Source organism: Phoxinus phoxinus (genome assembly GCF_949152265.1).
Source record: "Phoxinus phoxinus genome assembly, chromosome: 3".
NCBI classification, from domain to species: Eukaryota; Metazoa; Chordata; class Actinopteri; order Cypriniformes; family Leuciscidae; genus Phoxinus; species Phoxinus phoxinus.
This window is the reverse complement of record NC_136878.1, coordinates 38,784,026-39,067,991: the sequence shown is the minus strand read 5'-3', so window position 1 is coordinate 39,067,991 and position 283,966 is coordinate 38,784,026. Positions and strand designations below refer to the sequence as shown.

Genomic DNA, 283,966 nt, shown 5'->3' with positions numbered 1-283,966 from the left:
ACTTGAGATAACAATCAGGAGTACATGGGAAAGTTGAGATATGTGTGGTCTCCATCAATGTGAGTTCCCATGCAGGGAAAAACACATAGATACATGCACACACTAAACAGAGGATTAACAGAACCGGTGACGTCCGATTGCCCTCATTTTGCCAGCAGAAGAACAGTGTGAACTAGAACTACTTCTGCATGTGAAATTAGAGATTTACAAATATGCTGCAGCAAACAAAACTGCAACTCTGAGGAAAATATTCTAGCCCATGGTTCTGTCAAGTCCTACTTTTATATCATTGCATAACAATATAGCTTCAACATTAATGGCAAAGCAAAAGAAAATGATTCTATATAGTTACAATTCACAGGTACAAACTGCTAGTTTGACTACTGCAAGAAGGTTTGCTCTAGGCTGCCATCTGTTGGTGCACATTGTATGATGCAGCACATGAGAATATTAGGCAGCAAGTGAACCGTCAGTCCTTGAATTTAACATGTTGAAAGCAGGAAAAATGGCCAGGCGAAAATATCTGAGGGACTTTTCAAATAGTGATGGCTAGACGACTATGTCAGAGCATCTCCAAAACGGCAGGCGATGTGGGGTGTTTCTGGTATGCAGTGGTTAGTAGCTAGCTCCCAAAAGTGGTGCTAGGGAGGACAACCGGCATCTGGGTCATGGGCGTGCAAGACCCATTAATGTCCATGGGGAACAAAGGCTTGTCCGTCTGGCTCAATCACACAGAAGAGCTACTGTAGCTGAGGTTGCGTAGCCACAGACTGCTCAAAGTTCCCATGTTGACCCTTATCCACTGCAGAAAGTGCCTACAATTGACGCGTGAGTGTCAGAACTGGACTATGAATCAATAGAAGATTTATGCCTAGTCTGATAAATCACGTTGTTTTTTGTTGATGAATCACGCTTCTCTGTTTGACAGTCTGATGGGCGAGTCTTAGTTTGGAGGATGCCAGGAGAACGTTACCTGCCTGACTGCATTGTGCCAACTGCCAACTGTACATTTTGGTGGAGGAGGGATAATGGTATTCGGCTGTTTCTCAGGGCTTGGGCTATATATGCTCCTTTCTTCTAGGGAAGGGAAATTTTAATGCTTCTGCAAACCAAGACATTTTGGACAATGCTTCCAACTTTGTGGGAACCATTTGGAGGAAAGAGGAAGGCCCTTTTCTGTTGCAGCATGATCAATAAAAAGTCAGGTCAATAAATACATGGTTGAATGAGTTTGGAGTGGAATAACTTGACTGGCCTGCGCAGAGCCTTAACCCCATCCAACACTGCCGTTTGCGATTCTTTGTTGCTGCATGTGTTGCTTGGCAACCTCTTTTTGCAACTACATTGCTTGGCGGAGGAATCACTGATCTATATAGAATGTCATTATATAGATCAGTGGGAGGAATAAATGTGTAATAACTTTATTTATTTTTTGCTGGTGTTAATTTTATGAATAAAATAAATATGAAAATTAATATTTTTATGGAGTAACCGTTTTATAAAAGCAATAAGCCCCTTGAAGCCGTGTTTTACAGTGAATTTAGAACAGCTAAGGGGTTTTTAGCAACGCCCCTTAGCTGTTTTAAATTCACTGCAAATCACGGCTTCGCAGGGATTATTGCTTTATTAGTGTCTATGTATTTAGAATGCGATGACATTACAGTCCCTGTTAGTGTAATGGTCAGGTGTCCCACTATAGACAAACATTAATGTATTTTGACAGTGCAACGAGACCAACTCTACGTCATTCACGCTGCTTCATAGGAGAGGGTGTTCTCTGGACAGCTCTTTTGCCGTGATTTGTTCACTGTGGCTCTCTGATTGGTGAAAATTTCTTCAGGTCGTCTACAAGTCATTTAGCACCAGGTTCTCCACAAACTTGAGGAGCAGTAAGGGGGAGAGGGGTGGCGCTCTTTCGGTCACACCTCGTCTGTCCAAGGTGCTGGAGAAAGGAAAGAAAGGAGATGGAAGGAGGAAGAGGGAAGAGAAGGGTGAGAGAAGAAAAAAAAAACAATTCTGTGTCCGCCGGTTCCCAGAACATACTCCCGCTTGGTCCTCAACCAGCTGCGAGGCCCTCACTCGCGGTGCCATGCGATGGTACTGGAGGCTTTTCTGTGGACTGAAATAAAAATAAAGATCAAAACGAAAGTAAAGTGGCAGCCCCTCACAGATGACTACAGCATTTAAACATATTTGAATTATCTTTTTTTTTTTTTTTGAAAGAGAAAATAGGCTACCCCGGTGCATCCCTAGTCATCACTCCTTCTTTTATCCTACCGGAGCTCCTCTGTGGGACTCGAGACTAGTGTGACGCTCTTTAACCCTTGTTCCACCGGCCTCTCTCCATTCCCACAGCTCTCTGCCCTGCCCTGCCCTGCCTTGCCGCCGCTATTTTATTATTTTCCTGGGGCACCAGATTATTTCATAAGTCCTAAGGGAACTCAGGTCATTAGATCTCAGTTACTCTCATTAAATCTAATGTGTCGCTTGACTCCACCCCCTATAGCTCCACCCCCTTCACTTCATTTTCTCATGGTCAATAATAATAGTTATCTGCCAATAGGGAAAATAGCGTAACTGCGGTGTGGGGGCGATGAAGGTCTCAGAACTAATTTGGCAGGCACACATTGTTGACAGACTGTCTGTGTGTGACTAGGCTTGAATTTCAGGCCTGTTTTGTGACTGGAAAGCAATACTCCCTCCTCCCATTCTACTTTCTTGCACCCTAAACATGTCTGATGTATTTCATTTCATCTTTTTCCACAGAACTAAACTCAAATCTTTTCATAGGCTACTGTGTCTACGGCATATTCCTTTGCTCTTTAGATCATTGATTAACTTGTTCTTAAGCATATTCAAGACAGAATGGAAACATTACGTGCGCAATAGGAAAATAAGTACGAGGAAATAACAATATAATACCAAGAAGAGAAGAAATATGGAAGTGCAACTCTGGGCTAATTAATAAAATACCTGCTCAACAACATGCAACCCTCCTCCCACAATCACCGGTGGTTTTTCTTTTTTCAGAAGGGTGAACGTGCAACTGTGTGTGTGTGTGTGTGTGTGTGTGTGTGTGTGTGTGTGTGTGTGTGTGTGTGTGTGTGTGTGTGTGTGTGTGTGTGTGTGTGTGTGTGTGTGAAGGCATAGGTTCACAGCGTCAGGCGGTACTTAAATATTAAAGGCTCTAGGGAAGCACTCCATTGTTTGCCCTCCATTTCAGAGAGGCAGTTGTTGTTGGTTGGTAGAGAGAGAGAGAGAGAGAGAGAGAGCAACGACAACAAAGACAGTGCCAGTGCTGCTGGGAACTTCAGGGAAACCAAGAGAAGGTGCACTCAAGTGTTAAACTACCTGACAAAGGATGTGAAGCATGAAGAAACCAAGACAGTCGGCTGTAAAATGTTAACACAAGTTGGACTTTTCGTACATTAAACATGGATGGAACTGCGAACGGTACGGAAGAACCTCAAGAGACCAACGACGTACAGAATAGACCTGAGAAAGAAGAGGACAGGTAGAACTTCCGCATGGAAATTTATGCTTAAAATAAAAATGTTATTTCTTTTTCAGACTATGCATGTGTTTCTTAAATTAAACTTGAATACAATTTAATTCTAATTAAATAAACAAATGGTTCATGCTCTGAGTCTAAACAATGAAATCACTTTGCCAAGTCATGCAAAGAAAGCGTTTTTCCATTAAATATTTCTCATAAGGTAATTGAGCATACTGTATGATCGTGGTTATGTTTTGTATTTGTTGGGGCAGCTGGTTGGGAATAAAATAGCATTTGTAAGAGGATAAAACCATACAACTTACAGATATTTTACCATAACCTGATGTGTATACAAATTTCATTGCTGCCAGCCACTAATAGTAAACAGATACATGCAGCTCAGCTTACACACTCTTTACCAGCTGACCTTGTGTATCTGACAGAGTCAAATATTGTGAGGGGGAAAATGGAATGGCCTCAAAAGACATTTATGTGGCATTTTTGCAATTATTTTTAATCATCTGGTGTCATTTTAGTAGATATATATGTGAAGTTGTTTTTATATTTTGGGGAACGTTATTTAAGTTAAAATTAAGTTAAGTACATAGTCGGCACTAAATATCTCAGGCAAACACAAAGTGATGTTTGTATCATATTGAGCTCATTGTGTAGGATCTCGGATAAGGATGGGCCCGTGTCCGAGGCTCCTGTCGAGAGTGATGTGGAGACTGTGGCACAGAACTCCAGAGACAGCCGTAAGCTGGACTGCATCGTCTGCTACAGTGCGTATAACCTGGGCGAGAGACTCCCTCGCAAACTCTACTGCGGTCACACGTTCTGCCAGGCCTGTCTGAAGCGGCTGGACACCCTCATCAATGAGCAGGTAGGACTCCAGCTACCTGAATATGCTTCATTACGATTTTCAGGAATATTTGCTTGACCTATTTCAAAGTGCAAATGTGATTCGTGTTGTCAGATACATATAACATGAGTGATGTAAAGTGTTATCTGGGTCAAATGTCAAATGTGTGTTTTTTTCTTTCACACATTTTCAGCAATGTATTCATACAAGTATATGCTTATAAATAACATGATTAAATTAAAGGTGAACGCTAAATGCAATATTAAATACTTTATCCTATCCCAATTGAATGTATTGTAGACACCTAAGCAGTGTTGGGGGAACTCATTACAAGTAACATGAGTTATTTAATCAGAATACTTTTTTCAAGTAACTAGTAAAGTAACGCATTAGGCTACTTTTAAATGTACAACAAAATATCTGAGTTACTTTTTCAAAAAGCAAGGCAAGTTACTTTGTTTTCCCATTTATGTGGAGAGAAATCGGGAGTGAATGCAAACGCGTTGTTTGCGCTGTGTAGACGTGAAGGTTATTGTGGTTCTAGACTAAATGTTAGAATGCATTTACTCATCCCACAAAAATAAAGTATTCCTCAAAATGAATAAAAACAGTAATATGCAAACTCTGAATATTATGTAAACTTGCAATAATGAATTGGTAAATATCAAAAATATACTTTATGTATTTAATCTCACTTTATTAACTAAATGTCTTTGCTTGCAATTACCGTAGTCTCGAGATGACAACACGTGACGTTCTATTCAGAGCTGTTCACATCTTCAGACTGGGAATCATGCGTTTCTGTGGCAACACTATCAAAACCTAAATAAATCCGTAGCAGGATGTACAGGCGGTCACGTGGTAAAAGTAGGAGCTCTCAGAAAATTCTCATATTACCAGCTCTACGAGGACGTGAACGCTTTTTACAAATTTAAATCTTGTCATTACGGTAATTACAACATGGCACCTCTTGTTTCAATGTTGTGTAGACAAACAGCACTGTGATTGACACGACCAATGAAATCTTTAGGATTGGATGCGGGACTGGGTTTGTGCTTCACAGACTTTAGGTGTGTTCGACTTGAAGCGGCGCTGTGCGAACTGATCAGTGTATGACATCAAAGTACCGCAAGAGCAATTAGAGAGCAGACAGCTCCATATGCTTTCGAATGGATCTCGCCGTACTTCGATGTAATACACCGATCGGTCTGAGCAGAACTTTTTGTGCCGCCACATGTTGCTCACTGCAAAACCAAATGACTTTAAGTTTCTCTCTAGACGTCATGGGTGGAGCTTGACCTAGTCCAGGTCCACCTCTGTGAATCTAATGGGTGGAGGGATATGGTTATGGACAGGGTGTGATCGGACCCTCTAGCTCCACCCGTTATGCCCAGATTACATCCAGAAATTCCACTTGAGCTTGTGCGCTCAAAAAAACAAAATGATTAGTGGTGAAATATCTTTTACACTATAATTAAAGATTTGTAATTAATTAATTGTATTAAGTCAAGACAATACAGGCATCAGGAAGGGGGTCTATTTTAATATACGTTTAAGTGTTTATCACACTATCTATTTGTATCTATAAAACCAATTACAATATGTGAAGACTTCAGATGCAAAAGCCTCTAGGTGCCATCTGAAATAGTCTTCTAAAATTAGCATTTTTATCAAGCTTGTATATTTAAGTTCAGTAATTTCACTTAAATGACAATTAATAGGTAATTTTCATTGCAATTAAAGTGAAATAACTGCACATAAACATACAAGCTTGATAAAAATGATAATTCTAGAAAAAAAATTCAGATGGCACTTATAGAGGCTTTTGCATCTTAAGTCTTCATTTATCTTTAAGGCCATTATTTCAAAAATGAGTTTTTCCCTCATGCACAGAAATCTCCACTTCAGTAGCAAATACATCACGCAGTTTTATTCCTATCTATATTCTGAAGGTTTTTACATAGGCGCTTATTAATATTGCATTGACATGCTACATTAAGATTTTCGTTCGCAGCTAATTTAATTAACGTGAACATTTTTAATATTGACAAAACTACTTATGAAGTTCATACATTCACAAAGTAATTTTGAGTCTCTTCCTCGTAGATGTGGATCCCCTGTCCACAGTGCAGACAGAGCACTCCTCTACCTCGCGGAGGCACCACTGGACTAGACCTAGACCTGGCAGCATTTCTGGGTGTTAAAGCTGAAGTGGAAAACCAGCGAACCTACAGCCAGAAAGCTCCGCTGGAGACCAAAACCTCCTTTGTAAAGCAGCCAATCATAGACCAACCCCCTTCAGCCTGGGCCAACACGGCCCTGACAGAGCCCCGTTTCCGCAGAAGCCATTGCTGTAGGCACTGCCTGCTCTGCTGCTGGTGGTGCTAGATTCATCTTCACACTCCTATCAATCTCTTTCTGCTTATGGATGGTGCATAGACTGAACTCCATGACCCGTGAGATTACAAAATGTCTTGAGCAGAATTATTATTATGTTTTTTACAATGGATATCCCACTGTCCAGAAATTACAGATTCCCTTACAAAATTGCCTGGGACAATAAAATGCAATTTATTCAGGTACCAAATGGATCAGTAATATAGCAAATTCTGCAAAACTCAGTGTGGACTTGTGTTCAAAATGGAACAGGATGTATGGACATACTTTTAATATGATAAAGATGGAAGAATGGACAGACTGGATTTCAGATCTTAGACAATCCAAGAGAACAACAGATGATTGTTACAACACAACTCAAACTATGGGAAACATTTGTTTGTATTCATGATTTGATTGAATCAACCTGTCAATCAGCTTCTAGATTAAATATCTCCTGTGTTGTTTTCCAGCTCTTTAAAAACTAAACTTAAAAAATAAAAGCCAGTATAACAAAAATTTAAAATGAAAATATATCAAGAGGAAGAGAATCTCATTCTGCCATCCAGAGTTTGAAGGTTCGATCATAAGAGCAGGTTGCAATGAGCTGTCCGTCAGGTGAAAGGTCCAATCCCATGACCTTCCCCTCATGCCCCGCCAGAGTCTTCAGAGGTGACCAGCCAGGATGGGTCCACACTTTTGCTGTGTTGTCATATGCACCAGTCAGCAAATAATGGCCATCGTTAGCTAAAAACGAAGAGACTCTGTTAATATTAACACTCCAAAAATGTTACAAATTCAATCGAGGTGAATAAAGACTCATTCACTACACAGAAGGTAGACCTATAAGGAAAGATAAAAGATTTGTTCACCCAAAACCTGTAAAGCTAAAAAAAATATTCACAGTGCTTTTTCATTTTGGTGACTGAGGATGCCGACAAGAGGGGTGAGTAAATTAAAATGTTTTATTTGCGAGTGAATCATCCCTAAATTACTAAAAATCTCCTTTTGACGAATACTTACGTTGGAACTTGACTGAGGACACCAGGTTCTGATGGGCAGGGATTGTGTACATACACCTCCTCTGACGAAGGTCCCACACTTTACAGGTGTTATCGCCACTTCCTGTTGCCGCATGAAAGCTACACAAGGAAGATTTCAGGGTTAATTATCAAATTAAGATCTAATAACAGTAAACCGTTTTAGCAAATCTTCAAAGTATGTTTTCTGTTTTTCTCACCCATTTGGTGAGAAATTGAGGCTGTAGATCTCTTTGAGGTGGCCCTCCAGGAACATGATGCAGCGACCAGTCCGCAGGTCCCAGACACGGGCAAATGAATCCAAACCACTGTAACATTGACAAATGAAAAGAATACAACAATGAGCTCCATAGCCAAATGTAATGCATTCTATTCAATCAATAAAACGCAGGTTTGATAATCACAACATGAAGTGTAAGCCTAATTGGTCCGGGCTCTGGTAAAGCAAATATTGCAAGTGTGAGGAACACACTTCTTTTTTTTTTTTTTGGGGGCCTTAAACCATATATGCTTTGAGTCATGAGCATTAAAGTAGCCTGTTCCTTTACATAAACAGTGGAGTGCCTCAGGGTTCAGTGCGAGGCCCTTACCCAGTTCCGGCCAGAGAGCCGTCTGGGTGGAAGTGCAGGTCATGGACACCTTTACTGTGACCCTCCTGATGCAGAATTTCTTCTTGGACCTCAAGATCCCAAAGTCGCCATGAGTTATCATAGCTTTAAGAAAAACAAAATATGCCAATTCTGTTAAATATATGACAAAAGATATAGCCCAACAGCAATATTCACACCTCTAGTTTGCTTTTACGTAATAAAAAAACACATTCAAAATGAAAAAAAGAAAAATCATACCAAGTTGTGCCCAAAAACCGTCCAGAGGGATGCCAGGCCACCTGAGCCACCCTCATAGAGTGCCCCTCAATGTCTGCTATTGGCTCATCACTACAGATATATGTACAGGTGAATGTTACAAAGATTTACTCCAGAAACTGAGACAGAAAATGCAGGTAATACTAATAATACACACCTGTCTAAACTCCACAGCTTAACAGATCCATCGGCAGCACAGGAGGCCATATTGACATCCGACTCCTCAAGTGTGAGTGTGGCTTGAGGGTGAAAGCTAATCGCTCCCACGTTGGTAATGTGACCTGAGAAAGAAGAGTTCACCATCAATTAATCCAATGCATTGTAAGAGGGAAATGAAAAGGTACGACAACGACAGACTTCAAGAAAAAAAAACACTACAGAGCATATTTGTTATATTTACCTCTTAATGTGCGAATTAGCGTACAATCTGGGACTTTCCACAACTTACACAAGCCACTCCTACAACAAAGACAAAGACATCCTTGGTACAAAAATATTCCTTTCGTAAATAATTTATTAATCCTGAGAATTTTTTTCACATTTCTCTCGAACTAATCCTTCAAAAGATGGTATGGCCCACAACCTGCCTGTCTGCCGATTTAGTTAATAGAAGTTAGCTGTTAGAAGTTAGTAAGCAAAAACTCGTTTATTTTATAAAACATCAAAACTATAACTATAGGAAGGTAGGTTGTTCTAAGCATTTTGGAGAAGTTGCCACAGTTCTTCTATGGCTTTCTCAGTCTCTTAATGTAATTTAAGGAGTTGTGTATGTGCTACATCTTCCTGTTGTAGGACTCCATACAAAAATCTCATTGGATTATACTGGAGTATACAATATTTGTGAAAATCTAGAAGTATAAATTGATGCTTCCTAAAAACTGTTAAAATATATTTTATATAAAACATCTAAATAACCTTCTAAAAAATATTTTTTTGTGAAGAACACATTAAAAAATAAAATATATAACAGACAGTTAATAAAGAAAAAACGCATACCATGACGCAGTCACCAGCAGCTTAGAGTTGGGGCTAAACTGGCAGTGAGATATTGGACGGTCATCACCAATTTGACTGCAGAAGTTATTCACATTCTAAATAAAACAAAACAATTTTAATCATTCTATACAGCATTAAAATAGACAGGCTTTAGTATGTGTTGTAGTTTTCTGTGTCTTTTTCCACTTGGTATGCTGTCGTACCCGGAGGTTCTTGTGAAGCTCTTGTTGTTTAACTGTTCTTGTAGACTCTGGAATCTCTTTTTGGGCCCTTGCGGCATCTAACCTTTGCACTGCTCTGGAGAAACAAACAAAATCAATTTAAAATGTTTAAAATACACAATGACATTTGGTTGCATTTTATTTATATTGTTAGATGTTACTGTAAAATATCATCGATCCCGTGTTTACCTGGGCAGTGAATACTTGGCTAGCCAAAGACGTGCCTCCTTCAGAGATGAAGGTCCTTCATGGTACCATGTCTGCTGATACTGCGCAAAACACATGCATAGATAAATCACCTTCCATTTGACATTCAAATCTTTTATAGTCTTGAAACTGTAATGTTCCTACCTCATCTTGAGCACGTTTTGATTTTTCATCATCTTTCTTTGATTTCTTCAAGGCATCAGGACCAACTACTGAGAGAACGTTCCTCAATCTGAGGAAAATAATAGAAACGCCTAAAAAAACATGAACTCCAAATAAAACTGGATTTTCAGGCATGACTGTAAGTACGGATGTTAAAAGTGATTTCAAGTTGTTTCTTCTGTCATTTTAAACATGGTGTATGTATATGAAAAAAAAAAAAACGTGCAGTAGTAGCGCACTAAAGTCCGAAAGTTTGAGGTCAGTATGATTGTCAAAAAAAATTATTAATACTTTTATTCAGCAAGGATGAATGAAATTGATCCAAAGTGACAGTAAAGACATTTATAATGTTACAAAAATGTATCATGGTTTCCACAAAAATATTAAGCAGCACAACTGTGAAAAAAGTGTGATGATTAAAAAAAATCATGCTCACTGAAGACTAGAGTAATGTTGCTGAAAATTTTTCACAGGAATAAATGGCATCCTAAAATATCATTTATATTCAATTGTAATCATATTTAAAAATATTATTGTTTTTACTGTATTTTGATCAAGACATGAAGTATTTGTAAACATAAGTGACATATTAATGACAATTAATTTCTCCAAATAGCGAACATTCCCCATTAAGACGCGGTCACACTAGACTTTGAGCATGCAAAATTTCTTCAGACACTGTAACGATCGTGATATGACGTGACGCTATTTTGTTTTTTTATAAACGTGAATTCAACATTTAACAAATAGTAATAAATTCAAAATGTAAAAATATACAATTTACTCGACTTAAATGCAAAAATGATTATTTTTTAATTCAGCCAAGAGGTCACGCAATGATATACCGATTTTCTACTTCAAGTGATGCGAATTTGCAGGTCAGAGTTTACCAAACTTTAACTTAGGAATGCAGCAAAAAGCAGAACTTTACACATGAGCATGCGCTTGCGGTCTGACACATTCACATACGTATGAATGGAAGTCAATGGAACGAAAAGTGTAGTGTGACTGACCACCCCTTATGTTGTTTTATGCAAACGACATGCAAAATGGCTAATCACCACTTTTTTTGATTGTATGTCAGATAATGTCTGGTCTTCCTGTCTAAGAGGGAAGTTCTTAGCAAGAAAAAGAAGCAGAGCTTTATACTAAAGTCACCCACCTCTCTCGTCTGTCAGCAGGCCCCTCCCCGAACAGCGTGATTGGCTCGCCAAGAGCTCGGAGGCAGGCCTTGACCTCCACATCATCAGTGGAGACTGTGATTTGTCTGGCTCTTTTTCTGCGCTCAAACTCTGCCAGCACTTCAGCCTGACGCTCACTCACGCGCTCCTCCATCTCCATGGACTCACCTGAGGAGAGAAAAATAAAATCACACTACTAAAGAGCAAACAAACGTCACTTCCCGTCAAATAATAACCTTGTAAAGCTAAAAATAAAATAAGTCAGATTTGTTTTTTTAAACGGAACCTACAGACAAAACATAAAAGAGAACCTAACATTTTTTTTTGCATATGTGTTTTATGTTCTGTATTATGTTTGATAGATCAGGCTTTTATTGCTCATATCTTATGATATAATGAAACCAGAGCTCACACTTGAGGAAAAAAACAAAAAAACATTCATTTATAGGCCCAAACTGAGGAAAAATATGCAATTTGGTGCAGTTGATGATATTTATATAATGGACAAAAAGTAAAATTAAATTCTGATAGCTTGTATTGTAAATCAAAGAGATCTTTATAAAAGTACAGCAGACTACTTGCAAAAAGTCCATATAAATATCAGTCGTCAGACTATATCTCCCAATAATATGTCTTAGTAAGATGAAATTTAAGTCTTAAGTTTTATTTGTGGGGGACAAAACATATAAAGCAGCCCAAGACCATGTTGATGGAGAGATGAGCAAATAATTATACCTCAGATTTGATACTCGCATTTAAAAATTATTTTTCTAAAACATGAAGTATACATAATCAAGTAAACTTAAGGTGCTTTAGTCCAGTAAATGTTCCTTTTGAAATTATAATATAAAGACATGACTTGAAAGTGGACATTTTAGAATTACACTAAAAGACCTTTAGCCTACATGATAAAAAAAAAGAAGTATTAACTATCAATCACAGGGAAATGCATGTAGTCGAAGGTGTACAAATGTTTTGATCATGTTGATTAATTAGAGGCCTTGGAAATGTATGCATCATATATTATTCAGTTGGCTTTACAGGGTTAAAACACTTGGACAAAATTTAATTTCAAGATTTTAGTGGTTTGAGGGTTGGGTTCGACTTCTATTGTCCAAACACTAACATTCGTAATCCAGAACAGAGCTGCTTTGAAACATCAATCTTACCACTGGAAATATTAATATGTCCAGAATCAATCCCAGCTTTAACAGCATCTTTGGTAGACGTTCCATCACGACTAAGACGACTAAGACGCTCCTTCTCCTTTTCTTCAAGGCTTCCATAGAAGATTCTGGCCCTTTTCACAACTGGTAATGTTATTTCGTCTTCATCCGACATTGTTCCAAATATTTGTCTGGCAATCACAGAAAATCTGAAACACAGGCATAATTATTGAGACACCATAATGTATTACACATAGGATATGGACAATACTACGTCATACCAACTAACCTAACCTTTACCTTGGTTGCTGACAACTTCAATATCATCAAATATTATAATTAAATAGGTGATTGTCGGAATACACATACTCAACAAAAGATAGGACATATTATGTATTATTTTAAGGCTGAATAACTTATACTCCTAAACTAGCAAAAACCTTCTGTGGTATTACTGTGATATTCTTTGAAGTACCGTGTAAAAACCATTGTATTTAAATACAGCATTAATCATTAAGTAACATAACCCTATGATATACGATCACTGTACCACAGAACTTTTTTGCAGGGTGTTCAGAGAACTAAACTATTTTCACCTAAAACTTGAGAAGTTATTGAAAAATAAACACATCCAGCTTAACCAGCTTTTCACTCACCCTTTATGCTATCACAAACGCACAAATAGTGTCCTTTAAAAACTGTTTGTTTTTATGAAATCTAATGTGTACTGTCTTCAAACACGACCACACGACGCTGGCTATCCGGCGCACAGTGTTTCCGTCATATCCGCCTGTTTGACTCGTTACCATAAACCAACAGTGACATCTAGCGACCGATATGTGTCAGACCGCAGTGTGTGGTGTTTTCTGTAGTACTAGTCTTCATGCGTTTTTACTCCAGTGAATATTTAGCATGGTGTGCTTATTTAAAGACAGTTTTTGTAATTGACACGTAATTTGTTTTAAAGTCTTGACGGTCAAAAGGCTTTTAAAAATGTTCACCCTTATATTACCCATGAGAAAATGCAGTTCAGTGAACACATTAGATTAAATCAATAAGCATAACCTGCCATCTGATACCTTATTGTGGGCTTATCAACTATATGTAAACAGTAAAAAAATAAAACACTAAATAGATATACCAAAAAAAAAGTCCACATCCCCATCATCGTTCCACGGATTTTTTTTCTGTCATGCGCTTTAACTACATTTCCCATGATACCCTTCTGAACATCCTATGAAATCAAGCGAGTGTGATTGCGGTAAGTGGTGTGATGTGGAAAAAGTCCTATATTTCAGTTTGAATTGTTTCTCGTTGATCTGTCACGTTCACTAAAGTTAACAACAATCTTCATGGTTCGTTATCCTGCTGTCTGTGGCTGTATTAAGACAAAGCTCTGGTCTAATTAGCATGTAGCTGCTAAACAAGAACGTTATGTGTCTGCTGCAGGAGTCGATTCACTGAATTAACATTATATGCAATTTTCAACGATGTTAAACGTCAAATCATAATATTTATTCAAGTATGTATTATGTATACAAATGTCAATCTCGGAAACATCGGCTTAGTGATAGTAATTTCCACAAAACATGTCAACAAAGAGTTGAGAATAATATATGTATTGTGTGTGTGTGTTTCCAGGACTCAAACACATAAAATATTATCCACAATAACTCAATATCAGTGTATGTTTCCAGGCAACGACAAACCGGTGATGTGAAGATGCTGCGCAGGAAACCCACGCGCCTTGAGCTCAAGCTGGATGACACGGAGGAGTTTGAAAGTGTGAAGAAAGAACTGGAGGTAAAAATCTTAATGATCATCCAGTAACTTAAATTAGGGCTTGTCTGTATCCGTGTGCTTTCTATACAAATGACTGTACTGTACATAAAAGTACATTGAAACAACCAAGAGATAAATTCGTTTCACATCAAAGTCAAGCAACAATTATTTAAATAGCCCTTTGTACAACACCAATTGTTTCAGAGCAGGTTCACATTAATAAACAGGAAAATAACAGTATTTGTGTAAATCATGAATTGAAACGAATTTGATTTCAGCTCCACAGAACACAAGAGTGTTCTTATTCAGCTCAAAAACTGTCAAAGTTCATCATTTTCATGTCAGTTGAAGTCAGTTCGATATTGATTCAATTCAGTTCAGAAATGGTGTAGATTTTGCAAAGTTATCGTCATTATCCGGCTCAATTCAGTAGAATGTTCTTCTCATCCGATGTCAGTAGTTAAATCAGAGGTATTGCTGAATATTGACCTGGTTTCACAAACAGGGCTCAGATTAAGCTTTAGTTCAATTAGGGCATTTACGTAGCTTTTTATAACCGTGCCTTAGGAGAAAAAACATTAATGGTGTTCATTTTGAGACAAAACAGTGCAAGTTGCTTTCATTTAAAACAACTCAAGCATGCATTTTAGTCTGGGACTAGTCTTAAGCCTTGTCTGTAAAACCGGGGGATTGTCTTTTAAACCTCAACTGACCAAGCCAAAGGTGACAGTGGTGAAAAAAAAAAAAGCATTAGGAGAAACCACAGGGAGCCAGTCCCCCTCTGGCCTAAATGAACTGAATATACTTTTGACAAGTGTTTAAAATCATGTACTATAAAAATCTAGTTTATTCTACATAGGACATAGCATTCAAATGGTGTTTATTACCTTCATAACCCTTTTATTTAAAAAAGCCTTCAGCTGCAGAATAAATTAACCATGGGTAACAAAAAAACGCCTGTCAGTTTCTACAATGGCATCCAGTATCCAAAAAAAAAAAAATCTCCAACGTAAAACATTTTTATTTAAAGGTAGGGTAGGCAATTTTCGGAAAGGCTAGCAATAGAGTTATCTTTGAAAACATAATATCCAACCCTCCTTTCAGAGCGTCTCCAAAACACATGAACGTGTAACAGCAGGGAGCAAACGAAAGCGTAAAAAAAAAGCTTGTTTTGGTTCAGGAGGAACTGTAAAAGGCGGCTGCTGTTTCGGTTGTGGTGCTCGGTGACTGACGCACGTCTAACTCTGCATAGCATGAAACGTGCTGTGATGTCTGTGAGTGGATGTATGGAAATACATACGTTGACAGGCCGGAAGGACATTGTATCATTGCATTCGGACAGAATACAATAATTGGTCGGACATTTTATGGTCCTACGCCTTTCACAGACCATATATATATATATACACATTTAGACCACTTAACTGAGTGATTACTGTCAGGATGTGAAGAGACTTTCAACCAGCATAACAAAAAATGTTTCTGGAACAAATCGCCTACCATAATTTAACTCACCAGATCGATAATCGTATCCCAACCATCCTTGCTGGAACAAACAGGTTATACAGGCATGGTCAAGTGTAGAGAAAGATTAATCTTGCTTTTCTGATCTCTCCACGTCTTTCCAGAGCCGGAAGAAACAGAGGGATGAGGTGGATGTAGTTGGTGTAGCCACATCCAGTGAGATGAGCGGTGCATCAGGTGGCGGCGCGGACGGGAAAACCAGGGAGCAGATGATCCACGAGCGAATCGGATACAAACCCCACCCAAAGCCTAACACATTACCATCACTTTTTGGAAACCTTCAGTTTTGACAATTTGCAAACCTGAAAAATGGACTATAAGGTCTTGAGAATCTGCAAACACACTCACACACATTGTTTTAATCTTGCCAGACCTGAAATGGACTGAAAGCACATGCATTTTGGGTTTGGTTAACTGTGTTTGTGACAAACAGGACTATTTTTCTGAGTAAATAAAGTCTGCTAGTTGAATGGAGAAACTGGTATCTTTTCACGTCTTTTATTAGACATTTCACAAGTGAGCGGGAAATAAAAACAGGTCGGTTTATAAATGAGGTGGTCACACAACAATTATCTTTGAAATCATTTAATATTTATTCATCATTTACTTCATGATTACAGTACTGTGTATATTTCAAACTCTACAGACATGACTGAAGTGTAAACAGCCTAAGAAATGTTAACACTGCCACAGCACTGGAAACAACGTTTAATCCTTCTACCCTTAAGCTTGTAGTTTTTCCCCATCTAAGACAATGCAAACTTATTTTGTTATTAAAATACATTTGCAATAGGACTAAGCCCAGATAGTCAAATCTACAGAGTGGCACCTGCTGCAAAAATATGATGTGAATATTTTATTTTTTTCTGCTTTAACTAAAAAACAAACAAACAAAAACAGGAAAAAAAAAAATCTACAAAGGAACAAAAAAAAAATTTAAACAGGCTTTCTTCTAAAACCCACATGCTTACTGGTTTAAAATCTGTGGTTTTGTCAGTAAGAAAGCCTTCGGTTCCAGCCTTTTGTTTTCACAAGCAATTCAGACACTTTAAAGTCTGGGCACTTTAATTGGGTCCCGCATGTAAAGGCACACCCCTTTCAGTTAAGGAGCATAACTATCATCAACTTTGACATAAAATTCACATTCTGGGACCCAGTAACTATCAGAGCGATGACCTTATTATGTTTAACAGCTCATGATTAGCTCAACATCACAAATGTGCCACATTTTTTTATTTAAAAGATGTCAACGTAAAAGGTTCTACATACAGATTGCTAGAAAACATTGATATCAAGTACACAGTCATAGTTGAGTGTTATAAATATAAATTATAAAATGAAATCGGTGACACTGGCATCAGATATAATTTATTTTTCACCAATCTCCCCATATTTACTTAAAAGCACTCCAAAGGGAGCAAAGTTCGACTTCAAACTCTGCAAACTCAGAGTCCCAAAACCTCTCTCTCTTGTGCAAACATCATTCAGTCCAGTGTTTATGTCTAAACAATGGTCACTGATTATTAACGATAGTTTCATTGATGTGAAACACTTGGCCATAGCAACCTCCAAAAAAAAAAAAACTTAAAAAAACACCCGCCATCCACTAGTGCTTGTATATTGGGTCCAGATCCAGTTTGGATTTTAGAGTCTACGGTCACCCTCTTGGGTGTGTGTGTTCCCTCGTTTAAGGCAAAGGGTTTAATAAGGCTCTATCGCACCCAGAAGCACCTTCACGAACATGACATAAATCAGGAGATGTGGATAACAGATGTAGTTATAATGCACAAGGTAACCTGTGAATCTCAGTACTATGTGGAGGTAGACTGTTGAGGCCTGGTCACATTTAAGGCACAGTCACATTAGTAAAATTTCACTGGCAAAAGTCTATGGTCAATAGAATTGTGATGCATGAAGCACCACTCGCAAAGAAGTCTTTCAAACCAATTGGCTTTCTGTTGGCCAATCTGGTGAATTCGGCTGAAAATCTTGGAATCCATTGTGAAATCTTTTGCCCTCGTGCAAAATTCCCGATCAAGTGGATTCCAATTCTGCACAAATTCACAGAACAATGGTCAATTTTACAACACGTTTTCCATTGTTCAGGGAATTTTGGCATTTGAAATCAATCCATTTCAATGATTGGAAGATTGTTCATAAGGGCAAAAGATTGGTTTCACAGTGGTCACAGGAATTTGCAGCATTGCCCAATAAAAAGCTGCTCGGTTTGAAAGTGACTTCTGTGTGAGCTGAGCTTCATACGTGGCTACGCTATTGACAACGGACCTTTTTGCCCTTTATGAATGTGACTGCGACCTTTAGGCTGTGCACACATATCTCAACATTGCAGAGGAAATGACCGGGATTGGTGGCGATGAGCATTTGGGATATGAAATATGGGGCTAAATTGTATCAAAATCAAATCAAAATAGAGCTTTAAAATAAAAAGAGCTACTTGGCCAATATTTACCAAGAACTATTAAATCATACAGTTCTCCAAACACATAGAGTTGCTGTGATGCATGCTGGGATTGTACAGTGGGTGTTTTTTGAGGTTCAATACAAGATGTTAATGACAGTGTTCTGTAATATCCACCACTACTGCCTTCTTCCAGCTGAACAGGAAGTAGCCGAGGCCGGCGCCCAACGCCACTGCTATGCACAGGTAACCGTTGTACGTCATGAACACCAGCATGAGGAAGTAACTGACCACCACTTGGATGATGTGAAGAAGCGTCTGGATGAAGTGTGGGAGACTCATCATTTTCTGGCTAGAGAAGAGAACAGAACCAGGTGTTGACCTTATTATGGGATTACAAATGTCAGGTCATCAGTGTGAAGAAACCCGAGAAAATGCATGTTTACCTCTTAGAGGTCATTCGTGTGGTAATGAATACATACAAGGGATGATTAAATCAGTGTAAACAGGCTAAAGGCTGATTTTTACTGACCTCGTCATTCAAGCAACGATGATAAAAGAAAAATACTTTTAAAAACAGTGTTTTCACTCAGAGATAGAGGCCTGCAAACCAGGGGTTTTCAAACAGTAGCGCAATGAGGTCCTCAGAAAACTCAATAGCACTGGCTAATAAACATGAAATTGCATTTGCGACACATTTATATTAACATTAATGTCAACTAGTGAAAAAGTGTGGTACTGCGCCCAAACAAAATCTTACTGAAAGCTTATTTTTTTAGATATCAACCGAAAATTTGAAACAACTTTTTCAGAATTTTGGCTTTGATTTTTTTTGCATTTTTAGAGTCCTCCAGGCTTTGAAAATATATATTTTATATAAAATATGAATAATTCCATTTTTAACATTGTACATTTTCATAAACTCAAAGTTCTATAACTTTTTTTCTGTTTAACTTTCTTAATTTATTTCACTTCTACAAAAATCTGCCAAATGTCTTCTTTAAAACAAGACAAATCTAATATCTATATTCCAAAGCATTCTTGAATTACAACCATTTAAGTTCGGAATGTGCATTATGCATATGTCTATAAAAAAAAAGGGGGGGCCGCTTAAAAGGTTAATGTCATCTGTTTACTTCCGCATGACAGCTATTGCGGGACTTCTTTTCATAATTTTATTGCGCATGCGGGTCAGTCCAGGACCATGATCTGATATTGGCCACATTTAAAACAACAATGTGAACAGCTATACCAAAAAATCAGAGCTAAGGAATAAATCATAATTGAGCACTGAGGCTCGCAGTGTGAAAGCAGGCTCTGATTAGATTACGCATTGAAAACATGAGCACTCATTTCACTGACCCGACTGTTTTATGCGTCTCCATGAGAACGGTGCCATCAGCTCCTGGGACAGGCATGGAGTTGTAGCGCACGTTCACCTGATTCCTTCTCAACAGGACCTCACGGCCGATCTTCAGACCCTCGTAGAGCATAGCCAGCAAGAACACACCGATGCAAGCCCCTACCATCTCTAAAGACGAGGATGAAGAAAGGTTAAAGTGGTCAGGAATTGAGAAATCTAATTGTCCTTGATCTTGACATACAAAGATCTTGACATTATACTATAACGTATAATATACTATAACTAGAGCCGTAAGTTACACAACTCCGAACTTCCGCATTAGTCCAAAAACAACTTTTATTGAAACCGAGCTCAGAAAATGACTCATATCGTAATTTGTCACCTTATTACGTCATAGTGCGATGAAAAACCGCCTCTGCGGAAGATGATCAACACCCCTTTAGCCCCGCCCCCCACCAATTCGCGCATGTCATGTCGTAGAACATATGAGACACAAACACAAGATCCAGCAACAAAATGATAGAGATGCCTCTGATTACAAGACGTTTTGAAGTGCCAAGTTGTGAAAAAAACGGGATTTATCAGATTTTTTATGAATTATCAGATAACAATTATATGTTAATTAAACATTACTTGCCACAACCAAGACTTATAAAGCATATGTAATACGCATAAATGTTTCACATTGTTGGGCAAATGTATTAACTTTGTAACAAGATATTTTTCCAAATCGTAAGTTTCCACACGTGTAATGGGATGTTGAAAATGATTTTAATATGCAAAACTGTTACCCAATCATATAAGTGGGCGTTTACGTCCAAGTCTTGAAGGCGAAACGCCCATCAAAATGGAGTGTTTGAAAGAGAGGGTTCAATACATGATAGAAAATAGCTTTTACTTCTAAATTAGGATGTTTTTGGTGTAAAATTCTTGATAACATTATAAGTTGTTTTATTATAAGGGGTTCATGACCCCTTTAACATATAAGAAACCTTACATTGTTTGTGTAACTTCCTGGTTACAAAATATTGTTTTGTTCTCATAATTAAAGCAGGGCTATGCAGGTTCGGGAATTTATTCGCTGTATTCTCGCTTTTTGCTCGCAGGTTTCTCTATAGAGCTCCCCCTACAGCTTCGGAATAGATATTTGACAACACTGTCGAAAAACTTGTTGTCGACTCTCAGATACCAGAGGCTAATAGATCAACGACATCAAAGCAGACGGGACATTCTTTAAAACGTCGTCTTCATTCGGATTCGAACAGCGTGTGGGAGCGCAATAATGACAGAATTTTAGCAAATTTTTTTTGCTGTAAAGCAATTCTTTACATTGTGAGACCTGATATCACGCGATACTTCCTGACGCCGCGTTCGGCGGCCCGCCGGCCCAAAGTTGCAAGTGTGTTTTTTTCTGCTCACATGCGATAGGGGGGTGCGAAACGACCACCATTCAACCCGAAAAAAGTACCGGTAATATGACCATTCCAATGACTCCGAAGCTGTTCGGTTAAGGTAAAAAACCTGCATAGTTCACCTTTAAGATGAATCAGCTTAATAAAACAAGTACAATCTAGTAAAACCTGTACAGCCAGTACACAGTACAGGGGATCTAATGACATTATTCACACTGGATTAAACATCCAGTGACAGGTTTTGTTTTTGTTTCAGTATCTAGTTTCAGGTCACCTCTACAGTGAAAGTATTGGAGGTCAGCAAGACACGGTACTGTTGATTTAAATTTTCAATTGGTGCATTAAGTCAATGCTCATTTGCATAAAAAGTTGCCACGAAAATGCTAATTTAACTGGATAACACTGTTATTGTTTTGTCACTGCAGATTGCTGCTAAAACAGCCCTGAAAAAGATAGTCCACACAAAAATAAAAATCTGTCATCATTTACTCACCCTTATGTTGATTTTGAGAAACAAAAATAGATATATTGAGGAATGTTGTGAACCAAACAACATTGAAGTCCACTGACTTCCATTGAATGGAAAAAAAAACAAAAAAAACAATGACACATTTCTTAAAATATATGTTATGTTCCACAGAAGTCACACAGGTTTGGAACAACATGAGGGTGAGTAAATTATGACAGAATTTGTTTATTTTATTTTTTTTTAAGTTTTTTTTCAAAAAGTTCATTTTTGTGAACTATTTCTTAAAAAGCTGCTCCTGTTAGTAGGGCCGTGTGATTTCTGTAATGCGAAACACAGAATCCAGTCCAAGAGACTAGTCTTAGATCGTGTCTGTGAATATTATTAATGCGCAGAAAGACTGCTATTTAAATATGAAGTCTTCTTGTTCTGCGTCTTTGAGTATGTGTAGTAGACAAAACTGCACACAAACATTATTTTTGAAGGAATACAACAATTTTTCATCCTCTTTACTTAACTTAACCAGTTAACTTTGTTTGCCAAAAAATTAAAGGAATCCTTCAAATTTCATTTGATTGCATTTTAAAAGGTTCAATAAATTGTTAAAGTTTTATGCATTTATTTGATTACCACTGTTTAATGATAATACATTTGTATTTTTAGTTAATCTTTACAACAGAAACACTGAATTTGGGGAAAATAAAATGGAATTTGGGGTGAAAAACGATAGGGCCAATTCATATGTATATTCATTCCGATTTATATTCACAAGTAGTTACCAATTCATATGTTAGTTTAATAACGGCCATTTCAAAATTTCACCAATTAAAAAAACAAACCAAAAAAAGAGCATCTTACCTCCTGGGGTGTTGATGACCAGCCCAGCGAATAGCAGCTCCACATTTTTGTAGCCAAAGTAGAAGGTCATTTGCTGAAAGTATAATGAATCAAAGAATCAGTTTTCAACCTATCTTTACACAGTGAATAAAGCAATTCTAATAACATGCAGAAGCAGTCTTACTTCCATTGAACAGCAGCTTCAAATGAGGACAACATGATCACATCTTTGTTTAAAGCTAAGGTGGATTTTTATCAAGTGAACTGATACTGACACTCAGGCTTAATGAATTGCAGGTAGTCTCACCATCATCATCATGTGCTGCCCGTTACCCGCGTCGGGCGTCATGTGGTCCCCATGCGAGTGTGTTTCAGGAGCCATGCTGTGGTCCTCATGAACGTGTTGATGTGACATACTTCTCTTACTGTACAGAGGTGCTGGGGAGAGATCAGAGTACAAACCATTCTTACAGATTCAAGTTATGTGTCTGACAGCTCTCAAGTATAATAAAATAAAACAGTTATGACATGAAATGACTATTCTGCTAAATGAAAACGCAAGGAGCAGAACATATATAGCTGAGTTAAGTGTTCCTGGATCATGAAAGTAGCTTTCCACTTTCCAGCTGGTACGTTTAGGGATATATGAAAGCTTGATACTATGAAATGAGTCGTAAGGATAATCTATAAGGATCCTGATCAACAGGTTCAAATAAACAGCCAAAAAATAAATAGCAGCTGAGGTAGTAAAAAGTATTTAGACATTTGTAAACATCATGTATATAATGTCACTGCATTATATCCAAAATATCAAACCAAACTGAATCTTCAATTTTCTGAGCCACTTTTGTAAAGACTTTTAATGAACTAGTGCATCAGTGAAATTTAGTGGATATATTAAAGGGATAGTTCACACAAAAATGAAAATTCGGTCACCATTTACTGTGTCGTTCAAACCCGCAAAACTTTCATTCATCTTTGAAACACAAAAGATTTGTTTAAAGAAACCTGAGATTTCGGTCCCTCCACTGAAAGTCCATTCCACTAAAACTTTTACGCTTCAAAAAGTTCAGAAAAACGTCATAAAAGTAATCCATACGAGTCGAGTGGTTTTCTGAGGAGGCGCAATCATTTAATACGAGGGACATAAATATGTCTTTATATTTAGGGTCAGAAATCTTCTTTTGTGTTTTCAAAAGATAAACAAAAGTTATATTTATTTATATATACAGCAAGATACTTTTCAGGGTCACTTATTGTATTAAGTGAAGCCCCTGGTTATTTTCAATTCCTGAAAAGTGATTAAATGCTGAGAAAGGAATAACAGATCCAAAAGACCTTCACTAATCGAATGTCCCAGCAACCCCAGGCTATTCACTTAGACAACGTCGTCCAGATAATCTAATACATGCCTCTATAAAACAATTACTTTTCCCATTTGAGCAGCAAACATGCTTTCCTAAAGGTTTGCGACAGCCTCAGGGATAAAACACACATCAGAGATGGCTGTACAAGACACACATCCGACTGATGAAGATGATTATCTACACTATCTGCACTAACCATTAGTCAGCGTGTCCGTGTTTGCCTAAACAGACACTTGGCTAGTCTTTTACAAGTCTGGAATGTCATTTTCCCTCAGATTCAGCTCAGATTCGGCGACCAAACCAGGTCAACTGAGGAGCATTGAAAGAGGGGGGAAAAAACAAGTCACAAAGTACACTCAAAAAAGAAACGTCTGCTTTAATCCGGTCTTCATAATCACAGAGCTGAGAGGCCAGACAATGTGCACTGTTGTCAAGAAGTAAAACACGTCATGTGACTGAACTTTTAGCTTGATACCGGCTTATACAGATGGTATTCAGATTTGTTTTAAAAAATTGATTTTTTGGTAGTACACGGTACTACTACAACCATAGTTTTTTGGACATGTGTATTGGTAGTACTATGTTTAATATTCTTTAAATTACTATGTGAATTAATAACATGGTATATTATATAGAACATAATTTAGCACCATGGTATTACCGTTTGAGATACCATGGATAGCTTGTAAACGCGACAAAATATTAACTAAATATTGCATTCATTTGTTTCTGCCATTACATTTTTTAGACTAATTTTGTTTTAATGATACAATGGTGAATTTTCAAAGATATAACTCACCCAAGCAAAATCTGTCACCTCTCTCAGTTGGCTTCCTTTGTTCCTTATGAAAGTATCTTTTTGTGTGGCAACCACAAAAATGTGCAAGTAATTCCAGTCAGTCCTTTCTTCTAACTTTCCTCTGACATACAGGTGCAGTGAGCGTGTAAAGTGCAGCCCGATAGTGATAGTGTTCAGGAACAGCAGTAGGAGTATAGTGTGTGCATGGTCACACTTGTCATGTGACCACTCATCTGCCTTTCATTTCCCTCTTCTGCCATTAATCCAATCACAAGGTTTTATCCACACCCACAAAGCCTGGTGCCTGAAAAAAACGTTTGTCTTAATCCACTCTTGCTCACTATATAGTGCCAGTAAAAAGTTTGCACAACCTACTCATTCTGTATTATGACTATCTTCCACATTTTTGAACAGCAATCATCAAAAACTATTTCAACACAAACAGAAAACTAAAAAAATATCGACAAAAAAAATAAAAAAAACAAAAAACTTTGCATCAATCTTTTTGAGTTATAACCACTTAGAATAAAATGACATTCGACCAACAAACTACATTGAGTTAGATTAACTTAATCATTTGTAAAATTTGATTAATCAAAAAAGTTACAGCCCTGGAACCAATTAATCTTATCACATCTTATCTTTTAGTTAAATGCCACAGATAAAATAGCGCATGTAACACATTTAGTATGTAACTTAAAAGTTACATAAATGCAACTTGTTTAGCAAGTAAATATGTAGAGTCAATATAGTGTGTTTACCTCCATTTTAGCACAATGAACTTCAACATAAAATAAACTCTTTTAAATGTCAAATTTCAACATTTATTTTGCTTATCCAGTCCTATGCAAAGCATGCTGGGACCTTAAATCCGCTGACACATTTCCAAAGCTATCAAGACAATTTAATTAAGTTACGACGACTTAAAAATAAATAAAAATAACGTAGAAATTTATGTTGAAATTACACACAATATTAGGTTAATGTAATGATCAACAGAACTCAAAAGATTTAATTAAATCAATAATTATTTTTTTTTACTTGCAACAATGCATTTATTTAAGTTGTGGTATGAGGATCCCTGAGTTACTTTTTAGAATGAAGTATGGGAATTATGTAGTGACCAAAAATGTCAAATCAAAACTATTGGATTTAATATTGAAGGTTAAACGGATCAAAATTACACTGAGCTGATGGAAACGCTGCTGATACAGTTTTGCACGCATAGACACATACCGGTAGATCTTTTATGTTAAACATAAATTCTAATGTTGATACTTTAAATTAGTAAAAACTAGTTTTGAAAAAAGAATTGTCAAGAAAAAGAGCTTAAACAATTAAAGGTGGTGTCACATGACATGTGTTCACATATATGTTACTGCTATCAGTTTCTTGGTATTGTTTACGCTTGCGTTTTATACGAAACTGCCTAACGAAATCTACATTCCAAAGATTGTATATCCTTTTGTATATCAATGTATTAAAAAAATGTGTGTGTGTGTGTGTTTGGGGTTGAGATACACCAGTTCAACATTTTCTTTTTTTTTTTTTTTAAGGATGACAATGACAAATGCATGCAAACTGAAGACAGACAGCAAATTTGGCTAAAGACAGCAAACTTATTGTGCACATTTTCTCTTGATAACTTAACAGCTGAATTTTTTTTAAAGAAAATTTGTCTAAAGTCACAATGCCAAAAAAAATGTTACTGGTCCTAATAGGTTTTGATTTCTTTGCGCAAAATATGGCCAGGATAAGTCCTCAACAGTCACAATGACAATTCAATGCAAACCTCTGCTTGAGTTATGGAAAGTACGTGACTGATTTAACTTTATTGATGTTCAAAGAACAGCTTTTTACAATGTTGAACTGTAAGGACTTCAATTAAAAGCTATGTGCTTGTCTTCAATAATATAAATAACAGACAAATTATGGGGGTTGGGGTTGTGAGAAAGAGTGTTAAAAATTAGTGTTAAATATTTTAATTTCAATGGTAATTAATTATACTAACTTGTTTATGCCTTACTCATGTAAAAAGTGATTATATCAATGCCCTTTTCAGCACTAAGTGCATGAATAAAGGAGGAGGATTTGGTCAATCATTACTGATCGTTGTGATGTTTAGACCCCATTACCATCTCATCAGGTCATAAAACAGGAAAGTACGCAAATGAATGAAGGGGGCAACATGAACTAGTGTTCAACGGCGTTAGTAGTATAATATACCAACTTCAGTGCAGAGGTAAAGATGAGGTACAAAGAGCAACTCAACAGCAGTTGGCACATATATTGCGTTTCAAAATTTCACAACAGCAAACAGGTCTAATGTTGAATGTTGGTTTTGTTTGGTTTACCAGAAGTTGTGACTTATACAGTTGATCAAACAAATCACATCAACTGCAAAAGAGACAACCCTGTAATGATAAACAGACTCGAAGTAGATTGAAAAGAACGACTATCGGGTCTATGCACCAGTTGTTGATTGGATTTAGGCAACGATTTCAGTCGCATTTCACAAAATACATCGTTCAACAGATCAAGCGTGAAAACGTTGTGTGGTGGACTACACTTCAGAGATTGTTTACAAGGTGAAACATTTGTATTATCATAAGCAGGGTCAAAAATAAATGAATGAAAATAAATAGGGCTGTGAATCAAAAGGACCGCTGCAATTCGCAGAAACAACTGGTATCTAGGGCTATATATATATATGCACGTGTGTGTATTTATATATACAAAATAATTATACACACACATTTATTATGTAAACACAAACTTTTATTTTGGATGCGATTAATCGTTTCACATCCCTACTGGTATCCAGGCAGAGAAATGTGGATTTGCAGTTACCGTTCTGTGTCAGATAAACTGGATTTTGGGGTAAACTTACACCCTAGGTTATATACAACTCGTCAATTAAATATTTACCATCTTATATTCTGAATAGCCTAACTGTAAAGTTTTTGTCAGCGTTTATTAAAAACATCCAGCTTAGCTTAGTGTACAACAAAGAGGGATGTTTGGATAATGTTAGACAAGCACAGTTTTTATTATCAGAGTGAGTTATTATCGTCTGCCTGGCGGTTACAGCTGACAGTTGTCCAGATAACTTTAAAAGTTTCTACAAAATATGTAACTGTTGCCAAAATTAAACCTAGGCTCTTTTTGTTGATCTACTCGAGTTAAACTTTCGTGTAAAAGCGTAATTAGAATGGAAACTCCACTTTTAAGATTGACCGTATTTTCGTTTTAGGTCAAAATGCCTTTTGAAAATAGAGCCTATTTTAGGACTATTATGATTTTTTGACATTTTCATTACAACTACTGTAATTGCTAAACTTATAGTAATGTTTAAAAAGGATATTACAGTATTTCATTTTAGCATTTTTTGTGTGAATTTGATTTAAGATTTAGATTTTTTTAAATGCATCAAGATATCAATAATGTTATTATATTTTTCAGATTACAGTAATGAGAAAGAAAGGGAAATACAATTTAAATGCAAAAAAAATCTTCTTTTAATTTTTTTGGGAAACATGACGTGGACATTTCCTTGTGAGATTTACCGAGGATTCAGACCTGACTAAATAGTAACAAAATGCATCACATCAGAGTGAAAACTGGTTTGAGCATTGACGCCAGAGATTAAAATAAAAATGAAACAAAACTTTGATGGCAAACATTCATTTGAGAATAACCAGCCTGTGAGTGAAACTAACACATTTCAGTTTTTATAAAAGCCCTAGTTTAAGAAACCAACATGGACACCACAATGATGAAATACTCAAACCATATTGCAATATGCCTACAGCCTATTCATTTGTAAACCAAACCATCATTTGAGCTTGAATTTTTAATAGGCCTAATAAGTATCATAATCACACAAGAGTTGAATCATTTATATATTTGTTTAAATGTCAAGCTCTAGGTGGTTTTGAAGCTTATAGCTTATATACTGTATCCAAATTATTACCAACTTTAGCCAGCTGACTATAAAGTGGCACAATAGGACTGTCTTTATCAGTGAAATGAGTCACTTTACACTGGGGGAATCAGCCTAGTGAGTTTGTGACACACAGACAGTCTAAAGAGAGACATTTTAGATGCTTTTATCTGAAAGAGTCACAGTCACACAGACAACCAGGTATAGTGTTGTGTTACCCTGACCTGCAAGTGCACTTACAGATCCAAATCAAAGTACTTTACACCCGTTTACACAAGAGTAATTCCGAAGAGAGGTAAAACCTAAGATATATTCTGCCCGATAGATAGATGGATGGATGGATGGATGGATGGATGGATGGATGGATGGATGGATGGATAGAAAGATAGATAATGCCATGTCAGCATCTAAGGCTATTTTCATGGCAAAATTTGTATTACAAAAATACAAATATCATAAATACAATAAAACCAAGAAGACAAACACAAGTCATATTATAATTTTCTTTTTAAATGAACACATGATCAAAAATAAAATAAAAATCGCCCAATAGATGTGTGGTATTACTAAAGCTTAAAAAGACATACTACTTCGTCTACACGCTAGAAAATGAAGAGGAAATATGGCATAGGACCTCATCCAACCAGGGTGCCGGGTTTCCACACCTGGTTTTCTGGTTCAGCAAAACAATCAACCTATAAATAAACACGTTGAATGATCCAGTGGCCTTCTTTCCCTTACTTTTGATACTAACTTCCTTCTCAAATGTTTCCAGGAACAAAAGCAAGTCATGCGAAAGTAAGTTGATTTTTCCCCCCCATTGTAGTCTAACATAGTTGTGCAGCTCAAGCCATTACTCAAGCCATTAATGTCATTCGAAGAGGACAGAATCAATATCTAACAATGATGTGAAAGGACCATTTTTCCTTTCAGTGAAAAGAAGAGAAGTTTAGAAGAATGTGCAAGCTGCTATTTGGATGTCAAGATTACATTTCGCTCTGTTCCTCACACAAAGCTATCAAAAAGCTACAAGAGATGTGCAATACTGCATGCATGTTATTAACTAGTACTTTTACGGTGCTTATATGGAATAAAGCCACGGAATATTGTTTTTTTAAAGATAATTGCAACTTTTTCATCTCACAATTCTGACTTCTCTCACTATTGCAAGATATAGCCTAAACTCGCACTTGCGAGTTAAAATGTCAAAATTCCCAGTTATACTGTCATAATTGTGTGATATAGACTATATCTTTCAATTCTGACTTTATAACTCGCAATTCTGACTTTTATAGTAACAGATCTATAAAATTATACATCTATAGATCTGATTATAGAACAGATTATAGTTTGCGGAGTAAATCACCATTTTAAAGTAACCTGACACTTCAAATAAAGACTGTATCAATTACATTGTTACTCCAGTAGGTGGCGACAAGTGACTGTTAAAATATGTATCTGTCATTGAATCATTCGGTCAAGCGATTTGTTAAAAAATGCTGATTCATTGAGTAATTAAACAAGTGAATTTGAATTATATATAAAAAAAAAATCATAGTAATTAAATTATTATTTTTTAAATAGACTGAAGCAAATAAAATTGTCACCTCTAATAAATTATATTATTTTGTTTAGTAGGCTAGTCTGTTCAGAATCGTGGGAGAATCATGATCTCTATTTTAAACAAAATAACATTGTGATTCTCAATTTATCCAGAATCGTGAAGCTCTAATTGTGTGTAAAAATTATTTCAGAAGTCTAATCCTCATCCAGTAAATCACAAACAACTGGAAAAAGTCATGGGGCTTTTGAATATTGTTGTGGACAACAGGGGGGCCTTGAAGTAAAAAAAGATTGAGAACCACTGGTTTACATGAACACCAGGAAACAGTTATTGCACGAAAGCTGCTTAAAGCACAAACAGCATTCATGTTTACATTGCATTGTGTTCGCAGTGGGCTCTTAACCCCTCTAACATTCAGCTCAGTAAACAGCTTTCCCCCCACCTTTTTATTACAGTATTTATCCGGCCTTTTTCACACACACTCTTGAAAAATTGTAAGAATGTTGTGTATGCATTTACATGACCATAAGCTGCATTTGGATGTACTGCTTTTTGCAAAAACCCTGAAACGGTGTTATTGTCATTATTATTAACTAAAAAAAAAAAAAAAATCAGTTTTCATAAACTAAACTAAGGCTAAAATAAAGTAAAATATAAATAAATGAAATAAGTTCTAAAATTAAATAAAGAACTGAACTAAATAATAACAATATTTTTTTAAAATAAAAAACATCCATCCAACTAAATTCAGAATGAAAACGAAATAATTACCAAAAAAAAAAGAAAAAAAATATATAATAAATGAAATAAACCCAATTCAAAATATTGATAAATATATTAGTCATTGTAATGAACAGGACATGCACATGCTGAGAAAGAAAGTCGTACGGATTAGAAAGAACATTATGGACAGCACATTGTGACTATTACATTTTTTGGGTGAGATATTCCTTTAATGTTTAGGTTTAAATAGTGTTCAAGGGCACTCTAAAAACTAGTGATCACAGATGATTATGCTTCAGGATAACGTTGGCAGTTTCATATCAGTTTATGACTCAAGTTTAAGAAAAGTGAAATTAGTGAGCATGATAAACCACGAATGACCTGCATGACCCGCAAACACAACTCTTTTGACAGTATAGTATAACCCAGTTGCCTTGATGCTTTATTGCCTGATGTAGATACTAGAAGAGCTGAATTATGTCTTCTCAGAGGTCACAGCAACAGAGATTACAGGCAAAACTACCGCACAGAGCTGAGAGTCACGTAAACCTCACCTTTACTATGCGACGAATCCGTCCACGGGTTCCTTTAGTCACTTTGATATTCACTGCAGATCATCAGTTCTGGGACAAGAGTAAATTAACTAATCTTTGCTTTCACGGTTTCTTCTGACGAGTGGAGGAGAGATTCCAGTGAAGTCAGCTACAAAAATGAATCATATACACAATAAAAGTCCCGTTTTCTCCGAGAGAACATTTTGTTTAGCATGTTCTTTACTAGTCGGTAAAAAAAATAAAAATAACAACACTGACACACAATTAATTTTGTTATTCTTCTTGGTATTTTTTAACGTTTTAAACAATTAGTATTATTTTAAAACACACAAAAAATATTCCGAGCTTGTTCTCAGTTGCTAGCTTGGATAAGAAACTTGAAAATAATAATTCAGAAAAAACTTTTCCATCCATATATTCCACAAGTGTGTATTGACAATTCTGTTGAAGAATGAAAAATAAAGACAATTTAAAAACCAAGTATTTTGAAAAGATTTCAACCGCATTCAATAGAAATGCATTCCGGGGACTTTTGTGGCATATTCACTACAGTACTGTGGCTTCCCGTACTTCCGTTGCCACATGGCAAATTTATGCAAGAGGTTTCATGATGTTGATGAAGATTTATGAGGATCTTTAAATATAAGTTTTCTAGGGTTTTTTGCTTTTTTTCGGGTGATTATGTACATATAGCATGTGCGTTTACTAATACTGAATAAGACATTTCATAACTTTAATGTGTCATGGAGTCAAAATAAATAAAACATCTGCTACAACAAATAAATTTGTGTAGATTATAACATATAGATTTGGAAACAGAATTTAGCTTTTTATTAAAGCTCTTTGAGCAAAGTGTGCCTGATCTTTCTCCATAAAGTAAATATTGTGTTGTGAAACCATCTAAAGTAGCTTATGAACACGTTTTTGTTTTATAAATTAAGACTTCACATGCAAAGTCCGTCTGACATTTTACTTTTGAGCATTTTTATGTTTTTATCAGTGACATGTTTTTTTTCTCAAGTAATTTCAATAAATAGTAACATTTTCATTGCCATCAAAGTGAAATGACAGAACCTAAGCATAGGAGCCTGATAGAAATTCTCATTTAAAAGAAAAATGTCAGACGAACCTGGGTGTTTTTGCAGCTGAAGTCTACAAATAGTAAATTGGTTCTTGAGAATTAAAGTGGCAAGTGACATTTGACAGTCAAAAGCATTTAACCATCACTCTAAGCCATATGGATTTATTAAAAACTTAAGTTAGATCCAGAGTAGATCGTAGTTAAGCAATATTCACTAACTGTGATCCATCCGCATCGTTCTAGAAAAACAAGTGGAACAAATTCACATGGAAAACATAGTGTGGATCCATTTGTACACAGATACATTTATTATTACATTTTCACAGCAGGTTCAAATAGAGGAATGCCACCGACATATACAGAACAAGAGCGCAGGGAGGAACTGTGGGGCTAATTTAACTACTATTACTACATTAAGATAATGGTATGAGACAATGAGCTTTGTCACAAAAGAGCCATTGAAAAAAAATTAAACTGTATACATCAATTAGATAAAACAATAACATCTGATTACTTATAAATTAAGAACATAGCATCAAGATACAGCACTCATACAAACATTTAAAGGTATCATTCACGAAGAAAGAAGCTCACTCTGATAAACCAGACAATACTACAGTTAACCAAGAGAGCAGAGACAAAGACTTGCATTGGATTATATCAAAGATATATATGCAAGCAAATGAAAAACAATGCAGGAATGTGTATGTAAAGTACAAGAACCTTGGTATATGCATCAATGAATATCTTTTTAAATCGCAGGAAATGTGTTGCAAAACAGATAAGAAGTGTTTCATTAAGCAGTGTAGTCCAGCGATGTTAATATTATGATTGTAACATGTGATATGTCCAGTAGCAGTCTTTGTCTCAGTGCTGTGTGGGCCTTTAGAGATTGTAACGGATGTGGTGGTTGGTTTATCCAGCGACGCGGTAATTGGCGTGGATCTCTGGCTTAATGTCGCACACCATCTTCAGCAGGTTGCCAACCACGGCCTCCTTGTTCTGCTGAAAACTGCCCTGGATGTGTTTCATCTTATCAATGGTCTCCTTATCCACCTCTACAGCAGAGTTTCCATGGGACCCTAGTGCCTGCAGGACCATGCGATGGGACATTAACTTGATGCAACAGTTGTATTCAGAACTGATACTAATGCACAAGTGTGTTTCTTCCAATTACGGTATGGTGGTATTTGGATCTGTTAGGGTTTGTCAAGAAGACGTGTGACCCCTAGGGGTCCGTGATGGAACTGCAGAGGATTTGTTAGATTTTCGTAACCGCTTAATGTACTTATTTATTGAACAGTTGTAAAAGCAATAACTTAAGGTGTGCATCACACTTTACCCGGTGTAAGGTGACCAAGTAAAACACATATTAGCTTGTTGCTTTATTTTACTTATCTTACTTATATAGAAAAGTGAGTATTGTATTTATTTAAAGGTTATAATATTAATTAAAATTTCAGGGGGCATTTCAGTTAATTACATTTAGAAGATAGGCTGGTAACTTCTGGGATCCATGATGCAATTTAAAAATTAACATTTTAAAATAGAAGCTCTTTAAAATGAATAAAACTTTCACATTTTCTCCTATAAACCTAATAAAGCGCAAAAGTATCTGCCCACAACGTTTTTTTTCCTGTTCAGTTTTCCCATAGGGATTTTTTATTTTGTGAAAGAGTTATAAACCATGAACCAGCTACAAGATGAATCACAACATTACAAACTTGTATTTAAAGCAAAAAAATAATTATATACATGTATAAATAATATATATATATGAAAATCTAACAAAAAGAGAAAGGTACAGGACTGTGTAGTAAACGGTTTTAATGAGGGAAATAACTACAATCCCATGAAGCATTGCAAATGACATAATAGAATAAAACATGTCATTAATTTAAACATGTTGATTGAGTATGTAGAAACAAAATATTTTTATGATTATTGCAAAAAATGCAATTTATATATATATATATATATATATATATAGTGTGTGTGTGTGTGTGTGTGTGTGTGTGTGTGTGTGTTCTCATAGCTACTAGGTCTGTCTTTAAAGGTTTAAAAGTTATCATAAAAAAAAAAAATCCCTTGTGGAAAAAACGAGAGGGATTTTACTCCCGGAACCCAACTATTGGACTATATGGACGTTAGTAAAACGGTGCAAGATTTGATATTATAACAGCAAGACATTATAACTGCCAATAACCAGACATTCGAAGCATTCCTCAAAGCACAGTACTGAAATATATATTGACAAGATTTCACCCAGGTAAATAGAGAAATACTGATATGAATACAGATGGATCCTTGAATCAAAAAATGTATAATACTCACCGCAGCCTCCTTTGTCTTAAACTCTTTCTCCCTTTGCAGACGGTACTGCTCAATCTCGGCCTGCGCCTCCTCTTTGGCCTGCTTCAGACGCCGATTCTTCCCTATTGAAAAAACACATAATAATACATTAATATCAGTCCCATAACTGTATAGACTAAACAGAGAGGAAAAAATATATAATGCAGTCAAATATTGCTCTAACAGGGAAATTCCTCTCTTGGGAAATGAGAGCCACCAGCAGAAAATCTATATAAAAACAGGAACTGAGTGGACGTCCAGTGAGTCAATGTCACTCTCCAGTAAAAATATTTAGTACACTTACAGTCATGATTTCCTTCACTATAATAAAGAATAATCCTGAAACCTGATATATCCAACAAGATTAACAACACACATGTGGAAAATTCCTCAACAGAGTGACGAGCTCAAATCTGATTTCAAAGGATAAAATGTGGTGATGCCGTATTTACTTTGTGTTTAAAACCTTTACAAACATCCTCAGTGTAGCTGAAATGAGCCATAATGAATAATTAAGTTAAATGTCAACAATTGGTGTAAAATCCATAGAGGCTTTTCTACCGAGCAGTCTGTGTCACACGACAGAGAATTAACGTTAGCAGTTGAAAAAAACGGTGAACATTTCCATGTCGACAATGGAAATAATATGATATAATAAGAGATATGCCATTTTATTTTCAATCCAGCCAATTCGTTCATTTACCCCGTTGTTTTTTCTATACATAGACTAATGATTTGCTGGGCAGTTAAGTTAGCATGTTAGCTAAGCGCCAGTCTGTAGCGTTGACAAGCAAAACGACCACTTACTTTTACGGGCTTCGGCGACCTTTTCTGCGGCTCGTTTCTCAGCCTGCAGCAGCTGCTGGATACCCTGAGACTGGCTCGCCATACTTCAGTAAGGGGAATATTTGAAACACTGCGGATGGAGATGTTATGATGTCCGTATCTCCTGCAGTGGAAGGTCGACTGAACGTCAGCTGACAAGCGTCACACTGGACCGCTGATGACAATCACGTGACTGCACGAGACTAGTAGAGTGTCATAATTTCACGCTACCGTTAGGGGGCACAGGATGTCCACAGGATTTTTGATAAAACATTGCACTCACTGTTTTTAAATAGCCTAAATTAAAACATTTTTTATTTTTTTATTTTCGCAACAAGGATGTGAGTTTACATGCTTGGCTAATTAAACAACGGTTGTAGGTCTTAAATAGTAACTTGTTATTAACTTAAAGACCCCCTGTGGTGAAAATCAAGTTTTTAATGTTGTTTATATGTCTATATGTGGTGTTTTTTAATATACCTTCAAGATATTGCGGAGTATTTTCTCTTTAAAACAGCAGTGAACTAAAGACAGTATAATAAATGCGGTTTGAAATCGTTGGTGTTTCTTACATCACAAACCTTGTTACCAACCTGCCTGCCAGCGGGCTTTAGCAAATCATTAATTATTCTCTGAATCAGTGGAGTCTCAAAAGAAGCCAGGTTATCCAGGTAGGTATATTTTTCTGGTGATATTACATTTAGCAATATAGCAGGTGAATTATGTAGCTATATGAATGTATATTACGATATTATGATAAAGTTGTTCAAAGCGTTTGTAAAGGTGCTGATTTTTAGAAGGCAGCTGTCTGACTATGAGATGGCAAACAGGAACATGGTTTGTACATTATTAGCTGTATGATACTGTCAAGCAAAAGGCTATTCATATTATTTACAGATTGTTTGACGTTGTAATGAGCGATACCATTGTGCAGCAAGTAATCTCTGACTTTTATAGTATTTTTTCTTTCTTTCTACAAAGTCAATGGGGTCCATCAACTGGTTACTGACATTATTCAAAATATCTTCCTTTGTGTTCAGCAGAAGGAAGAAATGTATAGGCTACTGGTTTGAAACAACTTGAGGGTGAGTAAATGATGACAGAATTTAAATTTAAGTGAACTATTCCTTTAAATTTAAGTACTTAAAAAAACTCAAGCTAAATAAATTAAAACATAATAAATAAATAAAACTATATAGAGATATTTAAGAAAAAATTACAAAACACACAACACATTTACTAAAACTTTAACACAAATTTAAATTAAAAATGCCATGTGTTACTTCTTTCTTGTCTGGATTTGCATGCTTGATTTAGTTTCCTGTTTCTGATTTGTAGTCCTTGGAAGTTCTTTTAGTTAGTTCCCCTTCAGTGCTCCCAAAGACACTCACCTGTGTCTTGTTAGCTCTGTAAGCCCCACTATTTGCTATGTTAGTTTGTTTTCTGTATTATTGTATTCTTGACCTTCATGTTCCCTGGGGCTCGTTCCATGATTGTTGTTGAACAAACTCAGGGTTATGTGAGTGATTAGTTTTGAATTTGACAAAACCAAACCAATCCAATCAAGTTTTGTTGGTACACTGGGTGCTTCTCAATTCTTATTTGTGCATCCTCGTTTCCTTTCCTTGCTTCCTTTCCTTGCGTCTCAGCTCCACCCCCTGTAGGATGTGAGGGAAGGCTGCAAGGAAAGAAAATGAGTATACGGAGGAATCGAAGGAAAGCTTATTTGTATATTGGAATATTCTTTATCACTCGAGCGTCACTTCACTGCGTCATCAGCTGCACTCAAAAGATCTGCCCTTATGTTGTTAAAGCTTTGTCATTTAAAAAAAGAATAAAAAATAAAGATAAAACAAGATGCCCTATTGAAATATGTGTGAACTATGATTTATATAAACTGCAAAGGTAAAGATTAAATTAAAATTATTGTGACAGATGTGAAGGAGGAGGAGAATTTATACGTGCGTCAGGTTTCTCGACAAGAAAGACTTCCGCATGGGATACACCTGTGCATCCTCGCTCATAACTCCTCAGGAAGCCTCCTCACTCCTCGATCCTCGCCTCCTCGCGGTGCAATTAGGGAATTGAGATGTCCTTCAAGATGGCTGAGCTCGATTGGTTTCCGGGTCATCGGATGGAGGATGGATCAGCGAGGAAACGAGGAGGGATATTGAGAAGCACCCACTAGCCATGTTTCCATTACAGATTTGGATTTAAAAAAAAAACCTAACAGATTTTAATAATAAAAAATTGCAGAAGAATACAGGAAAGCACAACCAAACACTAATATAAACGAGGACGAACAGAGGAAAATGGAGAACTCAGGGTTTTTATGCACAGAGAAAACAAAAGGAACAAAATGAGATGATTAATAGGTGACAGGTGAACTGAATGACTAATTAGCCAGACTGAGGAAAACTAGGTCAAAGTGCAGAACCAAAAACGCAATGAAACACAGGAGACGGACCATACAGTAACAGTTCGCCCCCCCTCCCGGGAAGGTGCGTCCTCGCACAGTAAGCAGTCCAACTGAGGAGGGCGGGGAGCAGGAGGAACCAGATGTTGCTCCAGAGACCAGTAAGGACGAGGCCCCAGGGTGGAGTTGAAGGCGGGAAGACCATTGTGATGACTTGATGGAAGGCACCCTGGGGACGACCAACAGAGATGGAGCAGCCGAAGAGAGAGACACTGGTGAAGAGGACAGGCCGATGAGCCCACGCGAAACTGATGGTACTGGAGACCAAGGTAGAGCTGCGACAACGAGTGTCCGAGGAGTAACCTCCACTATCACTCCCTCTGCGACGCATAATGTATCAGGCTTGTCGATCAGACTCATCGATCGCGGTCAGACTACCTGGTCGATCAGAATACCTGGTTTGCGGCTGGCTCTAAAACCATCTCTGTCGGGTTGTTTCCTGGTGGTGAATGGCTGGTCTCTGGCGGTGCTGGAGTCGGAGCGGGCCTGGTGAGTTCTTGGCTGGGCAGACGGTGAACAGGGAATCGTTGCACACCAGCACCCACTCAATGAACTCAGCGAAAGATTCCAGAGGACCCACGCCGGGCAGGCGAGCCTTTGTTGCACACAAGTAGTGGTCTGGATAATGTGTGAAGCTCGCTATATAAAGGAATCCACTTATGTCGGCCTCAAGGCTTTTCTGCTCCTGCTCCAGGCATAGCAGTTCAGGTGAAGTTTTAGGCCATGTTTTTGGCCAGCGTTGGGCTTCACAATAAAAGGCTTCAGTGTGGGGCGACCTGTTAGAGAAAAGAACAGCGGACAGTGAGCGTTCTCTGTTGACACAAACAGATCCACTTTTGCTGGCCCAAAAATGTTTTCAGTGTCAGAGGATTCCAGTATTTTCCAGTAGTTTCCATTCTCCTAGGACTACTCCTCTCGACAGCATGTCCAAGCACGCAGTTCAAACAGCCAGGGAGGTGGACAGCGCGAATAGACAGATGTTGATCTGCCCACAACAGAAGGCTTGTTGCGAGATTCAGCAGGGGATGCGAGTTAATACCTCCTTGATGATCATGCCACCATAGTCTGACGAATCTGAGCATAAAAACACTCAAGAGCTTCTCTCATTTCTAGACAGTTTATGTGCCATGCCCTCTCTGTATGCATCATGACAGTTTTTGTGTCTGCACACCTTTCCCATTGTTACGCCTCGTTCTTACAGTTACTTTTTCAAGGGGGCCATTGCATCTATTTGCAGCTTACCAGGATGCGCAGCAGACCAGTGTGCCAAGCATGAAACAGGATACAGTCTTTCTCAGCCGGTCTTTTAACTGTCGCAGCTGCCAGCCAGAGTATTTCTTGAAGCATTTCAAAGGGAAGGTTTTCCCTAATTCAAACATTGCGAGTGAAGGTTTTTTTTTTGTGCATGTTTACCGTAAGACCCAAGCAATGAAGGTGCTTGATGATCACACGCTTGTGACTGTTCAACGTATTCAGGGAATGAACCAACCAATCGTCGAGGTAGTTCAGAACACGCAATCAATCAAAGAGAGGGGAGGACTGCGTTCATGCATCTTGTGAATGTGCGTGAGATGCCTTTGAACGCAAATCCCATGTCGAGGGTCTATCCGAATATGTAAATATGCATCTTTCAAAACAGTCCCCACCGCCAAAATGCCAGATGATCTGTTTCAGTGTGATTTTGAATGAACGTTTTCGGTCTAGAATGGGATGGAGTCCGCCATTCTTCTTAGGAAACTGAAAATAACGACTGTAAAACCCTGTTTTGCGCTCTGTGGAGGTTGTGCTGTATCTACACACTTTGTGAATGTGTGTGACACGGCGAAGGACAGAACTGCAAATTAATATACTTTGTCAGTTCAAAGGCAAAACTCAGGAAGTGCCTGTGATGGGAGGCTTTCTGATTATGCAGTGTATAGTAAGACAACGGATTCACCAGCTTCTCTCACTCACACACACACACACACACACACACACACACACACACACACACACACACACACACACACACACACACACACACACACACACACACACACACACACACACACACACACACACACACACACACATTACAAGTGGACCTTGTTGAGTCACTCTCGCCATGGTATTGCTAGGTACTGGACCTGGTTGAACACTTAGAAGCATGGATAGAGAGGCATTTCGTGAGGCAGTCTGAACAGATGCATGGATTTTACAGCTGGCTTATGGAAGCAGCGATACAGCTGTGGTTTGTCATGCTATGAACGGCGGCAATGCTGGTATAGCAAAAAGCGCAAATAGCACTACACTCCCTCAGGAGAACAGCATCAACAGCCGTTACTGTATCATAAAAAGGCTATGAACGGCAGCAGCACCGATGTATGTAGAGGTGTAAGCAACACAACACGTCCTAATGAAAACAGCAGCACCGCTGGTGCATTAATCATTCGAATTCAGTGAGTGGCGGGAGCGCCAGAGTTTGTGGTGGTTAGTATTAGCAGAGCCCGTCTACGGAGAGCCTGTTCACTCCCTATTAAGTCCTATTGTACCGAATTTTGGTTGTAGTTCCACCAGAGTTCCACTGGGGGCGATCACCCCCGAGTGCAAAATGAATGGGAGTCTATGGGGCTAGACGGCTAAATTTGTCCCTTTCAGCCGATTGCCGTTGAGAAATCTCAGATTTGATTGTAGGTTTGGCAAGTTCAACATGGGTTATAGGTCTAAAATTGAATGAACGAGTACTTATGTCCTTTCGATTTCTTACAGGTTGAGTTGTTGTTGCCCATAACACGCTAGCATTCTGCTAACGAACGCTGATTGGTCAGTGAATGACTGGTTACGACCAGAGATACCGCTTGATGGCATCATGGCATCCGAAGCGGGAACAGAATGTATTCTAGCAGAAACTCTTCTAGCACGTGTGTTTACCTGTGTCAGCTGTGCTGGCGATGCCTCGAGAGAAAATAAAGTGCAGAGCGCGAAAGCACCACAGTGACTGAAGGATTGCCGTAAAGCAGTATCTCTGGTCGTACGATGTGTATGACGTCATTGACATTTTGAAAGACTTTTTAAAGCAAATAAGTGACTCTAAAAAATCTAACACCCAGCAATGTGCAATTTCTTTACATCTCCTTTCGAATACAACATTCAAATTACTAGACAAAAAATTATATCTTGAGAAACGTGGATTTTGAGGGGTATAGCTCCATAGACCTCCATTCATTCTGCACTCGTCCTGTGAGCGCCCTCATATGGAATCAGAGTGGAACTGCAACCAGTCAGAAGCCGGAAGTGTAGTGAGAGTGAACCTTCTCCCCTTATTAGACATTCTCTGGTATTAGGGATGTCCCGATCCGGTTTTTTTGCCTCCGAGTCACTTGATTTTGAGTATCTACCGATACCGAGTCCCGATCCGATACTTCTATAATACGTACATAAAAAAAGAATAAAGAAGAGCGAAGAGCACTTCTGTGAGGTAGCTTAAACAATCAAGTAATAAATAACATAAATTCTTCACTTTTGTTGATGTCATGCCGCACGCATTGCTGTTTCTGTGTGGAGTCAAAAGGGTCTAACTCAGAACTATAGATGTGTTCAAAAATAATGAGAATATATATACATTACATATATATCCGAGTCCTGATCGGGAGGTAACGTCCGATTCCGATCGAGTCTTAAACCACGTGGTCGGGCCCGATTTCCGATCACATGATCGGATCTGGACACCCCGTTCTCGAAGAACTCACCGAAATGCTGAAGAGGATAGGTGCAGAAGGGTCATCTAATGTAGGGGCTAACTAAACATCGAAAGAGGCTTCTTGAATGCATTCTCTTGAAAGAGTAAGATTGAGGCAATGTCGCTCAGTGCTGCCTTATATAGGGAGCAAGCCTGTCCCTATTTTGCGCGCTTGAGCACCAATTGGCCGTTGTAGAACAACAGCGTTATTCAATGAGTTTTCAGTATTTCTCTTTAAAAGATGTTTCCCCAAAGCATCAGATTCCGGCGCAATGTCGAAGTGACCAAAATCAAAAGGGAACCATGTTATGTTGACGGATTGGTCATTTGTATAACCACAGTTCTACAAATACCATTGTTAATTTGTGGCTTGTAGTTTAACTACAATAACCATGTTAATTTTCGTAAGGGTAAAAAAAAATCAAGTCCACGAATGTGTTCATCGATGCGAAATAGCACCATCTAACGGACATTTTTATAATTACTCTGAGTCTGAAAACAGACTACGGATATTTGGTGTTCAAGACAGACAGACATCTGCTGAGCTGAGCATCCATTTAATCTCAACACACAGAGTATGAGTGAGTGACTGGTTCTTTCTTAAAGTTAAGTGTTTCGAAAGTGTTTAAAACTGAGATATTCAATCACTTCAGCAGTTGTGTATCGAAAAGAGCCGTTCTGGAGCCTCCTACTCCACACCCCTCGTGTCAATGACCATAAATGAACACCTGTCTGTCTTCTACTTTGAAATATATACAGTAAATGCAGTAATACTCATTCTTGACCACACACACGCACAGACACACATTGTTGCAGGGCTCGGAGGGTCGTGCGGTAAACGTCATAAGCCTGTGGTAGCACTGGAGTGAGCGGAAACCCCTCCCGAATCCCAACTCAACTCTTCCAACCCCAGTCAAAGAAAAGAGGAATACCGAGGAATCAGGAAACAAGGACAAATACCACAATACACCATTACAGTAAGCCAAGGAACTATTCTATCACATACGCAATTTTTTTCTCACGTAAACGGTGTTTAGTGTGCCGCGAGTCTCGGTTATGCGCGTTTGTATTCAATTCCTTTGCTGTTTTTCCAAAGGAAAAGGCCAGGCAGCATTAGCAGGGCAGCGCTAGCAGCGGCTAACGTCCCACCAGCACAGGAAAGCCAATGAACATGTTCAGTAAGCCTATAAAATGTGTTCTGCAGTGTGTCAACTGTCAGTAAATGTTATTTGTGGTGGTTGTGGATGTGTGCGTTTGTGTTATATCTGATATCAAAGAAAGAGTCGTCCGTCACTCTTTTTAAACTTTTGACAACAGCGGTACGATCAGGGACTGTGCAGATAAACTGCGGGTTATTCATATTATTGACCAGCTCAAACAATCGCATATTATTAGTATGTAATTCTGTCAGATTGTGTCACATGTGCATTGTGGAGGAATGCTGAGAACGGCTTTGTGCATAAGGAAATTGGTCATTCCCCATTGGGGGAAAATCCTTTGAATTTCCTCTTTTATTTAATGATCATGAACTATTTGAATTACCCTTACTACACATTACTGTAGTGGCAACATGGTACAGTTATGGCATCAGATCTGATGTATAGTAGTGCTGAATGATGGGCATGAACGTTACAACTAGATGTTGAGTCATTTTGTATTTAGTGTTTTGCATAATATAAATACAAATATTATTCAACCATCTTCTGGTTGCAAAACGTCAATGTTCATCATTCATAATTTAAAGTCCAACAAAAAAAAAGTGTGCTTGTGCTGGCTTTATTTTAAATAAATTCCACTTGGTTTGATATTTGTTATAATACTATACATTATACGCAGTATAATGCAATTCATCCAGTTATGTATGACACAAACCAAGTGTGCAAATATGTTTTGTGGTCACTATATGCCTAGAATCGCAGTCCTTTTGCTTATTCTCAGTATGTTTTAGTTCATTTCTGTCATTGACAACTGGGAGTCTATGCTAATGTTTTGTGGATTTGAACAGTGTTTTGGATTTTGAGCAACATGCTACTCATTTCCTGTGGGAGAACTGTCACAACCACTGGGATGAGATAGCAGCAATTATTAAAACATGTGGTAAGAAACATCCAGAGTGCATTTAAAACCTGGATTGCAATTGAAGAACACACACTTGTTGTATGTGTCTTTGATCGCCATTATGTTATTGTTAACATAAAAGCAATGGTGGCCACAAGATGAAGCTGTCTTTGTTTACATGTTATGTTTGGTGTCCCGTTCTTCAGACGCTCAAATAAAGGACTCGCATCACATTCCTCTGCTAGTTTGCTCAGAAGTGCTATTCAAGCAGTTGTGCCCCCACAGAGCTGTTCTGTTGCACACAGCAAATCCTTGTTGAGCTAAACTCCCACTGATGTGCATTAACCAGCCTAATTGTGTTATGGGTGAGAGAGGATTATACAGCACAGTGGTTATTTTACAGCTCTATGATGTGTTTTCACAGATGGGCCTGGCTTTTGCTTTTGAGCTGTCATTGAAAATTGGAATTGCTGTGTTTTTAGTATTGATTTTTGATACTTGTTTTATTGAGGTGGTTTCAGACTTGGTTCGATTGCTTGGTCAGACCTCCTCCTTCTACCTCTGCAGGTCTCGTTTCACATTGCGTGTAGGTGCAAGTTTGCACATTTTTAATGGTCAACCAAACCAATAGACTTTACATTTTTTGTTTGCCAATGATGACTGTTATATATAATATTACACAATTATTTTTATTTTTTTAAAGATAGTAAATTGCACATGCTGCAGATGCATTTATATTTATTTTAAATACTATTTACTAAATTAGAAATACATAATTTGTGAATGAATCAATATGAAGAAAACGTGAAACCTGTGAAATACAAGATGTATACTTTAAGGAGCATCTTCTTGATTCTGTAGTACTATAGTATTTTATATAATAAAGAAATTGTAAAAAGCATGGACCAAAAATAAGTAAATCCTGTAGGTCTGTCCACTGGAAATCATATTTTCTCAAATAAAGAACAGATAGCCTACACAGAGAATATGACATGAATATGAGTCATGACAGTGGCCAAAGTTTGGATAGAGAAGAGCAGCATAGTCTAAAATCAAGAATTTCAGGTTTGTTGCTCATGTTTGTCCAGTGACAGTAGGAATCTCCTGTCCGAATTCAATTCACATGGATAAATATGAAAAAGTATTATATCGGTGGCCTTTCTATTATTAAAGCGTTAGTTCACCCAGTTCTGTTAGTAATTACTCACCCTCATGTTGTTCCAACCCCGTAATACTTTCGTTCATCTTCGGAACACAAATTAAGATATTTTTGATGAAATCTGAGAGCTGTCTCACTCCTCCATAGGCTTCTATTGTAATTGAAACTTGCCGGCCCAGAAAGTTATTAAAGACATTGTTAAAATAGTCCAAGTGACTACAGTGGCACAACCTTAAGTTTATCAAGCGACGAGAATACTTTTTGTGCACAAAAAAAAAAAAATATTCAATTAATTTTCTTCTGAGTGAGTTCACGTAGTGTAACAGGGCAGAGCTTCTGGGTGGTACGTCAGAACGTAGGCTCACTATTGGCCGTCGCTCGCTGGTCATGCGTGTGATGCTGGCCAATAGTGAGCCTACGTTCTGACGTACAACCCAGAAGCGCTGCCCTGTTACACTACGTGAACTCACTTAGAGGCCCACACAGAAGAAAATGAATAGTTGAATAAATGCATTATTTTTGTTTGTTCTTTGCGCACAAAAACTTTGAGTCACTGTAGTCACTTGAACTATTTTAACAATGTCTTTAATAACTTTCTGGGCTGGCAAGTTTAAATTACAATAGAAGCCTATGGAGGAGTGAGACAGGTCTCAGATTTCATCAATAATATCTTAATTTGTGTTACGAAGAAGATGAATGAAAATCTTACGGGGTTGGGACAACATGAGGGTGAGTATATACTGACAGAATTTAAATTTTTGGGGTGAACTAACTAGCCTGACTACGTCAGAATTCCTACTTCCGCTAATTTTATTTCGCTCCTGTAGTCAGTCTGAGATAGCGGCCTATCTTTCAGTTTTCCACCGGCCTTCGGACGGCCGGGTCAATCAACGAACAGAGGGCGGGCTGAGAGCCGTGACGTAGACGCTAAGCGCAGAGTTTTACATTGTAGGTCAGAGAAATTGAAAACCGAAACGAGACATGGGATGCAATTCGCTCTGTTATGGTGAACCAGTGCCACCGCTCCCACCACGCGCTGTGCGTAGGGCACCAAGAGCTGAAGGGGGACCAAAAAAATAGCGTTCCGGGAGTCTCCCGCATATTGATAGCGGCTCTCTGATGCCTGCGAATTAGTTAAAATCTCCGGAATCTAGAGCGAGCGCGCCCGCGAGACAGAGACTGTGCTCTATACCGCGTAGTGCGTGCACGGCAGAGAGGGAGAGAGAGCAAGAGACCGCGCGCGCCTCATGAAGCTTCTCGGGGTAGAGGGCATCATAAAGGAATTATGCTTAGGGCACCAAAATGGCAAGCAGCGGCACTGGCTGTGTTTAAAAGATATAATCCTAAATTTGAGAGTTGGCTACAAATATTTTCTTGTTTCACTCTGTCAAAAATAAGTTTAGAGGCTGTGATTGTACCGTGGATGCGTAGATTAACTTCGCATAATCTACAAAAGTCGTTTACAGCCATGTTCACTCCGGTATTTCGCTCGCATCATCATGTGTTTATAGCAGGTTTACAGTGTAAGTTCGATGCATGATGTCTGTGGTTCGATGCGGCTGTACAGGCGCATAACATACGTCCTAACTAAACTTATCGGATTGGCTTACGGGTAACCAATGATTTTAAACTTCAGACAAGCGCCCCCTAGCGAGAGAGAAAACACTTCTCTATTATGCCATTCCAGACTCTGTCTACGAAGCAAAGTGAAGTAGCAGAGTCTGGTATTACCAGGCTATGAACTAACCCTTTAATAATTGAATGCAAGTGCTGTAATACTTTTCATTTACCATTTGCTTTCTTCATTTAACCTTTTTCTGAACTGTTAGCCTAAACAAATAAAGTAAACTAATAGTAACGCAGATAATAAAAAAATGCCAAATACTGGGCGATATATATTGGTCAACCACTAGTTCTGACTAAAATGTCTTATAGAGTTATTGTAAAGATAGGTTTATCACTGAAAACTGTATCGTACGTTCACTCTTTATAGCATTATGTTAAAAATGGAACACTAGGGCAACAGCTTTCACATCTGCACGCTATGGCGTTTTGCTTTGGTGGAGGCGACGGAACGGCAGTTTTTTCAGTTTCCCCCTTCATTTAACCTAGAACACTGTGTTCGTAATCATCCAATTGGAAATCTTGACTACAAACACAAAGTTAAAATTTACGCACAATTTACGTTAAAATTTAAAATTCTTGCACCCACGAACAATATAAGTCTACAATATTTGCATAGCGTTTGCTAAGAAGTATTTCCTACTAAAGCAAGGCAGTATGACTCTGTTCAAGAGTATCCATAGCAGACAGCCAAGTGGAAGTGGCCTATATGGCAACATTCCCAAGGCATTATAAGGTTTCCTACCTATTTGGTAGACATTAGCATAGCTACTTCAGGAAGGGTAAAAAAATGGATGCTGCATTAATTGCGTTAAATATTTGTAACGTGTTAAACAGAAAATATTAATTACAGAAACTAACACATTATTTTTGACAGCCCTAATTTGAACATGAACTTGCTAAGTACATAATATCCTATATCCGTCACAAGTTGTCAGTTTGATTTTGTTCATCAGAATAGCCTAATAATTTTCACAGGAAACCACATTTCACAGGAAATCTCATTCAATTAACATTGTCTGCTTTGGTCTCTTCTTGTGGCTTACTGACACAACCTCCACCTCATGTAGTTTAATGGTTGACTATTTAAACAAACTGTACGTTTACTGTGACATTTGGTAGTTAAGCAGAATAAAAATATCCCAAACAAGTTTAACCTGCTCACTTTTTATGATGGCAATTTTAAAAGTATATTGTCAGAACTCTACCTTTAACCCTCACAAACGAAGAAATCTCATGATAAAGAGTATAAGAGTATATAGAGTATAATAAAAACTGATTTCCGTAAGTTTTTCAATTCAACTCAAATGTCTTCATCACTTTTAGTGGCAAACATCCTAAAAAAAAAAACGGCCTTCCTGTAAGCTTCTTAGTGAATCGGTGGTTCTATAAGCTAAATGTGACCCAGTGTTATTCCCTTTGTTGGAAGAAGGGGAGCAGAAGGTTTGTACTCTTAGATAAGGAGGTTATTAAGGGCTTTGTAAAGAATTAAACTACATTACTAATCTGAGTAATTAAATAACCACCTGCTTTAGTCCCCGACTGTAAACCAGTTCAGTACAGTCACCATTTTTGATATTAGAAGCATCTTGATTTAATTGTAGCACACAGTACTGTTAGACCTATGTCTCAGTGTCATTAATTGTGGCATGTTGTCACACTAGCCTCAAGGCATAAATAGCCTAGCTGAAGTTGTTCTCATACTTCTTTTAGTTGCTAAGAAAGGAACCGGAGGTGTAAAATGTGGTGTTGTGTTACTGTCTATACTTTCGTTTCAACAGTCATTACCTTTTATTAGATCTGACTGTTTTCTTGACAGGCCACTCATGTGGCTTTTAGACGGTCGTCATACAGGAAGTCTGTTCTCGCTTGATTTGCACTTGATAAACTACATTCTCTTTCAATTAACCTGTATGGCACCCGGAATGAATGTTCACTGGTTTAAGCCATATTCCTCGGTTCCTCTTGCACACACTGGTTGGGTGAGGTTATTCAGCGTAATTGAGATGTGCTGAAAACAAGGTAAGAATGCTTTGTGATGCTTTTTGTTACATGGTTATTTAAGACTGGTCATGGCTTTGAGGTGTAAACGGATCATGTTTTTGGTGTGATTCTCGGAGGAACACATCTTGAGTTTGACATGTCAGTCGTCTAGGTCTTCTGCATATATTTTTTTTCCAGACAAATCCGTTTTTCTCACTGGATAACTACTTATTGTTTGGTAAAAAGCTGTCTGTGGGTTTTCTACTGGGAGGCAATGAAGTGGACTATTAGGTCAAATAGAAATTTCTTAAAAATCACTTGTGGTTTATATGTTTAACAGAAACATCCTCTTACATCATCTTGTGTTTATTTGGTTGCTTCTATAGAGAGTAAAACTACCCATTAAGCAAAGTGTAAGTTCGCCACATTTTAACCTGCTTTGTATTATTGGTAGTCATACTGTCGGTAGTATGTAAATTAACAACGTATACTCTTTCTATGTGTTAGCTAGACTGATAAACTTCCGACGCAGTTTCAAAAATGCGGAAGGCCCAATCTGTAGTTTTTACGAAAGCCAAACGTGTTTAGTTAGCTCTAGGGCTTTTGTGTAATCTACAGATTGTATTTCCACATTTTATGTATTCCTGCCCAGAGACATTCTGATCGACAGGGGGTTATTAAAAAAAACTGTTATTTTATGAGTATGTTTATCACTGAAAATTGTATTGCACTTTCTTTGTCTACTATTTAAACAGCATTTTTGGTAAAAATACTATGGCAACACCTTTCTTACTGGCACGCGATGGCATTTTGCTTTAGGGAGTTGGGCAGAAGGTGCTCCCCATTCCTCTTCTTCCTAATTAACTTTAAGGTTTCTTCCTCTCTGTTTGGTATTAAAATACTGTGTTCGTAGTCATCCAGTTTGTAATGGCAACTACAAACGTGAAGGTTTTTCAGAATTTTTTTGTCTCTGCATTCTCTCCATATTTATAATTCTTTGCAACCTTTTGCCACTGCCTAATATAACTGGACTTTCCAGTGAAACCGTCAGACTACTCTCTGGTGACACATGGGGCCCTATTTTAACGATCTGAAACGCAAGTATCAAACGCGAAACGCAAGTAACTTTGTGGGCGGGTCTCGGCTGTTGATATTATACCAGCAGGATAAATGAATCGTGCGCCCGACACAAATCTAAAATGGGTTGGTCTGAAGTAACTTCATTATTCATAGGTGTGGTTTGGGCGTAACGTGAAATAAACCAGTCAGAGCGTCATCTCACATTCCCTTTAAGAGCAGGCGCGCTTGTTCCATGGCAGATTGCTATTATAACGGCGGATTTGCCAGCGCACGCCAGGAGCGGTTCACAGCCGAGGAGACCGACGTTCTCATCATGGCCGTAAAAGACAGAGAAGTGACATTGTATGGGGATGGGAGAAACCCACCCAAATTAGCTTCGGTTAAACAGGCGTATAATAATTTGGGTAAATGTGTAAGCTAGATTTATTTTTTCACATCTTCATGGACACAACAATGATTTCTCTCGTGTGTTAATATTTTTCCTTGTAATGTATGATTTGTAAAAATGAAAACTGTTGCGTTTGTGTAGCCTGGCTCCGCCCTCCTACGTACTTCCGCTCAATTTTCATTTTCCTTCAGTACTAGGTCTGGGATTGTGTTGTATTCTTTGGTTTTCTCAAATAAAAATTTCACCGGTCCAATCAGCGAACAGAGGGAGTGGCTGAGAACGATGACGTTGATGCCGTGCGTATGGCAGCGGAGAAAGATGCGAGCGATCACTGATCACTACACAGCATTTGCGGCAGATCCGAATCGAGCGCAGCGGCGTATTGTTAATGATTAGACCCAGCTTCGACAGTTGACTGGATACATTATCACTGTCCTTAGTGTCAAATATACATTTAGAATTTGTAATTGTTCCGTGAATTCTTAAATTCGAAGAACAAAACCTACAGCTCTCGTTGACAGGCATCTTATTCTAAACACAATCCTCTGATCATTCGGATACGTGTTTACGGCCGGCGCATGACATACGTCATGATGACCAAACGTTAGCGATTGGTTATGGCAGATCCTGAGTGGCTCTGGGCAGATCCAATAGTTTTAAACTTCAACAGAGTACCCGCCTACAAGTAAGGTTAACGCTTGTCAATGGAGAGAGGCAGATGGAGAAATAGCACCAGGGAACGTTTGCGCCGGAACACGCCTCCTCTTTTCGCTGTACCACCCCCAACCAGCCAGATTTAAACTTTTTTTGCCTTTTCTACTGCATAGACAGCCATGTTTCATTGAAAGCCTTTTTTATCAGTGGTGAATTCCCCCTTTAAAGTGCCCCTATTGTACTTTTTTGGATATTACCTTAAATTCAGTGTGTTATATAGCTGTTTGTGAATGTAAAATGTCAGCAAGTTTTAAAGATTAAAGTGCATGACAAATAAAGTTATTGTCTCCCAAAGAAAGAACCGCTTCTGAACTGTCGTCAGTAGGCTAATTCCAGTCTCAGTTGTGTAACAGTTGTTTCACACCGACAATTAAAAAGAAAAAGTAGCCTACAAGAATAGCATTTTAATGTAGGCCTATTTATGAATAAATGAATACATCTGAACAAATGTGAGAGTCGTGTAACTGACGCAGATATATAATATATCATGTAAATATGGTGAAACAACTGTCCTAATATCATTATGGATAAAAGCCTCTTTTGAAAAGAGAAGAAAAGTGGTTTGGCTTGCTTTAGGCCTATTTATTTATTTGAAAAAGCATTATTGCGTTACCAGTTTATTTATTTATTATAATAATTATATTTATTATATAAATATTATAAATATATTTATTTAAGAAGTTTGGCATTATCATTTGTATTTATTTATTATGATAACTGTATTTATTTAAAACAAAATGTCTGCCATATCAAAGTCATGTGGTGTGACCAACATGCAGAATGAAAACAGGAAAGGATATTATAGGGAGGATCCCTGCAGGGGTCACTTAAAATATCAAAACAAGGTTGGTTCAATTTGTCAAATATAATATGGTGTGACTCTCCAAAATTGTAATGATATTTATGAATTAATCAAATTATTCATCATGTATAAACACTTTTTAACTTAGAAAAATAGCCTACATTTTAAACCGTTTTTGATGCATTTAAGAAATTGACCGTTCGCAAAGTTTTTTTTGTAGAAAAATGTAAGAAAAATATAGTTACAAGCCTCTGTAACAATGTTAAAGGTTCAGGGAAGAAGCAGGGAGAATTGGCAAACGTTCAATGCAACTTTAATCACAAAATAAACCATCACAAAATAAACCAGCAACAGAATGAAAGTAAAACGGCAGCCCCTGGCGTGCAGGTGACGCTATTTAGCAATTGCGCCACCGGCGTCCTCGCTCCATTCCCGCGGCTCTTGGCCCCGCCCTGCTTGCCACATTACGTTTTAGCATCATTACATTTAAACTTTTATTAAAAATGGTTAAAAGTTTATCAAAACCATTTGAAACAAGCATGAATACAATACAAAGAGTAGCCTACAACTTGGCACATGTGCTTCAACTAACCAGTCATTATTTCTACTCATACCCTCTCTCAGCAGCAGCAGCAACAATGCAGACCTGAGCGGCACACCCCATTGAGTGAGAGAGAGAGACCGCGTGCCTTGCGAGTAAGATGGGGTTTGGCCAGGACCTGCGCAACTCCCACGAGGGTCTGATGAAGCTGCAGGACTGGGAGCTGAAGCTGCTGGAGACGGTGAAGCGCTTCATGACCTTACGGGTGAAGAGCGACAAGGAATATGCATCGCTCCTGCTCAACATCAGCCAGCAGGTGGACAAGCATGACAACACTTCTCAGATCAACTATGTCAGCAACATCTCCAAGGTAACAGCCTTCTGGTCCTTTCCGCTGCATTATGGGTAGCTGATGCTTATGATTTTTTTATGCTCAGTACCTGCAACGTTCTCTCTCTGTTTTTTGTCTTGTCATCTCAATCTCTTTATCTCTTTGTTTGTTTCTCACATTCATTCACCCACACACATACTTTCTTATTCTATCGCTTTGTATCATCATGTGGTTGTTGTTATCAGTCATGGACTCACATGGTGCAGCAGACAGAGCAGTTGAGCAAGATTATGAAGTGTCACGCTGAGGAGCTCAACTCAGGGCCTCTCCACCGCCTCACCATGATGATCAAAGACAAGCAGCAGGTGAAGAAGAGTTACCAAAGCCTCCACCAGCAGATCGAGTCTGAAATGAACAAGGTGAGCCTTTGTATAGATCACCACTGCCGTTTCAGGGAGCATCTGTTTGATGGGTCAGTTTTGACTTGGCTTCTGACCCCCACAGGTAACCAAATGTGATCTTGAGAAGTTGAAATGCACCTACAGGCAGTTATCTAAGGATGCTGTTTTAGCAAGAGACAAATATAAGGAGGCCATGGTAAAAGGTAAGGTGTTTGTTTATTCTCTGTTCTCTCAAATAATAAACCGATTATGTCCAATTCACAACAAAATTACTCTTATGAACCTGTTTTAATGAGTCTGTCAAGTGCATGAACAGTTTAAGTGAAGACCTGTCCCAATACCCACACTTGCGGTCTTGGCCACTTGAGAGCTCAGTTCCTCTTAAAATGGGTCATGACGTGAGAAATCCAATTTTCCTTGATCTTTTGATCTTGTAAGAGGTCTTTGTTTGTACCATTAAAACATCCTGCAAGTTTCATATCTTAAAGCATCCTCCTCATTATAAACATTATGTAACCAAGCTCCGAAAAAGTCTCTTTTGGATGTGGTGGGATCTGATGTAGCATGCAAGATGTGAATACATCAGCAAATGACTGCCTCTTGAGCAAGACGAATCATTATACATCACACCATAGGCCCCGCCCACTGGCGTACAGTCGCTTGACGTCTGACACCTGTCTCTTCAAAAGCAATTAAGAACCCATTATAATCACTAACGCTGTCTACACTGGATACAGCATATAGATGCCCATTAAATTTCTGACATACTCCCACACGCTTGAATCTACTGACAAGAGGACAAATGGAAGAGTAAAAGAACGTTGGCTTTGACACGTCCTGTTTAAACAGCTCGTTTGCATCCGGAACAAGTGAATGGATTACTTTTATGAAGCCCAAGATTGAGTCGGAGTATTATATGTGATGCGATCTGGGAAAACCCACCACATGGTGAAATTTGACATGTTACAGGTTTTGATACCTTATTAAAGCTGGGTTCAAGCCCTTTCTAAATCGCTTTTTATTTCTTTCATCGTTTGTCTGTAACAAAAGTTATGGTTATCTGAAGTCGGCTGATCACTATGATTTTCAAGAACGGAATTTTGAGAAAAACGGGTTTGATTAACGGGCGATTTTTTTAAATATATTGTTTTGCACCTTCAATCCGCCGTGCGTGTTCTTTAAGAGAAAGACTGCCACTATAAATCGCTCATTCCCATCATTCATGACCTGGAACTCGCGTGGCCCAAAATTGCTAAATATTGAGAACAACTTTCTAATGTAAGTTAAAGGAATGTCTATTTTTTGCAAAACATTTGCAACTGCTTTTTAGAAGCACCGCAATTACTAAATTGTATCATCTGTTCCATATAGATTACTGAAAAGACATTTAAAAGTTTATTTAAAAGTGTTGAAGATTAAAATGTGTAAATAAAGCTCTGTAAAAACTTTACTTTCAACTTTACATTTTTATGCTGTAAGTGTGTCCCATCAGCTTATCAAAAGGTCTACACATGCTTGTGGAATTCATACCCATTTGAATACAATATACAAGTGCTCAAGTCCCTCAGACTCGCTCACTCAGTTATTCTCCTATAACTTGAATCTTGAGTAATTTATCAGGTTTATCTGATGAACGGAGAACTATTACTGTGATGTGCAATGAAGGTTTGTCTGTCTAATTTTGGTCTCCAGTTACTCACCTTCATGTCGGTCCAAAGACTTTCATCTATACAATATTTAATGATTACCATATCTGGTACTTCTGCAGACATTGTCATTTTTAAACTTTATTTACGGAAACTATGACTGGCAATATATGAAAAAAAAAATATATATATATATATTATATTTTTATATATATATATATATATATATTTTTTTTTTTTAATAATTAAATTCTATAATCACTGAAGATTCAATATCTGAATGTTATTCAGGGTTTACATTTTTACAACAATTAATTTACTAGACTGTAGTAGTCATTTGTGATAACAGTTTATTTTTTTCAAAAATAACTTCTACCCAACATCATTTTAGAGCATTACAACAAAGATTGACCCTGCAGTGGTCTGACATAACTAGAAAAAAATTCCCATGACCTTTTAAGATTTAGTTGAATTTCCAGGTCTAGAAATCACTCCTTTAAAATGCCCTCATATATCTAGGTTTTCCAAGACAGTAGGAAACCTGGTTCTTAAATACAGTTGTTGAGGGAATTAATTAAATAAGAAATATAATCTCAGTTTACATCCTGATTTTGTTTGAAGTGAAATGTTCAAACATTTCAAACATAAAGTGTATGGTAGTTTTAGTGCATTTTTTATGTGGAATTCAATGCTGTACCAAGCTGAATGTTGGATAGGAGAACAATGTGAAGAGTAAAAAAAAAAAAAAAGGATCTTAGTATAAACAAACAGTAAATACCAGTATCGTTTGACCACTACTTACAACTGCTCATATAACAAATCTGCAGTTTTCAAAGGCTTACACAACACAACATTAGCCTTCTGAGGACTTCTCCTTTGACTTTCATCTCACCGCCACAATTGCTTTCATCTCCTCTGCAGGCAAAGAGACGGAGAAAGCCCGTGAGCGCTATGACAAAGCCACCATGAAACTGCATAACCTGCACAACCAGTACGTGCTGGCAGTGAAAAGCGCGCAGCTACATCAGGAGCACCACCATGAGACTGCACTGCCTCTGCTGCTGGACTCCCTGCAGAAGATGCAGGAGGAGATGATCAATGCACTGTGAGTGGACCAGATTACACTTCTGGTGTATTTCCTCTTCTAGTTGTTCCTGTAGCTCAAACAGTAGAGCATGGTGCTAGTAGCAATAACAAGGACCAGGTCATGGGTTCAATTCCCAGAGAATGAACGAACTGATAAAATATATCCCCTCAATGGAATACAAGTCGATTTGGATAAGAGCATCTGCTAAATGCATAAATGTACATGTCTACAGTACATGCCACATGTTGATTACCACACAGATAATCTTTTTAGCCTTTCCATCAGTTTTCAAAAACAATAGAAACAATATAGCTGCATGCAGCATATAAGGGGCCAAGCACTATAGAGGCAAAATTATGAGCAAGCATTACAGCGCGCATCAGACCAACTGCTTAAATTATTAAAAAGGCATTTAGAGACAATTTTAGCAAAATGGTTGAAAACCCATACATTTAATCACTTTCAATGTGACATAATTGACCCTTCGCACGGAGTTTGATTGGCAGGTGATCTGACCAATCATACTTTGCCATCCGCCATTTTGTCCGACAAAGCAGTCAGGAGAGTTAGTAGATTAACATGGGAGGATTTGAACTTGAAAAACGGAGTGTCATGATGCCTTTCCGCGGTTAAAACAACATTCCTTCTGATGTTCATTCATGTTTATTTGATGCTATAAATGAACTAGAAGCAAGACTTTGTTTAACATCAAAAGTAACCGAAAAGTAACCTGGTCTGTCCTGTCTGTCAGTTCGTTGTCAGTGTCCTCTCTGCTCCGCGATGTATTTTTCACTGCGTGAGAACATGGTGTGGCGTGAGAACGGCTTTGCAAACGGTCAATTGGGACATGGACTCTCTTGTAATTTATCTGTTTATTGCTTATTACGTTTGACCAATAGGTGGTGCCGACACCAATTTGATCTGCCTCAGATGCAGTTTGGCTTCATGCCATCAAATTTGTTGGTGGTAAACAAAAACGGTTTTGCCTATTTAAATGAAGTCCATAACTTTTTGCATAGTAGAATTTGTTAAAAATTGGATCAACAGTCTAGGAACAATTAGAAAAAGTAGATAAAAAAACATGTTTTTGGAATTGGTATTGATTTTTTTGGTATGATCCATGGGATCTATCAAGACCAGTCTCATGACACTAGGCTAAACTAATCAAAAGCTATTAGTGTTTTTTTAATTTCATAATATATTTCATAATAATTTTTGACCACAAAATGACACTGCCCTGAAACTTTTTGAGTCCCTCCAGGGCATTGTGTCGAAGACAAATAGCGAGTTTTGAAACGGTATGCTAATGAGTTAGTAAAATATAACATTTCACAACAAAATTTAAAATAGCCTACATGGGAAAATTGGGTATCTTTCAACTTGTTATGCCGCTCCGAATCTAAAGGGACCAGTCTTGTGATTTTTGGCCAGACTTTTCAGAAGTTGTAAGCAAAAATAGCATTTTTAATATCTCTTAACAACTAGGTGGCACTATGCCAAAACAGTCATTTGTTGTGGTGTCTGAGACCATAGTGGACGTCATTGAGTTGAGGGTTTAAGGGGGTGATTTCAGATTCAGCTCAAGTTTGATCTGACTTAGAGATATAGGACCACATCCACTTTTGCGTCATCTGTGTTGAATTTATTTGAAAGTTATTCTGAGAACTCTGTTTTTTTCCATGTTTTTTTTGTTGCCATGGTCTGAAGATATGGTAGATTTTTGTGAAAATGAGCAACGTCCTAGGAGGAGTTAAAAAAAGTAAGTTTTTAGGAGAATTCAAAATGGTGGGGACCTTTTTTTATTTTGTTCATCTTGAGTCAAGGAATCAGAGGAAAAAAATAATTGTTTCTAGCCATGACAGTTCAAAAGTTATTAGCGTAAACGTGTGCAACTTTGGACAGTTGGTGGCGCTAGAGGGATTGAGTTATAGGACTCCAAAATCGCTGTGATTCTATTGGCTGCCATAGAGGGACAGAAGAACACTACTAACGATTACAATAAGTGCCTACACACCTTCGGTGCTTGGCCCCTAAAAATGCTTCTTAAAATTGAAGCCTATAAATACCAGAGGATTCAAAAGTAAAACTCCAAAGCACCTTATATTGTCACTGAACTGTGAGTTTGTCTAAATGGTCCTTTTGAGATAGAACTACTTTTCTAGATGAAGGAAAGATTTTAGTCATTTCCATGTAGAACTGAAGAAAATTTTGTCTAGTTAAGGTTTAGTGTAATTAATTTTCAGTTGTTCATATGGCAGTGTGTATTTGAAGATACACAGTTAAAAAAACATATCATTTACAACACTATTCAAAGGTTTAGAGTCGGTAAGACTTTTTAATAGGGGCGTAACGATACCCCTCGTGTCACGGCGATTCGATGCATATCACAATACTGAGCTCACGATACGATATTATTGCGATACTCCAAGACATATGGTAAAAGGTTAACAAAAAAATGTACTGTTGAATAAAACTGTTGGATTTACATTGGGGGGTGGAAATGAATCGGCTTGGACTTAGTGCTGGTAACCCAATGCACAGGACAATGGTGACACCAGAATAAAAAATATTGATGAATTTGAAGCTGAAAATACAGAATTATTTTAGACGAACATGCTTGCACTCTGTCACTGGCTAGACATATTTAAATGAATAACATTTGGCCTTATCAGGACCCACAAATATCCCCCCATTGCATTATATATAGTAGTTTAATGTAGTTCTGACACTAAAACTCTGTAAACCAGAAATGTTCATTTTGGGTCAATTATACACAATACATATTGTCATTATCCACGATACTATTGTATTGATGCATTTTTGTATTCCGATATATTGTGACACGGTATATTGTTACACCCCCACTTTTTAATCTTTTTGAAAGTCTCTTCTGCTTATCAAGGCTTCATTTATTTGAGCAGAAAACAGTAAAAAGAGTAATAGGCCTATATTGTTTTCGATTTTATTATATTTTAAAATGTCTTTTTTTCCTGTGATGACAAAGCTGAATTACTACTTAATACTCCAGTCTTCAGAGTCACATGATCCTTCATAAAACATTCTAATATGCTGATATTAGAGCTCAAGAAAGTTTTCTTATTATTATCAATGTTAAAAAAAACATTCTGATGCTTTATTTGTGGAAACTAATGCAGTTTTTTCAGGATTCGTTGATGAATTGAAATTAAAGGAACAGTATTTTTTTGGTAACATTATACATGATTTGCTGTGTCTGATCAGTTAAATGTGTTTTTGCTGAATAAAAGTTAGTTTCTTAAAAAAAAAAAAACGTTTCAATGGTAGTGTATATATGAGGATTAAACAATTTAATAACAATATACAATTTAAGCATTTAAGATGGTTGTAGTTAAATTAGAATAGAGCTTCCCCAACTGTGGAGGGCAGTGTGGTCCTCCCACTGTACTGTGCCTGGTTGTTGTGAATGCTTGGACTGCCACGTGTATTTAAATCTTTTGGTATAGACCTTGCGCAACCAGTTCAGCTCCACCAGAACCCTTACTGCATGCTGTAGCCTCAATCCAATATCTCATAGCTGTCAGAGGATTAGCAGAGAACAGAAGTCTCTTTGGGTTTTTTCCTTTCCTAAGCTGTTTTTTAATCACAGTTTGCAGTAATCTGATGTGGAGGTTAATCCACACGAAGGAAACAATTGCAAGAGCCTTCTGGGATTGATTTAGAGCGCACCACTGATTTATATATGACCATTCGGTATGGGTCAAACAAGCCATAAATTCAGGGGGAAAGTTTTATGTTCAGAACCACTGACTAGTGTAACTGTTAGTTCATTTTAAAAATGATAAATAGTAGATTTTAGTTTACCTAATCAGGAATGTAATAGATTTGTTCAAATGTCTAACCTTAAAGGGATTAAAGATCATTTAATAATTTACTTACCCTCAAGTTGTTCCAAACCTGTATGCATTTCTTTCTTCTACTGAACACAAAGGAATATATTTTGAAGGATGTTGGAAACCAAACAGTTGATGGGTCCCATTGACTTCCATAGAATGAAAAAAAAAACAGTGGAAGTCAATGTAACTTCAACTGTTTGGTTTCTGACATTCTTCAAAATATCTTCTTTTGCGTTCAGCAGAAGAAAGAAATGCATACCGGTATGCATTTAAGTATGGCTTCAATATGCACCACTACAATTTAAATAGTTTAACTCATCTTAATGAAATGGCACATTCATAAATGTTCTAACAATGATTTTAATTTTTACTGTTCTAGTAAGGGGATTCTGGAGGAGTACAGTGAAATCACCAGCCTATTAACAGATGAAATAGTGAAGGTCCACAAAGAAATACACACTTCCATCGACCAAATCGATCCACTGTCAGAGTATGACAACTTCATCGAAATTTATAAGTAAGGCACTTGTGGGGGAAAAAAATCAAACTGATTATAATGTTTTTAAGGAGTGAATAATTTGTTAACACTTAACAATAAGGTTCAATTTGTTATGAACTAATTTCATTAGTTAACACGAACTAACAATGAACAAAAATTCTACAGCATCTTAGTTAGTTAATTTCAACATAACTTGTACATTAAAATCAAAAAGTTGTATTTGTTAACATGAACTGTGAACTAACATGAACAAACAATGAACAGCTGCATTTTTATTAGTCAACATTAAGAAAGATGAATAAATACTGTAACAAATATATTGTTCATTGTTAGTTCATGTTAGTTGATGTATAAACTATAAGAAGAAATGAGACCTTATTGTCAAGTGCTATTCATAATTCTATTAAAGTTTTTTTAAAAGAACTAAACATTTAGTATGTACTTTGTATTTGTAAATACTAATATTGAAATAATAGACTGCATATTTTTAGAATTTAAATATATATTTTTGTCAGAAATGTTTCCAATAACTTTGACATCCCCTCAATTTCCATTTCAACAGATCACCAGAAGACAAAGAACCAAATGTAGAATTTGATGCAACGCTGTTAGACGAAACCGAGAATCTTCAAGCAAATGAGATTCTGTGGAATAATTTGACGGCAGACAGTTTACAAGCCATGTGAGTTGCTAATTTCTCAGTCACGTAAGATAGATCACATATTAATACAAATTTGCATAACTGCCTGGTAGCGTTAGGTGAACATTGATGAGTTTTAGCTATTTCCACAGTCTCTATGTTCTGGAACAACAGCTGTTTTTTATGTTACCAGTCATAAGTGGTAAACCTGGTATGGCAGTTAAAATGGTAAAGGTGTGTGTTTGACTGATCTCAGGCTGAAGTCAACCTCAGAGGAGCTGCTCGTGACCCAGCAAAGTCTGCGCAGCAAAGAAGAACTCATGCTGGACCTGGAGAACAAGATAGAGGAATCTACCAAAACCTATGAGAAGAAATCTGAGTAAGAAAATTAAGTACTTTAGAGGATACTTCAGCATTTAGCATTAAGCTTTGTATCAGTAGAAAACCTGTAGTATTTTCAAATTACAATGCTTCCCTCCCTCATGTCCCCCTGAGATGAGAGATTTATGTATTTTTTGTCTGGAAAAAATCCTCAGATGACGCAAAAATCGTCATTTTGCGTCATCGGAGGATTTTTTGGCCAGAGGCTCGAGACTACAGCCAGTAGTAGAAGCTGTTCCGCATGTTTTCTAGCCGCCCATAGAGGGTGGGATCTCACTCACAGAATGTACAAACAGTGTCAGCCATCTTTTTTTTTGGAAGCTAAGCTAACAGGCTCTTGTTCTGTGGAGAAAGCCGAGTAGTAGGGGTTACCATACATCCTTTTTCCCGGACATGTCCGGCCGTCGAGATCGTCCAAAATGTCCGGGATTCGGCTTTTGTTTTCTACAGTTGCCATTCATTGTTTACATGCACACCTTTTGTTTCAATCTAACTGAATTAATTCCGATTGGTGAATCTGAATGTAGTGTTTACATGAACGCTCAACAAGTTATCGGTTGATGTGCGTTTTAGCATTGCTAAGAAAATTCCCGCTCCTCCGTGAGAGATACAAGACCAGTGCGTCTCACAGATGCCGCTCATCAGTAATCACGCCACCGGCCTCGCGTCGTTCTCCTGCGGCCCTCAGCCGTGTCCTGCTCGCCACAGTAAACATAATGAATGGTGACTGTAGAATGCAAAAGCCGACATTTTGGGCCAATTTCGGACAATCCCGGGCAGACTTGTCACGGAGACTCATGATAAAACGGCGTCTTTTAAGCTTCAAATCAACTAGTAGCCTAGCCTTGTTGTTTAACTGCACTCTTACCGGTAGGCGTGGCTTGGGAATGGCCTCGTAGGGCAGCGAAGCAAGTGCAGTCTGGGAGTTGTTGTCTTTCATCCACATGAAAATACATTTTCTGGCTTTTCTCAGTCTAGGCTCCAAATTAAAAAATAATTTCACATTTCTACTACATAAATGACCCATTTTAAATACACATTCATCTTTCCAGAGGTGAAGTATCCCTTTAACTACCACACAAATGATATGAGCTCGGGATGTCGTCTCTTAGACCTGTGGTTCTCAGCCAGGCAAACTGCCAAGGAGGCCACAAGATAATTATATTTAAAAAGTAATGCTAAAAAATTGAATAGAAATTCAGAAACTGAAATCATATTTTTCCTCGTCAATGTCCATGTTGGTTTACACTAGTTGTGACTTTTTAATTCCGGAGTTATACAGTATGAAGCAGCAGTTGTTGTTTTTTTCCACTGAATGCATTATTTGACTGAATGTCCATTCATGGTCATGTCAGCTATAACAATGGATGCAGTAGTGAAGTGTGGAGAACTCAAGTGTTTCCATAGAGATTCATTAGGCTGAGCAGAGCGCTCCGTGTTGACCTCAGCACCTCTGTGAAGATGAAAGGGCTCGGACTGATGGAGCGCAGTGAACTGGATGGATGAGGATTTGTCCAGCTTCAGCACATTCTTTAAGGTCTGCTGGGTAATCCGGTACAAGAGATGCTGATATAATCACCTCTGCAAACTGAAATGAGCCGCACTGCTGCTCAGCTCTACACCTGAACTACTTCATGCCAGTTCAGCCAGCTGAACTCAATGCTGATGTCTGCAATCATTTATATTTATATTTAATCATATATGTTAACGTAAAATTTAACTTGGGCTGAAAATCTAAATTAAAATTCATGACAATCAAGTTTGTAGGAAGTCTGCATGTAAAAAAGGACACATTTAATTAATGGCTTAATGGTTAAAAAAGAGTACTTCTTAATTAGTTGCATTAATTTATTAACCCTGTATTGCCTGATATGAAATAATAGTCAGGAAAATCAAGATTTTTTTTTTTTTTTAATGGAACAGTTTGATGAACCTTTGGACAAAATCTAAAGAAAAATCTAAAAGGGTTGCATTTTTTGTGTGCGTCATATTTGATACGTCAGGCTTTTATGGCTCATATAGTAAAAATATGGAACTCACACTTGAAGAGGAAAAAAACACCTCAATTTTATTGAGAGGCCCAAACTGAACAAAAATATGCAATTTGGTGCAGTTTTTGATGAAATTCGGATCATTTGAAAAGTAATCAAAGAGAATGCAATGCAATCCAATGATGATTGAGTACAAATACATGTTCTTTAAAAGCTTGATGTATCATATTTGATACTCATATTTATGAGTTTTCAAAAAAAAAAGATTTTAAAAGAATTTATGCAACAGGTTATTCAGCAAAGTTTTGAGTATGTTAATAATTTAGAGGCCTTTTAAATTTGCGTATGAAAAATGATACAGTAAGCTTGATAGGATTAAAGCTGTCTTTGTAATGTTTTGTAGTTTCAGTGGTTGCATTTTGGTGACGTTTTGGAGGTTTTGTAGTAAAATTGATTACAGAAATGAACTTGACAGTGCGTCTGCCTCTGACATACAGAAAAAAATCCTTAAAAAGAGATTAAAAAGAAGCGTTCATCGTGGATTGAACACTGTGATCTCTCTCTCTCTCTTTCCAGTGTGGTGTTGTTACTCTGTCAGAAGCATTCTCTGGAGGAGTTGAGACAGACGGTCCAGCTGCTGCGCTGCTCGGAGGCCAAACTCACGGCACAGAGAGAACTACTGGAGCAGAAGATGCAGGAGAACGAGGGCAAAGAACCACCGCCTGTCGTCAATTACGAAGAGGACGCCCGCTCCGTCAACTCAATGGTAAGGCATCGCTTGGAGCTGCGTCCCAATTCGCACACTACCTCCTTATTAAAGAGTACAGAGATTAGAATTTGTGCCTCTCAAATTAGAGCACATTAAAAATGGTATGCAAGAGGTGCCCAGATGATGTACTATTTCCCGTGGATTTTTGACGTGTGTCCATGCTCATGCTCATTTGAGCTCATATTAGCCACATCCCCCCCGATGGAAGACGAGGACTTTGTGACGGTAAGTTAATTTCAGTTGCAGAATGGTCAAGGTTAAAGCTGCTTGCACAGCGGCTTTGCAATGTATAAACCTAAAAGTTAAAGGGGTCATTACTCATTACTAGTTATAAATTATGACTTCCTGGTCTGGAGGTAACCTTTTTGCTTCAGACTTTCATAAAGTCCTCAGGACAAAATTAGCCATGGCAAAAAATTGTTGGGGAAAAGTCCCAGTGGTAAATTACATCTGTACTCGAGTAACAACTGTTTTTTTAATAACAGTTTTTTTCCTGGTTATATGAACCAAACAATGAGGAAATAAATATCACACACACAAAAAAAAAAGTAGCATATTGTAGGTGTTTAATAAGGTGGTAATTATTTTAGTTAATCTCTGTAAAAAATAATAATAAATTTACTATAGATTTACTTTTAATTTACACTTTTCAAATGGAATATGTGTGTAGTCAGTAGTCTGGGCAAGTAAACATGAGATAAATGTTACATTTCAAATCATATCATTTTAAATACCGGTAATGTAATACTTAAGACTGTTAATAATTGCAAGTCATACAAGGGAATAATAATCTCTAATATGCATGTTAAATCATAATTACTGCCATACCGGCATATCATTTACAGGGTTTATGCAGGTCTTAAAAAGTCATAGTCCCCCATGTAGACAATAATTTTATCCATTAAAACTCCTCTTTGAACAGCAAAATTACATATTTAAAAAAAAGTATTAATGCCTTAAAATAGTTTGAATGTAACTCTACACACTTGCTTCATTTAGTATACTTGGATCAATAAATATGCAAATTAGCTCCTCACTCACACCAGCTCAGAGATCCACTCGGTCAACTCAAGTTACTATAGTAAACACTGCACAATGGTATCGCTCTTTACAACGTCTGACACATAATGGTAATTCATATGATTAGCCTTTTGCTTGACTACGTTATTAAACAGCTAATGTTATCTTTAATAATGTGTTGCTAATGTTACACAATCCATGTTCCTGTTCGCCATCTCAGTCTGCCTTTTAAAAATCAGTATCCTTAGAATTAGAAACGCTTTGAACATCATAGAAAGGCATATAGTTCATCATGACATAATATACATCTTATACACAATTCATCCGCTATATTGCTAAATGTACACAATTTTTCATATCAACAGAAAAATATACTGGTATTGAGACTCCCCTGCTTCAGAGAGAAGTTATTGATATGCTAAAGTTTACAAATATCTAAACGTTCCAATACAATTATCTACATATACCTGAGATGCAAAATTAAGATATGAAGTCTGTTTTCTGAGAAATTGAACAAAATTGAGTGAGTTTACACTTGAAACAAAAATCCGTCAATGAGGAAATAAAACTTTGAATTAAGAGGATTTTTCCGACAATCAGAAACTCACTTAATTTTGATCGGGTTCATAGAAAACAAGACGTTTTTTAATGCTGGAGGGTAGGATCTGATTGCAGTAATAATATTTGTTAACAAAATAACACAAGGAGCAGACCATCTAGTACCAGAAAACAAGAATAAAGGACACAAACAAAACAGCCATGTAGGACAAGACTTGACATGGGAACATACTGGGGTTTAAATACACAGGATAACAAGGAGCTAACAAGAGACAGGTGGAGGTGATTAATCGTCATGGAAACAAACAAGGGTAACTATGGGAACAAACAAGGTATCATGGAACCAATCACAGGTGAAACACTGAAACAAGGGGAGCAGAAAATACACTTCAAAATAAAAGTCCTACAACACAAGACAGGAATGTAACACTTCTTATGTAATTAATTCTGCTTCTCAAGTAAATGTATCTTGATTTCAGAATCTTTAGAAATTTGCACTGTGAAACAATATAAAAGTACTGAGAACATCAAGAAAAACTACTTTGCAGTATATAGATTTTTTTAGCGTTGCTAACTCATTGTGTTTCTCCCCTAGACATTTACATATTGACATGTTGTTCCCTTCACTTTATTCCTGACATTTTTTTTATTTGGTTTGTGCTGTGATTTTATTTCAAGATATATGTGCATTTTGTTGTGTAATATGAAGGTATAGTTTGATTTGACATGCTGCTGGTGTTGAAGCTGTCTGAAGAGGGCAGTGTGTCCTCAGTTTTATTGCTGTTTTTTTATTTTTTTATTGCTGCACAGTATGATTTATTAAGACTTTTAAAAATTTTAACTTTTACTGCAGGGATTGTAAATTAGATTTATTTTCTAAAAATGTGTCTGTTCAAATCTTTTACTTTTTGTATTAAAATATACTTGAACACGTGTATGATTTTTGTCTTACAAAACAGTGCTTTGGCTGTACCAAAAATCTGTGGGGTTAACATGGTACAATGTTTTATTATTATGGAATGTGAGTAATGGTCTATAAAGATATAGTTTTATCACTGTACCATGTCCCCCCAAAAAAACGTTTATAATACTTTTTCTGCTAGACTTGCACAAGTATTTGATTTGCCGTTTCATTACAACTTAGTCATGGACACGTACATTTTATTTCAGGATAAAAGCAAAGACAAGGTATCAAAGTTTGACACCCTCAGACACTCCATCGCTGGGATTATCCGCTCGCCCAAGTCTGTACTGGGCTCTTCATCAGTAAGTTTCAGAACCGAGTCTGCTGCTTTTTCCATCAACACTTCCTCATTTCTATCCTGACCTGTCATATTCTCTGCTTGACCTCCTGGGTTTTGTCCCTCTTCAGTTTTTCGATGTGATACCCACTAGTGAGAAACCGCTGGGTGAGCAAGAGTGGTATCACGGTGCCATTCCCAGGACAGAGGCCCAGGAGCTGCTGAGGCAGCAGGGAGACTTCCTGGTGCGCGAGAGCCACGGCAAACCTGGAGAATATGTGCTGTCTGTGTTTTCAGACGGACAGCGCAGACATTTCATCATTCAGTTTGCTGATGTGAGTACATTATCAGAAAGATGTGCGCCTCACTGACTCATTCAAATACTTTTTTTTTTGTCAGGTTAAATAATAAGTGAAGTAGTATGAAAACATTATATTATATTTATTTTTAAATATTTAAAAATACACCAAGTAATTATTTTATATTTTATTTTGAACTGTCTGACTTCATTTGCCTCTTTGTCTGCAGAATCAGTACAGATTTGAAGGCACTGGCTTCCCCACCATCCCACAGCTCATAGAGCATCATTACACGACTAAACAAGTCATCACCAAGAAATCTGGGGTCGTGCTCTTGAACCCCGTCATAAAGGTGAAACATTTTGTCTCTTTTCATTTTAACAAGCTGTTCTGCTCTCAGTAGTAATTTGCTGTGCCACTTCTGAGGCTATCACTGTATTTCCAATATGAAGCCATAAAGTTCCTTATTACAGAAATTCAGAGGGTACATTGCTCATTTCCCCTAACGTGTGCAACTACATTTGATATTAAATGGATGTCGTGCAGTGCAGTTCTCAAATCAACCTGTCCTGCTGATGTAAAGTCCTGTGTGCACTTTGATTTCTCTTTGGCTATGAAAAAAGATTGTAGTGGTTTAGAAAATTTCGCTTTAGACTCCTTTCTTGATAGTGGTCCGCACTGGCTGGATTCCCCCCGGGAAGTGTGTGCGTGTGTGTGTGCGTGTGTGTGTGTGCGTGTGTGTGTGCGTGTGTGTATATATCAGTCAGGTCGGATGATTACCTGCCATGCTGTTCCTCTGATGGGTTTTTGATGACAGGGGTAAAGCTCTCCATCCGAACATGTTGACTGAAATCATAATAGTGGTGATGTTGTTTCTGCTGCAGCACTCAAGAAACACTCTCACACCCCTGTGAATGCTGGGATATGTTCAGACTGTGTAGAGCTGCACATTTGATTGTCAAAATCGAAATTGTAATATGGTCATGTGTGATTATTAAACTGTAATTGAATTACAGATGAAGCATGTAGACTACTGTTTAAATGTTTGGGGCCAGTAAGAGTTTTTTATTAAAATAAATTAGTATTTCTATTTAGCGTTAAACGTTCGATTAAAAGGGAAATAAAGACATTTATAATGTTAAAATTTATTTATATTTATACAAATATATGCTGAAATATATCTTTCATTAACATTAAAAAAATCTTTCTAGCCCCAAACATTTATTCACGAGTGTACCTCATAAACTCCAAACAAACATGAGGCTCATAATGTGGTGTTTTTAGTGGGCCAGAGTGGACTGAAATATGTCCTCACAAACTCAACATATCTTGAGGGTCTCTGAGTTTGAGTTATTGAATTATTTTTCCATACACTTACATAATTCCAAGCATTTTTAACCATACTAGGTTATTATACAAATGTGATCGCCTGACACAGTTTCAATTTATCCGATTTTGACTGAGGAACATTCTGGAAATTATGAAAAAAATCTATAATATTTTAATATTAGATAATAATAATGTTGTTGATCATGTTGTTGTTATTATTATTATTTAACTTTATCGTTCCAAAAAAGTGCAAATGAGTGAAAACTGGCCTGTTATTACAAAAATTACAGCATTACAGCTGAACTCAAGCCACACTAAAAGATTTTTTAAAACTTATCCAATTTTCAAAATGTGACAGACCATAAACATAATTTTTTGGTTCCTCTAGTGTGTGGAGTGCTGTAATGTGACCAAGACAGCACACCACACACTTAACAGGTTCCATCCACAAACAACCAGAGTCCTGACTGTGAACACGGGAAATCTCGCAAGATCTCTCGTGGTCAAAGGTGACTTTAGACTAGAGTAAACAAATATGGTGGACGACGGGCGAGAAGAAATGGTAATATTTAGTGTTTGGACTGCTTTTTACAGAAAATTTGTGAGGGAAAAAAAAAGAAAAAGGTTGAGGTGAAGTTGTGGAGACAGGTCTTTCGTCAGCTTGCTTTCTGTTTGGCCACACAACAGGAATTCTGATGTTGAACATGTTGGATATTTGCGCCTTGAGAATGGTGTGGCTCCGACGTTCTTTCGAGCTGATTCAGTCACTAACACACATCCCACCACAGGAAAAACTGATAAGATAATCTGTAGAACCATCAAGATAATCATGACTTTACCTAGGATTGTCGGAAGGGGAGAATTGGGACCAAAATGGGCCCGATCATCCTGAAATTTGTGGGTGCTTTAAGCTAACCCAGAAATTCCATTGCTTGTTTCATTGCTTGAATAAGCATGTTGAGTGAAGTGCATTATTTTCCAGGCTAATGCCAATACTGCAGGTCACTCATCCTCATGACGTTTAGATGGCACTTTAATTGATGCTATTATCAATGTTGAGGTAAATGTCTGTTCTCATTGCCACTGCTGTAATGTTGAGGTTTTAGAAAGGGATTTTTCTTTTTTGTGTGTGTATGTTTTAATTCTCTTTGAACCTCTTTGAATCCTCTATTAGTTTGTGATCAGTAAAAGCAGTTTGGGTCAACTCTAAAATTTGAATTAAACACACTGACAGAAAATCATAGACAAGATATGGACAGTAAATGTGTTTTAAAGTGCTCCTATTATGCGTATTGAAATATTATATTTCATGCCGTGTGCAATATAGCTGTTTGTAATGTAAATGTAAAAGGTCTGCAGAGTTTTAAAGATCAAAGTGCACAACAAACTAAGTTTCGTATACTAAAAGAAAGAGTTGATTCTGAACTGTTGAAATGGGTCGCCAGCAATTCCAGTTTTGCTTACTGTTACATACTTGTGTAACATATTTGCATAATTCCAGCCTATAGCTTTCATTGGGTGTCCGTGAACGATGTCTACTTTGACCTTCAAACACTGTAGTTGTAGCTGAGGCTTGGAAGAGTTTGGTTCATGATGTCAACATGACAAGACAACGATGTTTTCAGCGCTGCGAATCCATTTTGAATGCATTTCAAAAGGATGAGGACGGAATCGCGCTGGAATTGATACTAAATATTAAATAACCAACGGCATCATTCGTTTAACTGTTTATCAAGCACCGAAAAAGCATCCGGAGCTGAAATTCAGATATGCTAATAGAGGTTTTGTTTCCGACTCGCGCTGTTAGACCAATCGCGGTAGACCAATCACAACTGGGCCGTGTGACCAATCAGAGCAGATTAGGCTCTCGGAAAGTGGGTTTAGAGAGACTGAATCTTCAAATGAACCGTTTTCAGACTATTTGAGAAATTATATGATGTGCAATGTATATTATGAGAAAACTAAAGTGTTTTTTGACCATGAAACCTATTGGAAACCTCCAAAACAAAATTAGGAACCTTGAAAATAGCATAATAGGGGCACTTTTAAGGAATATTCTGGTTTATTTACCTTGAGTTTTTATTTTGCAAAGATAAATGGATTGTGTACATACAACTCTGTGTATTGCTGTATCACAGTAGTGTATTAATTGTCAAATAATGTTGTAAAAGTAGAGGTTTCACAATAAAATGAGGTTTCTGTCTTCAAAAGATATCCCAGTATGTCTCTGTCTATGCGAGTGCTTTTGGAGAATGAGGTGATAATTGCATCATTATCATTCATCAGAGGCGTAGCACAGTGACTGACCCACAGGACGCTCAGCATCTCTCTTCTGTTTGTCTCTGCACGAGTCATTAGTTCATTAATGAACGTGTGTCAGAAAGATAATTTGCTATTTTTGTTTGTTTGCTCAGGATAAGAAATGGATTCTCAATCATGAGGACGTCATTCTCGGAGAACTCCTTGGCAAAGTAAGTCCACATCCATTGTGCTTGTGTTTGAGACCGTTGCAGAAAATACTGTGGTGGTACCATGGTACAGTGATCAGATGGTAATACCATGGGACTTTGATGGAGATATACATACGCTACCTTTCAAACGTTTGGGGTCAGCACAATTGAGTTATTTTGAAAGAAATGAAAGGGTTAGTTCACCCAGAAATAAAAATTCTGTCGTTAATTTACTCATTTTGTTCCAAACCCATAAGACTTTCGTTCGTCTTCGGAACACAAATGAAGATATTTTTGATGAAATCTGAGAGCTTTCTATCCCTTCATTAACAGCTACACAACTACCACTTTGACACTTCAAAAAGTTCATAAAGAGATCATAAAATGTAGGCATTTATTTACATATAAACATTGATCAGTGACAGTGAACATAAACAGAAGCTCAGCTGAACTTGCTTGACACACGAGAATGAACCTCATTGGTTCTCGGATGTCAAGCGAACATGCTTGAGCTTCCGTTGGTTTACCACAACTGATGTGTGCGTTAATGAATATATATGAATAAAATTTTTCTCAATTTGGACTAAACCATTCAATTCATATGGATTACTTTTACGATATCTTTAGGAACTTTTTGAAGCATCAAAGTGGTAGTTGCATAGCTGTCAATGGAGGGACAAAAAAGCTCTTAGATTTCATAAAAAATATCTTTATTTGTGTTCCGAAGATGAACAAAAGTCTTACGGGTTTTAAACAACATGAGAGTGAGTAATTGATGACAGAATTTTCATTTTAACTAACCCCTTTATGAATGAAGGATTTTTAGGGTAGGAACAAAATTACACATTTTCACAATTAATTAGGTTGACTGTTTGACAGGTCTGTTAAAAAATGACAGCAAAACAAACACAAAACTAGTTGACCAAGTAGTGTGTTGGATAATTAGTCGTCTAAAATTACCCGTCGCTAGTACTACTAATATGGTGTGTGTCCAGACAGCCATGTTACGGTGTATGTCTAGAAAAAACGGCATTGTTCTTTTTGGTATTTTTTATACATTTTATATGAAGAAAGATGCTAAGTGCTTTTGGACAAATGTTGTTTTCAGGGAAATTTTGGTGAGGTTTTTAAAGGAACGCTGCGAGATAAAACCCCAGTGGCCGTGAAAACTTGTAAGGAAGATCTACCACAAGACCTCAAGATAAAGTTCCTCTCAGAAGCCAGGTGAAGACACATTCACCGCTGTATGCTTTTGCTTTACGCCATACTTTCTCCTTCTGCAAACTTCACTTCGTTCACATTCTCCTAAAAATAATAATGAGTGATGAAATAATGTGGTCATGTCCATATCCATTTATGCTTTCTCCACCTCTAGGATCCTGAAGCAGTATGATCACCCGAACATTGTGAAGTTAATAGGCGTCTGTACCCAACGGCAGCCCATTTACATAGTAATGGAACTTGTAACAGGTCAGTAAACTGGATCTTCGTCTCAGCCATTAGCCACCGAAACCCATTCTCGTTAAAAGTTGTCGAATACTTGTTTGGGATGTTGGTGTCTCTTTTAATTTATTGCACATCTGCAGCTCATTTACTTTCCCATTTTTCAATAGGTGGGGACTTTTTATCATTCTTAAGAAAGAAAAAGGAGGACCTTAAGACAAAGCAACTGGTAAAGTTTGCATTAGACGCTGCTGGAGGAATGGCGTACCTGGAGCTAAAGAACTGCATACACAGGTAAGAAAAACTGAAAAGCTTCAGATTTAACAATGATACACCTTATCCTAACAAAAAACGTGTCCGGTTAAAATGAAAAGAATGTGAACAATATTATGTACAATATTCTGCATAACTAAAACGGTCTGTTTGTAGGACAATTCTTGTGAATTTTTCATGAACAATTGCTCCTGTTTCTCATTACCGTATCTGGATGTTTTACTTTTTATGTATCTCCAGTTATTAGTAGCAGTGGCGTCTGGGGGGTTTTAAAATAGAGGAGGCACAACACGGCTGTAACCAGGGTTTGAAAATTAGTGAGTTGGGTGGAGTTGGGAATCTAGGAGTTAGGTGTTTGGGTACTAAAGATGCACCGATTGCAATTTTCTAGGCCGATACCGATTTTAGCCGATTCCGATTTCATTTTTCTAACCACTACATCACACACAAATATTTATTTTCTATATATATAGATTTTTTATAAAACACCATATACTTTTACCCAAACTGAATAATAAAAACAAGTTTAAATGGGTACATTTTCTATAAATATTCATTTTCTTTTCTGACATAGCCCACTCCAGTTCTTGTTAAAACACACTAGACATGCAAAATCTGTGCTTTTTGGGCACTTTTTGTGTGAAATCATATTTATTTTGAGCGTGAGCTGCGCAGCAAAAATATACTCGGCGCCGAAACCCCCGCTTCACTGCTGCTAACACGCCGCTCCTGCTTGACGCTCACGCGCTGCTCCTGCTCCAGGTCTGAATGCACTCATTGATTAACAAAGAAATACGCGCCGCTCATGTTTGCGGAGTGAAACGGCAGTAATTCACGAGTTTCCTACATGTGCGTTCCGTGTGCACGTGTGATGCTGATGTTGCACGATCATGTTAATCATGCAGCGCCCGAGTGCATTTGACCGGCATAAAATCGGCATATGGCCGATCACGTGAAACTCGACCAATTCCGGTCATCAGCCGATCAATCGGTGCATCTTTAAATTGTACTATAATAACACCTACAAATGCAACTCATTATATACACTACATGTGTCCTTCATATTTCTTCCTCCCTGTTGCTCACCTCTTTGTTGTCATCATATCCTTCTTCCTGATCTTCAAATTTAGTCTTTTTTTTTTTTTTTTGAAATACATCTATTGTTGTATCTATGTATTTTGTCAGAACCTCTTTGCCGTTCTACACTTTGGGTACACTCTCTATGTTCTGAACGACTACTTTTATTACTAGTCATTAATAGAACTTTATTATATAAACTCATTAAGAAAAATTTAGGACATGAGGCACACTAAATTGTAACATTCTAGGGATCCCCCTACCAAGAATTATTATTTTTTGGTTAACTGCTTTAAAATTACTTTTTTGGTCACGTTTAAAAGACAATTAAAAGAAAATCACTTATACAGCAATAAAATATAAATATGATTTCGCTCACTTAGCCTATCATTTGAAGCAAAAATCTCAATAAAGAGATAATATCTGTATTAAAAGAGCACATTCTCGACCATTTAGTGAAGCTGATTGCTTTAGCCCAGGGGTTTCCATTTCTAGTCCTCGCGCCTCCCCGCTCTATATATTATAGTCAAATATAGTCTATAGTCAGTTGAGGGGTGAGTTTGACCGTTTGTGCACTAAGAAGTGGATTTACAAAGGTATTTCGTCATCTTAAAGGAACACTCCGACTTTTTGGGACTTTAGCCTATTCACCTTATCCCCCAGAGTTAGATAAGTCCATACATAACTTTTTCATCTCCGTGCGCGCTATAAGTCTGTTTGACGCACCCACCGCTAGCCTAGCTTAGCACAAAGACTGGATGTAAATGGTTGCAGCTAGCATACTAATCCAAATAAGTGACAAAATAACGCAAACATTTTCCTATTTACATGTTGTGATTTGTATAGTCACAGAGTGTACAAAAAACTAAGTCACATGAGACACAGACATATTTTAACCGTATAAATACTGGGAACTATATCCCCTGAATATAGGGCGGAGGGATAACCGCAGCACCTGAGACGCGCTCTGAACGAACTCTCTGCTCCTCACCACGGCGCGTCTCAGGTGCTACGGTTATCACTCCGCCCAAGTAGCAGTGCTTCGCCTTCAGAGAATATAGTTCCCAGTATTTATACGGTTAAAATATGTCTGTGTCTCATGTGACTTTGTTTTTTGTACACTCTGTGACTATACAAATCACAACATGTAAATAGGAAAATGTTTGCGTTATTTTGTCACTTATTTGGATTAGTATGCTAGCTGCAACCATTTACATCCAGTCTTTGTGCTAAGCTAGGCTAGCGGTGGGTGCGTCAAACAGACTCATAGCACGCACGGAGATGTAAAAGGTATGTATGGACTTATCTAACTCTCGGGGATAAGGTGAATAGGCTAAAGTCCCAAAATGTCGGAGTGTTCCTTTAAGACAGATTCCAATCCAAAGCAGGTGTGTTTGTATGCATATGATTACGGGTTAAATAAGAAAAAAATACATATTACCAAATTATGTTTATTTTCATATTTATCATCGCAACATACTCTACATTTATCATTTAGTTTAGGGCTTTTGAATTGGACCGATAAGATTAAGTGAAATTTATAATGAATTAATATTTATATGGATATATTATACACATGTATATTAAATGAAAGTATGGTCATTTATATCATATTTATGTACAGAAAGAGCTATATTATTGCATCAAACTGTAAAACTCCTCTTATATGCGCATCTTCAGTTTGAAATTGCAGGATGTTGCAAATAAACACACTTTGTCAAATGAACTTCAACAGATATCCTATGCTCAGGGGAGTAGGGAGCTGTGAACACTTCATAGGGACCCTGTCAATCGGTACACACCTGAGTTCATGGAGCTCTCTTCTAACAAGCTGATGATTAGATGAGATGAGAGTGACATACAAACTGTGCAGAGCGGGGAGGCGCGAGGACTAGAATAGGGAAGCCCTGCTTTAGCCTGTATCCAACTTAGGCACGGGGTCTTCCTTCATTTTTAATTTGTAGCTGATGTTTGAATGGTAGCTTGGTAATCTTGTTGGTGATCAAATATTCAATATCTCTACTCTCCATAATTAAGGTAGTTGGTACATTATCAGTGGTAGCAGTTCAAACTGATTTGACATAATTTGATCTCTATGATGATTGGTTGATATGACCTAGTGAAATACACGAGAATTCCATGAATTCTTTCTTTCTTCAGTGGAAAATAAGTTAAGTTTTTTTGAGGAAAACATTTCAGGATTTTTCTCCACACAATGGACTTATTAAACCGCAACCAAAATTGTTGAAGTCCAAATCAATGCAGTTTCAAAAGGGCTGTGCACGATCCCAGCTGAGGAATAGGGTCTTATCTAGCGAAACGATCTGTCATTTTCTAAAAACAAAAGAAAAATTAGATACTTTTTAACCAGAATTGTTCATCTTGTGAACATTACGTAATCACGAAAGGTCACGGGTCACTTCATCTATCTAAGTTATTGTCTGTGTACTCCTTTAAATAACAAGCATTAATGAGTTGGCAGCCCTGTTCACGGATGTTATTCCATGTTGTAGACGCCAAATCAGTTTTCTTTGCCGCTAAAAACTAATTTTGAATGGGAAAAGACTAAATATAAATGGAATCAGAACATAAAATGCTTATTATTAAAGATATACGAGAAACAGCGAGTGCTCTTTGCTATCGCGGCTATTTATCTGCAGCGAAAGCGCAAGCACCGGTCAATCTGGGTTCATGAAACCATTCCGGTTCAGCACAGCGAGTACCCCCGTATGTAGGCTTTGACTCCAAACTTCGTTATTTGAATATAATTTGAATATTTAAAAAAAGTATTATATTCGAATGAATATTAGGCAGCCTTTAATATTCTAACCTGTTATGTGCATTATCTTTGTAAATGTGGTTGCTTTTAAACGTTGTCTTCAATTCAGATTCCGAGGCTTTTTCACGCCTGGTGAAGTTGTGAATCGCGAGATCATTAGCAAGGCTATTATTGGTCATCTGGGCTCCTGTAAAATAGTTAGCGCCTATTTTGTATACCAAAACAATGGTGGCGATTTTTTTTAAATATATTTTTTTATACGAATAGTGGATAAAACCTGTCGAAAGCATACGTTTGTGTTTAATCCAGGGTCTGATAAACAAAAACAAAAATAAAACAGTCGTGACTGTGTGTTTCTTCTGAAAACATCATTGCCAGCCTATTGAGATTGACTGATACACTGCCCTCTGGTGGACAGAATATATACAACTTTAGTTTGACACCAATACGTCTTACTGAAGGCATTTAATGGTCAAAATATTATTAATATATATTAGAATATTAAACAAACAAACTTCGAATATGATTTTGGGGAAAAAGTCAAAGCCTTAGTATGTACACGGAGACATATCACAAATTGATATCGCTCCATCTTGCCGAGACACTCTCCACTACAGGATGTAGTGACGGATGACGTGCGCTCCACTGACTTCACTCCTATTGGTTGTTGCTCCCAAAAGTCGCTATTCATTTGCATAAAGTTAAACGTATCTTATCTTTGTCGCTGGACTCGCCTACATCCTGTCACCAATGGTAATTGTCGCTCGTGACTCCGGAAATCGCCAGCTCTCCATTGAAACGAATGGGATCATGTCACGTTGTAGCTGCATGTTGCTAGCAGTGTGAACACAACTTTAGAAGGAAACTACCTATAATGGCAACAGCAAAGCAGCTCACTGTTGTATTAACATCATTCCATGAAGGCTATAAATATCTATATATTTATCAACTAATGTAAGTTTGGTGTTTGATGTTTTATATTTAGTAATACCTTCTTAAACCATCCAACTAGCCCAAGAGTACCTTACTTTTTCTTTATCTGAACAGCTCAGCCACCCATTAAAACATCAGGACCTAGCGGCACCTTCCTGTCCGATTCGTCTTGCTTCTTTCTGGTGGTGATTTTTAAACTGTGAAATGGGCTTTGGTGCATTGTGCTGTTTGAGGCTAAAGCCAGCCGGCTGAATACATGCCGCTCAGAAATGAGCTCTGGGCGCTCTATCAGCACCCCGCTAAAATCCATTTACTATCAGACATGATCATGTTAGGGGCGACAGTGGATTGAGCACCTTTCTGTCAGATCAGCCCTCTCTCCTCCGCTACCCCCCACTGTCTTTCTCCATCTCATGTCAGCAAGGCAATTTTTGGGATGTGACAACCTAATATGGTTGTGTAGCTGAGGATGTCAGCTCAGCATAAATGCCAGCGAGAGGCACAGCAGTGGCTGTGGACTAGAATCTTAAATCACCGGTTGGGGATGAAGAGAATAGATAGAATCATCTTCCTTGTATGAGAGAGACGTTACAAACGAATGATCGGCTTTTGTAGACTTTTTTTTTTTTTTAAGGGCCGATTCCTTTAAGATTTTGAATGTTGTGATTATGAAAACTCATCATTTATTTTTTTGGTCTAGCCAGCCAGTGTTCAATCAGTGCCATACTCAACACTCAATAGCAGTTGTTTAATGTCTGGACCGGAGAGTGTCTTTAAGGGGTTGTTTACTCAACACCGTTTTCATCTAAAAACAGAATGCGTTTATGCGTTATTAGGGCTGTTCATTTACACGATAGCGGTATTTTAGGGCCTGAAAATGGTTTTAAAGTGCACGTTTTTTTTTAAACGAGACCGTCATCGCCTCGGTGTTAACTACAAACACTTAGTGTTTCTTTTGGCAGCATAATACAGTGTTTTAAGTTGTTTTTGTGGATCCGTGCGAATTGGGATCGCTTTGACAACGTTGTCTGTATGCGAAAAACGCGAAATAAAAGATTTTTCGTTTTTGGTGCAGCCTTGTCGTGTAAACAGCCTAAAAAGAATCTCATTATGTCCTAAAATGATGTCAGCTTGCTAAATTTAGTTTCAAGTAGCAGTCACATAGTTATTATTATAACATGTATCTGTATTTGCCCTAGTACTAGGTGATGTGTACACTATCGATCAAGCCTTTGGGTTCTGTAAAAATTTCTTTAATGCCTTTGAAAGAAGTCTCAAGGCTGAATTTATATGATCAAAAATACTGTAAAAAAATAGTAATATTCGGTAAAATGGTAAAAAAAACAAAAAAAAAAACGGTTGTGCTGCTTAATATTTTTGTGGAAAACATGATCTTTTTTTTCTCCAGGATTCTATGAAGAATATAAAGTTGTAATAGAAACCTTTATGTAAAAGCTTTTGCTATGAATCAGGCACATAGATTAAATAGTACATAAGATTACATTTATTTGAATCATTTAAAGAAAAAGAGACAAACATGCATGTGTGAATTACATGTTTCCATCAATGTTTTTTTATTACATTAAGAGTGTAAGAATAAAATGTGTTGTTCCTCGTCCTGTTTTTGTGGAAGTATTTGTATTGTACCCATGTTAAGAGTGATGTGTAAATCAATATCACACACAGTGCTGCATGTTCTGCAGTTGAACAAAGTCACTTTGTTACTCTGAAGTTTTGTGAAACTGCCGAGAGAATCTTTGGATATTCTCACCAGCTGTCTTGACAGCAGAAGGCTTAAGATCCTGACTTGGCCGCGGACGCTCTCATTGGGCACTTTTTCTAGACTGGGGGTGTTCATAACTGCAATCACAGTATAATTGTCCCTAGACTGTTTACTCCAGTCCCCGACAACTGTGTTTTTTTGGCAGAAGTTGACTTGAATTTGAAACCAGTTTAGACCAATTTTCCCGTAGATGATTTTGTTGGCAGATGTGAATTGTCCAATCAGAGTCATGATTGCGAGCTGAGAGTGCATGCATTGCATTATTCATTACGTGATATTACAGTTTCTCTCAATCTTGCAGAGACCTGGCTGCTCGCAACTGCCTTGTGGGAGAGAACAATGTGCTGAAGATCAGCGATTTTGGGATGTCCCGACAAGAGGATGATGGCATCTACTCCTCATCAGGACTGAAACAGATCCCAATCAAGTGGACTGCGCCGGAAGCACTGAACTATGGTAAAGCACCCCATGGTGTCTGTGCCGGCGTTGGTTAAAGCTACTTCCGCCACTAAAATGATTCTCTTTACAAACATAATTGGAGTGAATTGGTTGCTATGAATTTGTATATTTTGGTTAAGTGGTGGATCCAGATTGATGTTTGACATGTTGTTTAAACCACAGGGAGATACAGCTCGGAGAGTGATGTGTGGAGTTATGGGATCCTCCTGTGGGAAACATTTAGCCTAGGAGTGTGTCCTTACCCGGGCATGACCAACCAGCAGGCTCGAGAACAGGTTGAAAAAGGTAACAAATGGATTCGTTATTTAGTAAATGAACCAGATTTTATTTTTACATTTTAATTTATTTTAAATTGAATTTTTTTAACTTTTTCATTTATTTTAAATGTTTTTACATTTATTACAATAGTACATTTTTCTTTTATATTTGATTTAAAGGTGAAGTATGTAGTTTCTGCGACACTAACTGAGTTAGACAAATAAATCATATTTTCAAACAACCTTGCAAACGCCCCTTTTGCGAGTTGTGCCTCCCCCAAATCTAACATCCCAATCACAGCTCTTGAGGGGTTTGTGGAGGCATGATGTCTCAACGGGTAAAAGTATTCTCATTTGAAACGAATCTAGGCTTGGACCCAGAAACAGTGAGGACCCAAGCAATCTGATTGGTTCAAAGCTCGTTTTATGGGTAATTGCTTAAGTGCCTGGTTACAAATCAGACAAAATCTCTTTATTATATATGTCGTTTGAACTACATTATAACGACCATTAATGTCTTTTAACTTACGTTTGATATACTGGTATATAAGCAAAGCTATAGATTGTGACATTAAACATTTCTCGTTTTAGTTAGCTTACATAGCAGCTTAGCATACAGCTATCCGAAATGATTAGAGATAACGGTCACCATCTACGATATTTTTTGCACACTCTTTGTCAATCGAAAAGGCAATTTTCACAGCATCTGGATGATTTAATATTCTTAGATTAAGATTTAAATCACAAGTTCACAAGCAGTACATCATGATCATAACAAATATGATACAAGCATAATTCTGTTTAAGAATTAATTATGACATGCTTGTAATTAAAAAATAAATAATAATAATTTGTTACATTTTTATATAGCGCTTTTTCTGAGACCTCAAAGCGCTTTACATAGAAGGGGGGGGGGGGAATCTCCTCAACCACCACCAATGTGCAGCTCCACTTGGATGATGCGACGGCAGCCATATTGCGCCAGAACGCACACCACACACCAGCTTACTGGTGGAGAGGAGACAGTGATTGATTTAGGGATGATTAGGAGGCCATGATGGACAGAGCCCACTGGGCATATTTTGGCCAGGATGCCGGGGTTACACCCCTACTCTTTTTCGAAGGACATCCTGGGATTTTTAATGACCACAGAGAGTCAGGACCTCGGTTTAACGTCTTATCTGAAGGACGGCGGTACTATATAGTGTCCCCGTCACTATACTGGGATGTTAGGACCCACACAGACCACTGGGTGAGTGCCCCCTGCTGGCCTCACTAACACCTCTAACAGCAGCGACCTGGATTTCCCAGGAGTCTCCCATCCAAGTACTAACCAGGCTCAGCCCTGCTTAGCTTCAGTGGGCAACCGGTCTTTGGCTACAGGGTGAGGTCTCAGAAAAAGCGCTATATAAATGTAACAAATTATTATTAATTGATTACATTAAGAATCGCGAGAACAGCTTTAGATCAGGCATATTACTGGGGTCCTAAGCTGGGACTCAGCACTTCACTACACCGAAGTGTTTTTTTTTTTTTTTTTTCATTAATTTTGTCACAACATACTTTGATGCAGGCTTGAGAAAGCCTGACCAGAAAGTTTGAAGAAATTTTTAAAGCTTGAATTTTGAAGTAGTTTTAAAGCTTAAACGTTTTTCAAAGCTAACATGTTTTAGGATGTCTGTAGCATGATTTAACATATTTGCTAGAGTGTATGTTGCTAGCATAATTTAACATTGCTACATGATTCTAACATGATATAACACTTTGCTAACATGTTTTATGTTGCTAGCATGTTTCTGGCATCAATTAGCACATTGCTAGCATGGTCTCTAAAGAGGTTATAAACCATGAACAAGCCAATTCAGTTATGAGGTAAACAACAACACTACAAAATTAATCAATCAAAAATGTTTTTGAAAATCGGACAAGACAAAAGTACAAGACTGTGTACTTAACGGCTTTAGCGATGGCAAGAACTACAATCCCATGAAGCATTGCGAACATAATCAAATTAAACTATGGAGAAATTTAAAACTACTCATCTATGTATTAGCTATTTTTTTTACATACTTCACCTTTAATTAAAATATATTTTAACTAATTATTGGTAAAAAAATCAAATTATATAAAAATTTACTAGTTTGAAATGTGTATTGTGCACAGTTATTTCACACACTTGCTGTATGGTGTATGCAGTGTGCAGTACGCTTGTATTATGTTCTGAATAAAACCTGTAACAAAATCACTGTTTGCCTTTTAGACACTTTATTTTCAGTGTCTTTGTTACATATCTTACATGTTAATTCAACTGTACTAATAATTATAAATTATGCATAATTACATGCAACTAACCCTAAACCAAACCCTATTCCTGACCCTTACCCTCTAGTAAGTACATGCAGTTATTATTATTGCTCGGTACTTAAATGTATAATTACACTGTAACACGGACACCTTAAAATAAAGTGTAACTTCCTTTTAATAATCTTTCATATCCACTATCAATTATTGATTTATAATCAGCACTGTTTGTGTATAATGTAGGTTACAGGATGTCCTGCCCGCAGAAGTGTCCAGATGAGGTGTACAGGATCATGCAGCGATGTTGGGAGTACAAACCTGAGAATCGTCCCAAATTCGCTGACATTCAGAAAGAACTGGCCGCGGTCAAGAAAAAATAGCCTTTAATGAGGAAATGGCTGGAAGGCCAAACTCATACTTCACATCCAGGTGATCCCTAATCTGCAGAGAGAAACACAACAAATGTTTCGCCCACCAAATGACATGCTATTATTGTACTAAAGAGTACTCCGTCACAGAATCACTGTGTGAACTGCCTATGCACCAGCTGTTTTGAGCCATTAGCATGGAGAGCGGTCTCAGCTTTGCTCTGATGTCAAAATTATGCAGATTTTCCTGTTTTTTTTTGTTTTGTTTTTGTAACTGAGCAACAGTTAAGCTACGACAGACAGAACGTAAGATATATGATGTGTGTTCAGTATGCCATTGAGTATTCCTGTGTACACACACACACACCAGTGAAAAAGGGGGGCGGGTTCACCCGAAAAATTAACATTTTGTTATCATTTGCTTACCCTTATGTCTTTTTCTTCTGTGGAACGCAAAAAGAAGGCTTCGAGTGTTTTTGTGTCCAATCAATGAAGGCTGGTGTGGTCCATTGTTGTTTTGGACCCCATTCACTTTCATTATATGGACAAAACAGCCGAAACATTTTTCTAAATATCTCGTTCCAAAGAGGAAAAAAAAAATCATACAGGTTAGGAACGACATGAGGATGAGTAAATGATGACAGATTTTTCATATTTGGGGAGATATCCCTTTAAAATATGGAGATGAATGTGTGATAAAGGACTGTTTGTCCACCCGATAACTCTATCACTTTTTGTTTTTTTAAAGTCCAAAACCTGTTTGATGGTTTGGGCAGTTTTATAGTCTAGCCATTTTAATGTCATTTTTATATTCCTAGAGCAATAGGACGTTTTGGGACAAAAAAACAATTACAGATTTTCGTCAGTCACACAAAACAACGTGTCACATCCTTAAGACTTTCATTGTTACATTCCAACGTTTCAGCACTCATCAAGCAGCGAGACCAAATGCATATCTTTACCTAAGTGCAATTCATGATCGCATCAGCAAAAATGTCAAACTACGATCAGGTGGCCTTAACGTAAAATCCAACGATTCTGCCAGGCTGCTTGAGAGCCGTTATATGACACTGACACAGCGCCAATGTACAGTTTACAAGCCTTCCAAATACTTCAACCTCTCACCTCTTCGTGGTTCACGCCATTCGATGTTCATAGGGGTAATTCTGCGAAACATTTCAATTGTCATCATTTACTCACCCTCATATCATTCCAAACCTGTATGATTTCCGTTTCGTCCATAGAATACAAAAGGAGAAATTGAATACAATGTTCACGCTGCTCTTTTCCATATAGTGAACGCTATATGGCCAGAGGCTGTCAAGCTTCAAAAAGCATCATAAAAGCGGTTTATAGAACTTTTGTGTCTTCTGAATGTGTAAATTGCTATTCACCAAAAAAAATCTCGCTCCATTGTAGCTCTCAAATCTTATTCACGGTTTGTACATATTCAAATACGGCATTTTAAGGTGCGTAACAGCACTTTGTTTTAAGTGTTGCCAAAATGCTATTCATCGTCATGTTACAAGAGCGATTCTGATACAACAAGTTTAAATATGTGGAAGCACCAATCACATTTGAGCGCCACAGCGGAGGGAAGATCTTGCATCTTTAGTCTGTTCGGCCACACTGAATATAGGGAACGAGTTAAATAGACAATTTTTCCGATGCTTTTATGGTGCTTTTTTGCAGCTTGGCAGTCCCAGTTCCCATTCACTTTCATTGTATGGGGAAAAAAAGCAGCTTGCCTTGGACATTCTAGGAACAAAAACAATATGGTTTTGGACAAATGGAAATTAGTAGATGACAATTAAAATTTTTCAGTGAACTATCCCTTTAACATTTAGTGTTGCCATGTGGCATATTAGCAGTCACCAAAAGCCCTGTCCAAAAGCGACTGGTTTGTCCTGTTGTTGTTTTTTTGGGGGGGGTAACCAGCAACCAAAGCCAGTCACACGCATGTTTATTTGTATCTATGACATCGTCTTGGATTGTGATGTTCTTATTCTTGTGCAACGTGTGCGTTTGTTATTTTACGATTCAGGTTTCGTCATGCCAACATCCCTTGAGTTCCGACAGATATGCATTTACCTCCACAAGTATTACAGGTTTGGTTAGACAATGGTGTGTTTTACAGGTTTGGTTAGACAATGGTGTCTTTTACAGGTTTGGTTAGACAATGGTGTGTTTTGTTTGTTTTGTTTTCCTGCCAACGTTCACGAGCTCCACGCGAGCATCTGCGCGGACCGATTCAACGCGCATTACCAGCAACTTCTTGTTCCCGAGTCACATAAATTTGTGTTTCCATTTCCACAAAAATGGATTAGTGGTTTATTCAAGGTTTACTCTTATCAAATCATTCCTTTTGTATTTTGTAAATATATTTTTTGTAGATTCAGTAATGTAATTTTGTAGGTGTTTTTTTTTTTTCACTGCAAAACTGATGTTATTAGAATGTGGATGTCTGTCAGGAATATGCCTCAACGTTCAGCTGTAATAGTAGCGATGAAGATTCAGAATCAATACTGCTCGAATATTTGCACATTTGGAATATGTTAAGAGTCCCCTAGCATCGGCTGTTCGAGTTGTTGCCATCACTAATGCAGCCAAATGTGGAATACAATGCATGTGCCAATCATGCAGAACTGGTGACAATTTAACCATAAATATACTGTATAATACAGTTTGGATTCATATCCTTGCATGATTTACCAGTGGGTTCAGATCAATTTAAAGAAATGTTTGGTGTGTGAAGCTGAGCTTACATCAATTAAACTACTGGTGAGTGAGCTCTTGATTTTTCTTTTCTTTCTTTTTTTACGTCAAAGCAATTATCCCTATAGTGTGTTTTTTGATTTTATTTATTTGAAATACTGTAATATTATTCTAGCATTTTAATCTTTTGCTATTTTGTACCATTCACTAAGAATTATGTCAGTGTATTAAAGCAAACGCCAGTATTGTCTCTCACATTATATTGAAATTTGTGTTATTCAGAGACATTGGATTTCTCTTTCCCATGTCTGACTTGCACATAGTGATCATGTAAACTTCCATCAGAAAAAATGGTTAGTCAGCGATTATCATTTTTTAAAAAGTACTTAAAAGTTTCTGTTGTCAGTCAGATTGGCATCATCTGCTCCGTACTGAACTATTTATTCTGTGATGGAACGCGTTATATATTGATTGCACTTTTGGCCTTGTTGTGCTTTAAAACGATCCCCTTTAATATAAAACAGCAAATTGTTGTTTCAGGTAATGATCAACTCCAAACTGTCTTGATTTGATCATTGAACAAAAGTAGAAAAGCAACACTGGACGTTTGATTTTCAAACTAATGCTTATAGTGATTTTCACCCCTGCCCGCTGAAAGAGGAAATATGACAAGATAAATGGTTGACATTTAAAATGCTTTTTCCCCCCCATGTAGTTTTCTTTCATCTGTCTCGGTTTGCTCAGAACACCTCTCTGATGGACATTCAACTGTAACAATGTTTCCTCATTGTTTATATTGTACACTTGCAATAAAGTTTTTTGAGTCTTTGAACTTGCTGCTTGAAATTAATTATTAAAAGTGAGTTTTGTATCTGAATTATTTATGATTCATGTGTGCACAGGGACGTTTTATGAAAAGGATACAATGCTTAAAAGGAAATGCAATAAATGATCAACAAATAATTAACAGTTTATAAAAATGTGAAAAAAATACAATAACTGAAATACAATAGAATGGTTAATGACTTACAGTCCCCCCTGCAGTCAATTTTATCCCTTAAACTTATCTTTGATAATCAAAATGACATATTTAAACCTTTTCTTGTAAAATCCAGACTCATGAATATGAAAATTAGTCCCCGCCTCCACTCAATAACACCAGCGCTGACTGCCTGATCTACTCGGTTAAAGGTAGGGTAGGCAATCTTCAGAGAGGCTAGCAATAGCGAGCTAGCTTTGAAAGCATAAGATCCCTCCCTCCCTTTCAGAGCGTCTCAAACCACACCTTCAAAACACATGAAGCAAACAAAAGAATCAAGCATTATACTACCTCATGTCTCAAAGCACATAACATTACAATAATAATGAACATAACTTAAAGGGCAGTGACCTGTACCACGTGACTGCTGCAGATTCATTTCAGCGTTGATAACGTTGCCATTGAAAAGCATAAATTCGAGTCACGAAGTATAACGTCACGGGGTTCCATCTCTTTCAAATGACAGTAGTTGTGGTGTGAATGGACACCAGTTCAGGAAGAACTGTAAAGGGCGGCTGCGGTTTCGGTGCTCGGTGACTGGTGTCTGTCTAACTCTGCAATAGCATGAAACGCGCTGATGACGTGTGATGTCTGCACAGTGCGCACGCAGGTGCACAGAGGTATAACAATACATTCTAACAGGCAGGTAGGACATTGTATCATAACATTCGGATGAAAAAAATTTTGTTTCTGGAACAAATCACCTATCCTGCCATTAACTGTAGTAAATGCTACACAATGGCAAGTAGAAATCTTGGTTTTATTCAGCCATGTTTGAACCCAAAAATGATTCAGAAGAAGCTGAGGATAGGCGAATTATACAGGGTCGACTACAAGTCGATGTATCAGAATGGTAATGCGTTTTATGTATCGTTCTCTACAGGCCAAATAATCACTACACTGACAGACGCAAACCAATGGCGACAGTCATCAGATTACAGCAATCCACTTCATAAACAAGCGCAGAAAGACTCCGACAGGTGTAATACACTGATCCGCCGAAGCACGACGTTCGATGGGGTGTGAATTGGACTGTAAAGACAGACGTAACGTTACTTGATATGATCAGCCTTTGACACCGCTAATAATGTGTTGCTTATGTCACACAAAGCATGTTCATTTGTAATGATCTTCTAGTAGGGCTGTAACGATTAATCGCGATTAATCGAAAACCAAAATAAAAGTTTGTGTTTACATAATAAATGTGTGTGTATTGTGTATAATTATTTTGTATATATAAATACACACACATGCATGTATATATTTAATAAAAATGTGTTATTTATATATAAAATAGTTCTATTTATATATAATATTAATCATATAAAAATATATATGCAGTATATAAATGCAAATATTTCTCAAATAAATACATGCATGTGTGTGTATTAATATATACAAAATAATTATATTCAATACACACACATATATTATGTAAACACAAACTTTTATTTTGGATTTTGATTAATCGCGATTAATCGTTACAGCCCTATCTTCTAGGATAGAAGTCGTCTGAAGTAGGCACCAAGGAGAAAATACTCAGCAATGGTATTGACTGATGAATTTGCACATGGATTGTCTTAAAGCATATTAAAAACACCACACAGACAATATTAAAAACTTCATTTTCACCACAGGGGGTCTTTAAATACTTCATTTTCACCACAGGGGGTCTTTAAATATAGATCACATTTGTTTGATTATTTTCCATATAACTTTGATAACATGGTTGAATGGTTGAGCTCGGTGAATGCACACGGCACTCATTTTTGTCAAATTTTTATTACATTACTTCCCACTGTGCTGTAGGGCCCAAATGATGTCACCTTTTAGTATCTCAATTTAATGGAATGTTGCATTATCTTATCAGGGTAGAAATCGTGCAATTAAAGGGTTGCATGCAAATGTGATATTTTTTCTACAAATAAGTGAATATGGTGGTAATATACACACATGATAATATAAATATAGCGGATAAAGTTTATCTAATAGTTTTCTCTCTAAAGGGCATTGGGTCTCATTCTATTCACACAAATTTGTGCATGAAATTTGCATAAGAACGTTTTCACAAATTCAACAATCTGAAACTGAAACTTACACACACTCTGGCCAGCCTTATGAATGTGTTATGAAAGATTAATTATACATGTGTAAGTGAACGCCCTTATAGGGAGATGTTAGTTTTATGCAAATTCCTAACCTCTAAATTCATGTGCATATGCGCACATTACAAAATAGGCAGGTGTTTTTATAAGCTCCCCTGTGCGTGTACATTTATGAATAATCCATGCAATTATTAGTGAACACGATCTATTGAGTTTTGTTAAAAGCTGATTATTCTGCTGGAAGAGTTCTATATACAGTAAATCATGCGTAACTGATATATTATAGTCATTTTGACAGCGTCTATCTGGTTTGCTTAAATCTTTAAAGTGATTTTGGTGGGCTACTGCCACACACACACACACACACACACACACACCTCTGCCTTTCCCTGTATTATTCTGTGATGGTTTTCACTAAAGATACGAGCTGCCGCCTCTAAATAACAGGACGTTGAATACATGCCAATTGCTTTCGCAGAAAACGGCACAAAGCCATCTCCCATTTATAGTCCCCCACCATCATATTTTCCAGTTCAGACTGTCAGCCTTCTAGAAATGGTATTGCTCCCAAAGGTGCTTTTGTGAAAACTACCCATTCAGCGGCCCATCATTTGGATGAAATATGTTTATGAACCACAGTGAAATATAATCGCACAGCCATTATCATTCACATCCAGCTATGTGCGCTTAAGGCTGGATGTAACAATGCGGCTGAATGTACTCTGAATAGATATCTGAAGAGAGTTCAGGGTAGCAAACACTTTTGGAAGGCATTTTGCCAGAAAACTCATCGTTTTGACGCTGAATTGATAAAAGAAATGACTATTTGAACCAAGTGTGAGCTTTTATTGAGGGATTGCATTGGAACGTTTTACTTGACACGACATGTGAAAAGTTAAATACAAGTAACTATTATGCTTAGCCTTGATGTACAAAAACATTTTAATTGAAACATGAATAAATATGCTTCCTATGAATATATACATATTCATATTTTCTCAGAAAATAAGTTTTAGTTCGCCACGTTTGGACCATGAAGTGCAGCACAAGTCGCTAGGTTAAATGGAATCTGGCCGCTGCATTCCAGCAAAGAAATATCAGATGGGACTGGTTATTTATTATTTAAATACTTCTCTGCGGGATGTTTAGATGGGTGTGTGACTGCCGCTCAACACGTTCCCTCAGACGCGCTGTGACTGGATGGTGGCGTTTCTTGTTCGGAGCTTAAAGACGAGGGGTCGGTCACTTCCGGGGTCAGAACGTGGCGACACACTGGACACGTGCCAGACTGAAAATCATGGGGAGACAACATTCGGTAAATACAATAAAGTTATGTCAATATAAGCTTAAAGGGATAGTTCACCCAAAAATGTATTCGGTCATAAAGTACTCGCCCTCATGTCGTTTCAAACCTATTAACCTTTTGTTCATCTTCAAAACACAAGTGAAGATATTTTGAATGAAACCTGAGAGTTTTAAGTCCCTCCATTGAAGTCAACATAACCAATATTTTTATGTTTTAAAATGTTCACAAGACAAACATAAAAAGTGCACTATATAAGGGTACAGGGTATTAAAAATATCTTTAATCGTGTTCCAAAGATGAACGAGTCTCACAGGTTTGAAACGGCACGAGGGAATGTACACGATGACCGAAGTTTCATTTCCGGTTGAACTAGCCTGTTTTTTTTGGCTCTTTCACAAGCTCCAAGAAAAACAGCAATACCTTTCTGAGCCAGAGAGTGACACAGAGTTTATGGAACATGTGGCGGCACGGAAGCAGGGTTGCAATCTCATCTTTGACGTATTCACAACAGCAGATGGCACAGCACTGCTCCTGCTCTGCAGAACCAAAGAGAGTGGGCATGTCAATGTATGTAAAACACAACTCTGCTCTCCATCGTAAACCTTTGACACCGAACCAAATATTTAAATCACGTCTCGATCCAGTCACGCACACATCAAAATACTCATTTCAGTCATTACGGGGTGAAACTGAAGTCATTTTATGCTTTCCAAAGCAGATTTATCACCCCAAATGCACTAGGCCATAAAGTTGAAGTGGGACATTAGTGTGCGAGCATTACTTTCCCAGCATCCAATCTGTGTACTGAGTTTTGTGAAAAACATTTCTCATCTGGTGTTCGTATTGCACAAAAAAGGAGTACACAAAGTATTTCAAGTCAATCACTTAAAAGGTGATGAGTTCGGATGTTAGTGTGTCTCATACACACTCGAGACGTTCTTACAATGTTCCATCTGCAAAACACTTCACATGGGCAGCAGTGAGAAACAGGAAGGCAAATTATACATACAGTTCTCATGTCATGCCATTCATAATCATGTAACCTGCACACCCTGTCCAGAACTATAATAAAGCACAAAATAGAATCCATCCATCCATCTATCCCCAAGTTTTCATGTCTGTTAGAACCAGTTACGAACGCTTATAATCTAATGTCGTGTTGTGTCCAATGCGGTTTCATTGAAACTTGAACCCTTACGCCGGGTTGAAAACCTAGTAACACCTTTGGAGTTCATGGTCAAAAAAGACTGGCATTATAAACATTGCTTGTAAATCATTAAGTATGCTTTAACACCACCAAATATTGAATTCAATTTTTTTGTCAACCTGTTTTCTTTCAATAAAGACAGGTTTTGTATTTCTTTTTTGGAGCCGATGCTTGTAGGCCTCATTGATCTGAGCTTATGTACCTCAGTTTTTGAGAGCGAAAAAGCATTATTTGTGGAAAATTGTCAATAGTCGAAAACATTTCAAATGAAAAAACAAAATACTTTTACTAACGCCAGGCGACGTTCCTCTAGTTACTTTATTTGAATATTGGTAAGAAATGTGTAGTTTATTCCAAGCGCGGTATATCTTTTTTCCGGGGCATGAGCGATGTCCTATTTGAGAATGAATCACTCTTTGAGTCGATTCTGGTCAAACGAGTTGGCAAAACGGTCTAAATTGGTTCACGAATCAGTTTGAATTATTTGTGCAGTTCAGCACACAATCGTCGGAAGCGGTTTCTCATAACAGGAAATATAAGAAAATCAAGAGCGTTGGATGAAGTGGACCTACAGTCAATAGAAAGGAAATCTGCGAATGCATCCTATTTTTTTGCCAGCGATGAAGCGAGGATCTTTATTAGTTGAACATCTGCGTGTGCTGTCTGTGAACGATTTCACAGGTATAGCTACATTCAATTTCATACATGTAATACATTTTACAACCAAACAGATTATTACGCTAAAAGTACACGATTTACCACTACTACAAAGTATGACATTACCAGTTTTTTGGAAAAATACTTGAAGTTATACATTAAATAAGCTACCATTGTTGACAGTATGAAATAAACAGCTAATTCGCAGTAATTTGTGAGTAATGCCAAACTCCCTTAAAGACAAGTCATTTCTCGGCGGCCATCTTTGAAACGCCTCTCGGCATGCAAGTGCAGCTCCTATCTTTTTGAATGGGGAAACATCAAATTCTCTAAAACTGTTTGCCAGATTCAGATTCAGTTCGCCAGAAACTTACGAATAAATTTGAAATCACCAATAAAATCTGACAATTACAGTCTCATAAATTTTGTTCCTAAACGCAGAACACGTCTTTGTTTAGGCTGGATCAAGCTAATTGGCATGCGCAGTGGAAGCGCGTCTGACTGACTGTATAGGAAGCTATGATAGGAACCGGAGCTTCTAACAGCAGCTGCAGCGACGTGATGACTTTACCAAGCGGCGATTGGCTCTTATTTAGAAGGCGGGACTTATTCAGCGTTGCACTATTCCCCATTCAAAACGATACGAGTGTTATTCTATAGTCTTGTGTTATTCTATAGTCTTTGGTATTGCGCAGTGGCGGCGACCCGTTCGTCTTGAAAAGGAATGCCTTTGCTCAAAGTTAACCAGTTTACACGCGCCTGCAGAAATACACATCTGATTACATTTTGGAGAACAGATGGAAGATCCGTCAATGTGCATTTGATCATTGTTTGTGTTCAGATGTTCAGTAGCGGTCATAAGCGCGGTCAAAATGTGAAGAGATTTTACTCTGTCTCAGTGGTTTCCTTTACATGCCTTTAAACGCAAAACTCAGCAGGATCACTTTATTTGGACTGTAATAATCCAAATGTATCTGTATACTGTACATTATTATACAAAGTAAAGGACATGATATTGGGGCTACAGATGAAATGCCAGAAATAATGCTTCGTCTGTGTTTGTTATAATCGATTATGATAGTAACGATCATTTAAATAAATAAAATAATATCTATCTAAATAATGTTATTGTATGGTTACTGAAGTAACTTTTAAGATCATTACTTTTACTTGAGTAGAGTTTTTGGATACTCTACCCACCTTAGTATATAGTCTAGACACAGGGAATAAGACATTTGAGGCTAAATATTCTGAATATGGTGTAACAATAAAATAAGGCACAGCCTGTTCTTTAAATATTACTTAAAAACTTTACTGATGCTGACTGCAGAATTGTATTATGTGCACTTTATGCATCTAGTACCAATGTTTTCGGCATGCACGGTGATCTGTGGTAGGCAGTCGATGATCTGTTCAGTGGCGGGGGGATGAGCCTGCTCCACATCTATAGCTAAAGACTCCAGATGAGCCAGCGCTGCCTGCAACACAACAAAACACATTAGCATATTTAATTTCCTCTGGATAAAGATAGAAGAGAGTTAATTATACGTTAAGCCTTACATTTCTAGTGTGCGCTCTCATTGGCTGAAATCAATTAAGTTTGCTGGGCTTTCAGAACATCACTCAGCAACTGAGTTCAATTTCTCAATATTGTCTTTTTGGGTTGAATTAAGATGGATCGTTTATTTGTACAACTTAGCTGTTCATGCAAATACAATATTCATTTGTTCATGGAAAAGCAGCATTAATTATGGAAGCCTACTGTGCTTTCATCTCATTAAGAAATGCTCATTAAAATGCTCCATTTCAATTTGACCATTAATAAAAATGGGCCCTGATGATGTACAAAAGAAGCTACTCTTGTTTTCCTTCCAAAAGAAGGAAAACAAATTAATCTGACTCTTAATGCCCTCAAAACCTAATACAGTTAGACTACAGCGATATCACAACACAGACTGCAAAATAAGGTCCCTCACCTCCATAGCCTGTGCGAGACGTTCCTCTAAAGCCATGTAAGTGAGGAGCTGGGAATGATCCACGTAAGAGATTGCCTGAGCCATCCCAAAACCATCCCCAAATTCATCAAGGAACCTGAACAACAAAGGACTTTAAAATACATCCTCTCTCGTTCTGTTGCAGCTAACAATCAAAACGGTTAAGCAAAATGTTCTTATAATCAACGATTTTCATATTTTAGACATGCTTGGTGGTTTAAATCTCATGAAAACATTTTCAGGTCGTGTTTCAAGCCACAATCAGGAATTTTTTTTTATTTTGCATAAAGAAAATTAAGCCCATTGTTAGGGCCATGACATTATTTATTTTCATGAAATTAAAGCATATTTTCCTCTCAAATTCTCATTACCATAATACGCAATTCCCATTATTCATAAAGGTTTAATTTTTTAAAAGTGAAATTATTGTATTAAAGTTTGATTATTATTTAAATCAGGATAAAAACAAGGCAGTACAACAAATACTGCCATGAATAAGATTGAGAATGAGTTTCTTGCATTACGGTAATGACAAGGACAATAAATGAAAATGTCACAACGGTAAAAACACTAAAAACAAACGTAATTTTCAGAAGAAAAAAAAAATCCTTTTAATTTAAGGTTTGTATCATGTTATTGACATGTTTCGTGAGATTCACTCTGTAAAGACCCCGATATACTAAGAATGAACTGATGTGACGAGTAAAGATACATTGACACTGTTTTTCATGTAAAGTTATTATTTTTTTACTGTAAAGTTGCTTGCTTTAAAGCAGGGGTTATAAAAGTCAAAGACAGTGGGCTTCCCTTCTAACACAACATTCACAGTGGCGCCCCATTTTGACACATAAAGGTGTGTATTTAACCGTTCAAGCGCAATAAGCCACAAAAGTGAGCTGAATTCAGCACTCGTGTGCGAGTCACAGAAATCTGCCGAATTCTGTCGTGGTTTATTGTGCTTTTAATAACTCATAATCAAGAACATCCTCCTCATTCTTCCAAGTTTCTCTGCTGATTATTGTGTTTAAGCAGTCCTGAGCTTCACGGATATATTAGAGACAGATAAATCTCTATAGATTGATAGTCATATCCACACCTCCCCTGAAATGCTCTCGCGCCCCTGCTTTAAAGCAACCTATTGCATAAAGTGCTATTTACATAAACGTGACTTGAATGGAATGACGAATTGCAGATCTTGCGCAAACATATCCACTTTACTATAATTAGATGCTTTCTTGGCTGCTGTTTTCATGTTTATTAAACTTCGCTCCCAGGAGCGTGGGCAGCGTCAGGATGTTCGCTAAGGCCCCAATCACACCAGACACGTTTTTTTTTTTTAAGTGAGAGGCGCCTTTTTAAAATTGTTTTCCTATGGCAGTGAGCGTTCTGCGCGCTGTTTATGCGCCCCAGGCTATGGAAAAAGTGCCCGACGTCATGTTTTTTTCCACTGTCCAATCGAATGAATGGAGAGGCGGGCCTTCCGCTGTAGTGATGAAAGCTACAGTTGCTTCGGAGAGTGCAATGATGGAGGATAAACTTGTGGTGCTCTCGCGGGTTACCAGGAGCTAACGACTTCACGGACCGCAACTACCACAACGTTAACAGAAAGTAAATAAAAGTTAATAAAAAGCTGATTTGACATTTACTTGACTGACAGGACAGCCGTTTCGGTGGTTGCCTTGCAATTAAAAAATGTGTGATGGGCCATGCTGTGCGCCTCACGTTTTCAAACTTTACTGTGAGTATATCAGGGGCTTAAGAGTTATAGGATGACAATGCATCTTTATCTTGTCATTTTTTAGGTAGTATATTAGGTTTGCTGACCTCCACTCTGTGTCCAGATCTTCACTCATGCTGGAATCATCCTCCAGGTTATTGTTTCCATCCAGGATAAAGAGTCCAGGGTGCACAAACTGACTGACACCATCAGGGTCTTCATCGCTGCTGCTGCCAGAGTCCTCATTATACATGAGCCAGGGGATCTCGCCCTCCTCCAGAGGGGTCTGCTCCCTGAAGAACACAAGTCAAATTCATTTTAAATGTGTCTCAAATATTGTTTCATTCGGTTCTGTGACTAAATATATTGGAATAAGAGCAGTACCACATGTACACATCAATGCTGTAGAGAGTGTAGACAGACTCATTTGTCAGAAAGTGGAGAAAAATCTTAATGGCTAATTTATTAATCAAGTCCAGACAACATTTTGTTTGTGCCAACATAGTCAGTGAGATTTGATTTAAAAAATAAAATTAATGTTTTATTCAGCAAGGATGCATTGAATTGATCAAAAGTGACAGTAAAGACATTTATAATGTTACAAAAATTCAATTTCAAACAATCCTGAAAACATTTTATCATGGTTTCCACAAAAAATATTAAGCAGTAAATAATAATAATAATATTAAGCAACAAATTAGCATATTAGAATGATTTCTGAAGGATCATGTGACACTGAAGTCTGGAGTAATGATGCAGCTTTTCCATCACATGAATGAAGTTCATTTAATTACATTTTTGAAGTTAACTTATTTTAAACTGAAATATGCAACTCTTACTTTTACAGCCTTGGTAAGCATGGAAGTTTAAACTTTTATTTTATTTTTAAATATGTAGTCTAGTAAGGCAGCTCACTGGGCTTTGGTTCAAATATCCTTTATATTAAAATGCAAGATGCTTTTAAATAATGTATCGAGTATGTTTAGGCTTTATCTCTCAAGGCTTTATCTCTAAATGTAGTTTATTTCTAAACTCAAATCGGCATTCTCTCTGCCAGGCTTTAGAAGAACTAAACAGTAGTACTAGGCCTATACATTAAAAAGGTTTGTCACAAGTCATGTGATGGCACTTATTGCGATCAGGGGCCAGTTACATAAACTTTAACCACTATGTCAAGGCTGTGTCTTAAGAACCAATCAGTCTTACTTTTCCAATTCAAATAAGTCAGATTTACTCTATGTAACTGACTTTAAAAAGTTGGGGCCAGCCTTGATGAAAAAATTTAGATGACTACTTTTAAAACTTGTCTAAGCAATTTATGCAACCGTCTGCAGTATTTTCTTCTAATATCAACCATCATATAAGTTCCCAGCTAGTAGGGGTTGTAGTAGTAACGACTTCAGATTTTTAAAGTCGACATTTATGTGATGAAAGTCGAGTTGGCGTCGACTAGTCACTGATGACGTCACTGATAAACAAAACCTGAACCTCGAACGCGTATTCCCTTGTGCACAGCTATGGCATATGACACAGCGCTTCTACATAACAGCTTAATTTGATCAGTTCTTTTGTCATTATACATCTCACAGATTTCTGCTCGTTCTAAATCAGATATAGACAAAGTAGCACATTGAAGATTACATTTATATGAATGCATTAACGTGAGAGCGATTGTGTGTGAATTGCACCTGGCAGCATCTCTCTACTAACAGTGAAGCTGTGGGTTTTAGTTATTAAAAAATATATGCTATAACTTTTCAGTTTCTAAGCCATTTTATTGATAAATCACAGAACAATTTACAATACTTTTCTGTGATACTGAATGATTCTGTGTATGTGCGATCTTAACGTGATATGCATGCTTATGAGCTGTGTAAAACGTGCATTCACGCTATCAATGTTGAGCATCCAGATGGGCTAATCAAACATATCTTGTGAAGCGCACTCAGAGTATGCATTTATTTGTTATTTTAACTGAAACGGAGCATAAAAGTGGACTTCAAAGATTTATTATCCTGATGCGCCCTCTATAGACCATGAATGATCTGCGACTAGTCGACTTCAAGCTTAAAGTGTGTATGTCAGGTTAAATTTGTAATTATGATTAACACAAAATAGTTAGGGGAAATACACGTTTGACAAGTTGATGTATTGTTTTGTATGTTTTTCGATACCTAAAGGCAGAATATAAGATGAAAAAGTTCGTTATTTTCAGTCCTCCCTTAAAACTGCTCCTCCTTCCAAACGAATCGTTTGACGTCATACGAGGGAGACGTCTCCCCAGCTCGCTGAGCTGTGTTGATAGACGTGCGAGTGTTTACGAGTGATAGAGCGAGAGAATTAGTGATTAGGACATTTATTTAGTTATTTAAGTTAGGTAGTTAGTATACGCAGGCGTATTTTCACGATGGTGAATTACTGCGTTTGTGCTGGGTGCAAAAACACTGTTAAAACCGGTCACAGAGTCCACTGTGTTCCGTGCCTGGGTCAACTTTGTTCGGACCAAACGTGCTGACTTCAGTGCTGCTTCGGTATCCAAGACTTCAGTCATTTGCAGCGCCCATTTCACTGAGAAGGACTACGCGGTTGGAGATCTCATGAGTTATAAAATGGGATTTAAAACCCGAGTGAGACTGGTAGCTGATGCGGTGCCTGTATGCTACTGTAGTAGAAGCAGTCGATCGCGCCCGCGCCACCTATTTACATTTCTGTTTGGCTCCTCATCTGTCTCCCGCCTGGGAGGCTCAAACTTGTATGGCTGTGGGCCATCGTATAGGTTTGAGGGGGATTTTGCATCTCCTCAGACTCAAAACTCTCCATACTTGAATAGAACTTTGTTGGCACGTCTCCCTCATATGACGTCACAGCTCAGCTGTGTTTTAAAAATATGATCTTGACAGAAATGGCTATAAAGCTTATTGTAGGGCAGTTACAGTAATAATTATAATGATAATTACATTTTCACTCAGACATCTAAACCTTATTTAATATATCAAAAAAAAAAAATTAACCTGACATACACATTTTAAAGCGTCATGGCAGACCATTAAAGTTGACTAGTCTGTTCAACCCCTACCAGCTTGAATACAAATACAAGGGCTATCAATTGATTAAGTTCATTTTATTTTTAAGGAAAATGTCATCCTTTTTTACCCAGATTACATGTTAGCCCGTCAATATCATAGACTGTGAAAAAATATGGACATAGTGTCCGCGACGTCACCCGTGGGTTTCTGAAGAGAAAAGTCAAGCCCAAAGTGGGCGGAGCTGTCTGTCGCCATTTTGGCAGCGCGTCACTCCCGGATAACCGAAAATGGTCAAAGAGGCGGGATTAGCTGAAGTGACGTGACAGCTAAGAGACAGCAGACAAACGGCTATGTGACAGCAGCGGCAATCCACCTGTCACTCAAGAGGCCACACCCTTAATTATGCAGAACTTTAAGGCTTAATATAACTTAAACAGATGAGTTATAAAAAAATTCACCCCTCTCAGTTGTCATGAACGGCAAAATTAGCTATATAGACCAAAACCACTTTTTGAACCAGGCTGTAAACATGTTTTTTTGTGCTGTAAAATTGGGCATATTAACATGGGAAGTATATTACCCCTTTTCCACCAAAAGAGAACTGGTTCGGAACTGGTGCTGGTTCAAAGTTGGTTCAACTTGCGAACCTTCTCAGAACCTGTTTGTTTTCCCACTGACTAGAGAGCCCAGCGAACGTCGCCATACATCTTAGCTTTCCCAGAAACGCTTGCGCCAACTTCAAGCATAACAATTACAATGGTGGACTACATCGTTTTTCTGCAAATGTTTCTCCTGGCTTTGCGATCCTATATTGGGGTCAGAAGAAGACGTTTAGAACACATTTGTGTTTTTAGCAATGGCGGTCATAACCTTTCCCGTCGTGTTGTTGGTCACAATAACCCCACCCCCAGCCCCCGACGCAAGCATGAAGTAGTAAAATAACTGTTCTGGTCCAGCAAAGAGTTGGTGCTGCTTTGGAACCAATTTTCCTGGCCGAGAACCGGTTCTTTGGCTGTCGAAACACACAGAACTGGTTCGCGAGTAGGCACCGGCTCCGAACCGGCTCTCAAAATGCTTTGGTGGAAAAGGGGTATATGGGATTGACTCTCTTTTGCAGCCTGTCTCTAGCGTCCAGTCAAGGAATTGCAGTTTCAGTCACTTCAGTGTTGGATTCAAGAGAGGAAACAGAAGCCAGGTTGCCACTTGGTCAATATCTAAATAATGTCAAAACTTTCACATACTTTATGGACTTAATCTTACATCTGATGCCTTTTTTACTGATGTTTGAAGAATTATAATTACTCAAATTATAAATAAATAAAAATTCTCCATTGTGCCAAAATGAATATCATGCATTACCACATTAATTTGTATAGCCAAAATAAAAACAATTACCAAACTTTTTTTAATGAATAGATATTTCAATGTTTTTTTATATAACATAAAAAAAAACACTTGTCTGTGTCAATGACAGCCGTGTAATGATGTTATCCAAAGTATTACTAAAGTGTTCAGAGTTTGTGTGCTTACTCTAGAGCGAGGTTGAGAGAAGGCACTTCTTCCAGACTGCTGCTGCTTCCAGGAGGCTCATCCATGCCAGGCAGAGTCTCCCAGCTTTCTTCACTCGTGCACCTCTCCTTCTCCAGCCCAGAGTCGGACGTCCACGAAGCCGACCACTCGCCCTCGCTGAATTCAGAGCTGCTGCTTAGAACACAGAGCAGGATACACGCACATGCACACAAACACACACACGTGAGCGCACCTCGTAAAAGTCAAGGTAATCCTCTTAGCTGAAGAGCCTTAGCATGCAGAATGAGCACCTTTGGCACCTCACTCATTTCCTGCTGAGCGTATACCTTATCAAGCATTCACAGTAAATGCCCAAACTCATCCTTGACCTGCATTAGAGGAGCGACTTTTCACAAAGAACAGTTAAAATGTTGTTCCTTTTCAACAAAGAGTCCTTAAAAAGAGGGGATTAACCTTGAGAAATTTAAATTCGTCCACAAGTTTTTTGTAGCAGGACTACATTTTTTAGCTTTACGAAAACATTGAACAGTAGTGGTGTAAAAATTGAGGAAAATGACTATGCTATAGAAATATATTTAAAAGATTGCAAAATAGGTAGTGGTTGCACACAAAATGTGGGAGCTAAATATTATGCTTTTGGTTGTTAGAATGTGAATTAAAAATATGTTTTTTCTTCAACTGAATCGAAATCTAATAAATTATTATGCTTGGGGTACGATTTTTTAAAGAAATTAATACTTTTATTCAGCAAGGACGCATTAAACTGATTAAAAGTGACAGTAGCCCCATTCACACACATAGCCTTCTTTACTGGTAAGCAGTGTTGGGTAAGTTACTCTAAAGAAAAAAGTAACTAATTATTACCTATTAATTACTTCAACAGTATAATTAGATTACTGTACTAATTAGGCTACTCTCTCTAAAATGTATTTCATTACTAATTAGTTTTTAAATCCCAGATCAACCTCAAACAGTTGAACAATACAAGGATAGACATGAAACTGCTCTTTTAATTCTTTCAAATAAATAATATAAAATTGCATGAAATATTCCTGAACTGACCGAAGTATTTAAATGGAGGTTATTAAAAAAAACACACATACGTTTTAACATTAGATGTTAAATTTTTATGTCAAATCCACTATTGTTTCTATATAGAATTGTTCTGATGTAATTGCATTAAATTCTGTATAGACTATAGAAGAAACTGAATAAACTACAGAAAAATTAAGAGTAATCCCTTATTTTACTTTTTCCAAAAGAAAATGTAGTTAAATTACAGTAATGAATTACTTAGTAAGACGTGTCTATAATATTACAAAATAAATTAAATGCTGTTCTTTAGAACTTTGTATCTAAAAACTTTTCTCGATTTCCACAAAATAATGTTTTTCATAAAATGATTAAAAAGCACATTGATAATAAGTAATAACGTTTCTTCGGTACCAAATCAGAACATAATGATTTCTGAAAAATCATATGCCACTAAAGACACTATGTAATAATATTTTTATTAATATGTTTACTGTATTTTATTAACAAATAAACACAGCCTTGGCAAACATAAGACACTTCTTTCAAAAACACTTAAATCTTGTAAAAAGAAAAAGTGTATACGTTTATAACATCTAATATCCTCTCTCTAAAGATTTTCTGCTATTATTATGTAAAAATAAATAAAAAAGAAGCTTAAAAAGGTGACATCAATTTGTAACCCGTTTGTGAAAAATGCCATGGTATAACCAACGACTAGAGTCTCATCACACCCAGCTGTGTAACTAATGACCATTGGCATTGATGCAGAAGTTTCGTATATATAAAGCATATTTATTTTCATGCAGATTATTAATCTGTACAAATCTGAGCAATTAAACATTTTAGTTCAATCTACTGAATCGAGATACATGCAATACATACTGTACCTTTCATCGCCCTTTGTAGATGGCTCAAATTTCTCTTCAAAATACTCGAGATCTTCCCAGATATTGTCATCGTCATCATCATCTACTTTAGCGTTATCACCGTTCACACTTTTACTGTCCTTGGAGTAGAGGTCGCTCAAGGTCATGGGTGGAAAATCAAAGAGGAACTCATTTTCAGGGCTCGTTTGAGCGAGGAAACCCGGAGGTGCCGAGCCACACTTGTTTCTGTCCGCTGAGCCGGGCAAATGGCTCACTTCCTCTTTTTCTGAACGTTTCCTCCTTTCAAGGTGGGTCTCGCTCGTCTGTTTGCGGATCTTTGGCCTCACAACCATTTCGGACTGTATTGTTTCTTCAGGGTTTGTTTTTCCTGTGCTTACATAGGAAACGGCTCCAGCGCTGGCCGTAACCCCGTGACATTTCGGAGCTTGGTCTTCACCGACCAACAACTGACCAACGTTCCTATCTGCATGCACAGTTCTTTGAAAATCTGGTTCCTCACAACAAAGTGCTGTTGAGTTTTTAAAAGGTGCCGTTTCCGCTGAACGTTCACTTGTTTTTGGAAAGACATGAGGATTTGAATCATCAAGCGAATCTACATTTCCAACCAAATCACAAATACCATCGAGTCTCTTCTGAGCAGCCAGAGACGGGTTTAAACTCAAGTCCTCCTCCTCAGCTCCGCTACTGTCAGGCTCATAGGCATCAATGTTGATGTAACTCAGAGCTTCCGGGTTAGGCTTGCGGCCTTCATTAATGGGCCAGACTTTAGCTCGATCACTTTTTTCTATACCAGAACAATATTGTCTGTCGTACGGCACAACCCGTTCAGTCTTTGGTCTCTTGAAATGGTTGGAGGGTGCTTTTAGGACTCTACACAATGATGACTGCCTTCTGTTGTGGTGGCCCTCTTGACTTGAAGCTGCGTTTAACTCCGAGCGCACCGAATTTGTGCATGGTGTCGGGAGGATAGTCTTTAGCACTGAAGAAATGCTGGCCTTTGACGCTAGAGGGGAAAATGTTTCAGTTATTACTCTTTTTCCTTCACTGGATAGAAGTTAAAAGAAAAGTTAATTTAAAAATGAAAATTCTGTCATCATATACTCACCCTCAAGTGGTTTCAAACCTGTATGAATTTCTTTCTTCTGCTGAACACAAAGGAAGATATTTTGAAGAATGTTGGAAACCAGACATTCGATTGACTTCCATTATAGAAAAAAAATATGTATGGAAGTCAATTGGGCCCCATCAACTGCTTGGTTACCGACATTCCTCAAAACATCTTTTGTGTTCAGCAGAAGACAGAAAATTGAGGGCGAGTAATGATGACCGAATTTTCCTTTTTAAGTGAGCTATTGCTTTAATTATTTTGTATATGGAAGTGAGCATATGTGCACTATATAGTGAAAAATTACACAAAAAAATTTCCTGGTTAAATTTTTTTCTCCAAATTCAAAAGAATAAAATAAGAAATTATACTTTTGTGTCTCATTCATGATGATTAAGTTTCCTCAAAAATGACAATAATTACTGTAATTTAAAAATAACTAAATAAAAATACTCATTCATTATTGTAATACATTGATGAAAATAATTTTTCCAAACACAATTATAACCTTAATTAAAATAAATACTACTGTGACAAACGTATAGGCTACTTCAGTGTAATTTTTTTTTATCAAACATTTGAATAAATCTATTTTTCTTATTGCATTGATTTAAATTAAATTACAGAATGACAAAAATAACACTTTACTTTGCCTAATAGTCAAGAAAATGTCACAAAGCAAAAACAAGTTTTATACTCGAAACAACAGGCTTCTTTTTCTTTATGCAACAACATGTAAATATTTTTTGTGTTTTCCTTTGGGTTTAGGGGTGAAATGTGAAATATGTGTCTCTCTCTCTCTCTCTCTCTCTCTCTCTAATATATATATATATATATATATATATATATATATATATATATATATATATATATATATATATATATATATATATATATATATATATATATATATATATATATATATATATATATATATATAAAAAACACATTTTAAACAACTTCTTGACAGTCACTCTATAAAAAACACAAACTACTTTCAAACTACTTTCTACCCACCCTCATCATTCTCATATATATTTGCATAATAAAATCAGATGGTCTCCTACAGAGTTCCTTTCTACACCTTTTAAAGGTGATGGATGCTCCAATCTAAAGCAGAACAACCCACACACGCATCTTTCAGCTTTTTAAAACCCCCGTTACATTACTACAAAGCTGTTTATTCACCATGAGAACCAGTGAAATCTGCAAAAGAGGAAAGGATTTTGCAGATCACAGATTTCCACTTACTCAGGAATTGCTAGCTGAAAGTATTATTTAAGTTACGTTCTTAAAAATATAAGTAATTTTAATATATTATAATATTTCAATACAATAATCAGTGACAACTAAGGCATATTTAAATACTTGGCTTGAGTTTGGGGTGGGGCTATCAGTTTTATCAACCAATAGCATTCATCACTTTTGCATTCCCTTTTTTCAATGTTTGTAGCAAGAAAATGACACTTCACCTTTAAAGTTGAGTAGCTCTTTAGTTTCATCACGCACTAAATGTTTCCATCACCAGCTGGTACGTACCCACTGCCTGGTCCTTTTGACTCGTCCTCTCCATGTTCTGACAGTCCACACCAGATGTGGCTCTTTGTTTATCTGTAAGCGGCCGGAAGCTGATATACGCGTGTCTCCGGCCGTATCTCCTGCCTGAGATGGTCTGGTATCCTCCTGCTGGTCTGGGCCACGCAGACTTTCCTGCCTCCTGACCCATTCCTACGAGAAACAGAAGATTAAAGGCCTGGTCACAACAAAGATGACTATATTAGAGTCCAAACCAACGGATGTTAACGTTCTGTTCATTATAAGCACGCAGCAGTTACTGTATGTCGTCTGTCTTCCACTTTAAATACTCGAGCTCTTTAAAATCTGGTGGATTCTGATTGCTATGAAGTCAATGCTTTTATTGTTCATCAGATGGAAAAAAAAATTCTGAACGCGATTCCAACAATATCATTCCTGCGTCATCACCATCATTATAGTTGTGGTTGTGTGTGCACTTCCCTATTCTAACAGAATTAGAAAGATTATTAAAAACGAAACTTTAGGCCTTAAAGGGCAATTCACCATTAAAAAAAAAAAAGAGGAAAATTTTCTGAAATTTGTCCTCATTGACTACAGAAAATTGCTGTTGGGAGCCAAAAACTTTATTTGTAGTTTTAACAAAATCCCTGGAGCGGTCGAAAGTCCACCAGATGATGTAAAATTAGGCTACTTGTTTTGCGTCATCCTGTGCACTTTTGCTGACAAATAAATTAGGTTATTTGTGTACAGGTCAAATGGAGAAAGAGTAAAATTATTCATTATTAATCATTTAATAATTATTCAACAACAATGTAGCAATACAAAGCTGGTTGAAATTCTGCAAACTTATCCTTTATGCATCCACATATTTTCTAGGGCCACTGTACAAAAGGCACATATATTATTCAATTATTCTTTCAAGTTAAATAAAGGCACGTCATGTAGCTATATTTATTATACAAATCGGTAACACTATTTTACAGAGTCCTTGTTGTTGTTACATATATAAATCCTAATTCCACCCTAACCCAATAGCAAGTACATGTAGTTGCTTAATATTACTCAGTACTTAAAAATATAGGCTAACACTGTAACATTGACACCTTAAAATAAAGTGTAAGCTAAAAATCTTATTTGTTTATGCATTGTAACTTAGTTTGCACTTAATCTTGTAACTTGGCCTTGTGATACTAATAGTGTTGTCATGTGTGATGAATTGCTTGTGATGTTCCTCATTTGTCACTTTGGATAACAGCATGTGTTAAATGATGCAATGTACCAATGTAAATTTATCCACCTGATAAACCAAATCACACACTTCATCCCAACATATAAAAGGTGACACAATGTTTTATGTTACAAGAAGAAGATTAAATTGTGACCAGTAAAGTTCCTCAATCTTCGATGTTGAAAACGCAGTAGTCCTTTAAGTAACGTTACTGGTTCAACCTCTTATTAAAACGCATCCAGTTTAGGTCTTGGGGCCTCTAACAATCATTGGCGTTTGTTAAATACAAGAAACATCCCAAATCTGCAATTCAGTGCTACTCCTGGACCAGGATTACAAAGAATCAAAGCTTTCTAACCTATGTCCGATCACATTAATGCTGAACAGATCACGGAGGTTAACGTTACTTAGCTCAGTCTGATCAAAACGCATCACTGTCATGTTATTGTTGTCTGTAGTTTGCAGCAAACACATCACATCCGTCAACATTACGCATTAAAGGAGCTTGACATATGCTATCGCTTGGCACATTACCTCAAAACCAATCATTACAATATTCAACGCCCTAAAACAGATTATTACTTCAATAAACACACAAATCACATGATTCGTTTGATCAGCTGGATCAATTCAGTCGACTACGGCCCTCATACAAGTTCAGAGCAGCTAACAAGCTAACTAATGTTTGTCGAGCGCCGCTGCTTCCTGGGCGTGGATTATAATGTTTGCTAACGCTTTTATTCCTCCAGTTTCGCGCAAAAAACTCACACAATGTGTTGGTTTATGAAATGTGTCGTCTGTTAAAGGACTGTACCTGTGTTCCTGGATGCCTCCTGTGTCAACTAAACTCTGCGAACGTCACCACGAAACTTAAGAGTCACGTGACACACATCCACCAATCAACTGTGAGTATAATTGTCGGTGTTATAATCGGGTGCAGCTAGGCAGCTGTAAGCCAACTGCAACACCACGTGTGCCATTTAAAGCCCACCTGGAAAACAGAAAGCAGACAGGGATGGCATCATGGGGATGGCGTTGAATGGGACGGGATGTTAAAAGACAGGGGAGGACAGGAATGATACATTGTAGTTGGAAGTGTTACGAGGACAGACACTGAAATGTAAATTCAGGGTGGATTAATTGTATGAAACTGAAAATAATTGATTTCCAATGAAACATTTGTTTATTGCTGGGTGCTTCATAAAATGTGTGTAGGCCAGAATATTTTCAGAAAAATACAGCACTGCCAAATACCCTGAAGCATAAGAAATCTAATGATTGGAGGAAACATGCTACGCAAGATCTAAATATTTTTTACCTGATTATCTAATAATTTATTTATTCATATGTTACAATTATTTTAATATAATTAAATGTATAATACAATGACAAAAAATAAAAATGTCGTTATCATGCATTCCATATTTTCACATCAAACCTAAGAAAATAACAAAGCAGAACTGCTGCCCTGAAAATCTAAGGATTATCTAATAATTTATTGAGACATATTTTGACTATCACTTAATTTTAACTGTCATAAAACATAATACAATAAATAAACGTTAAACTACCTATTTTTACATTAAACCTATTAACCCTATAAAGAACATTATAAAGCAGCACTGCTGCCCTGAAACATTAGAAATCTAAGGATTATCTAAGAATTTATCAAATCATATTTTAACTGTCAATTAATTTTAACTGTCATAAAATACAATAAATAAACGTTTAGTTGTCATAAAATCCCTATTTAAAAACCCCTCTATAAATAACATAGAGCAGCACTGCTGCCCTGAAACATTAGAAATATTATGATTGGAGGAAACTTGTTACACAAACACTTTCACCTGATTATCTAAGAATGTATTAAGTCATAATTTATCCGTCAATACATTTGAATGGTCATAAAATATAACAATAAATAAACGTTTATAAACTCCCTATTTGTATATTAAAACAAATGAAAGCACATTTCTAGGTTATGAATGATCAAAAGCTGTCATATGGGGCTGAGGAAAATAATACTGAATACGTGACGTGTGTGTGTGTGTGAGTGTGAATGTGTATGCGTGTGTGTGTATGAGTGATGTGTTCACTCGTTAGGCGGCGCAACTCCACACACTCACTTCACGTTTCCTCTGTCTGTGTGTGTGTGTGTGTACTGTGTACTGTAGCACAGTAAGCGCAGGAAGGGGGCAGGGTTGGTTGGCGCTTTTCCTTTGCCTTTTTGACCATCACAATTTGCTGAATCACACAAACTCTTCCGCATCGTCAAAACTTTGAAGACACATCGCGGTGGATTTCAGTCCGTGGATACATAACTCGACATTTCCCCGCCGTCAGACAGAAAAGGTGTCCCCTTTCGTGCAACTCTTCATGGCGAAAAGACCTTTCTTTCTCACTTCTTCCTTCTGTCACCTACGGGACCACCGCTCGCGAGACACAAGCCTTTAAAAAGTTTGCCTTTCATGTGAATGTACAGGATTCGTATGAGAAATGAAGCTCAGTAGACAGTTCACAGTTTTTGGCAGTGCCATATTCTGTGTGGTGGTATTTTCCCTGTACCTGATGTTGGATCACTTAGATTATAGCAAAAACCCAAATGGAGAGAAAACGCAAAACGTAAGTAGCCTAGTCCATGTGCAGCCCCCCCATGCTTGTCAATAACTTGTGTTGTACTGTCAGTATATGTGTGTTTTCTCTGTTCAAGCCGCTGGTCCGTGAACTTATAATATTGACTCAATTGTGATGTGGTGGATAAAATACACTTAGTATGAATTGATCGATTGCTTCTTTCCAAGTGACCTTACACTATTAAAGTAATACACCGGCACAAATATGGCTGTGATCAGAAAGTCAAGCCTGCATTTCCTGTTTCTCAAATATTTTTTATCGTGTTGTAAACCATTTAGATCACGATACTGTCTTAAAGGGTTCCGAAAGCGAAGATTCTGTTTCGCTTTGGACAGTGAACTGAGCTCAAAGTTCATTTCCTCTCCTCAGCGTCCTGAACGAGCAAAATCCCAACGAGCCTATCTAGACATCACACGTTGTTTCCTGCTTATCTCTGTTTTTGCATTCAAATAAGTTCAATCTTCCGTAATTGGTCGTAAATACATGTATAAACTATTTGGATTATATATATATATTTTAAATAATTAAAATGAACTTGAAATCAAAAGTTCTTATTTTTAATGGAATGTTGCAGTATTTTATTATAAGTTATTTATCCGTTCATTTATCCATATAATTATTTTTGTTAAATGAATGTGCCCTTTGTAATCTTTAATTAAAATAACTTTCCCTCCCTCTTGCTACTACATCTCTTCTCTGATGATGTGTTTACTGGCGCGAGGGCGGGGCAACCTGTCACTCACGTGAGATCACAGTGATAGCAAACCACAATGATCCACAAATTCCCGATGTACAAAATCAAGTCCCGCCCTTAATTTTTTTTTGCTCGGGGGATAGAAATACTTTAAATAGTGTACATGCTTGTACAATTCGAATAGCTTTTTGTTTCTTCAAGGGCAATTGACTCAATATTATGCTTCACTTCATTTTTAAATGCAATAAAACACGTTTTTTTCCCCCTGAAAACGTGCATTTATGAATGTGAAATTTAGCCATCAAAATAAAAATAAAATAATTGCAGGGTTGTTTATCTTTGGAGTTTACAATAAATCCTAGTAGAACATCTTTCCACAATAATGTACAATTTTCATCAATATTTCCAACAATGAAATAAAGTAAATTTTTAAATGTAAAATAAGGGTCAAATAAGACCCCTGATGTACAATGGCACGAGAAATATTCAAACACCTAGTTTGAATGACTTTTGAGCCAATGAGCCATTGCTGAAAGTGAGAGAATTCAAATCTAAGCTCTGTTTTACAGACAGGGCTTAGATTAAGCCAGGATTAGGCTTTCGTTCAATTATGGCATTTAAGTAGCTTTTATAAACGAGCCTTATAAAAAAAATAATATCATTGCTGGTGTGCATCTTGAGACAAAACAATGGCACAGACATATTAAGAAGTTGCTTTCAGTTAAAACAGCTCAAACATGCATTTTAGTCTGGGACTAGTCTAATGCCTTTTCTGTGAAACCGGGGGATAATGTTGTAAATTTTAATCTCTCCCTTTTTCACAAACACAGTGCTTGTGCCTGATCTGGAAAAGTTGCAGGCCAGATGCTGCGTTAAATGACTTTGGATGTAAATTTTTTCCCCCAAAACCCATAAGGCCCGTAAACAAAGTCTGCGACACACTTTATTCATTTAAGTTAAGGTTATGTGGTAATATATTCAGTTATGTCATTGTCTGGATTTTGTGCTGTAGGGCTTGTGATCCTGTCCAAAGCAGTGTTACAAGTGTTGCTCACCGTTTTTCTCTGTTTTACAGGGCCAGCTTGGTATTCTGCAGGACAAAATAGACCACTTAGAAAGACTGCTTGCAGAGAACAATGAGATCATTGCCAACATCAGGGACTCCGTAATTAACCTGAGAGAAACTGTGAAAATTGGGAAAATGTTTCCTGAAGGGAACATGAGTCAGGGAGACTTGGAATTGCTGCCTCCTGCTCCTGCGCTGATCCCCATCCACTCAGAGGACTGCCAGTTTGCAGCACGGACGTACTCCAAGGCAGCGGATGGAGTACAGGTATGAATGAATGAATATGGCATTTATATAGTGCTTTGCTTTCATATGTACTACTGTAGTGTACACCCAAAGCGCTTTACAGTCATGTCAGGGGATCTCTCCTATAGAGGGAAAGGAAGTCTTAAAGGGATAGTTCACCAAAAAATAAAATAAAATTCTGTCATCAATTACTGACCTTCATGTTGTTCCAAACCCGTAAGACTTTCGTTCATCATCGGACCATCTTTTTGATGAAATCTGAGCGCTTTCTGTCCCTTCATTTACAGTCTACAGAACACTTTGACGCTTCAAAAAGTTCATAAAGAGATCGTAAAACTAATCCATAGGAATTGAGCGGTTTAATCCAAATTTTCTGAAGAGACACGATCCCTTTATATGATGAAAAGATTTTATTTAGGCTTTAATTCACATATAAACATTGATCAGCGAACAAAAACAGAAGCTCAACCGAACCTGCTTGACACGTAAAAACAAACCACTTGCGTAAGCTCAAACTTGCTGTGCAACACATGAGAACAAACCTCATTGGTTCTTACTGAAGCTCAAACTTGCTGTGCAACACATGAGAATGAACCTCATTGGTTCTTACTGAAGCTCAAACTTGCTGTGCAACACATGAGAATGAACCTCATTGGTTCTTACTGAAGCTCAAACTTGCTGTGCAACACATGAGGATGAACCTCATTGGTTTTCGCACGTCAAGCGAACATGCTTAAGCTTCTGTTTACCAGATCTGATGTGTGAGTTCATGAATGTTTAAATGTGAATAAAAGCCTAAATTCAATCTGTTCAGCATATAAAGCCATCGTATCTTTTTAGAAAATTTGGACTAAACCACTCAATTCATATGGATTAGTTTTACGATCTCTTTATGAACTTTTTGAAGTTGCAAAGTTGCGTAGCTGTCAATGAAGGGACAGAAAGCTCTCAGATTTCATCAAAAATAACTTCAACTTCAGTACTTTTGGAACGACATGAGGGTGAGTAAATGATGACAGAATTAAAATTTTTGGGTGAACTAATGAAATAAATAATAATAGTATATGGACAATCACAAATCATGATTTCCACACAAATATTAAGCAGCACAGCTGTTTTCAACATGATTAATAAGAATAAATGTTTCTTGAGCACCAAATCACCATATTCAAATAATTTCTGAAGGATCATGTGACACTATCACACTATCTAATTTAAAATGACATTTTAAAACGGTTATTTAAAATTGGAATAAAATGTCACAATTTTACTGTTTTTACTGTATGTGTAATCATATAAATATTAACATAATGTAACTAGTACGTATCCATATAAAAGTTTTCTTGAAAAAAATAAGAAAAAAATAAGAAATTTATTAGGTTTTTAAGCAAAAATAGCTGGAAATAAACTAGCTTTTTATAACGGTCTGTAAATAACATTTGCACGGATCATCTGTAATAAAACTACATTTTGATATTAATTCTTCATCTAAACTAAAACCTCAATGCCATCATCTTTTTGTAAGACATATTGTACTAGGGCTGCTCAATTATGGCAAAAAAAATCATAATCACAATAATTTTGGTCAATAATGAAATCACGATTATGGTGGGTGATATGATCCAAGTCTTATTTCATGATATGATTCATTTTCGATATCAATAAAATTTCAAAATGGTCGATAGGCTACTTCAGCAAAAACTTCAGCAAATACTAGGTTAGCTAATGTAGCCGTTCTTAAAACTGTTACAGAAGACAAGTAAACACCAACAGTCACCGATTCAATAAGAACAAAGAAACTAATTACCGGTACACACAAAACCGACAAAAAATACAACAGAACAAAAAGTTGTACAGGAAGATGTACTAACAATGGTATTCAGATAAGTAATAGCCTATAACAGGAACTAAATATAAAGTAATCAAATGTAAAATAACACTGCAGAGTCTTCACTGTAGAAATGAAGTATAGATTAATTAATTAATTCATTACATTTATATAGCGCTTTTCTCTGCATTCAAAGCACTTTACATAGCGGGGGAATCTCCTCAACCACCACCAATGTGCATCATCCACCTGGATGATGCGACGGCAGCCATATTGCGCCAGAACGCCCACCACACACCAGCTTACTGGTGGAGAGGAACCAGGAATAATTAATCCTTATTAAAGCTACAAAAGATATTCATTCAAGATTAATGAGTGATTTTATCTTTGTCTTTTTTTTGTTTAATTAACATTAATCACACAGACTGAAGCAATATTGTAATATTGGGCTGCTGTCACTTTAAGACCGAATGCACCAATGCTTTTTGGGACTTTAGCCTATTCACCTTATCCCCCAGAGTTAGATAAGTCCATACATACCTTTTTCATCTCCGTGCGTGCTATAAGTCTGTTTGACGCACCCACCGCTAGCCTAGCTTAGCACAAAGACTGGATGTAAATGGTTGCAGCTAGCATACTAATCCAAATAAGTGACAAAATAACGCAAACATTTTCCTATTTACATGTTGTGATTTGTATAGTCACAGAGTGTACAAAAAACAAAGTCACATGAGACACAGACATATTTTAACCGTATACTGGGAACTATATCTTCTGTCAACAAAACCAACGGCGCGTCTCAGGTGCTGCGGTTATCACTCCGCCCAAGTAGCAGTGCTTCGGCTTCAGAGAATATAGTTCCCAGTATTTATACTGTTAAAATATGTCTGTGTCTCATGTGTCTTTGTTTTTTGTACACTCTGTGACTATACAAATCACAACATGTAAATAGGAAAATGTTTGCGTTATTTTTGTCACTTATTTGGATTAGTATGCTAGCTGCAACCATTTACATCCAGTCTTTGTGCTAAGCTAGGCTAGCGGTGGGTGCGTCAAACAGACTTATAGCACGCACGGAGATGAAAAAGGTATGTATGGACTTACCTAACTCTGGGGGATAAGGTGAATAGGCTAAAGTCCCAAAAAGTCGGAGTGTTCCTTTAAAGTCCCTGTAAAGTCAAAATTAAGGATGTGTTCTGAGTTTGTCACACCACAGAAAAATGTGTTATTAGCCACCTAGCCATAAAAAAAAACAGGCAAGTACATAAAATAAGCTATTTAAATCTTGAAAAAATTTGCAGTAGTCTATGCTCTCAAACGCTGGGGGTGTGGCCACTGGCTGTGGACTATTGTTAGTACTATTGTTAGGGGAGGGGCCAGCGTCAGGGGCTCCAGTGCGTCATCAAGTAGGGGCGTGTCCAGGGGCTCCAGTGCATCATCAAGTAGGGGCGTGTCCAGGAGCTCAGGGGCTCCAGTGCGTCATCAAGTAGGGGCGTGTCCAGGAGCTCAGGGGCTGCAGTGCGTCATCAAGTAGGGGCGTGTCCAGTAGCTCAGGGGCTCCAGTGCGTCATCAAGTAGGGGCGTGTCCAGGAGCTCAGGGGCTCCAGTGCGTCATCGAGTAGGGGCGTGTCCAGGAGCTCAGGGGCTCCAGTGCGTCATCGAGTAGGGGCGTGTCCAGGAGCTCAGGGGCTCCAGTGCATCATCAAGTAGGGGCGTGTCCAGGAGCTCAGGGGCTCCAGTGCGTCATCGAGTAGGGGCGTGTCCAGGAGCTCAGGGGTTCCAGTGCGTCATCAAGTAGGGGCGTGTCCAGGGGCTCCAGTGCGTCATCGAGCCCCCGTTTTAGCCCCGCCCAAAAAATCGGAACACAGCAACGGTGAAAAACTGTTTAAAGGTCTAACTCCACAATTCAGTACTTCACAGTTCACAGTCTTTGTAATATGTTTTAGCAATACATTTCTAAGATTTATAATATGTTTAGATTTTTTTTTAGAATTGCCTTTACAGGGACTTTAAGACTTGATTACGAGTATACTTACCAAAACGGCATATTGACGTGTGTAGGCTAATTTGACCGTTTAGGCACGTATCTGAAGCCCACAGTATGCAATATATTGCTTATGTGCGTTCTACTCTGTCTGGGAGCGCGGGCACAGAAAGCTTCCTGGGAAACAGTATTTCTTTCGCAGCTTAATGAGCTTTTAATAACACTGTTTAATATCAGGCACGTCCCATAGTTTAGCAGCAGCAGAGTGCATTTTACAACCCTCACTTATTCAGCTGGTTTGGATGTTTGGCTCAGGGAGGAACAAAAGCGCACCACTAAATTTGGCAGCGGCACAATAGTCGTATTGCCTCCATTATCTTGTTTTCATACTCTTTGGAAGCCAAAATGGAAATAGAAAATAACTTACGATTTATCGCACGATACTGTAATGTACTGTAATGTAAAACCACACTAAGCATACTGGTTAACTAATTTAACTGAAAGTTTAAGAGTGTTCACAAGTTGTCACTATGTTGTGATACTACCTTGAAAAGTGTTTCTATGACTATGCACAAAATAGGCCTACTTAATGAAGATATTTTTCATAAACGATGGTTCGGTAAACAAGAATAGATCAATGTCGGAGAGACTTGTTTTCCAGAGACCCCACTGGCTGTTCTTTGAAGGTTGAAAAATATCTCAATGCCTGAATTTTTACTCTACCAGACAAATCTTTGCATACTTTTGCATGTAAGTTTGTTTATGGCTTGCCTTGGTTTTTTTTTTTTACATGGGGACGTGATGTAATATACGCATTTACCGGTGCAACAGAAAATATTGTTTTTCATCCTGTCTCTAAGGGAAAAAAAATCTCTGCTGAATTACCTGTTAAAAAACAGAGTTGTGTGGTGCTTGCCAATTATTTAATTTAATTCCTGTCCAAATCTTTGAGTTTACGTGCAGGAATTGCTTAAAAGAAAAACAGTTTTTTTTTTTGCTGAAATAAACCATGGCCACCATTACACTGCAAATTTTAAGGAGTGTCGTCAGGAGTGAAATTGTGTAAAAAATAAAATAAAATGGCGTCCTTTCCCCCCCTTTCAATTAATTTACATTTGAATGGGTTTTATCACAGTGAAGCGGATCTTCACAGATTCATTTTTATCAAGACTTACCTCTTCCCAGCCTTCAAATAACTACGCAAAATATGAAACACTTTTGTAACTAATAAATATTGATGTCCAGTATTATGAACTCGGTCAACAATTGAATGGAAGTGCATGCCTGGTTCAGTCCAGTAAACTGATGTTCTCTCCTGCTTTATTTCAGATGCTGGATGTTTATGATTTGCTCAGCTTTGATAACCCTGATGGTGGAGTATGGAAACAAGGCTTTGATATCTCTTATCAGGCTGACGAATGGGACAATGAGCCACTGCAAGTCTTTGTTGTGCCCCATTCACATAATGACCCTGGTGAGTCAAAGTTGTTTGACCATTGTCATGTGTTTGTAGTCAATGAGAATCACCATTTATCAAGCAAACAGACATGTGTTTATCTCTTTGGCCTGATTGTTGTATGTGATACAAACATTTGCGGTATGACAAGTAGTAACGTCAGTCAGGGGATGATTCTGGTTGCATTTTGGTTGGAAATGAAAGTCAGATTGACGTCAGGGCAGATGTTGGTTTCTGACGTAAACCCAATTTTCATTTTCAACCACAATACAACGTCTGTCCAACGATGGACATTAACGTCAATCTGACGTTGGATTCTGGCATCAAACTGATTTTCATTTTCAACTTTGGTTTTGGTCTTCTAAATGCGAATTTTGTCATTGTTTTGGAGCACACTAGCTTATAGATAACAGTAAGGCTAACATATTCATACTAAAAGCCCAAAAACTTTAAATAGGGCACTATTTATGGGTAAATTTTTTATAATATTCATTAAAATGTGTAAAATCAAAGTAAATTTGCGTATCCGAAACCATTGTGGACGTTATTGAGTGCACTTGTTCAATCTCACATTCACTAACTGTGTTCTAGAAACAAATTTGATATTGATATGAGGGTACAGTAGTTAGGCAGGCATAGAAAAAGGCATAAGGTAATGTAAGTATTACATGCAACAATGCAACAACAATTAAACAATGCATTGACATTTACTTTTTACATTTGATACTTAAGTAATTTTAAAAACAAGTACTTCTGTATTTTTACTTAAGAAAAAAATCGGTCATTACAACTTATAATATTTAGACCAGATACTACTGGTCAAATATTACAACTTAAAGTAATATTTGACCAGTAGTATCTGTACTTTCACTCAAGTAAGGATGTTGTGTACTTTGTCCACCTCTGCGCCTGCCGGGCGTATAGGCAATAAAATGCATGTTTTTACTGAATTTTCAACCAAATTCTCACCACTATTGAATATATTGAGTGATACTTAGAGCTTGGCAATAAACTGATAACGATACCTATCGGAAAAAATAATTCCTCAATATATAGACATTAATATTTAGCCTATATCTAAGTGTGTTTTGCATGTTCTATCTGTCTTCATGTGAATGAGCAGTGTGGTTTTGTCTACACATACTCAAGCACGCGTGATGCTCATGTTCAGCATCTGCCGTCTTACTATATGAGGTCATGAACACAAAAACATTTATAGAGCAGCTCTGACAGTCACTATACAAGCATTTCACTATTTCATTTGGGGGGAAAAACTTGTCAAATCACAAAACAAACTCAAAGGTATAACTATAACCCGCCAAAATAAAAGTTTGGTTTAACTTGAAGAAATTATGACAGAAATATTATTTTACTGCATAGTAAAATATACTTCTCAAAGTATTATTATTTTTGTTGTAATTATTGTCATTATGTTAAGGAATATCATACAACCAAAATATTTTATATATTTATATATTTTCATTAATGTTTTAATTTATATAGTCTACAAGTTCTGTTGTGCAGCACCTGGCAATGTCGTTGTAAATTAATTATTTCATTTGATTACATTACTAAATTCAATGTGATTAAATTGTTAAAGTTTTATAAATGAATTTCATTAGGCAGAAATTTGATGATGAATTTGTATTAAATCATAAAACATAGAACCCAGAAAAAAAACATACAACACAGAATTTGGGGGGAAATGTAACAAATTCATGGCTTTATAAATTAAAAGGTAGCTTGAGGGTTTTTCTTTACATTTATTAGGTCTAATAAACATACGGAATGTATTTCCTTTTTTCATTAATGAAATTAATATTGATAAATATTTATAATTAATGATATGGAGAAATATATTGTGAAAATATTTTTGGCCGTATCGCCCAGCCATAGAGGTACTGAGGATTTGAAATTGATGTGTCATATACAGTAACGTTTGGATTATTATTAGTGTATTCAGTTCCTGTTAGAGTAAATAAAGTGGAACAGTATTTCAGATTCAAGCAGAAATATGATGCTTGAATTTTTGTCAAAGCATTAAGAGTTAGTGTAAATAATTTAAAGCTGCAGTCTGTAACTTTTTTTGTGTTCAAAATAAATATAATAAGCAAGTAGGTTACAGCATGAATCCGTTTTTCAAACCATGTTTTTGTATTATCCTGAATCACTACGGTACACCTATAATAAGTGCTTATATTCAGACTATTTTAGACTGGTACGGGTACCACTGCACTCAGAGGTGGAAAGTCCAGGGGTCAGAAAGTAAAAGTCCTGCCATATGTTTATTCCACCCATGAACTCAGTCAGCTGATTTCACTAATTAGTTCTATCTCCTGGCTGAAAAACTGTGCTAATTAGCAAATCCAGGTGATTGGAACAAAATACTGAGGAGGACTTTTACTTTCTGAACCTGGACTTTCCACCTCTGACTGCACTGTGGAGTAGCCCAGTACCTGTGTGACTCGTCATAGACATTAGGGGCTTGCACACCGGATAGTTCTAGGAACTTAGTTCTAGGAACTAGCCACCAGGGTGGTTCCCAGAGAATTAATGGTTCCCCTAGGAACATTTTCCTGGTTGCATTTGCACCGCTAGTAGGAACTCTGAAGTGACGTAAGCCACACTTGTTGTTGTGACTTTTATTTTGATGGCGTGGCGGCGGACCTTTATTTTGACAGTGCTGAGAACGCCAGCCAGAGCCACACAGTGCTCGCATTCTCCGTGTTCATTAGATTACGATCTGTCTAACAGTCCTGTCTAATACGTTATTAGATAGAATTTTCATGCATAGAAAGTAGACCGTAATGAGTTTTGAGTTATTAGCGTATGCCGTGTGGTTGATGTCCAGTGTTGCTACAGTAGCTGAGCAGAAATGCATAATAATAATTTTGCTTGGTCCCCTCAATGTTGCGTTGGATTTTCTCCTCAGTGTAAAGGTTAGGAGGCCCACTATCACTGTTTTCCATGTCCGTTAGTTTCAGGAGTGCATAGGTTATAATCTGTTTGTTTACACAGCTTTTTTTTAAATGGCGGGTGCTGGTGTTTCGTGTGCATTCGGCCAATCAGCGAATAGTAAAGTCACAGATAGTTCCTATAGTGCTGGTTTAGACCCTACTCTGAAGTATGAGCTAAATTAGTTCCTCCAAAAGGAGAACTAAAACTAAAATCGTTACAAGTTCCTGCAGTTCTGAACACGCCGAAATCCGGGTACTTCCGCCAATAGTTCTAGGAACTATGAAAAGCTTTCCTCTGGTGCGAAAGCCCCTATAATCAGAGAGAAGTAGTTCCGGCTACAATCTTCTTCTGCAAGATGCATTCAGTTCTGCGCCAAAAGTTACGGACTGCAGCTTTAAATAGTCTTAAAAAATCCTATATTTTGGTAAATTGTCCTTTTTTGAGGTGGGAATAGTTTTCCAGGTGGATGAACATTTTTGTGGTTTTGTGTTACTGAATTCCTGTGGGTGGAATTTGCAATGTGTAAAGCTGATTTTTCACCTGGTGTTAAGCTCAGTCTCAAGTGGTCTGATCACAGTTAGCCAGACGAGACCGATTGCTGTTTACACCTGGTAGTCTCAATCCTCAAATCTCTTGTGACCGGTCGGATCAGATTTCAAGTGGAGGGTCTCTGGTTTCATCATCACCTTCATACATCACACTGTGTAAGTGTGTGTTGATTCAGCATAACAATTGAAAACTATAGAAAATAAAGCACTGAAAAAAATTGCAGCGGCATATCTACATATAAATGCCTATATTTAATCTAAGCACAAATTAGACGTTTCAAGTACAATTCTCCGTTGATTTATTCTAAACAGCGCATGTTGATATCAGACATACTGAAGAAGTTTAGTGAAATCTTATGTAAGTATATAAATGCAAGGCAGTTATTGTCAATTAAAGCCGGGAAAAGTTTCAAACCTCTCTTCAGCATAGTGAATGATTGACAGACGAGTCCCTCACTGCTGTCTCACTACAGATGTGATGTGGTCACATGCACTTCGGACTATCTCTATGTTAGGAAACATATGGACCCCGTTTGACCACTTGTGATCGGATCAGACAGATATTGATTCCAGGTGTAAACAGGGTCAGAGTCCCTTTATCCTTGTGCTTATTGTGAGAAAGTTGCCATGACAGCGAAGTTCAAATATACTATATCATTTTACACACGAAAGGTCGATGAGTCTAATATTCACACAGCTATACTTTGTATTTTGCATATTGGCTTGTTCCATGTTTGTCCATTGTAAGTGCCTTACTAAAACTGTGATTTTCAGCTTAAAAATAGCTAGGAGTTGGATTTCCTGTGATGATGGAAGATAATGCTGTTGATTGCTGAACTTATATTGAACTCTGAATATTCCTTTAGACCAGCTAACTGAATAGATTTTCCATTCTGAGGGTTTTTCCCAAGGTATTTTCATAGATAGACGAGAATTGATGTACCTTCCTCTTAACAGTTGTCCTACTCAACGCCAAAGAGTTAACAATGAAATGGCATCCTACAAAAGCAGGAAGTTTATTATTTTACTCTCCCATGTGAATTGCCAAGTGTGCAATTCATATTTTACATTCAACACGAGGAATGACAAGAAATAAATCATTGTCAGGTATACAGCAGTCTGTCCAAAAATGAGTGTGCAGTTTGCAGAACTTGAGAATGCTTCAGCCAGGGAATATTTTCAGCCATTAGTACTTTTTAAACAATTCCAAGGTCAGTCCTGTTTTTAAGATCTCAGATGTTTAATCAAGATAAAAACATACTCCTTCTCTGATGAACATTTCGGAATTTCAATTAATTTTGATATTTTGTAGAGCAATTTAAAAAATATCTGGTTGGTTTAACCATCCTCTGGAAAAAGAAAAAAAAAACGTATTAAAAGGCTGGAATTCTTGAAAAGAAAAGCTTCATGATTTATTTTGGCAAATTGTTTCTTTATTATTTCTTCAATAAGCAGTGAATAATTTTTGTGTAACATATTATTAAAGGGTTGGTATAATGCCCTTTTCACAAGATGTAAAACATGTCTTTGATGTGTGTATGTGAAGTTTTAGCTCAAAATACCCCACAGATATTTTTATACAGCATGTTAAATTTGTCACTTTTTGAGGGTGAATAAAAATGCACAGTTTTGTGTCTGTCCCTTTAAATGCAAATGAGCTGCTGCTCCCGGCACAGGGGGCGGAGCTACAACAGCAGCTTTTATTACCTCACACAGACATGCACTGAAAATTTCAAAAACTTTTAGCCTTTTATGTTCAAACCAGAGTCAGACAATTATGGAGAGACTCGAGAAGAAGTGACACCATGTAGAATGCAACAGGACATTTCTGAATGGTTAGTTGATGAATTAATGCAGCTTATGTGTAGTTATCTTCTAGTGATTGATTAGCATATTCTGTCTTGATAATCTATAAATCCTGTTCAGGGGGAGGGGTTTATGTAAATTGTAGTGTTGGTGATGTCACTAACCCGGGAGGAATGTCGTGTAGTCCCTACCAGCCGTTTGTTGTAGTCCTTAAAAAGCAATTTCTTTAAAAGCAAATATCTCCCTTTGTTTTGGACTTTCAGCGTTTTAACTTTGCAGATGTTGTTTATGCTCAACAGCAACATTACACAATAACTAAAGTTAGAAAAGTGAAATCATAATCAACCATCCCCTTTAAAGGCAGGGTAGGCAGGATTTTTCTAAAAAACTTTTTCCCAAATTTGTTTAAACAGTCTTTATATACCAATACATCATTAAAATGTAAGTACTCTGAAAAAGAGAGTATACAAATCGAGTGTCTGTAGTCCTCTCAGGGCTGCAATAAACTCAGATACTTATTCCATTCACTCGCACCCCCTCCCTTCTGGGCTCCTTCCAAAGCCACGCCCCCAAAACACATGAACGCGCGATGCCGACCGCTCAGCTGGAGGAGGACGCGTTTACCACCGCCGAGCGGACAGGAGCGCAGTGCATGTAGTGATCATGTCAGAATCACATGTAATACAATACGAGCTGGTAACATAAGGCAAAGCTAAAAACAGGTTGCATTGATACACGTTTTCCCATTACCATCAGTTACACCGTGATGAAGGTGAATTTCGTGTAAGATTCATAACATACACGATGTTTTGCATCTAAGAGCTTCCACGATGAAAGCACTGTTGGCTCTGATGAGGACTACACTCCGGAGACAAGTAGCCTACCGCATCGTCGGCTCAAGGACAGGTCCTTGCCTTGTTTTTGCTTTGTTTGCCTTCTTTGACTGTATATGCAGGTACTGGGAATTTTGACTGCTCTTTCTCTGCCATAATTGTGATTATTCCTAGCTTCCATGCCTCTTCCCCTCCTCTAGTCAAACGGGTGTGCGCTAGGGCTGTAATCAACCAAAGGAAATCTTGGTCGACTGAAGTCCTGAAATTTTCGACTAAAAATCGACTAAAAATGACGTTAAGAAAAAAAAACGTTAAATTAATTAGCTGCGCACTGTGCGCAGTACTTGGTAGCTTTGTTGTCCGCCTAAATGAATTATAAATACATAAAAAAATAGTAGGCTATTTGCAGTATATTAAATCGTTTTTGACCTAATTATTTTGCACTGAAATGAGTCTGATACACGAGTCTGTCGGCTCTGACAGCGTTGCATCACGCGCACCTGCGCAATATCATAGCCTATGATTTCCGAAAATAGTACTGTTGTCAACTAGTGATATCATCACAAGAACTTTTGAGGAATATGCAACATAATTTAGACAATTGTTTTTATCATATGTATTATAATAACTGACAGGCACTATCATTTTTGCCGTGCAGTTCGCACAGAGTAAGGCTGAACACAGGAGCGCAGCTTCGCGGTTGAGACACGAATAGACTATTAACTTAAAGCTTTACTCTTAAACACAAAAGGCACGTCCATTTTAATTAAAAAAAATATTTATTAAACAAACCAGATCAGGAGCAAAAACGAAATAAAGTGCATAACTGAAAATAAAGCATAGGCTCGAAACTAATACAAACAGTGGGAACAGAGCATTGTGCTTCAATCATTTTTTCCCGTTTTCTATAAAAAAAAATGCTGCCACACTGCCGATGTCTTTGTTGACATGGTAGAAGAGGACTGACTATGAATTAAACGCTCTCACAATTAAATAAATAATATTCCGCAAACCTTCTAGTAGCCTACTTTCTTCAATCTGTCTCTCTTCTCTGGTGGTTGGGCTAATCCAAAAGAAGTGGAAAACAAGGGGGGTGTTCTGAAGACAGACTGTTACCTGTGAAACAGGGGTGCTCTGAAAAAAACCCCTTTAGCAATTAGTGCTTTCCACCTGATGAAACGAACGCGGCAAACTGATGAAACGAACGCGGGAAAACTGATGAAATGAACGCGCCAAAAAATCGACCAATCAGAATTTTGGTCGAGCTAGAACGTATCGACCAACAATCGACTAATCAACTGGGAGATTACAGCCCTAGTGCGCGAATGTGGGCAGCTCCTGTAGCGGCAGCGGTGGTAGCCATGGTAGCGAGCGAGAGTGACAGTCGCCAGCCAATCATTTAATTCGTCCCGAATGGAAATAAGTAGCTGTGTTTATTGCAGCCCTGAGAGGACTACAGACACTCGATTTTTATACTCTCTCTTTCAGAGTGCTTACATTTTAATTATGTATTGGTATATAAAGACAGTTTAAACACATTTGGGGAAAAGTTTTTTAGAAAAATCCTGCCTACCCTGCCTTTAATATTGAAACTAAAACAATGCTTGAAGCCATTCTGTTGTCATGTTACAGGAAACCCATAAAATAGGAAATTATATCGCAAACAGAACCCCTGTAGAACAGATCAGATGTGATATTTACATAAGACGTGTTCAGCTTGATGGAGCACAACAGAATACAGGGTCACAAGAGTCTTCTTAGCGAAACGCTGTGTTAAAAATGCATTGCTCATGGTGCAAGATGCTAAAAAAACAGCATGTGACACAGCAGTCAAAGAAGCACTTCATCAGAAAAGGTTTTAGGCAAACTGTCTTACAGCTAAAACACAGCAGAATGTGGGAATGATAATGAAAGGTCTGCCACAAACAAACTTTTAAAATGAATAATAAACTTCTAACTACTCACTCAAGTGTGACTAGACTGTTGTTGGGTAACTAGTATCAGGAACCTATTCCAACTGTTTTAGGCAAACATTACCAGCTGAATAAACATGCACATATATCGCAAACTCAAGACTTTTTTTTGACCCAAGAAATATAAAAAATATGTTCTCATCTCGTGCAGCCAAAAGGACAAGTGGTGTAGTTGTAACCTTCAAATATGAGAGAATGAGTCTGTGCAAGTTTAAAATTTTGAAATTTTCTGGGTTTTAAATGCTTTATTTAACATCAAAACGCACAAAATAAATAGAATACTCTGAGTGAAATACATGGATGCTTAACGTTTTAACGTCACCACGTTAACCACGGCAATAACCTGCTTTTTATTATTATTATACACTGTAAACACGGTTTAATTGCATTGCCAACAAGTTATGGATTTGCATGTAAACCGGTAAATCGGGTCATTTCAATTACCGGTAACTGGTTTTTGGTGTGCATGTAAACATGCTCATTGTTGGTGTGCTTGGCAACCTTTCCTGTTTTTGTCGACATTTCCTTCATGTGTACATTGTTGTTTCTTGTCAAAATGTTGATTTAAAAAGGGAAACAAAAAGTGTGCAAAAACAGATTTTCATTTAATTCACAATCAACTTTAAATGTATATTTATTTAATTTTACTGTTAGATATTGAATTTGTTAGAATTTAGTTTGACTAACTAGTTAAGTCCACTCAAGATGAACCACTGCTTTGTGGGAAAACTGGAAAGTCATGTTGTTTTTCCTGTTTGATGTCATGTGATGGTAAAGGATGAATAGCAACTGTCAGTTATGGTCTGTTGCGTATGCCGTTGCCTAAAATAAAGCACTAAAAGGTGTTTGGACAGCTGCAAGTACATCTTATTAGTTATTAGGATTAGTTTTCTCAATAATGTTTGAGTTGCAATCATTAATGATAACTGTCATTTCATGTTCATGTACATTTCATATGGGATTAAAATATCTGTAAGTATTAGTAAAGTGGGTGAGTCTGTTTGCAGGGTGTACGTTTGTATAAATATTTAAATTCTGTGGGAGTGTTTGTGCAATTTCGTTTGGTTCCTATTGTGGTGCAGAAATGACACACTTCACTTTTAAATATTTGCCTGCGTTCATTTCAAACTTCAAACTTGTATTGCTCGTTAATCTGAGCTTGTAAAATTGATAAATTTTGAGGTACTGACACGAGGTCATGCTCTACTGTAAAAATCTACAGTTACAATAGTTATATAATACATTATATATGTTGTGTCTATAGTGACATTGTTACAAAAAGTATTTTTCAAATAAATACTGTTCTTTTGACCTTTCAATGTATCAAATCAAAATGATCAAATCCTGAATATTACGCAGCACAACTGTCTCAACATTGACAATAATAGGAAATGTTTCTTGAGCACCAAATCAGCATATTAGAAGGATTTCTGAAGGATCATGTGACACTGAAGACTGGAGTAATGATGCAGAAAACTTTTTTATTAAGAAATATTGAAAAACTGTATAAACTTGGATAAAATATTCACAATATTACAGTTTGGACTGTATTTTTGGTAAATAAATGCAGCCTTGACGAGCAACCCCAAACTTTTGGTTTTTATACCATGAAATATATCAATGAATGAGTAACAGATTCATATACCATGGCCTTTTCATGTTACCTCAAATAATACTATAATGGTAATGGTACTTGTCCAAAAACATGCTGATACCATAATGCTTTTTTGTTTCACACGCCAATTTAAATGTAATCTACTAATTTCTTGCACATATTACTTATTTCTTGCATTGAAAAAAGGAGATATTTTGCAGAATATCCAAGCTGTTCTTTTCCATACAATGTAAATGAATGGTGACTTCGGCTGTTCCTGATCTCCATCCACTGTCATTTAATAGCACGCACGTTCTGCTAAATTTTCTGTTCCACAAAAGAAAGACTTGGAATGAAATGAGAGTGAATAAATGATGACAGAATTTACATTTTTGAGTTAAAACCATTTAAAATAAAATAAAATGTATGTGATGTTTTTCTCAGGCTGGTTGAAGACGTTCGATGACTACTATCGAGACCAGACGCAACACATTCTCAACAACATGGTGGTGAAACTACACGAAGACATTCGGCGGAAAATGATCTGGTCTGAGATCTCATATTTTGCAAAATGGTGGGACAGCATCGACGTGCAGAAACGAGACGCTGTCAGGAGGTGAGGCTGTTCTCTGTTGTTAATATCCATCCATTCTCATGTGTTTGGTGTGATTTATGGATTCATTAATTGCAGCGTTCACACACAGGTCTGGTGTAGGCAAGGTCTGGTGTAGGCAAGATGTTGAGGAGTTTTGGAGGACTCCATTGTGCTTTTGGTCCCATTTTAATTAAGCTCAAAGTTTGTACTTTATTGCCTAGCTCTCAGGTGACTGTTTATGCGCAAAAATTAAACAACAACAAAATTAATTCCAGACATTGATACAAATATAATATGTTTTAATGATGATAAAGATACCAAACATAGATTCTAGTATATATATATATTTTTTATAACCATTTTCTTCAATGTGAACTTTTCAAAAGGTATACAATGTAAAAATTTTGCTCACCATTTATCTGCATTTTAAATATTCAGAAATTAAATATTCAGTAATATTTTGAAATATTATAACAATTTAAAATAATTATTTTCTATTTCAATAAATAAAAAATAAAAATATAATTCCTGTGATGGAAAGCTGAATTTTCACTCCAGTCTTCAGTGTCACATGATCCTTCAGAAATCATTCTAATTTGCTGCTCAATAAATATTTCTTATTATTATAATCAATGTTGAAAACAGTTTTTGGTGTTATCATTTTTGTGGAAACCATGATACCATTAAGACAGTGAAGACATGTATAATGTTACAAAAGATTTATATTTAGTAAATGCAAATAAATGCATTCTTTCTATTACTCAAAGAATTCTGAAAAAATATCACCATTTCCACTAAAATGTTAAGCAGCACAACTGTTCTCAACATTGAAAATAATAAGAATAATAATAATTGTTTTTTGAGCACCAAATCAGCACATTAGAATGATTTCTGGTGGATCTGGAGTACTAATGCTAAAAATACAGCTTTGCCATCACATAATTAAATAATTTCAAAATATATTAAAATAGAAAACAGGTCTTTTAATTTGAAATAGTATTTTGCAATATTACTGTTTTTACTGTATTTTTTTATTAAATAAATGCTGCCTTGGAGAGCATAAGAGACTTCTTTCAAAGACATTAAAATGTTGTAATATTTCCATTTGGGCTATAAATGCATGACAAATATACAAAACTGGTCGTGTTCGTTGTTGAACTAGCCTTGGGAAAAGACACAAATGCCATGTGGAAATGTAATAAACAATTCTGCTGTGGGTTTGAACTCAAATTAGAGCATCTTTCAAAACGGCCTGAGGTGAAGACTGAAGTCAAATGAAAAATCCAACACCAATATTTATTCATTATTAATTTGATGCACAGAAAGAGTTTGAAGAAAGCAAGCTCTATTCTTTTTGAACATTTACACCCCCCCCCCCCCCGCCCTTTGCCCCCCCCAACCCCCCCGTTTATTTCCAAGAAGGCCTTGGCTGACTCCAAATCAAGATTTTTTGGCAGGCATGAGCAGGTTTTATTTCATTTTATATCAGCCGAATCAAGGTCTAGCATAATGATTCAATTTCTTTTACTGCCACATACATGGAGGTGTATCTTCCGAATAAATCAAGTTGTCTGTGCTTGAGAGTCTGCTCAAGAAAATGGGAACTGCAGATAAGTCCATAAATTCCAATCTATGCTGGCATATATATATTTAATTTGCAGTATTGGGAATGAGACTTTTCAAAGATTTCATATGCCGCTAATCGAAGAGTATGTCAACATATTTTCAAATCAGTCTAACCTCACCTGAACCTCAATTTCATTCCCTGGCAACATATAACTTGATATAGGAAGCATTTAGAAACTCATATTCCGTGGTCTAAATTGCAGCTGTAGTCTGAAATGAACCAAATACATCTTAAATGATGGAGAAAGGGTCATAGTAGGGTCAAAGTCAACTTAAAATGATGCTCTTCATCCATTACTTGGTATGCATTGCATTTAAAAAAAAACATGCATTGGATTGTGCACAATAAGACCAGGGACATGTATGAATAAGACCAGGAACATGTATAGATAAAGTGAATGGGGTAGTTTTTGAATTCACGTTGACTTTAATGAAGGATCTGATTCCTGCTGCCCAGTGGATTTTTCACAGTGATTGATTCAAGAATAAAAGACCATTTTCCAAAGTAATTTTGAAACTTTCTGTCAGTTACGTGCTGAGCTAGTGCTCTTGGTTTTGCTAGCGCCACTCTTATTACTGGCCTCCAGAGGGCCACGCTATACGATTCACAGCTGAAATATTCAACATTACAGAGAAAAGCTGCTGACTAGCAATCAGGCCTGGAGAAGTCTACTTCTAATAAGGGATGCCATTACCCAAGGTGTCTGCTCTCTGTTCAAGAAAATAATTAGTTTGCAGCGGGAAAGCTCAATAAATCTGAAAATATATAAAAAAGGTTGGTTACTGTGTGTAATGATGCATGTGTGAAGAAAGTGCTTTGTAGTGAAAACCCTGAAGAAATGCTGTCGATGATGTTGCAGTGGTGAAACATTTTCAGCTCCTTTGTACTCTTCAAAGCTTTAAATTCATCAAAATGGATCTTGTATACTTTACGTTCCTGGTGTTATAGCGCATGTTATTCTAAAGTTTAAAAAAAAATGGTCTTCATAGTCTTTCATCAAATGGTATTAACGTTCTAAATGGGATGTCTTTTATCTGATTCTTCCACACTTGAATCAGTGGTTCTTAGCTGGTTTTCCTTCAGGACCCAGATTTTACATTGGACATGAAGTGGCAACTCAAAAATTAAAATCAGAAAATTAACTGATAGTCTTCATTTTCCCCCAATTGCATGAAATTGCAAAAGAAGACCTAGAACGTTCACTTTCTAAAGCAGACATCTGACTCGTATCACAATGGCAGACTCCACAATATATTCAATTCAATTTTCAATTCAAATTTATTTGTATAGCGCTTTTCACAATACATATTGTTTCAAAGCAGCTTTACAGAAAATGCATTTCAAAAATGTACATAGAAAAATACAGTTAGTTAATCATGTATTAATTTAGGACATAACATATCGCCGGCGTCGAGTCGTCTCTTCATAGGCATCCCGAGATAACAACAAAAAAGGCAGATGGGAAATAATTAGCGTAGCTGCTGTTCATAATATGAATGCATTTGATCTGATTTAACTGTAGTATAAAAGGTATGAGATGCATTATGTGAATGCTTGGCTAAAGAGATATGTCTTTAATCTAGTTTTAAACTGGGAAAGCGAGTCTGAGCCTCGAACAATATCAGGAAGGCTTTTCCAGAGTTTAGGAGCTAGATGTGAAAACGCCCTCCCTCCTTTAGTGGACTTAGTTATCCTCGGTACGACCAGAAGCCTTGAATTTAGCGATCTTAAAGAGCGCAATGGATTGTAGGGCGATAGAAGATCCCTTAAATACACAGGAGCTAAACCATTTAGGGCTTTATAGGTCAGTAGCAATACTTTGTAATTGATACGGAACTTAATAGGTAACCAGTGTAGAGATGATAAAATTGGTGTTATATGATCATATTTTCTTGACCTAGTAAGAACTCTAGCAGCTGCATTTTGGACTAACTGTAGCTTGTTTACGGAGGATGCAGGACCACCAGCTAATAAAGCATTACAGTAATCTAGTCTCGAGGTCATGAATGCATGAACTAACTTTTCTGCATCAGAAACAGATAGCATGTTACGTAGCTTAGCAATGTTTCTAAGGTGGAAAAAGGCTGTTCTTGTAACATTTGAAAAATGGTTTTCAAAAGACAAGTTGGAGTGAGGAGAATATTTGTGTTCTATTAAAGAAAGGGAAAAAAACGACACTGACCCGGCCAATTATAGACCTGTATCGCTTTTTAACGTGGATCGGGTGATTGCAAAAGTGTTAGCAAATAGACTTGAAAAACATATCTCAACAATAGTACACCCAGACCGAACTGGGTTTATACCAGGTCGTTTGTCCTTTTGCAATGTTTGTCTTCTTGATATTCTTTATAAGGGTTTTTGGTAAGGAAGCCTCAGGAGCAATCATTTCACTAGATGCCCAAAGGCGTTTGATCAAATAGAGTGGCCATTCATGCTAAAAGCGCTTGAGCACTTTGGGGTTGGGAGTCGTTTTATCAAGGGGGTGAAAATTCTTTATTTATGTCCTCGTTCATCCTTTCTGACAAACAAATCTTACCCCTTTGAGTTGTGTCGAGGAGTTAGGCAAGGAGACCTTCTTTCTCCTCTTCTTTTTGAGATTGCGTTGGAACCGCAATCTCAGTAGGGAAGTAGGGAAGCAGTAGGGAACAGAAGTCACCCACATATATACATGGAATAAAGATTGGAAATGAGGAAGCTTTGGTTAGTCTATATGCTGATGATCTTTTAATATATCTTTCTGATCCAGCCAAATCAGTTCCCCATTTTCTTGATTATATTAATGCCTTTGGTAAAATCTCCGGGTATACCATTGACTGGTCCAAAAGCGAGTTTATGTCAATTGCTAGATACACAAATCCTTGCCAGGTTGGTCCCTTGCCTTTCAAAATAGTCGAAGACGACCTTGGCATGTGGTTCCAAAGATCCCTAAGCAAATATTTAAATGTATTTTTTTAGTTAGGATTGACAAATTAAAAGATAACAGAGCGGTGGAGGCTCCTGCTATCTATTATTGACTAAATGAATGCAAATAAAATGGTCCCTTTACCACAATTCCTCTACCTTTTTCAAAATTTGCCAATTTATATACCTGTATCTTTTTTCAAGCTTGATTCAATTATCTTACCGTTTATTTGGGCTTACAATAGCAAAAACACACTTACAGAAACCCACCCAGATGGGAGGCCTAGGGCTCCCAGTCTTAAAATGATACTATTGGGCAGCAAATGTCAGGGCTTTATTTTATTGGCAGAAGGGTATTATTGGTTTCCTGGTGAAACGTTCTTTGTGGCTGATCCTCTATGACTTAGGGTAGAGACATTGTCTCTAACAACATCTTGTCTCCAAGTGTTACTTTTTTCCAAAGTGTCTTCCTCATCAAAACTAATTGGGACCAATTTAATATAAAAAAATTCAATACTAATATTAAATAAAATAAGGAAACATCTTAAGCCGCCTGACGTCTCTGTCCTTACACCCTTTGCTAACAATCACATGTTTAAACCCTCTCAGCTAGACCGAGGTTTTATTGAATGGAAAATCAAACGCCTGATGTCTATTGGGGATCTTTATATAGATGGTAAATCTTAATCAATTGCAATCTGCATTTAATCTCCCAGGCTCCAACTCTTTTCGGTATCTATAAGTGAAACATTATGTTCAAATGATTATTCAACAATTTATTGACAAACCAAAGTCCAAATTTGAGCAATGTGTTTTGGTAAATCCTAGCTCTAGACATTTGTTTTCACTCTGTGTAAATGCTTTCCAACTGCCTGTAAACACAAATTATATAAAATAAGCCTGGGGTTAGGACTTTGATGAAGAAGTGTCCGATGAAACCTGGAATGAAAGTCTCAAGAAGATTCAAGACTCATCAACAAATGTGAGGCACTGGTTGATTCAGTTTAAAGTGGCACATAGACTGTATTATTCCAAAACTAAATTGAGTAAAATATAAAATTATTTTTATCCAGTCTGCGACAGATGTAAAACAGAGGAGGGTTCTTTGTCACATATGTTTAGGTTTTGTCCCAAACGGTTTCATTTTTGGAGTGCCATATTTGATTTTTTTCCCCAAAAAAAGTTTTTCAAAATGAGTTTAAGCCAGACTATGGTTTTGTAATTCTCGGATCTTCTGAGACATTAAACACTCTTCCAAACTCTCAGAAACGACCTCTATTGATGTGCTTGACTCTTGTGGAAAAAAACCCAATACTTTTAAACTGGAAATGTTCAGACTCTCCATGTTTCAAAGGTTGGTTGGGTGAATTGTTTCATGTCATACAACTGGAGAGGATACGTTCCTTGGAGTCCAAATCTCATCGCCAATTCCAAACAGTATGGCAGCTCTTCATGGATTCAAGTCTGAATAGTGTATTATTATTGTTTGTTATAAAAACGGTTGTTTATGGTTGCATTGTTTGGTTTTCTTTGTATTCCTAGGTTGGTACACTATCTAAATATTTTAAATGAAATATATTAAAAACATTGTTTTAATCAAATATTGAAATGTATTAATAGTACATTTACTAAAATGAGGGAGTGAATTAGTACAAAGTGGCCATGATTGGACTAAAACTAGGGAATGTATTAGAACAACAGGGCCACGATTTAACTAAAACGAGGGAGTGAAATAGTAAAAATGTATGGTCGCCCTTATGGTCATTTTGACCCAACATTTGTGCAAATTTAGTGTTCATCGGAGTAATCCAAGACCTTTGCACTTTTGTCACACTTGAACTTGAAATACACACAACAAATGTTTTGACTGGATTTGAGGAGTTTATGGCTGTAATAAAAATAGTAACACCTCCTTCCCTCACGGGTCAATTTGACTCCCAAAAGATTGAATGGAATTTTTTTTTTTTTTTTTTTTGTCAAAACAATATAAAAAATCTGGCACAATCCAGAACAAACACACACAATAATGAAGGCATGAGACTATAGAACATCCCCAATGCAGAACACACTCGCATGCGTACCGGTATGTACACACACCTAGGACATGTGAAAGCACCCTCATGGTCGAATCAATTCCTGATGGATCTGATCCTTACAGAAGTACAATGCGTTTGTGAATGCAGTTTCATATTGGCTAAGAAGATTTTTTCTCTCCTTCTCTTTCGTTCACTCTCTTTCTCTGATACAGGCTTGTAGAGAACGGTCAGCTCGAGGTGGCTACAGGAGGCTGGGTGATGCCTGACGAAGCCAACACTCACTACTCTGCATTGATAGATCAGTTAGTTGAAGGCCACCAGTGGTTGGAGAAAAATTTGGGTATGTAAATTTATGTTTTTGGTTGATAACTCCACATCAAATCTAAGAGACGCTTCATGTTTACCTCATAGCTGCATAACATATATATTATGTCAAAAAAGAAAAGGTGCAGAAAAAAGGCGGGAAAAATCTGGTACGTTTTAGTGAATGCAACTTTGTTTTGGCGGATTGATGATAAATGCTGTGTACTTTTACACCCAGAAGTTATGTAAAGTCAGCCAAATAGATATAACCTGTTATATCAAGAAAGAACTTTCCAGTTTTCCGGTTCGGAGGGACTGTGGGTGGTCCTAGGTTGAACTGGGTCTCAATATCTTGTTTCAGACCTATTTAAATTCTGAATCAACCTCAGCTCAAGATGTGGGAGAAACCCAGAATGCTAAACCTCTTAACTGCAATACTATAAGGAATTTTAGCTCCTCTACATATTTATGCTTCCCATATTGGCTCAAAGACCTCTGGGAGATTTTTTTTTTCAATGTTCATTATTAGTGTATTAAAACATGGAGCATAGCCCTGGCTCTCATTACTACACATCCACTCTACCATCTGCTCTCCTGATATCTCAGCTGTCAGTAGACCGGTTTCTCAAATATAGATTGATTGAAGAGACGGATTCTACAATGAGTCTTTGGATTTCAAACAACACTTGTTTAGCCGATGATGCCGTGCTCCCAGTATCACAATCAGGAGAACTTTGTGCTGCTGTGTTCAGGTTTGCTCATTCTCATGTGCTCATGAATATAAACACAGGTCTCTTCAGGGTACACATGCCTTTCAAGATTACCTGAATCTCCTGGGTTTTACTCTGTTCCATGAGTCCTTTCTGAGAATCGCCTCACTTTACATTCAGAGCTGTTGTAAATGCTCTACTGATTCAGTGTTTTTTTTAGACACACTAAAAATGGACCCTGACTTAAGTGTATGATTGTATTAGCTGTTTCTAGAAATGTGACAAGGGATGGGTGATATAGCTAAACATTCAGTATGTACACTAAAGTTTGGGTTCAGTTTGACTGCATTTATGTAATAAAAAATGCAGTAGAAACAGTAATTTTGTGAAATATTATTTAAAGTAACTGTTTTCTATTTTAATATATTTTAAAATGTAATTTATTCCTGTGATGAAAAGCTGAATTTTCAGCGGTGATTATTCCAGTCTTGAGTGTTACATGATCCTTCAGAAATCATTTTAATATGCTGATTTGGTGCTCAAAAAACATTTATTATTTTATTTTATAGTTTAATGGAACAGCAATTGAAGCTGATCCCAAAACATAATCAGAGCAGTAAAATACAGTTTTAAATCTAGTTAAATAGTCATGAAATGTTCTATATTCTGTTTTTCATTAAATGAGCACAAGGAATAATATTATTGAATAAATTCCATTCCTATGCATTAGTAATGCTTTAGAGTAAGTTGAAAAAAATAAGGATCAGAAATAGGCAATTTATTGAATTATATACATTTGTTCATTTAACCTAAAATTGTATTCCTCCTCTTTTTGTTAGGAGTGAAACCCAAGACTGGCTGGGCTGTGGATCCATTCGGTCACTCTCCTACCCAGGCTTACCTGCTCAGACAGGCCGGTCTGTCCAACATGCTGATCCAGAGAGTGCACTACACAGTGAAGAAACACTTCGCCTCCCAGAAGACCCTAGAGTTCTTCTGGAGACAGAACTGGGGTGAGCAACTGATCTTAATGTAGGAAATAGAGAATGAAGTTATATGAAGTGTTTGTAGTCCATTTATGCAGTGCTTTAATATTCGTGCGTCTGTGTCCTTTAATTTGCCCGTCGTCGTCGGTAGATTCACGCACAAAATGTTCCACTCCAAACTGCTTTTTTTTTTTTTGGTAACACTTTACAATAAGGTTCATTAGTATTAACCAACATGAACTAACCATGAGCAATACATTTGTTACTGTATTTTTAAATCTTTGTTAACATTAGTTATTAGAAATACAGCTGTTCATTGTTAGTTCATGTTAGTTCACAGTGCATGAACTAATGTGCACAAGATTTAAATAAAGTATTAGTAAATGTTGAAAGTAACATTAACAAAGATTAATAAACGCTGTATACGTGCAATTCATTATTAGTTCATGTTAACTAATGTAGTTAACTAATGTTAACTAACGAACCTTATTGTAAAGTGTTACCTTTTTTTTGTGTGGAATTGACCGTTCGCAAAGACCCGCCCCCTTTAGTTACTGTTGCTATGTCTGACAAGCTACGCCGCTCTCACGCCACACCATGTTCTCACGCAGTGAAAAATACATCGCTGTATTTTGGTGAAGTATGATTGGTCAGATCACCTGTCAATCAAGCTCCCTGCGAAGGGTCAATTGCGCTCTCACGCTAATTTGCCATGTTTAGTAAATCTGGCCCTTAGTCTTTTTTTGTCTTTTTTCTGAGACATTAAACAAAGTTTAGTGACCTCATGCTTAAACCAAGAAAAAATATCTGCCAATGGGGTAAGAAAAATAAGCTTGTTTTCACTTTTTAATAATTTTTTTCTTTAATCCTTGGCAGATATTTTTTCTTGTTTTAAGCATAAAGTCACTTCATTAATTTTAATACATTTTTCAGAAAACAATACTTACTATCTTAAAGGGCACCTATTATGGAATTTTGAAATTTACCTTTCATGTAGTGTGTAACATAGATCTAGGTGAACAAAAACATCCTGCAAAGTTTGAAATATGAAAGTGCACCGTATATAAAGTTATTGTCTTTCAAAAGTGAGAGTCGACTCGGAGTCATATTTATGAATCGTTAGAAGACCGAAGCTTTTTCTTTGACTAGATGACGTCAACTTGTCAAGTTATTTGAATACGATAGCCCACTTATTGCGTTCCAAGCATAACGTTACTGTCTATGGTTCCAAGGCCAGGGAAAATATCATGGTGACGAGACGCTGTGTTCTGAAGTGCGAGTCAAAAGCAAACTTTTTTCATCTGCCCAAGGAGGAGCATTTGAAGACTAAGTGGCTACAATTCATATAACTATACCACAGAAGTATAGTCCGAGCCTTGTGCTTTGTTCGCGTCATTTTGAAGACGATTGCTTTTTAAATGCAATCAAACTGGGATTCGCGAGCTGGCTGATATTGAAGGAAGGTTCAGTTCCAAGTGTATTTGCATCAGCTTCCTCCTCCGTATCACAACCTGTAAGTGTTATTAATAATTTTTGCTTTTATATTTTATGTAGCATGCTTAATAATAATTTTGTTTGTTGTGTAAGCACCGTTTAGCTTCTAGGTCTTCAATGACAATTGTATTGAGATATGTGAAGTGTTTGTCGTTGTTTTCGGAGTTGTCTAAAGAATAGAATAATACCTCGTAGTAACGTAACTGCATTTTTTTTTTTTTGTAAAAACGTTATGTTTATGCATCGGGCTAACGCAAACAAAGACTGATTGTGCTTTTACAATATGAACTCTGGGCTATGCTCGCTAACATAACATTACATTCTTTATCTTATTTTTCGTTTTTTACTACAAACTATAAAGCAGTGGACTATAATCATTATTATAATACAATTTAATTGATAAAAGCATCATTGTACTCCGTGTTAAAAATAAGTATTATCTCTGTAAACACTGCTGGGTCATCTGACCAATCGCAGATTAGCGTCGCGCAAAGGAGGGGTTTGAAAAACGAGTCGTTGAACGATTCATTTGGGAGTCGGTGAGCAAATCAGGTAAAAATAAATGCATATTATACGAAAACAAAAGTGTTTTTTGTCATTGCATTCATGTAAAACTGTTGTTGGGGACTCCCACAACAACATTAGGAACATTTTAAATGTCATAATAGGTGCCCTTTAAGTAATTTTGCTTCTCAAGTAAATGTATCTTGATTTAAGAATGCATTTTAATTTTTGGATGAACTGTCCCTTTAAGTCTCAGTGTGTGTCAGAGTGGCCTCACACGTTTGATTGGAAATCTCTGTAGGAGCCTGTTCTAATCATATGAGCTGCTCTGTGGTGCCATTCACGCTTCCCATTGATTGAATCCATCTTTTATTTAGCGATTACGTTGATTAAAACCTGGGTAGGAGGGGGTGCTCGTTACATTTAGCCTCATGATTTAGAAATAGAGGTCGAAGTGAGATAAATCCAGTTTTGTGTGAAGCATCTGCAGCTGCTGGCCCTGAAGCAGTTGGTAACGGACCCTAGTGGAAGCTCACTCTCGTTCCAGAAACATCTCCATCACTGGAGGTCATTCAGCCCCTCGCCCTGAAAGATAACCACAAACAGGATCCGTAATGATCTAGCTCTCGCTCGAAGCTATCGTGTGAGGTCTGCGATGAGTTGATATCGCTTGTCCAGTTGATGCTCTCCTGATTGTGTATTTGTATGCGTGAAAACTTTCTGCTCACCACTGAGCCCAGTTTTCAGGTTGGTTGAGTTCATCACACAGAAAAGCCCGGAGCTCAGAAAGCTCTTATCACACAGGAAGCCAGGTTAAATGAATGATAATAATGGAGCAGTGACCGTGCATCACACCCTGGACTCCTCCTTCTGCATTTCATCATTTATGGCTGGATAATTATTGTTTAATAACACCCTGGGTGTAGATACATGTGGATGGTGTTCAGTCGAACACCTCACGTCAAATGTTGTATCATGAAAGAGAAAAATATCTAATTTCTCAATCTAGTTGCAAACCAAGTGCCATTTATTTTAAAGCAGAAGTAAATGTACAAAATGATTATTAGTAACACTTCACAATAAGATTCCATTAGTTAACTACATTACTTAAAATGAGCTAACAATGAAAAATACTTCTAAAGCATTTATTAATTTTAGTTAATGTTATTTTCAAAATTTACTCATACATTATTAAAACCAAAAGTTGGATTATGAACAGATTTGAGCAAAGAAACAGTCCAGAGTGTAAAGTATGTAAATGACACAAGTATGTTGTCTGTGCCTTCATAAAAATAATGTAAATTATTATTAACTTTTATAAAAACCTAAAAATAACCGGTTATGAAAACAAAGGATTTAAGGATTAAAACTTCAAAGACTTTTTGTGAATGGTTATGGTTATTTTTGGTGTTATTATAATGTAAATTTGTTTGCTCTGTTATTCTGATGAAGGAGATAAAAGAAACACAAGCGTATTACAAAAGCTTACCTAATGACGTTTCATTTATTTCATAATTGAACACAGTACATTTATTTCCACACTGCTGAAGTACCAACCTAGCTTCTTTCAATGTTATGAATTCAACCAAATAAGCTAAATATATTCAAATAGTGATTCAAATAAATAAAACAATAAAAAAGAATAATATTTAAAACATGAAGTATCCTACATTTCTTGAAAAAGTCTAAGCATTTTTAAACATTTATCTTCGTTTGCATTATGAGAGTGCTTATTACTGAGACAAATAATTCAGGTGTAAATAATTCATGTTAAGTACAACCTTCAACTAATCTCACTATGTAGGGCAAAGTTTCTCAATTATAGTTAAGTGCCCTTATTTAACTACATGTGGTTATTTTGCTAGGACACCTGTGTAAACTTGCAGAAAACTGACTTCATACATTCATACACTTCATACACACACTAAAAATCATCTTGCTAAAATCATTGTGAAAAAAGAAAAGATTTAGCAGCATTCATTAGGTTTGAGATTTTATCATCTCATGCAATGACATTCATACATTTCACACCCAAGTATTTAAGTGTTCTCATATTTTTTTGGGGAGCTGCTGTTTGTTGCTCCATTGGCACTTGTTCTCTAATGATTTGAATATAAAATACGAGCTGAGGGAAATGAGTAAAACGTTACAAGGGCTGAATTGGAGCCAGCTATTCTCAGAACATCAAACAAAAGAGAAGTCAGGGGAAATGTCCTCCCACATCCCTTCTATTGTTTTCCGTTGTCTGTCTGTTCACTGTCACGCATCTGTTTGGGATATGATGTTTTTCCCAGAGCTAGTGTTGGAAAAATGGACTCCTAACTTAGATCTTTGACAGTAGCCGCTGCTGAACAAATATGATTACAGTTCATTTGGCTGCAACAGCGTGCACTCTATGCCAGGCTGAATTAGTTTCTACTCAGTGTAATTCCATATATCACCATTTAACAGACAGCCAGACTACTCTGTGCTTCACATCTGGTCCCTTGTTTAAAGGGAAATCTTGCATTATTTATTCACACAGCTTTTATGAAGGTCACTCTGGAGCACATGCTGTGCTGAATGGGTAATTGAATATTTTTATTGCAAATTAAATATGATTCGATTTTGACATTAGTGGATCAGTTCATAATTCGCTGCCCTGAAAATGGATGGACTCTCGGTGTTTGTCAAAATCACACTCTGATTTATGTGTAAACAAAACATTTTCAGTGCGTAATAGAAAAATTGGGACTTGATTCTGTGCTTCAGCAATTGGTTGTATCATAAGTAAGTGGGTGTTACGTACTTATTTTTGGAAAAGACCTGCAATTGACCCTTCGCAGGGAGCTTGATTGACAGGTGATCTGACCAATCATACTTTGTCATCCGCCACTTTGTCCGACAAAGCAGTCAAGAAAGTTAGTAGATTAACATGGGAGGATTTGAACTTGAACTCAGAGTGTCATGACGCCTTTCTGCGGTTAAAACAACATTCCTTCTTATGTTCATTCATGTTTATTTGATGCTATAAATGAACTAGAAGGAAGAGATGATCGGTTCACGAGCAGCTTTAACTGAGGCGACATAGCGATCTGTCAGACACATTAAAGAGCCACAAAACAGTATTTATTGTTTAAATTTCTTAAAAAAATGACCACATTTGAAAGGTGAGACTTTGTTTAATATGTTTAATTGTTTAATATCAAAAGTAACCGAAAAGTAACCTGGTCTGTCCTGTTTTTCACTGCGTGAGAACATGGCGTGGCGTGAGAGCGGCGTAGCTTGTCGGACATAGCGACAGTAACTAAGGGGGGCGGGTCTTTGCGAACGGTCAATTGAGAGGGGGACATCAGCAGAATACGGAAGTAATTTCAGAGGTGGACCAAATTGTTTTATTTTACATATTTATTTTATATGTAACATTTAAAAACACTGCCCTGCCAAAAAAAGAAGAAAAAAAAGTCACTGTTTGGATTTAGATTTTTCTAGCATGTTATATGTTTGGCTACAGCTCTTCTAACCCTAATGGAGCGTGTAGCTTTTCATTTCTTAAACAACCATGTAGGAAGACACATCATGGCCTTATTTCAGGATGACAATGTCAAGATTTAGGCTAACAAATTGTGAAAGAATGGTTGGGAGCGAGCATTAAGAATCATTTTCACACGTGAATGGGCACCTCTGAATCCAGACATTTAAATTCATTGAAAGTCTTTGGGATGTGCTGGAGGAGACTTTACAGAGTGCTGGACTCTTACATTGTCTATACAAGATCTTGACCAAAAACTGATGCACCCCTTGATTTTTTGGGGGCCAGGCAGTGTATTGGTGTTGTTTAGTTGTTGTCAAATTGTTGTCTGTCAATTTTACTGGGCGAAATCCAGACATTTCAATCGGAATGGGGATTCTTGATTGGGAATTTCACGTAAGGGCGAGATTTTCTTATTCAGATTTTGCAAAGGGTTCAAGTTGATCACGCAAATTTGCCATGTTGACCAACTGACAGCTTGGTTTGAAAGTGACTTCTGTGTGATCTGTGCTTCATACATTGCTACACTATTGATTATAGTGTGAAATTTGGGAACATTTTTGCTTAAGGTCGTGTTTCCACCAGAGCGGTTGCCCCTGCGGCTAGCGTATTTTTCCAATTGTTTTCAATGGGAGCGCGGCGTTTTTAAAACGCCGGGAGCGTAACGTGGCGCTGAGAGTCTATTTCACGCTAAAGCGCTGAACCCTCAGATTTTTATACCGGTCGCAGAGAGTTGAAGAATGTTCAACTTTAGGTTCATCACTGTCACTTTTTCCCCAACCGTCCAATCACAGTGGAGAACGGGCGGGACAAATACCACACGACCAACCGCCACATTCTGCTTGTACAACGTCAACAGATGACAACAAGAAGCATAATAACGGAACAAAATTATTTAAAACAAAAGCTAGAGCAAATACTTTACATTGTATCAACATTTTTAGATAGAAACAATACAGAAACTATTTATCTGCGAAATGAGATACTAGTAACACTTCCTCGGATAATCCGTATCATAGCAAGCAAAGCGTCTCAACTGGAAAAAACGCTGCGCTGCCAAGAAGCTCTCAAGCGCTCACAGCTAGGCGTTTTCAGTGGACTAAATACGCTTTGGTGGACACACAGCCTTAGACTGGTAGCTTTAAATTTCTATTTGGTGTGTTCAAGTCCTCCTGGGAAGTTCGTATTTTTGGGAAGTCGTAATTACCACATCAGGTGTGTTCAAGTCACTTTGGTTGGTAGCAAACAGTGCTTCACACATCGCAACACTATTGACAATAGATAATGGACTTTTTTTTTTATTAATGGAATTTTGGTGCAAATTTGCCAATATGGCCATACCTTTAGACTGGTCAATTTAAAATTGCGTTTGTTTTTTATTCCAACAGATCAGGACTCAAGTTCCGACATTTTGTGTCACATGATGCCATTCTACAGCTACGATGTTCCCCATACATGTGGTCCTGACCCAAAGATCTGCTGCCAGTTTGACTTTAAAAGACTGCCAGGAGGAAGAATCAGCTGTCCGTGGAGAATTCCTCCTCAGGCCATCACAGACAACAACGTACAGGAGAGGTACACCAGTCACAGACATTGGGAACTACCTTATTTACTTGTGACGACCTAGAAATAACAATGATTGTCTTATGAATACAAATTTTTGTCCCTTTTTCCATGTCATTGTTTGTGGAATAGTGTTCCCTCAAATCAGATCAGACTTAGATTTCCCTCCACTTAGTTTAGTCTCTCCATGTTTAGAGTTCAGACGCTGTTGGACCAGTACAGGAAGAAATCCAAGCTTTTTCGGACCAAGGTGCTGCTAGCACCACTTGGAGATGATTTCCGATACACTGAAGCTGTCGAATGGGACCAACAGTTTGATAACTACCAGAAACTCTTTGACTACATGAATTCTCACCCTGAGCTCCACGTCAAGGTCTTGCTTCAGTGTTTGCTTAAGTCACTCTAAATTGGCCACAGTTTGAAGTTTGAACTCTTTTTATATTTTCAGACATTCATTGTATATATATATATTTGCAGGCCCAGTTTGGAACCATTTCAGATTATTTCGAGGCCTTGCGTAAAAGCACTGGCATGGATCCGGATGGCATGAACGTTGGCCAGTTGGCGTTGCCTGTTGTAAGCGGAGACTTTTTCACTTATGCGGATCGAGACGACCACTACTGGAGCGGATACTTCACCTCACGGCCGTTCTATAAACGCTTGGACAGAATACTGGAATCACATCTTCGGTATGCTTTACTGAATCCTAATGCACTGCATGAATCTCTACAATCACATTACATTAACACTCACCAAGTGCCAAATGCAGGAAAAAGTTGGCTTCAGCGAGTACATAAAACTGGCGTAAAACTAAATTAAAGTCAGATTCTCACTACCCAATCATCCATGAGAGAAAAGATCAGTGACAAATTTGACCACATTGTAAAATGATTAGTAAAAGTTTATAGGAAGCAAACATTTTTTTTCCTTTTAATAATACTCTATGTAGCACAAAAACATGAATTCATTGCACCAAAGTGAAGATATGAAGAACACAACCCAAATGCACTGCATAAATCTGCATAAATGCAGTGCATAAATATTTCTGGCCAGAGTCTAAATGTCCAAAAACTGAAACCATTTCCATATGGCTGGACTTAATTTGCCTTCGAGACCATGAGTTCAAAATTAACATTAAAAGTTAATTTTGAACCATTTAGAATGCTTACTAATGTGCGCAAATAAAATTTGCAATTCATATTGTATAAACGAATGACATTACCTGGAAATTCAGCTTATTCAAAGTCTAATCACTTTCTTTCGAGTATTAGAAATTAGAGTAATGGGGGTTTTAGTACATGTGTATTAGGTCATCTGTATGCTAGTGTACTTCTAAAAGTTGACAAAACAAAAACCACAAAGACCTAAAAGTTGACAAAACAAAAACCATAAAGACCAAAAAAAAACTTTTTGTTTTGTCAACTTTTAGAAGTACACTAGCATACAGATGACCTAACACACATGTACTAAAACCCCCATTACTCTAATTTGATGTCATGAGGTCTTTAATGGCATATCATAACCTTTTTCGAACTTTCAAACTCATACACAGACAGTCCCGAACTGATCTTGGTCACTGTGCTAGTACAGTCTTTCTATAGACAAAGGAGCTCTGTGATAACAGACGTTACCGTCTCTTTCTTCCTGGGCTGTATGCTGCTAACTATCACACAAAGCTGAAGGTCACATGTCTGTGTTGTGACGATAAGACTGAAGCCCCGTGACAAGGTCACAGCAAACTAAAGCAGCCGGTTTTGAGCCAGCAGCTCAATGGCTTCAGTATTTATTTGACCGTGGCCATTGACTGTGGCATCTTATCTTGTGTGGGTGCTTTATTAATTTTACTCTTTGACAACTTTCTAACATGATATTGACCCTGGAAACATTAAAATCGATCTTATTTAGTAAAAGCCCTTTATAAAGTTAAATTATCGCTAATATGTGGTATTTGAAAGAAATAGCTCTTTGTTTATTTTGTTTTGTTTTTTACAGCAGGAAATTGTTAAAACGTCTTCACAGCTCTCATTAATTGGCCCGGTTCTAAATAATGAGACATTACAGTGGTACATATTGATTTTCCACATAGATTTTTCTCTACATTCTCCTCCACAGACGTTTTTTTTACACAAATCAGTAGAGCAGTGTTGTTATTGTTAACTAAAACTATTACAATGGCTTTGGTAATTGAAATAAAACTGAAATTAGATAAAATCAAAATTTTAGATGAAAAGCTTGAATTAGAAAAACTGGCCCATTGAAGTGCCTTGAAACTCACAGCTTTGTATGATGCGTTGACGTAATTTCCACTAAAAACAGGAAGCTAAGACGGGACATATTGAATGGCTCCTCCCCCTTTTCAAATAGCCAATAACGTTAAATTTTTTCCTCACAGACTGAAATTTGTTCTTGACAGCACCATAAAAAGCGAATCCAAGCGCTGATGATGCATTGGATTCAATAGTAGAGGTGTGAATATATAGCCATTTCATTCTTAACCAACGTACAGTTGTAAAACGGAATAAAACTCGAGCGTTTGAGCAACCGAACACACATCTCCAACCAATATTGCTCCGTGACGTGTCAACGGTCGCTTTGGCCTGGTGGTATTTATAGCATAGGGGGCGGGACGCTTTAGATTTTAGAAAGCATTTGATTGGACAGAAGATGTGTTGAGAAGTCCGCAGTGATGTCATAAAAATCTGTGATCCATTTTAGCGGAAGTGAGAGACGTACTATGGAATTTCCATGTTTTTTTGTTCAAAATGTACTATGGAGTTGTCAATCTTTGCTGATATACTATGTATTTTTGTTGTTGTTTTTTCCATGGTAGTATGTCCTTAGTTTTTTAGGGGTAAGTCCCATAGTACCATTGTTTTAGTAGATTTTTTTTGTACTGGTGAAACTAATAGACTCATTACATGCAAAGTGAGATATTTCAAGCCTTTATTTGTTATCATTTTGATGATTATGGCTTACAGCTTATGAAAACCCCAAATTCAAAATTAGAATATTGTGAAAAGGTGTTCATAGCTGTAAGCCATAATCATCAAAATGATAACAAATAAAGTATGAAATATCTTTGAAATATCTCACTTTGCATGTAATGAGTCTGTATAATATATTAGTTTCACCTTTTAAGTTGAATTACTGAAATAAATGAACTTTTGGATGATATTCAAGTTTTAGTATTTAGATATTTGATGTGTGTGTGTGTGTGTCTCTCAGTGGCTTCCCTGCATTTCATTGTTTAGTGCAAGATCGTGATAAGGATATGAATTGATCCTCATTTACTGACTGTATTGTATGTCTGTATACCCCGTCCTCTCAAAGGCTGTACTTGATCACACAAGTGAATAGATTGGGTACACCTTCAGCTTGCGGATGCGAAGAACTCTATTTAACACAGTATTTGCATTTTGATGGGTGTCTAAATGTAGGCAGGAGACAGTTTTCATCAGTATGCAGTTGTTAAACTATCCCCCGTTCTACACGATGGCTTCTTTCACACAGCAAACAGGACTTTGTTCAGCTCTGCTCAGTTTCACACACACACACACACACACACACACACACACACACACACACACACACACACACACACACACACACACACACACACACACACACACACACACACACACACACACACACACACACACACACACACACACACACACACACACACACACACACACACAGCAGATTGATTAGAGATATTCAGTCCAAGGTCATTTCATGTTTAATTAATTATTAAAGTGTTTGGCTGTTCTTGCGGGTGCAGAAAGCAGATGTATGTTTGATGTGAGGTATGTAGGTCGCATGTACTGCGTTTTCATCTTATAACTACTGTCTGTGAACCATATACAGACATTTTTTTGATCTGCTGAATCTACTTAGGCTCATCTCACTTCAAAGGTCTATTTGGAAAAAATACATTTAAACTATGGATTATTGTGAAATGTCACTCCAGTTTGCAAATGTACTCTGGTGAGAGGTCGTAGTTTTCGTGAAGGTGTTGTTTTTCAATAAAATGTCACTAAAACCTTTTAGATAACTGGCACTTTTTGCACATGTATCTGAGTGAATCTCAAGAAAACATGTCCATGTCACTTTTAACCCTAACATTTTGTTTTTGTTTTTATAATAATAAGAAAATATACTTTGCATAAAGAAAATTAAGCCTGTTACCCTAATTTTACTTGCATTTTATTTAAATAATTTTGTAAATTAATTATTCTCACTAATCATCCTTATTAGATTCTCATTACTATAATATTTTTATTTATTTAAATCAGCATAAACTGAAGCCAATACAACAAATACTATACATTACTATACATTTAAATGAAAATGTATTTCTTACATTATATACACACACACACATTACATGATACTACTGAGAATTAGACTTTTTAAACATATTTATGCAAATTTTCAGTATTTCTGCATGTTTTCAAACTTCTGAAACTGAGAGATTTTTATCAAATAACTGAACCATGATTCCAGGTGTTTCAAGAATCGAATGTTCTTCAATAAAACACTATAGTTATTGCTGTTTAGTTATTGATGGAATAGTTATTGATAGCTGATGTGTTTTTCGATTTTAATTTGATTACCAATACTTTTTAGTCATGCTCCCCTTGGAAATTTTCCGAGGCCACCTAGTGGGTCCCGGGCCCCTGGTTGAGAACCACTGCCTTAAAGGGCAAATATAATTTCTTGTCTTTCATCCAGATGTGAAATATGACTCATTTCCAACAGGTTTTGTGAGATTCGCCCAGCTATAGATTTTCATGTCTTGTGAAACATTTGAGAAGGTCATTCTTCAGAGAGTTGACACATGTATTGTTACCATAATGTGGAGAGATTCTGGTTGTATTGTTGTTCTCCATTGTGGGAGCATTCCGACACTCCCAACACAACAGGGACCAAACCAGACTGTTGTCTCGCTTTTCCTGTAATGTGAACATTAGCCTGATACAGGATGTATTTTCATGCTAGATGGATTCCTGTAACAGTGTGGATTCGAGGGAACTTTTGATCTTGCGAGGGAGGGAGTTTCATATGTCACTTCCTGTTTTTCCGTAGGGCAGCTGAGGTCCTCTACTCTCTGACCTTGGCCAACATTCAGAAGTACGGCCGGCCCAGCGAATACCCTGCAGTGGATAACTACAAGTTACTGACAGAATCCAGACGCAATCTCGGTCTCTTCCAACACCACGATGCCATCACAGGCACAGGCAAAGACTGGGTGGTTGTGGACTATGGAACCAGGTAGAACATCTTTCTTGAAACATAGAAGTGAGATTTGAGGATGTGAGATACATCATCTTATCCAACCAACTCGCTCCAGTCACTGTTCACAAACTGGGGTTAAGTGTCTTAAGCCACCTTTTCACTTTCTCCAATATTCACGTATAAATGTCACATTTTGCCCCAAAGTGGGAGTCACACAGAACTTTCAAATTGGTTGTGAAGCAGCCGTTATCCTATAATACAATTATACGAATAATGAACTTATAAATATATCCACACAGAACAAAAGTCTGCCAATATGTTTGAAAGAAAAACAATATGTTTTCTAGGGCTAATCAAACTAAATGATTCTTTAAGAATTTTAAAACAATTATTTTGGACATAATTTTTCATAACTGGCCATTTTAAAGATATAGTGTTTAAAGAATAACATTTAGTGGAAAAATATTGATATTTAATATATACCATGGTACTGAATTATTAAACTGTCATATGGGTTTTTCAGTGGCCTATATAATATTAATATATAGAGTGCCCAATGGCTGATTTAATGATATGTAATATCATTTATTCACAGCAAATGAGATATTTATCGAAAAAACACTACTGTTTAAAAGTTTTTTTTTTTTTTAATGTTTTTAAACAACAACATTTATTTGATCAAAAATACAGGGAAAACAGTAATATTGTCAAATATTATTACAATTCAATATATATATATATATATATATATTTTACAATGTTATTTATTCCTGTAATGGCAAAACTAAGTTTTCAGCAGGCTTCAGTGTCACATGATCCTTCAGAAATAATTCTAATATGCTGATTTGGTGCCTAAAAACATTTCTTCTCATCAATGTTGAAAATATTTGTGCTGCTTAACATTTTTGTGGAAACCTTGATACATTTTTCCAGGATTCTTTGATGAATAGAAGTGAAAAAGAACAGCATTTATGTGAAATAGAAATATTGTAACAATTTGAGTCTTATACTGACACTTTTTATCAATTTAATGCATTCTTGCTGAATATTATTTTTCCCCCCACACAAAAAAACAAACAAATAAAAAACAGTAATTTAGAACATTTTGGCTGACAGGCCAGATTAACCATTAAGCCACACAATTTCCAAAATATTAGTTTATATGAACTTTATCTTACTCTTAAAAAGGTCTAACACTTGAAAAAAATGAACGGTTTAAAAAAATCTCATTCTTATTATCTGATATTATCAGGCAAAAATGACCAGAATAATAATGAAAAATATTAGCCATTATGGTTGCTGTTATAGCAAGCATCCATACTGAATTACATTACTGCTTGTTAACAGTTTAATTTACCCAGGAATTCTGGCACATATATGTGCTATATATATATATATATCCATGCTGTAGAAACATGATGATCTTTGTTATTTTTAAGGTTGTTTCACTCTATTCTGAACCTGAAGCGAGTGATTGTGAGCTCGGCTCATTGGTTGGTGCTCAAGGACAAACAAACATACTACCATGATCCTTCAAATCCATTTCTTCAGATGGTGAGTGTTCATACTGCATATCCGCAACATGCTGGCATCACTCCTAAATTTGGAAATTGCCATCTGCACGTCACATTTTTGCTGGTTCTGTATTATAGGATGACGTTCAGCCATCCCAAGACGCCCTACCTCGCAAAAATGTTCTTGAAGTTGGTGTAAAACCAAGGTAAAGCAAAAACAAAGCAAAATCAATGTTTTTTAGTGCTTTATAGCAGACTTCAGCTCCTGAGAATGGCTTCATGGTACATGTGTTAGTTGACAAGAGGCAGCAGAATTTGTGTGGCAGAAAATGCTACATAAAAATGGCGTTCTCTTTTCTCAGGTTGCTGGTAGTTTCCAACCCCACAGAGCAGGCCAGGGCATCCATGGTTACAGTGTACGTGAACACTGCTAACGTGCGCGTGCTTAATACTCTTGGTCACGTGGTCCGCGCTCAAGTCAGTGCAGTGTGGAATGATGCCACTCATGCCGCTGTCAACGTCTTCCAGGTGAGGTCTGCTACATCGATGCATCACATCACAGCATTAGGGGTGCATTGTATGGAAAAGATCAGCGTGAAGATTATAGATGTCCATGTCGGTTAGTTTGAGGTCATCTAAATGCTCTTCAAGCCATTTCATGGTGTCTTTAAATGTTTGTTTGCTCCTCGGCAGTTGTCTTTCGTGGCTCACGCTGCTCCTCTGGGTCTGAGCGTGTACCAGCTGATGGAAGGAATGGAGCCTAGGACAGAAGCTGCTAAGTACATGTTTCTTCAGGATGGCGGCCGGATTTCAGTCAATAAACTGGAACATTTCCGACAGTTCGACCAAAACGATGTAGCTGCCGTGCACATTGAAAATCCTCACCTCAAACTCTCCATCTCTACAGCTACAGGTCTTTTTGAGGTTAGACTGCTTTGTGGATTTGTCACAAGTTGATGTGTTTAGGAATGACTGTGTAACGGTCAGAAAACGTCTCTTGTTTGCAGAAAATGAGGTTGAAGGACGATGACTCAGAGCACCAGGTCAAAGTGGAGTTTGTTTGGTACGGCACCACCAGCAATAAAGACAAGAGTGGCGCCTACCTGTTCCTGCCTGACAAAGAAGCAACAGTTAGTACTATACCGTTTTTGATTATTTCTTCGATTAATCGGTTATTCTATATCTTGCCCAACAGTATTAATTTTTTGCCTCGGCCCTGCAAGCACTAGCCGTCATTTCACCATCTAGGTTAACTATAGACCCGTTTTAGTCTGGCTATGAGTAACCCACTTCTAGCCAATATAACCTTTAATCTGGTTACATGTCGTTTTTGCCAAAATTACTTGCGGGATATATGCTATTCCATCATGTAAGCAAAGTCAACAGTGATTGGTTTAATTTCTTTGACATGTTATATATGTAGCCTGTGCTTCTATTCTTGGGTCTGTAGGAAACTTTTCCTTCTTCTAAGCAAATACCAGGAGACGTTTGGATCACGTTCAAGCAGAAGTTCTTTATTGAGCGCGGCTGCAATTCTTTCAAACAGTCTAGACCTAACGGTCTTCCAACATCAGTCTAAATCTAAAAAGTATACATTGTAATTTATACATTCCCAGAGGGAGGAGACTTCTTGGGGTGGAGACAAATTTAAACAAATCATACGAAAGCAAGGAGGGGTTAATTCTTCAACGTGATGTTTAGGTAAGAAAGCATATCTGAAAAAGATTCCTAAAATTTGTTATCCTTCAGTCCCCCGTTTGAGAGTTCTTAAAAACTCTCACATAATATACAAATTTAGACACTAAAAGTTCATTCTTGTAACTTGTGTTCGTTACAGGCACGTAGCTTATTCTGTGTAGTTCTTCTGTAATTGCATGCGGACACAGAAACAAACATGCAATTAGGGTTTGTGAACCTTTCAGTCATCTAGTGGACTGAAGGTTCCATTGATGACATACGGAACGTATGTGAGTCTCTGCGTTGTGTATTTTTTTTTTTTTTTCTTCGTGATAGTTGGCTCAGCAGTGGGTCGAGTCGTTTTCTGGAAGTTTTGTGGCTTCATACGCAGGTGAGGAGGTCTGTGCATATCGGTCTCAGGACAGCCATCCAGTGGTATCTGCACAGAGGAAGAAAGAAAACAAAAGAGAAAACGGCAACAGAGCAGTATTCGTTGTAAAGACTGCAAACATTTGGGTTGTATCCTCTGTTCAATCTGAGTCTGCTATTTGTGGTTCCTTATTTCCCTAATTATTCATTAATGAGACACCTAAAAGGAAACAGTGAGGTGATGATGGACTAGTGGAGGGGGAGGGCCTATTAGGGAGTCTTCGCCGCAGGTTTGGCCCCCAGAAGCCTGTTGCTTCCAGTTCTTCCCTGGGCTCCTCACTGATCCATGTGTCCTATCCTATCCCTGTAGGGGGAGGAACCACTTTGCAATGTGACACATGAGTCCAAGTTTTCCTTCCCTGACACAACACTGTAGCTGCTGTAATCAACATCACTCGATGTGGTCTGTACCACTTAGGTTCTAACGGCTTGTTTCTTGAGCTGAACCATCAACAAAACAACTATTTTCAAACTAAATTTTCTATGGGAGTTTCTTTTACTTCCCTCGTAGGTGTGTATGTAAACGTAACACAATTGTGAGTCATTTCTCCTTCATCCTCTAACACAACTTCAGTCATTGCAGACATCATACATGAGGATGGGTTCGTAACTGGTGCACGCTGTAATACAATATTCGGAGCTGTGAGGGTCGTTAACCAATTTATTTAGCTTGATTCATTAGTACCTGCATGAGGGCTTTTTAAATTTACAGTCTGACCTAACACCATTACTGATGAAGCCTGTGCTGTAACATAACATTTTAGGCTGTGAGTTTACTTAATCAGTGTCCCCCAAAGGAAAACTGAGACAGTCACTTTCCTTTTGTGCTTTTAAACAAAAACAAGTCTTTCATCTTTGTTGTAAGTTACTGGGGAAATTAAGCACTCACAGCCCAAATGGCTAACACCTCAACAAGTTGCCCCACGAGTTTAATGACGAGGGGAGCGGCTGCTTCAGAGTAGCAAACAGACTGAGTAAAAGCTGAGCAATATTGTTAACGTCTCTAAAATTCTGTTTGTTTTTTCTACACTCTCTTCCAAAATGTCCGTGCTTGCCACAGTAAGAACAAGTGGCTTCTCTAGGACTTTTACGTTTCTTTGGCTTCTCTGAGTTGAACTTAACAGTAACTGCTGCAATTCTTACTCTCTCTCTGACATCAGAGTCTCTTTCCCAAGTGACTAAACTGTCCAGGTTGTCTTCCAGGGTTCTACTGGACCATGTTAATTCTAAGTAAGGCAATGCATTTTTGTGTTCTGACAGAAGACCCTGAAACCATGTGCGAACTAGGGGACCATTATCACCTAGCACCTTCTCTGACGTGTCAGCAATTCCGCTGTAAGCTGCAGCGGACTGACAGAACCTTTCTGTGTACTCACAAACAGATTCACCCTTCTTCTGTACACAATTAGTGAGCTTTGACCAGTCCATGTGTGGTCCAACAATGTTCTTTAGAATTTTCAAGACACCTTCTCTCAACTCATCTTTACTGGCCTGTTGCAGTTCAGAATTGTTTACAGCATTTTCAAAATGATTGAATTCTGACTCAGTCAAGATCTGTGATATTAGCTGGGTGACTTCAGCTAGAGTCATATCATAGAGCCGCATCTTTTTGGACAACTCTCTCCTAAACTCAGAAAAATTTCTTTGCACGGATGGCAAACATTCAGCAATTCTCTCAATATCTTTAGGACCTAAAGATGTTTTGACTGCTTTTGGTGGCAATATGGGGGTTGCAAATGAAACTGTGTCAACCCCTTTTCCCTGAGGCTTTTGTCTAGCTACGCACACTTCAACTGCATTTACATCTGCATTGACATTGTCCTCTATACTATCAAAAGACTGTAGATCAGGATAGCTTTCATCTGACTGTTGGTCTTCTGAGACACATTTGGTTGAGGCCTTGTTACTGCCCACCTTGTCTGTGAGACAGGACATTCGAGTGTGCAATTGTTTGTTCTGTTCATTTAACTTATCAATACAACGAGCCTGTTCTTGTACAATGGATAAGCTAAACTCTCTGTGACATAAGATAATACCTTTCACATTTTTCTTCCTGATACATGCACCCAACACTTTCTTGCAATCTTCAATTGACCATACTTTGTCTGCATCAATGCCAAATTTCTTTGTTAAATTCAATCTGACTGGCTCAGTCACGATGGAGTCCATGTGCGCTGATAACAAAGACTTGAATTCACTATCTGTCCATAAAGCTGTAGTCAGTCAGATCTTTGTGAGTAGCTCTATCCGGGTCACGGCACCAAAACTGTAGGAAACTTTTCCTTCTTCTAAGCAAATACCAGGAGACGTTTGGATCACGTTCAAGCAGAAGTTCTTTATTGAGCGCGGCTGCAATTCTTTCAAACAGTCTAGACCTAACGGTCTTCCAACATCAGTCTAGTACTTTTCCTAAACATTGTGAATTTCTATGTTACCACACAAACAAACACTACTTCTCTCTACTGTCTTACAAACAGAGGGTACAATCTTATTAGCACATGACGCTAATCTTCTCTAGCTTACAAAAGACAGGCCTTCTTTAGCAAGAGGATACACACACATCTTAACATGTAACTGTTAAATCTTCCCTGCCTAGCAGAGGATAAACCAAAATATCAGCACGTAATGCTAACCTTCTCTGTGAAACAAAGGATAAACAAAATAACTAGCAATGTATGCTAATCTTCCCTGCCTGAACAGAGGATACCAAAATCGTCTCTAGCAAACGTAGAGGGTAACAAAATATTAGCACGTAATGCTATTCTTCCCTGCCTGAAAACAGAGGATAACTTTCATCTCTAAAAGACAACTTTAGAGGATAAACTTAGTTAACCAAACCCTGCAGCTGTTTTTTAACTACTTCTCTGAACGGCGCAGATGAAAACAAATTTGTACTGGTCTTGTAGGTTCTTTGAATGGAGTGAAACTCACCAAATCTTTCGTTTGTAGAGAAAGATTCCGTCTGGTAAAATTCAGTCTTTGAGATCTTTTTGGAGCTTGAAGTTTCAAGATTCAGTCTGGAACTCAGTCAGGCTTTGAGATCTTTTTGGAGCTTGAATTTTTCAATCTGGAGGAAGCTGGAAAGATTCAGTCTGGCAATCTTTGTCAGATCTTTTGTTGAGCTTGAAGTTTCAAGATTCAGATCTTGGAGCTTGTAGTTCTTTGAGTTTCCTTTTTCTCCATCCGGGTCACGGCACCAAAACTGTAGGAAACTTTTCCTTCTTCTAAGCAAATACCAGGAGACGTTTGGATCACGTTCAAGCAGAAGTTCTTTATTGAGCGCGGCTGCAATTCTTTCAAACAGTCTAGACCTAACGGTCTTCCAACATCAGTCTAAATCTAAAAAGTATACATTGTAATTTATACATTCCCAGAGGGAGGAGACTTCTTGGGGTGGAGACAAATTTAAACAAATCATACGAAAGCAAGGAGGGGTTAATTCTTCAACGTGATGTTTAGGTAAGAAAGCATATCTGAAAAAGATTCCTAAAATTTGTTATCCTTCAGGTCTATAAAGTCTTAGACGTCTATAAAATTTTCACTGACATTTTCAGGACATTTCTGAATGGTTAGTTGATGAATTTATGTAGCTTATGTGTACCGGTAGTTATCTTCTAGTCATTGATTAGCATATTCTGTCTTGTTCCCGGGGGAGGGGTTTATGTAAATTTTAGGGTCGGTGATGTCACTAACCAGTGAGGAATGTCGTGTAGTCCCTACCAGCCGTTTGTTGTAGTCCTTAAAAACGATTTCTTTAAAAGCAAATATCTCCCTTTGCTTTGAACTTTGAGCGTTGTAACTTTGCAGATGTTGTTTATGGTCAACAGCAACATTACACACTAACTAAAGTTAGAAAAGTGAAATCATAATCAACCACCCCTTTAATAATTTATTTCCATTGCACCTTTCTTACATAAAGATAATTTGCTACAATTAAATATAGAAGTGCAGGAAATACTAGGTCGCATTTTCATTCACTTTGTAAGTAAATAATTTGAATTTTTTCATTTTGTGTCACTATTCCTTTAATAACAACAACAACAACTATTATTATTGTTGTTGTTATTAAAGGAATAGTAACAATCGTAATAATAATAATTATTAATAATGAAAAGTTTTATTATAACAACATTTTCTTTCCATTGCACCTCTTACATGGATATACTGTGCTATGCTGAATAGAGCTGCAGGAAATACTGGGTCACATTTTCATTCATTTTGTGTTACTATTCCTTTAATAACAACAACAACTTTTATTATTGTATATATATATTTATTGATTAAAACAAAATTTTATTACATTGCCACCTGTCTTTCTTAAACAAGTATAATTTATCTATCCGTGGTTCCACTGCTGAACAGTGCTGCAGGAAAACTGAGTTATATATCGCCCACTCCTATAAAAACTGTTTATTTGCAGCAGGCTTGCAGTTCATTTGTGGCAAACAAATGATTGCTATGAGAGTTTGCTGAAGCGCTGAATTATTTGGTAAAGTGTCATTGAAACTTATAACATCAGTGTGTGTCATTCAGCTGATTAGAGTTATAAACGTAATGGCAGTTTGGTCACTGCTCACAGAGAACACTGGGAAACCTCATAAGCGCTCACCTCAGTCTTTCATCAGGACTTTTTTGTCATGCAGTGTTTTTTGTAGCTCTGCTTTGAGGGGATTTTTATGAGTGTGATTTGATTCACATTGATTTTCTTTCTTTCACGCACAGATTTACTCTCCCTCGCAACCGCCGGTGGTTCGAGTCACTAAAGGGACGCTGTTTTCTGAAGTCACCACTACCTTCACACACATCCAACACACTCTCCGGCTCTACAACACCCAGGGTAAGAGAGAACGGCAAACGCCCAGCAACACCTGCACTTCTCACTTTCACTTATTCAAATAGTCACCACTATTTACAGTATGTAAATCAAATATTTACACGACATCTTTTCAAGTTTGACTAGTCGTCTTGATGAGTTCCTGTATGATTAAGCAGGTTTCTGGTTTTTGTTTTTGCCGGAAGTCAGTGGTGGGAGGGCAGCAATGTAACCTCAGAAAGTTGATTGACCCCTGGGATAGAAAAAATAGCGAGTTTCGAAATCCTTGAAGTGCTGCTGCATGACGTCCTTTTCTTTTCCAAGTAATCTTTGTTAAGAGAGCCTTTTACTTTTACAGTCCTATAGCAGCTTGTTTTGTTCAAGTCTTTTTTTTTTATTGGATGCAGTACAAAGCTTTTTCTAGCGCAGTTTTTGCAATATTTAATCTTTGAAGTTTGAAGGTAAGCTTTTGAACGTTCCTCAAACTTTAACAAACAATTTGAACTGTGTAATCGGCAGTGCATCACACCAACAAGTAACAAAGATTTTAATCAGCATCAGGCAAGGACGTTTGATACCGGATAAAAGACAGTCCAGCAAAAGTTTGATGGTGTGCTGAAAGTGGGATCATTTTGTATAAGAAAGAAACACATTCAGTTTTCATGCTTTTCTTACCAAGAGCACCAGGGCGGTCGGATTGTGACCCCCTCTGGGTGGGTGAGATAATGTACATGAGTGTTTTTGAAAGAGCGGAGCAGTCACATGAGCCATTGCCCCGTAGCCCTAGGGACCTTTCCTCCGAGTGGTGTTTGTTTTTGTCCAAAAAAAGAAAAGAATGAAACCTCTCGTGGGTTATTCCCTTGAGTTAAAACTGAATTTAAATTGCAAAGTTTTAGAAGAGGAACCTTTTCTCACAGAAAACAGCTGTTCCTCTTTTGTGAATTTGAAGGATTAGCTCACATAAAAATATTATTCTGTCATCATAATTCTAAAATACACAACAGACATTTTGAAGAATATACTGGCCGCTCTTTTCCATGCAGTTACAACAAATAGGATGAAGCTATTACGCTTCAAAAGATATAAGGTCCATCCACCTCGTTCACTATAATTCAAGTGTTCATACAATAGCTTTATTTAATCTTTTATTTACTGGTGATCTTCCCTTCCTGTTGGACTGGTAACCAGCTCATTGAGAACCTGAACAGTTAGATTTAGGAATGAATCATTCAGGGGTGCGTTTCCTAAAAGCATCGTTAGCCGACTATGGTCTCAAGTTCCGTCGTTATAAGCGTAGTCCAGTGAATCAGTGTCTCCCGAATCCATCGTTCTAACGAACATTCACAAACAGCATCGCAAAGTTTTGTGGTTGGAACGACAGATCTCGACCTGTGGTTAGAAGCATAGTTTATTGTTTGCATGACGTGGACTTAATAAATCCTTGTCTTGAGCAAAATAAGCAAGCTTACATTCAGTACAATCTGTATCTTTTATTTAGAATACATACAAATGTCATTTAGGTCTTTTAGTTTGTCAAGAGATTTAAAGCACCATTTTTGAAGAGTGCGCATGTGCGTACGTGCGCTAGTACGTAAGAACGAGCCTTTGAATGAATCTGAAAATAAAACAAAATAACTGAGAAAAATTTGAAATAGTCCTCAGATGCCTTGTCCGTAATTTATACCAAAACATCTAGCATTAATTCAATCTCAAACAGATTGTGCGTGACATCCTTAACCAACGTGGTTGAACGACCAATTTGTGACAATGTGTTTCGGGAAACTGTCGTGACTAGCTAGTTGATTTTTTCAACGATGCATCGTACTATGGTAGTTAAGCAGCGAGCAGTGTTGTACGGGAAACGCACCCCAGACCAACTGATTCATTTAATAGATCCAACACAAGAGAATTATTAATTCATGAAGTCACTGCTATTGTTGAACTTTAATGCTGTTTTTTGTTATTTTTTGCACAAAAAATACAGTAAAAACTGTACTATCGTGAAAAATTATTGCAATTTAAAATAACTTTTATCTTAATTTATTGTTTGAGCACATGGCTTGTGATTGTGTTCACTGGTCATATGCTCTTGTTTTTGTCATGTTTGTTTCTATGGCTGCGTTTACACTTGGCATTATCATCCATGATCCGACCTGTATCCGGATGTTGTCCACATACACATTGAAAAGACAAGTGTAAACGCGTTTCTGATGGGAATGTTATCCGATCAGCGTGTCCTGGTCCAGAGGTAGTCGAGGACGCATTGTGATCGGATCTCAATGTAATGTAAACGCAATCCAGCCGTCGTGTCTGCATTCACAGGTGGACGTCATATAAATCCCCCAGTCTCCCCACGTGGCTGTCAGAAAATAATGGCCAGACGCAGTTTAGACAAGAAATAAACTTATTTGAACCTTACAATAAACATCAATCTTTAAAACAGTTTATTTAGACCTACATGATACTGTGTGTGTCATTTTTCATTTTAATTGTGCAACATTATCTGAACGAGGCGATCGCCTGTACAATCACAGCTGTGATCAGTCATGAGATCTTAATGAAGAGCGTGCGCTGCTTTGCCAGAGGAATAATGGGAATACATTTTTTATTTTTTAATGTTTTAAATGCTGAATGTTTTTATTGCTTCAGCATGTTTATTAATCTCCTATTTCTGTTAATATAGTCATTGCACGCTATAACCTCAAACCCCGATGATCGATGATGTGACTTGTTTAACATGATCAACCCAGTTATTTTTGTATGATCAACTCTGTAAATATTCCTTTATTCAAAAAACGTAATTTGATCTAAGACTGGAGATTGCATAGGAAAGTAAAGTGAGTGAGTGAAAGCAATTGGGACATTGCTTAATTTGTATAATCTTTACTCTTATTGGTGTCGTGCTACAGACCTAATTTAAATATTATGCAGAAAACAGAAATCCGATCGGTTATCCAGATACAGAGGCTACTTAATGTGAACAAATTTAAACGCACGTGTCCTGATTGGCTAATGAGCCGATCTGCTTGATCGGATCATGGTGATCGCATGTTAAGTGTAAACGCAGCCTAAGTGCCCACCCTTGAGACCACCATTCTTGTTACCTTATTATTGGTTCATTTGTCCCACCTGCTGTCCCTAATTAACCTCATCATTTCCTCTCCTATTTAGGTTACGTTCACACTGTCAGTCCAAATCTGATTATTTGTGTGTCTGATTGGAATCTGACCAAAATTATTGACTGTCCACGTTAGCTATGTTCACACTGTCTGTCCAAATCCAATTATTTGTCTCTCTGATTGGAATTTGACCAAAGTTATTGACTGTCCACGCTGTGTATCGCAATTGTTCTGATCAGATTTTTGTGTCTCGTGGCGCTCTTTAATTTACCGGAATATCTGCATTGATCTCTAGGGCAATGACATTGCTTTGGTAGGCAAAAACAACAATATGGAGGGGTTTACAATACAGATGTTGTCTTATTTACAACATGTGTAGCCACCGTTCTGGTCTACTGTATCTTATGAGGCAGCGACAGAAATGTAGGAGGCTGGTATGCGCGGCTTATTCTGTTGCTGTCGTCTCCACCGGAGATTGAGCAATTTTCATTACTCAATGCCAGACCCATAATCTTTCGGATTCGGGTCTGGATTTCCAGGCTAGCACTTTGCAGCAACCTTGTTTCTTCAGCGACTTTTTAGCATGCTTCCTTTATCAACATCTGACATGTTTACGTTTTAATCCCATCAAAGCAGACTGAAACCGATTTCCAGAAATGGAATTGAATCCGATTTCAAACCGCATATGAATGTAGCTCAAAGCAGATTTGTAAAAATCGCGTTTCATTTTCTTCTTTTGTTGTTGTTGCGCCATTCACACTGAATATGATCGGATTCCAATCGGATATGCACAAAAATCAGATTTGGACTGACAGTCTGAATGAGGCTTTAGTGTAGCGCAACTGTTCTGATCCGATTTGTTTATCCCATGCCGTTCTTTCGTTTTAGCCATCACACTGGTCTAATGAGGCAGCAGCAGAACCGTAGGAGGCCGGTATGTTCGGCTTTATATCGTGCTTTCGTCTCCGCCGGTTTCAAAACATGTCCGTTACATTGTCTTCTGCTTGTCTTGCACTTTCCAAAAACACAACCTTGTTTCTGCAGCTACTTTCAGCTACCATGTTTCTATAACCACGTCTGACGTTTACGTTTTACTTGACGTGACACAGTCACATAAACCACGCAAAAGCCAATCAGACTGAAACGGTTTTCCAGAAATGCGATTTGTTACTTATTTTTTATTTTGAATATTCTTTTGATCTCCTTTTACAGCAATTACTTCCACTCAGAAACGATATCCTTTACAGGGGGTCATAACACGTTCTTACATATGGTCAATTCCACAGGAGAATATGTCCAAAGGTACAAGGAAAAGAAGAAATAAAAAATAATTAACATTTAAAGTAAACAATGTGAACAGAACAAACATAAACTTAAAACAAAACATGGGTTGTATCAAAGTCCTTTTAGGCAAGTCGTGCCACTCGGCCGCCATCTTGGCAACGCCTCCGGGCAGCTATTTCGGACTAACAAGACCAGGCTCCTATCTAAATGAATGGGCAGAGAGTCAGAACTGCACTTTCACTGGTCACCGGGACATAAAAACTGCATGTATATAAACAGCAGTAAAATATGATAAAAATCACTGAAAAAGTTTGATGACTTTGCCCCAAAATAAGGTTAAAAACGCCGTTTTCCCCACAGGTTATACTTTTACTACGCAAACGGAAGGGTTCGTCTCCGCTGTCGCAAAACCTCAACTGTGCGCATGCGTCAGTGGAACCAGACGATAGGCTTAAATGTTTCCCGGCTTGACTGTTAAAAGCAGATGATTGGCTTTCCAGCGGGAGGGGCGGGACATGTGCATACAACCGCCATCTTTGCTGTTACGGGTTTTCCTTATATAGTTGTATTGAGGATTGAGGAAGTGGCATGTTTCTTTTATAAATTGTCTCTGGTTGTATACAAGTTCCCCTGACAGATAATCAGAGTTCAAACAGTCCTCCATCACTGTCATTAATGGTGCCCATCTTTCAGTAAAAAGTTCCCTCTGTAATCTCAACGAATATGTAATTGTTTCCATAGTGTAAATATTTCTCAAAATTGTTAGCCATTCAGCTTGGTTTGGCGACTCCTTTTTAAGCCACTTTATTGTAATTGTTTTCTTTGCTGTTATCAGTAATTTCTGTAATAAATATATATTTTTCCTACTGTGTATCACCACTGGTTTCATCCCTAGAATTGCTATCAGAGGGTCTCTTATCAGTTCAACATTCAATACTTTATTAATATATGTAAAAATGGGTTTCCAAAAGTTCCATCCAACAATGGGCATTGCCAAAAAATATGAGTGAGTAGCCATTGTCTCTCCACACCCCCTCCAACATTGACTTGATTGATTTGGATTAATTTTAGCCACAACTTGTGGTGTTCTGAAAAATCTGTTATTTATCTTCCATTGAAATTGCTTCCACAAATTGGCGTTCGTGACTTTGTGAGCCTGAGTACATATCTCCAACCAAACTTCTTCACTTATTTCAAGCCGTAACTCCCTAATCCACTTGTCTTTCACATAAAATGAATTATCTCTTGTCATTGAAGCAATGATTTTATAAACATTGGTTATTAGTTTCCTCATATGTTCTCCATACTGAATTTTTAATAAATACTGTTCTAAAAGGGAGGGCTCTATTTAATCTGTTCCAGTTTGGGTGTTTCAATATGAAGCTCGTTAATTGCAGGTACCTGAAAAATCTGTTCTTGGTAATTTAAAGTCTGTTCTCAGTTGTTCAGAAATGCGATTTAAATGAAATTTCAAACCATGTATGTGGCTCAAAACAGATTTTAGTTGTTGCTGCTGTTTACACTTTCTAATTTCAATCTGATTTCTATCAGAAATGCACAAAACCGGATTCGGAATGAGAGTCGGAACAAGGCTTTATTCTCCCTGTGTTTTCTGTCCTGGTCTCTATGGTATTCTGATCTCTAGAGATAGTTTGGGTCCCTTCTTTTGTGTAAATCTAGGATTTTTCCACCAGCTGAACATCCTAAATCAGAAAATCAATAGCACACACCTCCTCAGCAAGCCACACTGTTTAAGATAGATTTACTACATATGCATTCCAATCAGTATCTCTCAATATAAGCAATATTTCCCAGTGAGGGCTGCTCACTAAAAGTGTCGTGTTACCATCTCGCAATGAGCTAATGAGGACACACTCATGTTGAAGATATTCCGAGCTATCGTACACCATAAAAACAACCTTGTTTTCGTGGTTGTGCTGCTATATAGAGCATGTTCTTCTACCTTTAAGGGTTTTACATTTTAATTAAAGGAAACTGAACATATTTGTTTCTTGCACTGTTTTATTCCCAGAGGGTTAATTAGTCTAATTCAAAATGTACATTTAACATGTAGGAGTGTTCTTTTATTTTCATTGTCCTAGGTAAATCTAATTGCTCATATTGTCATCCGGCTTAAGCCAGGAACACCATAGAGAAAAACATGCAAACAAGTTATTAAAGTTAAAAAAGGGAAAGCAGTCATTTGCCACTGGAAAATTTACGATTTGTAGTATTTTGATAGTTTGTATGTGATTATGCACGTTTAAAGCCAAACAGAGCAATTGTTTTGTCCATTATCAACTTAGTGATACTTATTGGTCTATAAGGAAGCGGTCTTCAGTATACAAACAATGGTTTTGAACTATGGGTGAACTATTCCTTTAATAATGAGTGAAACTGTCGTTTGGAAGTGGAGGAAATGGATGTCCAATCCCTTTTCTATTGCCTGTGCTCAGTCAGTCATTTTGACCCCTCTCTCTCTCTCTTTCTCATAGGTGTAGAGGGTCAGTCTGTTGAGATCTGCAACACTGTAGATATAAGAGGCGAAATCAACCGTGAAATTGCAATGAGGATAACCTCGGATCTGAACAGCAAGGATCGATTCTTTACTGACCTGAATGGCTACCAGGTAGGACAACAGTACATTATTTATATTCTCTTTCCTTGACACCCACATACACGTTAAAGTTCACACAGTTTATATGTAAGTGTGAATTATAAAGGCGTCTAGGGCTGCAGTTGGTGGTGGGCCGGGGCTTGGCGGGGGATCTGCGGATATCTCTCTGAACCAGCCCATATTTCCACTGACTTTACTGAGCCGAACAACAGTGTAACTACAGTATATGGAATTACCTTTATGTGTTTTTATGAAATCAAAAAACAAAAAAAAAAGGTTTTGTGAGCAAAAATTACTATATTGTAATTACAAAATAAAAGATTGCAAATATATCTAACAATATATTTGTCAGATATATCTGCAATGCTAGATGTCAGAGTCAGACTCACACCGGGACCTGGCAGTGGGCGTGGCTGAATAATTGTGCCAAACGAGAGTGACCAATTGAAACCGGTCTTTCATTATGGTGTTTAGATATTCAAAACTTTTTTAATCGCAAGCTAACAATTTTGGCTCGCAAACAATGACAGCAGAACAGGGAGCAAATGTGTGTGTGCGTGATGAAAACTGCACAAAGAAAAATATTTATTTGCACTATTAAGTGTTTTGTTATCAGTTACTTATTTTTTTTTTGTAATTAAAATAGCTTTTTTAATATGCAATCTTTTGTAATTGGTAACTCCATATTACTGTTACTAAATTCATCCCATCAAAACATGGCTTTGATGTTATTGTCAGAAGTTATAAAAAAATAGAGCAGTCAGTCTAATAAAGTATTAATAATTAATCGTTTCAATATTTCATAATTTAATTTCAATATAAATAAATATAAAAAAAAAAAAAAAAATCTAGTTAACACCTTCAATTCCAATATTAAAGAAAGACATTGATACTTTTTTTAAATCAAGGATGCATTAAATTGATCAAAAATGAAATCACAGTGATAAAATTACAATAAAGACACTTAATATTACAAAATAACTTTCTATTCAAAATGTATCACTGTTCCCACAAAAATATTAAGCAGCACAACTGTTTTCAACATCGACAATATTAAGAAATGTTATTTGAGCTCCAAATCAGCATATCTGAATAATTTCTAAACGACGACACGTCGTTTCAGATGTGACACTGAAGACACAATATTATTACTTTTTCTGTGTTTTTGATCGAATACAAGCAGCCATTAAGTGGCCAAGCACCACATAGACAGAATGAGGAGCTAAAAATCAAGCCAGGGAGCATCAGACCAACTGCAAAAAAATGAGTAAAGACGATTTTAAGCAAAATCGTTGAAAGCCCATATAAATGCAATCACTAATGTGACAATTGCTTATTTCTTTTGACCAATATGTGTTGCTGACACCAAATTGATCTATTGTGGTCAGTGAGTGAGTGAAATGGTTCCCACGCTTCTTGAAAGTACTTGAATTTCAGACACATGGATTCAAGGCCTGGAAAGCCTGTGAAAACAAACATAGGTCTTTGAAAGTGCTTGAATTAAACTGGAACTAAAATTTGTTAGAATGGTACTGGTACAAAAATTGGCCTTTATGCGCTGCAAAACCCAAAATGAAATAGTGCTACTGTATGGGAGGAAAGTGTGGAAAAAAGAGGAGTCAGTGCGTGGATCATAGAAACAGCCCTGCATGATAAAGGTGTAAAAAACAGTTTTATCTATCGACGCCAAATCCATATTTTGTTCCGACATTGACTGAAGATGATCTGACTCGAATTTGGTGAAAATCAGACCATGGAGGAGTTTAAAAAAGTAGGTTAAAATAGCATAAGAAAGTTCTTCCGACTATGGCAAAATTGTTATCTATGTTCATGACCCAAGGAATCTATTAAGACAATTTCATTATAACAGGTATGCTGCAGTGCTGCACCGAATCTAAAGAGACCAGTCTTGTGATTTTCGGTCTAACGGTCTAAATGCCCAAAAGGGCCAACATAGGAAAATTTGATATCGTCCGACTTGTTATGCCTCCCCTAATCTGAAGAGACAAGTCTCAGGATTGTTGGTCAAACTGATCAGACGTTATATGCAAAAATATTTATTTTACATTTTTAAATGCAACTTTGGACAGTTGGTGGCGCTAGAGGGATTGAGTTAGAGACTCCAAAATGGCTGTGGTCTTCTATCTGTGTACCAAATGTAAAAAAAAATTACCATACGATTCTATGGGCTGCCATAGTCTCAGGAGCGGAAGAAGACTGACGTATATTTAAAAAAATGACCGACCTCAAACTTTTAGGTAGTGTATGCTCATATATAAGACTAAGATGTATATAGACTAAACAAAAAAGGGTACAGTTAACAGATATCATAAAATAATTATCACATTTTATTCCCAAAGCCCCATTAATATCAACAGAAGCTGCTCTTATGGCCTGGTCATTTGATGGAGCCGACTCTTCATAAGTCTCTGAATAAAGATTACACAGCTGAAAGAAAGTAACAGAAGTTCAATTTAAATACATGATGTGAATGTGTGGATACAGACAGCAAGCTCGCCTAATTCTGTTTACTGACAAGTAAAACTAATCAACAAAAGTCATTAGAAGTTAGTTAATTTGCTTGAAGTTGTTGTTTTGACAGTCTTGTTTGATTTTGGTTGATAGTGTCAAAATGCAATGTTGTTGTTTTTGGACGGCATAATGAAAATGTCAGTTTATTTTTCATTTCTCCTGACAAATAATTCATCAAAACAGTTTAGAGTGTGCTGTTTGGCTGACCAAAACAAACAAGTGTCAATTTAAATCACTCTGTCAAGTTGTCTTGGCATGTTGGAGTATTAGCGTGGCATTTAATTAGCTGATGATGTCTCTCTGGCATTGGCCGGGATTAAGTGCTTCTCTTCGGTCCAAACTAATTAACTGTCTTCACAAAACAAATGCCTCATGAATAAAAACAGTGGAATATCCAATCCATTTTTCCTCCAAGTCACATTAACACACATCGAAGCTCATCAATTGACAGTGTTTTTCCTTCAGATAAGTGTCTCCACATGCCCGAGCTCATTGTTTTCAGGTCTCTAAACAGGGGGAATGTGGAGGTTTTTTTCTCTCTGCATTGCTAAAAATGCCTTGGGCTGTTTTTACAGGTGCAGCCGAGGAAAGCCATGGCTAAGCTCCCCCTGCAGGCAAACTTCTACCCCATGACCAGCATGATCTATCTGCAGGACTCCAGCGCCAGACTCTCTCTACTCACGGCACAGTCACTCGGAGCGGCCAGCCTCAAGAGCGGTCAGAGTTTTAACACGCTTCCTTCCGAGTGCTTTACGTTTTCTTATCATCTTAAAGCCTCATGAAATCACCATTGAAGCTTTTTGGCTTTACCCCATGTCTGTTAGATGCCATTTATGCTGGGGTCCAAATTACACTGTAAAATATATTCAAATAGAAAACTGTTATTTCGAATGTTTATATTTTAAAAGCATTAGAGACTTATTTAAAAAAAGCATTAAAAATTCCAGACTCCAAAAAAGCTAAAAGTCCCTAGACTTTTGAACCGTAGCGTATATTATAATGATGTCATGCCTAAATTCACTTAAGCATCACAACATTGATTTGACATTGACAAAACTATTGATTTTAGTTTTTAGTGTTTTATTTATTTTAGATGAAATTGTATAGATTTTTAATATACAAAATGAAAGGGCGACTACGGAAGCTCTTGAACTACAACGAAAAAAAAAAAAATCCGTACCTTTACTAGAACTTTAATCTCTAAATATTTCGACTTTATTCTTGTAATTTTAGAGAGAGAGAAAAAAAAATAGTGTTTTTTTACGTTACGGTTCAGGGCTTTCCGTAGTCGCCCTTTCATTTTGTATATTAAAAATCTATAAAATTTTATACAAAAATGTTTTTATCATCTTAGGATATAAATATACTGCGCCGGAATAGACTGCAGGCGAAAACACTTTTCAGACTGGATGGAGGTAGCCAGCTTTATATCTGAGGAAATCACGGGATCCGGTCAAATGATTGGATACAGAATGATGCACTTAAAATGTATCCAGAAAGGATTTACAGTAAAGAGGGAGGCAGTACTGTTTACGGTGTTCTCGACTCAGATGGTGTTGCCTAGGCTACGAGTCAACGTACCACATAAAGTTTGGACCAGGATTGTGGTGCTCTTCTATACGACAATTCACCATGACGTCACAACAGTAATAGACGTTCTTCCGGTTGGCAAAAGCCGAAGCGTTCCTATGGCAACGCTAGTAAATTGCTTGGAAGGGAGACCCACCTTCGGCAGTACAATTTTTATAAAAATAAATTGAATTAAATATAACTGTATTTAATGATATAAGTAAAACATATAATAAATATGTAATATAGTAGGCCTACACATAATTAGCAAAATACTCTGAGCTCTATAGCTCTTTTTTCTAGCCAAAATATCATGCTATCATGGTCATTAAATGGCTTTCCTGAGGTAAATGTTATGTGACATAATTGTTCTCCAACTGTAAAACACTTGAAAAACACTGATTTGTCGATATTATGTAAGAGGAATAATAATTTCGGTAAGTTGCGTGAGAAAATGGATGTGGCGTGAGAGTTGGCAGCTCTCTTTTACTTCAGGCAGTGACTGGCAATGAGTCTGATCTTCAAAAGAGACAAGTTTACTAATATTAGTCTCGAGTTTCCCCGGCTGAAGATGCTCTGCTAAGATTTTGTAGATGGCTGTTTTGAGAATACACAAAGCAGAGTTGAAGGGCAAGCAGAGTTGGCAGCAGAAAGGTAAACGTTGGATGAATCATATAATTTAGGGGATCATTAAGATTTCCTACTTTTTGCACTACTTTTGAAGACACGACACGACGTCCACTCGCTATAACCTCCTCACCCACAGGAAATCGATAAAACCCTACTCCTTTTGCTGTATATCTGGCAGCGCAACCCCAAACACGTTTTCATCATCGTTTCAACTTTGATCAACAACAATGTTTTTAACTATGGAACTGTTCCAGTAGCCGGCTGGATCTCTTCAGTTAGTCAGTAGAAGCCGCTCGCGTTCTGCCACCCGGAAGTATATTGGTGCCTATTGTTAACAAACATTCTGAATGGCGTATAGGCACTCAATCTGGGTCGAGAACACTTAACAGTATTTATGCTCAAAATATTACGACTTTATTCTCGAAATGTTTCGAGTTTATTCTCGAAATACTACAACTTTATTCTCGAAATACTTGCAGGTCAGGGCTTGACATTCTGAAAAAATTATTTTAAGTTTCACTCAAGTTGTTATGCTGATTATAAAATTGCAAAATTGAAGCTTTTTCTGTAGAGTGGTTATAGACATTTTGACCTTGCTTTGTATGCGATATGTAGTCATAACAAAAAGTTAGCAGATACACTTAAAGTATTCTTTCTCTTGTGGAAAACGGGCTGACATCATATGGTCAAGGACATAATATCATGTTTTATTCAATGAAATGATCTTTACAATGAGACTGTCTCTCTCAGTTCATTATAAATGCCAACATAATGCTGCAACAATTACAAAACCATAAGCAAATAATTTGACAGCCTACCATTCAGACACATCATGACCATAAGGACCGTTATCCTTGTATCTTTGCTTGAATAGATTTGGCCTATTAAATAAATAAAACACTGGCAGGTGTACAAGCGTAGGTGGTGAAAACACTCCGCAATTGAATGTAAAGTGCTTTTGTCCATAATTCAATCTGTCAAGTCTGGTTTTGTCAGGGTGTTTTATAAAAATAGATTTATTTGTTTGGTGCTCAAACACGGCTCAATGGTCTCATTGACTTTGGCACACATGATTTATGCATGTCCATTGGAGGCATCAGTGAATGTTCTGGTGAAGTATGTGTGACATACTAATGCAACTCATTGGTGTGGATTCTACAGGTCAGCTGGAGGTGATAATGGACCGCAGGCTCAATCAGGATGATAATCGAGGTTTGGGTCAGGGAGTTCTGGACAATAAGATCACTGCCAACTCCTTCCGCCTATTGCTGGAGAAGAGGAGCTCTGCGGAGGAGGTAACTGAGCTAAAGAAGAAAAACATGCATCTATTAATGACAACAGTCTGACCACTGACTCTCAGTGTCTGGATTTTGGAAATTTGGGCGTTCATGGTTTTTAATTTATCGGCATCTGTTGATATTGGATTTTGATGTCCTTAAGAATATATATTTGCAGTATAAGTACCAAAAACCATCTCAATCTCATCTCAAAGAACAGGTCGATTTTGGCCTGTCTATTTAATATTCATGAGCCTCTCTTCTGATTGGCCTGTTGTTTTTGGAGTGACCCACCATTGGTGGGGGTGGTGACTGAAGCGGTCACTGTGTAGTTCTGACATCACATTTATACGGAAGTCACAACGGCTCGTGAAAAGCCACAGCTACTTAATACAGGCTGTGTGCATTTGTCTGTGGATTAACTGTTTTAAAACTTATATGGTAGTTTCATAGCCCCTAGACCTCTGTTATCATGATAAAAGCCAGGAAATTTCAGTTTTGACAATATGGGATCTTTAAAGATAATCTTTGAAATCACTAATAATTTAATAACACTGTTAAATGTGATATCTAGCTAATCTATAAAAATGTATAACCATTTTTCATATCATAATGCTGTAAAGCCTAATACTTAAATATAAATGTCAACGGTACCTTTATTTATTTATTGTACTTAGGCCAGTAGACAGTAGCTTGCTTTTACTGTGCTTTCTTGCATTATTGTGATTGTAAAATCCCGCAGTTTTGTAATTGTTATAATTTAAATAAGCTGTAAACATGTTTGCAGTTTAAATAACTTGGGCCCTATCATACACCCGGCGCAATACAGCGCCAGGCGCGACGCAAGTGTTTATTGCTAGTTTTAGCCTGGCGCAGTTATCATTTTCACATCCTGCGCAATGTTGTTTAAATGGCAAATGCATCTGCGCGCCCATGGGCGTGCTGGTCTGAAAACGAGGTGTGTTCAGGCGCATTGTTGGCGCGTTGCTATTTTGAGGAACTGAAATAGACTGCGCCATTAACCAAAAAAAACCTGGTCTAAAGTCAATGGGGCAATATTTTTTAGTTATTTAAAGAGCATGCTAGTAATGTGCGCCTAAAGGCGTGTCCACAACTGTCGTACACTTTGTCCCGTAGATGGTCTGCACACGTGCTTTAACCTCGCGCACGAGCAGATCTGTTTCCCCTCTGGAGACGCGTTCAGTTTTTCCGCTTTTCTGCAAATTCCGTCATGTAAATAGCGAATCCGCCATGGCGCGAGCGCAACTGGCTTTTAAAGGGAATGGGAGATGAGACTCTGATTGGTTTATTGCACGTTATGCCCAAAACACACCCATTAAGAGAGACAACCCTTTTAAACCATGCGCCGGGCACGCCAACCATTTTTTCCCGTCGTTAAACTAGCAAAAGTGGATTTGGACACGCCCTAAGTGTGCTTGCGCCGTGCGCTTTAGACCATGCGCTTAGATCGTTAAAATAGGGCCTACATTTTCTTTGAAATACTGTTACACCATGACAGTCATAAAAAAAAGACAATTTTGCTCTAATGCAGAAGTGTTTGCATACATGGACTTGCATTGTTCGAATGAAACAAATTAATTAAAGAAGCCATATTGTGCCCTTTTACAAAATCTGTCAGAATAGGTTTTCATGCTTGTCTGTCAGTAACTCTCTGTTTAGTTCCTGTCTCTATCAAGCCCCTCCTTCCAAAAAGTGCAATGTGCTCTGATTGGTCGGCTGGACCAGTGTGTTGTGATTGGTTACCCCCCTTACCATTATCACGAGTTTCAACACTACTAACGCAACTCAACCAGGCTTCGTCCATTTCTTGTGTATGCCTTTGGAGGGACTTTTTTAAAGGAGGAAATAATGTGACGCGTACATTCCCGGAAAGAAACTTTAACATTACAAAACTGCAACATTACACACTAAAAATTTAAAAAAGCATAATAGGTCCTTTCAAGTCTTTAATGTTCTCTGCTAATGCACTTTTCTTTCTCAGACCCAGAATGAGGAGACCGCACCGGAGAGTTATCCATCTTTACTGAGTCACATGTCGTACATGTACCTCAACCATCCCCTCATCTCAATGCCAGTCAGTCAGAACTCGGACGCTCCATCCATGATTCCCTACAGCCCTCTGAGCGCCTCCTTCCCCTGCGACGTGCATCTGGTCAACCTGCGCGCTATCCAGTCTAAGGTATGGCTCAATTGTGTTTGTATCTTCTAGAGGATTTGAAAGAGGAAGCTGAAAGCCGTTTGGCCCGTAATTGGGGAGGATAGGACTGCTGGCTCAGTTCCTAAGAGGGCCATAAAGTGTATTGACCTTCAAATTGATATATCATAGTCCCATTTCTCAGGGCTGAATGATAATATTTTAAAACATGACAGTTAAAGGTAAAAATGCTCAGAAGGGGGCTCATGGGAAAGATTTAATAGAGGATGTGAGGATGTGATTCATGCTGGCTTAAATGCTTAAAGGGGTCTTATCATGAAAAATCCCATTTTGCTTGATCTTTTGAGATAAAAGACTTCATTGGACTGTCAAAACATACTGTAATTTTAAGAACTCAGTACTTCCTTCAAAGAGACTGTTTATTGAAATTACATATAAGCACATGACTGCCAAAATCAACATGTCAAATGCATAGTTAGTAGTCATAAATGGATATGGATAGTTATTAAATACTGTCACCCTACAGTACTCTTCTGAAGAATCCCAATGTTAGAAAGACTGACGTTTATTTTGAACAATATCCTCGATTAACAGTTTATGTGGCACATTTCAGCTTGGATTGTCTGATGAATCTATCATATTATAGGCTTAGCATGGATGCTATTGAAGGGTTGCAGAGCAAATCCGCAGTTTGTGAGTAAACAAATTAATTTCACATGCAATGGAGTCTTAAAGGCACAGCTGCAAAAAACAAATTGTGACTAAATTGAGTTTTGGTGCATAAACTTCAATAACATTATAAGCAGACCCACAGGAACAATTAATAATAAAAGGAAATGATATTACCCATTAATGGATATTTCACAAACAGCATTGCTCTATAGGATATTTTCCAAACTCTAGTGAGCTGCCTCGCTGTCTACATAGGCAGCTACATTTTAAGGTAGCATATTAACTGAGAAGTGCACCTGTCAGTGTTCTTCAAATAAAAGTATTTTTACATTTATATCAGGAAATTCATCTGTACACTTTAACCATATTTCAAAGTCAAAAGAAGTAATTATGAAATTACATATAAAGATGTACTTAAGTCCTACTTCAGTTGGTCAAAACACTCTAAAGTTCAACTAATTGAATTTAATATTAATTTAAATTATTTATAATACATTTTTATTTAATTGCAATTAACAAGCCGTTAAGTGTCTGAGAACATTATATTTAGTTTGTACTGAAGTATAATCTTTTTAATTATACAGTATCATTTCTGTAATAACTACTCTTTAAAAGTATGCTAAAGTGTAAATCCTTTGCTGCTTTAGAACTGGGCCAATAGCATTATTGTCATGGGTTGCTGTGGTAGATAGCTCACGAAGACACACCTGAAAAGAATAATCGAATCAATATGTAACCATAGAAACATACTGGCAGGGGACTAGGATGACAAAACTAATTAGCAAAACAAAACATAACACAATGAAAACTGAATCAAAAACAGAACATACACATGACGATTTATTATAATTGTTGCCTTGCCTTAACGAAGATCTGAAGTCGAAAAATGCTGCCTAGGTTTGGCCTTTGTTTCTACCATACTTATTGACTACATTCATGGACATTTTTCATTTTTGTGTCACCATTAGAGTGTGCCAGAATTCTTTCATCTACGCGACAACGATATGCTTAAAATGGAGAAGTTTTTCGCGTAAAGACGACACCAATGTCAAAACAATCCCCATTGACACGGATCCTTGAAAACGACTAAAAACGTAATACGCATGTGCATGACGTCATCGTCTCCAGAGACATTCCCCGTTTTCAAAAACGTGCACTTTGATACTTGTTTTCAAAAGTTAGCATTTTCAGGCACCCAAAACGCTGTTGTCATATAAACGAACGGCCAAAACGCATAGAATGTTTTTAGTTGAAAACGGTGTCGTGTAAACAGCCCCTAAGTCTCCGGTATCTGACCTCTATCCTTTTGTTTGACTGATCAATGACATCATCAAAGTTAGAGTCTTTTGCTTGAATTACTATTGACAGATAATCAGAAAGCCACAAAAACTTTGGGAGTCTGAATTCACTCTCAGTATGTAAATATTAAATAAAATGATTAATAGGACAGTTGGCTGCACAAGCTTTTGGGTGCTCTATGTAGAATAAAGTCTATGCTAAATAATGCTTGAAAAGTTCTTTTGTTATGTGTCATCGCAATATACACTCAAGGACACCCTCTATGCAAATGGAAAAGGAAAGTGTTTTTCAAGCATGGAAGACATTGATTACATTTCATTATTTATTTATTTTTGCACAACAAGAAATTCATCTCAGTTGTGAGGGCTTTATCGAGTGTGCAGAGTGATTTACTGTTTCTGTTGTTAATCTAGTGCTCCAGGTTTACAGCGATGAGAGATTCTGCTGGGCAGAGATGTCTGTATAAATGTTTTCATAATGTCATGAAGGGGCAAGTACAGATTCGAGTGCAAATTTGATCATGAATAACGACAGAAAAAGTTAATGGAATGTTCCGAGTGCTACCATAGAAAAGAATTTCCACTCATTTCAGTTTGAAAAGGAAAAATGCACCTGCGATGGATATTTATGGGGAAAGACTCTGTAATGGGAAAAATAAAGAGATTAATAGTTTCATGAGATTAAATATTAATAAAAGGATGCACACACATTAGGCCTGCACAATATTGGAAAAAACTGGCATTGTGATATTTTGTTTTTCTGCTATATACTGTATAGTGCGATATGAAAACAATTTGACCAGATGACTTGAATAGCTCTGGAAAGAATTAATCCTTCTAGAATTATTGGGGTGATTTTGTAGAGGCGAATTCTCGGTTTGCGTGTAAACGAAGGGCACAAGCGAAGGGAAATGTCTCCATTTTTCAAAATAACCATGTGCGTTGGGGTGTGCCAGAAAACGGGGCCTGAAACACAACCACGAACACACTGACATAAAACAATGCAATACTAGGAGCTAACAGAAAGTAGCCGCGTTTCCATTAACCTTCAAATTGCGCAAATTGAAATTGCGAATTGAAAATACACTCAATTAAAACACGTCAATTTCGCGAAAACTCCCATTTATCGCAAAAATGTTTTACGCTCACATGAGGTGGTTTTTCAGGCAATTCGAAAAATAAATATTTCGCAAAACTGCAATGGAAACAGTTTTTGCACATTTACAGTCACCTGACTCAAGGCGCGGTGGGTTCGGACAGAATACGAGACAGAGTTCTTTATTAAATTCATAAAAGATAAAAGAATTACAGGAATACTGGATTCTAAACCTCAAAGAAATGCCACAATCAAGACCTCGGAGCGGAAATGAGTGAGAAACTCCTCATATGTGCCGCTCACAGTATAAGGGTTTTTCCTTGCCATTAATACTTGCATAACACGTCTACATCTCCTTCCGTTAATAATAATAATGTCTAGTGCGGTGGCTGTGATATATAAACCTACCAAAGTCCGTTGCCATGATTTTTGGAATGACTTATCGCGAGAGGAAAAATGACGTTTAATGGACGGTTAATGGAAACACCGTCATTTCGCAATAGTTTTTAATCGATATTTAGAACAAATCGCAAAAGTTTTGCGCAAATCTGTAATGGAAACGTGCCTAGTGAGGGCTTAAGTTGAAGGCCAAACAAAGGAGCTAATGAGATAATTAATGAAACACCTGACCTGAGGACTCAAATCAATCTGTAACCATAGAAACTATCAGGCAAGGAATGGAGAAGAACTGAACCAATTTACAAAGCTGACCTAGACAAAGACATGAACAGAGCAGGAAAAACAGAGAAAAAACAAACTCAAAGCGTGACAACAGGTCACAGATATCAAAACAAGCTTGATTAAATAAATGCTTTGTTTATAATGAGGAGGATATTTTAAGCTATGAAACTTGCAGGATGTTTTGATGGTACAAAGACCTTGAAGGGGCTGCTTACACGACACCGTTTTCAACTAAAACCGTAAAAAAAAATTATGCGTTTTGGCAGTTCGTAACGGTGTAAAAACGTGAATATCTGAAGATATCGATGATGTCATGCACATGTGTATTACGTGTTCAGTCTATGGTGTTTCTTTTTAACAATGGTGTCGTTAGTATGCGGAAGACTCAAAGGAAAAACTCAATTTCTAGCATATTGTTGTCGTGTAAACGTACATTTGATTTCTCATATCATGACCCCTTTAAAAAAGATTACCATCAGTAACGCATAATTTTTTTAAACAACTTTATGGAAATCCAGCTTTGTACAGCTCAAATAATACACATTTCAGATCTAATGTGTGCTTCATAAAGAATAAGTGAACATTTATTTCTGCTTTTGAACCCCCACAATGCCTTGCCCCATCAATCCATTGTAAGTGCATTACTGTAAATGCAATCTTTGATTCATTTACAAGCCGAAGGACGTTGTAATTCTAGCAAAATCGGCAGCCCGTCACATGCTGTTGATAAAGCCAAGTTATTTTGACCCAGGACGATTGCTTCAAGTTTCTCGAGGAGAGGCTCTTTCCATCAAGTAGTGATGGGAGAGACTCTCGTTGTGGTGCTGAGCTGCAGCTGAAGCGCAAAGCACTGCTCCATTATTGGCTCAGTGAGAAGAAACAGTGTTGTGTTTATGCGGCCTGAGGCTCCATCTCGTTTCTCTCGCAGGAGGAAGGGGGAGGTCCATCCGAGCAAGCTGCTTTGATACTGCACAGAAAAGGCTTTGACTGTGGCTTCTCCAATCGGAACACTGGCCTACTGTGTGCCACCACACGTGGCAAGGTAAAGCAGCAGATCACGCGGCCTCCCACACACAGACACATCAAAAATTCAAAGAGAGTCTCATCACTGCTACTTAATTTTGGCCTGACTTTTGAAAGAACTTGAGAATTATATTTACAAATGTGTACATTTGTTCCCAAAGGGATAGTTCGTTCAACAATAAAAATCAGTTTTAAACATAAAACACATATTTTTGGGTGAGAAACAAACCTACATTTACAAGTTATTCACTGAAAATCTTTACCTTGAGTGAGTTTTAACCTGAGAACTGCTGCCATTGAAATGAGTAGTCTACTGATATATCGCCAAAGCAGATATTTGGAATTTTTAAAATATCAGAATTTTTCTGTTTGGCCGATGTGTCGGAAGCGGGACTTTTATTTTGACAGCACTGAGAACACCAACGCCTGAGCACACAGTGCTCCCATTCTCCATCTTCATAACTTTACTCTCTCTGTTTAACAGCTCTGTCTAATACGTATTAGATATAACTGTTAAACAAAGAAAGTAAACGGTATACGGAAAAGTTGTATAGCGTTTGCTTTTTATATTATTACTAATAGAAGGGCAAACACTATAATACTTTCTCATTTACCGTCAGCATTCAGCAAATACGCATTTATATCCTTTAAACAAATCTCTAATAATCAAGAAACTATGCTGCCGTACCAGCAGGCGCACTGAAATTACAAAATTAGTGCCGGTCACGTTGGAAGTTACCTAGCTGGGGACTATTTTCAGGCGCTGTGTAATATCATTGCGCCGGCTGGTACGGCAGCAGTTCCTTGATTAGTACGCAGGAATGAGAGTATAGTTACTAGTCATATTGGCCTAGAAAATCGCAACTTTTCATTTTCTGTCGGTCTTAGTACACAATGTAACTACAGAAGTGTTAAGTTTGAAATAGGAAAAATATCGAAACTCTTTGGTCATTTTTATTTAGAGAGATGCTAACAGTCTAATCAGATTCAATGATCTTTGCTAAGCTATGCTAAAAGTGCTACCGCCAGACCCGGAGATCGGCTGAATGGATTTGAAAACGGTAAAACTCAACTGTTTAACTCTAGGGGAGTTGGAAAATTAGCCTATTTCCAATAAAAGTGGAGTGTTCCTTTAAGGCCTGTTCACACTAAGAACGATAACTATATTAACGTCCACACCAGCAGACACACTCCAGTTATGTCGCCTGTCGCTTTAAATGCTCGAGCTCTTTAAAGCAGGATGGATTCTGATCGGCTGTCAGTGTTTATATTGTTCATCAGCTGGAAAAATTGTTCCAAGAATGATATATGATATAATTTCTCTGTGCCATTGTTGTTAAAGTTGTGGTGTGGACACTTTTTGTTATATTTAGAATGATTTTTAGAACTATAATCTTTATCTTTTTAGTTATTGTGGTGTGAATTGGCCTTTACACTCTACATGGAAATCAACATACGAAAGGCTTACGTAGAAACATATTAAGATAGGACAGGAGAAAGTGTTTTAACATAAAATAAATGAAAACTTCACCTCAATGATGTTTATGTAAATAATGCAATGAGCTATAAATCCCATAAGCACATAAAAGTTGTTTACTTTCCACTTAGTCTGAAAGGTTTACAAGCTAAGCCTGCGAACTGTCAGATATGCTAACCATCTTACGTTTTACAAGTGAAAAATCAAAGTCTAAGGCCGTGACTCAATGCATGCTTGCTTGAACTTGTGTCGGAAATGCTCTAATCAACATACTGTTTGCTGTGTGTGTGTGTGTGTAGATTCATTTAGAGAAGCTCCTGGCAGATCTGAAGGTGAAAAGCATCACTCCTGTTTCGCTGTCTCTGATGCACACATACAATAGTGAAGCCGACCCGCTGGAGATCAGCCTTAAACCCATGGAAATCAGGACTTACCGCCTGCAGCTGAGCTGAGCTCATGCACCCGAGAGCCTTCAGCCGAGGACTCGTTCAATGAAACCTTATGCTTCACAGCAAAGTGCAATATGAAATCTACACGAATTCCCAACCAGCTCTCTCAGGTCATTTTAACATAACGTGAAGCTTCTTGTGTGTGGTTCACTGTGCTGAGAGTTGACGTTTTTCTTTACTGGGATCGTACAAGTTGTTGTACGGTTTTAAAGTGTCGCTACAGTGGGAATGGTGCAAGAAACGCTTTTCTTTCTTCTGTTTTATTTGAAGAGAAAAGCTTATTTTTGATCAGAGGGCTTGTGCCCAGTTCAATTTATCCTCAATTCCCTGATGAAAGTTAATATATAGATTGGAAAATTGAATTTTATTTTTTTATTTTAAACTTTTGTTTTAATATTTTATTTTCATCCCAAAATTTTTACTCTGAATTGTGCCTTAGTCTCACATGGTGGTGTCTTTCTTAATGGATGTGATCAAATAAGCAATTTTAAAATGGAACACATCATTTTTACCATTCACTGTTAATTACAACATGGAAAAAAACTAAAAACAGATATTTTTAATTTTGCTATCTTTATTTCTTTAAATGTCCTTTGATCATTTCTAGCAATGCAAATGACTGCAAGTTATGTGTGTTTATTACATTCATTGAAATGGTCCATTTAATGTGACTTGAAATTTGGATGATGAACTTTTGTGTCTATCTTTCTTAAGTGATTTTTGTCATTATCTGTTTTTTTTCTCAATATATAGATAGTAGATATTGGTCACTTTTTTTTGTCTATTTTATTCAGTCTGAAGGATTGTAAATAGGTTCATTAGCAACATAAACTGACCAAAGGTTGGTGGGTGTCTTGTACTAAAGAATGTGTATTAAAGATTCAATTCCATTGTTCCCAGATATGATAATTATCATAGAAGAGATAAAATGTTTTATTTAATATATTAGGCTACACTGTAAAATATATGATCAATAAGTTATGACAACATATGTTTTTACATTGCTTTAACTCATCAAAATAAGTTAAGGATTTTTTTTATAAGTTAGACAAGATTCAACTAATTTTAAGTTAAGTCAAAATGACTTAAACATCCAAGTTGATTGTACTTGAAAGAATTTAAGGCAGCAATTTACAGTGTATGATTATAAACATGCATATATTTATATCAATAGAAATATAAATTCTCGCAACGGTTTAAGTTGGAAGGAGTGCTTGATAAAATGGTGTCATGGTTATGGATTATAAACATGTGATTGTGTTGAAACTTATGAATGGGGAAAAAAAGCTAGATTTATTATACAATCAAACTATGCAAATGTACATTTTTGTCTTATGCAACAATGATCTATTTTTTTAGACCTTAAATCGCAGACTTCTTTAGTCAGACATTGCCTGTTAGTAATTCTCCAAGAGATCCCAATTGGCAAAGTTCTTGAAACTGTTTCTGATATGTAGATTTGCCACACATTATTATATCTATGAATGTTTTTTTTTTCAAATGCATTGTCCTTCATTCTGTGATGTTTCTTCTGGAAGGGAGTCCATTATCTGTCTTATACTCGGGGTGTCTTTTTTTTTTTTTTAGGCTGCTTGTCTTGAGTGTGAACGATGATCATTTGTTGACTTGCTACTGTGATTTTTCTTCTTCTTCTCTCCAGATGTTTATTGGGTTGATTCAGCATGTTTTTCTTTTTCCTTTTCTGAAAATTTCGACTGGCGTGTCGTTCTGATGGTCAGTCAGAAGTGCTGTGATCACTGTATTCCAAACTAGCTGCTTAATTCACACTTTTATGACCAAATTGGTCTGTGACTAGTGAAGCAGGGTAATGAAAGCAGACCAAACGCTTTCTGACCCTGTGAGAATATTCCTCTATTTTTAATCTTGAAAAGTGTGGTGACTATCTGAAGAGTGTATCTTTTTACCAATGTTGCCAGTTACAATTTTAGCCAACGAATGTCTGTCTGTCCGTCTGTCATTTGAAAGGAATGTTTCATAAAAATAAAAATTGTTCAGTCTTTTATTTGTTTGAATTTTAAGGATGTTCGCCACTATTTCTCAGTGATTTATAGACTTAAAGGTAAAATCATATATTGGTTCATGGTAACTCGTAAGGTTTTGTGTTCTTTTTGACCTTTTCCATGCGTTTCCTCATGATCGTCTCCTCGTCCTCTTGCTTTCTTTTTTCCAGCACTGTCTTTTCAATTTCTTCCTCTCTTTCCATCATTTTTTTCAATTCCTTTTGCCACTAAAAGTTTTGGAAAGTGTTAGAATAGATTATTAGACATTCTCTGCACATATTTCTTAGACTCTTTCTCCAGTTTAAAGCTCCTTGGGTCCCATTAACAAACCACTATTGTGCCTCTTGTTATCTAAATACCAATCTAAACTTGGTTAGGAAAGCTTAGCGTTTTGACTGGCTGATGGATTACTCGCTGAATCAAAGGGAATGCAATACTCACTTGATCTTCCACAACTTTAATCAGATCAATATCAGTCCTGGTTCTCAGGTCCAGATGAGAAGGTCCATGTTTGCCCTGTCTGATCAAATTTGGCACATGTTTGAAATGAAAGAGATGAAATTAAGCATTGTATGGTCATACACATTAAATGGTCATACGAGTTTATCAATGGCCAATGTAATAATATTATACAGTATTGAGAGTGGAGTGGCTGGTATGATGATACATAATGCAATTTAACGAAAGCAAATGAGATCAAAGTTTAGAGTCTGCAAAATGTTACATTTTTCTCTCAAGTCTCTTATGCTCACCAAGGGTGAATTAATTTGATAGAAATCATTACAATTCAAAAGATATCTTTTCTATTTTAAAATGATTTTTTTCCTGTGATGGCAATGGTGCGTTCAAGTCTATGGCGGCAAATCAATGACAATAATAAACGAGCGCACAGCTGATGCTGGCGCAGGCGGTAAATGACTTTCGCGAGCGAATAACATATCTACACGCGAGGAAACGGTAACTCGCGAGCTCATTCAAGCCCTGCGCGCGCGTAGACATCTCCTCTGCACGCAATTCAAGCCCTCGTGCGCGCGCAGACATCTCCTCTGCACGCAATACAAGCAATCGCGCGCGCGCATGATCATTCCCCACGCTCTCGCGCTCGATCTGCTCTCGCCTGCTGATTTTGCTCGCTCGAACACTTTTATTTTTGGCAGTCGAGGGGCGGGGCTTACTGTTTTAATAACCTCAAATGTCATTGGTTACATCCCTTTTCCCGGAAGTCACTTGTGATTGGACGCCTGTGATTGTCAATCAAGAGCGGCAAAGGCACGACCCAAAAGCTGGTTGTCAACCACCGTTAAAAACAAAGAAGAAGAAGACAATCACTTGACTTAAGACATGGCTTCATTAACAGAGCAGATGCATGCGAGTTATCACTTAATTTGTTTTTATTTTATTTATTTATTGTTGTTTATTAATGTGTAATGTGATTTAATGCATTGTTAATATAGAATAGATTCTTACCAGAAACTACACTAGTCTTAGGGGTAGTGATTGCATTCTTGTGTTGTTAAGAGATATTTACAGACTGTAATGACACATTTCCATGGTTATTCGCATTGCAAATCTACCAAAATGTTTACAATTTTCTACATTTTATATTTATAACACTATTAATTGTGTTATTTGTATTAAAATATTTTTTTAAAATTGGAGCAAAATGGGAATTTTCCCATTTTCCCAATTTCTTAGAGAAAATCCCGAGCTTTCCACTGGTATTTACGACATTGGGCCCTATTTTAACGATCTGAAACGCAAGTGTCAAAGCGCAAAGCGCAAGTAACTTTGTGGGCGGATCCCGGCGCTGTTGCTATTTTCCTGGCGGATAAACGACTCTTGCGCCCGACGCAAATCTAAAAGGGGTTGGTCTGAAGTAGCTTCATTATTCATAGGTGTGGTTTGGGCGTAACGTGAAATAAACCAATCAGAGCGTCCTCTCACATTCCCTTTAAGAGCAGGCGCGCTTGTTCCATGGCGGATTGCTATTATAACGGCGGATTTGCCAGCGCGCGCCAGGAGCGGTTCACAGCCGAGGAGACCGATGTTCTCGTCAGACTCAGGGCCGTAAAACACAGAGAAGTGACACTGTGGATGATGGGAGAAACTCACTCAAATCAGCTACGGTTAAACAGGCGTATAATTTGGGTAAATGTGTAGCCTAATCTAGTTTTTTTTTTTTTTTTTTAATCTAGATAGATCTTTTTCACATCTTCACGGACACAACCTCCCTCGTGTGTTAATATTTTTCCTTGTAATAATGTATGATTTGCAAAAATGAAAACCTCTTTGAGCTGAACCGCCCCCGCGAGCGCAAGTTCATTCCCTAATTTACCGACGTGCGTCTGTGGAGGGAAAAGTCCGCTGTGCGCGGGTGCAAAATAGGAATGATACATGCGTCGGTGTACAAAGTTAATTGCGCTGGGTGCAAGATAGGGCCCATTGTGGTGGCGTTCAACTCGTGAATACGATCTATACAAGATGACTTGAACAGAACTAACATGATTTCAGACAAGTCTGAATATTCAGCATCATTACCCAAGGCCTTATGTAACATTGCCTTTTGTCACTTTTGCTCAGTTTAAAGCATATTTGCTGAATAAAAGTAGGCTATTGTCTAACAACAACACCTTTCTGACCCCAAACTTTGACCAGTAATGTATATATTTTTTTAGAAATATGTTATAAGTAATAAGTAATATATCTGTCAATATATAGTCTAACCACAATAGTTACAGCTAAATTGTACCCCAAAAACTGATAAACCATGGTATGTGTCCAAGAACATTACCTTGTAATATTACCTTGGTGCCATAAAAAAAAACAGTACTTTTATGTTGGTGTACCAGCTGCAATTTTAAGAAGAGAAGCCAATAACCTTGGTGTCTTTGGAGCGTCTTTAGTAATAATCTGAGGTTGTTCAGGGCATCCTTCTCCAGTCCTGGCAGTGGAAACTGCCTCTTTCCTGGGTTTGGTGGTTTTCATTCTGTGTCGGTGGTTTGCAGAATGAGTAGCGAGCTGAACTGGAGGCCAGATCTTGGAAAGAGTGTGTGCCAGCCGCCTAGTGATCCACTCGCTCTGTGCACATACACACGCATAAACTGTGTGTGAACTTCTCACCCTCTCTCTGTGGTTCTCCAGAAGCCTTTTATCACCCTGTAAAGGAGATAATAACAGGGAGAAACTGCAGGTTCTGTTGATCATGTAGAGGCTTGAATTAAGATTCTCTTCTTGACTCGTCTGATTACATTGTGTCAGAGTTTAATGTAGTATCGCACCAGATGAATGTATAAAGCCAACAATGTGCTTTAGCATTTTGTTTATATTCAGATTTACTTAGCTTTCTGGTGTCTCATGAACTCTCTATTATAATGTCATCTCATGTTCTCTCTATTATAATGTCATCTCATGTTGGGCACAATATGACTTTAAAATGTGGACTGAATGTACAAAATAGCTTCATGCATTATTCAGCTGGATTAGAGTGAAATTGAACACAAAACACCTGCTTTCTTTCATTTGTTTGTAGATAGCACTGTAAAGACCTCATGAAATGGCTTGACAACTTTCCTGTACTGATGCATTTCCTACTAAAACAAAGTTGGGGTGGGACAAAAAAAATCTTGCTTTTAGTTTACGCCAGGATAACATACTACTTTTAAAATTGTTACAGTGTATATAGTATGCACTACTGTTTAAATGTTTGGGGTCAGTAAGTGGTTTATTTTTTTGTTTTGGAAAGAAATTAATACTTTAATTCAGCAAGGATGCATTAAATTAATCAAAACAAAAATGATAAAGACCCTAGTTTCACAAGTTGGTTCCACATTGAGGTGAATAGAAAATCATTTTGCTGCAGTTTTTACTAAACTAATTGAACAAAATACTCTGGAATAAGAAGGCACAGAATAACTAGACAGCAGTAACAAAAAACAACCTTGTTGAAGACACCAGACAAAGAACTGAACTGAATAAAGGTTTTAAATACACAGATCAAACAATGACACTAAACTAGATGCAGATTAACACAATTGGACACGGCGACAACGCAGTCCTGAAGTGTCAACTAGTCTCTCCCCTGTGAAGGCCTCCTTCCCTCCCCTTTACCTCTGTACAGATAAAACGTTGTCGGGATAATTCCGGTTCACGTGGCTACGTGGAAGCAATAAAAAATTCTGTATTATAAAATTTTCCAAGGCTTGTACCTAGTATTTCATGGTTTGCGTTTTGTGCAAATGAGCGGCCGGATCGCATTAAGGGTTTTCTGTTAGAACGGTGTCGTGTTAGCGGCCTCTAAGTTAATAACTAATGATCGTTGTGACGGAAGTGAATCAATCAAAACTAACTTTAGCTGCACAATAACTTTATTCTAGAGCTGCAGTAAAGCCAAAACAATCTAACAATCAAGGTGGAACCAGAGGGAAGGAGCCCAGCGGAGCCAGAGGGGTGCAGGGTGCAGAGGGGTGCAGGGTCAAGGCGAAGCTGGGGTTCCAGAAGCGGAGCCAGAGCAAAGATTGACCAAGGTGAAGCCAGAGGGATGAGGTACAGAGCATGAGGAACGACAGACCATGGTGGAGCCAAGAGGGTGTGGAGCCAAGGTGGAGCCGATGGGTCGGAGGGCTGAGGTAGAGTCTTGGGCTCGTAAGCCTGAAGTGGAGCTGAGGGATCCACAGACCAAGGCGGAGATGATGACTGGGAAGCCCAAGGTGGATCCAAGCAGCTTGGGGGGAACCATTAAGGAGAAGCCGAGGGGCTGAAGGGAGCCAGTGAATGCAGGGCCGAGGAACTGCATGGCTTTGGCAGAGAAGAAGTAAGAGGAAGGTTGGGCAGGACCATCTGCGGTGAAGGAGACTTGGAGCTGGCGATGAAGGAGAAAGACTGGACGGGACCAGCTGAGACTGGAGACCTTGAAACATGACATCATCCAGAACATAAATTATGTATACATTGGGGACCGAGTTTCGTGAACGTACCACAGCGACAGCAGTGTAGACAGGGCTCCAATCCATATCCTTGAACTCTGATAATATACTTCAGTGACAGACCTTGGTGCCAGCTCACGCACCTAGTCCGGCTCCAGGACGAAATTGGCTCCTGGCAGTTGCTCTGACTCTAGCTTTGAGGGGGGCTCATTTTCTGAGACTGCGGTGGGCTCTGGATGATGGTCCGATGCGGGCATGGCAAGAGGTTGAATGGGCTCTGGGTGCTGGCCTGGGGAGGACTGGAACATCTCTGGCGTGGTCCTCATACAGCTCCTCCACAATAAAATCAGAACCATCCAGACAGAAAACATAGCTGATGTACTGAGCTAACATCATGCTGTCCCTTCCTGGCAAGAGGAACACATACAAATAGTCATCCAGTACCTCCCGAAAGTACAAAAAAATCCTCCATACACCTCTCCAGGGGGTAACTATTCTGGCAAAGGTTTAGTAGCTAGTACTCAGGGCAAATGTGGGCTGCTGCGAGATCCAGATTATTAAAGCAGGGCTATGCAGTTTCAGGAATTTCTTCCCTGTATTCTCGTTTTGCTCGCAGGTTTCTCTATAGAGCTCCCCCTATAGCTTCGAAATAGATATTTGACAACACTGTCGAAAAACTTGTTGTCGACTCTCAGATACCAGAGGCTAGTCGATCAACGACATCACAGCAGACGGGACATTCTTTAAAACGTCTTCTTCATTCGGGTTCGAACAGCGCAATAATGATAGAATTTTAGCAGATTTCTTTTTGCCGTAAAGCAATTCTTTACATTGCGAGACCTGATAATATCACGCGATACTTCCTGACGCCGCGTCCGGCGGCCCGCTGGCTCAAAGTTGCAATTTGTTTTTTCTGCTCACATGCGATAGGGGGGTGCGAAATGACCATTATTCAACCAGAAAAATGTATATAACCATTCCTAATGACTCTGAAGCTGTTCGGTTAAGCCGGCATAGTTCACCTTTAAGGTCAGTTGTTCTGTCACGGGTTGGTTCCACAATGAAGCAAATAGAAAATCCTTTAGCAGCAGTCTTTACTAAACTAAATAAGCAAAACAAAACACTCTGGCATAAGAAGGCACAGCAACACTACACAGAACTAACACAAACCAATCTTTACATTGAAAACAGCAGACAAAGAACTGAACTGAAATGAGGGTTTAAATACACAGACCAAGCGATGGAGCTAAACGAGACACAGGTAAACACAATGGGTTGCTAAGGAAACAAATGAAGAGTGGGAACATGGGGAATAAAGGAAATGGGAAAACAAGGTTAAACAAACTAAAAGACCATAAAACAGGAACATGGGGAATCAAGGAAAAGGGGAAAACAAGGTAAAAGACATGTTTACACAATTACACCCTTTCACAAATTAAACCGGTAAATTACTGTAAAATTAACAGATTGACTTTTCCGGTAAATACACAAATGTGCTCACTTCACACTAAAATCACTATCTGTCCTTTTTCTTTTTTTTACTTCTGAGTTGACAGGCGTAAGGGGATGATCACAGAGAACATGTTTTTGCTCTTAAAAACTCTTACTGCAGTACTGCAGTTACTATAGTAGCCTACACATAGTAACTGCAGATCCGTGATGCTGGAGAATGGACAAGAAGGGTCTCGAGCACAAGACGTGGCACAATGGTCAGACGTCTGTCTAGCTAGCGCATACTTACATAGAAAAACAATTAAAGCAGCAGAGCTTAAACAGGTCAGACAGAGCTTTATGACCTCACACCAGAGAGGGAGGGGAAGTTGTTTTGATTAAAGTTTGACACATGAATTTATGATGTGCATGGATAAATCATTTATAATTAACCTTGCATTGTCCATTTTGATTTAATTGCGACTTTAATTGCAAACAAAAAACATTCAGTGCTTATGCCCCACCCCACAAGATGTCGTCCATGGTGCTAACGCATAGCCTGGTCTGTATTGGCGGGTCATTCATGTATGCACACTCAGTTGTATCGAGATAGAAAAAAAAAAGATCTGTGCATTTTGTTTAAAAAAATAAAAACCTCTACATGCATCATTTAGATTAAGAACAATAAATGTAACCATTAATAAAAAAAGCTAGTGTTGTTGTAACAACAGGACAAATCAATAAGACTATTTTGTCAAAAAAATCTCTCAATGAGGTTTTGTTTAAAATAAATTACATTAAAGGGCTACTTTTTAGTGTTACTGCATAAAGCAATATTAAATAAACCAGAACCATTATTTTTTGTGTTTTATTTATTATTTTTACACACATACATGCGTATATAAATAAGTAGTAAAATAAAAGAACAGTGTAAAAACATGTATGCACAAAATAAGGGCATTGTTGTTTTTGAGTTTGCACGGATGGACTGAGACATGGAGCTGTTAGTCTTCTCTCGTAAACCTGACCCAGCCAATTTTGGCTCTGATTTTGGCTGGATTCATGACAAGAACAAGGCTGGCTCTGACAGAGAGCATGGCAACTATTTTCCAATATTCCTAACATCTGTGACCTGAAACAAAAGCAAAAATCAGGTTTATTATTTAGTCATATTTTGAAAAACAACTTCCTCCCATTTCATAAGGTGTCCTCAGAAGACATACAATAAAATAAATAAAAATAATTAAAAAAAAAATTTTTGCTGGGTAATATATCTTTAAAATATTTGTAGTTCAGTACCTTAAACCATTCATGGAAAATAATCTTGCCCAAATCGAGTCACTGTGTTGGTTCACACTGCAGGCAAGAGCAGATCAATTGGCAGCACTCTGTGCTGAAAGATAGGAGAGACGTTATTACCTTCATACCTTCTCTTTTCTAAACTGTAAGACACGACTGGAGGTTAGGAATGTGAAAAAATCCTGCATTATCTACCTTGCCATGTTTTATTAACTAATTCTCTCTTGTATGATTTAGAATTAGAATTGGCCTTCTTTGTTGTAATAAAGATCTCACCTTGTGACAAGCCAGCTATGGAAAAGGTTCAGATTGATCAAATTCAGGTTGTGGAAGTCTGTAAATTTTCCGCATACTAACGAGAAAAAGAGCACCCGCAATGAATATTCTGTTGCTGGCTCCCCGTGGTACTGGCCATTTGATATAAATTCGGATGGGCAGTACAGCCGTGTGCCTGTAAGAAAGAGATTTTGTATTATGGGCATTGCATTACCACAGCATTTTGTCTTGGTGTTTATTAGCATGCTAGAAATGAAATCATTAGGTGCTATTTGAGTGACTCCTATTCTATGGCTTCAATATATACCCATGTAGTATAGGTTAAGCTTTGAAGGAGGCTGCCGCAGCCAAAGTAAATCAGTTTGACTTCTAAGGTGTTCTTGTTGATTAAAAGGTTTTCCTTTTTGATGTCTCGGTGGAGCACTCCTTGTTGGCAGATCATGTAAGCGGCTTGTGTCACTTGCCACATGACAACCCGGGCTAACTTCTCCTTGATTCTGCCTCCATGGCACTCAAAAAAAAAAAAAAAAAAAAAAAAGCTGGAGCTTGGAAGGCGTCTGCACTCCAGTCGAACACATAGCGGGCTGGAGCTTGGAGGACGTCCACTTTCCAGCCGCATACATTGTGGGCTGGAGGTTTTAGGGCGTTGACACTCCAGTCGGACACATTGCAGGCTGGAGCTTGGATCGCATCTACACTCCAGTCATAGAGAGTGCGGACTGGAGCTTGGAGGGCATCAACACTTCAGTCGGACTCAGTGAGGAATGGAGCTTGGATGGCGTCAACACACCAGTCGGACTCATTACAGACTGGAGCTTGGATTTCGTCAACACTCCAGCCAGACTCAGTGTGGACTGGAGCTTGGAGGGCATTTACACTCCTGTCGAACTCAGTATGGACTGAAGCTTGAAGGGCGTCAACACTCCAGTCGGACTCAATGCGGGCTGGAGCTTGGAGGGTAACTTTTTTACTAGGTCTCAGTGACCAAAAAGTACCACCCAAAACCTCTTTTCTTTTTACATTTCTTCTACTTTCTTTCTCCTTTTGTCACATACATCAAAAGCCAGGTGGTGTTGGAGTGGGACTTTTACACCGGAAATCTTATCTAAAAAGGAATAACCAATCAACCAAAATCATTATGAATATGAATTAAATATGAAATCATCTTAAATAGGGGTGTGTGATATGACGATATTTAATCGTGAATGATTTTCTCCACGATTCACTATTTCGGAAATATCGTTGTATCGTGCTAGTTTACATTCTATCAGTTGCAGTTCTATGGCTTTCACCTGCGTCACAACATTAACAGGATCATATACATTGCTTGTGAGATTTAGAAACACAGTGGCGATGGATGAAAACACGGAGGAGTTGGTCCCTAAAAAAAATTCAACATCTGTAATATGGAAATGGTTTGGTTTTTCCATAACAGACACGGCGCAAACAACAGTTATTTGTAAATGTTGCAATGATAAGATAGGCATGTCGGATGGCAACCACAAAAGAAAACAACCTAAAGAATATGCTGACACTCAGATTGTGAGGGGACCCAGCGTGAGTGCATCAGGTACAACCACGCAGCAGACAGTGGCTACAAGACTTAATCAAACAACTCTAACGAAGGAGGGATTTGAGAAGGGAACTCCGTATGACAGGACAATTAAGTATTGGAAAGATGTACCTGATGCAGTGACATGTCACCTGGCCAAGGATACTGAACTGAACTGTGGAAAATGAGGGCTTCAATAGACTGCTCAAAGTCGTAGATCTGCCTTAGGAGATACCCAGCCACAAATATGTCCCCCCTCAGCCATTCCACGGCTGTATTGCGAATGCCGCAGCAAGATGGAACACAAAATTCAAAATGTTACTTTTTTAGCTACACCAGCTGATTTATGGTCTAGCCGCACTTCAGAACCATATTATTGATGACTGAAAGTTGTGCAGTGCGTGTCTAGAAACAACATGCTTCCCACCAGACCACACGGGAGAGCTCATAGCACAAGGCCTTAGGGAAGCGCTTGAATGTTGGGGACTGAAAGAAGCGAACATGACCTGCATGACTACTGACAGTTGGGCTAACATGGTGCCTTGGAGCTCAACAGTTGGACACGTCTGCAGTGCTTTGGGCACAGACTTCAGCTATAGGTGAGTGAAACTAAAAATAAAATATTGTCACTGGCACTTAGGAGTTTGTTTGTGATACTAAATATTTACTAATTACATTAGGACTGAACAATAGACCGAACAGAGTAAAATTATGAGATTAGTTTACAATATAATTTGCATGATTATATTTAAATATTTTGTATATGAAAAAAATGGTATTGTAGCACAATCAGTTTGGTTTCAATAAAATATTACAATTGGAAAATAAAAACATTTGTGGATTAAAATGTAATTAAATCGAATTAATACATTTTTCATTTTAGAAAAAAGTGCCAAAGACCCTCGTGTTGAACGCATAACATATATCTGCAAGAAAGTCGTCAGTACATTCTCTTTCAGTTGGAAGGAAAAAGAGGGACTTAAATAATGCTCAAACTTTGCTGAAACTACCTCAACAGAAACTCATCAACGAGTCCCCAACATGATAGGGTTCCAGACTCAACATGATCGAGATAGTGCTTGACCAGGAAAAGGCCATTTCACAGGTCCTGAAGGCAGACCGGAAGACGAGACATTTGGTCCCATCATGGCAAGACATTGACGTGATGGAGTCTGTGAAAAGTCCACTGAGAGACTTTACTGATGCACTCTCTGCTGAGGACTATGTGAGTGAGTCCTATGTAAAACGAGTGCTTTACCTGTTGAAAGTCAACATCTTGAGCCTGAATTATGATGACACTGAACTAACAAAAACAATGAAGACAAGCATTCTCAATTACCTCACTGACAAATATCAGGATCCCACCACTGATGACCTACTGGATATGGCTTCGCTTGTTAATCCCAGGTTCAAAACCCAGTACATTGACAGCGACAAGATAGAGGGAATACAAGCCAGAACTATATCTGAGCTGGAGTCTTTGCAGACCATACAGTATCCAGCAGCGTCGGTTCAGCAGCCTACATCTGCCACAACATCACAGAGCCCTGATGCAGAACAAACACCACCCAAGCAAAGAAATCACTTGCCAGCTTTTTGAAAACCTCAGCTGCTGTAAGTGCATCTGCAGCTGCAAGATCAGCTTCCTTATCTGTGAAAGAGGCAATAGAAGGGGAATTGGAGGAAACTTGTCCACACCGAATGCAGAAAGTGAGTTGAATCCCTTGGAATGGTGGAAAGTCCATTAGGCAAACTTCCCAAGAGTTAGCCAACTTGCTAGAAAGTACTTGTGTATTCCAGCAACAAGTGCTCCCTCAGAAAAAGCCTTCATCACTGGTGGCAATATCGTCATATGCCAAAGGCAACTCTCAAGCCAGATAAAGTCAATCAACTGGTTTTCCTCTCTAAAAATGTGTGATTTTGATTGGTCTACTTTACATTCTTAAAAGGAGATATACAGTACGTTGTAAGAATGGGAAAGGTTTGTTCTAAAGCTCCTAAGTTTACAAGAGTCAGAATTCAGAAATATTTTTGCCCCTTTGGTTGAGTTGAGGTTCTGAATCACATTGCACTTTACATTTTTTTACTTTACTAAATTCTTTACAAATAGCTGCGTTGTTACACTACGTGAACTCACTCAGAGGCCCACACAGAAGAAAATGAATAGTTGAATAAAGTCGTTATTATTATTATTTTTTTGCACACAAAAAGTATTCTCGTTGCTTGATAACCTTAAGGTTGAGCCACTGTAGTCACTTTTTAACAATGTCTTTACTAACTTTTCTGGACCGCCAGAATGAAATTGCCTAGAAGCTTATGAAGGAGTGAGCCAGCTCTCAGATTTCATCAAAAATATCTTAATTTGTGTTCCGAAGATGAACGAAAGTCTTGGAATAACATGAGGGTGAGTAATTACTGACATAATTTAATTTTTTGGGTGAACTAACCCTTTAAAAATCAACATGAAAAAGAATCATGATAAAATCATATGATATTTTTTTCCATATCACCTACCCCTACTCTTATTAAAGTCCCCCTGTGGTGAAAATCAAGTTTTTTATGTTGTTTATATGTCTATGTGGTGTTTTTACTATGCTTTAAGACAAACTATGTAGAAATTCATAAGTCAACACCATTGCTGAGTATTGACATCACAAAGTACCTTGTAACCAATCATGTCAACGTGTGATCGTCAACAAGTGGATCTCTGAGCAGGGGCACGTTCAAGCTCAAACCGGTGCGCAACGTTTTGCTACGGTTTCTGGGTTGAATGACATGTTTCCTGGAAACGGTGTGCAACGGGGTTTGAGATACGTTTTCTCTTTTTTGGTGGGTGTGTCAAAAATGTCAGCCCAATCAGCAGCAACATGTATATAAACCATGCGGTATTAAAGAGACCGCTCGCACAATGGGTCCAAGTAAAGTTGTTTACAAATGTGTCCGCTGCACTGCAGCTCGGAATACGCAAAAATTTAAGATATTCGAAGACATGTTTGTCATAAGAGTTATATACCGGTAGTACAAATTTGGCATATCAACAGTGATCAGCAATAATGATAAGCCTAATACTCTAAAAATAGTCTCTGAGGTAAGAGGTGGATTATCCGTCACCTGAAATGTTTGTCTTTTCATCCTGAAATCAAGGCAAATGTTGGATCACAATAATTAAGAACCATAGTTTCCACAAATCCCTTCACTCGACTGGGATGTTCTCTTTTATTCTGGACGGCAAGGGCAGTGACTATAACATTGAGCATATTTTGCAGTATTAAACACGTATTTATACCAATTTCTTCAGGCTCCGAAAATTCTTCAAAAAGAACACAAAGAATGGCCTTCTCAGCTGCTATAGTTGCAACTCTAAACTCTTGCAACCTAAACGGTTTAGCTCCTGTGTGTTTAACAGATCTTCTATAGCCCTATAACATCACGCTCTTTAAGGTCACAAAACTCTGGGCTTCGGGCAGTACCTAGGATATCTAACTCCACTAAAGGAGGGAGAAAGCTTTCGCATTTGGCTCCTAAACTCTGGAATAGCCTTCCTGATAATCTTGGTGCTCAGACAGACACAATCTCCCAGTTTTAATCGAGATCAAAGACACATCTCTAACTAGTAACTAGAGATTATGTCCAACATTTGCCCAACATTTTTAAAAACAAATCTATTCTCTTCTATTTTTGGCAAAATGTAAAGGCCCTTTCATACCAAAAGAGAAATGACTACAACCTTTGTAACAGTTTTACTCAGTTTGGACTTTTTTTTCTTTTGAACTGTTTCTCCCTGCCAAGATTGTTGTCATGGTCACCCATTTGATTCATCATTCCGTTCAGGTGTGTGTGATTAATTATACTTGTTTGCCTGTGTATCTAAATTTTCTTGTTTCTGTTCATTGTTGTTGTGTCTCGTCTATGTTTGGATGTGTGATACACTACTCTCTTTATATGGATTTGCCTGTGGATTTATTAAAAACTGCCTTATTAAGTGTTCATGTGTTCTTGCGTTCTTGCAACACAATCCGTGACAGAAGACCCGACCCAGAAGTGATTAACATGACAAGATACATCTCGTTTTTCCGTTACGTGTTTTTTTTTTCACCATGGACTCTCCCTCATACCGGTTAATATGCCTTGAACAGGGAGAACCCTCCCTCGAGAAACATATGGAGGAATTTCTCAATCTTACTAGACACCTTAACTAGGTGACTGTCTATGCTCGTTACTGTACCTCAGCCTGAACATCGCCATGAAAGCACAGTTGTCCAGGAAAGGTACTCGAGGGAGCTTTGCTGCTTATGAGGAGTGGGTGCTGGTATCTTGTGAATCTTCGCTCACCGTCGGAACCGAGGACTATGACTCCAGTCCCACTCCCAACTCAGTACCCAGCCAGAGGCCATCCCGCTGCGAGAAGCGTCAGTACAAGTCCACCACAGACCAAAAGCCCGCCTCCACCATGATGTTTGAGCCTGTGCCAAGTGGAGCGATCGAGCAGGACATCACCTCGAAGCCTGAGCTAGCCAAGTCTGAGGTGTAAGAGCTGGCTGGCCCATCCATCGTTGTGGGTCCCTCTTGGAGTACGAGGGTATGGAAGTGAGCCCTGACCACACTCCAGCCACTGAGAGTGAGAGTTTCTGGCTTTAATAGACTCCTGTTTTGTTTTTGGAGAGTTGGATCCCCTGCCTCTTTTAATCCCGCCCAAATTTTAACCTTCATCATTAGTCCCACTGGCCCCACATAACCTCCATCTCTCACCTACTCTCTAAACTACAACCTTGACCTTAATATGTATTGTCAACCCCTGTGCTTCTTGTCAATCTCCTCTCCAGGTCTCAGCCACCCAGTCATCACTGTCTCCCATCAGCCCCTCAGTACCACCCCAGCCTCCTCTCAGTGGTGTGGCCATACCTTGTGCCTGCTGTGAGCCACCTTTTCCTGGTTGTGGGGAATCCGTCGCTCCGCCTTCGGCCTCAGAACCAGCAGGCTGTCCGCTGCTCTCCGGCTCCACCCCTACGGCTCCGCCCCTGCCCTCCCTCTGGCTCCGCCCCTTCCCTCCCTCTGGCTTCACCTCTGCCCTCCAAACCCGTTTCCAAGTCGGGTGATCGTTGTTGCGGCTCCGTTGCGTCCGCCAAGGTCTTGGGTGTCTCTACGCTACAGCGGCTCTTCGGTTGCACGGTGGGCTCCACCTCCTACTCTGCGTTGCCTCCAGTCATCCCCATGCAGCTGTCTGGATGCCTACCTCCATGGCTCCTCCCTCCAGCACCCCTACCATGGATCACAGTTCTGGTTGTGGCCTGGGTCATCACCTGCATGTCCCTGTTCAAGGCCATTTCCTGGATCACATCACCTGCACACCACCCTGGACTTTACGTTCAATTCCTCTCCCAGACTCTAGTCCTCCACCTGAGTCTTCTCCATTCATCTGCTGGCGCGAGGTCCCACCTGTCTGGGAGGGGGCGTAATCTCACGGTTTCACTCAGTTTGGACTTTGTTAATTTTGCACCGTTTCTCCCAGTCTAGTTTGTTGTCATGTTCACTCATTTGGTTCGTGATTCAGTTCAGGTATGTTGTGTGTGATTTAATTATCCATGTTTGCCTGTGTATTTAAGTTCCCTTGTTTCTTTCTGGTCATTGTTGTTGGGTCTGGTCTATGTTTGGATGTGTGATATGCTACTCTCTTTATGTGGATTTATTGAAGACTGCCTTATTCCTTCATCTTCATGTGTGTAGCAACACAACCTGTAACAGCCTCAGGCTGAAGGAAATGCAAATGCATGCCTTTACAGTAGAGGGTGCAGCTCTCAAACCTTTCAGCTGTGCTGCCATTCTGGATTACTGAAGAATAGGACGCAGGAAAAGAAAGAAGAAAGTTTATTTCAAAACAAAAATTAAACAAATGTGATGTTTATCTAAAGTAATTTAAGCTTTTGGTATGGTTGAATTTGTTCATCAAGAGTTAGCAGCTGTTATGATTTGGTGGTGGTGGTATCAGCATTCCGAGAGAGAATCCAAATGCAGTTTAATGACAAATGTAAGTCATAGTCCATACCAGACAGAGGGTCAAGCACATGTAATCAGTCCAAACACATACAATTCATGGAGGGCTAACAGGAACGAGGAATCCAAAACTCAAGCAGAGATAAACATAAGGAACATAGGACCTGCTCGAAATGCTGACAGCGAATGCAAACCAAAACAAACAAGACTTCATAATGAATGCAGGGCAAAAGGCATTTAAATAGACAGGGTAATAAACTAGAAAACAAGACACAGCTGAAAGAGGTTAACTAGTACTGGGCAGAGGGTACTAAGAAATGAAGTCCGGTAATAAAAGAGTATGGAAACAGTGAGGGACGAGGTTGCCATCTGCTGGTACTTAAGGGTACAGCAAGCATCAAAGATATTGGTTAATAAAGTGAGATTAAATACATTAAGTATACTTTTGTCATTTTTAACACATTTAATCATTGCAGCGCACATAACACCTCTGCACCTTTACTACCGAATTCTCTCAAGATGGGGACAGGAGAGGTGTCAGTCAATAAATTATTATTTGAAAAGTAACTCAAGTAAATTTAAAAGTAATGCAATACTTTACTATTTACTTGGAAAAAGTAATCTGATTACGTAACTCACGTTACTTTTAATGCATCACTCCCAACTCTGCCCGTAACTAATGTTAGCTGAATTCAGAAACATAAATCCCTCTTAAGCAGAGGGAAATATTCTAAACAAGAAAATCCTAGTGAAAAGACATAAGAGTAAAGAGAGGAAGACATAAGTGTTAATAAGAGTAATTGACAGGCCAGTTTAAGGGCAATTGTTTTTTTCTTCAGTTGTGAGTAGTGTGTTAATATTGTATGTATATTACTTTGTAGCAGCAGGAAGCTGGAGTACCTCAATGATCCTCACAGCATTGATTATGCGTGGGTCTGTTTCCTGGTTCAGGTGTTTCTGAAGTGTTATCCAGGCAATGTTCCTCAGACTCTCTGAAAGCGTGATCCTCCGGCTGATCTGTGCCAAACCCTGAACCACACTGTACCGCAGCCTCCATTTGTCTTCATGCGCTACAGACACAGATATCTGCTTTACTTGTCTTTACAAAATACATTATCATTAGTAGCCCCAAAAAGTATTTGAATAGGCGTTCTTTTGTTGTTGTTTCAAATACTTTTAGTGGATGTATGAAGTCATAATAATAATTATGACTATAATTATTATAACAACTAACTTACTTTAGAGATGTAATAAAGAAACACAATTTTATGTGACAATACTTTTTGGAAGCCACTGTATATAAACTTTATCCCATAGACTTTTATTATGTAATTGCCCACTAGTACTAACTATAATTTTGAGTATGATTCTAGTCTCGTGCATAGTACATTGGCTGTGTCCGAAAGCTTAGGCAGCTGACTTGTTGCCTCGCTGCTTTATCAGCCAATGACTTTGCAGCGTTTACGCATGAAGGTACCTCAAGAAAATAATTTCAAACAGCTTGAGGCTTAACAGTTTAATGAACTGCGATTTAGTAAACAAAATAGAGAGAGCTTTGGTTATAACTAAGCAAATATTTAATTACACCAATAGTCATTTTTTCGCTAGAAATTACATAAAAAGTGGAAAACGTTGGTCAAAAATATACATTTACACACAAACTGACCACCAACCACCAGGTGAAGGAGGCAGGAAGTGAAGCTAACATTAGATTCAGATGTGCCTTGATGCCTTCCACCCTGGGAATGCATCTTCCAAGGGCAGCATTTAAAAATTTTCGGACACAGCCTTTATGCACATTTCTGTCTAAAGAACTTACATTGTTTTAGCAAAGTTAAAAGTCCTCCAGAACATCTGCACGGAGAAAAGTTTGACTGCCCAATGAGGGCTGTTTTCTTCATTTCAGCACAGTAGCTGTTCAGGCAAATGTCAATCAAAATGGTGCAGTACATGTGCTCCAACTGCCATGGCCAGGATGCTTTCTGTGATGCCATTTCCTGCATAAACAAAATACAAGCAAAATACTTTTCAAAAAATGAGTATTAATTAATCAATCAAATGATTAGAGATTTATTCAGAACCTTTTTGAGCACGACAAAGTTTTATTTAAAGGAATATCTCACACACAAAAAAGAACATTTCTGTCCTGTCCAAATTCTGTCAGTTATCTTATTTGTCACCAGCATCAATGATGCCGATTTTTTAGTGCAATCTAATAATTAATTCAAAAATACATTAAAATGCAAATCCAAATGCAAATTAAAATGTCGTCAGCTTGTGGTTGTGAAACTGCCGAGATTTAAATGCCTATAGCACCCAATAGAAACAGCCGATATATATATATATATATATATATATATATATATATATATATATATATCTTTCTTGGATACTCTTTGTCAGTGACCCACCATCTTGATGTTCTAAACCCATATTACTCTCTGATTATCACTTTTTTTAACCATTCCTTTATGTCCTTAAGTACTTTCTTAAGCACCTGAGTGCTTTCTTGAGTTTGGACCATGTGAAGGCTCATAAGGGTCTGAAGGCACGGCATGCTAGATTTGGCAGCCTCTCCCAGAATCATCAGTCCTAACCCACAGTCGACCCTGAGAACAGTGGAGGTAAAAAAAGACTGATGTTACTCAGGGATTTTAACCTACAGTTCCACCTATAAGCTGCTTATATCCCATAAAAACCTGTGGAAAGTATCTCACAAACACACTTCACGCACCAGTTGTCTTGTTGAAGTTTATCTCTCAGCAACATAAGCTGTTCGATCACTTGAGAGAGCCGAGTGCCATTGTTTTGCACACAGTGATAGCTGAAAAGGCACTGCCTTAGGACCTGGTTAACACCATGCTCCTGTGCTTCCACAGAGACCTGTCAATCAAATTGAGTTTTCAATACAGTGAATCGTTCAGGTCAGCACTCTTTTTATGATATAAATGATAGCCTTCAAACCTGCACTGAAGTGTCCTCGGTAAGTTTGAGACCACACAGAACCTCCCCGACGCGCATCATGAAGTGAACAGAAAATAACATGTTCGGGAACTCTTGGTAGCGTGTTTCACACTTCAACAGCCCTGTCAACAGATAAAGACAGCTGCAAACTTTATATGCATTCCACTGATTCTTGCGACATTGGACAAAACATGTCCTACAATTTCACCAGCCATTAGCAACATTTAAACTTTGGAATCACATGTCTTCCTCACTTTGTAACACTTTAGTTTAGGATCCAGCTCTCAATATTGACTTACTATTAACTGTCTTTTGCCTAAAAAAATTCCTAATTACAGTTTATTAATAGTTAGTAAGGTAGTTAAGTTTAGGTATTGAGTGGGATTAAGGGATGTAGAATACGGTCATGCAGAATAAGGCATTCATTTGTAGTTTATAAGTACTAATAAACAGCTAATATACTAGTAAGATGCATGCTAATAAGCAACTAGTTAATATAGTGAGAACTGGATCGTAAACTAAAATGTTACCCATCATTTTAATAAAATATAAATATATCATATACAACATAATGGAAGCCCATTTCTGCCACCTAAAAAATAAAAGAATGCATTGTTAAATCATAATTATGGCATAGTCAAAACTATGACATACTAAGTATGAATTAGGAGATAAAAAGTGATGATTTTTTTCTTATATATTTTAAAACTTTTTATCTCATAATTTCATAATTTTTGTCAATTTCTGACTGACTTATGTCATAAATTTGAGTTTTTATTAAAATGTTTTATCTCATAATGTCTTAGTATCTCATTTTAACTTGTATGTCATTATTATGATTTACCAAAGCATGATTTTCCCCTTATGTTGCGGAAATGGGCTTCCATAGTATACATATTATATAATACTATGTTACGTTAAAGGATGTTAAGCGATTTCTGAGAAATGCTGTTGAAAGTGGATCAGACTGAGCACCACAACACACCTGTAGCCAATCAGCTGTAGGGGGCGTTTACACTCATGATGAGGGAGGAGAGAGAGTGAGCAAGAGGGAGATTTGAAGAAAGACTGTAGAAAAGGAGATGGCGTTAATATTAGAAAAGCTTTCCAGCGCTGGAGCGTCCTAAAGCGGACCCTGAAAACGGATGCCAAGGTTGCGTTGTTACTGCTTGAGTGTTATTGTTTGTGTGGAGCTGGCGATTTTTGTGCTTCCTTGCCGTTTGTTCGTCATCTTCGCTTTATTTTTTTGCGAAGCATCATTTTGATTTGCTTCAGCTATGATCAAGAGGCATCATCTCTTGCATTGCGTGTTTGTGCATTTTGGGGCTGGAGCAATGAAGGGAGGGGTGTGTTTGTATGGGTAACTTCTACATTAAACTTAACATTTATTTGAACATTTTTACCAGAACAATCTAAAATAATTCCTTGGTACATTAACTTTAAATTTGCAGTTTTGTCACAACCCTCAAAAATATGTCATTTAAACATTGTATTGTTTTGCAATAATGATTAAGTTGAGACAATCTCAAACCTTTTAAGCTGTGAAGATAGATGCTGCTTAGCTGATGTCGATTTAAATTACCAGTCAGTTGAAAGATGAACAGCCTCAGAGAGACCAAATAACCAAGCTGTAAAAAAAAAAAAAACTGTCAGCAGAACTCTATATAAAAAGAGACATATAAAATAAAGACTTATATATGGATAACTAACTACTATAATAAAGGACCCATGTTTAGTGAAATTTATATTGTGTAGCATAAACCTGCAGCATCTTCGTCTTATACGAACTTGGAGGGTCCGAGAGAGTTGTGTCAGAGCTCAGGAAATACTGGATTGACTCTGCCAGGTGGAACAGCACAGGGATCTGATCTGCATGGATGGGTGCATGGTCCAATGACACGACCAGGACATCCAGTGAATCTGAAAAAAAATTAAATATTGGGGTTAGTGAAAAAAACACACACCCTTGCATCACAATAAGTTGTGATAACAAAAATAAGTTACCAAATGTTTTGCCAAAGTTTACTGACAACATTTTACAATGTTTAGCTGCATGGTTACAATTACTGGCAGGTTACTGTATTTATTATTGCTTGACATCTTGATTCAATATCGATTCATTTTGATAATTATTAGTTACAGTAGATATACATATTAAAAAATAAATCACTAATGCTGTAAACATAGAGAGCCCTAGGCTATTTTTATTAAAGGTTAAAAATAACAACTTATATATGAAATATAATGCGTTCTTTATTATAATAACAACTTTATAATATTTTAATGATATAAGTAAAAATATAATATGTAGCCTAATATAGTGGACATATTTAACAAAACTCTATAGCTAATTTGTCCAGCCTATAAATGGTCATTAAATTGCTTTCCTGATGTAAATGTAACTGTGACATTGTTCTAGCCTACATGTTTTATTGACTTCTTACCGCGATTGAAAAAAATACTGATTGATCCGAGGCATAGGCTATACGTTTCGGTAAGTTTGGGTTTATTTACTAATAGTAAAGAAGAGCAGAGCCGAGAAGAGTTTAGTTGATCGGATCATGTGCCGCTTGAACTGAGGCGCTACAGAGATCTGTCACGTCACATTTACAAGCGCCAAAACGGTATTTATTGTTTAAATTGCGTAATAAAATTTACAGAATCTGAGAGCTGATCATTTATTTTATATCAAAGTAACCTGCTCTGTTGTGTCGTTGTCAGTGTCCTCTTTGCTTCGCGATTTTTTTCTGCTTGAGAAAATGGATGTGTGGAGTGAGAGCGTGTGAAAAGGGCCAATTGCGTGAGTCTCACGCTCAATGCGTGAGAGTTGGCAGCCCTGCTCAGTTGTTTTGGTTCAGGAGGAACTGTAAAAGGCGGCTGCTGTTTTGGTTGTGGTGCTCGGTGACTGGTGTCTGTCTAACTCTGCAATAGGAAAAAGCGCGCTGTGATGTCTGCGCAAACAGGATGCGTGAAGGTATGGAATTGCATATTATGTTGACAGGCAGGTAGGACACCGTATCAATGCATTGGACCGAACTTTTTATGGTCCTGCACCTTCCACACACAATATATATACATATAAATAAATTAAGACTTAACTTGGTGATAGTTATCAGGATGTGAAGAGACTTTCAACCAGCATAACAAAAACATTTCTGAAACAAATCGCCTACCCTGCCTCTAAAAGTGTAATTTGTCAAGGTGTCAAGTAGCATTAACATCTAATACTATATCACTCTGAGTAGGCCTACTGGAGTCAAGAGATGGTTCTCTGAATTCTATAACATTGTAACATGATTTTACAAAAAAACTCGTCGAAACAAAAACAAAAAACAAACAAACAAAGAAACTGTTCGTCGTTGCAAGCATTGACACACCATTTCTAACTTGTCCATTGCACAAGCTCAGCAGAAGAAGCTGTGTCCAGGCCCCGGGGAGATCAACATGTTTGCCTTCACCAACAGATATGAATCCAGCACGACGCTGAGGACAAAAAGTCGAGTGTTTTCATCAATAGAGGTTTGTCTCCACCTTGTGGATGGAGAGAGTAATGCTCCAATTTCATTACAACTCATGCGCCCTTTTCGAGGCTTCTGTGGCCAGTTGCACAAACTCAGGCCCTGTCCCAAATGGCGCACTTCATGTGGACTTTCGGTCTCGTGGACTTAAATTGCGCGTGCTCGCGGAGTCTACGAGTCCGTAGGCCGTCCCATTCATCACTTTAACGCTCTGAAGTGTGCTCAGCAGCGCCCCCTTTGTACCCTTGAAGCGGTCTTCCGCGAAGCCCGCATAGATGCAGGCTTCACGCACTTTAACTACCCAGGAATCCTTGCGAATTTGCGAAAGGCCAATCAGACAACGAATGGGAGGAGCTTTCGCTCACGTTAACATGGATGAGAAAAAAATATTTAAGTGTAAATATCATTATGGTTTTTATGACCTATGTGTACATTTTACCAGTTATTACCTACAGTTTATACAAACATTATGGTCATCAACCAGTGGTTGATATCTCAAACATAAATATAAATATATATTTATATTTTATAAACATAAATAGCTTGCTGAATAATAGGCTACGATCGCATTATGATTCATTAAATAAATAGAACCGAATGGCAGGGCTTTACTGAGTCATATATAAATGTAGAAATATAATATTTAAACAACAACCGGACCGTCTTCCTATTTCCGGCGTGACGATCGAGTCTGTCCCAAAAATACCTCTCAATGCGCCCTCGTGGACTCGCGCCAAGGGCCCTTTAGGTCTGCACTACATGACGTCACCAAAGTGTGGACTCTGAGGAAGTCCACAAGTCCGGAGTGTGCCATTTGGGACAGGGCCTTAGACTCTCTCTTAGTCTCTTAAGCACTAGCAATTGGTCAAGAGGTGAATCAGTCTTCTTTTTTTTATATTCATATTAGACCGATCTACCTTTTTATGTAACTGACTTACTTTTGAGACTAGTCTAAGCAGTTTATGCTTTGAATTGATTTAGACCAAATTAAGGCATTTAAACCGGGCGAACAATAAAGAAAAGTGTTATACCTTGCATCGAATAAGAAACACATCTGCGAGATTTTCATATTTTTCCTGCTCCTTGGAGCCTTGTGCCTGATTGTATTTTTCAACGAAGCCTTCTGTTGTTTCAAAGGGGTTTCTATAATAGGAAAATGCCATAGTCAATGTCCGTTTAATAATAATAATAGTTAATTTTGGCGTCAGCACTGCAGCAAAACAATAAATCATTTGCGATTAACTTAATTTGTTTAGATAACGTTACCTTCTGACACTGGAGGTTCTTGCAGTATCATTTTCTTCGGCCCTTTTTCTGTAACGTTTTTTGAAATCCTTTTGTTGAGACTGAGAAACTATTCCTAAATAATGTTTGATAGGAATTTTGAGTATAGGCATACTGATGCGTTCAGGTCAGCACAGTCTCGCACAACGCAAAAAGTCCACACACACACTGCATGTGGCAGGACGTACCTCTTCATGGTTGAAGTGTTGCCTTGGCTACCTTGTCAACAATGTAATAAAACCAAAAGCAAATCATAATACAAAATCTCGTGTCCTATCGTAGGCTACCTATGAAAGCCATTTTTTGTCACCTAATAAAAATGCTTTGGTAAATCATATGACATAAAAGTCCTAATTAAATTATTTGACAAAAAGTCAACATCATTACTAAGTCATATTTATGAAAAATATGACATTTTGAGATATGTATTAATTATTTATTTAATAATTACTTTTATTTATTAATTTCGGAATTAAAGTTATTCATAATTAAATATTATAAATGTAAATGATGAGTTAAAACGTTGTGACACGAAAATTCGAAAATTGACTTTGTATGCCGTAACTTTACTTTTACTTCAATAATTCATTCTTAGTATGTCATGATATCGACCTTTTATGTTTGCATATGTATGTCATAATTATGATTTTATCAAAGCATGATAAATTGTTTAAAAAAAACAAAGCATGTTTTCTACTATCTTACCTTCTCCTATATTGTATTCTATGTCCATAATCAGTCACATAGCGCCGCTGGTGTAGTGGTATCATGCAAGATTCCCATTCTTGCGACCCGGGTTCGATTCCCGGGCGGCGCATCAGATTTTTTTTCTCGGTAAATCTAAATATTTCACTGACTTTTCCTAGTCTATTACTGTCATACCATTCTAAACACTGCGCATACTGTAAATACATTTGTATTTAATGTACAGTGCGGTGGTCAGACGCATTTTCAAAGCTTGCTTTTTGTGCGCTTTGTAGTTCCTACGCGCATGCGCTCATGCATTTCCGGTCCGGTTCCTCCGCCATCTTATGTCGCCTTTCCATTGTTCATAACTGGAGTCAGCCGAGGCGGCATTTCACATTTACTCTCATTATAACAGGATTGGCGGAGAACAGAGAGGGTAACAACACTGGAAAGAGCGTGACACAGGCGGAACTCGAGATCATCTCAAATATACACAAGAGGATTTTCTCTCAGGGTTCGTTGTCTTAATTCGATCGGGAAAATATGATGGACGACGAGCAGCCCAAGACCCTGTACGTATATCGGCATTGTACGCCAACACGATAGACCGAAAGCTTCATATCAGATCAAGTCATTCATACCATAGCCTTTTAAAAAACACTTCCCGTTTTGTCATTCCGCTTAAGTAATTTATATTTCATAACAGTCTTGTGTGTGATGCTAAGGGAAATGCAACCACAAAGCAGACGTGTACAATTCTGTGTCCCAAACAAAAGCTCTGATTACTGGAAAAAGAGATTCACTTTAGCGTGTTTTTAGCATTCAAGACTGTTAAGCACAGGGCAGGCGTGTGATTTTCAAAGAATTTCGTCCACCATGTGCTAGTTATTGAGTTAATTTAGATAATTGCAGCAGGCCTGTTGAGGCCACAGCAGGGCCGCTCTCACACACTGCTGTCTGTGTTTGAGTGTGTGAAGTTGCCTTGTAACGTACTTACTGAAAGCTCATTGTCGTTAGGGAATTGCTAGACAAAGAACCCGTCTAGTGTATTTACTGACGTATTTGTAAAGCTTTACTTCTATAAATGCAGAATGCTTATTCAATTGACACATCGCCAGTGTGTACATACGGGATAAAAATGTACAAATTGTGCATATTTTGGTCATATCTGGCTTTTCGTCCCTCGTATCCGACAGCGCAAGAGCTTTTGTTGCTGGTCGCGCGCTGCTTGCGCGCTCGTGCGTGCTTCTGTTTTGTCATCTCTTTGTTTCAAACCTGTATACATGATAAGCAGCTCATTGCTGGATGAGGTTTTTTAAGGTTAAGTAACGGCCCGTGGGTTCTCATGCCTACCTAATTCCTTTGTAATGTAGATTAGTTGGATCACTGTAACTCGGGTGCTTGAAGATGGCAAAGATTGCACTCATGGACCCCCCTGTAATAACTGTATAAAATTATACATTTAAATGCTTCTATTCAACCCGTCACTCATTGTTATGTCCATATCCCTCTTTCTTGCAGGTATGTTGGAAACTTGTCACGGGATGTGACCGAGGCCCTTATTATGCAGCTCTTTGGTCAAATTGGCCCCTGTAAGAGCTGTAAAATGATAGTGGATGTGAGTATATAATTTGCTTATACAGCAAGTTGTGTGCTAATGTCGTCTTTCAGCATTTAGATAAATGCATCTTTTTTTAAATATATATTTAGCATTGATATTTTTTTATTTCTTGCACCAGTAACTTGTTTTTTCTTGTTTTTCATAAGCATCTCGATACTAGTAGAGGCGTGAATCCTCACTTGCCTCATGATTCGGTTATGATTCCAAGGGTAATGATTTAATTATAAAACTATTCTCTATGCATTGCTATGCATCTTTTCCTTCTATTTATTAATAATAATGACTATATTAATAACTATTTATTTAAGTAGATTCAATATAAGAGAATTTTTTTTAATGAACAGCACTTTCTATTTTCCATTTTATACCTATTTAACACAAGTTAAATAGTAAGAAATATAGATTTTGAATTATCAAATTTATAAATCACTGTGGTTTAGTGTTAATTACAAATAAATTGATTATTATTAAAGCTATAAAAAATGATTCAGTTAAGATCAGAGGGTGATTCCATCTTTTATTTTGTTGTTTGATTAACATTAATGACAGATAGCAGCAGGTTTATGAAATTAAGACCTAATGCATGGATCTAAGACTGCTTGCATTCACTTAAGACATAACCGAGTGTTTACGTGAATACTCGCCAAGACAGATATTTTGAAATAATTCTGTGTAGCTCACCATTCAAGCGCAATACTTTGCTAACGATTCGTTCACTTCTGCATTTCAATGCTTTATAAAAATATATTGCACAACTCATATATTTATATATAGCCTACATAGTGCTGTCAGTCAATTTAAAAAAAATTATATCTATATATGCATACACAAACACACACATTTCAAGGTTTCTTGCTGCAGTTGCTTAACCAGTAAAAAAGACAAGGGGATTTTATCTGAAACTTGTTTTCCTTTAAGACAAAATGTGCCATATAAATTGTGAAGGCTTTCCTTAATTAAGTTAATGTAGTCTAATCGCACTAATTTCCCTTCAGACGGCAGGTAACGATCCATACTGCTTTGTGGAGTTCTTCGAGCATAGGCACGCAGCGGCCTCACTCGCAGCCATGAATGGGCGTAAAATAATGGGTAAGGTAAGCTATCGTATCTACAGGGTGAGTTGGGCTGGGATGGGAGGGTGGAACAGTTCAGATCTTCTGCAAACTTTGTGAAGTAGAATGCATGTATACTGGATGTGCAATGTGCACTGAGAGGGAGATTGTGACATTTTTCATGTTGACCAGAGGTTTTTCATGTTTCGGGCCATATAAATCTCATTATCGTTTACTCAGTGTCACTAATCATTATTTTGACAAATCTGCTACAGCATTCATGAAAAGATTCAGCTGTGTGGCCTGACCTTGTTGACCCATGCTTTTGTATGTTCATTGTTAGATGAATCGCTTCCTTGAAATGTGAATTTTATGCTTAAGCACAGGCAGGAAATCCAGTCAAATTGACTTACCGCACCAACCATTACCTCTTTTTTTTAATTATTGTATGCAAGACACATTCTTATAGTCATATCACCTGTATAGCTTTTTAATTTTATGCTTCAAGATGTTTTGTCATACACTACCATTCAAATGTTTGGGGTTGTTAAGACTTTGTTTTTGGCAGAAAACCTCTTATGCTTACCAATTCTGCTTTTGTTAAAAAAACAACTAAAAACAGTGATTTGTTTTCTGTATTTTTTCTGTTTGCTTGGTTTTTATTTTATATATGCAATTCAGTTTTTGCCATGAAAATAGCCACATAAGTGTACAGTACATGGCATTAAATAAAACTATACTGATAACATTTAAAATAGTATTTTTTTTCCGGTTATGCCAAAGCTACAGAAATCATTCCAATATGCAGATTTGATATTTTTATGGTATCCATACATTTTTTCAGTATTCTTTGAATATAAAGTTCCAAAGAAAAATATTTATTTGAATCTTTTGTAAAAGTTTACGTTTTTGGTGTCCCTTTTGATCAATTTAATGCATCCTTAAACCAGTATTGATTCTTCCAAAAAAGTTATTGACTCCAAACTTTTGACCAGTAGTGTGTATTCAATATTATTCTTTCAAATATCTAGAATTTGAATCCACAAGTCTATTTCCAATAGAGTATACATTAGAGGCAGATTAAGCGTCTTATGCCTATTCAGTACAAAATATTTTATCCTCAACAGGTAATGAAGGACCATTTGAGGAGTAATACAAGTTGGTAATTTCACTTGTTTTGTAAGTCCCTTGTTATTTGGACCTTTTTTACTACCAAGATTGTTTTGCCTGTTCAAATAAGTTCTCACTAGGACAGCTAAGTGTGAATTGAGTATCGTCAGGTCTCCCTCCTCTCTGCTGTACATTCAAACATCCATTTTGTTAAGGAGAGTGATTTATTGTCAGATAAGTAGAGAGCAGCGACTTGAACATGTCTTTATCATTTCTAATATTTCTTTCAATCTTTTCCTCCCTATACCTTTCTCCTAGGAGGTAAAGGTGAACTGGGCTACATCACCAAGCAGCCAGAAAAAAGACACAAGCAGTGAGTTGCTTTTCATGTTCCTCAATACCTAATGAAGGCCAGATATCATCTGATTAATAGACGGTCACTAATTTATACCCTCTGAATGTCTGAATTGCTAGAAATGAATTCTTCAATCCAAGTAACTCTTGTCTGGTGCTTTTTAGATCACTTCCATGTCTTTGTTGGAGACCTCAGTCCAGAAATCACCACTGATGATATCAGAGCTGCCTTTGCACCCTTTGGGAGGATATCGTAAGTGACATGATGCATTTTAAATAAAGAAAACCCCCCTTTCTAACCCCAGTGAGTTAAATTAAACTACTTTGAGTCTGTTTAAACAACCTTACACAATACTGGCTTTAGTGTACAATTGTGTAAATGCCTTTGACTGTTTTGCCTTTTTATCTAGAAATATATATTTATATACGGATCATATGTGATCATATACGGATAATGCAAAGACGGTCAACGTCTACATTACCCCACTTTCGGTTTGGTTTTATAACTCCAGTTTTTTTTATTAAATATGTAGATATCTGATTTTTTGCTTCGTTAAATAGTGTAGGATTTAAACTCATGGAAATGGTTTTCTGGCTCTGTTTTCTCTTTGTCTTAACACTTACAATAGTTTTTAGTAACAAGCATTTTTTCGATAGCCAGCAGTGTTTGGTTTTGCACATCATAACATTTATTGACTTTATCCTCAGTGATGTTTAAAAATCATTCAATCAAGTATTTCATTGTCATTTTTTGGAATTTAAATGGTCTCTCTTTTCTCAACTTTTTCTTTTTTTTCTCAGAGATGCACGTGTAGTGAAAGACATGGCGACGGGGAAGTCAAAAGGCTATGGTTTTGTTTCGTTCTTCAACAAATGGGTGAGTCACAATCCCAACATCAGGAAATGCAGGTTTTGAACTAAGCAGAACCAGGGTGTGGAACATCTGCATTTGAATGCAACTCCCGGAAGCTTTTGCAATGCTGATGTTTTTGCACTGGTTGTTTACAGGATGCAGAGAATGCCATTCAGCAGATGGGAGGTCAGTGGTTGGGTGGCAGGCAGATCAGGACTAACTGGGCTACAAGAAAACCCCCAGCACCTAAAGCCACCTATGAAAGTGAGTATTCATATGCATTTGCCAGACATCTCCACTATTGTTCATCAGGAGAAAACTAGCTGCCATCATGAAACCCCTAACTAACTCATGCTAAAAAGTTAGTTAGTTCTGCCAAACAGAAATTCTGTCTTTTACTTTAACCTGTATGAGCATCTAGAGTGCTTTTTTTTTCATTATGGTGGCTTGGGCCATTGAGCTCCCCGAATGAGGCGAACAGCATTAAAGTGGTCCGCAGGACTTTGTGTTATATTAGATGTTTTCACACAAAGCTTTTGTTTAATCCAACTCGTCCACAAAGCCAAAGCTCATTCAGTTGTATTATGGCATGTCAAAACATGTCACTCTGTTTTTAACGTTAATGATGGGACTTGCAAGAACGTGTTTGTCATTGCGCAGTGGCTTGATACAAGGGTATAATAGATGGACCATATCTTTGTTTTTAAGGGTGTATGAACTTGAAAAGTACAGAGACCTGTAAAGGTTAATCGGCATTTCTTTAATCAAATTCACAGCAAACACCAAGCACTTGTCGTTCGATGAGGTAGTGAACCAGTCCAGCCCCAGCAACTGCACAGTTTATTGTGGTGGAGTCACTACGGGCCTTACAGGTGAGGGTTTGTTGGACTTGTCTGTGTAACCCTTTTGAATGCAAGCTAATTTTAACAGAAAGTCATTTTTGTGATGTGCTCCTCTTCTCTTTTTGCTGTAGAACAACTCATGAGACAGACCTTTTCCCCCTTTGGGCAAATAATGGAAATAAGAGTGTTCCCAGACAAAGGCTACTCGTTCGTGAGGTATGTTTATTTCAAGTGAAACATGGTGGTGACGCTCCTAACAGCAGAGGCTGATGTAACAATCTTCATCTCTGTAGGTTCAACTCTCATGAAAGTGCAGCTCATGCGATAGTGTCTGTTAATGGCACATCCCTAGAAGGTCATCTAGTGAAATGTTACTGGGGTAAAGAGACTACGGACATGGTGACCCCCATGCAGCAGGTGCAGGTACCCCAGGTGAGCAGTAGTATGTTCTCATCCCCTGATTTATTCAAGAAAATGTAGAAATGTTACAGCAAAATATTAAAAGTGGTAGTGGAATTCATGCTTGTGAAGTAATGTTGCCAACATAATGAGAATAAACATATGTAGGCCTAAATGATGGGCATGTGATTTATGTTCTGTATTTTTCTGATCTTAAAGCAGAACAAAGTTGGTTTCGCCGCACAGCCATACGGCCAGTGGGGACAGTGGTACGGCAACGCACAACAAATCAGTCAGTATGTCCCTAATGGCTGGCAGGTACCTACTTACGGCGTGTACGGACAGGCTTGGAATCAACAGGGCTTCAAGTAAGTCTACAGATCTTCATACCTCCATTTGCAGTGAAGAAGATTGCATTTGAGCCATTTCTTGATTCTGTAATCCTATTCTAGTATTTTTCCCAAATAAATTGTAAAAAGCGTGAATAAAAAAGAATAAGATTTACTAGCTTTTTAAGTATGAGATCTAAACGAAGTACATTATAAGCAGTGTGCTTGGGTTACCTGGTAAGTGTCTATACTCTGGACATCTTATTTTCTCAAATAGACCAGGTAATACTAATTTTACACACAGGGAATATGACCGTGACCAACTGGAAATAGCGCAGCATAGTTTGAAATCAAGGATTTTAATTTTGTCGGACATGCGTGTCCGCTGATGACTGGACAAATAGAATGAGAGTTTTATCGCTGAAGCCTTTCAATTACTAATAATACTATTTCATATACATTTTGTTTACTTGCTTCTAACATTTGTCAAATGATTTTAAACAGCTGTTAAACAAGATAATAAAATAATGAAATCGAGGTACAGGAGCTTTTTGCTTAAGTGCTGGCGCTGTCAATAAACTCCCGCTTCTGACACTTGGTGGCCAATGCTGATTTAAAAAAACGGCATGTATTGGTCGACCACAAGATGTATATTTTTTTCCATAGTTGTTCAGCTCAAATATTAAGTTTTAATTGCTAAAAATTGCTCTGTGTGCTATATCTACAATTTTGCTGTTTTCTACATGTGAATCTGAAATCAGTGTTACCACACAGTAATCAGTGTGCAAAAAGTAAAGTATATTAAATTGAAGGGTTTGCGCCTAAGCTCCACCAAATAAATTACCTTCGATTTTGAGGCTGGCGTTATGGGAACCCAGTGATTCATACACACCCACATAAATCCACAAGTCTTCGGCCTTGGGTCCGACTGACTTATTCGGAGAGGACTATGCCATTTTTAACTCAAAGTACTATAAATGAATAAAATCAACAATAACTGCAACTTTTCCATTTTGCTTTTTTTGGGGTTTGTTGTTTTGAAGGGTTTACGCCTAAGCTCCACCAAATTAAGTGTAAAATGTGTGAAAAGACTGTTGCTAAACCCTCCCCCCCCCAACTCCTTACGGTATGTAGATTTAAGGTTTATGACCGCTAGTTTTGATTGCTTAAAATGTTAGTTCACCCCAAAATCTGTCTTCTTTCAGCCAAACACAATCGGAGTTAAATAAAAAAATATCCTCTTCCAAACTTTATAATGAGAGTGAATGGTACCTTCGATTTTGAGGCCGGCGTTATGGAAACCCAGGGATTTATAGTTTATAAAGTTATAAATATGGATATTTTTCTTTCAAAAATACATTTAGCTTCAGAATGCCTTTATTAAAATGTAAATTGGAATAATGTAAAATGGATAATTTAATATCAATACTCCCATTTTAATAAAGTCTGAAGACATGCAGCATTGTCAATTACAGCACAAATGATCTTGGATGTTGCGTTGGAAAACGGAGGGGCTTCGAGTCAAAAAGGTTGAACCAATTGTAGTCTACAGCAGGGCTTTTAAACTCCCAAATATGATCAATATGAGGGGCCACCAGTCTAAAATGAAACATTTTCTGGTATAAAAATCCAATATATCCAATATATATAATTGCTCTCTTCTCTTCCACCAACTATCAGCTACTTTGTCTTGTAGTCACTTACAGGCTGGCGCTGGGTGGACTGGTGTGAGTGCCGTGAGTAACGGAGGCGTGGTGGAGCCTGCGCAGGGAGTCAATGGAGCTGTGCTAGCCAACCAGTCCAGCATGGGCACTGCAGGATACCACACACACTGATGAGGCGATGAACATCTCTAGCACTCTACTGCGGCCGCAGCAGGGATCTACACAACACCCCCACCCCATTCTCAAACACCTATCAAGATGGCTGGCCTGGGGAGGGGGTGTGCCATTTTTTCCCCCCCTGATCCTCTCCACCCTCCACTTGTAATTTTCCTTGAGTTTGAGACTTTGAGGCAGATCTTGCTCATCATTGCGGGGTCTCGAGTTGCCCTATACTGGGATTAAACCACACACCCTGATACACAAGCATATTCAGACACATTAACACACACCCACATAAATCCACAAGTCTTCGGCCTGGTGTCCGACTGACTTATTCGGAGAGGACTATGCCATTTTTAACTCAAAGTACTATAAATGAATAAAATCAACAATAACTGCAACTTTTCCATTTTGCTTTTTTTGGGGTTTGTTTAGAGCGATTTCAGCTGCTGATTTTGTAATATATGAAGCTTTGCCTTTTTTTTTTTTTTTGGACTTGCCATTTTAAAAGCAGAATTGTTTTGTTGAGAGGAGCGACGACACCAACGAATCGTGTGAAATGTCAACTTTTTTTTTGTTTGTTTATAAAATGAATAAAATGGATGTCAACTGTTGTATTTTTTTAATTAGACATTCAATTTCTCAAACTAAACCAATCGCAGGGATGACTGCCACATTTTTTTCCTTGAAGGCAGATGAATATTGCACAATATTAATACGTTTTCACAAGAATTTGATGTTACACAAATTTTAGGTATTTTAAATTGTTTTGCATTCCACTTTTTTTGAGGGCTTACAAGTACAGTATACCATTCTGTATGTAAATAACCAAACTGTGTTTAACTGTTGGGACGCTATATAAAGATAATTCAGATGTTGATTATGGATGCTTGCTTGCTTGCTTTTTTTGTAGGTAGGTGGGAGGGAGGATAGGTGGGTGGGGAATGGGCTTTGGCTTCATTGCAACTAATCGGCATTAGCGGCGCTGTTAAATGCTGGTCCATATGGTTTAAGGATTCTTCCAGAAAAGTCTTGGAGAAGTTGCTGACTCCTGGTGCAACGGACATTTTGTTAGATTTGCGATTAATTCTGTATATAAAATCGAAACATTGAATTTTTTTTTTTAATGAAGTATTTAGTATCAAGACGAGAAACCTGAATGGATCAGAATTTTGCACTGTTGCCCATTGGAGTTTTAATACACGAGACCAATTGTGTTGCCTTATTTGAGTTGATTTCATTTGAAGAAACTGATGATCATTAAACATAGGCAGTGCCTACGAATAAATCGAGACCTTGTGTTTTGAGGATTTTTTTAAAAATAATGTTCATCTTACAATTATGTATTCTTGCTTTGTCCCATTAAAATGCAGATGCAAACAAACATTTTTGCCTGCCCTGTTGTCTTTGAGCTGGATTGTCTTACACTACCTTGTGCAGACTTACACTAGGGTTACTAGTTTAGGCAAAACTATTGTTAGTGGAAATTAGTTTTAATTTGCTTAAATATTGATATAAATCATTACCACACAATAAATAAAATGGCACAATTTGTATGTGTTTAGATTATAGTTTTAAAAATTTAGTAATGTAAGATATGCTGGTAACACTTTACAATATAGGTCATTAGTTAACTACATTAGTTAGCATGAACGAATAATGAAATACACTTATACAGCATTTTTTTTAAAAATCTTTGTTAATGTCAATTCAACATTTACTAATACTTTATTAAAATTGCGTTAACATTAGTTAATGCACTGTGAACATGTCATGAACAAACAATGAACAGTTCATTGTATTTTTATTAAGTAACGTTAACAAAGCTTAATAAATACAATGTATTGCTCATTGTTAGTTCATGTTAGTTAATACATTAACTATGTGTTAGCTAGAAGTGTTACCGATATGTATTTAATATGGAATATCTAGGTTGAAGGTAAAAGAAAATATGTTCATGATTGTATCTGAAGTAGCAAAAATAGAGGGATTTTAAAAAGTTTCATAATAATATTCTTTAAAAGTAAAAAAACCCCATCATATAAGCGCTAGTATAATTATTTTACATAATTACTTTTATCTTAAAATGCAGAAAAAAACAACGAGTCAGCGAAACTAAAAGATAATTGTATTTCCAAAATGTTAATGAGTTAAGAGTTGCCACCGTGGTTGCCACTGGCTTCAGTTCCCAGTATGCATTTGATTGGTCACCCTATGGCCAATCGGAAAGCTCGTTACAGCCGCAGCAGAGCGTCTGTATGTAAGGAGGAATGGCGACGGTTGCTGAATCTCTGAAGTGAAATCCTCCGTGGGATCTGACCACTGAGCGCCTGGAAAGCGCCCCTGTAGAGGTTGGCCCTTCTCCCATCATCACTTACTTCATTGCATTCATTCACTGTCATACATCTAAGGTTAAACTCGATGTCAGTTCAATGCTTTGTTAATATATACTGTACTACTGTATTGCAGGAACATGTCATTGACATTTTCATGCGATTTGTGCAAATACTTTGTGATAGAATTTGAAGAAACATTTTTGTTTCAATTTTTTATTTTTTTATTTTTTTATTTACATTTGATTATATGAAGTGTGTACTAAAACTACTAAAATAATTGTTTTACTAAGACCTACCTGATGAGTGTTATGGTCGATAATGTAATCAGTTTTAATCATTTTAATTTATCCTCATTCAGGCTTAATGAGTTATATTGTCTTAGATTGGCCAAATACAGTACCATGGTACGGTACCACAGTACCACCGTGGGAATGCAGTATGTTTTTTTAATGTGCCATGCCAACAATGTTTTTTGAACATGTAGCCTGAAATGGTATTCTTTGAAGTAGCATGAAAATACCATGGTATTTTAATGTTAGCCATTCAGTGTCATGCCCACTTGATACTATCACTGTACCAGGAGCATTTTTAGCCTTTCATCAGTATTGTTTCACAGACACACCCCCCCCCCCCCCCACAAAAAAACCCCACAAAAAAAACATAAATTGTTATGTGAATTGTCTTTACTTATAGAGTCATTAACAAGTTGCATGCTAATGAAGTGCTGCTTCATTTGCTGACAAATTATAGAAGACACTTGGACTTGTTTCCAACAATAGATTGGAGGTAAACATTAACCTTATTCAGCGCTCTTTTTGTTTACTGTCTTATAAAGTATCCTGTTACTTTTAGTGGTGAGAAACCACTTCAAACGATTTAGTGTTGTGTGTGAATTAAAACTGAATCACAGACCTTTTTGCAAACATTTACATTGAATATGGTAATCTAATCTCCTCTATCAGACAAGGATTTATAAGTAATATTTTACTGGGACAGCGATTTATTTCACTGGGGTTTGTGCTCCTGTAAAAAGGGTCTAATGATTCCATTGCACTATTCTATTCTATTTTGCTTAGCCCCCCACCCCCTAGTTCATGAAAAATAAAATTGTTCTCTGTATCACTCTCGGTTTCAGTGTGTGTGATAACAATGGATGGTCCTCAGGTAAATTCTGCAGTACCGCTGGCGACACAAACAGTGGTTTCTCCAGTCACTCAAACCTCAAGTAACTTAACCGGGAAACTTCGGGACAAGCGGAAGACTCCTGCGTTCTTGTCCAACTTGGGCAAGGCTACCTTAAGAGGCATCCGCAAGTGCCCTCAGTGTGGTATTTACAACGGCACTCGCGGTCTCAGCTGCAAGAACAAGGCCTGTGGAACAATCTTCAGGGATGGGGACCATGAGACGGGACGTTTGAAAAAAGGGGTGTCTGAAGTGGTTCGAGTTGTGACGGACAGCGAAGGCGGTAGAGCTGGAGGGCCGCAGATATTCTCTGTGCGTCAACGGGGACGTGGTTCAGAACAGCGAGGCTTTGTTGAGTTAGTCCTCACGGATACAGCTATTACTACCGCAGATGGAACCTTGCTGACCCGTGTCAACCTCGGTCGCTGTTACATGCCCTCTTGCCAGCAGAACGAAAGCGAGTCGACAGTTGAAGGAACCAATCAGCAAACATCCAAAAGTCCCTGTACCCATGTGAAGCAAGCAATGGAGTGTCAGACCCAAGCAACACCTCTGCCACTCAAGAGCTCTGTGCTGGAGGCCCTGGTGGCCACTTCCCAGGCCAAGGAAGAGTTGTGGAGGCTGGCTACAGAGACACCGGGACCCTTAGTGCAGAGGGTCTCCAAAGGTACCCTAATAGTGAAGTGCCAACCAGGTGAAGCCCACCCTCTGGGACTGCTGCATTTGACGGTAGGCTTATCTAGTGTTAAAGAGAAGACTGAGGGTAATGCTCCCTTTCGCTGTGCATGCTACGCACCCAATGCCAAGGGGGATTTGGGGGCAAGAAGTGGGGGTCACCCTAATGTCAAAGAACGAGAAAATTCCCATGAGCACAGTTTACCTGAACATTGCCTGCACTTCTATGCCTGCGTTTGTGCCTTCACGAGTGATGAGAAGCTTGCCACTGAGTTTTCAGCTTTCCTCAACTACAACATGAATGGTAAGTCAACCATTTAGCTCAGGGGTCTCCAATCCTGCAATCCTTTCTGCAAGAGTTTAGCTTCAACCTGCTCCTACACACTTGCCTGAAAGTTTCTAGTAATTCTTAGGGTAAATTTACACAACAACAATGTACTAAAAACGTAACTGTTTTTTGTGTACAGATGACAACGTTGTCAAACCGTATAAACTGAACACAGAATGCGCATGCGTGTGACGTCACTGTGTTCACAAATTAGCATTTTTGTAAATGGTAACAATTTCAAAAACTTGCACTTTGAAACCCATTTTCAAAAGTTTGCATTTTCTGGCCCTCGAAACGCAGTAGTCTTGTAAATGAACGGCCAAAACACATCAAATGTTTTCTGTTTATAGTTGGAAGCAGTGTCGTGTAAACGGCCTCTAAGACTTTGGGTGCATCTCAGCTTCCTAGTACTCAAGCCACTGATCAGGGAGTCGGCCATTTCAAGAGCTGTTTTAATCTCAATATCCTTAATGCTCTGGAACTTTCACTCCCCAAAAAATCCCACAATGCACTTACTGGAAAATACACCACATTTTCTGAAGTACAAGCTTGCAACTAATTGCACAAGCCACCTCAGTTTGGGGTCTGATCTCCCTATGCTTGACCCCCCCCCTGAAGGACATCAAAATAAGATATAGGGTGGGTCCTAGAAAGTAGCCTTGTAACAAATGCATGTAATTGTTATTGTAAATTTAAAGATAGATTTCTATAGCTCTGACTGGTTTTAAATTGTAATTTTGGCCTCCCCTGAAATGAGGCATAACATTGATATTACCTGAGCAGTTGAGTTAAAGTCAATTTTTAATCCCTTAAAAATCATCTTTGATCACCAAAATTACATAAATTAAAATAGCTTAAATGTAACTACACCCTTGCTTCATTTAGTACATAGTTCTATGAATATGCAAATTAGCCCCTCCTCCACTCACTCACACCAGCTCAGAGATACACTCGTTGACAATCACACGTTGACATGATTGGTTACAAGGTAGTTTGTGACGTCAGAAACACCAGCGATTTTTGAGACTGTCTTTGGTTTACTGTAGTTTTAAGGATAAAATACTCAGCAATAGTGTTGACTTGAATTTGCACATGGTTTGTCTTAAAGCATATTAAAAACACCACATAGACATAAACAACATTAAAAACTTGATTTTCACCACAGGGGGACTTTAAATATGCTAGAATACCCCACTCTTAATGCTTTTTAACTGAATATATACGAAACAAACTGTTTGCTGAAATATTAACATTAACAACAACAACAACAAAATAAGAACGCTCGGTTTATGCATCAATCAGATGCACATGACAATTGCATTAGTTTCTATAAGCACATGTTATTTCAGAAACCTCATTGGTCCAATACATTTTTATTAAGTAAAATAAAGTTATGTATATCATTAAGAACTAACATGATCTAACTATTGACAAGAGTATATTCATAAAAAACGAACTATGGTGGACAAATATGTGAGAATTTATTAATTACGTCATGGTACCTGAATTAGAATGTAATGCATGTTACATGTGCAAATGGCAATGTATACATATTTTGTTGTAAAGCGTTATACAACATCTCTGACCCCCTGAAATTCCCCGATGTCACCTGAAATAGAGCCATCAGTGTCCCAATGTGTATTGAGCCAGGCAATAACCTAATTTTTGTACAAAATATACTGATTCACGACCTAGGAAGCTGATTGACACGCACCCCTCGATTCCGGTGTGTTTGAGCAGGATTTGAGCTCAACTCTGCTGGATGGATGGTGGCCCTCCAGGAGCAGTATTGAATACCCCTGATTTAGGTTGTCTGCATCTCCATCCACATAAGCTCTATTCTGAAAAACATAGTGCAGTGGTTCTTAATTCTGGTCCTGGCGACCCACCACTCCTGCACATGTCTCTCTTATCTCTAACACACCTAATCATTAGATATCAATAGTGATGTGACGTTCGGCTTCGAAGCTTGTATATATATAAAAAATACTAAACATCTCACAGTGAAGCGCTGTACTGGGAACCCCTTGTGCAGGTTGTCAGAGTCAATTGACTTTGATGAGAATAAATCATAACACGAATATTTACATGTGTAGTTTTGTGCATGTTCAATTTATATTAATCCCCAGTTCACAAGCACCCCCCCCCCCCCCCCCCCCTATAAATTGTATTCCCAGACTCATTTACTCACACAGTTTCATGACATGTGAAAGACATTTATTTATGACATTTACATACTTTTTTGTAGCACAAACTGATTTTTTTTTCAAAAAAAAAATCAAAAAATGGCTGGGTCGTCTGGGACGTAAAGGCAGCTTTTTGACCACAAGATGTCATTAATGTGCACTGTTTCAAAGCTTTGAGTAATGAACCATTTTACGATACATTTGAGTGGAAAGCCTTGGTGTTTCACAAAGCTTTGTTTTACTCAAATATATAGTAGACGAATAATTGGTCAGACTTTACATTTTAAAATACTTTTTATTGATACTACTTGGTACTGAATGAAGCATATTAATATATAAAACAATTCTATTCAATAATCCTATTCCTGCAAGCATTTGTGTGTAGTTAGGTTTAGTACAGGTCTATTTATGGTGCCTGGAGTGTTTTTCTATGCAGATGACTGTCATCTGTTATTATTGTGTATGTCTAGGACTGCAGGACAGGGCAGATGCCACAGCATTTGGTATATCTCCGCAGCATATTGAGCTCTCCATCTCTCATCGTTCCAAGAGACTCAAATTTATGGAGTCGTCTATAGGTAAGTTTCTCTGACCAGCCATCCACAGATTGTCTTGGGCCCATCGTTGCCAACTAATTTCAGTGGAAAGTAGCTAAAGTCTGCTTGAAAATGATTAAATGTCATTGAATGATTAGACGATGAGGCTAATTAGCTAAAGGATTAGTTAACTTCAGAAGATATTCATGTCTTTCTTTCTTCAGTCGAAAAGTCATTTTTCAGTCATTTTTCTTGCCGCTAGGGGTCGCTAACCTCTTACAATAACAAAGGCGTAGGTTGATGACACATAAGCATTAAGCGGAATTATGTATTTTGTCGTCAAGCTGATGGATCTAATAATGTTTATGGATGAGTGAATACATTGATTTTTTTTAACATGACTGTGGTATGAAGTAGGGCGCAATTGCTAATAAGAGACGGATAGAAGGGCCACACTTGAGTCCCGCGGATATAAAGGAATAAGGACATTTAATTTCTACCGAACTACCCACAAGTGCTGAATTACTACTCACTCAGGTCAGTTTATTAGATGAATTAAACGTGTGAGGAAACGCAGCGCTGTTTCACTTGGTCTACACTATCACACTAAACAGCAGTTTTTGAGTGTGGTGAAAGTTATAATGTCATTCTGTGTTAGTTTGTTGGCAATATGAGACCAGCAGTAGGCTAGATCAACATTAGAATAACATGCATATCACATTCTTACATTTCATCATGTTGAACTATATAACATTGATTCGTTTTTTGTACATTTGCTCACCTGTCTAATAAAGTAACTTACATGTAAGATCTCTGTCAAGTCGAAGTTTGTTACGGACGTGGAGCTCGCGGCATCTCGAAAACGCCACGCTGATATTGATCCTCGTTTTAGTTCTCCTTTTGTCACAAAGTCTGCTTGCCATGGTCCATAATGTTTGAATGAAACAACAACAACAGTGTGAGCGTGCCGCTAGAAGTAACGCTGTTGTCCACGTCCGTCGCCATGGTTACTATGGCAGTACGAGCGGAAACCAGGGATAACGGGGATATTACGTCATTGACATTATTTAAAATAGGAATTTCTCTGAAGTGCAAAATCTTTGGGAACTTTTTGGATATTGTAAGTACACAACTGCAGGAAATATATAATTTTATATTTTATTAGAAAATTCTTATATATTGTAAAATTTCAGGATTTTCTCCATATAGTGGATTTCAACGGTTATCAATGGGTTGAAGGTCCAAGATGCAGTTTCAGTGCAGCTTCAAAGGGCTCTACACGATCCCAGCCGAGGAATAAGGGTCTTAGGAGGAAGTACCGACCTAGTGTTTACAAAGCGAACATGCAAAGACTAAATCAAACACCCTTTACAAAATAAATTAATGAATTAAAGGTAAAACAACGATGTTGGAGTAAATTTGTTATATATATATATATATATATATATCTTTTTTTTTTTTTCTTTAAATGGCCGATCGTTTCACTAGATAAGACCCTTATTCCTCGGCTGGGATCGTGTAGAGCCCTTTGAAGCTGCATTGAAACTGCAATTTGGACCTACAACCTGTTGGTTCCCGTTGAAGTCCATTATATGGAAAAAAATCCTGAAATGTTTTCCTCAAAAACCTTAATTTCTTTTCGACTGAATGTAAGATATGAACATCTTGGATGACATGGGGGTGAGTAAATTCAGGAAATTTTAATTCTGAAGTGAACTACTCCTTTAATGCCGTGATTGCATTGTATTTTCATTCTGCCTAGTGTTAACCCTTTACATCCATTTACTTCTCTCCTACTCTCTGTTCTCACACACTATTTTAATACAGACGAATTACAAATAAAGCTGTTCTCATTTGCATATTTTTCTGTTTCTGACAATGAATTGAGTATGAAATTCTAAAATCCTTATTTATTTTGATCTGATAAAATCCACCACAGACATAAGTTAAAGACAATGGCTGTGCTGTGATTTTGGTTATATTTACGTATAAAATTATCACTCATGGAGAAGGTTAGAAATTACAAAATGTCTTTATTTTTCTCGCACACAGTGCATGACCACCATCCGAGTAACAAACCACAAGAAGGATATTCTGTTTTCAGTCAGTGATGATTAAGCCAAATATTTTCAATGGAAAATAGCTATGGGTTGTCCAAAAAGTCGCTAGTTATGTTGCTAGGTGCTTTTTTTTTTTTTCTTTAAAAAGGGGGTGTTCAACCGGAATGGAAAAATGTGACATACTTGCAGCAACTACATACAGTACATTTACATAAAATGTACCAGAATGTTTGATAAACAGACACATAAGGAAGCAGGGAATTTTGTGAATGATGGATATTTGAATGTTGAGGAAATCTTCGCTTTCTGTTGATTCAAATTCTGTGTGGGGCTCAAAACGAATCTTTCCTAGAGCCTCTTCTTTTCCACCCACTGAAATCTGTTGTTGATGTCTAAATGCTGCGGTTATGTTCTGTGGTTACTGACCACCTCCTCTGTAATCTGCATTCCTCTTTTATTCTTTGGCTTTCTGGACCTGTCACTGTTTCACACAGCTTCCTCTGTGTCCTCTGCTTCTCCTCTGGCTGTCAAAGACACTTCTGCTCCCACCCTAAACCAGCGCAAGCCCACTCACAGAAAACACTCCAGTTCTACTGGAATTAAGAACCCAGGTGCTCCAAATATTTCCTCTTACACAATTTAGCTTTTCTTTATTTCTGTTTCTTATCTAGCACTCTGGCTGTCATTGTTCTTTAGCACTGTTACAGATGTTGAGAGATTTAATCACATTTAAGTTTGAAAATATAAATGACGTACACATGGCTTTCATTATCATAATTAGTCGTTTTTGATGTGTGTAATGTCGTCGGGTGAATTAAACAGGAAGCAGCCAGCCGGTGGATGAGACGCACGTGTCATTGGGTTTCCAGCAGTGGTTAGCCAGTGTTACAGAGAGGATCCATCAGACGATGCACTTCCAGTTTGATGGTAAGAAAACATTAGGGCGAGTCTCACAATGCCTATTAAAAACCTGTTATGTCTGGGTCATATTTCACTTCAAGATCGAAAAAAATAAGATAATTTGCTTTTTCTCACATTTTTATTAATCATTTCGTAGAGTAGAGTAAAAGGTGCATTTCCATCTTGCTCCAACCAAAGTGATTTAAACACCCGTGACGTCGTAAGAACTTTTTTTCAAATTGGCTTAAACTGTCTTTATATACCAATACATAATAAAAATGTAAGTACTTTGAAAAAGAGAGTATAAAAATTGAGTGACTATAGTGTATTTAATCTTCAAAAAACACAGCTCATTAATTCCATTCGGGACGAAACAAGTGATTGGCTTGCGCGACTGTCACTCTCCGTCGCCATGACTACCGCGCTATTATTGGCTCTGCCCACGTGCGCGCACTCGCGCACCCGTTTCTAGGTGGGAGTGAATGGAATTAATGAGCTGTGTTTATTGAAGATTAAATACACTAGAGTCACTCAGTTTTTTATACTCTCTATTTCAGAGTACTTGCATTTTAATTATGTATTGGTATATAAAGACAGTTTAAACAAATTTGAATAAAAGTTTTTTTTAGACAATTCTGACCTACCCTACCTTTAAGCACAATAATCACATTATTTTCTCATAATCATCCTGCAGTGATTTTTTTATTTATTTATTTTTTTTAATGAAAAGGGCAGAACAACAAATACTACGATTTATATATATATTTTAATAAGTCATACAAGAATATACTTTTTAAAAACTGAAATTAGTGTAAAAATAGAATAATTAAAAAATAAATAAAAGTACAATAAATCTAAATGGTCTAAATAATGTCAATATATTGTATTCTTTCATATGTATATATATATATATATATACACACACACTCACCGGCCACATTATTAGGTGCACTGTTCAATTGCTCGTTTTCACAAATATCTAATTATCCAATCACATGGCAGCAAATCAATGTATTTAGGCATGTAGACATGGTCAAACCGATCTGCTGAAGTTTCAACTGAGCATCAAAATGGGGAAGAAAGGTGATTAAGTGATTTAAGAGACGGGCTGGTTTGAGTATTTCAGATCTACTGGGATACAACAATCTCTAGGGTTTACAGAGATTAGTCCAAAAAAGAGAAAATATACAATGAGTGGCAGTTCTGTGGGCAGTTCTTTGCCACAGAATTAAGGCAGTTCTGAATGCAAAATAGGGTCCAACCCAGTACTAACAAGGTGTACCTTATAAGGGTATGGGCTTTTCTTTTTGGATAAATTATGACCAGACATGGTCTTGACAGGAGTGTTTCCCAGTTTTCAAGTATTTCTACCTTTTGTATCAGGTTTTCAGATTAGAATGTTGAGTTAACATTGAAGTTGAAGTTTGATGTGAACAGGCAAGCCAGAGCCGTTGGTGTTCCACATCCCTCAGTCTTTCTTCAATGCCCTACAGCAGCGTTTATCATTGGGCTCAAAAAAGAGAAGACTCCCCAACTACACCACCAGTAAGTATAATACGTGTAGACATTGATCATGTGCTAACAAACTAATTCTGGTTTTAAATCTAGTTATACCTTGTTTGAATATTCTGTCATTTCTGTGTTTTTAGCATTTGTGCGTGATGACGCTTTGCCTCTGGGCTCTTTCTCTAAATACACCTGGCACATTACCAACCTGATGCACGTGAAACGAATCTTTGATACACCAGAGGTGTGTAGCCGTTTTCAGATCCTCACTAATGGCCATAGCATCTGTGGGCAGTCTCTAAATGAGGGCACTCTGTTTGAACAGTTACCTCTGGAACTCACTCAGAGTTTTGTGAAGAACAGTGACGGCTCCTATTCGCTGTACCGCTGCCGGGAGACCCCTCCTGATCCTGGATCAGACACCAGCCACCATTCACGCACCAATAAGCCTCTGGCCATCAGGCCACTGGAGCTACGCACTTTCCTCAGAGTGGGTAAGTGGATGCTCAATTAGGGGCTGTTTACATGACACCGTTTTCAACTAAAAACTGAAAACGTTTTATGCATTTTGGCCGTTCATTTACGGTACACAACAGTGCCGTTTTGGGGGCCTGAAAACACACATTTTGAAAAATGGGTTTCAAAGTGCATGTTTTTGAAAACTATACCATTATCGTCTCCGTGTAAACTACAAAAATGCAAATTTGTGGAAACACTGATGTCATGCGCCTGCGTATTACGGGTTCAGTCTATAGGCATGTATTGTTTCTTTACAAAGTGACATCGCCAACTACTGGCCTGGCAGCATAATACAGCTTTTTTTTTTTCGTTTTCATAGATTCATGTGAATGGGGAACGTTTTGACAATGTTGTCATCTGTATGTGAAAAAAACGCAAAAGAAAAACTTTTCCGTTTTTAGTACATTGTCATGTAAACATACCCTTTGTAGAGAATCGGATTTAGGTATTCTTGGATTGTGCCAAATCACATTTCCCTTTCGGTTCACATTCCCAATGGACCCCAAAGTGATTCCATTGGCTAAAATAACTTTCTATTTGATTCCTGAATAAACATTCTACAATTTAGCTTGTTGTTGACATGAAAATACTATATATGCCTTATTAATTATATATCACATGACCAAAGCCAAACCATGGTCAAACCATGGTAATTTTACATTTTCAAACATTTCTTCATAATTCATAGGTTAGCAAGATTTTTGCTCTACGTGTTACCAATTTTCTCTTAAAATATGAGATTGATTTTCAGTTCTCAAAGCGGAAATATTTTAGGTGCCACAACATAAAAATTCTACATTATATTCAATACAGTATCCAGATATATTATCACACCACTTTCTGGAATACTTGATTCTTTTGAAGCCCATTTCAGCTTTGGTGAATCATAATTATGACATGAGTTGAAACTATGACAAGTCAAAACGATAAGATAATATTTATAACTAATAATAACTACGATGTCAGATTCATAATGATTTTGTATCTCATAATTTAATCTCGGTCATAATTGTTTCGTCTCTTTTTACTTTTTGTCTAAATTTTGACAATTTTGACTGACTTAAGGTGCGAGTACACGGTGCGAGTTCGGACACTCGGGAGGTCGTGAGATACTGCACACGTTACGAGTCAGTTAAACTGATAATCGCGTCAAAGCAGCTGGTACACGCACGAATGTCCTCCTGCACAAACTTTATCCCGAGCCGGAGGTAATCACGTGAGCTTTCGCACTAAACACAGAGACCGGAGCTTTCAATGTGGCAGGCAATAGCTTCAGATAGAAAAATGACAGAAATGTGGGTACAAATAATTTGTTGAAAAGCAGATAACAATAGCCATTCCGTTCAACATAACTTGAGTGAGGTGAGAGAGTGTGTGACCGTGTATGCGCACGCTGTGTATATATATATATATATATATATATATATATATACACCGGGTTCAACACTAAGTAGTTCTACTGTTGTTGTATTGCTTGCTGTGTATTTAATGACTATCACTCAACTGTACGGTATCCAAAAGTAGGGTGTTTTGAAAGTGCCAACATCACACCAATTTTGAAATTGGTCGTTATTTGGTACGGGACCAGGGTGGGCCCTAGGGATAGTTTTCACTCTAAGTATTCTGCTTTACTGTATAACTAAAACGCTGTGGTATCGTCTCTCAGGGACCTGTGCTGCTGAGCAGACGGAGCCAGTGCCCTTTGTGATCGAATGGATTCCAGACATCCTTCCGCACTCACAGGTGGGAGAACTGAGGATCAAGTTTGAGTATGGCCATCAGCTGGGTAGTAAACCGGAGCTCTGCAAGAGCTCTGCTGGGACAGAGAGGACTGAACAAACAGTAGCAGATGCCATCCCACAACAGTGAAGAACCACTGTAGAAGACTAAAGACCCTCGGTCATGAAATTCTCAACTTATAAGGTGCTTCTCAGAAAAATGTTCATTGTCAGAAACTGTTGAAAGGTTGCATTATAGCACCCGGCATACAGATGTAAATTATTTATATACGTGTACAACTAAAATAATCTTGTAAACATGTTTTGTGCCATACAATATTACCGGTAAGTCATGTTCAAGATTTCCACATTCCTTAATAATGGTATTTTAGCACAACCTTTTTATAATCACACTCTTCATACTGTAGAAATCGTGTGGTTTAGATGGACTGTACTATTGAAAAGTGAAAAGTTCTTGTTTTCAGAAATCATGTAGATTTGATACTTTTTAGTATTTATATGAAAATGATAGAGAAACTGAATTATTGAGACAATGCTGTATTCAGCCTGATGAACTAAATCAATGTAAATATATTAAAAGCCTTATACTGTTAAAGGTTTTTCTGGTAATACATTGGCATTAACAAAAAAAAATGTAGACACTTGATAATGTTCATGCATTATGTTTTTTGTTAATTGTCCAGATACTTAAGATACACTTAAGACTAATATCGGATCACACAGAATGACTATTATACACATTTGTCTTAAAAAATATTTAAAGACTTATTACAGTACTGGTACAGTCACAGTGATTTCCAACATCTGACCTATATGAATATTTATGCCTGGGAATCTGTTTACTCTCTAAACGTATTAGTTTGATTTATTTACAGTTGTAATCAAAATTATTCAACCCCCATTGCAAATCAGGTTCATTGGCTAAATTTACAGACTTTCAGCTGTTTGCAATGAACAAATCAAACAAAAGTAATTAAAATAGCTCAACACAACAAATGTTTCAAGTGGTTTCCTCAAATTCAACAAAAAAATTCAACTTTTAATGACTTCTGCAGTCTCAAAATTATTCAACCCCTTAAAGGCAAGCCTCTTTAGTACTTAGTAGAACAAGATGTTTAACCAGACACCAGCTTCTGGCAGCGTTTCTGATGAATCTTAGCCTATTCCTCATGAGCAATGGCCTCCAGTTCAGTAATATTCTTGGGTTTGTGTGCTGAAACCGCCTTTAAATCCCACCAGATATTTTCTATGGGGTTCAAGTCAGGTGACTGTGATGGCCACTGTAGAATCTTTCAGGACTTCTTCTGCAACCAAGCCTTGATGGAATTTGAGGAATGCTTGGGATCATTGTCCTGTTGGAAGGTCCAATGACGCCCAAGCTTCAGGTTCCTCACTGACGGCATGACGTTTTCTTCTAAGATTTCCTGTTACTTTAATGAATCGATCTTGCCTTCCACACGCTGCATATTTCCATTGGCAGAGGATGCAAAGCAGCCTCCGACCATCACCGAACACCACCATGCTGAACTGTGGACAGAGTGTTCTTTTCAAAACCGAGGCTGGAAAGTTCAAGTTTTGTTTCATTGCTCCACAAAAAAGAATCCCAGGACATCTGTGGCTTATTTATATGATTTTGAGCACTTTTCTTGTGTTTTCGGGTCAGTAGTGGTGTACGTCTTGGAGTTCTGGCATGGAAACCGTATGCGTTTAGTACGTGCCTTACTGTGAAAGCTGAAACCTCAGTGCCTGTTGCCACCAAGTTTTGCTGCAGGTCTTTTGCAGTCACTCGAGAGTTTTTCTGAACCTGCCTTCTCAGAAATCTGGTGGCAGCGGTTGATGGCTTCCTTTTGACTTAGCCTTATTTCTAACATGCAGTCAAATGTGACACTCAACAAACCTAGCCAGTTCAGATTTCATGTGTTCTAGCTCAAGCACACCTGGTGCAACGAATGAAGCCCTTGATTAGTTCCATCAGGTGTGCTTGAGACAACATCTCTTTTGCAGGTTTGTGCTGTTGTGAGGAATTCTATTCAGGGGGTTGGATAATTTTGAGACTGCAGAAGTCATTCAAAGTTGAATTTGGGGAAACCACTTGAAACATTTGTGTTGAGCTATTTCAATTACTTTTATTTGATTTGTTCATTGCAAACAGCTAAAAGTTTGTACATTTTGCCAATAAACCTGATTTGCAAACTGTTCATTTTGCAGATGTTTTTGTCTTTTACTCAAACAACTGACATAACCTGGGGTCTCATTTATAAAACTGCATTCCTTACTAAAAATGTACGTGTGCCCGAAAGCCAAAAATGGCCTACGCAAAAAAAACATTCAGACTTCTAAAACTGTGCGTACGCCAGAACCTGCGCAGAATTTACTTTATAAATCCCAGTTAGCGAAAAATTGTGCGCACATGCGTCTCCTCCCCGAAATAACCATATTTGGAGCTTACAATGCCTAGTTTTACTATGCATATCCTCATCTGCATATGATTATTCATCCATGTGATGACATGTTTAACGGTACAAAACATTAGGAAAATATTAAATACGGATGTGCCGTCACATTACATTAATAAAAAACATTTAGTAGTCTATCCTTGCCTTGTTTTTGAATAAATAAATCAAATAGTGTAAAAAACATTTCAGAGAAAGTTTTTCTCAATCTTTTCCACTGGCCAAATAGTATTTTTTAAATTTATTTATAGTTTTAATGGAAACAGATATACCTTGTTGAGCATTATTTGCACGAAACTATTTCCGCAGACAATCTACTATTATCATGATGAGTAATTTATCTATGTAGTTAAAACATTAAAACACAGCATGCCAGAGGAAGTGTTCAAAGCATTGCATCCTCAACAAATCTTTCTATTTATTGAATATAATAAAACATTTTTTATAACTTCTCAGTAATGATTTCATGTAGTTTAAGTGTTTAACTCCATTAATGAGAATGGCATATTTTATCTAAATGTTTATGTCAGAAGTAAAACATAGTTTAAATCATTCTTTTATTTATTTAAACCGTTATTGTGAACATGCACTGTATTTATGAGGACTCATAATGAAGATTTCCTTAATTTGCCGTTAGATAGGCTATATGACATTTAAGAAGGGATGGATATTTGCTTCAAGTGATAGGCTTGGTGAGTGAAATTATATTTGTATTATCTTCCTGTATATATAATTTTCTTTAGATTTTCTGTCTAAAAGTGACCAGCTTAGTGACCATTTAACTCCAGCTCACCATCGGTGTCGCCAAACTGCTTCATCTCCAAAACGTTCGTACGCATGGGTCAGAGTTTGCCAGAGGGTACCACGTTTGCGTGCAGGTGCGCAAATTTTCCCATGAAGTTTGTTTTTATAAATCACAACTTATACGTCGGAAGTGGCGTACGCCTCTTTCAGGTCCTGTTTTGGTGCGTACACACCGGTTATAAATGAGGCCCCTGATGATTGTAATCCAGACTGGTTTGGCATAGTGGCTGAAACTCAGGGCTGGTATCAAAGGTTACTGGCTGCGTGCATTGCAAAAATGTGCAGTATACAAGTGAATACTGAACCTAGTATGCAATAGTACTGAATCTTTCAATGCAATGCACAACTGACTATACCTTTAATTTTCAGTATGATGAATAATTATTTTAATTATTATTTGATCGGACAGCCAAAACGTTAGAAATTCTACATTGACCTGTTTTTTTTTTTTTTAAAAAGAAGCAAAATAACCATATTTATTTCTGAGACAATAACTGGAGTCCTCTAACATTGCATGTTTAATTCAATAGTCAATCATTTGGAAATAAAAATGTTAATTTGGCATTTACAATTCAATGTATGTAAATTATGCAGCAACAGTAATATAAGTAGTGTACTTTTCTGAATATTGCTACCATCATAATAAGATTTAAAGTCTAATTATTCATCTCAAATCAGTTCAATGTTCATTCAGTTTATGTCAATAATAGCGCAAACTTCATCAAATTTTTAAACTAATTTAATCAAAGACTTGAGATAAAAAGGGACTTTGGCTATAAATTCAGCTATACACCGTCTATGCAGTTAAGATAGTATTCCATTTTTGAGAACAGACAATTTCCTCCTATGGCAAGCCGTTTAACATTTTAATCCTTAAAACGCAATTATCTATTTTCATGTTTCTAGTGCTTGTTTTGATCTATTCCATTAGTTACTAGTATCTTTAAAAAGGTACTAGTACCTAAAGAATAAGTATTTATTCATTAGATACTAGTTATTAGATACCATACCAGTACCTATTAAATGGATACACGTTCATTAGAAACTAGTACTTATTCATTAGATACTAGTACTTGTTTTAACAGTAACTGTAACTAGTAACAAATTAAATTTCCCCATTGACTTCTATGGGGATCTGTTATTCAGATATCAACCATTCAGTTCTGACTAGTATGTATTCCATTTGTGACTATGTATTTATTATTATATATTATTTTGGATTATTTCGGCATGTTTGAGGTATTAAATGCATTTGCCCTTAAGGTTGTGTACAACAATGAACAGAGAAAACAAAATGCAATAAAATGTACAATAAAAAAAACATAGCTTCACATTACTTTGATAAATAGGTGTGCAAATTCAGCGTACATTTCTAAATTATACTGCGGAACATACACAACTAAACTGTATCAAACAAGCATTTGACTTGACGGACTTGGTTAGCATGCAATTTTACTTTGCGGCCGGCCTCGTACCGGTGGCGATAGGTTTTTTTTTTTTGAGAGAGAAATTGCAGGATTACACTCTTAAATGTGGTTCTACCTACTCGAATTATATAATGTATCTAGTGGTACAAATGTATATAAGTGGTTCAAATGTTGACTTATATCTTACCAAGATACAATTTTATATAAATGGACCAAGGTGAACATATTTAAACAGGTTGGGACCTTGTGAACCCTGTTTTTTTAGGCAGTTGAATATAACTTTTTTGTTAAGAGTTCAGTATGGAAGCTGTCACAGTTGCTAGGCGACAAGAACAGTCCTCAGAGACATCCCATTTAAAAACGCTCAGTTCAAACTTTGCTTTTCAAGTCGTGGCCTTGGAGGAATGCAGCCTTTGAATTTGGACACAGCCATTGACTGCCCCCTGATACTTGTTCAGGCATGTCTTGACTTGTCTAAGCGTTAATGAAGTTATATACACAAAGATACCTCCAGGCGGCGTTGTTGGGCTGCCATGCAGTATTAGTTCTTATTTTATCGTGCCTAATATGCTAGTATTTATTCATTATTAATGTTAGATACTAGTTAGATACTAGTACTTATTTGTTAGATACTAATAATTATTCATTTGATACTCGTATCTAATAAGTACTAGCATACATTTAATATGTACAAGTAGCAAAAAAAAAAAAGTTTTAGTAACATGAAAATAGATGCCAGTACGTTAAATCTTAAAACGGCTTGCCATGGTTCCCTGCATCGTACACAATCCTCCTGTCCAAGAGATGGCGCTAATGACACTTCTGCCTGCATTACTATGTGTCTGTGAAGGAAGGAAGACTGGCAGCTTAGAAAATAAACAAAAGACGAGCTCAGATTAATAAATGTTTTTGAGGTTAACCATAATCTTTTAACCACGTTTGTGCAGTCTTTAGGTTGAACTATCAGCAAGGGCTAGGCCATGAATTTAGACCTATCGCTGCGAGTGAGCGTCTTCTCCGAACAAGGAGGAAGGAAATACATGGAGGATTTAACTGAGGTGATCGTGGAGCTGGAACCGAGCGACGATGAGCTGCGAGAGGCCGGACACACTGATCCAAAGCCGGACCAAGAGCCCGTCTCTGAAAACGACCCGCCGGACTGCACAAACAAGCCTTTACCCGTCATGGTAACGTGGAGAAACACCCTGTCGACCGAGGAGAGCGACGGTACCGAGGAGCCCGGGACTCAGCCAGCGGCAGCGGACAGCAGGAGATCGGTCGCGTTCTTCGCCGTATTTGACGGCCACGGAGGGCGAGAAGCCGCGCTGTTCGCTCGAGATCACCTCTGGGATTTCCTCAAGAAGCAGCGGGGCTTTTGGTCTAAGGATTACCGGAAAGTTTGTGCCGCAATTCGTAAGGGCTTCGTCGCATGTCATCATGCAATGTGGAAAAAGCTTCGTAAGTACATTTAATACTATTTCCCAAGACATGTCCTGACGATAGTGTTTTTTTTTTAAATGTATTGATATTTTTTATAAATGTCTAACTTAACTACGTTGTGAGTAACGTTAGCTTCGATTATAAGGTTATGGTGATTAGTGTAACGTAATTTAAGACCTCCAGTCAATTTTTAACCCCTTAAATCACATACGTGTTTAATTTATTAATAGACAGATGAATATAAATACTGGGGCTGCGATTGGGTAATAATACACTTTTTGAAATAGGGCGCCACGCTATTATACTCTGCAGAAAACACGAAAAAAAATAAGTAATCGAACGGGTGGGTCGCAGTGCGCATGCGCGGAAATTGACAGGTCTGAGTTAATAAGCAGGAAAACTGTTGCAAAACTTTACACATTTTTAGAGGGATGAAGCAAATACATTATACTACGGAAGACGTTTCCGCCCCAGCTGAGTAAAATATGATTATGTAGGCATAATAATTAGAAACTTTCTCACAATTATTTAGTATCTCCTCATTATATTGAGAAAATTACTCATAATAATGACTTCCTATTATTATTGTTATATATTGAGACACCGTCCCATAACTGTGTACTTGGTATTCCATAATAATGAGAAATGCTCTCATAAGTTGATATAGTATTTATTTAGTAGAAAAAGACAATTTTAATAAATTAATATTAACATCGTATTACAATAAGAGAACATTTTCTCGTAGTAATAATGGCTTAATATCGTGTAATGCTTCGTAATAAACAAGGTTTCTTGTATAAATACTTATCTCATAATAATAATCTCTCTCATAAATAATGATTTATCTCATAATGAGAAGCTTTCTCGTAATAATGACAAAATAATGTTTTTATTTATTTATTTATTTATTTTAGTTTCACATTATTAGGAAATACTTTCTCAAAACAATGACTTAGTATCTCATTATAATGAGAAACTCTCATAATAATGATGACTTCAAAATGTAGAAATATCTACCTTGCACACCTGAAGGTAACGTACAACGTAAACCAAATAATAAGTCTTGCACACCACTCAAACCTGAATCACTTAGGCTAATGGTTTTAATACGCAATGCTTTGGTCAACAGAACTTCCTCAGGCAATACGTAATTATTAGTAGTAATGATTATTAGTAGTAATGATGAAAACGCTTATAAATATATCTTAATGTGCGCATGTGCGAAGCCACAGACCAGGTGCGCGTGATGGCAGGCTAGCGACATCTGTTGGTCAAAGGCGTGTAACTGCAAGAACACTGCAAACATGGCATGTTTTGCGAAACGGTTGTTTTCATTCTTGTGTAATCTATAATATAATTAAATAACAATGAAGATAAAAGTATTATGAGATGTTAATTCATTATTATTTGAAAGTACCTCATTCTGACTTGCAGAACTGGATTTTATTCAGCTGTGGAGGAAATGTCCTTGCAATCAATGTCTTGACTCTTGATGCAGTAGTGCTTAACCCTGTGTCTGTTCTTCAGCTGAATGGCCAAAAACATTAACTGGCCTCCCCAGTACCTCGGGCACTACAGCCAGTGTGGTGGTCATCAGAGGGGACCGCATGTTTGTGGCTCATGTCGGGGACTCGTCTGTCGTGCTGGGTGTGAGGGAAGATCCCTCTGATAAAGTCATCAAAGCTGTGGAGGTCACACAAGACCACAAGCCCGAGCTCCCGAAAGAGAAGCAGAGAATTGAGGGACTGGGAGGAAGGTGAGAACTTGATTTTTAATGCTTTCTAGTCATCATCAGAATCAATCTCTTGGATTCATGCAGTCATTTCCTCTTTTTGCGTGTGTGTGTAGTGTGGTGAAGAAGTCTGGCGTGAACCGTGTGGTGTGGAAGAGGCCTAGGCTAACTCACAACGGCCCGGTCAGAAGGAGCACCCCGATCGATCAGATCCCCTTCCTCGCTGTTGCCAGAGCTCTGGGTAAACGCTTAATTACACTCTCACTCCGATATATATTAAATATTAAGTAATATGTGGTTTGTACTGACTTCAAAAGCCATTGCTTTAAATGGTGTTTAGAAGGATTGTGTAAACTTGCAAAAATCCTGTAAAAATCCATTAGAGTGAAATTTAGTGCCTTTTCACTATTCATTACATATAAAGCAATCATGACTCCGCCGAAGAATATTGTTGAAATTAATGTCTTTTTGGTTGCTTCAGATCGCTGAACGTGTGCATAAGAATGAATCACCCAGAAATGTAAATACCATAGTCATCTTTTACTCAGCCTCATGATGTGCCAAACCTGTATGATGATCTTACTACTTTGGAATACACAAAAATATATTTTGAAGAATCTGTATAATAAAGTATGGACAGAATCGTTCCTCAAATATGTTCTTTTGTGGCCCACAGAAGAAAGAAAGACATAAAGGGCTTTCGCATAGAACCTTTTTTATAGTTCCTAGAACTATCTAGCCTGGTAATACCAGACTCTGTCTACGAAGCAAAGTGAAGTAGCAGAGTCTGGAATGGCATAATAGAGAAGTGTTTTCTCTCTCGCTAGGGGGCGCTTGTCTGAAGTTTAAAATCATTGGTTACCCGTAAGCCAATCAGATAAGTTTAGTTAGGACGTATGTTATGCGCCTGTACAGCCGCATCGAACGACAGACATCATGCATCAAACTCAAATCTATGATCGAACTTACACTGTAAACCTGCTATAAACACATGATGATGCGAGCGAAATACCGGAGTGAACATGGCTGTAAACGACTTTTGCAGATTATGCGAAGTTAATCTACGCATCCACGGTACAATCACGGCCTCTAAAACTTATTTTTGACAGAGTGAAACAAGAAAATATTTGTTGCCAACTCTCAAATTTAGGATTATATCTTTTAAACACAGCCAGTGCCGCTGCTAGCCATTTTGGTGCCCTAAGCATAATTCCTTTATGATTCCCTCTACCCCGAGAAGCTTCATGAGGCGCGCGCGGTCTCTTGCTCTCTCTCCCTCTCTGCCGTGCACGCGCTACGCGGTTTGGAGCACAGTCTCTGTCTCGCGGGCGCGCTCGCTCGCTCTAGATTCCGGAGATTTTAACTAATTCGCGGGCGTCAGTGAGCCGCTATCAATATGCGGGAGACTCCCGGAACGCTATTTTTTTGGTCCCCCTTCAGCTCTTGGTTCACTACGCACAACGCGTGGTGGGAGCGGTGGCACTGGTTCACCATAACAGAGCGAATTGCATCCCGTGTCTCGTTTCGGTTTTCGATTTCTCTAACCTACAATGTAAAACTCGGCGCTTAGCGTCTACGTCACGGCTCTCAGCCCGCCCTCTGTTCGTTGATTGGCCCGGCCGTCCGAAGGTGGAAAACTGAAAGATAGGCCACTATCTCAGACTAACTACAGGAGCGAAATGAAATTGGCGGAAGTAGGAAGTCTGACGTAGTCAGGCTAAGAACTATCAGCAGAAGTACCCGGATTTTGGTGTGTTCGCACCGCAGGAACTAGGAACAATTTTAGTTCTAGGAACACCTTTTGGAGGAACTCATTTAGCTCATACTTCAGAGTAGGGTCTAAACCAGCACTATAGAAACTATCCGTGACTTTAGTGTTCGCTGATTGGCCGAACACACTCGAAACACCAGCACCCCGCCATTCAAAAAAAAGAAAAGAAAAAAAAAAAGCTGTGTAAACACACAGATTATAACAAACTAACTCTACGGACATAGAAAACGGTAATAGATGGGCCTCTTAACTTTTACGCTAAGGAGAAAATCCAATGCAACTTTAGCCGAGTTTCCACCGAAATTACCCGGAACAATTTGTCCCAGGAACTTTTTTCCCAGGAACTTTTTTTGCCCCAGACCGGTTGCTTTCTGCGTTTACACCGCAGCCTAAAGTACCGGGAAGATTATAAACTGCGCGCGACTGCTCCTCCCAGTCTGCGACGCACAGTAATCAGTTTTGAGCGCCACATTTATAATAAGTATGGAGGAGATTCAAACTGTGCTGAGGTTGTTTGTGATGTATTGGTTTACTAACGAGGTAATTAACAAAACGACAGAAAAGAGACGAGCACTGATACTAAAGCGTGTTCAGAAAGCTCGTAATGCTATAAAATTAGAAGATGCGGACGGCTGGGACGAACGCGCAGAAAATGTCCTGTTACACAAATATGCTTAATAAAGCCTGAACCTCGTCGTCGGTCCAGCTGTGTTTTTAAATTTTTAATTAAATTCCATATTTGCAGGCAGACAACTCTTACTGCATAAAAATTCCATCCAAATCATCCAGTCATCCAATCAAAATGCGGCGTGAACACAACCAATCAGCATGTTCAGCGCACAAGTCCCGCCCCCGAAAGTTCCTGAACTTTGAAAAAGTACTACCTCGCCAGCAGGGACTTTCGGAGGGGGAAATATTTACCTGGAACTTCATTTAGACCCTGATTCCTGCGGTGTAAACACCGAGTACCAGCCCAAAGTCCCTAGTTCCTGGGGAAAGTTCCCGCGGTGGAAACGTGGCTTTTGAGGGGACCAAGCGAAATATGATTCTGCATTTCTGCTCAGCTAGCAACACTGGACATCAACCACACGGCATACGCTAATACCTTTTCATATGCTGTCTACTTTCTATGTATAACAGTTCTATCTAATAATGTATTAGACAGGACTGTTAGACAGATCGTAAACTAATAAACACGGAAAATGGGAGCATTGTTTGTTTGCTCTGGCTGGCGTTCTCGGCGCCGTCAAAGTAAAGGTCTGTCGCGCCATTAAAATTAGTCGCAACAATAAGCGCGGCTTACGTCACTTCAGAGTTCCTACTGTGGCAACCATGAAAATGTTCCTAGGAACCACTAGTTCTTAGATCAACTTGGTGCAAAAGCTCCTATACTGGTAGGCACATGAGGGTGAGTAAATGATGATAGAATTTTTGTTTTTTAATGGACGATCCCTTTAAACTTAGCTGAGATGGAATTGACATTGTTTTTTTGAACTGATGGTCCTTAATATCAAAATTTTGAGATTTGTCCTGAAGGTTTTTTTTTAGAATTTCCAGGATATATTTATTGACAAATGCGACTATGTAAGTAATGTTGTAAACGTGTCCGTGCAGGTGATCTATGGAGTTATGACTTCTACAGTGGAGAGTTTGTGGTGTCTCCCGAGCCTGACACCAATGTGGTGACCCTTGACCCAAGACGACATCGTTACATCATCGTTGGCAGTGACGGCCTTTGGAACATGGTGCCACCGCAGGAGGCGGTGACTGTGTGCCAGAGCCATGATGAAGCTGTGGTACGAAAAAAAGTTTCTAACCACGTTGTAATATTCTAACTTTTCACTGCTGTTAGTGTTCATTTCTAAAGGCCCGTTCACACCAAGGATGATAACTATAAAATATAGTTCTAAATATAAAAGAAGAGCGAGTCCACACTATAACAATAACAGCACAGATAAACAATATAGTTGGAATGACATTCAGAACAATTTTTTCCAGTTGATGAAAGGTAAAAATATTGACAGCCAATCAGAATCTGTCCTGCTTTAAAGAGCTTGAGCTAATGCAGTTCTCTTTACAGTTATAATTATTTGTGTGAACGAGCCTTAAGAGTGTGTTTTACGCCCTACAGGCACCCTTCGGGATGTCGGTTGCACGTCGGTTGGGCTGCCATGCATTGATGCGATGGCGTCAACGGATGCTCCGTGCAGACAATACCAGCGTTATAGTTATCGCCCTTCCTGAGCCTGGCAAACCCCACCTTCCTATGCATAGAGACGAGGTCATTCTCAGCCTAGCGGAGGGCCCGCACTGTGACCCAGCTATAGGGTCCCGCTCCAACACACCACTCATTAAGGTAAAAGATGCTTAAAACCACACTTTGAGAAGCAATGGCAGGCTGAGGGTGTTTTAAAATAAATTTTTGCTATTCTGCCTGGTGCCACCAGTAGCGCAAAAAATTGACACCATGCAATGGAGGGTATGCAATGACGTGTCAGTAGGCGGGAGTTACTGAGGTTACACCCACTGAGTGGCAAAAAGACTGAGTGGCAGTGTTTGTTCAACGTGAATGCCGCGAATAACACAAAACTAAAATGGGGAAGAGCTGTGCGTGTGCGATTGACTGTACAAATAGTTTCAACAAAAAAGTTTTTTACTTTTACTTTTTTAAAAAGAGTTATTTTTTTACTGACTGCTGAATACCTACCTACAGAAAAGAGAAGCAAATGGATCGCTGGAAACAATTAGAATCCAGTCAGTGAAACGTGGATTTGCATTTACCATTTTTGTCTTAAATATATTGATTGTAGGGGTAAAATCATACCTTAGATCATGTATTGTATTGACAACTCATATTTACCATCTTATATTCTGCGTAGCTGAAGTATTTGTCAGTGTTTATTTAGCCTTGTGTTCTACAGAGGGGGATGGTTACATAATGTTAGACAAACCAATTACAAAGCAGATATATAAATTATAAAAATGTATATTACAATCATTCATCCTGTTCGTCCCGTGAACACTGGGTCAGAGAGGCCACGCAGGTAACCAAGGAGTGAGGAAGTCGGAAGAGTTGATGGTTGCCCATTCAGTGATGGTAAAGTTGCAGTTTACTTCTGAGTTGGGATAAAGAAATTAAAAAGCCTGACTCTGTTGGGAGAGTGAAGGCATAGCAGGCTGTGGTCACGGCCTCCCGGGGCCCATGGGCCCTGTTGGGGATCCCCACAGACATCAACCCGAAGAAGCAGCAGTAGAAGCCAGAAGAAGAGCGCCTGAGTCACTGTGAATTTGTCTCTAATAAAGCCTGAGAAATGTCCCACATCTCCGGGTTTGCTCGACCAATGAGAAGGGTGGAATTTCCAAGCGGGAAAATTCCTCTGTTGGTGATTTTATGGATCTTTTGTTTCAAGCGTGCTCATTTGCATGTGCAGCTGGATTGGTAGCTGATGAAGAAACTATGAAAGATTCTTGTAATACTAATGTTGCGCAGCTATCGACATATCATATGCATGATCATTTCGATCTTCAAAATACCAATTTCTAGAGGCCAACAATTCAACCACATGAGCGTTTACATGACGAAAGCAATCCGGTCGAATGGGTTTTTGACTCCTCTGGAAGTGGTTGAAAGTGGACAAACTTTTTAGACCCCGTATAAGACGCTAACATCTTAATACCAGGCAGTGGCGTCATGCCCATTCAAAGTGAGGGGGCACGTGCCCCCTCAGATTTTTCCTCCCTGATAATTTTTTTGTCACAACTCTATTCCTATTATGCTCCATAATATACCAGAGCCTATAACGACTCAAATGTATTCTTCTGGATGTGTAATAAATCGGTCAGCATCAGCCCGCCTCTTTTTCCTAATATGGTGTCTGTGTATATCAAATCTAGAGCGCTACGCGCATAGCGCTCTAGAATCTTTGCTGTGTATGTTCAAGCAACTCGCACGTTGAGCTGGCAATGAAGTGGTAAGTGGGCAAAGCAACAAATCGGCATTGAATTAGTTATCGGATGATATTAAAAGGTAGTGGGATTATTTGTGGTTGACCTGGAAATTTTAACTTGATCAAAAAGTTATGGATTTGATATTAGCTGCGAATTCAGAGCATTAACTTAAGTTGTGTCAGTGTAACGTAATGGCTAGCTATAGCCATAAGTTATAGCTATAAGTTACAAGTTACTAGCTTTTCTGTTAGCTCATAAATTACTCTTTACAAGTTCCTTATTTAAAATATAATAATGAGCAGTGTAACTACAGTATTTCAATGATTTTACTTAAGTAATGTTACATATTACATTTGATTTGATTACTTTTTTACATTTCTGTCAAATATTAACCATTTTCAAATAAACGGGGTAGTGTTAACCTTATTCAGCACTGGAATCAGTCAAACTTCTTTCAAAGTCCTTCATCACATATTAATATTAAAATAACTTAATTTCAAACCACAAAGTCAGACCTCAGCATGTACCTTCATATGTACCTTTAATGTAAGATCGTTCTTAGGTCACATACCAATTTAAAATCATAACATAAAAACTGCAATGGTACTGTTTTTAAAATCGTGTGTGTGTGTGTGTGTGTGTGTGTGTGTGTGTGTGTGTGTGTGTGTGTGTGTGTGTGTGTGTGTGTGTGTGTGTGTGTGTGTGTGTGTGTGTGTGTGTGTGTGTGTGTGTGTGTGTGTGTGTGTGTGTGTGTGTGTGTGTGTGTGTGTGTGTGTGTGTGTGTGTGTGTGTGTGTGTGTGTGTGTGTGTGTGTGTGTGTGTGTGTGTGAACATGCTTTAATGAAGTAGACTTCAAAAGATTTTGAATTTGAGCTTACAGTTCTTTCATCAACTTGTCTTTTACATAAACTTACAAATTAGATACTTTAACTTAGTCCTCAGATAGAGGAGGGTTGCTGCTAGCTCCGTTAAAGGTATTTCCGTCCCTCCCAAACTGCATTGAAATGGTATGTTTAGCAGACAGAATTAAAAAAATTTCAGAGGGAGAAACCCCCTGACCCCTCCTAACATGATCCATATCACCCGTCAGAAAACAATTGCAACATCTCAGATTGTGCCCCCCCCAGAATTTTGGCTTGCATGACGCCTGGGATGACGCACAGGACCTGTGATTGGCTATAATGCTTAATGCTGCAAAAAAATGTACATTTTCGAGTACCAGTGCTTTTACACAACACTTGTCTGCAACTTCAAGCAGACAAAAACAGGAGTTCATGAGACCCTTGAACTTCAAGAGATTTCTGTACACTGTCCAGACTCACAGCTAATCAGAAGTTTTCAGATAAGACTTTTTACAGAGTTCCTGCTCATGTTAGCCACACTTTGGCTCCATGCCCAGCAAAAGAGACTCCAACACGCTGCTCATCAGGCCTGCCTGCTTTTCCCGATCGAGGCCTCCATTGTCAGAGCAGTTCCGATGGAAGCCATGTCTCCGTGTTTGTTTGGCCCCAGTGTGTTTGAAGCACGGCTCCTCCAGCTGCTCTTGGCTGTTTTGCTTTGGCTCAGAGAGCTGGAGAGTGGACAGATGTTTGTGTTTTTAATCCTTTTAAGTGGAGTGGATTTGAGGTTTAGGGAGGCCGCTTTGATCGTTTTTCCTGTTTGCTCTTCTGGTGCTGTTATGATTTTGATAGAGGGGAAATGAAAAATACAGAACAGGACAAGAGAATGCAAAAGAGCAGCCGTGATGCGTTTCCCCTGTCATAAGGTAGTGATGAAGACCAGACTTTAGACTCATTTTATTTGTATTTTGTCTTTTAGGGTTGTTGCCATTTGTTTGCAGTTTGAGACTTTTTCCATTTCTGGTACCTCCTCTGGGACTTCTTTTTATTTTTTATTTTTACTTTTACTATCTGCGAATCCCTAAAAGAAATATTACAATTTGGGCCAATACTGATAAACTGATCATTATTGTCATGGTATGACTGATATAAAAATTCTCTACCATTTTATTTCAATAAATTGAACACCAAAACTAAAAATGAATAGTTTCTAAGGCTGCATGATTTTAGGCATCAAACCATGATGTACAGTATGGAAAAATATTTTTAATTTTGAGACTTGATGTATACATTTAACAGTGTTAAATTAGTATTGCATCACATTTTAACTTTAACCTTAAGCATTAGATGATTGCAAAGGTAACGAAAAACTAGGACAAATGAGCATGCATAGTTATAGTTCAATTTAAAACATTACATAAAACATTACATCATGATTTACTTACCCTCAAGCCATCTTTGGTGAATATGACATTCTTCTTTCAGACGAATACAATCATTTCTATTAATAAATGTCCTGGCTCTTCCAAGCTTTATTATGGCAGTGGATTGCAACCAACAGATTGAAGTTAAAAAAAAGTGCATCCATCCATCATAAACGAACTCCAAACGGCTCCTGTGGGTTAATAAAGGCCTTCTGAAGAAAAACAATGAGTTTGTGTAAGAAAAATATTCATATTTAAAGTCGGCATTTACTTTGTTAGCGGATATTACTAGTCTTGTGGTGAACAATTAATCCGTGCGAGTTAATACACGGAAAAAATTTGTTTGCCGAAGTTATCTTTAATCAAAGTCTGAAAAGTTACTTCCGGGTCTGGAATGGTTATTTTTCTGATGACATAGGCTTGACGGCTTGGGTTGGTTAAACGCTTAACCACTCCCCTCAAACCGTTACTCTGCTATGGGCGAGAGATAGAGAGGAGGAGCGCTAAAGTAAAACCCTGCCCTCTGTTCAATATTCCGTTTCACTCGGAAATGCGTCACAACACTTGAGAAAAGTCGTTTGCAACTTCCGGTTCACGCGGACTTTAACACGCGTTACAAAGTAAAATTCTAGCTTCCGGCCATACGCAGTCTACTTGCGTCTAATGGGCAACGTATGACGTCAGAAGTAGTGTAGTGCGTCATGGCGCAGTGTAAATATCAGCAGTACGTCACATTACTCGCATAAGTTGCGCTTTACACTGAAGTCAGATCAGAAGGCCATTATTAACCCCCCGGACTTCGTTTATGATGGATGGATGCAGTTTTTTTGAGCTTCAACCTGTTGGTTGCAATTCACTGTCATAATAACACTCGGAAGAGCCAGGACATTTATTTATATAACTCTGATTGTATTCGTCTGAAAGAAGAATGTCATATACACCTAGGATGACTTGAGGGTGAGTAAATCATGGGGTAATGTTCATTTTAAATTGAACTACTCCTTTAAATATCCAATGAATAATATCCCTGTATCTACCTTTTTCCTAACTAGCCTATTGTGTTTTAGATTATGGGAGGCACTTCTGGTTTGGGGAAAAAGACTGAAAAACAAAAAACAAAAATGTGCTACAAATAATCCTTATCCATCAGTTTGACTAAATTAACTGTAAAATTTCCTTCATGTTCTATTTTCAGACGTTAGGAGAACAACATTGTGATATGGTATAACAAGAATATCTATAGAGCTGGTAAGTCCCGCCCCCTCCGTAAAACCCCGCTGGACCTCAAAGTTGAAAAAGCGTCAATGCAAGTGAATGGGAGAAAATAATTATTTTCTGGTCCCGTTTGAATTGTGCCATGAATGTGAACATATGTTGTCTGTGAATTTTTTATATAATCTTTCATGTTACAAGTTTGACAGTATATGGTATGATTCGTCGGCTAGCAGTTGTGGAAAAGACATAACGAGAAAGACTACATGTCGCCTATGTGACGTCACCCCATAAAGTTGACTTACCCGTGGTTTTCGCCAACCTCAACGATTTTTTCCTCTCCCTGAAAGAAGGCGGTGAAGTGCACCAAAGACACAGCCATGTCTAGCGGGATCCGTGAGCTAGAGCCGTGAGCTAGTGGTGTTGACGTTTCAAACGCGTCGAAAGCAGCGAAGAGTTGTAGTCCACAAAGTGCTCTCACACAAAGTCTACCCGCTAAATTGTAGCATTCTTCACACGAAAGATTATATAAAAAATTCACAGACAACATATGTTCACATTCATGGCACAATTCAAACGGGACCAGAAAATAATTATTTTCTCCCATTCACTTGCATTGACGTTTTTTCAACTTTGAGGTCCAGCGGGGTTTTCGGAAGGGGCGGGACTTACCAGCTCTATAGCAAGAGCTCTTTTTAGTCGCTGCATTCTTGTCCTCGGACTGGATTCGTTTCTTTTTTCGCCTTTGTATTTCCCTGTAACGGTATGAAAAAATACAACATGCACTTCACATTTGTGGTCTGTTCTCCCAATTTAATTAGTGCATTCCAGTCAATTATTTATGGGATATATATATCAAAGAAGCTCTTGTTTTTCTCCCCAAATCCTCACGTCTCTTTCCGGGTTTGTTTTCACACGGATGCTTTAAAATGTACTTGTCTACCCTTTTCACTACTAATCATATTAGCAGTGTTTAAATATTGTATTTCAATAAACATTCCAGTATTGTCTGTCAGAATGACAGAATTCCAGTTAATAACATTTTTTAATTAAGGCAATATTATGTTACATAAAGTTATAATCAAAATTATTCAACCCCCTTTGCAAATCAGGTTTATTTGCAAAATGTTAAGACTTTCAGCTGTTTGCAAATAACAAATCAAGCAAAAGTAATTGAAATAGCTCAACACAACAAATGTTTCAAGTGGTTTCCCCAAATTCAACTGAAAATGCAACTTTTAATGACTTCTGCAGTCTCAAAATTATTCAACTCCTTCATGGCAAGCATCTTTAGTACTTGCTGTTATGACCTGCTGCAAACAAGATGTATAACCAGACACCAGCAGCCGTTTCCAATATTGGTAATAATAAGAAATGTTTTCTTGAGCACCAAATCATCACATTAAAAGGATTTCTGAAGGATCATGTGACACTGAAGACTGGAGTAATGATGCTGAAAATTCAGCTTTTCCATCACAGGAATAAATTAGAAAACCGTAATAATCGGTCACCATATTATAATATAATATTTTCACAATATTACTCTTAATTTGATTTATTCTCTAATTGAAGACTTTATTGTTTTTATGCCAGATAAATGCTGCTCTGTTTTTCTTTCTTTTCTGTTATTTTGTAAAAAAAAAAAAAAATCTGTTATATTATAATATATATATAATCCTCATAAATCGATTAATTGTAGTTTGTTGTATGAATTTCTTTTTTTGCTGAACACAAGAAGATAATTTGAAGAATGTCAGTAACCAAACATGGACCCCATTGACTTCTATAATTAATATCTATGGAGGTCAATGTGGCCCATCAACTGCTGGGTTACAGACATTCTTCAAAATATCTTCTTTTGTATTCAGCAGAAAGAAAGAAATTCATACAGGTTTGGAACAACTTGAGGGTGAATAAATGATGACAGAATTTTCATTTTTGGGTGAACTATTCCTTTAACTTGTTGTGGAGCTATCAACTTTCTTAAAAGGACGTTACCTGCTACTTTTACTACTAGCTTGGCAAAAGTAGCCTTAAAAGTAGCTTCCCAACATGTGTAATTTGTAAACAATAAAATGCTAATTCTAGGCTCAGAAATGGGTAAAACACAAAATGACTAAATGTTTGACCCTCCACAGACCCCGGATCCAGACCTGTCCTCAGCCAGCAGTGAGTCTTTGCCGGCGCTGGAGAGAAGGAACGGTCTATCAGGAGTGAGTCTCAGCGCAGAACCCCCGTTAGAGGAAAACCTCACTTACATTGAGCTCATGGACAAAGCTTCCTTGACTGTGTGCCCCTTTGAGGGCAACTGGACCCCAGAGATGCCCCTGTCCTCAGCGGATGTGTCAAGCCCGGTGGGGAAGAGGCCCAGACGCAGCCCCCTCACCCCGAGCAGCTCCCGCCGGAGGACTGGGGAGCGCTCCGTACCCAAACGCAACACCGGCAAGAGTCCCAAACGGACACCCAGCATCACAATACTACAGCACCGCAAAGCAACCCTCTGCGTCTGCTGAACTCCTCCGTCAGACTGCACACACTAACACAGACGAGTGAAGACGGATGTTCAACCTACATCCTGGTCTCTGATATTCTGCATAGGCACAAGAATAAATAACGGCTATTGTTTTGACTGTGCCACTGTTTTTATTTGTAATGTATGATTTAATTTTTTCAGTCTTTTTATTTTTTTTAGTCTTGTTATAGTGTTTTTTCCCCCCTTGACTTTTAATGATGTGAGGGTACACAATAATTCTCCCTTTTAGTGTTTGGATTTATAGTAATTTTATATGAAAAAAATGAAAAGAATTCAGATCAGTCTCTCTAAGGAAAATTCTTTTAAAGGATGTTTTTAATCTTTTACCCTTTAAATTAAACAGCAAATCCATCTTTTAAATTTCATGAATTGCTTGTACAAATTTTCTGAAAATGACCAAATAATTGTAGACATACAATATATAATATTTTTATACTTGCTATATTTTTTTTTCCCAAATAACCAATTTTCTTGCCCCACACTCCTTGTGCACATTTGTCCATGCCAATATACTTTGTGCATTAAATATTCGCACCAATGTGTTTGTTAGCATTACCCTGTCTTTCTAATTTTGAGTTACTGCATGAGTTGAAATTGAGATGTATCTCTGATCATCGGACTACAGAGCAATTGTTTTATTATTATTATTTTTTGATAAAACCTTTGAGGATTGCATGTTCTGTTATATCCTTAGAAACTGGCTTTTTCTTGGGGCGTGTTTTGTTTTTTGACTGTTGTATAATGGAATCTACATTTTCATATGTATTTCGATATTGTAAGTTATTTAATATCAATAATGTCTGTTAATGAAAAGCAGATAACATCTTCCAACACCAGTTCCAGAGCTAATGTGATGTGTGGTTGTAAGCTGATGTTGAGACTTGTTTGCCAGAGTGTACAGCACATTTTTATCAAGATGTTTTTTTGCCCTATGTTTGAGACTGTCTTTCGAATTAGATTTTTCAGTAAACTGTCAGTGGATAAGAAGTAACATTTTCATAGTGTTGTTTATGAACTTTCACTATTTTCTAGAGTGACAGTTTTGGGTTAAGTACTTCATGTGGTGTTGCCTGAAGGACAGTTACAGTTTGATGGATTTAAATGCATAGGGAATTTATTAAAAACGAACACAAAAATCCAGTTATTTTGTGGTTGCATATTTCAAAAACATCTGCAAGGGACCTACATTATATAAAAAACGCTAATACCTTACAATAAGGTCTCATTTGTTAATTCATGCATTAGCTAACATGATCTAACAATGTGCTATGTGTATCATATATATATATGTATATATATATATATATATATATATATGCTTTTATTATTCTTTAACATTTAGAAAAATCCAATTTATCGTTTGTTCATAATATAGTGCATTAGGAAATCAAATGTTACAAATACAGCTTTGGATTTTAGAATTAAATGTTGAAATTACCATATATTAAGATTAATAAATGCTGTAGACATAGTGTTCATGTTAATATAGTTAACAAATGAAACCTTATACCAAAGGTGGTACCAAACAAAGGTTATATACATGTATGTATGTATATATTAGAGAAATAATATTGTTTTAATGAGATTCTGCATGTTTAAACTTGACAGATTGTGTTTTTTTTTTTTTTTTTTACACTTTCATTCCCTGTTGAAAACAGTGAAGATTTCGTATTTGTAAAAGCCTATCTCTGGCCTGAGCAATAGCGGAAGTTGGGTTTAATGGAGGTTATTCTCTTTTACTGTGCTTTTCTGAAACGCGTGATCGTTTATGAACTGCATCTCTCCCTGAAATGGGTTTGAATATTAGTGTATTGGATGCCGTCTTGTCCAGTTTGCCCCCCTGGAATTGCAATAAAGAGACACTCAGTTTTGTGTTTAAGTATCGCTATTTTCCGTGTTCGGTTTCTTGAGAAGCATCTAGTCACATTTTATGGATTTTAATAGTCAAATAGGCGGAGACATGTTTAAAAGCAAACCCAATATCAGACCGTAGTATTGCAAATACTGTATATTGTATATTTTTTAAGTATAGGCCTACTTATGTATATTCGTTTGTGTGTGTGTGTGTGTGTGTGTGTGTGCGTGCGTGCGTGCGTGTGTGCGTGTGTGTGTGTGTGTGTGTGTGTGTGTGTGTGTGTAAAAAAAAAACTTTTGTTTGGTGCTTCAATGTCACTGTGTTTTTCAACCACTAGGTGGCGGTCAATACTAAAAGACTAGACCGAAAGTCAAGTAATGTGAGCGTTCGTTCACCGCTGCGCTGAATAGTTTTACTTGACATTTTCTAGAAGGCTAATCTCATAGCATGAGTGATAGTGACACACACCTGACAGCAGCTAAACCCACACCCTCCATAATGGTGCTAAACTGACAAGGAAACACTTCTGATCTGCTGCTCCTCTTGAGTGAAGAGTGTGCGTGAGTGTGGGTGTTTAAATATTCGTGGGGAAGAAAATTGTTGCAAAATGTGCTACTTGACTGTTAACTACTTTTTGGAACGTCCTCAAATGTAAAACATAAATAGGCCTTTATAGCATAACAAAATAATGTTTTTTTCTCTCCAAAAAAATACAGTTCAGAATGAGTCTGTATTAAATATAATTAGCTTTATTTCAAAGGTCTATGCGTAGCGCGTACCCTGTCCTTAAATGATTCATAAATAGAAAACTTTTTATTTTCAGGTGAAACTATCTATTGTCCAAACACAAAAGTGAATTTGCATTTTCTTCAGCCGGAGGCTTATGGGCTACATTTAACTTTTGGTACCATTTTTTTGTTTTGTTATTAAAAAAACAAAACAAGCTAGCCAGCCCATAAAGAGTGTCGCAAAAGTAACGTAATGCATTAAAAACACTGTAATTTGTCAATATAAGGTTATAGTTGGCTATTTCAAAAATCAAATGTCCTCATTTAGATATTTAACGAAACCATAACACATTCCTTTGTAAGGATAACCTGGGGAATATTCAAAAAATATCATTGTTATTGATTGATTTTGTAATTATTAACTGTAATTAATTGTAAAAGTTTTCATTAATAAAATTACATTTATTTATTAGTTTGTTTGTTAGTTTTATATCATTAACTTTAAAAGTATTCATATATAAAATAACATTTATTTATTTAGGCTTCTTAAAAATATGGGCATCATTAATTGTAAAAAGTGTTCATATATAAAATAACATTTATTTATTTAAAAAAATGGGCATAATTTTAAAAGAAGAATAAATAAGTACAAATAAAAAATAGATATAATTTTTTTTTCTTTTAGGGGTTTGGAGAACTATAATTGTCTTTATAAGATTGAATTGTTTAATATTTAGACTGTGGCCTATTGGTTGGTTGTGTTTGGTTTGATGTATTATAATCGCAGAAATAACGTACTCTTCCACTGCGGGAGGAGGATGTGGACAATGATGCTGATGGTGTTGTGACAAGAAATGGAGTTCACATTACCAGTCTGTCATGATATTATGAGGAATTACATTGGGATAAAGTCTGTGAATTGTGTGTCTGTGACAGTGCTCTTAATATTTCACTATTCTAATGTTTATCAAATTTATATCAGCTGACCTGATGGACAATGGTGCAAAGTGAAGGGATTAACCCAGAAAGTCAATCCCGCTTTGAAAAGTCCATGTATCTGAAGCCCACGTTACATTACAGTGCCTTGGGCCAAGAGGTTGGCGTCACACCTGTCACTGCTACACTCTCTCTATGTATTAGTGCACTATACTGCTGCTATAAGCCTTCTTATTGTGCTTGCTAAGAGCTGTTATTATCATTAGAGAGTTCAGGACTCGGAGTGACAGGCTTAAAATGCCAGTTGAGAGAGCTCAACTGGTCATACCAGTGTCACGAAAATGTCCAATGGGTCAATGACACACATCTTTTCAGGATTTAATATTCAAAAACACATTCAAAATGCAATTCATGAATGCAATTACTTAAAGAAACCTTTTTTTTTTTTTTTTTACATTTCTAAAGAAAAATTCATCTAAATATTTTTGGCAACATAAAGTAAAAAATTCCAGGATGAATCAACCATCCACACTGTAATTTTTTCCAAACTTTAAGTAAGCAGAACTGGCATGTTTTTATGTTGTACTCGTACATTTTAATTGCTCTTAACTTGAAATATTTGAGTAGGTTAATTCATTAATTTTACTTAAAATGATCATGTAATCTCAACTTTTAGTTGTGGAAAATTGGTCTAGCTAATCTGTAACTTGCTAACTGGTAACACAATGCTTTGAAAGAAGCTCTTCAAAATTAGCATAGCAAAGCATAAAACACTACTAAACATCCCACTTAACATAACAAACCATTATATGTATGACACTTAATTTGAACATTTGCTCTCCCTTTCGAGTGTCATGGCAGAGCATGGTGGGAAATAGAAATCCCAGCCCAGCTTCAGTTAAATTAAAGTTTGTCTAAATTAAAAGAAACAAGTTCACCAAACTCAAAAACAATGAAACAATTCAGATTATTTAAAATGTGTCAGTTTTGTGAACACAAAAGCAAAAGAAAGTTCTAAATACTCAAACTTCAAGTTTTGAATTTGTTTCATTTAAGTTTACCCTTCTTAAACCAATTCATTAGTTTGAGCATTATGGTTTACAGTGCCATATATCACAATGAATAACAAAACTTCTGAATTCTCTCAGTGGTTTGGCTCATCCTCTTGCAGCATTATCACAATATGAACATGCTCATCTTAATGATGACCATATAGCTTTTAAAGAAAAGATTTTGAGAGCTGGAGATTTCTGGATTAAACACTTTGCCTGTTGATATTCATGATCAGTTTCCAAAACCTTGAATCTTTTTATTACTCCGCTCCATAAATGCAATGAAAAACCAGCCATCTATAAGACAATCCACCTGTATTGTAGTAATGAAGCCATAAAAGATACTCTCGCAATTACGCATGGTTTGTAAATAAATGGGGTTGCAGCTGGTCCATATGGTGGAATATATTAGTCAAGTATTGAACTTGGATAAAATGACAATTATCGACTTGGCTGAAGCTTCCATCATCCCGCCGTGCCCTTGTGTATCAACACTGAATCAATACTCTACACATTCAATAAATGCCAATAGCCAAACCCTATGCCTCCTCAGACAGGAAACACCAGGAGAGAGACCTCTGTCTGCATCAACTGCACACATAATGGGAAAAAATACCATAAAATGCGAAGATAATGGCCTGTCGTCATGCTGAACGTGCTATTATTTTAAGCATTAGTGTTAGACCAGATGTTTCCATTCTGAAATGTTTGAGCTGTAAATCTGAAGCTGATTCATCGGGTTGGGTTAGTTTGCCATCGGAAAATATTATCACTTTACCCAGCAAGCTCTGCCCAACAGCTTGAGTCAGAATAAATGTGTCTAAGGCCCTGTTTACACCTGATGTTAAGATGCTTTTTGGTCGATCGGATCACAAGTGGAAGAGCGAGACATACCCGTTTACACCTGGTATTTTAATCCGTCTCTTTTGTCCACTCTCAACCACTTCTGTCCTGTTTTTTTTTTTTGTAGAAATTTCGTTCTAATGGACAAAATATGAATATTCAACTTTATTCAGACAGTGTTAAAGGTAGGGTAGGCAATTTTCAGAGAGATTAGCAATAGCGAGCTAGCTAGAAAACATAAGTTTACTCACTCTGGATCTAAAGGATTAAAGTTGAAGTTCATCATTATGTTTTGTAATATATCTAATATATTGTCCTCTTTGTTCTTTTCAATATTTCTTGCCACTCTTTGCATCCTGTGATGGAACAGCATCTGAAGCTGAATTGTTCTCCATTTCTGTCAGATCCACTATCGTCAAATATGATTGACAATTAGCATACAGTTTGGATTGGCGGTATGGTTCCGTTCTGGGCGAGAACTCCCTCCGCATCCATGCAGCCGAGCATGGATAAGAGCAGGGAGAGCAGCAAAAAAACCCTTGGGATAAACAGAACCAACATGAATGTATGCAAGTACAACATAATTCGAGAATTTATTCTGATTCAAGAGGAATCAGAAAGCCAAATACTGACTGGCGAGAGGAGGAGCTGGGGATGGAGGAGGGTAATTTGCTCCTGAGAAATGCGATAGCTGATAATACTGAAGGAGCTTCTTTGTATACGGTGATATTCATATGGATCAGCTGAGAGTCAGCTGATGCAAGCTTGACTAATTTGACCTGCCAGAACTAACGCTACGCTTGATTTTTGATCAGAAGTTTGTTGGACTCACTTGGGCCCTTGTTGTGTGGACATGTTTGTCTGGTAATGAAGTGTTGAAAATTCATCCGTGTCTTTGTGTTGTTCAGAACCATTTTATTATGATCATGTTGGTCAACTTGTGGTTTTAAATGTATGTCGTTTGCGCATTTCCTCTTCAGGGGCCATGGTGGCTAATTTATGTTTTAGGTAATTTAAAACTATTTCATTTCATGTCCATAAAAAATAAATAAAATAAAAAATCCAAATAATACAAAATACACCGTTTTATGACTTTTTAATGCAGATTTCAAGGAATAGGATGTTAAATATTTTGTTTTGTTTTGTAAAGTAATAGGGGAATTAAGTTGTGCATTATACAACACTTTATGTATTTTAAAAAAAAATGTTTAAAGCTTATGCAGTTGATAAATAATTTACATTTAAAATTCAGCTGCCAGTCATTAATATTTAGAAATAAGGAAAATATATAGCCTACTGCAATTTGCTTCTAAATATATTTAGCAATATAGCAAATACAGAGATTAATGTAGTGTACTGTAAAAAATACAACAAATTAAAAATACAGTTATTTAAATATACTTATATTAAAATACAGGAAAATTCTGTAAATTAGGCTAAATGACAGAAACGCTACTGTAAAAAATACAGTAACTGGCTGGCAACCCGGCTGCCAGTATTTTAGCTACTGTACAATTTACAGGTATGTTTTAACAGTGTAACTAAAAGTTTAAGTTCAGACCTGGGGTGCGTTTCCCGTACAACTATATAGCTCACTGCTTAACTACCATAGTATGATGCATCGTTGGAGAAATCAACTAGCTCGTCACGACTGTTTACCGAAATCATATGTCGCAAAGTATCGTTCAACCACGCTGGTTTATGACGTCTCGCACGTGGTGGACTAATAAATTATTTTAATTAATCTGTTTGAGATCGAATTAACGCTAGATTTTGTCATATAAGTTACAGACATGACATCTGAAGACCATTTCAAATTTTTCTCAGTTATTTTGCTTTATTACCAGACTCAATATTTGGCTCGTTCTTACATAGTAGAGCGCGTTCGCACATGCGCAGTCTTCAAAAACGGTGTTTTAAATCTCTTGACAAACTAAAAGACGTAAATTACATTTGTATGTATTCTAAATAAATAACACGGGTTGTACTGAATGTCAGCTTGCTTATTTTGCTAAAGATAAGGATTTATTCAGTCTACATCTCATGTAAACTAGAAACTATGCTTCTAACCACAGCTCGAGAGCTGTCGCTCCAACCACACAAGTTTGCGATGCTGTTTGTGAACGTTCGTTGGAACGATGGTTTCGGGAAACACCAAATCGTTGAACTATGCTGATAACGACGGAACTTGCGACCATAGTTGGCTAACGATGCTTTCGGGAAACGCACCCCTGATCTAAAGCATAAGTTAAACATTATATTCTTTATTAGTGTTTGTCAGTTTTTCCCAGTTAAAATATCTAAAAATTATTAGGCTACTACAAGATTAAGCAAGCAACACTGCATGATTGTATCTTGAATAAATCTTGATTGTATCTTGAATTTATTTTGTCATACTGCACTGGCAGATTTGTTTAGCTTGTTATTAACCTGTTTATACTACTAAAATCTGCCAGTAAGACAAAATACACAAACCTGGTATTTAAAAAAAACAACAAGTCTTATTTCATGCAGTGTTAATTCAATTTGCGTTGTTTTAAGAATTTATAGTTAATATTTTATCTGTAAAACAAGTAAAAACAAGTTAAAAAAAGAGTTAATTCACACTGAATCTAAATAGTAAAGTTAAAATTTACACTGGATCCAAAAAGAAAAAAAAGTTTACAACTGGATGTAGAGGTTAACTTCACAGTGGGTCTAAACAGTGATGGTTTAAGTCCGCACTGAATCTAAAAGGCAGATCTTATTGATTCATGGAGCAGAAATTCAAATTTACCCTGGATTTGAGATTGAAAGTTTACACTGGATCCAAAAATCAAGTAAACTGATTTGAAATTCTAGGGGCAGAAGTTTAAGTCTGATAGCTGTATCCTGAGTGTCACAGAATTGCAAAAAAATATTTTTCAACCATGCAGGCCCCATAAACACTCCCCTCCATCATGCTATGGTTGAGCCCAAGCCATGTGTGTCGGGCTGGTTGTGATGCTCAAAGCAATATTGTTTTTTTTGAGAGAGAGTCAACCTACAAATGGCTTTCTTTATTTTTGTCTTTGCATATTAAGCTGGGGTAGTAGAAAGTATTTAAAGACTTAAAAAAATTAGTACAAATTGAATCGTTGTCCAGTGTTAAAGGCTAACTACAAACATAAATCTAAGGCATCGTTGCATGACTTTGAGCTGAATGGTCTTGATATATTTGTCTCTACTAGCACCCCCATATAATCTAATATCCATCCTACGCTGCAGCATCTGCTTTGATTCCCAGTCAATGGGGAATCACATTCAATGTAACTGATACATTAATATAATATAATATAATCAGCAGTGGGACAACAAATAGGATCTAAGAGAAGAACTCTGGTAAACCTCCTGCATTTTAGGGCTCTGACATTTTCAAATGTGATTCATGATAATGGGCCTCATTTAAAGCCATGCCTTTGCTTGTCAGCTGGTGGAAATGTTGTTATGACCTGACGTGTGTAATGTCGGCTGGAACAAAGAGATCTGTCTAAGGGAGGGGGAAAATAGTAAATTATGATTCCTATGACAGAGCCCCTGAGCACTGTCTCATTCCTAAGGGCATTCATGGATTCTGTTGTTCCCCTTATTCGGTTATAAACTGGTTAAGGAGGGCTTGAACTTCTTATTGAATTCAACCTCAAAAGGGCATGTGTAAGACAGACACCTGTGACACATAGCAATCAACAGAAAGATACACTTTGCACCCCCTACAACAGACACACACATGAAAAGGGCAAAAAAGCATGCAAGCTGAGAGCATGACATGTATCTTCAGTAATGAACAACCTTCCAATTTTTCACAAAAAAATTGTTTTCCAAGATTGTGAAGATGTGTGCGAAGATGAGGTTCAGAAGTTACAGCTAAAAGATGTTAGTGTAACAGGTAACAATATTAGATGATTATTATTATTTTATTATGATATAAGTATAATATTTTAAAATCATGAATTTTCCTTTATTTATTATATAAAAAAAATAACTATCATATTTATAAAAAAGTATTATAAAACGTACATAATAAATCATTATAAATAATACGAATCATTATTAATATATGCTAGTACTACTACTACTAAAACATATTACTTTTTCATAGTATTATATCAAATGATTCATATTTTTCATTAATATTTTACTACTTCATAATACAAAATGGGTGGTGTTGGAGGAGGATCGAGGACTTGATGCAGAGAACAATGGGTTTTTATTATTAATAAAAATCAAACAAAAACTTGACACTACCCCTCCTCAAAAGGGGGTCCCTAACGAGGAACACAGAGACAGAAACATCACATGACAACACAAGACCGACACAACAACACAACAACACAAGGCACCAACATGACAACACAAGATGGCAGGAGGGGTCAGATTACAGAGACAATGAGGGGAGGGAGAGAGGGAGGGGAGCCAAGCCAGTACCGGCGGGACAGCCCAAAAAGTCTTAGGGGAATCGGGAGGGACGGACCAGGGAGTCGATCTGGAGACCTGGTTGAGGACCGGAGGATGGGGGAGCAAGGAGGGACGGACCAGGAAGGCTCCGGCAGGTCTGGAGTCCTGGTAGAGAGCTAGGGTGATGCTGGAGGGACCAGGGAGGCATGTCAGGAACCCCGGTGGACGGCCAGGGCTGGAGCCAGCAGGGCAGGAAACTTGACCAAAGCCAGCAGAGCAGGGAGTCTAGATGGAGCAGGGAGTCGGCAGGGCAGCTAGCAAGGGCGGAGAAGGAAACTTGGGTGGGGCTAGCAGCGCAAGGAGCTTAGGCATCAGAGATGGAAACTCGAGTCTGCGACTTGGACTCGAGTCGCACTTAACTCACAAAAAAAAATTAAATGTACTTGACTTGGACTTGAAGACAGAGTCATTTTGGTACGGCATTTTCGATTACTTTCTCTCTTTACTACCCCACATGACTGCAAGAAACGCAACATTTTGCGAGATGGGAAGAGGAAGATGCCCATTGTATTACTGAGTCCTCTTTTGTTGGCGAGTTTGTACTGTCAGTGGGTATGGTTGAATGCACTGATTGATTAACATACATGCCGAAATAAATACGCGCTGCTCACGCTTGCGGTGTTCAACGGCCGCAACGCTTTTTCCGTCAGTGGTAGAGTACCGGCTACATGCAAGAAGTAGCGGTACGCAAGAAAAAGTGCGGGTACGCTTAAGAGTAAAATGCAGAAGTGCCGGTTCTGCGTACCGGTGAGTACCGCCCCACTTCGAGCACTGCGTACAACGATGAACTCGCACAGGACTGCAAACACAAGGAGAATAAATTGGAGAGCAAAAAAAGCAGGTAACGAGCAAGGACAGGTAAATAAACTAACAAGAAGGGCAGGTTAAGACAATAGATAGGAGAGCACATGGCATATAGAAACAAACATGACAAGCCATGTGCCCACACCAAACATGACAAAAACAAGAGCCGCCATGTGAACACAATAACAAGAAAAAATGACACGAACACGCACGGAGCTCTCACCGGCTGAGTGTCAAACACAAAACATGACAACAGAAAGCATGCGGCTGATGAAAACACGAGCCGCATGCTACCCAGCACACAACACACGCGGACAGAAGAGCATACATCCCGAGCGAACTCGAAACCGCACACTCACACAATGAGGCCAGTGAACAACAAAAGACAAACACATGGAGCAAGAAGGTCCAAACCCTGACAATGACCCGAAACCAAACTAGACTGGAGTTCTGGTATCTGAACATCACACTCCACACACAAAACTCACGAGGATGGACTTAGACTATGACAAGAAAGTAGGAGGTCAGGGCTCTGTCACCAAACAAGAATAAAACAGACCAAATTGGCAGAACCCTCACAGTTTCATAATAATTATTTTAGGTTATGAAACCTAAAAGCTAAACCAGTTGACACCCTTTAATTATTTTTGACATGTCTTTTTAGTACCTTGGAGTACCATGTGAATATGATACATGAATAAAGTAATCATTCTGAAACAGTATTTTTTGTTATTTTATATAAATGCCTGAATACTGAACAGCAAATCCTTAGAGATGACTATATTATGAATATGACTGATATAACGCTCACAAGTAATATTTTGCTGCCAATGTACATCATTATTACAAATAGAGATGTGACATTTTGACAGAATGATTTGACTCACTAGGTTCCATCAAAACAGCGTTCAGGTTTCCGTAAAACTTCCTCTTCATTATCGAGCAAAGCTTATCTTTGCAATAACTGCAGTTGGGGAATCAGGTCAATGCTGAAACCAGTCACTTTAGACTAAACAAACAACTCTCCCTGCAGTCCTAAACAGATCACCGACATTGTTCCTTTCAAATTGCTCCCGCATAGGCCATAACCTCCTTTGTCTTGTAAAAGATCCATGCAGCATGAACCATGTTTATGCTATTAGCCACATCTACTTTTTGCTTAATGGATTACTGGTTATTGTGAGCTCTCTGCTACGTTTGAACACAGGGAGTCCCAGATTTATTCCTTATGACAAGGGTTTCCCCCAAAGGGCTTTAAGAGGTCAGGCGGGTCAATGTGTCTGCCAGTTAATCAGTACAGGAGCCATCCTCCCGCCAGTGGCTAGCATGCTCTCCACTTAGGCTGCGTAATTGGTTTAGATGGACACACTTATTTCGTTGACTGGTGCGCTAATTGTCCCCAGGATACTCTGGGAGGAAAACCTCAAGGTTTTTCATAAAGAAAAGGGCAATGGCGTGTTCAAAGCTGATTCAGTTAAAGAGAATGTGGTCTGATTATTTCTCTTAGCTTGACCTAATGTTGTTCCAAACCTGTGTGACTTTCTTTTGTTGGATAAGAGAATCTTCACAGAAGTATTTTCTAATCAGGGACGTCAGAGTGGAGGGAATGGTGCACATGAGTTACAGGGGCCATCGCTTAAGGGGGGCCCACGGAAAGGCTGTTTTGACCCCAAATATTAGAACTGCTGTCCCAATACATCAGTTGACAGATGTGTAGCCTACTATATGCTACAATAAACATGTATGTACACAACAGCGTGCATTTTAAATGTTACAATTTGCTTTTCACAGCACACATTGTTCCAAAGCAGCTTTAGAGAAAATCACGATGTTAATATTTAGAATTTCAAAATATCTTTAAGCCCTAAAGTCGCATTTAGCAGATTTGAGCTGGTCGAAAATATCGTTTACATTTTGCAACAATATAAACAATCACACTGCCGAGATTTGCTATATGGTATATTTTGCTTTACATGAGTGTACTTTATGCAAATAAAATAGAATACTATATATCCCACTTTTAATATATTGCTGGATGACAAAATAGCTTACATTTTTCAACAATATAACAATCATGGACTTGATATTTGCTACATACCGCTTAATGTTTGTGTACTGGGTAAAGTTGGATACACTTGCAGTAGTTGTAACATTCTGTATATTGTACAATTGTAAATCTTGTTATTTAAAAATAAAGATCAACAATATTGTTCAAAAATCTAAATTGGGCTTTACATGAATAATGGCAAATAAACATGTATAAACATTGCACAGTCAATAAAGTTTAATTAAACAGCATAAAATATAGAATAAAACACCCAAACTAATAACAAAAAGATATATTCACGTATTGTTAAATCTAATATAATTTTCCAACCTGATCTCATGAGAAAATGTAACTATTTTATGATGTGAGGATTTTGTGTAAATTTGGACGATGTAAGATTTTTATAAAAAAAAACCTAAGCATGGAAGGTCCACCCCTAAACCTAAATATGTAAACAGATCATACAAAAGCATACAAATGAGATTGTATAAATTCATATGAATTAACCACCAATTCGCTAAAATGTAAAATAGTTACGTATTTTCATAAGTGTGTGTTGAATTTTAATTGTATGTTGCTAATTGCTTAACATGATTTAATATAGTATATTTTTCACAGTATACTTTATTCAAGAGCAATACTTCTACATACACACATAATCATCTCACTCATATGCTTTGCCCAGCATATGTCCCAGCAGCTAAACGATACCTTTAGAGACATGTGGATGTACGTAAATGACCTTTGAGTCTTCACTGCGAAGGGGGGTGATGTCCACTGTCTTATAATGCAATGCTTTATGTGACCTTTTCTGCTCTTCTGCTGATGTGGCATAGTCATAGAGCCTCCCATATGGTTTCAGTCCACTCCCAAATCCTAAAGCATTGTCATTGATTTACTGTGTGTATTCCCCAGACACCTGATCGGACCCTAACGAACCTCAACAGCTTGTGCGAGACAAGGGCCATTAGGCTTAATGGTTGAGGGCATCAAAGGGAGTACGCTGAGAGACCGAAGGAGAAAATGAAGTTAAAGGGACGGGGTTCGCAGACTGCTAGTCTGTGGCTGAAGTCGTAATTTATGACAATGCCCCTGAGTCTGAGCCTGATTCTGAGTCTAAGTTTAAAGCCCGTAGTCCAGACATAAAGGAGGAACAGTGAAAGACACAGATAGTAGAGATAACAAGAACGGGATTGAGAGAAAAACAAGTTTCCTTTTAAATGATTCCATGGTCTGAAAAATAATCTAGACTAGAGCAACAACAGATTAAGAAGGGTGCCATCACCTCCCCAGGTAAACAGCGCACACATTAACGGCGATCCACGTAATTGTAAAAGAAAATAGGACTCATCAGACCAGACAACCTTCTTCTACTGCTCTAAGGTCCAGTTCCGACGCTCTTGTGTCCATTGTAAGTGCTTTCAACGGTGGAAAATAGAGTGTATAGAGTGTTTATAGAGGCAGGTGTTTTGCAGCTGGTTGGAGAGCTGCACAACACCTGCCTGGAAGTTTCTATCCTGAAGGTTCAAGTGTGTTTAATCAGGGTTGGAGCTAAACTCTGCAGGACAGTGACCCTCAAGGACCTGAGTTTGACATCCCTGTTCTAGGCGCATCATTACATCAGTAGGTGGTGATCAATGAGTGTTGAGTCATTGAATGAATCATTCACTCAAAAGATTTTTAAAAATCAGGGTCAGTCACGTCATGATCATCATGATTCTTTGGTATCAATGTGCATATCGAAAAATACCCCTTTTGTCAGCTGGGATTTAAGTGGCTTTTCAATCTATTGAAGAAAAAAAAAGACAATAGCTTAAATATGTTAATTATGGGTTTCAACTGTGTGTCATTTTGTTGGGATCATTTGGTCTGGAGACTGAGATGCAGTAGTTCTCATTAAGATTCATTAGGGGAAGATGCATATTCATTAAGGACCTATTAAGTAGGTCCAACCAAGTAAATACTTCTGCACCGTCAGCACTCAAATATTTTCTACATTCCAAGTGTACTGAAGTGATACAACAGCTTTGTGTGACAAACAGACCAAAATTTCACCTCCCCTTTCTTTCAAGTCAAATATGGTGCATCAGGTTTGACATCAGTGACGTTTGGTCATGATACAAATGAGAGCCAATGATATTTGATGCCATTGATGTCCAATCTGATGTATATGTGCCATATTGTCTGTTCATAACTTAAAGCTATTGTATGGCTTCAGAATAACAGAAGGGTTGTTGGAGGTAGATGTTTTGTGGATGTTGACCCCAAACACCATCTCTAACTTTGTTGATGGTCTCAAGGCTCATGTACCGCAGAATCGTTACTTAAGTGAAGCAACTTTTTTCTTGTTATTGTACTTCAGCTGTCTGTTAGGGGACATCTTCAGTATCATTCAGTTAATGTAGTGCTAGTCTCTGTGGCTGTCTGCAGGGACCGGATAACTCCATCGCACTGGCGCATGTCAATAGTCTACGGCGCCTGTATCCGTCAAACACTGGGAAAGAGTTCCCTGCACAGACAGTGTGTAAATTGCCTGTCATCAATTATTAAGAGAAGCATTTGCCTTCTGATTGATCAGCCCCTAATGCATGTTCTAATCATTGCAGTTAAGGGAGTTTTTCCTGCTGATCAAAAACAGTAGGAACAGAAAGGTCTGGTCTGGCCGCAGATGAGTGATAAGACGATGACTGGGAACTGACACTTTATGGAGCTGGTAACTGTGATCTTAGCTCATGTAGCTCTTCAGATGTTTTGATCAGCCGACTAATAGCTTGCATGATGTCACATATGCAGTTCATTAACAGTCAAAATAGCTAATCAGTGGTGTTTGCTAAGGTATTCAAAACCCCTTTTACCAAAGTAATATCAAATCAGTCAAATCATGTGGCTTGTAGAGGATATATGTTATGGCTTCACTTTCCATTGACTTACTTTGAAGGAGGTATGGAAGCCATATCTAAGGAAAATATTTTAGGGTATGTTCACAACACAACGACATACTAAACTGACATAACAAACTTTTTTTTATTTTTTTATTTTATTTCTTCTTGCCCGCCATTTCTTCTTGCCCGTCATTCCCTATGTTTGTTTACAGTCATGTTCACAGTCAGGACTCTGGTTGTTTGTGAATGGAATATGTTAGTGTGTGGTGTGCTGTCTTGGTCACATTGCGCCACTCCACACAATAGAGCAACAAAACTGGTAAATCTATCCACATTTTAGGTCTATCAAATTTTAAAAACCTGATACGACGTTAATTTCTTTTTTGTGTGGGCCAGGCTTTAGCTGGCATGAAACTGGCCCCTTAAATGATATTTAAAACATCAACTAGTTTATTTAACACATCATCTAGTTTATCATAAATTACTTTTATGCCTCTCATATTTTTCTACTGTAAAAATGAATCTCACATGTTTCACAAGTCAAAGTGCCTCTGTCCGCAGATTTACCAAAAAAGTCTGCAATCAAAAGTCCGAGATTTTGAAAAAAAGCGTTTTTTTTTTTGCTGCTCTCACCCACGAAAACCTGTCTGTTCTCATGCTAGAATAGGAAAAGAAACAGCTGTTTTTTTTTTTTTTTTTTGTGGCTTTAGTGGTTCTGATGAGACGCCTGCATTGTCTCTACCTACCTCTGTGCGGACTTATGCCAGCTACATTAAAGTCTCGGTTGCACCGGCTCTGCCAGCACACACAGAAACAAGCTGCATAGTTCCAACAGGCCCATCATCTCTGCCAAGAGCTTAGAGTGGCCAGGCCTGCACTTTGTCTTTAAGGTTTCATCTAGGATGAAAAGGTTAATGTTTAAACGGACTTTCCCAGTCTGAACATTTCCCAGGACGCATGACTAATTCTATCCATATAACCCTAAGCCTATCCCTTAGCCCGACCCTAACCTAGAAACAAACCCTAAAATACAGGTAATGTAAACGCTGATAAACCTGTCTGTTAGACTTCCTTTTGCACTGCTGCCAGCTTCTCAAGCCCACTGTCTTTCTCCACTCCATTGTTTCTGGTAAGAGTGAGGTCATTCAGGCCCTGACCCCTGATCGAAAGCAGCGATCCCCTTGTTTCCTGGGTAATAGGATTACCTAGCGTATGTGGGCCCACTCTTATTTCTCTTCAAAGGGGGCAATGGGATTTCTAACAGGGTGACATTGTCTTTGCTCTCAGTGCTAAAAGGACCCTTTTAGTTTCAACAGTTTCTTACTCTTAATTCCTAAGCAGATGTCTTTGTGTAAACAAGAGGCTACGGTCAGCTTTTAACTGTTGTTTCGGTCAGGATCCTATTAGATGTAGTTTAGCAGCTAATTTAACACCCTTTCTATTTATTGCCTGCACACATAGGGAGTCCAGCATCCAGGCTTAGTTACAGAAAAGCTTTTTAGGTTTAGCGACGTGAATCGACTCACGACAGAATGTGTGAAACCTTAATTTCCTTTCTGTTGTGGAGTCATCTTAAGAACAGAATCCAGACACTCGAATTCGAAGCTGCAAAATTGAAGTCGATGTGAATGGAACGCTGGCATGGTGAACCTAAAATCGCATAGTGTTTGTACCCATGTCTGAGACAAATCACAGATTTATTGTTTGCATTAAGAAGGACTGCTCTCTATCCACATTTTATGAAGGATGGAAAAAAATATTTTTGGCATAGACACTTCGGAAGCTTGCCAAAATGTGGCGCAGACATTGTGCTTGCTAAACACCATCTCGGTCTGGCTTGTGCCATTGAAGAGGCTGCTCTTAGGTGCACTTAACGCTGAGTACTCCTCTTGCACACCCGGGCCTGGACTCCAGACGTGCCACACTGTCTGAGGTGAGGGGCGACGGAGGGCCTGTCAGACCGAGGTTCCATTAAGCGCAGACAGGCCCAGGCTTCAGGACCTTGCCTGAGGGGGGTTATCACGCTGGACAAGTCCCTTCTCTGAGGGCCTGTGACGGGTGAAGAGAAAGAGGGAACATTGATCTGATAGGTGGGATGGTGGGAGTGGGCAACCCTCTGCAGGTGTGAGGTGCCACATGAGTGTGTCTGGGCAAAGTGTGAGTGACAGTGAGATAGTGGCAAGCAATAGACAAAGTGAGAAGATGGGGGGAAAGAGGGAAAGATCTACAGAAAGAGTGTGAGAGAAGCAACAAATAATGTATATTCGTATAAGCTGTACGTGTCTAATCATGACTGTGTCGATGCTGTGCATTTTGTATTTGTCTGTGCATATACATCCAACTAGGGCTGCCCCCAACTTAAGTATTTTTCTAGTCGACTAGTAGTCGTTCATTTAAGTGAAAAGTTGACTAGTCGGACGTTTATGTTACAGGGGGGTGGCATCGAAAAATGGATTGGGTTTCAGGGCTGAGAAGAATATTATGTAAGAATTATATGTAACATTGCTAACATTTTTCTCCATTACAGAGAGAATACTAAACCTTAAAAAGCCTTTAAAAGCACTCAAGCACATAACACTTGCTGCAGCGCTCCAGGGAAAAGTAACGACTATGAATGTCTCGGAATAAAACAGCATACTGAACATTTTGATAATTTGTGTTTTCAAACACGTGGTTTCTGAGTCGGTGTCAGCCGCAAAGATTCTCTGATTATGTAGTCAATTTAATACGTATTACATAATCAGAGAATATTTGTTTTTGAATTTGAATTGGTTAATTTAAAAGTAGACTAGCTTTAGCCTGGAAATCCAGACCCAAATCCGAAAGATTAAGGGTCTGGCATTGAGTAATGAAAATCCGCCCAACTCGAGGGCCGGCACCAAGCATGCATTTGAAAATCTCACTGCATGCAATTGGATAACACTTCGACCAATCACAAAAATACACGGGGTACGCTTAGCTACCAGCGGAGCTAACTGGTAGATTAGACTCTTGCTGTATCCGGTCGGCAAAACAGCAAAAACGTCCTTCTTGCAAAGGAACGATTCGAGCGCCGTCTTCTGTTCCTCTTTTAGATAAAAAGCTAACTAAGTCTAACTCGTTCATTGTAGCGGCCAAAGCCGTTTCAAACAACTGGTGTTCATCCATAGCCATCTTGCAATGTTTACTAATGACTTTGACGTAGAAGCGCTGTCGTCATCTGTTTAGTTCGCCTCTGCCCCGCCTATATCAGATACACCGATGTGATTGGTGCAGCTCGGCTACAAGGGCATAGTTAATGAGCATCATTACTCAATGCCAGAGTGACTCGCTGAGCAAATTCAAATTGTGCTCTCGCGAGACCTCTGGATTTGTACCAGAGCTGCACGATTCTGGATAAATTGAGAATCCGATTTTTGTTGTTGTTTAAAATAGAGATCATGATTCTCCCACGATTCAGAATAGACAGCGAAACACGTTCCTTAGTTGGGGACACTTAATGTTCATCAATATTATTGATTTGACTGCACTGACACTATTGCATGAGAACTGAACTGGACGATGACATCACTGTTTCTGCAGAACTGCTTTATAGATGAATGTACTAATGCTAGTACTAATGTAATTGATGATCTTTCCAATGAAACTGAATCAACACTGAACTGACTTCAGCTGAACAATGACACTGTTTTCTTTTAGAGCTGCTGTACAGCCGAAATGTTCCAAAACGTAAGTGAACACATCTAATCTTTCAATTAACTGCTGGAGCATATAAGCAGCCACTCACATCAGCTGTTGTGGCATTCCTCCACCTCTCCAACTCCACCAAAATAATTTAGGTATCTTGCTACCACTCATCATCCAATAGTAGTCCCACTGGGGGTATATTTACGTTTGAGTTGAATCTGATTCCTAAATAAAGGTGATATTAATATTACTCCAATTGTGTTCGTCTGAAAGAAGAAAGTCATACACAAAGGATGGCTTGAGGGTGAGCAATTTATAGGATCATTAAAATTTTTGGGTGAACTATTTCTTTAAGTGACGTTTTATTTCACTAATATTATATTATCTGCAAGTACAGGTTTTAAAAAATATACTTTTAAGATTCGAAGTACACAACAAGCACACATTTAGCAAAGTACAAGGGCACTTCTTTTTCACAAGCGAATGCTTGCCTTGGCAAATACCACGAGCGATTGCTTTCAAATCGGTTTCTTAAACTCTGCCATTGTTCAGACAAACTTGGTTTGTTGCTTGATTTGTTGGAGACATTACAATATTTTGAAACAACAACAAAAAACGGTCACACTTTTGTCTGGTGAACACATATTCACTATTAACTGTGACTTTTGCCTCAATAACCTCCTAATTTACTGCATATTAATAGTTAGTGAGGTAGTTGTAGTGGTTAAGTTTAGGTATGAGGTAGGATTAAGGGATATAGATTATGGTCATGCAGAGTACGGCATTAATATACATATTAATGCCGTACTCTGCATGACCATAATCTAATAATGTGCTTTATAAGTAGGCTAAACAGGCAATATGCTAGTAATGTGCAAGCTAAAAGCAACTAGTTAATTGCGAGAATTGGTCCGCAAACTAAAGTACCAAAAAAAAAATTACATTTAAATTAAAAAATATTTCATAGTGATCTTAAAGTATACCAAGATCATTTCATGAGCAGACAGAACATTAAAACGAGCATCTTTTTAAAGACAGCGTACATTTGCCAGCATTATCGCAGTAAAAACATGCCTTATCTCCATCACCATAGCTATGGTGCAACAGATCCTGACCCCAGGCTGCATCTCTCTGATGATTGCTTTGATTCATACAGCCCCTGGTTTTCTGTTTCGCTCTTCCACTTCCTTCCGCAGAGAGAGAGGCAGGAGACAATGCTTTATTGTGTCCTCAAAGCTGCCTTATTAGAGAGGCTGCTGAAAGCTTCTGCCTCCGTCTATTCGGAGACACTTGATAAGGGACATAATTCTAGCTTTTTATGGAAAAAGTGACTCAATTCTTAGTCATTCTTGCTACATGATAAAACACAGGTGAATGTCTCACAAAAGAAACAAGTTCAGTGAGTGTTTATGAAAGACAAAAAACAACAAAAAAACATGTTTATATTGTTTACATTTTGAATTACACTTATAGGGTATATCCTGTCAGCTGCATTAATGTTGCAGTGACAGTGAAAAATGAGGTTGTGTCATTAATTCAATAGTAAAACTAATTTGTACAGGTCATAGTTTATAGGTCACGGTGTAATGACATAAACAAGTTTGTTAGCTCAGGGGGGCACTGTTGCTCAACCTTTGAACCTCAAATTCTTTGAAGCAAACCCCTGCCATTACTTCATCATTAGTAGTGTACAACAGTGGAACACAAAATTGAAAATGTGGGATTTAAAATCGCATCTAAATCTAGAAATAAACAGAAAGATTTAGAATTTAGAAAGGTATATTTGTCAGTCGAAATAAACAAAAATAAATATTTATAAGAAATGCTTTAATATAGATTATTCAATTATTCACAAATCAATACAGAAATGTTTTCTAAATAGATTTAGAAAAATAGATTCTGAGTTTCGAAAATAGATTTTGCACGATCACTAATCAAATAAGTAAATTTGTGACACTGTTCATGTGACTCCAATTTCCAAGATGCTTTTTCTATTTCAAAATCGTGTTTTTTCGTTATTTTTTTTTTTTAAAACAATGCAAAACAGAAGCATTTTCACTTGTGGTTTATGTTAAGCCTCTGTAGTGTATATCTAGCTGACTTCAAAGTTCATTTGTATTAATTTATTAAACCGGTCTTGCTGTTGTCACCTGACGTTTCCCTCCAGACAGAACTCAGCTGTTGTTGCTGAAACTTTCCTAAACTTTCTCCTGACCCTTAGCTAAGTATTAATCTGTGTAAGTGGCCCAGCACAGACCGGTGAGCTGAGAGGGGCTGAGTGCCGCCAGTCCAGATGCCCCATGGTGAGAGGTCTGCAGGCGGCTAGTTTTAGATAACAGCAGGGGCACCGTCGACTTCAAACGTTTTTAACCTTTGCTGTCAGGTCTGATCAGAAATAATGAGACCTGTTTGTTATCACCCCAGTTGTTTCCGAGAAATCTTGAGGATTTCCAGTTGGCCTAGTGTTTGCCATTTAAGTATCTTAAACAAAGGTGATGAATCGGAAAGCCGAAGGATTCAACTCTGTCTTTTTCAGAATCATTTGTATTTCCATCATTCTATAATGCTGAGGCTGTGACTATCATTCTTGTAAATCTAAACCAATTTAAACAGCCTAAAAACACTAAGACACAGCGAACGGTCACTTCAGTACAGAGCTGGGTAACTCTGCGTGGTCTCAGCTGAAAGAGGAAAGTATTTTGTCTGTGGCTGCATCCTTGACGGCAGCATTTCTTAACTTGGCAGCGGATTTGCTTTTTGTTGCTTTGTCGTTGCTTTGTCGTTGCTTTTTACCCAGCCAAGATGTCTCTGTTTATCCGAGATGTTGCACATCGGCCTGCGAGTAAACAAAACGCCTCAAGAATGGGATGAACACCAACAGTTCATTTTCTAGGCAAGCTAAACTAGCGTTGAGGTTGCAAAGGTCATGCAACTGCGTTTGTAGTTCTAGGAAGAGTGTTGGTAAACATAAATGAGGATGTACTTTTAGCTAGCTGCAAATCACTAGATTACTGCAAAAAATAAGGTTTATGATTCTTACACATGTTGTTCATCATAATAATTTTCACAAATGAACACAACTATGAATTTTGGAGCCAAAATACAAACGTCCGAACTGAAGTAAAAAGCTAAATATCAAAGTACTCTACAATCAAAATCCCCTCTTCCGACAGCTCTTTTTCTTTTTCTTTTTCTCTGAACGTTTGAGTTTGAATAGTTCGCAAGAGCTTGATTATAAACAAAAGAGACGGTGAAAGCGAATGAATGAGTAATTGAGTTTACCAGTTTTGTGAGATGATGATTAATGACAACCTCTGTAATTCCATTTAGCCACTTGTTAAGTAAAAGCTTTTAAAGCTACACTGTGTAATTTTTTAAGTTGATTCTTAGCAAAAAACACTTTGTTCTTTCAAAATTATATGTGCTCATTAATATCCGAAGGACATTTCCGTCCTTCGGATGAGACGTTAAACCAAGGTCCTTACTCTCTGTGGTCACAAAAAATCCCAGGATGTCTTTCGAAAGAGTAGGGGTGTAACCCCGGGCATCCTGGCCAAATTTGCCCAGTGGCCTCTGTCCATAATGGCCTCTTAATCATCCCCATATATATATATATATATATATATATATATATATATATATATATATATATATATATATATATATATATATATACTAATTGGCTTCATCACTCTCCTCTCCACCAGTAAGCTGGTGTGTGGTGGGCGTTCTGGCGCAATATGGCTGCCGTCGCATCATCCAGGTGGATGCTGCACATTGGTGGTGGTTGAGAAGATTCCCCCTTCTATGTAAAGCGCTTTGCGTGTCGAGAAAAGCGCTATATAAATGTAATGAATTATTATTATTATTATTATGTATAATTACTTCTACCAACTAATTAAGTATTCTTGTAAGTGAAGAATCTGCTATTTATAATACATGCGGGTAAGCTGCTCTAATGGCGGAAGCCATGTTGTGCCTCCATCTTGAAAATACATTAGCCAAAGAGGGACATACCTGGAAATTTAAGCTTCGCCTTTCGCGTTTTTACACTCAGTGGCATCGTGACGAATGCTAGGGGGAGATTACTCGCGACTGCCGGCAGATTTAAAATAATACGGCCACCGTAGGAGTTAAAACGCCCTCGGAATGGGAGGGGCTAGAAAGTAATATTCAGTTGGTAGTCATATACAATTTCACCGCTAGATGGGTGTAATTCCTACACAGTGTAGCTTTAAAAATCACAAGGGGATATTACCGATGTATTTTATGTTTTAGAATAAAACGTAAAGATATACTAAGCTTGTGTTAACCATAGACCTTATTTCAGGGATTTAACAAAATGACTTTAGGGCGATTGAACTGGTAGTGCAAAAATGACAACTTGTTTTCAGGTTTTGGCCGATAAAAATAAGCAATTTCTGCAGCATTCTATTGGAAAGATCGATAACCTTTGTCGTCCCTCAAAAGACAAAATATTTACTAGATATCAGCCTTGTCTTAAACAATAATTATAGAGGAGACTTAAGTTGTCACACGCTGTACATCTCAGTAACTAAAAGGTTTTGAGTCAAAAGTCCAGTTATACAAATGCTAATATAGCGATTTCATTCAATGTAACCATAAGCTAATTTTTAAGTGGTTCATCTTAAATGGTTCCCTCATAAAATGCTGGAATATCCGATTGATTCTAGTGAATTTGTTTGTCTTAAACAGACCTTCCTCATTTGTTTGTAGCTTCTCGCAATTCATTCTGGTGAATCGGTTTACTCTAAATGGTCCTCTTCCTTTCGCTTTCACTTTCACTGTAGCTTTGAAAAGTTCGATTCTTTCAAGTCAATCTTTTTGTTTGGGATGGTTCATGTAAATGAGCAGATTTAAAATTACGGATCACAGATTCAATTCCCTATATGGCATTATAGGTAGGGCTCAACGTTAAGGATTTAGTAGCCCCACCAAAAAAAAAAAAAAAATGGCCTAGTCGTTGTTTTTGACCAATAACAATAAATAAATATGCTTATGACACCAAAAACTAGCCAAACTCATATAAATGTAATTTAATAACAGGAAAAAATAATCTGAATATGTGTCTACAGAACAATAACCTACCATGAGAAAGATTCAAAAGTGTGGCAGCTAGCTCATTCGTTATGATTTTTTTTGTCCATGTACCATTTTTCCAATATGATTTTTTGCCCTCTCGCTGCTGAAGGCCATTTTTCTGACTATTCTCTATACTGTCAGTCTCTTCAGATGCTCTACACATCCTTGCATGACACACGGAGAGCTGCATGTTGACATTTAGCACTTGTTTGTGATGCACTGTTGTATAGACCCTCCATTCTTCCTGAGTTTCGTAACTGTTCTGCTGAACTCTGAATATTTCAGTGTGCCTCCTTCTTTGTTTAAACTTTCGCATGGCCACCCAGTGCTGCGCTGTTTACTGCGGCACTGTGTTTCAACGATAACTGGAAGTCGACGGTCACAAAACGTCCTTTCATCCCCTCATGTCTTCGTGTGTATTCTAAATACTGTCAAGAGACGAGACTCACATGCACACACGCGAGACTCTACGCTCAGAATAGGCTCATATTGACAGAAGACATTGTTGTTTAATAGCCCTCGCAGTCTGACAATGTCATTTTCCGCTGGGGGAAGAGACAACCCGGCTATTTGCACATAGTTGATTTGTTAGTTGAGGCATAATTGATTTGTGAAAGTCATAAATGAAGTGTCATATAGCGAAGGCTAAATTCTTTACAGCTGTGGGGCTTTGACGCACGGCACTAAACCAAACCCTAATTGTCCAAAACAAACAATATTTCTGCGCCTGAACAATTAGCATGATGAATAGGAAATGGTGATAAATGCTTAACTGCTGTTTCTTCATAGCCACTTTCTGCTGTGTTTGCCGTATTCTGAGGAAAATCGAATCCCTCCAAATTACTGTGACTTTCACATCCTTGTGCGTTTTCAAACCTCAGCACTAAATCAAACCTGAGGTTCAAACTACAATTTTCTTGTAAAGAGGGAAGCAATCGTTTTTATTTCAATGCCAGACACTTTTGCTTGCCCAGACATTTTAACTGAAGTTGAAGGCTTAATGTTTTAAAGCAAATTCAATTCCTTTCTAATACTCATTACTAGTCATTTTTGATTTGTGTAGTAACTAGGATTCCAACTGTAATGGCTTAGGTTGTATTACTACTAGTACATCCAGCCATCTTTGATCTTGGCGGCCTGCAAAACTCAAGCCAGTTTCTCTCCCACAATAACCTGAGGCGCCGTGGACTTAAGACAGAGATTCCCTGTGAGATAATGGGAGAGCGATAACAAGACAGCAGGCTCTGGGGTCAGGGGTCAATCTACTGTCTGTCTGAATTCTGGAGTCTGAGGATATTGAGAGGCTTTCCTGCTGTCTCGACTTCTATCGTTAACACATACATGTACAAAATCACTTCATATTTTAACACTTACAACCTCAAAGCAATCTGTAAAGGTTCAAATGGTCTCCCGATGATGAACAGTTTGGCCCACGGACATGAAGGGGACTTCAATTTATGCGGCTTGTCAAGGAGAGGTGCGTTGTTAGAGACTTGGTGTGCTGTTTTTACTTGAGCCAGTAAGCAACCGCCTAGCAACGCTCTAGCAACTACCCAGAAAAGTCTGGTATCATGGCAAGGTTATGCATTTTTCTTCAGAAAATATAAAAAATGTGTTTGTTTTTATGTTATCCTTTGGAATGGTGCAAATAGGAAACTTCCCCGCATCCCTAGTCCAGAACAAACTCATAACTGTCTCCAGGCTGTGATATTTATCTATTTATATCAGACGGTTTACATTCGAAGTAAATAAGTAGGTGAGCCTTCTCGCTTTAGGAAACCACTGCGGTAAACAGACAGCTGTTAGCATTGTGTGTTGAACAATTGACACTTTCATGGGGGAAGGGGTTGCCCTGGAATCTTCTGAGGTAATGTGATATAATTAGTCTCATGATACGACTCTTGTCTCATAGAAATGTGAATGTCAGATGATGCCTTTGTCTATTTTTAACAATTTCTAAGCATTTTTAAATTTGAGACATAAATAGAGAAGTATTCTATGTTATGTGATATCTCTGTGCATTAGATGTAGCATAATGGACTCTTTCCTGCAACACAATTTATTTATTATTATTTTTATAATAATAATAATACAAACATATGGTGCATAAAATATTATTTTTGTATAGTGTTCGTAGTGATATCAGAATATATCAATGCAAGTGAATCAAACAAATATGCCTTTTCATTTAGAGCTCAAAATAATACACGTAAGCTTAATCTGTTTAAAAGCTTATTAAAGCTTGCATTTATAAATTACATTTAAAAGCAAAGTTTAATATTAATTGTAATAGTTAAATTATATGAATTATACATAATTACAATTCGTATAATGTAATAAAATAAATAATTCGCTGCAAAAGATGGACAATTTTGCCTCTAAAAATTCTTTCACTCTTATTTGCTTTAATTTTGGAGCGAGTGATACAGGGGGAGTGGCTTATTGCATCAGATACGTGTCACTCACAGCTGATTGGTCCAGTTTTGGTCTGCAATCTCTAACCCAAAATAAAGCAGTGTAGCATAAGTTACCATGGTGATGAAACCCGCTAAAAAACAATCCACCTTCTCGAGCCCAAAAAAAGGTTTGGTTTTCCCAGGTTTCCAGATGTAAGAATGCACATTTAAACAGTTTATTAATCATTTACTTACACTTTTTAATTGATCTTATGAACCACTGACAACTCCTAAATAACTGGTTTGTAAATAATGCAATACTTCATTTAGAAATGATAAATTGATCATTAATAAAGTATGATAATACAATTATTAAACACATTATAGATATGCTTATGAAATTAAGAACAAAGCATTTATAGCTATTTATAAACTGCTTATTAATGTCTATTAATGCTTTATAAATGATGAATTAACTATTTACTAATGCATAGCTAATGATTAATAGTGCGCAGTTATTATAAAGTGTTACCCGTGTTTTTTTTAACGCATTATACTTTCTAAAGGAGCAAAAATGAAGTATCATAAAGTTTTATAGCTGTGGTTACAATTATTGGTAACACTTTATTTTACAGTGTCCTTAGTAAGTTACATACTTACTATAGTAATAACAGTCAATTATGCATAATTACATGCAACTAACCCTCAAATAAATCATAATCCTACCCTAAGCCTATAGTACTGTAAGTACATGTAGTTGCTTAATATTACTCAGTATTCAAATATATAATTGCACTGTAACAATGACACCTTAAAATAAAGTGTAACCCAATTATTCATGCACTAAGGCATAATTACCGCAACAAGAATACTTTTATAATGCATTATATCTACAGGCTTAAAGTAAAGTGTTACCGTGACAATATAGCAATTCTCATAGTCCCTCGCAAGAGTATCGTCACATTTGTGCGTCTGTGAGTAAAGTAAAAGGAGTATGGAGTAGAGATGTGAATAATAGAGTTGTGTAGAGTGCAATAGAGTACAGTAGAGCAGAGTAGACTTGGTTCGGTGGGTGGGCCTGATTCCCTGCTGCTGTAGTTTCACCCCAGCACACTCACGCCTCCACCGGTCACAGCCTCTTTACAAGCCTCCTGCCGTTTACAACCTACTGAAGTGTTGGCTGTCATTACCCAGGAGTAATTACTGTGTAGAACACCTCAGGGCAGAGCAAGAGAACCGGACGGCCTGCGTACAGCGACTCCATGGAGGGAAGAGGGGGGGAGCTCCCTGACCAGATGAGTCCCTGCTTAATTTGTCAATGACTAACATGACCGGCCCGCTCACGCGTCGGCCTTTGATGTGGCTCAGTAAACATGAGAGGGAGTGCAGCAAGCGTCCGGAGAGTGCCGTTATCTATCCCAGAGTGCAGTGGAGACCTGATAAGGGCGTCCGCAGGGCGCCTGGCATCCATGGCTTATCTGCGTGGCTGCCTAACTCTGCTTGTTCTGCTGCATTGACAGCTGTAGCCGCTCTGACCTCAGCTCGCGTGGGTACATAAAAACTCGCTTGGCACACGCCGTGTACCTAAACATCTCTTTAATGTTGCACCTTGGGCTAAGAGGGGTCACCTTTCACTTTGAAATCCAGTTATTGTTTGCGACTGAGTCTTAGGCAGCTAACCTAATCCAGAGCTCACAAAGGCCACCTTTGGATCAGTTAGCAGCGCAAACCAAATACACATTCCCCGTTGTCTTTTGATGTTCAACGAGCTGTTTAAAGGTGACGTCACGATTTTTCAATGTAAACACTATTAGCGCTCATTGTTCGCATTCTCATTCATGTCAGTGGCAGTTGCTTGGCTGTTGAAGAGAAGTATATATTGTGAATATTGCCATCTTTGCTAATGGTGGCTCATATAGTGATTATATATGGTGCTTGAATAAAATAATATTATGTCGGAGTACATGGACATTTTTGAATGGCTCTTAGCAGTACAGGAGTAGTCAACTATAAGCTAACTTGGCCATGTTAACAAGCAAAACCTTCAGTCATTGTTTTACTTCATCGACTGCCTGATTTTTGATTTAATCACAAATTGTAACTAATTTATTGCCCAGTTCTTTATATCTACATACATACAGTATATTTGCATGAGGTCATATATACTATTTAACAAATCTCAACTGCTTGATTACTTATCATCGCAAAAGGTAAACTGTATTATCGCTTTAATCTGCTAAAGGCACTTATAAGGCTCGAAGATATTAACATTATTACAAACATTTAACATAATGATTTTCTGTAAAGTTACTTTGAAACAGTATGTATTGTGAATATATACGCACGGCGCACGCGCACACACACACACACACACACACACACACACACACACACACACACACACACACACACACACACACACACACACACACACACACACACACACACACACACACACAAATTCTTTTAAAATAAATTCTTCATATGATATATATATAAATTTTTTTCTTAGAAATAGGCCACACAAAACATTCAAATCGACAGATTTTTTAATTCAATTCAATTCAACTCAAATTTATTTGTATAGCGCTTTTCACAATACATATTGTTTCAAAGCAGCTTTACAGAAAATGCCTTTCAGAAATGTACATACAAAAATACAGTTAGTTAATCATAAATTTGGTGGAAAAAGGCTGTTGTTGTGACATATGAAATATGATTTTCAAAAGACCGGTTGCAGTCTAGTATAACACCCAGATCTTTTACTGTAGAGGATAAAGTAACAGGACATCCTTCTAGATTAAGGTTGTATTGTAAGAGGTTTTGTGGGCAGTTTTTTGGACCAATCAGTAATATCTCCGTTTTATCTGAATTTAATAGAAGAAAATTACACGTCATCCAATATTTTATATCTTACAGATTTTTTAGTGGTAAGCAATAGTCTGTCAGTTTCCTTATTTTATTTGAGAGATTTTTCCATTTATTGTATAAAAGCAGTCGAGAACAGACAGGAAAGATATAGATGCCTGCATTCCCAGGATCCAGTAATCAGTGTAAACGCTGCCATGTACATATGTAAATTATACTGGAAAAATGACGGTGCCTAATCAAAATGTGAAGATTGTGGGAACCCATGGGCCTTAGTGATCCACTGTGAAGTGCACCACATTTAACCTTCATCAAGACAGTTTTACTATAACCATGCAGTGCATACCTGCATCGTCTATCAGAGCCAACCAAAGTAACAACTTTAGGCCATTACCTGTTGCAACCAAAGCCTGGATAATTATCCCTTCAATTTCAGAGACAGGCCCAGATAAAAGTTGGCGTTAGGTCTCAGACTTCAGTCTCCTTTCGACCGGGTCCTTGCCATCACAACTGCAGTGACCTTGTGCCGCAGAAGCACGCAAAGTGACAAGAGACGTCCCTATTTTACGGCGGGCTATCTGAAGACCGGAACGATAATGGGAGCCCCCCAACCACCCTGTCTCCTTTGTCTGAACTGCATGTCTGGAATATTTGGGGAGATTTTATCAGATGCGTTGTGCTCCTGGAGGAGGCCGTCTGTCTCGGGGACAGTCTGAATGGAGCGTTGAGTCGTGGCAGATGAGTGAATTAGTCAGCGTCTTGGGCTGTCTGCACCTTTACCGTTCTGCTTCCCGTCTGCGTCAAGAAATAAGGCTAATTTCTATAAGCAAGTTTGAATGATATTGATGCCAGACTGTGTACTTTCATTTTTGGTTGCTGTTTAGCTATGGAGTTATGTCATATTTTTGTACAGTGACGTTCATGGCTGCTTATGGCCCATCAGAAATCAGACTACTAAACCATCACTGTCAAACTATAGCAACTGTTGGGCCTAATTACCGGTTCTTAAGTTTTCCCCAGTGTGTGCTCTCATTCCTTAAGACTGTATTAATTACTAATGTCAGCTGGTGATATCAGAGGGCAGGAACGCTCTGTGTCTCTTAGCTGTAAATCAGGCCGGCTGTTCAAAGAAAAGCCGCGGGGTCCACCTGTCAGCGCGGGCAAACTTGCACTCTCTGCTAATACTAGCACTGCCCACTGAAGACTAGTACTTTCTGAAGATACACTAAAGCAGAGAGCTAAACTTGTTTCGCTAATGCCTTTCAGAGTGTTCCCGATATCATTAGTTACATTATCTTGGATTGGAAATATTTTTATTTTCATCCTCACATTTTTTGTCTTCTAATAATCGGACAGACTTCACATAATCAAATGTCTGAATATAATTTTTTTAAACAGGAAAAAATATATTACTCTTCTTGCTGTGAGCATTTTTTTAGCCTTCAAAAAAAGTAAATACTAAATTTGGAAACTAAATTGTTTAGTAAAAAAATAAAATAACATTTGTTAGTAAACTCAGAAAATGTTCTGTGAACCACAGGAGCCACTTTATATTTGGAACGCATGTTATGATGAAATAATTTAAACACTATACTCGCTTGTTTATTTAATTATTACCTTGCAAAATATTTTTTTGAAAATATTATAAATGTATAAAGGACAGTTTGCAAATAGGCAACTGTTTTGAAACTATAAAAATTTGAGGTCAAGTACCTTAATAAACGTCTATATTCATATACAAAACATTTAGGTTTCATGACTGAATAAAATTTAGGATAAAGTCAGACCGCAATTGTAAGTGTGCTTTAATATTAGTGACTGTAAAGATATGATGGGAATTGGCAAAGCATTTTCTGCAACAGTTCAAACAAAGCGCAAAACACTCTTGTGTTGTTTAGTCGAGGTGAAAATGAGCATTTTTATTTCAATGATAATAATAAAAATTGACTATACATCTTTGTGTAGAATGTCAAGATGTATATACTTTTGTTGCATGGTACCATACTATTTATTTATGTTATTTACTCATTTTAATTGTTTTAAGCTAAACAGATAAAGAGTAAACTTCACTAATGAAGAGTTGACATATAGTAATCCTTCATATTAGTTCACACTGTTTGTTTTTGAGTTGGCATAAAGTTTGAGCAGACTTTTGAGCAGGGCGATCTTTAAATGCCATTTGAACACTAACATGGATGCACGTAAAGAAATAGAAAGGGTAAGTCATAATATGTTTACCTAGACTGACCAATGAGGGGTGCTGAAGCTTCATCCAGCCAGAAACACACCACAGGGCTCTGAACTGCATTACTTCCACTCTATGAGCTCACGCCATGATCTTATGCTTCACGGATAAATAAATACACAATATGCTGTGTGGATGAGCATACAAAATATCATTGATGTTCATCTTTATTAAAGGGCTTCAGATTTGATTTTCAGTTTTATTTTTTTAATAAATGATTTATGTTTTGTTTTTGATTAAAACACTTTATTTTACAGTCCTGTTCTGCATGTACACACTGTATACTTATTAAAGCAATTACAATAATGGGTTATAACTAGGTACTAACCCTGATTCTACCCATAAACCCAACCTTAACTCACAGTTACCTTATATTATCAGTACTTTCTTGGCTAAGTAGTCCAAATGATGTGTAACCAAATATTTTTCAAATTATTATTATTATTATTGATATGATTATTTATTTTATGAACAATTACATTTTTACGTAATTAATAACTAGTAATTAATAATTAATTAATGAGTAATTACTCTGATAATAAGACACTGAGGCAGAAGTCATAGTTATTAGTTAGATAATAGTGAGAATTTGACCCTAATCTAAATTGTGGCCTAATGATTTGTACCTTCAAAAATTAAGTTGCACAATTAGCCCACTGTAGGTAAAACAAAAAGTGTTTGTCTGAAAACACTGTGACAGAAATCATCCATTCACATGACTACACTCCAAAGTCTCCAAATCTACGTGACCTTTTTTCCCCCATGGAATTGGAAATGTGCTTAGTCAGGATTTGAACCCACGTCCCCTTTCATGCTTAAAGAAAAATTTACCATTAATCTATCCCGTCTTATCACACTTATAAACCACTACATGTTTTTTTTCCACCCCTTTGGTCGAATCTTATCTCGCTCAGGGCACCAGATGAACCAGGGCTGCTACTAATATCCCACTATCAACATTTAACACATAATCCTCACAGGTCTTATTTGTTACGGCCAAATTACACTCCTTCAAAACATAGGAATAAAATGTAAAGCTATTAATTATAATCTCTCCCCAAATCTTCAACAAGAAGATCACTTTCACTATGAACACAGTGCTTAGGCACAGAGAGAGGCGATTTCCTGGGATAAGTTGGATAAACGCAGGGGTTTTAGGGAGCATATGGTTTTACAATGATCACATTTTATTAATGTAAACTTGAGCTGTCAGATATCTGACAGTGGGGCAGTCGCAGCCGAGCGGAGACCGAACCATCGGCAAGCTCAAATTGGATGAAAATGGAAGGAACGGGACAGGGGTTCGAGTTTTATTGCTCGGCATTAATGGGCTCCATGTCTTCGGAGAGAGGAGACTTTCAAGCCGTGAGTTATGTAAATATAAGCAGCTCATTCCTGCCTTTTGATGTCCTGCTTTGTATAAATTGAGCCAATGTCTTTATCTGGGAAATGTTTAAACAGCTGTTAGTCTTAGCAAGGGATGTCCCCGAGATTGTTCACTCTTCTCTCTCGCTACTTCCTTCACTCTTTCTTTCTTTCTCTTTCTTTCTTTCTTTCTTTCTTTCTTTCTTTCTTTCTTTCTTTCTTTCTTTCTTTCTTTCTTTCTTTCTTTCTTTCTTTCTTTCTTTCTTTCTTTAAATCCCTCTCCAGGAACCATTAAAGGAGATTACAGATGCTTGTCTGACCTTCACTCCATAACTCTGTTTGTACATTTGCTAAGCTTCAATGAGACACTTTGATCTTCTCCTATTTAGGACGCCATAAAATATGTTGTTTTAAAGGCACTTGGTGACTTTCTGTTTGATTGTTTGAGAGAAAAGGTGAATGTAGCCTGTTTGGTTGATCCTTTGTTGCTATTTTCAGAGCTTGGCTTCCATGTCACGTTTACAGTTTTGCAGATTTTTAAATGATGATTGAGATGTCTGTCGCTCATCACTGAGTTCCCAACCTCCAAGCCACCCGCTCCAGAGCTTTGGGCCCCCCTCATCCGGTACTTACTCATAACAGACTGAAAAACAGACCAGTCCTCATTAAATCAATCGATAATGAGTTTACCTTTTTTTGGATTACATTGCTTCATGAGAGACCACTAATATTTTGTCTGGAATAAACATCAGCCACAATCAATATTTTCTCCATTTTATAAGAGTTTTTGAGGCCTTGTTCCATGTTTAGAAATCATTTTGTGTCTCGTGGTTGATATCTAATTGTACACGTCGTGTTTTCAACCTTTTCACCCTTACAAATGAGAGCGCATCATTGCGATTCTACAAAACCGTCAAACTCTGGGTGACCTTGGGCAGCAGTCTTCATCTTAATGAGTCAACCGCTGCTTAATTGAATTTCACATGTGGCGAAATGTACTTGAGATGTTCTTGCTTTCGCTCTCTTCTTGCTTTTTGGACGCCGAGATCCTTCATGACTTTAATAATCAGTGTTGTTACCACATTTGCCTAAGTTAGTTGACATTATCAGATTATGCTCTCTTGATCAGAGCCACATGCTAAGATCCATTGATTATATCTCGGCCTGTATTTTCCGTTCACTCGTTCATTGAAAGGGACTCTAAACTGCATTTCCTGTTCGGCTTAGTGCGGGGTTTAGCCACGAAGCACAAACACTTAATCAGAAAAGCGTTTTAGTGTTGAACTACCCTGGTAGTAATTAAGTAAACATTAGAAGATGTATTCAGGGGTACCATGCAGCATTTTTAGACTCTGTTGCACCATTTCCCGCCACTAGATTGTCGTCAGGGTTTCTGATTTGATTTGTCATCACTGTCAGCTGTGTTCTCATTAATAACCTCTTTTGTGTGTGTATTTAAGTCCTGTGTTTTCAGTTCACCATTGCATTAGCATGGTTTAAATCATAACCATTATTTTGTAGAAGTAAATGAAGAGATTTCATATCGATCATAAGTTCAGTATGGAGTACAGCAAGGCTCTGTACTAGGACTGTTGCTTTTCACCCTGTACAATGCTACCCTTGGGATATATCATTAGGAAGCAATACAATGTATTGTTGGCTATTGCCACAAATATATCCATGCGACATGTGACTGGTTTTGTGGTATATAAGAATTGGATGACTAGTAATTTCCTACAACTTAATTCTGAAAAAACAGAGATTCTAATTATTGGACAAAAAACCTCTGCATGTAGTAACGTAGAATACTGTCTAACACTTGTCGGCAACTCTTTCAAGTCTTCATCGTCATTTAGGAACCTGGGTGTGCTCTTTGATGCCAATCTTTCATTTGAAAGCCAATTTTCTAGCATCTTAAAACCGCATTCTTACATCTTAAAAATTTATCTAAATTACGACATATGCTCTCAATGCCAAATGCGGACCAGTTAGTTAATGCGTTCATGACTTCAAGGTTAAGTTATTGTAATGCTCTACTAGGTGGTTACCCTGCACGCTTAATAAACAAACTACGGCTGGTTCAAAATGCAGCAGCTCGAGTTCTTACTACTGTAGAACCAGAAAGTATGACCATATTCTGTATAGCCCGGTTCTGTCAACACTGCATTGGCTCCCTATTAAACATTGTATACATTTTAAAATCTAGCTGATTACTTACAGGGCACTAAATGGTTTAGCTCCCCAGTACTTGAGCAAGCTCTTAACGCATTATAGTCCTTCACGTCTATTGCGATCTCAAAATTTTGGCCAGTTAATAATACCTAGAATATCAACTGCAGGTGGTAGATCCTTTTCCTATTTAGCACCTAAACTTTGAAATAGTCTTCCCATCATTGTTCGAGAAGCAGACACTCGGTCAGTTTAGTTCTAGACTAAAAACACATCTCTTTAACGTGGCATACACATAGAACATGACCAATTTCTATTATTCAAATCAGTTAAATGATTGTTAGGCATAAACTAGGTCAGCCAGAACCGGGAACACTCCCTGATGTACTCGTTACATCATAAGAATAATGGCATTTATGCTAATATTCGTCTCTCTGTTTATCCTGAGGTTTACTGTAATCCGCCGGATCTGGGCCGTATCCAGATCAGATGGTGGACCTGCACCTAGACACGACCACAATGCATGATGTAGTCAGCTGGATCCGGCTGTATCCAGATCAGATGGTGGACCTGCACCTAGACACGACCACAACGCATCCCTGAAGTGTCAGCAGAGATTGTGTCAACTAGACTTTTCCTGTGAAGGCCTCATCGAAACGACAGCCAGTGGCACTGATCCTCAACAAACCCGTCTCCATACCGGCGTGATGACCTTCAACCAGAGGGAACTGGAACTGATTCAATCTGACTTCTGACCTGTAATGCTGGCTGAATCATAATCATAGACTGTTCATTCGTTGGGCAGAGGAGAACTGGCCCCCCGACTGAGCCTGGTTTCTCCCAAGTTTTTTCCCCTCCATTCTGTCACATGATGGAGTTTTGGTTCCTTGCCACTGTCGCCTTTGGCTTTTGGCTTGCTTAGTTGGGGACACTTAATATTCAACAATATTATTGATCTGCCTGCATTGAAACCATTATATGAGAACTGAGCTGAACGATGAAATCAATGTTTTCTCCAGAAGCGGCAGTATAGATAAATTAACTATATATATATATATATATATATATTTTTTTTTTACAACAGTAATGAACCATCAACTTTCTTAAGCTGGACTATGACACTATTTTCTTCTAGATCTGCTCTACAGCCGAAACAAACTTTATTATTTTATTTTATTTTCCTGTTATCACTGTAATATGGAGCTAAACGAGTCTCAATAAAGATAAATGCACACACTACATTCACATATGCACACACAGGATTCATACATGCACACACATGATTCATAAATACACACACAGGATACACAAATGCGCACAAAATTCACAAATGCACACACAAAATTTAAAAAGCACAGAAGATTCACAAATGCATACAAAATTCACAAATTCACACAAAATTCAAAAATACACACACAATTCAGAAATACAAACAAAATTTACAAATGCACTCAAGATTCAGAAATGCACAGGGCAAGATTCAGACGTGTATTTCTGATGCACACACAAATATATATTGATTTACAAACTGCTTGCGGTCTGTGAACTTCACTGCATTTGTGTGTGAATTTTGAGACTCCCTTGACTTGGCTCGACACACAAATGCCTTTTTTTAAACAGGGAATGATCAGCAACCAATCAGATATCTCCCTTGGTTTAGCCAATCACAAGAACGCACCCCGCGTGGGGGATTGTTTACTCATAAGCCAATCACATGAATGCATTCACACAGCGCGATATGCATGTGGCGCGGGCGCGGTGGAGTTCTGTCTGTCAGTTGGTTGAGACATAGACATCATATAGATAGACGCCCTATCGACCGCTACTGTATGGGAAGCCAAACAAACCAAAAGTGGGACGAGACAGCGGGGGTTTACAGAGCTCGCGCCGCGCTGACATGTCATCTGCGCGGTTCAATGGTCCGAGCCGCGCGGCCGACTCGTCAGCGCTGCGCGGACGTGTTTCCTAGCGACAACCATGGGCAGCGCGGCGCGAACAATCCTCACCAGCGCTGCACTGATCAAACAGCGCAGCCAAACCATACATGCAAATAAATGTACAATAAAGAAACCCCAGCTTCCTTACAAAAAATTGGTTCTCTGCTGAAGTTTAGGAGTTTTTCCCTACAGAAGACAAAGAAGAAGAAAGACTAGATGAAATGCATACATTTCTTATGTTTATTATAGCTATTTAATACTGTTAGTAAAGAGTAGTGTTGTGCGTCGATACTTTGAAGAAAGAGGCTACGGAAAGAGCTGTACAAAGCAGAAACTTCAATGACTTTCAATTTCGTAGTCGTCTTGAGGAGCACGCCAACCTTCTGGAAATGATATCGGACAGTTTACATGTTCAGGTAGGCTAATGTATGTTAGTAAGTTTTGCATTCAGCCATCATTTGTAGACTTTAAGCTTTTTATGTCTGAATTCCATAATCATTTGTTAATTTTGAATAAAATGTTAAAACTAAAGATCAATTTTATGTTATTGATATTTTGTGATATTGATTTATAGGGTGAATTCAGTGTGATTTGGACACTTTTTGCTATTGAGATTAATTGGAAAAAGTGTCCCTCCCAATCAACCTGGTCGCCTATAGCCTAGTCTAAAACTGTATAATGTTTTAGAATGACCTTGACCTCATCACCACAATCTATGAACTTCAAGAGGCTATACAAGACTTATGTCTTCTGGTGGACCATTTTCAACCCTCCTGTGAACGCCCCATTTTCACTACCAATTTTACATACCAGGGGACGGCCAAGGTAATGTTTATTTTAAGTTTGACACAGCAGTTTTGCAATTATTCATTTTTCAAGGCTTTTTCTTTAGGTTCATGTAAATCAAAATCTGCTGTGCAGTGCAGGGGAATCTGTCAGTTGATGGGTCCCATTGACTTCCATAGTTTTTTTAATGCTATGGAAGTCAGTGGGATCCATATATTTTTTAGTAACTGACATTCTTCTTTGAAATATCTTCTGGGTTCACTGTTCAGCAGAAAAAATCATACAGGGTTGGAACAACTTATATTAAGGGTGAGTAATGATGACACAATTTTCATTTTTTTGGGTGAAGTATAAAGGCAAAACAAATTTGTTATTGTCTTAAGAATAGTGAAACCATAACATTTTAATTCTAACTTCCAGATATCACATCACAGTGGTGATGAGGTCAAGGTCATTCTAAAACATTATACAGTTTTAGACTAGGCTATATATAGGCGACCAGGTTGATTGGGAGGGACACTTTTTCCAATTAATCTCAATAGCAAAAAGTGTCCAAATCACACTGAATTCACCCTATAAATCAATATCACAAAATATCAATAACATAAAATTGATCTTTAGTTTTAACATTTTATTCAAAATTAACAAATGATTATGGAATTCAGACATAAAAAGCTTAAAGTCTACAAATGATGGCTGAATGCAAAACTTACTAACATACATTAGCCTACCTGAACATGTAAACTGTCCGATATCATTTCCAGAAGGTTGGCGTGCTCCTCAAGACGACTACGTAATTGAAAGTCATTGAAGTTTCTGCTTTGTACAGCTCTTTCCGTAGCCTCTTTCTTCAAAGTATCGACGCACAACACTACTCTTTACTAACAGTATTAAATAGCTATAATAAACATAAGAAATGTATGCATTTCATCTAGTCTTTCTTCTTCTTTGTCTTCTGTAGGGAAAAACTCCTAAACTCCAGATTTTATCTGAGGCCTCTATTGAGCTTTGTGAAGATTTTTTAAAACATTTCACTCAAAAAATTGATGATATTAGAAACTCGATTGTTCCATCTGAACCATGTCACTTGCAACTCCCCTGTCCTATGAGTT

The 283,966-nt window shown here is 37.7% G+C and overlaps 12 protein-coding genes and 1 long non-coding RNA gene across 29 annotated transcripts; 7 read left to right on the top strand and 6 right to left on the bottom strand.

Moving 5' to 3' along the window:
• The first annotated feature begins 3,021 nt into the window (after positions 1-3,021).
• On the top strand, positions 3,022-7,245 carry rnf224 (ring finger protein 224). The gene is made up of 3 exons (XM_079606924.1): positions 3,022-3,514; positions 4,169-4,379; positions 6,465-7,245. The coding sequence occupies exons 1-3, from the start codon at positions 3,435-3,437 to the stop codon at positions 6,744-6,746; spliced, it is 573 nt and encodes a 190-aa protein (XP_079463050.1). The 5' UTR covers positions 3,022-3,434; the 3' UTR covers positions 6,747-7,245.
• Positions 6,737-13,487, bottom strand: prpf4 (pre-mRNA splicing tri-snRNP complex factor PRPF4). The gene is made up of 14 exons (XM_079606923.1): positions 13,230-13,487; positions 12,577-12,782; positions 11,389-11,575; positions 10,209-10,296; positions 10,047-10,126; positions 9,840-9,933; positions 9,637-9,731; positions 9,041-9,099; positions 8,798-8,921; positions 8,623-8,712; positions 8,365-8,487; positions 7,975-8,082; positions 7,758-7,876; positions 6,737-7,481 (listed from the first exon to the last, which is right to left on the bottom strand). The coding sequence occupies exons 2-14, from the start codon at positions 12,746-12,748 to the stop codon at positions 7,288-7,290; spliced, it is 1,533 nt and encodes a 510-aa protein (XP_079463049.1). The 5' UTR covers positions 12,749-12,782; positions 13,230-13,487; the 3' UTR covers positions 6,737-7,287.
• Positions 13,411-16,471, top strand: cdc26 (cell division cycle 26 homolog). Of its 2 annotated transcripts, none has more exons than XM_079606928.1 (3): positions 13,411-13,834; positions 14,271-14,376; positions 15,984-16,471. In XM_079606928.1, exons 2-3 carry the CDS (start codon positions 14,296-14,298, stop codon positions 16,167-16,169), a joined length of 267 nt encoding a protein of 88 aa, XP_079463054.1. In that variant the 5' UTR covers positions 13,411-13,834; positions 14,271-14,295; the 3' UTR covers positions 16,170-16,471. The 2 variants fall into 2 exon arrangements, with proteins under 2 accessions (XP_079463054.1, XP_079463055.1); XM_079606929.1 differs by having other exon boundaries at positions 13,801-13,835; positions 14,282-14,376; positions 15,984-16,317.
• A 266-nt stretch (positions 16,472-16,737) lies between these two features.
• slc31a1 (solute carrier family 31 member 1) lies at positions 16,738-31,892 on the bottom strand. Of its 2 annotated transcripts, none has more exons than XM_079606925.1 (5): positions 31,327-31,892; positions 22,684-22,814; positions 22,398-22,470; positions 19,661-19,829; positions 16,738-18,650 (listed from the first exon to the last, which is right to left on the bottom strand). In XM_079606925.1, the coding sequence occupies exons 2-5, from the start codon at positions 22,789-22,791 to the stop codon at positions 18,449-18,451; spliced, it is 552 nt and encodes a 183-aa protein (XP_079463051.1). In that variant the 5' UTR covers positions 22,792-22,814; positions 31,327-31,892; the 3' UTR covers positions 16,738-18,448. The 2 variants fall into 2 exon arrangements, with proteins under 2 accessions (XP_079463051.1, XP_079463052.1); XM_079606926.1 differs by lacking the exon at positions 31,327-31,892 and adding an exon at positions 24,543-24,846.
• Positions 31,893-32,686: 794 nt separating this feature from the next.
• On the bottom strand, positions 32,687-37,161 carry atp6v1g1 (ATPase H+ transporting V1 subunit G1). 2 transcript variants are annotated; one of them, XM_079608766.1, is made up of 4 exons: positions 36,976-37,161; positions 35,567-35,787; positions 34,742-34,842; positions 32,687-33,496 (listed from the first exon to the last, which is right to left on the bottom strand). In XM_079608766.1, the coding sequence occupies exons 2-4, from the start codon at positions 35,646-35,648 to the stop codon at positions 33,323-33,325; spliced, it is 357 nt and encodes a 118-aa protein (XP_079464892.1). In that variant the 5' UTR covers positions 35,649-35,787; positions 36,976-37,161; the 3' UTR covers positions 32,687-33,322. The 2 variants fall into 2 exon arrangements, with proteins under 2 accessions (XP_079464892.1, XP_079464891.1); XM_079608765.1 differs by lacking the exon at positions 36,976-37,161 and having other exon boundaries at positions 35,567-36,223.
• A 5,100-nt stretch (positions 37,162-42,261) lies between these two features.
• On the top strand, positions 42,262-85,856 carry fer (fer (fps/fes related) tyrosine kinase). 4 transcript variants are annotated; one of them, XM_079608761.1, is made up of 20 exons: positions 42,262-42,359; positions 42,579-42,755; positions 52,213-52,496; positions 52,703-52,876; positions 52,962-53,061; positions 55,426-55,609; positions 59,843-59,980; positions 60,525-60,644; positions 60,859-60,981; positions 63,551-63,740; positions 66,492-66,587; positions 66,694-66,897; positions 67,091-67,213; positions 70,605-70,661; positions 71,749-71,864; positions 72,016-72,110; positions 72,254-72,377; positions 79,230-79,384; positions 79,550-79,672; positions 82,189-85,856. In XM_079608761.1, the coding sequence occupies exons 3-20, from the start codon at positions 52,287-52,289 to the stop codon at positions 82,323-82,325; spliced, it is 2,469 nt and encodes an 822-aa protein (XP_079464887.1). In that variant the 5' UTR covers positions 42,262-42,359; positions 42,579-42,755; positions 52,213-52,286; the 3' UTR covers positions 82,326-85,856. The 4 variants fall into 4 exon arrangements, with proteins under 4 accessions (XP_079464887.1, XP_079464886.1, XP_079464889.1 ...); XM_079608760.1 differs by having other exon boundaries at positions 52,210-52,496; XM_079608763.1 differs by lacking the exons at positions 42,262-42,359; positions 42,579-42,755 and adding an exon at positions 42,908-42,956 and having other exon boundaries at positions 52,210-52,496.
• Positions 85,857-88,992: 3,136 nt separating this feature from the next.
• pja2 (praja ring finger ubiquitin ligase 2) lies at positions 88,993-106,431 on the bottom strand. 2 transcript variants are annotated; one of them, XM_079608581.1, is made up of 9 exons: positions 106,215-106,431; positions 104,176-104,364; positions 101,532-102,534; positions 99,610-99,780; positions 95,161-95,346; positions 93,319-93,433; positions 92,706-92,820; positions 89,899-90,014; positions 88,993-89,460 (listed from the first exon to the last, which is right to left on the bottom strand). In XM_079608581.1, the coding sequence occupies exons 2-9, from the start codon at positions 104,360-104,362 to the stop codon at positions 89,341-89,343; spliced, it is 2,013 nt and encodes a 670-aa protein (XP_079464707.1). In that variant the 5' UTR covers positions 104,363-104,364; positions 106,215-106,431; the 3' UTR covers positions 88,993-89,340. The 2 variants fall into 2 exon arrangements, with proteins under 2 accessions (XP_079464707.1, XP_079464706.1); XM_079608580.1 differs by having other exon boundaries at positions 99,610-99,783; positions 106,215-106,323.
• A 1,093-nt stretch (positions 106,432-107,524) lies between these two features.
• On the top strand, positions 107,525-178,853 carry man2a1 (mannosidase, alpha, class 2A, member 1). Its single transcript, XM_079608034.1, has 22 exons — positions 107,525-108,022; positions 109,804-110,061; positions 115,182-115,326; positions 125,465-125,636; positions 132,392-132,519; positions 134,032-134,205; positions 141,076-141,262; positions 141,446-141,623; positions 141,728-141,939; positions 146,339-146,524; positions 147,928-148,042; positions 148,141-148,208; positions 148,365-148,530; positions 148,696-148,926; positions 149,010-149,132; positions 154,831-154,945; positions 161,820-161,953; positions 165,049-165,190; positions 167,834-167,967; positions 169,952-170,149; positions 174,801-174,914; positions 176,672-178,853. Exons 1-22 carry the CDS (start codon positions 107,897-107,899, stop codon positions 176,822-176,824), a joined length of 3,459 nt encoding a protein of 1,152 aa, XP_079464160.1. The 5' UTR covers positions 107,525-107,896; the 3' UTR covers positions 176,825-178,853.
• Positions 178,854-178,914: 61 nt separating this feature from the next.
• Positions 178,915-202,315, bottom strand: tmem232 (transmembrane protein 232). 2 transcript variants are annotated; one of them, XM_079608035.1, is made up of 13 exons: positions 202,062-202,315; positions 201,827-201,938; positions 200,655-200,760; positions 199,040-199,197; positions 198,809-198,905; positions 197,278-197,399; positions 197,048-197,196; positions 196,811-196,922; positions 196,133-196,310; positions 195,214-195,383; positions 181,721-181,998; positions 179,284-179,362; positions 178,915-179,069 (listed from the first exon to the last, which is right to left on the bottom strand). In XM_079608035.1, the coding sequence occupies exons 1-13, from the start codon at positions 202,190-202,192 to the stop codon at positions 178,920-178,922; spliced, it is 1,842 nt and encodes a 613-aa protein (XP_079464161.1). In that variant the 5' UTR covers positions 202,193-202,315; the 3' UTR covers positions 178,915-178,919. The 2 variants fall into 2 exon arrangements, with proteins under 2 accessions (XP_079464161.1, XP_079464162.1); XM_079608036.1 differs by having other exon boundaries at positions 181,721-181,920.
• Positions 186,079-193,246, bottom strand: LOC306995975. The gene is made up of 3 exons (XR_013796960.1): positions 193,225-193,246; positions 186,495-186,945; positions 186,079-186,327 (listed from the first exon to the last, which is right to left on the bottom strand). It is a non-coding gene; the product is annotated as an uncharacterized lncRNA (long non-coding RNA).
• Positions 202,316-203,027: 712 nt separating the features above from the next.
• On the top strand, positions 203,028-212,533 carry tia1 (TIA1 cytotoxic granule-associated RNA binding protein). 4 transcript variants are annotated; one of them, XM_079607260.1, is made up of 13 exons: positions 203,028-203,338; positions 204,288-204,384; positions 204,534-204,596; positions 205,383-205,481; positions 206,868-206,922; positions 207,069-207,156; positions 207,705-207,780; positions 207,912-208,020; positions 208,533-208,628; positions 208,730-208,814; positions 208,892-209,030; positions 209,217-209,365; positions 211,023-212,533. In XM_079607260.1, exons 1-13 carry the CDS (start codon positions 203,310-203,312, stop codon positions 211,159-211,161), a joined length of 1,224 nt encoding a protein of 407 aa, XP_079463386.1. In that variant the 5' UTR covers positions 203,028-203,309; the 3' UTR covers positions 211,162-212,533. The 4 variants fall into 4 exon arrangements, with proteins under 4 accessions (XP_079463386.1, XP_079463388.1, XP_079463387.1 ...); XM_079607262.1 differs by having other exon boundaries at positions 203,061-203,338; positions 211,007-212,034; XM_079607261.1 differs by lacking the exon at positions 204,534-204,596 and having other exon boundaries at positions 203,063-203,338.
• Positions 212,534-213,339: 806 nt separating this feature from the next.
• cUnh2orf42 (chromosome Un C2orf42 homolog) lies at positions 213,340-225,786 on the top strand. Of its 6 annotated transcripts, none has more exons than XM_079607630.1 (9): positions 213,395-213,500; positions 214,621-215,646; positions 218,327-218,434; positions 220,986-221,063; positions 221,275-221,379; positions 222,790-222,897; positions 223,002-223,102; positions 223,184-223,352; positions 225,044-225,708. In XM_079607630.1, exons 2-9 carry the CDS (start codon positions 214,635-214,637, stop codon positions 225,244-225,246), a joined length of 1,884 nt encoding a protein of 627 aa, XP_079463756.1. In that variant the 5' UTR covers positions 213,395-213,500; positions 214,621-214,634; the 3' UTR covers positions 225,247-225,708. The 6 variants fall into 6 exon arrangements, with proteins under 6 accessions (XP_079463757.1, XP_079463756.1, XP_079463753.1 ...); XM_079607627.1 differs by having other exon boundaries at positions 220,947-221,063; XM_079607629.1 differs by having other exon boundaries at positions 213,481-213,560; positions 220,947-221,063.
• Positions 225,787-230,580: 4,794 nt separating this feature from the next.
• Positions 230,581-245,840, top strand: ppm1db (protein phosphatase, Mg2+/Mn2+ dependent, 1Db). Its single transcript, XM_079607633.1, has 6 exons — positions 230,581-231,258; positions 232,768-232,996; positions 233,089-233,213; positions 236,358-236,539; positions 236,875-237,099; positions 244,305-245,840. Exons 1-6 carry the CDS (start codon positions 230,781-230,783, stop codon positions 244,677-244,679), a joined length of 1,614 nt encoding a protein of 537 aa, XP_079463759.1. The 5' UTR covers positions 230,581-230,780; the 3' UTR covers positions 244,680-245,840.
• Positions 245,841-283,966: the final 38,126 nt, after the last annotated feature.

Coding starts and splice junctions, on each gene's coding strand:
- prpf4 (XM_079606923.1), bottom strand. CDS start 12,748: ATGTCGGATGAAGACGAAATAACATTACCAGTTGTGAAAAGGGCCAGA. Junction 10,297..11,388: donor CCTGCTGACAGACGAGAGAG/GTGGGTGACTTT, acceptor TATTTTCCTCAG/ATTGAGGAACGTTCTCTCAG. Junction 7,482..7,757: donor GTCCTCAGTCAAGTTCCAAC/GTAAGTATTCGT, acceptor CTTCGTTTTTAG/CTAACGATGGCCATTATTTG.
- cdc26 (XM_079606928.1), top strand. CDS start 14,296: ATGCTGCGCAGGAAACCCACGCGCCTTGAGCTCAAGCTGGATGACACG. Junction 14,377..15,983: donor GTGTGAAGAAAGAACTGGAG/GTAAAAATCTTA, acceptor ACGTCTTTCCAG/AGCCGGAAGAAACAGAGGGA.
- slc31a1 (XM_079606925.1), bottom strand. CDS start 22,791: ATGTCACATCAACACGTTCATGAGGACCACAGCATGGCTCCTGAAACA. Junction 22,471..22,683: donor GGCAGCACATGATGATGATG/GTGAGACTACCT, acceptor TTATACTTTCAG/CAAATGACCTTCTACTTTGG. Junction 18,651..19,660: donor GAGACGCATAAAACAGTCGG/GTCAGTGAAATG, acceptor TCTCTTCTCTAG/CCAGAAAATGATGAGTCTCC.
- tmem232 (XM_079608035.1), bottom strand. CDS start 202,192: ATGCCTATACTCAAAATTCCTATCAAACATTATTTAGGAATAGTTTCT. Junction 201,939..202,061: donor AGAACCTCCAGTGTCAGAAG/GTAACGTTATCT, acceptor TTCCTATTATAG/AAACCCCTTTGAAACAACAG. Junction 179,363..181,720: donor GACGCTCCAAAGACACCAAG/GTTATTGGCTTC, acceptor AAATTTGATCAG/ACAGGGCAAACATGGACCTT.
- cUnh2orf42 (XM_079607627.1), top strand. CDS start 214,635: ATGGATGGTCCTCAGGTAAATTCTGCAGTACCGCTGGCGACACAAACA. Junction 221,064..221,274: donor TACTGGAATTAAGAACCCAG/GTGCTCCAAATA, acceptor TGAATTAAACAG/GAAGCAGCCAGCCGGTGGAT. Junction 223,103..223,183: donor GAATCTTTGATACACCAGAG/GTGTGTAGCCGT, acceptor CTGTTTGAACAG/TTACCTCTGGAACTCACTCA.
- rnf224 (XM_079606924.1), top strand. CDS start 3,435: ATGGATGGAACTGCGAACGGTACGGAAGAACCTCAAGAGACCAACGAC. Junction 3,515..4,168: donor CCTGAGAAAGAAGAGGACAG/GTAGAACTTCCG, acceptor CTCATTGTGTAG/GATCTCGGATAAGGATGGGC. Junction 4,380..6,464: donor ACACCCTCATCAATGAGCAG/GTAGGACTCCAG, acceptor TCTTCCTCGTAG/ATGTGGATCCCCTGTCCACA.
- fer (XM_079608761.1), top strand. CDS start 52,287: ATGGGGTTTGGCCAGGACCTGCGCAACTCCCACGAGGGTCTGATGAAG. Junction 52,497..52,702: donor ATGTCAGCAACATCTCCAAG/GTAACAGCCTTC, acceptor TGTTGTTATCAG/TCATGGACTCACATGGTGCA. Junction 66,588..66,693: donor CTGTACTGGGCTCTTCATCA/GTAAGTTTCAGA, acceptor GTCCCTCTTCAG/TTTTTCGATGTGATACCCAC.
- atp6v1g1 (XM_079608766.1), bottom strand. CDS start 35,648: ATGGCGAGCCAGTCTCAGGGTATCCAGCAGCTGCTGCAGGCTGAGAAA. Junction 34,843..35,566: donor GGTCGCCGAAGCCCGTAAAA/GTAAGTGGTCGT, acceptor TTTTTTCAATAG/GGAAGAATCGGCGTCTGAAG. Junction 33,497..34,741: donor TTAAGACAAAGGAGGCTGCG/GTGAGTATTATA, acceptor ATGGTCCTGCAG/GCACTAGGGTCCCATGGAAA.
- man2a1 (XM_079608034.1), top strand. CDS start 107,897: ATGAAGCTCAGTAGACAGTTCACAGTTTTTGGCAGTGCCATATTCTGT. Junction 141,624..141,727: donor ACCCTGAGCTCCACGTCAAG/GTCTTGCTTCAG, acceptor ATATATTTGCAG/GCCCAGTTTGGAACCATTTC. Junction 170,150..174,800: donor TGCGCGCTATCCAGTCTAAG/GTATGGCTCAAT, acceptor TTTCTCTCGCAG/GAGGAAGGGGGAGGTCCATC.
- tia1 (XM_079607260.1), top strand. CDS start 203,310: ATGATGGACGACGAGCAGCCCAAGACCCT. Junction 208,629..208,729: donor AGTCACTACGGGCCTTACAG/GTGAGGGTTTGT, acceptor TTTTTGCTGTAG/AACAACTCATGAGACAGACC. Junction 209,366..211,022: donor TGGAATCAACAGGGCTTCAA/GTAAGTCTACAG, acceptor TTTGTCTTGTAG/TCACTTACAGGCTGGCGCTG.
- ppm1db (XM_079607633.1), top strand. CDS start 230,781: ATGAATTTAGACCTATCGCTGCGAGTGAGCGTCTTCTCCGAACAAGGA. Junction 231,259..232,767: donor TGCAATGTGGAAAAAGCTTC/GTAAGTACATTT, acceptor TCTGTTCTTCAG/CTGAATGGCCAAAAACATTA. Junction 233,214..236,357: donor CGCTGTTGCCAGAGCTCTGG/GTAAACGCTTAA, acceptor GTGTCCGTGCAG/GTGATCTATGGAGTTATGAC.
- pja2 (XM_079608580.1), bottom strand. CDS start 104,362: ATGGGTCAGGAGGCAGGAAAGTCTGCGTGGCCCAGACCAGCAGGAGGA. Junction 102,535..104,175: donor TCAAAAGGACCAGGCAGTGG/GTACGTACCAGC, acceptor TTTCCCCTCTAG/CGTCAAAGGCCAGCATTTCT. Junction 93,434..95,160: donor GATCTGGACACAGAGTGGAG/GTCAGCAAACCT, acceptor TTTGTTGTTCAG/GTTCCTTGATGAATTTGGGG.